Source organism: Chroicocephalus ridibundus, chromosome 6 (assembly GCF_963924245.1).
Source record: "Chroicocephalus ridibundus chromosome 6, bChrRid1.1, whole genome shotgun sequence".
Classification (NCBI taxonomy): Eukaryota; Metazoa; Chordata; class Aves; order Charadriiformes; family Laridae; genus Chroicocephalus; species Chroicocephalus ridibundus.
The window spans coordinates 32,642,468-32,929,376 of record NC_086289.1 but is presented as its reverse complement, the minus strand read 5'-3'; the positions used below and the strand labels follow the sequence as shown (position 1 = coordinate 32,929,376).

Below are 286,909 nucleotides of genomic sequence, written 5' to 3'. Positions count from 1 at the left end.
GGTGTCCTTCTTTCAAATCCAAACATTTCCTTGATGTAGAATACAAATTGAGCTCTAGTGTATAAGTCAGCTTGGATTTCAAAGTTGGCCTTTATACTTTGCCATTAATTAATTCCGTCCAAGAAATTCAAACAAAGATACAAACAAAAAAGTTCTCTAAATACGTTACATAAGGCATTCAGAATATTCTGATTCATTCCCCTCCAGGAACACAGCAGAGTTAAAGAATAGTGTACACAGCATGTTTAGACTGTATAAAAAGCACTAGAAACTGTAAGAATAGTTTTAAACCCATTTATTTAAAGCTCTCCATTATAAGAGCTATTGTAGAGTATTTGCTAATCAATCTACACTTCTGAGTTCTAAACAATTGCAGGCTTAATGAAGTGTACTTTTCTTCACTTTCAGACACAGGAACAAAGAGTTTCCTATTAAAAGGGAGGAAATGAAAGCAGAAGGCAGAAGACCTCTTCCAAAAATTACTGGAGCTTCTAAGCAATTTAAATATTGAATAGAAAGTCAGAAACTCTTATTTGGGATCTCTTTTTTAGGGGGAAAAAGATCTGAGAAAGACTTACTTTCCCAATATACTCCATGTACAACTTTAAGTCAGATAGGATGAGTATTCTCTCTGATACAATAAGGGAAGCCTCCCAAAATCTGGCAGGGAAAACTCATACAACTTACTCCGAATTATTTTAAATCTCATTTTGTTTCAACTTTCACAACATAATTAAAACAGAAATTGAGAATTAGGGTCAGTGGTCAGCCAGTATAGAGAGATCTTTCAAGCTGAGTAATCGAAAATGTTTTTTGCTGGGGAGTAAGCAAGTCAGTATGGAGGAAGAGCACAGCAGATGTGTCTATTCAGCCTGAAAGGAAATTAAGAGTTTTCTTTTTCTCAAGATTTACTCTAGTCCATCTTGTATAGAAACACAAGGGAAACTTATCCCTTAACATCTTTGGCATAAAACTCACGGGTATTCACTCACTTGAAAAACAGATCTGGCAGACAGGGGAAGAGGCAGAGTCACAAATGCTACGTCAGACCAAAAACCAAAGTGAAAAGCAGACTGACTTTGTGTTTCCCACTGCCCCACAATGCACAGATGCCATCTCCCTTCCTGCCCCTCCTGTGGCTGTGTGACAATTTTTTTTATAAGAGGCCACAGAGCACAGTTGATACCACACAGTGCTACAAACACCATTAACTTCTCTGAAATTTCCCAAGCCCATTATCTTCTACTCTTAGCTCTTTATTCTTTGGAGCACAACTCACAGAGAACTAATTCCTGGCAGCTCCTTAGTTGTGCCAGGATCTTGCACGATCATCTTTTTTGTGTAGCCCATCTGATTGTTTTCTTGTAATTTTATTTACTGTGCAGTAAGACCTAGAAAAGTCCTACACCAAACAGTATCATTTACATGACCTAATTTCTAACACTTGATTGCAAACATGCAGCATGAGAAAGGAGATACTTGTTATTCTCTTGGCTATTTAGTTAGAGATAGACCTACAATAATGGACAATCTAAATAAGGTTTTAGGTTAGAATGACTTGTAGCATTTTCTGGGACTGTCTCAGAAGATATAATTCCTATAAAGGGAACAGAGGTTAAGTCCAGTGCCTGTAAGGGCATAGAGGAGCATGTATCTTTCTATTTTTCTTGTATTGTTGTTATGATAACTAAGGCTTACGAATCACTATAATTCCATCACGCAAATTTTGAGGGGTTTTGGCTTTGTTTTTACCATACATTCTGGTTAGTGAAATCAGTTTAAATATTCATTGATGCCCTTTAAGCACTGAACCACCCGCACTGAAAGGCATAGAAAAAGTTTCACTTGCCTATTGAAGGAATCAGCTGCTGGGAACAATCTAAACCCAAACCAAGAAAAGATCAATGATTTCCCGCTTTCTTCCCTGTAATAAATTCCAAATGCTCTGATTCAGCCTTTCTATTCCACCTGAAAACTGAAGATGCAACTAAAACCGTACTGTGACACATGCCTGAATATATTGTCCCCTTCACTTAAATACACCGAGTCCAAAAGAAGCTGATACTTGCATTCTCATAGCTCATCTATCTGAATAGCTTTGTGCTCTCTCATGTGGTCTCTTTGCGGTCTCCCACTGTTGCTTGACTTACTGTCTGGAGATTTGGTACAGTGTCTCTAGTTATGGTCTGGAAAAAGATAAATGACCTCAGGAAATATAACTAATAACCACTAGGATTTTGCAAAGGATAAACAAAACCACCTGTGAGTAGCAATGAAATGTTGATTTGGATGAGACACTATCAAGTAGGAGTTCTACCCCAAGTCACAAGCAAGCTAAAAAGTGTTCATGAAACCACAGTAGCTTTTGATATTAACATGGACTTCAAAGGAAATAGGAAATTCCAGTTTTCTTAAGGAAACAAAGTCCACCTGATCCCACATACCTTCGCAATGTATAGACAAATATTCAGGCATGAAAAGCAGGCTGCACCATTTGTCTAACCAAAGCAGTATCATGCAAGGAAAATCTGTATTTTTATTGTGACTACAATTTATAGACTACATAGTATGGTATGCTGACAGATGAATACTTTTGCAGCATGGTGTGGGATGATTGCCGATTATACTAAAGGCTCTGTAAGGAAGGTTTCCATGACAGCATTCTGTGTATCACTGGTATTTTGGAAATAACATTCAGTTTTGATCTCTGACTTCTACAGATTTTGCTGTTCCCACGAAGCACTATTTGAGCGGGAAAAAAGCCAGGGCTAGCATTGCATACAGCCAGGAACGCCTGGAAGTGATATTCCTGTGATAAACTGTTGAACTATGTGATAAACCACAGAGCTATTTGATAAATGCACCTATTAAACACCTTTAATTACCTTTCCTACTCTCTGGCCAGTAACCATTCTGTCTTGGGACTTATTCTGAAGTTTTATGCTGTTGAACAGGTTCAGACAGCTGGCATTTCTAGTCTGCTGTCTACATTAAAATACAGACCTTTACTTGAGAACTAACTCTGCCTCAAAGCCCAAGAGAAGTTAGTTTATGAGGATGCATTTAGTACTCAACAAGAGGGGAGAGTTGGGACAGGAAGAGCCTTAAAAATAGTTCGCATTCAGATGTCCATAAAAGTTGTTCCAAGTAATTTTTTAATCTGTTTTACAGCAGTCTTATTCCTCCACATTCACACAGGGATTTTCCAAGGGGTCTGAAAGAGCTTGCGGCCCAGTTCCTATTGAATTTCAGTAGCATTCCACCTCTTAGCTCCGACGTGCTGCTCTGAAGACTATTAGACATGAAACATAGCCTCGGTACATGAGTTTAAACTAACACTGAGTATCTGTGATTTTTCAAGTACAAGGCCAAAATACAGATCTTCTCGCAGTGGAGGGAGAGGTCCTGTGTAACTTGCTGCTGGTTTGCAACTGGGGACTTTTCTAAATCCACCTATGACTTTGATAAAGCAAACTACAGTATTGTTTTATATATCTGTAAGCATGTGTGTACAATTTACATACAATAAAATATCTAACTAGTTGCAACCTCCTTAAGGAGCTTTTCTCTTAATCCATTTGAATTTCAAAGCATAGCTAAAATTGCAGGAGGATTTTAATTGTGTACAAGATTTGAGCTTGGATAAGTGATCCGTATGGATTCTTAATCTTTTGTGGGCAGCCAGTACTTCTTAATCAATGTAAAAAAGAAATCAGTAATAAACACAAAGAATGGGTGACATTAAAAAAGCATGGATTTTCTAGCATGTTTGGAGGTATGGCACAGAAAATTCCCTCTGATAAGGGAAAGAAGATGTACTCTTTCCAAAGTGCAACTTTTATTAATTGATTTGCCCACATTTCTTAGAGGATTAAGAGAAAAATTTGAAGATGTGGTGAATGAACAGTACAGCATTTCTCAGCTAGTCCCAGGGACAGAGAAGAGACCTATCCACACACTCCATTCCTAAAGTAAATCCCGAAGTGTTTTTCTGTATAAATGTCAGTCAGAAGCATTAGCCACTGGTGTCCCACCTTCATGCATGCTCCTTCATTTCAGGCTCCAAATAACCCAATAAATTGTAGTAATGTATGTTTCCATCCTTACAAATGCTTATCAGTAGTCCTGCACTGTGTCAGGAAAGCAGTTTTGCTGGGGCATGGCATGAAAATGAGGCTTTTGCTCCTGTTTTGAGGAACATATAGATTTAAATTGTGAAAAGCTTGCGTGTAAAGGATGATGTGATATCCTTTGATAACATGTAATACGAAATTAGAGCTTCCACTGGAATCAACAATGCACTGGTGGCACCACAGATAATCCAAAGCAGCACTTACTTTGTGCTGAGCTCTGGTACTGCCTAATGATCAACACAGTAAGAATTTATCTGACAGACCAGGGCTAAGAGAGTCCAAGGCCCTTGGCACAGCCCTAGTGGTGAGGGTACTACATGTGATAGTAATTTGTCCGTCTCTCTAAATTTACAGCAAGACAAGGGGTGAGATAAAGTCCTGAGGAAAAACACACAGGTGAAGTAGGGAGAGGCTAAGTTTATTGTAGCAACTTACTTTATCCAATACGAGAGGAAAGCAACACTTCTTCAGGGTCAGGTAAGACGCTCAAGAGAGATGCTTGGTTCTGGTAGCTTTTTTCTTCCAAAGTAAAAGGGTGGGGGGGTTTCTGAACTTGTAGCCAGATCTGCTTTGCTATTCACCTGATTTCTAGCCACAATTTTTCATCTTACAGACTTGTTCCATGTTCTTTGCATAAGGTCTTAAAAGAAATGTGCAGAAGTTTGGTCTTCCATTTTTGAGGAACACTGGTAATCAGGCCATGGTAAAATAGTTGATGAGATGCCCCTGGAATCTGTGTGATGGTCCTGCATGTAGTACTGTACCTTGCGACCTCAGCGTACTTATGCAGTGCAGAGCAGCACTCATTTCCATGCCTAAGGTTTGCTACTTTACAGGAGAGAGTAAATGAAGATGGGAAAAAAATGCTGCTCCACCACCGTCTTCCCTCTTTTTCTCACCAGGCTTTTGTTTCTTTGGAAGTGGTCCCTATCCTTGTCTTAAATATAAGATAGCCATTTTGAGGAGAAAATGCATGTAGGCATTTGCAGACTCTTTGCGATACAGCAAATTGCAGAACTTCCCTAGTAAACAAGCTCTCTGAGCCCACAGAGAGGGTCTGCACTTTGCCCTGCATCCCCAGCTCAGAGACCCTTCTCACACAGGGGGTATGTCAGGTGCCCTGCAAGCCTGATAGCTGGCTTCTCCCTGTTCCACAGTCCTCTTTGTAACATCACTTTGGAAAACACCACCCTTGCACAAGCCCTAGGAAGACAATCAAACAGAAACGTACAGTCAAGGGCAAAATATCACCATGCCAATGTGATGATAAAGTGTTCCAAACCCAGATGATCTGGATATACACTGTGTTCAAGCCAAAGTCACAAATAAAAATTAAGTATGAATTAACAAGCTGCAAAGGAAGCCAAAGAGGATTTTAGACTTTCTGCCTTTCTGGATATCCTGGCACTTGACAAGCTTTTGAGCTGGAGCAAGCTGCCTTACCTACGCTGGCTCCCCTGCACAGGGAAAGCTGAAGGAAGGCTGCAGAGGACAGGTACAGCTAGCATCCACGGCCAAAAAGAGCGGCACATTTCAGCAAACTAGAGCATGTAAGCATGCAAAGCATTTAGCTACCTTATTTTAAAAATGAAATGTCACAGGAAAGCGAAGATAGGTATTACCTTGCAAAGAGTTTTACTCCTCCTCAGAATATGTTGGCACCATAGGCCCTGTTATTGTGTACTTAGCAAGTTTCCCTAAAATCAAAACATTAAAAAAACTGCAAAGTATGCCAATCTTTCTTCAGTTCAGAGGTCAGGTTCCCTTCTGTGTTTTTTTTTTTTTTCTTTTTCTTACCAATGAAAAGTGCAATGAACACTTGAGCTGTAGAAAGTACACTGTAAAACCCCAGCTTTCAGACACGATTTTATAGAAGGTGGTAATGTCCTCTGGCTCCCTACTTGCTTTGGCTCCTCTGTCTGACTACAATGGGAGCTAGCCATGTAATATCTGATGCGTACAATTCACTTAGCAGCAGCTATTCTGCTTTTTTTTTCCAAAGAGAATACCACGCAACTCTAATCAGAGTTGATGCAGATCAATACGAGCCTTTCCTTTCATTATATTTAAAGGGACACATGATTTATTGATTTGTTTATCAAATTTTAGCACACGTATTTTCTGTTTTGTTTGCAGTCAATCTGCTATAACGCACAGTGGGTCTGTAGGCCCAAACATCATTCAGTACAAAACCAGAGTAATTCCTGGAAGGTGATTAAACAACTATATAGGCACAGGACACATTTATTTTATGTTGTCTTCAAGTTTGTACTATGTAGAGATCTCCACTTGAACACAATGAAGTAAGTTAGTGCCCTGCAAAAATCATTAAATCTGAATGTCCTTGCTTTCAAATGTTTTATAACATGGTTGCTTGCTGGACTTAAACACGATGTGCTATTTCTAGATATTTAAAAATAATTTAAAATTAAAAGCTAATTTATCTTGTGGTGTTGATAATTAGTTGAAACCAACAAAGAGCTGGTTAAAAGACAAAGGCCACATACTGTGCTGCCATATATCCTTTGCTTAATGTGCCTTTTTCTTCTTGTTTTTTGTTTGTTTGTTTGTTTTTTTGTTGTTGTTGTTGTTTTTTTTTAAACAATGTGTTCTGATCATACGTCTAACATAAGCTGATCACTAGAGTGAGGAATTAGGTAGGATTTACCTCACTGGCCATGTATAGACATGTATACATTAGAGATTTAGGCTAACAACTATCTAAGCTCCCTCTACAGTCCATGCAGTAGGACAGGCACCCCACTCTACTCCATCCTCACCTTGAGATCCTCTCCAGTGACCAGCTCCACCTAGATGGCCGACCTTGGCTACATACCTGAAGTTTATACAGCCAAATACAGAAGATACGAATCCCAGTTGTAGTGAAAAGCTGTTGATCAACTTTGCTTAATTTTGCAGGTTTGACCCAGCCCCAATATAATTTCCATGAGATTAGTGCATTCCTACAGTCAGGCAAATGCAAAAGGGACTTGCTGAATCATGCCCTCAGTCAAAAAGATAGACCAATGTTCACTTGTTAAAGCTTGTATAAATCATATGCTCTCCTTAACAGGATTAATTAACACAGTCTTAAGGATAAAGAACAAACCTACAGTTGTGCTGCCTCTGACCAATGAGAGGGGCTTTTAGCACCTTTGACCTTTCCTACTCCCAGTTGCAGTCCCACTTTCCTGCTCCCAAGTGCAGAAATATCATTCAGATTTATTTCCACTTGGAAACAAGGAAAAGGAACATGAAAAATAAGTTAATACGAATGAATGACAGAATGATTGCCCACTATGGAGGTGTCATCACATGCTAATAATTGGGTTTTTTCCTGGGCATAAAGCACATTCTAGTATTTGTGTCCTGCATATTAGCAATGCTGGAGCTGGGGGCAGAGAACACCCATTTTACTTTTGCTATGTGAATAAAAACACGAGCTTATGAGAATGACTCACTACTGTTCTGTAAGCTTGTAGGCATCTTTGCGTGAAAGATGAAGGCGTTTTAGATGAGCCCACTTGAATCAGTGCTGTCCTCTCAAGTTCGAGGACATTGTTCTGAAGAAGACAAGACTTGAAATGGCAAGAAGATTTGAGCTAATGCGTTAGTGGAAAAGAAATCCACCAAAGATCAGCTAAGAAGTATTCTTTACTGCAATACGTAGTTCAGCTGGGCTGTGGCAATCCCTCTGGTTAGGATTTATTTTGAACTTTGACTCCAGTTACACAACATTCCTGAGGGCAGGTGTGGTTATTCTAACCTCATTTTAGGGAGGTGGTAGGTCTGAAAAGTACACCAAAGGGCAGTTAATTTCATGGCAATATTTTTAAGAAGTTGTTTCAACAATAACAGATCGATCAATTTCTCCACAATTATTATTTGCAGGCTTAAAGAGAAACCTTTTTTATTTCCTGCCTCCATTTTTCACTGAACTCAACCTGTCAGGACTAAGCTGTGCTCATACAAATCCTCCCTCACTACCTCTGCCTGGCATTGCTGTCAGACTTGCTGTTGGCTGCTGGCTGCGCCGCCGCTGCTCCTATCCCCCTCTGCTCAGCCACATCTGTTGCTTGGGCTGCTGGGGGAAGAGAAGAGCTACTCTGGGAGCCCACAGATGCCCTGCCTGCCAGGCCCTTTCCTCTGAAATCTCCCTCTCCTCTCTGTGGCTACTGGCCGTGCCCCCACATATGGCCTGATGCATTTAAAGGAGCCACTCGGCTTGTGGGGTAGCACATATGTGCTTTGCCCTGGGGGAGGTGGTGTGAAGGCAGCCTGAGAAGTAAAGAGGTCTATAGGAGTCCCATTTGTAAGAACTGGTACATTCCTTTGTCACAAGACTGAAAGTACGTATGGTCTTTATAAATTTAGGGCTGTTATTTCTGGCACTGGTTCCCACTCTCTCACCAATCCTGGAAACCGTATTAGCAGGTACTGTGCAAATTTCAGCAATCAGTCAAACAGGAAAAATCTTGCAAAAATTTATCATCTTACATACGCAGTCATGCCTAAGAGACGACACAAGAAAGATACCACAAACTTGAGAGACAAAACCCGTTTAACAGGCTCTTATTCTTTAGTCACCCAGGACAATGTGTTTCTGTGTTGGTTTTGCTTCCCTGGGTAACTGTGCTGAAGCTGGAACACTTCCTTCACGCAGCCCAAATGCTGGTTTCCATTTTGTAGAGCTACACGATTCGATTTGCTTCGGTGGTTCAAAAGTTCAATGGGGAAGAGCTCCCGCCGAGAGAAGAGCGCAAGCAGCTCGTGCTAACAAACGGGTGCTTGCCTCGGAAAACAGCACATGTCTGTTCGCATGCATCCAAACTGCTGGCTGCTAAAGCATCCCACCGAGAGCGAGCCTGGCAGGGGAAGTGACTTTACAGACCTTTGAGTCGCCAGGAGTAACACAAACAGGAGCCAGGAAAAACATTTTGCTATTTAAAAGGGAATCGTTATATACTGCTTGATAAAGTTCATTGTACTGATCTGTGGAATCAGGAGGGAAAACAGTACCCAGTTGTTTGAGGAACGCCTTCAAATGTAAAATCTGACCCTCAGCTCTGTGCTGTTGTTGTGACAGGACAGAGACAAAAGGATACGCAAAACCCATAGCTAAGAAAGGGGAAAGTTGGTAGCTGAAAGAATCCCAGCTGCTGCATAAGGACAGTCACAGTGTGTGAGTCTGGAGGGAATCACCCACGTCCAGGGCAAAAATTAGTACAAAGGCAGAAGTACTTGCGAGGTTTCAATTATTGTGCCTTGCTAAGGTCAAGCAAAAGTATTTTCAGAGCAAATGAATAAAGGGAAAGCATACTATTATTTTTCTCAAAAAGAGCAGGTCAAAGCAGTGTTATTCCACAAGCATTATGTATAACAAAGAAAGACCTTCCTCAAAAATAAAGTGTCCTGCCCGGTGAAGAATCAGAGACCTCACTGGCACTAAGGGAGAAGAATTCAACCTATACAGTAAGCACAGATAAGAATTTTTCTGCACCAGTCTACTACATTTATATGGCATCTCTTATCCTGAAGGGTTTGAAAGACATTCAACATGCTCTGCAGTGTTATCAGGACCCTTCAGCTACCAATATATACAAGCTTCTCTACCATACCACATCAACAGCCAATCATCCCATCCCATCCCCTCTGCCTGGGAATGCTTCTCTGCAAGTGGGACAGGAGAGCTCACAGACGCAGGCAGGCTGCTCTGGCAGGCGAGGAGCCTTGCAGTGAGTCCTCCCAACACGCACACGCTGTGCCTGCTCTGCCCCCAGCACTCGCATTGGCTTCTCCGAGAGCACCCTAGCAACCTCACCATCTTAAATTTTACGTGCTGGGATATTTTACATATAAACCCTCAACGCTTCCTCCTGCACACACCTCACTGCTTGGCGGAAAAAGCATGTGCATGGCAGATGTTAGCCCCGCTGCTTGGCAGCTCCTGGAGGCAGGCAGGAAGGGAGCTGGGGAGGGCAGTGTGCCCAGCAGGCAATGATGTCCTTAGTGCTATCTGCCCACTCCAAAGGTACACTGAAATCCAGCTAGCCATAAGACTTTTCTCAACCACCTCTCCCTGCGCATGGTTTATAGAAGAACTGCATGGAACGGTACATCCCAGCACCACGTTGTGCATAAGCTACCAAAGAAGCTGCACAATCTGCTGAGCTTGAGCAGACCCAAAGAAATGATTTAGGACCTGAAGTTACCTGCAGGGCACTCCCAGCCTTTTGAGTCCTGTGCTTAAAATGTCTGTTTATGATCTCTTTTTTTTCCTTTTTCCTCCAACATAATATGAGATAATTCAAATGATGAAACCAGATGCTGGTAGAGGATATTGTGGGGTCAAAACATTTTATACATTATGGTTGAAAGAAAAAACGGTTACTAAACTCTGTGGTTTACATAAAGTGCTCTTTGTGTTATTTTTTAAAGGCGCACCAGTCCTAGAAATATTCAAGTTGGGTGGTCAGTATTTTTATTTCAGTCTTAAGCAACTGGTGGAAAATAGGAACAGACAAGCCATGAAAGCATGAGCCTACCTTTGGCTGCTTTTCTGGCAAGAAATCACTGCTCGGCCTGAAAATGCTGCCATAGTCTACAATAAGAAAACTGTGGATGAAAAGTTATCTCTGAGTATGTGTCAGTTTTAATGTACGAGGCTTTTATCCTGTGGCAGAACAAAGAAAAAAGTCCAAAACCACTGAGAGCATTGTGGCTTTTTTTTTTTTCCCAGACAGTAACAAAACTCCTGCATGTTGCTATTTGTGGTTTTTTATGTGTCTGTGCATCAGGAGCATGTGAGTTTTGATTTGCAATAGTTCAGACACAGGATAGGAAACATGAGTCAAAGATAGGCTTGTTTTCTGCTCTGAAACTGCCTTTTTTGCTGGCCTGAGATTGTTGGGGAGTGACCCTCAAATCCTGAAATGATATTTCTGCGTTCTCGTATCAAACAAGCTGCAAATACACTAAGAAGAAAGTTATGTCAGAAGCCACCTTTAGCCACTTTCCTCACTTTCAACCATTTCTCCCACCCTTTAAAAAATAAAATAAAATAAAATAAAATATTTCTAACAGTAAGGATAACAAAGCCCTTGAGAAATTACCAAGGAAAGAAATGTTGCAGTGTTTAAAGAGAAGCTTAAACAAACACATATCAGAGATGTGTTTAAAGCTGCAGGAGCTCAGCCAGAGATGCTACTTTGCAGCTGGAGAGACAGGGCACAGCTGCAAGGGCTGTCAGGGCAGCACTTGAAGGTGAAAGAGCACAACATCTCCTCTTGCACCTTCACCAAAGCAGGCTCCTATGCGGGGGGAAGTCCCAGAACTGACAGCCCCTAGCCAGCCTGACCTAAGGAAGATTAAAAGGAGAAGGATTGCCACTCTGCATGAGCATTCAGAAAGCTTTGTAGGTTCAATCAGGTTCAAACTGATGTTCAGCTACTTTGCTGACAAAATTGCTTTTCCTGCTTTCTTGTTTTGAGTATTTGTGCTTCAACAGCTGCACCTCAGTCACTTCTCCACAGAGCATGCCAGCTCCCTCCACAGTCGTGATCCAAGAAAGAGGAAGACTGTGCATGGGAAGAACTACAGAACCCTACCTCATCCTCAAAATCTTTCATCTAAAGACCTGATTGCATGCAAGAGGTGCCTAATGCACGCAGGCAACTGTTTTCTGCACTTACCATCACAGCTATAGCTGCTCAGTTTCTAGAGTTCATCTGTGGTTGATTCATCGTAAATACTGCTGAGTTCCTTCCTCTGCCTGCAAAGGCACAGTTCTGTGTCCTCATTTTCACTATTAGGATGTTTCTGAAAAACTCCTCATTATTTAGCACTTTGAAAGCATGCTGCCTCTTCAAGCATAAAATGTTGGCACTGGTGTACCCTGTGGGTTTTTATACAGTAAATCGATCAGATTATTTTGTTTAAAACTATTGTTCTAAATACAATCAGAGATTTCTGGCTCATGGATTGTGTTCATTTTGGCCTCATCACAGCTAAAATTCTGACTTGAAGCCCATATAAATATTTGCCCTTTTAGCATTTATTTTGATTCTAATCATATTCATAGAGTTTGTTTGATTGCTTTTTTAAAGAAGAAAAGTACTCATAAATCAGATTAAATAGATCACTCTGCTACATAGTTTTGCCACGAATCTCTGTTCTGCAGGGCAAGATATTATTTCCAGATTTTTCCTGCAACCTCTGTAAACATTTACTGACCTGTATTTGCTTTAACACACATTTTTGTGCACAAGCTAACTATTCTCCATTAATTTTATCTGCAGGAAGATTCTGCATAATGTTCAAACTCCATAAAGTTGTATACTCCTCATTTATTTAAATACCCCAATCAGTCTTAGCAAGTTCAGTGCTGTGCTTCACAAACAGGCTAATCCCCGTCTATTGAAGTGAGTCTTGCAATGAAACACTAACAGGTTTTAGGAGCGCACCCCAAGCCTATTCAGAAAAGATCCATTTCAGCCTTTAAGCACACGCATCTCTGACCCTGGTTTATCCAGGAACAGTGTCTGCATGTTCACATCTGGGGGCAGATTTTGGCTTCAAATTTGGGTGAGACGAATGGCTGTCAAATTAATATATATCTGGTTTACAAAAACAGAGTTCATGTTTTTCTGAACAAAAACAAAATTCATTTTTGGATTGACTTCAGCTTGTGGACTGACTCTCCCCACATTCACACATGTGCTTTGGCAAACGCTTTTCATAGTGAACTCAGGACAGGAATATGGAGCCTTTTAACTCAGTGTTGCTGGTTCAGATGAATAATTTTTCAGTGTATTTATGGTGGTGGGCATCCTCTTTTCACAGTGTATGTAGCAAAAGTTAGCATTTACTATGAGGTGAAGCCTACATGCTGCAGTGCTGCAATGTTTCTGAGAAATAGCGAAGGCAAGGGAGGGAAGGGACTGCAAGCACCAGTAGAGAGCTCCCAGCCTGTGGCAAGGTATAGCTCCCCATCTGCATGCTCCATGTGTGGTTTATGTAAGATGTAGCACATTGTTTGAGACCACTTATTTTAAAAAACTGACACAGAAATTTATCACAATTATCATGAATTATTGCCTGCCTCACCAGTTTCTGCAGTAGTCAGTGAATGGATCTGGGACTATAAAAATAGTCTCAGTGCAATGGATGGTTTATTGTGGTCAGGACTGAAACACTGAAAAACCTACAGTATTGCTAATTCAGCGCAGCTGCTCTGCAAAAGCACACGTGACTTTGGTAACCTGGCTTTGCGGTTAAAAACTACAAATATCTTTTATGATACGGCACACGCGCGTCAGAAGCTGCTTGAGATTCTCCAATGCATCACTCAAAACCCTCTTCAGTGTCTTTGCTCTGAAAATACTTTAAAAAAAAAAAAACACACCTAAGTATACATTGTCAGAAGACATGCCATTTTTACCAGAGCTTCGAGGAGAGGGAGAAGGAATTTATCAAAAGCATATTTAAAGGAAGCTTCAGAAATTTCTTTAACTTTACAACTTTTTTGGTTTTCCATAAAACAAAACCATGATTCAGCCAGTTCAACTTATTATACAATAACAGAATGTGCTGGAGTTCATCGTTATACCCAGATAGTGAAGTTACTAGTGTTCTTTACTCAATATACAAGTGTATCTATTCTAGAAAGATGTAAATAGAGGCCAGAAGGGAAACAAGCAGATCCTGTAGCCAGACCTGCTTATTAAAGGCTCCAGAACTGAATCCAGTGATTTTTCATTAGACTAAAGCACGTTATGCTGAAAGGCAGTCAGTAAGGAAACTGACAGATACTTCAGCAGAATATATCACTTTCTTTGATATCTTGTTCCAATTGTAAATCACTGTCACTGTTAAATGTTCCTGTCTTACTATTTGCACTCATCGGGCTGCAGCTTCCAGCTGATGATCCTCTTTATGCCTTTCTCCACTACATTCAAGAGCCCGTTAGAACCCATTAAACTATTTATACATTGTAATCAAGTCGCCCCTCAAGCCTCTTCCTGACAAACTAAACAGATTGAGCTCCTTAAGCCTCTCCATGGAAGGCATTATCTCTAACCCTCAAATCAGTTCGGGAATTTTTACCACACTCTCCTGTTTCCTAGCTGCTGCCTTTTTTTTTTTCTTTTTTTCGTTTCTCCTTTCTTTTAACCATGATCAGGTTATCTTTTGCAACACCAATTTGCCAAAGGTATACAAAACAGTATCATCCAATTTTTCCTATTTATTATGCCTTCTTTTACCATCTGTGGATTTTTTTCCAGTGCTGAACACATATTGGGAGTTGCACATGGAATATTGTCTTAGTTACCTCTCATACTCAGAAATAGGCACAGCGCCCATTTCCATACATGTAGCTGGCAGTCCTTGTTCCTAAAGGTGTGTATTCTCCTAATGAATCAGTTAATCAGTTTAGGAAGTGGCTCGGATATCTCCGATACTCTGTTTTACAGAGTCATGTACAGTCATGTTTTACAGAGTCATGTACATTTTACAGTCACCATGTTATCCCATTCTTAATGCTTACTCTCAGATTATTGAGAAACTGCGCCTATCATTTAGCCTGTTCATCATTCACTGAAGTGCACTTTACAGGTTCGATGCTGCACTGCTAAGTGATAAGAATATACATCTCAGTCAAAAAGTAAATTTACCTCAGAGGCTGAAATCAGGTTCATCTGGCCATAATAATTACACTCTTATTCTTCAGTTCTCTCTGTCAGATCTTTTTCCTAAAATTTTTCTTGCCTTTCTCTACAAAACAAGAACTAGTGCATTTTTTTGGAATGTCACTAAGCAAATTCCCTGCTCTTGCAGAATGATGCCGATACTCTTGATCTTTTCTGCTCCTCTTCCGCATTTCAAAACTTTTTTGCTGTTTGATCCCCCCCCCCCCACTTTTTACATTCTATATTTCTCATTCCTTATTTTGTTTTCTCATAAAGTAGGATATGCTTCTAGCCAAAACAATATTTTCACGTTGCCAAGGAATACTGGCTTTTTGGCCATCTAGAAAAATCTTAGAGATCTTTGAGATTTCTTTTCCATTTTTCTCTGTGTGTGTACACATACATACACACATCATATTTGTTCTTATTTTTCTTCAGCTCTGATAAAGCAGACCTTGGGAATCAGCCACCATAGGCAATAGTGGTTGGAACCAGTCCTCTTTCTATCTGTTATAGATGTAATCAGGCCACAGTCACCAGCTTCTGTGTAAACACTGATTTCTGACCCACCAACTAGCTCCCTTCCTCCTTAGAAATTAGGCTCAAAATGCAGCTACTGTGTATAAAGAGCAAGAAATTTTGAAACAGAAAATTTGGCTTTAAAATAAAGAACTTTAATGATGTTCCACTTCGGGTGCCTAAGAACTTTGACATATGAGCTTAAGGCTTAAACTGACCTTCTCCCATAAGCCCTTATTTTTTTCACCACATTTTAGTGAGGGACTTAGGAAATTGTGAGTTGTGTTGTCCCATTTTATTTATGGCCCACAAAATGTTCCCCACCAGTATCTTCTGATGTGCTTCGCAGCAGTAATGCATTTGAATCAGAACTAATCTGTTCTTATTCACCAATTTAATTAATACAAGCAAAGATCTCTATAATATTCCAGTTAACAGACACACGCATCATCAGAAAACTAATTCAGAACCATCCCCTTCCAGGTTCCTAATTTTCCCGAAATATTATCTGAATTCTGTGCAGACCAAAGGCTTTTGATAAACTTGGCAAATTAAATGGTTCCATTTACCTTAGTACAGATTGCTCCATTCTTTATGGCTTAAAATCCTATCTGTAAAATCCGTATGACTTAGAAGCACCGTCATAGAAGAAAAAGAATAAGCTGCTTATGATAGTTTCAAAGTCATATTAGATTACAGTAGAATTTAACTGTTTTTCTGGAAGAAATCCACGTGTGTGTCAATTGTAGCAGCTAGAATTGGGCCTCCTGGTTATTTATGTAGTTGGGGAAAAGACAAAACTGACTGCACAAGCTGAAGCTGGGAGGGGAGCTGCCGTGTCGCCCAGCACAGCCCTCCCTGGCAGTGCAGCAGTGTCCACTGGGCTTCTGCCGCTCTCGCACCCATCTGTGCTCAATGCTTGTTTGACAAGGGAAGTGCAACGGGAAAACTGCTAAGCCAGAACCCTCCACAGTCCAGGGAATTTTTCTCTTACTACGCCGTCCCATGACACGTAATTTGTTTTAAGAATGACTAATACATGGTGTGACTATTTCTATTTTTATTCCTTGTTTCAACTGACAGATTATATAAACGTGTTGCTACAGCTTTACATACAACACAAGAAAACTGAGTTTTCAAGAAGGTTAATCTGGAGGCTCGACAAAGAAAACAGTGACAGCAGAGAAGAGCTAACATGAAGAGGAGTAGGAGGCTCAGATCAGTGCAAAAAGGTAAGATCAGGAGACAATATGCTTTACTATCTATTAGCTATGTAATTTTTGCCCGTAATTGCCTTCTTTCATTCTCAGTGCCAAGTGACACTAAGTGTATGGAGAGACCTGATAAACATGAGATTGGAAAGGGAAGGGAATACAAGATTTCCCTAACCTAAGTGCCAAGGCCCTGACAAAGAAAATAGTCCTATTAAAAACAATAGCCTTAGCAATCCCAGTGTATTGCTAAAATTGACACCTTCCCGATACTTTTCCTGATACCATGCTGGCAGTTACCAGGGCCTCACCACTAACACGCTGGAGGAGTATTTTGATCACCGGGTAATGGTGTGGTAATGCACAATTCCGTACCTCTGCTTTGAGCAGCAGCTTCTCCCCTGCACTCTCAAGGTCAATGCTGGACAGTGGAAACCACTTCACAGCCTGGAGGAAGCAGTTTTGCAGTTAAAAGGTATCACACATGCGCCTTCTTTACACTGCCAATTGCCAGCCTAAAATGACTAGTTAATTGCCAACAGTCCAGCTTTCCTGCAAATGCACCCCAGCCCAATAGCTCAGGAATGCACTGAACATGAGAGAAAACGGATGTTTAGCAAAAATTGGTGTGTGCTTTGATATACAGCTGCCTGGAGAGTATAGGGAAGCACTGGGGGTGCTTTTGCGTTTGAAAGCAGTTTTGTGCTTAAGAGCAAAAAATATGCACCGAAAATGACCTCTTTTTCAGAGGAGACGGGTAGTAAGGGCACACGCAAAGCACGCCGTGCGTTGCTTGTTTTTCCTGAGACTGAATCAACTGGGAAATTATTTCAGAACACTTGATATAATCAGAGAGCTCCCATCAGGCTTTCAGACAAGGATGGATGTCATCAAGCCAAGCCATGGGATAATCACCAGTGGTTAAACTGACAGCGTAAAATGAGGAAAAAAAAAGACGAAGAAAGAGTGGAACACACATAATAAAAACATTATAGTGGACAGATAATAAAGAAATTTTATTGTAGCTAACAATGAACAGGAACCAGCATCTGCACTGAAGCAGAAAACGCAGTGAGCGAACACAACAAGACCAATGACTGTGACTGCAGACTTGCTGAACTCATTAAAAGCCATGACAAGAAAGGTATAGGCACCTTATGCAAGATTTATGATGCTGCCTGCAGGAGAAGGTTTGAAGCAAACACTGCCAAATAAAGCAAGCGAGAGTTAAAATGATACTACCTAAAACGTGTGTAAACAAAGTACATTAGCAAAGAAAGAAGCCACGGGAATACCATAGGAAGTATCCTAGACATTGGGTCAGAAAACACTGTATCATCACTTTGCCCTACACCAGGAATCATGAGGAAAGGACATTGACAAACAACTGCATGCCTGGTCAAGTAAATCAAGTTTTCTACTCATGTACGTCACAGAAAGCTGCAGTGAAGAGGCTCTTGTGTATTTTTCACTCTGCTGTACTGTCTGTATTTTAGCTGGGAAACCACAATACAGAGCAGAAAGGTAAAATAAAAATGTGAAGCACTCATGCCAAAGTAACAAATTGGAAGGTTTGAGAAATAGGGTTCCGCAAAATATGTGTGCTGGAACTGACAGACATCTAATCCAATTTTTAAACCTTCAGTTTTCCCAAACCTTGTTTATGTATTAGCCAGAGAGAAGACATAAAGTGAAAAGCATGTGTTATTTTCTTCCTTTAATATATGTTCTGATCAAAAACTGAGATGAAATTTCTGTGCTGTAATTGGCACTACTCAAAGCGTTATTTCCTTTTTTAAGTCAGTGACCAGTTGAAGTATCACTCTTTTCTATGGCCTACAGTCACCTCCTGAAACAATAAGCTACATGGGTTATTTTCAAGGCCCGTGGTTACTTTTGGATGTTGCAGAAATTTTTCACCCTTGGTTTTTCAAATTGAACTGGACACTTTCAACTGACATGACAAACTTTAGGCAGGGTGTCCTGCACCCCCACCTCCTCCAGCCCTCATGCTGTCTGAAGAATCACCATGACCAGAATTTCACAAGCTGCAGGCACGACAAGCCAGCACTCATTGCAAGGAACAGGAACAGACTCCTGCTCTCAGGCTAGTTCCTGATGGACAGCAGAAAAGGACTTTCTGCAAAGGCCTCCTATTACACTAGAGCAAAAGAAAAAGCTGTGCTAGTAACGCAAATAAATTTGTACCACACCCACAAGGGAAAGAAAACCATTTTTGCATATCTCTTAACAGCGTATTGGTAAATGCCTGCCCCCAGACATCACTGCTCTTCTGTCATCTTATGTCCCCTTTAAGCAGTTCTCTGCAGCGTGTTGGTGGCACCCCCCTGCTCTGTTTCGTTAACTGCGTTTGTGAATGGCAACTTGTTTTAGCAGGGTGGCGACCCGACGGTCATCTGGCAAGTACTCTCAAAGACTCCAGTCCAAAAAGCCAATCTCTTCCTAGCTCCAAATCTGCAAGGCCTTAATGAGGTCTTGGGAGAAGCAGCAGCTATCAGAGATTCATTAAAGATGAGGACATCCTCACACAGCTACTAATTGCTCTAACTCACTAGCTCGTGTTGTTGGTAAAAACTGGAGCCTGCCAAGCGATGCTCTCAATTTAAATTGTTGTGGTGCTTTGTGCTGGCTTTGGAACTTTCCCACTCTGCCCATGAATCAAAGTGCATAGTGGATTTATTTTCTTTTTTATCATGACAGAAGAGACTCTGATGGGGACTGTGCATACCTCTGTCTAGATAAATATTCGACTACTGAAAGCTATGCTGTTGTAAACTTTCTGAGGAATAATTGCGAAGGTATCATCAAGAGTATATTCCTGTGTAATGTTTAACTACTGGACTACACCCTCTCTAAACATCGACATGGCAAATAGTTTGCTGCGGCAGGTCTGATTAAAATTAGAGTAGAAACCTATCCATTTATGAAGAGATGTGGCAAATCACTACTTGATGAAAATGGATTTCCTCAGTGAAGTCAGAAAGCCTCTGGCATATATTGGTTTTGATCTTATTAAAAAAATCCTTTTTTATTCATCTGCTTATGCTTTTTATGCATGCAATAACTTCCAGTTTATCCAAACGTTCCTTAGTTCTGCCTTGCAAACTCATTAAAATATGGCACTTGTCATTCATAATCTACATATCAAAGTTTATGTCTGAGGGTGTTTAAATTAAGTACTAGATATATCAGAGCTGTTAGTACATTACCTCTCATTATGCTTAGAAATACACGTTAGAATCAAGCCAGGAGTTTTTGTCTCAAGTGTTGGAAAATTATCTCTCAAGGTGCATTTCTACAGACAGATAACAACCTGAGAAGCTGAAGCTTAAGTAATTCCGTTAGAAGCATTTGGGGGTAACATTAACAGAGAGTTTTGTAAATTAAACACAGCAAGAGATTTTAGATCTCAGAGGGACGTTTTCAGAACAGGCAAATGGCAAAAGATGTCCACCTGCATCTGCCAGCTAAGCACGGGCAACACTGTACCTGTGAAAATTTATCTCCAGCCCTGTCTTCTCCTCACCTGACCTGCTCACTCAGGCAGCAGATGGGACATGCACCTCACAGGCAGAGGACTGATTTTTTTTTTTCTTGTTTTCTTGCATTGGTTTTTTTTTCACAGTAATATTTTGCCAACATGAATTGACACCCCAACCAGCTTTTTCTAATTGCATTCTTATTCTAAGAGCAGACTTGAAGGAGTGGCAGATTCCCAACAAAGAACATCTGAAGGAGGCGAAGGGCTCTGCTCCAGAGCATGGATTTTCCTTGAAGTGTCCCGTAGGGCCATCTGTGGTCTCTGCTCTGAAGCTGAAGGTGTTTTTGAAACAGCAGCTATGCAGATGCCCCACTCTGATGCTGAGAGTCCGCGCTGGTTTAATTCTGTTTCTAGAGAAATACCTCAAAGCTTGTCTTGGCTGAAACACTGTCTAATATCCTTGAGGGAATGATCATGGTTAACAGCTTTGCACTACAGAAGGGTCAAACTTCGCAAAGGGTATCAGAAACCTTATGTCCTACTTGCAAAAATGGGAGACAAACACCTATGTGTCCATAAGAAAGCAGAAAAACAAAGCAAAAATTCTGAAATACAGTTATAAAATTCTAAACTACAGTTCATAAGGTTCAGCCTGTCCAGGTATTGAACAGAAAGCCCAGGAGACTTGCACATGCTGCTATGGTGGCACTGGCTGAGCATTTCACTTTGGCCTCATACCAAACTACTGTGAGGTGCTGGGTTGCCTCATCCCCAGGCAGCTGTGTCCCAGCTGAGACTCGGACTCACCCTGTGCTCTAACAACATCTTCCCATTGGAGGATGGTTTTGGTTTCCAGCTAAATCTGCAGAACATTCGTAATAGCTGTAAACTAAAATACTTTTCATGCCATTTTGAATCTGCCATGGCTTTTACTGAAGGAGGAAAGCAACAGGTCATCACGGAAACAACACTCTTTGGAAAGGCAGTGGTTATCACTAATTCTCCTTTCCTTTCCTAGTCCCCGAGGGTTTGACAGTCTTAAGGAAAGCAGGATTTCCTTTGGCCCTCTGGGTTTCTCACTCAGCTGCTGGAAATAGCCAGAGAGAGCAAAAGCCACAGTTGTTTTTGCAAAAACCCATTGCTGCTCTGCAAGAGCTCCCTGATGAGCTCTCATCAGCCATCCTCAGCAGGTTGCTGCAGCAGTACCTGCAAGTGGCGTTGCCAGGGTGATCTCCTCCCAGCAGCATGTCATCTGCCAGGAGAGCCACGGTTTAGCTCTTGCTGGTTACACCAGTTAGATTTTGACATTGTAGCACTTAGCCAACAACTCCATACCACAAGTCTTCAGTGAGCTCCCTGAGAAATGGCAGGCAAGGAGCAGCCCCACAGTCAAAATGGAGTTTTTAGTCCCAGGGGAAGGTAGACAGAGCTCCCAGGTTCAGAGTCACTCTGTGAACCACGCGTGGACACAACCTGGGATGGCATCCCACAGCTGAGATGCAAAAGCACCTAAAGGTGAATAAGCAGCATATAGTTCCTCAGAAATCTGCTGGGAAAATCTGCTCGTACAAGGCATTCATTCAAAAATGGAACAACAAATGCATTTGCAGTATCAGTGTACAACTTCCAAAGCAGGAAAAGGAACAGTATTTCCCTACGTGTATTGCGTGGTGTGGGGTGTTTTCTTAGCACTTCTTATTAAATGATTTCAACAACCATCATTTGATGGTCTTCTACTCTACTTGAAATGGCATCATCCCTTATAAAATTCAGCAAGACACAGGTCTTCCTTCCGAGAAAGGACTGCACAGTCCCTCTTGACACAGGGCTGGGCTCAGGGCTTCAGTGTAGGCTTTAATCAACAGGCAGTTTTATTGTATAAAAGTAGGTGACAAGCAAGCAAATACAGCTGCTTCCAGAAATCACAGGGTGTAATAAGGCAAAACCAAAACCTACTGTGTTTGCAAGAGGGTCCATAAAGCAAAAACAAAACACAAACCCTCCACGCTGTAAGAGGGAAATGCTAGACAAGCAAGAGTAAGCACAGGGCTGTTTCTGGAAAGTACTTTAACGCAGGAGCCATGATGTAAAACTTATTCAAACCAGTGCCAAGAGGATCAAAACAGAATTGAAGCAAAGAGGAGAAATGTGGTGGGGTGAGTTAAGAGAATTAACATAGCTAATAAGAAGTATGCAGAATAAATTAGCTATGATAGCAAATTTATCTTCAATAAACACATTTATATGTAGGCTGACATGAATGAATTGGATGAGCAGATTTTAACTCTCTGCAGGTAAATGTTCTCCAATTGGCATTCACACTGATTCTCGTGCTGCTGTACCTATGTTAAATTACAGAGGATGACAAGTCCTTTTCCTCAGCAGCACTGCAGAGGGAAAGGAGGTTTGTCCAGTCACCAGAGACAGTCACAAGCTGTGTTGCTCAGGGCAAGTCGCTCTGCTCCACTGTGCCATCGCTTGCATCTGTGCATGAGAGACAGGAGCTTTCGGCCTCCAGCGAAAACGCACCACACTACGCATTGGAGGCAGGAGATGCAAAAGTCCTTAAGACAGAGACAAGCATCTGAGGAACTCTAAGGACAGTGATAAGGAAGCAGAAAGTGAATTTTCCTCCTTGTTTCATTCCTTAAAAATTTTGTGACCACTGATATTTCATGTTTTTCCCCTACTAAAGGACAAAAGCACAGGCTTAGGGGCTGCATCAGGGAGAGTTTCCTTCTTGAACCAGGCTCCAGATGGCCTAGAACAAGGACAAGAACCACAATAGTCATCACAGGCACCTCAAAACACTTCTGTATAAAACAAAGGAGAATCCTTTTATAAGACAACAAGCCCTTCCAGCCCTCCAAAGACAGTCTAGTGTTCAAAATGAATATTCCGCCATTATAGCGGATGAGCACTTGAGGCCCTTACTTCAGTATTCAAGATGCCATCTGCTAGCTTTGCTGGTATTTTTCTCTTTTCTTTCCCTTTCTAAAGAAGAATTCTAGTTAATGATATGTCACGTTCTATCAGTGTCTATGGCAGACTATACCCTGTACACAGTGTGCTGTACATGAGGCTGCAGGGTGCAATTCCACCTCAAAACAACTCCTGAGAGCACCACATCCTGCAGCCATCACTCAGCAGCCCATATATCACCTTGCAGAGAGATGATTAAGTCTCTGCCAGCCAGAGGCAGGGTCTGGCCCCAGATGACAGCAAATTAGAAAGGCAGAGCACTATCTAGAGGCACCATAGTGACTAAGATACCTCCTGTAGATTTACACAGGCAAGAACAACTTGTTTATTGGACAGATGTGAAGGTGTGGCAGATTTCAAAGGGCTAACCTGTGCTGCTCTCCAGAAGACAGCTCTGTTTCACAGCTGAAAAGCATATGTGGGTGGCCAGAGATAACCAGCTTAGCATGGAAGCCACACTAAATAAATGGTTCATGAATGTCATGTCATGCTCATGTGAATTCACCATAGCTACATGGTTTATCTGCTGTACCATTTAGTATCATACTCCCTGCATGGTAAATAATTTACTGTCCTCTTTTCAAAGAGGACTTCCTATTGTACAGAACACATGGAAAATCATCATGACTGACAAAAAAACTAGCTTGTGAAAGAGTTCCTGCACTTCTTGACAATGAATAAGTTATGTCCTGTTCACGGGAACTTAGTGTAACTACAATATTTAACTGCCACAGTATTCAGTATCATCTTGCCTGCAGAGTAAATAATTTATCTGTTTATTTCCACAGGGGACATCATACGAGGAAACTTGAATGGCAGTTGATTACATGCATAGTATGTATAGCCCAAGAAAAGATTTGCAACAGCCATGTGATAGGAGTCCTGGTTACTGCTGTTGCTGCAGAACAGCCGGGAAGTGAACATGCTGGCTATTGATAAACTTTCTTTAGGGGGGCATCCATAAACAGATGTGCGCTGTGATAGCACACCAGCTAGCTTCAGTGGCTTACCAGCTTGCTGGCTCTTCTTAGTGTTTCAGGTGAGCCTGTTAGGGAGGAACTAATGAGTCTTCACTAAGGGTAAAGTTTGGTCATAGTGTATTCATCTTTCATAGTCACTGAAGGCTCCTCAATGGAACATTAGAAAGTCATTCAGATGTCTCTACAGCACTGGAAATTTTAAATTTCTTTTTAGATTAGTAAAATATCAGCTAAGTAAACTTTTCCCCCTCAATAATTTTCATGCATAATCATTCTTTGTGGTATTTCTATCTTAACAGGACTCCTCAAGTTAGGAAACTGAGCTGCCAGGCAAAATTTCTCATAATCACCAAGAATCAAATACTTGTGGTGAGTAACTGCAATTTTACCAGGACTATCCTCAAGCCTTTCAGGTTCTTGGGGTTTCCAGCTCCTAGTCCCCACTTTTCCACTAAGTGTATGATCCCAAACAAGCAGCAACCATTTCTGACATGATTATATTTCCTCACTCCTCAAGGAGGCTGCGAGTCTGAACTAGTATTTTTGAACCACTTTGAATGAAAGATTATAGCTGCAGCTTACAGATTTGCCTGCTACTCCTTTTCCATTTGACCAATAATACATTTTTGTGCACCGTTCTTGCTGTGTGTCTGTTACCATGCTGTGTTGGCTTGGTGCTAGATGAGCAAATTCATCTGATTTCTAAACTTTATACATCTCTATTGGTTATGGAACGTCACACAAAAATGCAGCTGAATTAGCAGGTTATTAATGTGCACCAAATGAGGATTTGTCACCAATGTCGTGCAACTCTTCTGAACTTCTACAGGAACTTGCAACATTCAGCATTTTGCACAGCTTCTGAGTGAACTGGGTTTGTTTTTAAAACGTTAATTTGGACTGTGAATTCAATGAGATCTGCTTTCTTCTCACAGCAATTATTCAATTCAACTGAATTCAATTAAGCCACAACTGTTTATGCCAGTGTAATTAGGATAAGAATCTAGCCTGATAAGATACAACATGACTTTAAGATGTAATGCTTAGGCTGCACCGTAAAATACAGTTACATCATGAGATAGAGGTAGCATTGCTTTCCCAGTCTGCCAGTCTTACCAACTCTGAACAAAGAGACGTGAAAAAAACCCCCACAAAATTGTTTGGAGACCTCAGAATTCCTTATTGACCTCCATAATCAGCAAAACTGGATTTTATACTGGAATGGAAATTAACGGTCCTGCCAAGTTTATTTTATTGACGTTCTACACTTTTACACAATCCGTGGGTCCCCACTGGCTTGGAAAATTCTGGTGGCTTTTTATTGCAAGTAGGCTCAGTTTATATTAAATCTACGAAGATATATATCACTGCATGCACTTGGGAAGACTTTTTGTTGAATATGTTATTATTTCGGAACTGTATCGTGAAAGTTTTGCCTTACAACAAAATGAATTACGCTTAGGATAACTAAAGCTGTGCAGTTTGCAAACAGTATGGGTTTCTCTTGTTGCTTGAGCAATAAATTACTCCTGGAACCTGGGCACGAGTTTGCCCAGAGGTGCTAATCAAAATGGATACTGCGCAAAAGTTATGCCAGAGTGCCACAGGAAGAAAATTTTACTTCTAGAAGCAGCTTGGCATAGAAGAATAAGAAGTAGAGCAGAGTGAAATTTTTTCTTTCAGTTTTGATGTTTGCCTGGTTAGGTAATTTGAAATGTTTTGTTCCACCTGAAATGGAACATTAAGTTTTCATTCCTTATCAGATCTTTCCTTGCCTTTCATTTAAATGCTTCCCTAAAGAATGAAAAAAATCCATTTTATTTGTGTAGTCTCAGTCCCTACCCCTACTTACACACGTTTTCCCAAGGAATCTGCTCATCAAATCCAAACTAAACATGCAGACAGCTTTGGTTACGCACAAATGTTTTTTTTCTGACCTTAATTTTAAAGGAAATCTAGTGTCTATGAAAAAAAAAAAATGGTTTCATCTGCTATGAATCCTTTAATATACTCGTGCAGATTATAATGACCAGGTATTGTTGTGGCACCAATTTGTCACATCATAGGTAGGTGAGCAGAGATAAGCACTTATTATTGGGCAGTTGGATTTTTTTCTTAAAAACTGAACAGGCAAAAAGGGCGTTTCCATCACAAAAATCTTACAGTCTGATAAACACAATGGACATAAGCAAGAAGGATTGTTTTATATGGGGAACTAATCTCAGTGAACATGGACACTGCAGAGAGCAAGATCCACTGTGCAGCCAGAAACTCCCAAAGATCCAGCTTAGTATTTCAGTCAAGTCTCTCTCTTTGGTATGGTCTACACAGCAACTTTGTATATGAATTTAGGTCATACAATTTTTAGGGTTTGGTGGCAGTAAAACATTTTCGCATAGATTCACCTCCGAAAGAAAGACTAAATAACTTATCCTTGGCATTCCTCCTTTCCAATACAATGTTGAAAATAAATATTGACATTGATACCAGGGTTTAGCCCAGTTTCCATAATGTTTTGGTAAGCTTTTCCCATGAGCCTCTCAACTTTCTCTGCTTTGCCCTCTCCCTGGAGAAATTCTTCAAATAGCTCAGGGCAGATAAGCAAAAAAAAAAAAAACAAACCACAAAACCCCAAACTGTGAAATGCTGCTTCACAAACTAGCTGTTTGTTGTAACTGAAAAACCACTCTTGTATCTGCTTATAGTTACCTCAGAAAGCAGAGTTTAGAAACAAACAAGCTCACGTCCAACACATTTCCCATTGAAAGTATTTCACAAGTATTAGCTAAACCACCTTTGTAATGTGCTCACGGGATAAGTAATAAATGGTCTTTATAGACAGAGGTAGGAGAGAGGATCTATCTGACTTGCCAGGGGCCACCAGGAAAACAAGCTGCAAAACCCAATGTAAACTCTGAATTTCCCATTTCCATTCACCAGGAGCCCATTATTTATTTAGACTTACAAAAGAGATTCCTATCTCTGTCGTGGGTTAGCAGGAGTTAAAGTATCAACACACAGAGCCCACCTCTCACCCCTCTTTTGAAAACACAGTTCTCACTTGGACATCCTCTTCCTGGCCCATGCAGGGTGGTCGCGTCCCCGCTCAGCCTTACAAAACTGGCCAGCCTGGTCCAGGCACGCACCTGCAAACCTGGGTGAGCAATCACCTGATGGCTCAACATGGTTTTATGATGTACCGCAACTGTAGCGTTAACACAGTGCAGAGGGACATGCGAATCCAACCACTTTGGAGTATTTTTTGTGTGTGTGTTTATTTTAGCCCTGAATTACGCAAAGCCTGCATCACAGCCCAGATGCCTTTGGGAGTCAGCAGTCAGGTTAAGAGGCTGAACTTGTAGGCGCATCGTGCTAGTCTTTGGAGAAGCAATTATTCTGCATTGACAGACACAAATTTTAAGTAACGGGGATTGAAATTATTGCACAATCTCTACTGTGTTTCTGGCAGTTCCATACTGTCTCATTGAGAAATTTAAATTTATAAAAAAGAGAGAAATAAAAGGTGACAAAGACTGCACATTTTCCCTCTCAAAATATAAATCATCCAGTAATATAAAAAAAACACATAAGCAGCAGTCAGGGTTCCCACAATTCTGTGGCATCCTGGTCTCTAGCAGTTTCTATTGAATTTAGTGACAAGAGACTAAAAAGTCTTCCTACCAGTCAGTTGTTTTTGTGGGTTTTTTTGGTGCAAGACGGTTGTTGCTGTAATAAAAAGGCAACAAATAAAACAGTCAAGCAAATGTGAAAAGCTAACAGCAAAAATAGCAGGCATCAGCACAGAACACATTAAGAATGAAAAAAAATCAATTTTTTTGTCTTACAGCAGTGTGTCTTGGGAACGCTAATAATAGGTGCTTCTTTTCTCTCCGAGAATGACTTTTTCCCTTCATCGCACATGACCTGATGCAGGACTTGTCTAACTGCAATATCTAGATGCAAAGCAAGTGAGAAAAGGAACCTTTGTCTGCTATTTGAAAAGCAGGAATTCTGACTAGAGAGGGGATGATTAAAATGCTCCGTGTGGCAACGGTAGACGAGTGACTGTCTCCCTGACAACGATAATAATGCTCATATGAATAAAATCCTGTGTTTACATAAAAGTCTGGAGCTTCAGGTCCCAGAAATGTCAAAAGCAGCTGAGCCTGGTATATCATATAATATTGTTATTGATTTCTTAATTATGAGGCATGAAACATGTTGCTATTCAGTTCATTCTATTTATAGTTGAGTTTCCTCTTTTTCTGTTCCTATCTCAGAGAAATACAACATTTCTAGAACTGTGGCTCTAACAGCATCATTTTGTCTAGTGTGTGCTGTTAAATTCAGTCTGATACATTTATTGCTTTACAATTTCTAAACTGATTCATTACATTAAGGAAGAACATTATTTGGTTTTCTTTATTGCCACAAGGCATATTTATACCAATTAATTGCATTAGATGTTCACATAATTTCCCCTCATTTCTAGAAAAAACATACAAAGTTAATGTTGTGTAACTTTGGGGAAATGATGCCATTAGGCCCTTTTGAAGAACTCTGACAGGAAAGGTGCTTCATTTCTGCGGAAATATGGGTTTAGGCTTCAGAGCCAATTGCTTTTTTCAAACTTTAAATCAAACAGCATGCATCCGTAGCTTCATTATGGCAAAGAAGGTATGTGTTTGTGAGCTCTGATCAATAGGTAAGTGCCAGCTCCCCAAACTAAAATATATCTATTTCAGATAAACTGCAATCCACAGGCTTCCCAGGCTGCAGAGCCTCAGTCTTTTGCTTCTGCTGTGCATGCTCTGAGGACTGTAAGATTATCTGGTATTTTGGGGTGAGTGCGGGGGCTGCCCCATTGCAGTGGCTGCCCCACCGCAGTGGGCAGTTATTCCGCAGAGAGTGTGTGGGGACAGGGAGCTGCAGCCAGGGTCCTGCGAAGCCTTGGATGTCAGGATGTCCTGCTAAGCAAAGATGTCAAGCAGCAGCTGGAGCAAGGTCTCCCACTTCTTCCAAGACTAGCCTAACCACTAGGGAGAGTCAGGCTCTCTTTACAGCTTGGCTCTTATCTCCCAGTAGTTTTTATACAAATCAGGAACATAACAGTGCACAAAACATTTTTTCCCCCTACGTCTTCCCAAATGCTGCACTCGATATTACAAGATATAAGTCAAATGCTGTGCTGAGACTCCACCAGAACCAAGATAGACAGGAGGACTACGTCTTTAATCCCACCACTTTGATGGTTCCTGCTCCCCTCCCTACCTCTGCCAGCCTAGCTGCAGTGCTAAGAAGCCTGATATCTAACTCACGTAGCGAAACGAGCAGATCTCACTGTACTGTAGAGTTATAATTGCATTTTCGCCGGCCTAGCTTTTAGGAGCGTGCCCACGGCAAGACAATCAGCCGCCAGGCTGGTGTTGCTGCGCTTTTAGCAGGCAGAGTGCTGCTGGCACAGTGCTCTGCTGTGAGGCTGCTCCCAGCGCTGGCCAGACCCTGCGATTTTGGAGAGCTCAGCACAGTGGCATGAGACAGGGCAGCCCACAGGGCATGCACCCAGCATGGGACAGCGTCGAGATGTGCAGAGCTCCACAAAAAAAAGGTCTTCATCTTTGTCTAGGCAAAAATGGATGGAAGCTAGGCTTACCTGACATGATTTACAACAAGCTACCCTAATCTCCTTCCTTGCTTTTACAAATCAGATGTTGGCAAACTGTCCCCAGAGGCCAGCATCTTCCTCATGAAACCACACATTTTCTTCCATCCGCAACAGCGTTTGTTATATATACACAATCATGGGAGCTGAGGCAGAAGCAGACTGACCCAAGATCACACTCAGAAGTACTTGCCGTACAGACACTCATGCCACCAAAACACCCGAGACAGCAATTCACCGCAGGGGACAGGTTGTCCCTTGCCAGCTGCAGGAGCTGGCTGCACAGCAGTGCTGGGGGCTGCACGGCAGCCACTGCCAGTCCCCGATGCTGCCCAAACCTGTTCTCCAAGCCTTGCATCCAGGCAAGGTCGCCTTTACAAAGAAGTTCCTGCATCTCCAGTCCTGCAGTGGCAACAAATGAGAGGGAATTATTCATATGTAGTCCACTGTCATTTTAATAGGCTACTTATCACACGATTGCTACTCAGGTCTGCTGTAGTAGCACTCAGGTACATAACTGCTCTGAGCACTGTACTAACACAGGGAAAGGTGATTCCCCATACGCTAATTGTCTTTCAAAAAATATGGTGTATTTTCCTTTAGTTATAGGGTGGGGAAAACCCTGCACATCTGTAAACACGTTGCTCAATTTTCAGATATAGGTTTGATAGCAAAAGAAAAGTAATTAGCAGCGTAATCCCTGGCAACCTGAAAATAATCATTTGAGAGGTGTACTTTGAATACTTACTTCCAGAATATCTATTCAGAATACACTAGTTTAATTTCTAGGGGATGACTAGAAGATAACAAGCCAAATAATTTTCCTTCTTCTGTTAGGGAAAGGCACTCCAATTAAAAAAGAACTTGAAGTAAGAGTAATAAAATCATACTTAAAGTAAATGAAGTTTGGTTTTGAAATATTTGCTAGAAACAACAACAATAAGTATTAATTGAATGAAGTTAAAACTTACAGTAGTGTAAAAGACTGTATCAAAAGATAACTATAGCATATGCTTGCTTATGTAGCTGATTTTTTCAGTTGATTTTAGCATAACTACTACAGCTTTTCAGTCTGTGCATAACTGGGCTTTACACTGAGGCTTTGGCAACGTTTCAGTCCAACTTACTATAGAACTCCCCCAAAAAGCTGGAAACGGGGACCTTGATGCTTTCAACATTCAGCTCTTCTACCTTTGGGCTATAAATTGCAGCATCACTTCCTAGCCGTCTGGCCTCCATAACCAGGAACCAGAGAGGGGGTTCACCTCTTTGGGATGAACAGTCAAGACAAAGTCAAAGCAAATGCTTCAGACTGGAATTTTTTGGTATAAAAGCATTTATAAAGTAATTCTGAAGGCTGAATTAATTCATTATAACCATCTGTTCACAGATAATTCACAATAAACGGGGGGGGAAGCCTAATGGGTTGTTTACTATGAATCGTTTGCCAGGTTGCGGGCACAGTCGCAGCAGCCCCTGCATGTTTGCCTGCTCCAAGCACTTTGTGAAGTACAGCCGAGGCTGCAAAGTCGGCAGGGATGGATGCTCTATTGCCTAATTCACAGTGAAGGGCTACCGTAAGTACAGCCAGCGGAAGTTTTCCCACGTTATTTCAAAGAGTGGCATGGTTGTTATTCAGTGTGAACCATGACACAACCAAAGGCTGTACCGCTGCAAACCTATTCATGTTAAGTAGATTGGTCCCTAGAGCATAAAAGGTACTTCAATAAGCGATGTATGTTTTTCAAACACACAAAACCCGCTGCACCTACCATTCTTTAAAAGGAAAAAAAAGGCTTCAAGTTTTCCTAAACAAAGAATAGCCATCAAGTTTTATCCCATTATGCCCTTTGTTCCACAGCTGATAAACACTTCATTTAAAACTCATTATTTGTCCAACCTTTTTTTTAATGAAGATTATTTCCATTTCAGATTTGTGACTACTTTATACCTAGTTTTCTTCGTGACAGCCTTTTATTTGAACTAAAATAGTTTTCCATAGTGTTTCTTTCCCTCATTCATCTATTTGAAAGTGATCATAGATCCTCTTGCTTTTTCCTAGATTGAACAAATAAAGCCCTTCTTGTCTTCTCCCATATGATGCTCTCCATATCTCAGTCATTACCTCATACCTGATCCAGTTTCACATCCTCTCTTGTGTACATGAGCAATGAGGCCACCATATATCTTTCCAGGATAACCCCTAAGAGTTATCCTGTATAAGGACATTATTAGAGCCATAGCTTTCAAAATACCTTAAATAATGCTTTTCAGTGTTTCCATCTGTGGGGGTGACATGGGTGTGCAGGGGAGCACAAGCTGCAGGTCGCAGGATTTACTCCTAAAGCGAGTCACGTGGCATCTGTGAGGAATGTACCCAACCATGCCAGCCAAAGCTGGGAGGGGGTGTTTTAAAAGCATTAAACCTCAACACTACCTTCTTCAGGCTTTCTATTCCCAGTATGTCTCCTAACTATATATTATTGTTTGTTTGGAAAGGGAAGGGATAAAACTATGGAAAAAAAAACCCACAAAAAAAAGACTTGTAGAAGTAGAGGCATGATTTTTATGGTAATACAGTAAAGATTTCCTTTAAGGCGAATGTTGCATAGGCTATTATTGCACTGCACATCTATCACAACTGTATTTTATAAAACTGAACTGGTTTTGCACCTACATTTTGTAATTTATACTGCACAACTATCACAGCTGTATTTTGTAAAACTGAACTGGTTTTGCACCGACATTTTATAATTTATACTGGGTGTTCTGTGTCTATTCCTACTAGCAGCTAGTGAGACCCATCAGGCAAACATCCCATTAATTTTGGTGCATTCAGCTGGAGTTTTGAGACCAAACATGGCATTTTAAAGATGTTTTATTTTGGTAGGGAGGGATTTGCTCAGCCTGTTTGTCTTACTATTGGATGCAGGTTTTGAGCATTGGTTAAAGACCATCTTATTTTTGAGCAAAAGAGCAAATGTCATTTCAGGGAATTAAACATCTCTGTTAGAGGCTATGAAGACACCAAAACCAAAAATTTGGACTGGATCTACATCTTTCTACATTCCTTTGCATTACTCAGAAGCAGCATATTTAGAGACTGTCTAAATATGTCTAGGCAACAAGGATGACAGTGAAAGATAAGACAGTCGAAGATCAGCCTTTCATCACCACTAACATTCAATTTCCAAACATTCTTGGTTAAAACTGCTCTTTTCAAAACAGGTTTTTGCAGCGTGACAAAAGAATTGCCTTATTTTCTCTGCTCCAGTGAACAGGCCTGTGTTAATTTATCTGGAATAAACATGCATACAGCCCACATTGTCCTCTGATAACGTTGTTTACAGTTGTTGGCCCTGCCCAGTGTGTTGTAGATGTGGACTGTTACAGATGTATGGAGTTGTAGAAAGGACTATCTTTGCTAGCAGCATGAAGTAGCTATCGCTCTTTGTCTCTCTGCTATTTTCATTAGGTCTTATTCACGTGCCCCTGAGAGTGAGAGAGTCAAAGTCATCTGCCCGCTGGTTATTATGCTGTTGCACAAAGGGGTTCTTCAGCCTAGAACAGGAGACTGAAAACAACTCTGTTGATAAATTATTGTGACCCACCCTGTTCCTATTTAGAATCACTGCAGCTGTCTGGAGCTGAAGTTAACACCCCCATCTGCACATACCCAGGGTGTTTTTACAGCCATAAACAGAACAAAAGTTCCATGCACGGAGATCACGTACCAAGAAATTCGGGCAAGTCCTAAGCTATCTCATATACCTTTCTTCAAGTACTGAAAATTTCTTTTTTCCACATTTAAAATAGTAAGACATGTTGGTCAGAATTTCTCTCCCCAGGTTGCTATCACAAAGCTGTACATATCACTGGGCTCAAGTTTTTATATTAATGGAAGATTACGTCAGAACAGGTACAGAAAACTACTTTAGCTAATTGTAGTCAATGAGAAGACACTGCTAGTCAGCATATATCCTGTCTCATGGACCTCTCCTGAATGCCACAAACCCCAAAATTACTTTACCAATAAATGCACAAAACTTCCTTTGGTCTGGAATATAAATATATTCTCTGGAATATAAATATATTCACCTTTCCACGTGTACTGAGGACAACAGGAAATCGGTAGCTTCCTGGTTAACTGAAAATGAGTACCTACTGCAGTTATTAATATTTGTTAGAAACAAAACACATAACACCTACCAAATGGAAATGAAATCTCTCCAGTGTTATTGAAACAGCTATCACAGAGTAAGTGACTGTACGTTAGAAACTACATTGACTTTCAAAGCCATATTTGCTTCTGATATATATCTTTCCTGTCTGACATGATTCAAAATGTTTTATCGCATGCAAATCCCTACACCAAGGAAAGCAAAATCAAATACACAGTACAACGTCAGCGATAACTAGTCAGGCAGCAATATGCAGAAAAGCGTTAGGAATCATCTTGAACTGAACAGGAGCTGCAAAGCAATGCTGATGAACAGGAGGCAGATTTCATGGAATGCATGAAATAAATAAGGCAGGCAATTATTCCTTTCTCTTCAGTGTTGGTAAGGCCTCAGTTGGAGTAATGAGTACAGTCTGGGGCCAAACACTCAATTTTTTTCTTTGGATGCTGGGGGAATCTTTGTGGAAGGCTTTAAGAAGAGGTTACACAAATATTTCTCAGGGGTGAAATAGATGAACTCGGTCTTGTCTTAGAGTTGGACTGAAGACACTCCAGAGGTCCCTCCCAGTCCTATATAACACTACTTACATATGTGAATATCAAGGTTAGTGCTCCTCATTAAAAATAAAACAAAAATAATTGTAAGACAGAATGCCAAAATTAAACCAGAAAGCTACTGCTGCACTAATGGATTTTTGTGCATTGACCTAATGCTGGTATTAATGACTGCTGCATTAAGCCTTTTTTCAAAGATTTGTATTTTACAACAGCAGATAAATGGCCCAAACATGCTTAAACGTTCTTAGATTTTAAGATCAAAAACCTGACTCCACACTGCAACCTCCGTCTAATGATGCAGATAATTTTCCAGAACTTAATTATGAGATGACAGCTACATCCTCCTTGAAAACAAAGGACTTTCAGAGGAAAAGAGTGAACATCTTGCTCATCCCACTGGTGTTTTATCTCTGCACTAAGGGCCCTTCTCTTTGGAGCTAATTGCAAAGAAATGGTTTTGGCAGAAATGGATGCTTTCTCCACCCTGGGAGAGAACAATTTCTACAGGAGTTAATGTGCTAGCACAGAGCAAGTCTGCCAGCATACCCAGAAATGGGGGCTGACAGCTCTGCGTCCCAGGGAGCACACAGCCTCACGCAAGCAGGTCTGCCGCCGGCTTTTCTGGGTCCTAGGAGAGCCCCCAGTCGCCCCCAGCTTGCCCTGCTCTGATCGTACCGCAGCACTGAGCAGAAACCAGGCTGAAAGCACCTTTGCTGATCAGACACTGACGCTGGAGCAGCTGCAAGTGGTGATGATGATTCATTGCTTGTCTTCGGGTTTTTACAGATGCAGCTCCAGCTTTCAGCCAGGGCACTACAGGCACAAACCAAGCCCTGATGTTGTCTAAACGCACCCTCCCTGCAAGCACCTCAGCCTGATTCAATTAACAGGTATAAGACATATTGAGTCTAATTCCCTCCTGCAGATCTATCATCCAGCTCCTCATAAACAAGCTCCCCTTTAAAGTGGCGTTATGTCAGCCCACACACAGTTAGACCTGGAGTTATAGCCCATGAGCGCTGGTGAGTAATTTAATTTTCACATTTATCTACATGTGGGTTTTGGGCTATCAGGTACCAAACAGCATAAGGACTATGCAGTTATTCATACCTGTTAATAGGAAATAATCTCAGTGAGCAGTTTACTAATTACCTACAGAGGGAGAGAGTAGTCTAAGAAATTTTACAGCCTAAGTACCTTGCCTTTGGGAACTCTTTAACCACCTTTACCTGTCAGCTTTTCCCTGATGCAACATCAACTTTGGAATGTGACGTTCAACAAATGGAAAACTAAACACACAGAGTGAAGAAAAGCACATCTGGATTAAGGCTGTAGTTTACTCCTGGAAAGCAAGTGTGCCTTCTTGGGACACAGCTTCTTGGCTGTCCCTCCTCCTGTAGGAAGGACCCAGAGCTGGCAAGAGGCAGGAGGACAACACATTTCATCTTAGGAGCAAAGTGGTATCAGCCATAGGACAGAAGAATGAATCCTACAAAGCAATACACATCAGGACCTGTGAACACCCACTGTAAACCAAATACACAGCGTGCACAGCAACTGGGCAGCAGAGGACAGAAGCTGGGCTGGTTTGGAGGAAAGGCAGCTCACCCTTGCCTGCATGGCAGCACCAACAGTGTTCCCATTTCTCGGCCGTGAGGCTGCAGAGAGCTCAGCCTCCCTGTGGCCATGCAGCGTGAGTAGCCACAGCATCTGCTGAGGTGCTTCTCAGAGGAGACGAGGTATCCCCGAGGTGCCAAAGCAAGCCTTCTGCATCATCTCTGAGATCCCTCCTGCCTCCAGTGTCCTCCAAACAAACCACAGAGTTCCACCCACTCACATTGGCTGCCACGTTTCCCAGGGCTGTGGGCACGTTGCTCATTTCACAGGGGAACTTGCACAGAGGTCTAAGATCTCCAGCTATGAAATTATTCATATAAAATTCTACAGGAATAAAAAAGTTGAGTGGGAGGGTTGCTATCCCAGATTTATCAGAGGAGAGGTTTGAAATAAAATAAAAAGAAACCTCTGGATAAAGCAGAAGAAGTAAGTGTCTCCTAGGAGGTTGGAGTTTACAGTATGCAGTGACTGGGTGGAAAGGGCTCCACTGATTCTTGTTGCATTTACTGCACAGCTTCTGAAATCCTAGAATGGCTTTAGTGGAGCTTTCCTCCAAGTGATGGCCATCCTGCCTACACCACAGAGCAGATTTCACCTTCTTTACCTGCACCCAGCACCCATTTGCTAGGGAAAAGCCTCTGTTTCCTGTATTTCCCCTTCAAAGAGCTGCAGCAGTGCTGGGTGGGACCTGTCCCCACCATGACGCCCCAGGATGGTCCCCATTCATCTGAATCACAGACTCAGAGAATGGGCAGTGTGGTGACTGAAGCCTGCAGGAGGGAAAAGGCTCGGGGAGATGACGGGTCCTACAGCAGCTTGTACCTAGAAAAGTTTTCACCCTAGGAATGCCACTGGTTTTTCTTTCCGTCAGCCCTCAGGGGAGGGCTGGCCAGGGGCAGCTCTGCCACAGACATTAAAGGATGAGATTCACCCCCCACTCCCTTCTCCAGAGAATCAAGGCTGTTTCATAGACATGCTGAATACAGATAGCATTGCCAGCAACCGGTCTGAACAACTGTACATCCTGAAAATCAAAACGAACTTTCATTATCTACTAGGAAAGACGAAATCCAGCAAGGCTTTTCAAACATGTGATGCCAAAGTAGATGAGAGGTTTTTGTTAAAATGCAGCACACATTATCACAGCCCTCCTAGTGCCCACTGAGCAGAAGTGGCCTGAGATATTCTAGATACTTTTTTCTGAAATCTGCTGTGCTCAGCGTGAGAGATTTCTGTTTACAAAGAACCCAAACCCCAGTGTTTTCTATATAAAAGCAATGAAGAGCACAAATTCCAATTCTTCACACCATTTTTCTGGACCTGCAGCTGCTTTAACAATGTTGCTGGAAGGTGTAATTCACAGTCATCCCAGACCACAAAAAAATAAGCCCAAACTTCACAAATCAATACTGCTGTTTTGATGCTCTGCACCTTTCTAGGTGTGTCGCAGAGATCCCTAGGTGAAACGACAGAAAGGGGAAACGTACAGTTAATACATCCCCCGTGAAGTGTAGCCCAGGCAGCAGCTTTGAGGACTTGTTGTGATGATTGTTCACAGCAACAGAGCTCAGCAGAGGCTTTCGTGTTCAGCACACTGCATCATCTCCAGGGAGCTTCCTTTACAACACTTATAAATGAGAAAACAAGATAACTTTAGACTGCACAGCTGCAGGGTGCAGGAGGAAAGCGATAAAATAACACTGAATTAATCCATTCATTCAAAGGCCACTGAATTGTAATGCATGGATTTAATGAGGTTGGACTCTAAATAGCTAACAAGTTTAAAAAAAAAAAGTAAGAAATGTTATTACCCCTTTACACCCCACACCCAGCCCCCTCTGCTAATCTCCCATGAACAGTTGCAGGCAAGGCTTCCCACATTATGTAGGTCAGCGCCTACTCTAAAATTCATCTGTTTTAGTAAAAATAGAGGGCAGGCACTGGAGACACACTCCCTGACCCCAACTCTTCAGAGCCACGTAGCTGGAGATTGTTTTGTTCTTTCTTGATGCTCTGCATTTTACCCCCCTGCAAGGCTGGAGTGCAGCTGCACCACGCAGGTCAGGCTAATGCTCATCCTCAAAGCCAGGCACGGGCTCTTACAGCCACGCTGTAATGCTTTATGGCTGTTGGGATGAACTGGCAACTCACAGTTTAGACATATGCACTGATTTTTTATAATTATATGTTACAAAAAAGAGTGACACTGAGACACTGATGTGCAGTAAAGCTTTCAGTTACTGGGAGAACATTGAAAGGAAGCAATTTTTAGGTAGTAACATCCTGTTACTGCCACACACTCCTGGAGGCAGGCTGTGGTGAACACTGACCCTTGCCAGGGACGCAGCAGCCACTGGGGACCCACAGGGCCAGAGCCACCTCAAATCCAGCCATTCCTCTCCACTCGCAGGCATGCTTCTCCTCACTGCCTGTGCACAAAATATCTGTTCGCACAAAAAACCCATGTCTTCTCCCTCCCTGAGGAAAAGGAGGACCATCACAGGTGACAAGTAAGTGACAAGGCATTTAAAGCATGGGGCACTCATATTTCAGGCTGGTCATCCTGGGATAAGAATATAAACAGGACAGAAGTGAGTGAGGAAACTTGATTTTTTGCACAAAATATTTGGTAATATCATGCTTTAAATCACAGACACGTATCACAGGAACACTAAGGTTATTGCATCAGGATGGATGTGCAGCAGTTGCACACAGTGGAGACAGGGGCTCTCCATCTTATCTTCAAGATCTTCATCTTGCATCATATTGCTGCATCGCTGAGTCAGAGCAAGAGCCCACAGTTCACCACAACGCACTTGTGCAGTGCTGGCACCAGCTACTCTTGAGCAATGCTCCGGTAGCATTTTCTGCAGGGGCAGCTATAGCAACATACATTGTTCTAGATAGATTTCTGAGTAATTAAAATTCCCCTAGCTTTTCAAATAGATCATTTAGTCTTCATTTTTGTCTTGTACAGGCTTATAGAGGTAGGTGTTTTCAGTTTGAGCACAGTGGCTTTCACACAAACTGAAGTACCTATAATCTGCTGACATGAAAAGTGTTTATATAAAACAGATGATTCTATGCATACAGTGAGTTTATTTAAATAAGAATCGGTATTGTTCTATATATCATGATAAGATAATTTCCTCTACTGGCAGTATGATTCTTTCCATGCCAGGACGAATTTGCAGTGAGAAAAGGGTACACACCACAAGGGAATCAGTTCCAGCCATCCGACCCCCAGCATAATGTAGGGAATCACAATGGTCCTGAATTTTGGAAACTTCTGCAAGCTGGGCATTGCTTATAAATCCTCCAATGCCATGTTGACATACACCCACGTACTCGGTACAGCACTCTGCCCCGCACCACCCCTATGAAGGGGCCTGGGGAGACAGAGACACCCCCCCCTCCCAGGGCAGCTCTCCAGCTGCCTCACACATCACTCTTGCCAGAGGAGCCTCCTAGGCTCGGTGCTTGTGGTTTTGGAAATTTGTAATGACACCAAAGTCTCCAACTACAGCCTCTGCCACAGGTCAGGTGCTCACAGGGTTTTGGCATGAGGGACTGAGTCCTTAGGCCAGGCTGGATTTCAAACACCAGGTAATATCCCACAACAGAACGTGCATCACACAGACGCACAGAACAACTTGTTCAAAGTTTGCCACTGCCTGGAGCAAAACGCTGCCTGGCCAGCAAACACAGACCATCTCAGGGAAACAAACTTCACATTATCCATCCCAGATGCTTATCTTTTCAATAATTTGTCACTTGGATAAACTACTGCCCTAAAAAGGATTATTTTCACATTTTGTGAACTCCCAGGGAGCAGGCAAGGACATGGAATATCCCAAAGGTCGGGGAAACCAGAGGTGTGGACAGGCTGTGAGTGACCTGAATTATCTGAGATACCATAGCCCCGGGTGACAACATAAAATCCTAAAAACATGTTGAAGGGATACAGTAAAAATAATCAGATCAATAAAAACTACATAGGATATTTCCTCTGTCAACAGAACAAAGCTGAATAAAGTTTGCCAAGTCTACAGCTGAAGATAACTCAGATTTGGGTTTTGAAAATCAGAAGTTTCTCATTTTCATGAATTTAATCCTAGTTCAGCTGGCTAGGGTATTTCCAGCCATATAGTTTGATTGTACCAGGGTTTCAGTGCATGCACCCCAGAAGTTTTTACAACCTTAGCTGCACCTTACCACAGCATGTTGCCTAAGCGCTGCACTGGCAGCAGAAACAACCCATACCATCCATAATGGCAGTCCCCCTCTGGTTTCTAAATATAGTTAAATTCTCCTGGAGACTTAAGACATTTTTGGATTTTTCCTACAGTGGTTAACATCACTTCACTGCAGACTGCTTTAAAATATATCTATATATACACGTATACACACACACAGAGGTAAACACACTCAGTGTAGGTGTGTCTCTGACTCCATTAAAAAGATGTACCCACTGGGCTGTGAAGAGCAAAATTAATTCTGCATGAAAAGGCTCTTATTTGTGTGGTTTTGGTGACAAAACCTCTCAGACAGACAGGAAAGCTGTTACCAGCACTGTGTTATTCCAATGGCATCACACCCATATCCCAAACGACCTTTCTCTTTCCTCCCCCCATAGCCTTCTCCCATCCCAGAAGTGCAGATGCTGCCACCGATGCAGCTTCACAAATCCCAAAACAAAAAAGACCTTTACAACCTCACAAACCCAGGGTTCATGCAGATGAAAGAAAGCAGAACACTGCTTTAAAATCCATTGCACAACACGTCCGTGGTACGGAGAGATGCAAGGAAAGCTCTTCCCCAAGAGCGATGCAGGGAAACCAAACGGAGCATACTGAATACAACTACCCACTGTGTGTGAGTGACAGGGCTGTGGAGAGGCCCAAGGAGCAGCTCCCGCACCCAGTGGGGACCCAGAGCACACAGACCTGACCAACCCAGTGAACTCAGCTGTGCCCAGGGACATTGCTGGGTGCCATACCCCTGCCATCAACACCTCTAAATCATCAGGATTGATTTATTGTTTTTTTTTAAACCATTAAGAGCTTAGGTCCTCCCTGACTGGGATTTACCATGGTTTGTGTTCACATGCTACAGGGTACGGTTTGGCAAGACCTGTGAAAAATAGGAAAAGGAGAATCGGTGTTTAACTCAACTAACACTCCCTTCCAGTGTGTGGTTATTAATGACAAGCAATATTGCGGCTGGGGATGTGTGTGTGTGTTTGTTTTTAAATGGAGCATGGTTTATACTTCCTAGCAGCACGCAGGACTTCTGCTAAGCACTATATTCAGACCAAAATTAGAATAATTTACTTGAGAGCACACACAGGTTTATCTCAAATCTACATCTCTTCAGTGGTCCATTCAGAAGGTGCGTATTTATCCCAGTACTTCTGTGTAAATCTCTTTGATTAAATGAGCCGTTTCCAAGAAAGGCTAAGTTTCATTTTGATATTGTCTGCAGGCTAGTCAAAATAACAGAAATACCAGTCTCACTAAGGAAAGAAAGAGACAAGAGATGGAGAGAGCGTTGAACACACTTCATTTACAGAAAACAAAGATGGTCTTGTTTTGTACACTGGTTAGCGCTGTCTTCATCTTGAATCATTCAATCTCTCCTCTTCCCAGTGCTTTCTCCTCTTTAGTATCTCCTCACATCTATTTCCATCTACAGACAGAAAAGCCCAGGCTGAGACACAAGCAACTTCTAGCCTCCAGGTAATGCAACCAGCCGTTGTACACTGCCTGACGGAGCAGCAAAGGCTTTTTTGTCCTGAAGGGGTTTGGTTTTGTTTTTAAAATATCTCATATGCTAATGACAGGTTAAAGGAATAACCATGGGCTTGTCAGCATGTGGTCATGTAATCCATTACTGAATGACCATGTCACTCAGGGGAACATACTGTTTTCCCCAGTAGTGAAATTTTCAGGAGTTTCCCAAATTCTCCATTTCTTGAGGCCTTTTGGGCTCATGGCTCTGTACAGTAGAGAAACTGGGAGGTTTGCTCTCAAGAAGATGGGAGGAGATTATCAAGCTGCTCCTTGGCAGCAGCAGAAGAGCACATCCAGCACCTTGTGGCTCTGCGAAGGGGAACCGGTCCCGCTGTCCCTAATCAGCAGGGCAGAGAAGCTGCTTTTTATAGCAAGACTGTTTCTTCCTTTGTACTTCTGCCCAAGCTGCTGACAGCAGATACTGGCAGGGATTTCAATAGCTGTTTTGAATCAGTGCCTGGTGAAGGCATAGGCAGGTTGAGCCTGAACATCCTATATGGAGCTGCACAGCAATTTTGGCATATTCCTGGTCCAGCCTGGCCCACAGCCAGAGTCACACTTTCCCATGCATAAGACATAAGGGAGCCTGAAGAATACATACGCAGTATGCGTATTCCCTGCCCATTGCTGTCCCCATGGGGGCCCCCTTGTGCCCCTTCCGCTGTTGCCATCATCGTGTCCAGAGTTGTCCACATTTGCTTCTGCTCTGCATCACACTGTCCTGCAGCTGTGCAACGTTCACAAGACTGAAACGCAAACCAACAGCTTGTATTTCCCTTTCAGACTGGGACTCCATTTTCCTTAGACCCTGAGGAGAGGGACTGCTTTGCAGCAGATTGTTCTACCTTGGAGGAGCCAAAGCCAGGTTAATAACATCATTGCTGCAGCTGAGAAGTGTCACTGGCAGCTAGAAAAAGCGAGAAATTTCACACTTCAAACACGGAGTTTTCTCCTGAAGAAGTCCCTGTGGTTTGCTGCCCTCTCACAAAAGGAAACATACCTTGAAATTGTGCTGGCTGCGACAGGCAGGGGGTGGCGAGGTGGTAGCATCTCAGTCCCAGTTCCTTCCCATCCCAGAGGGAAATACCTCAGTTGCTGCTTTTCCCCACTGACACATACCACAGAGAGAGGGGTGCAGGCAGGAAGATGGTGAAAATTCATTTTATACTGTTTCATGTGTTGGCACTGGGGTTTGTTGTGCTTTGACCACATGAGTGCCACATCCAGGATTGCTGGGCTGACACAGCACACACTTCCCATGATGGGGTGAAAGCATGCAGTGCAGCTCTCTTTTCCCATGCTGCCACAGGCTTGCCCATCGCCCCATCAGATACAGTTCTTTGTGGCCACAGGCAATGGTTTCAATTCAAACAGTGATTGTGACATATCCAGAGTGAGGGCAAGACTTGTGGCAGCAACAATAGCATGACTTGGTGACAACAAAGCGGTCAGTTCTTCCTGGCAGCACCTGCTGGGGCTGCACATGAGCTGGGAGGAGACGAGAGGCTCCCTGCCTGAGTGCAGAACTGGTTGGGGGGGGAAGGCCCAAGGAAAGAAAACAAAATGGAAGACTGGAAACAAAGCAGCAACAGACTACAAAACCAAATGGGTGGCTGTCAGCATCCATGGTAATTTGTTATTCCCTAAAGTATTTAGGGAATGCTTTCCCTAAAGCAGCACATCAAGGTGCTGGGTCAGAGCCATGTGGAGGCAGACCCCAGGCAGCCCACTCAGCCCAGGCGTGCAGCGGGACAGGCTGGGCTGTGTTGCTGGAGAGCCCATGGCTCCCTTCAGAAAAGGGCACCCGGTGGCATGGGCAGATGTGCACGGCCCTGCTGTCTGCTGTGTGACACTGCCTTTTTAGAAAGCTGCAAGACCGACTCTGGGAGCACCGGCATTACCTAAAATGTCATGAGAATGACGACCCTCTAAAATCCCATTTTACTTCCCTGCCTGTCCCTTTTTTTTTCATGCAAGGTATAATCTCAAATGACCATTTAAAGCATCAGTTTCTCAACCATGGGTACATTAATCTAAAAGAGCAATCACTACTAGCTGCCACGTAAATACAAGACACGATGCAGAGTGCCACAGTTTCCTTAGCCACTTGGCTAACGCTGACCTGCCTTTTTTCCCCTAAATGAAGGCCAAGATTAATTAGTCACTTCCCCAGACCTCCTCAGCTAGCCGCTTCCTCGCACTGTTCCTTCAGCCCATGTTGAGAGCCAACCTGAGAGATCAGTGCTGGTGGTTCAGACCTCTCAAATTCTTGCAAGCCAAAGCCAAATACTTTCCCCTTCATGTTGTCTTTTATATTTTGAATACGTGGCTTTTGTGGTTATTAAATGCTCCCATGATGAGCTGACATTTAACCATCCCTACAAGCTGTTTAGTTTACATTGCAGACTGTACGCTTTTTAGTATGGCATTATCCCTTGATTCTTTTAATGAATTATGTGGTTTTTGTAGTGAACTGGGCAGTAAATCATACAGGCGCTTTACAATTGGTTTCACAAAATGGGCTTTAAGGACAACACAGGGAGGAGACCACATTATTAAAAAAAATAGATAGGCAGTTCAGATACTGCCTGCAATTTTGAGCTGAGCTCCTACCATCTATTTTCTTCTGTTTCTCTTTGACTTTCACACTTTGCCAGGGGCTCACAAACTTGGATGCTGCATCCCGCATGCTTGCCTGGCAAGCACCCCCAGCCCTCACTCCCTCCTGACATCCATCACCTGTGCAAGTACATGGTTTCTCTGCCTTTCTGTTTCCCAAAGGGCACACAGCAAGTATTTCTCATGTTGTTGGAAGCTGCGCAGTCAACTTGAACCTAGGCTTAGCTGGGCAGGACAAACATGGTTGAAGGCGGCACAGCCAGCATCTGCAGCATTGTGGAAACCTGTACACAGTCTAGGAAATGCTGGGCTCAGCCTGGCACACCTGGAGCAATTTCAGCTCTTTCCAAGCACAGCTCAGTAAAGTTACCCAGAGAATGCAGTTCAAATTAACTGAGCAGTGCAGGTACTTTGATGATGCTGTAATACTTGGTAGAGATATTTAATACACTTCTCTGTGCAGACAAACTGCTGAAGCTTTTTATTCCCACTGCAAGAATCAAGTGGAGCAAGTTCTCAGTTTGCAAACCACCTTACACTGACTCCCCAAGAAACTTTCTGAGTGGGTTGGGACGTTGCGTAGCATCTTTAGCTGCCTGCACAAGCTGCCCTGCACTGACGCCCCACAACCTGGGGTGTGCAGGGGGGGAACCAGGTACAAAAAGAGTAAGTATTTTGATCACAAAAGCAAAGAAATCACAGGACAGAAAAAAAAAAAACCTGCCACAAATCCCAGCAACAGCAAATCTGCAGGAATTTAGATTATCTGTGATGCCTAGTGTGTGGGAAGGGAAAGAAATTGTAAGTACAGAGTCCCTGGGATATTCTGAGAGGGAAGGCCCTGTTCCCTCCTAAGAGGGCCAACCCACAGACTTTGGCCCTTGGCAGGTGGAGAGTCATGAGGAGGTGGCAGATTTTGATAGAGATGAAAATTTTGACTGCTTGTCTGGGCTGTGCCATGCGATACCACTGTCGTATTGGCCAGATTATAGAGCATCCCTGTTCAGCCTGCAGCTGTGTCTATTACTGATGTAATTGAAAGCCAAGCCAGAAAGAAGACAAAAAAAGGAGAAAAGAGAGAGAGTGAGAGAGAAAACAACACATTTTAGTTTTGGCCTATGACACTTGGGACATTTTATCTCAGAACAAGTGGGCATTTGTCTGGAGTAGGTCTGCAAATGCACACTAGCAGAGATGCATTTATTATTTATCCAGGCTCTGGGCCTAGAGAAAGCAAAAGGCTTATGTAAATCCCCAGTTGGGATTTCTAGATTCTCACTTAGACATTTGCTATATCAACTTTGCATGGAGACAGCCCACTCAATTAGGAGGAGAGAGTAAAAAAGGATTCCTTCATCAGACAGTGGGTACCATTAAGTGCATGACTTTGAGCTGCTCTTGCGTAGCTGAACTGTAATTTTACCCAAAGTGGGGAGGGGAAGAGCCCTAACTACCTACTGCTGAAAAGGGAACTGCAGGTGTTGTCTCTGCTAGTACGAAGCTGTCCAAGGCCAAGCAGCTCAGCGCTCTGCTCTTAGTGGGAGAGAAGGGAAAGGGATGCCCCTGCCCACCTGGGGCAGTCCCACTGTCCTCCTTCCTCACCAGGGTGGCTGCCCCAGGTGGGCAGGGGCATCTCTTTCCCTTTCCTCTCACTAAGAGGGGATAGTCACCCATCCTGCATCCAAAATTAATAGTGCAATTAAGTCATCTCAACCTGACTATTTACACTTGTGTCCTTTGCTTTTATTTTAGGGCACAATTATTCTGTAGGACTGCTTGGTATCAGATCCATAATGCCATGTAGTGGTACACCCCAGGCAATTCCCACAGCCTCAATATTGACCTTTTGTTGGTAGTTACCCTGACAAGGCAGAGGTTAGCAAGATGAAGATGCATGTTGTTTGCCCTATGTATACTAAGGTTTTGAGAGTAGGGAAGTCTCAGAGCTTAGGAATGGCCACATGCAGCATCACATATTTTGGTGCTTAGCTTTGTAAATGTTAACTCACAGGAATTCAACCATATCTCAATAATTAAAAAGCTTTTGCTAATAACGTTGGCTATAAAAGAGCAGACAGCCAATTGAAGCTCATGTTGTGTATCAAAGGTCAAAGAATCAAATCATTTTTAAGTGAATATGTAAATTGTATGAACTGTCTAGACATCAAGAAGTTTGAAAGCAAAGATGTCAGTTTGGTAAGTCATGCCAGAAATCACATGAGATACATCTATACTTTAATTAATTAATTGTAATTAGAGGGCTTTCAAAATCAACAGAGGGACCATTCCCAACTGCATTGGGAACTGCAGCCTAAACAACAGGGAGAGGGCAAGAAACTATAAATTTACACTTGCAGACTGAAGATAACTTGAAGGTACATTGTTGTTTACTACAAATCCAGCCATTTTCAGTTTTCAGATAGCTTCAGGCAATGGACTTCTGCATTCCAGCTATTTATTTTGTTGTGATATTACAACCCTTATGGTTTCCGCCATTACCTCTCACCACACACGTGTAAAAACCCCACAAAACCAAAATCTGACAGAACACGCAGGGGAACAGTAAAACTGACTATACACAATGTGTTTTGAAATGCAATGAACTAAACAAATAGAAAAGCAGGTGGTATATTTTCTTAATTTGTTTCATCTACCTTGGGTGTTGCTTGGAACAGCATTTGCTAACAACCACGTGCGTTTGCAGCAGATGGTCCTCCATTAAAAATGAGATCTCAGACAGAGAGCTCTGGGAAGTCCTTGAGGGACTGAAGAAACTGTCAGTCACATATTTATGCCTCACTTCATAATTCAGTCTGTAAAGCCAGCCCGTGTGAGCCATACCTAAACAAGAAGGATAAGCAATTCCATCCTAGCTCTCTCTTGCCAAGGTACTGATCCTTTACATGGAGTGTGAGGTCTGCAGCTTTTTTAACTAATGGTTGCAAAAGGATGGTGAGAAGCAGCAGCAAAACTCTGTGGTAGCTCCTGCTCCAGCCAAAAAATGGCCATAAATAAATCAAGATAATAAACAAATAGGTTCTTGGCAAAGAGCATAAAATACAAACTAAGACTGTAAGGACATTTCTATTACATTTCAATGCCCAGGGAAAGCTGGAGTGTGATTATGTCTCACCTCCTAGATTTCCCTATGCTGGCTCATGGATGAATTTTTAAAACCTAATTTTGGTATCTTTGAACCTCAGCTCCATCAGACATGATGGGAAGCTAACAGACATCATCTAACTCTGCATAAAAGGGCTCTTTATAGTTTAAGGACACAGAGTAACCTTAGATTGTCTGTGAAAATAAGAGTGCAGAAAGCACCTTGTGCACATCAAAAAGAGTGAAAGCCAGTTTGAAGGCAAGGAAGTGTTTTGCAGTGCCATCACTGTGGTGTAACTGGAAACAGCCTGGCTTGCTGGGATGCCAGAGCAGCCCCCAGTTTTGCAGCCTGCTGCAAAAGCCTGTGAGATCCACCCCTGTGCTGCTGCCTCCAGCACCACCACCACCATCACCTCCATTCATACCATGGTCACCCCTCAGCACAACAGAAGGAAACCCAAAAAACTACTCTACAGGATCAAAGCAGGGGATATTGATGTTCGTCTCACTTTCAGCCAAAGCACCGCGTGTTTTAAGGGACTTAGCAGTCCAGCCTGCCATGCCATACTATTGCGTATCAGGAGATGAAGACTCTGGAAGATTTTCCAATCATAAAATCAGGATAGATGCCCTGGAGAAAGTTTGCCCCTTCCTCCTGTCACTGAAGTGTCCTGGGAATATGCATTTATCCCATTTGAGGTCAACTTACAGGTTGGGATGGGGAGGAAGAGGCTCTGTTCCTGTGCGCGTGCACACGCACTCTCTGTTTTCTCATATTGAAGATGGAAGCATTCATACTTATATCTTGTGTGAATCATTTTAAGATCTATGGATAAAAATGCAAAAGCAGATGACTTCATGAAATAGAAAGATTACCTCCATTCCATGGCACAGAAAAGATTTGCTGCTACCCAAGCACCTCGGCTCCTCTGAGCACACGCTACAATGCTGCTCCTGTACCAGGACTTTCTCAATTCGTGAGGAACCTTGGTCTAAGGGTTTCCCTTATGGAAGCATTTCTATAAATCAAAAGGGGAAAAATTCCACAAATCATCTATCCCCCAGCACACTGTGGCACATGACAGAGACTTCTCCTAGTCAAAGGCACAGAAGTAAAGGACCCTGTACAATTTCCTCAATTAATCAAGTATAGAGTTCTCGTGACAAATCTGGTTAAACATAAGATGCCTTCCTTAACAGCTAACTGAAATCACCCAAAGGATGATTGTAACTGTTGCTCGTAGGCATCTTCTTTCCTTAATAGCTCTGACTTCCAGACTCCAACCCAAAGACATTATTTCTCTAATAAAGCACATGCAGATAAAGCATGCAACAGCTGCAAAACCATTTGGCTCTCTAGTTGCTTGGTGGTGATATTTGAAAGGATATAAACACTCATCCATATTTTTGGCTAAGCTGTTTACAGTAGTTCCAAGTGCCAAAAAGATGCAGGTATGCTTATTTAAACACATTCCTCTGGCTTCTTTCTGAGCTGACATTGATTTTGGGTAACTGAGCTTTCAGTAAAGAATCCATCCACGACAGGACCCATCAGGGTGAGTGCAGCGACGGTGCAGTGAGGAGAAGGCCTGGGCCCCATGCAGACCCTGAATCCCATGGAGACTGGCAGGGAGAGGTGGGAACAGAGGGCTGCACGGACTCAGTTGTGGTAGCGTGAAGGTAACTTTTCATGGTACAGCTCATTTCCCTGCCTGCACAGGTAGAGGTGCATGTTTTTATAGCTGCTGTCACACTGCGATGGTTGCACCACTTTAAATATCCTCCCAAAAATAGTACAGCAATACCTTTAAAGAAATAAACCTGCTTTCCAAAGTTATATTATCCATAGAAAGTCTGAAAAACTTTATGCACCTTAGCAGAAGGCACATCTCCTCTGTAAATAGCACTGCATAGAGAAAGTGGTTATTGAATTACTGTAACATTGAGTCAAAAGCACTGCATCAGGCTGTGATCCCATCATTCACACCCTGCAGCAAGGAAAATAATCGCTATGACCTGTACTGAGCCTTTCCCCTCCCCCGCCTTTTTTTTTTAACTGCATCTTTAGGTAGCATTACCAAGTCACCAATTGCCTTGTGGATTTACAGCTTTGGGCAATCCAAAATGGACTATAACCAGTCTTACTGATTTCTTACAGGAAAAAGGGTTCACTACGTTCCAAAATGTCTGCTTTAAATCAAAATGATCTAATGGTTGAGAATTGATACTCACCATGTTTGGGGCAAAGATCTTTAATCCCCAACTTTGAAATATTCTTGTGCCTACTGAATCTTCTCAAGCTCATCCTATGAATTAGCCTGCCCCATAACCATCAGTCTCCTACCTGTAAGTCTGTCAGACCCAGTGTCACCATACAGCTGTCACTTCTGCCACTCTGTGCAGAAATACTTTCATCATGAAAAAGCCAATGGCTTAGCAGCAGCAAAATACCAAACACAAGAGAAGGCTCTGAGCACACGTTGGCTTGTGCTTCTGCCTTGAACCTGACGTGAGCTCTCAGATTCCCAGATGGTTTCCTGACCTCAGGAGCTCCCTGTTCAGAAGACTGTTGAAATATTTATGCCCTCCCCCTGTTTGCGGTGTGAAGCTGCGGGGTGCATGCAAGGGCTGGCGGTGGAGCAGGCACACACTGGCCCCAGGGAGCAACCCCTCTGCTGCCCCACACCACAGGAAATGTTTCAAAGGAAGGGACATTGGTAAAGGTCAGTTTTGCAGAGTATGTCCCCAAAAGCACGTTGGGCCTGAGCGTGGCTCGGCAGAGCCTGGTTCCTTGCAAAGGAGCTGCAGCGGCGTTGACGAAGAGGGGGATAAAGTCTGAGTCATCACCACGCACCTCTTGCAGATAACAGGCTTGATACGCTTCATTACTATCAAGAGCTCCAGCCTGGCTGCCAGGATCCATTTTGCAACCCAAGAACGTAAATACAATTTCCCCATCTAGTGGTCCAGCAGAGTAAAAATGCCACTTTTTCTCCTGCAACTGATCGGGGAGTCGCATCTGGCAGGGACATCTCCCAGCTGAGTGTTCATCCATCCACAGCTCTGCCCACCCCAGCAGCGGGCAGCAAGCAGGGCAAGAACAGAGATAAACCCTATGGCAGGCTGCCAACCTGCTCAAAAAAGCTTTAAAAAAGCAGACCAAGTAAACAAGCAAAGTTGCTTCGCATGCTCCAAAGAAAAGGTTGTATCGAGAAGTATATTCCTTAGGCTGATGCAGGACTAAGCCCAATGCATTTTGGAACAATCAAGAAACTGGTCTCCTGAAATATCAGAATATCCTTGGAAACTCTGACAAGCCATTAGCTGTGACAGCAACAAAACAGCTTCCTAGAGCTGAAATCCTCATTCACTGAATACAGGCCTGACAGCCAGTGTTATTGGAGCAACACACAGAAATAATAAACTAAATCCCTTTGGTGAGGCAGCTTTCAGCTGCAGTGAATTACGTTGCCACGGGCATTCATTGCTATGATTCTCCTTGCAATGATGGGATTAAAGCAATGCAGGGTGATGGGCCAGCAGTGCCTCGCCTCTCTTCCTCTGCTGCCAGCTGGACTTCTCAGAGGTTTTCAAGGGGCGAAGGACGGGGAAAGAGCAAAAGCAATCAGTCCCCATCCAAGGTGGCAGGGGGGCAGCAGTGCCCAGGTACCTCCCTTGCTCCCTACCCACCGTGAAGATACAGGGTGATAGCAGCCACCCTCACTGTGCTTCCCAACACATTCTTTTTGCAGCAGTGAAGGTGAGAACCTGACTTTTGGCACTGGTGAAGAAGCAGAAACACTCCCCTCACGGCACAGCGCCACGCAGCAAGACCCCAGCCTGGACCCCTGCTTGCCTTCAGCCGCTCTCCTTTTCCCAGTGCCTGGTCCTCACAGCACTGAAACTAAACCCCACACCCGAGATGTGCCATCCCTTTCCAGTCTAACCCCAAACCACACTCTGCTCCCTTTGTTTTCCACTTTGAGTAATTACTCAAACATGGTTTGAAATGGATACTCTGTGACATTTACGATTAAAGGTACTTATGGCCAAGAAAGTTTAATATCAAAAGTAATACAACCAAACTCCCTTGATGCAAAACTGAACCGAGTAGCCCAAACTGATCCCATTGGTATGTAGGATTTCTGACTTGTTCAGTTTTCTTTTGGAAAGAGTAGTCACTGAGGTATTTTTGCTTGACCCGTTGTAATTCAGAAACTTCCTCCTCTCTGTCATTTTACATCAGCAGCAGAGAAATGGTTTCTTATTTCCCATTTTGTTTTATGGATTTTCCATAGAAAGCATCCAGTGCAAGAGAGAATTAGATACACCCACTCCCGTTATATAAGAAAAATCAACTTCTTTTAAACATATTTCAGCTTATCTGCTCCATGCGGTTTATATGTAGCGTTTGGTCTGTTCATGAAAAAAAAATAATTCATAGCTTTATAGAGAATGAGATATTCCCATAAATATCAGATTTCATTTTAAGAGAGAATGTATAGTTAAACTAACAAGCGAAAAGAAAAAATAAAAGAAATTGGCCAACTGGATCCTGTCTATTCAGAGCTTTTATTTGGGGCTGTTCTTGACCACTCGTGTTAATGTAACAGACAGCATTTCTTCATAACAGCCTTTGGTTCAAACTGGCCATAGCTGGGAAATAATTTGATACCTCAAGTTAAGCCATGCAAAATATTTTGCTGGCAACTTTAACAAGGGAAAATCCCCTTGGGGTGATCTGGTCTGTGCAGCCCGGGGAGAGAAGCTGCTTCTGGCCTGTGACTTCAGATGACTCTGGGCTTGGAGAATGTGAAATGCGCATGAGACATCAGAGGTGGGGAGCAATGGGCATCAAAGGGAAAAAATTTCCCTGGCCAGCACATGCTCCCCTGAGCTGATCCTTATCCCCACAATCAGCTGTGCTCATTCCTCACAGGAAGGACTTGGAGAGAGAGAAAGGGAGTGCTGCCAGATATCTGAGGGGAAAAGCACAGCTAAATCTACATCCATTTTGTTGTAGCTGTAAAGAGGACAAAACAATCCTTTTCAGGTTTTATTATTATTATTGGAAGCCACACAGGCTGGGGACTCAGGGAGCACAAGGATGTGGTGGTGAACTTCACATACAGGAAGCTAATGATTTTTTTTTTTTTACAAATAATTAAAAAATGTGGAAATTTAATTGTATAAACACCACAGAAGAGAAATTAGAAAGAGTTCATTCACATCCAGGGGAAACAGCACAGGAGGCTCAGCTGTGGAAAGCCCTGGACCAGCTGAAGCAGCACCCAGCTAAGCACATACACAAGTGCAGGGTGCTGGGAACCCCCTCGTTTGCCAGTCTGGAAAGTGCCTTGAGGAAAGTGAATTTCCATTCCACTCAGCTTTCAGGGAGTCCCAGATTTTGGCTCTGTATAATTCCCAGCATCCTCAATACTCATAGTCCATCTTTCCAGCAGGCGGTGAAAGCCCTGGGAAGAGATGCCTCCCTGGTCATCAGTATTACAGCCTGAATCCTGGGTCACACCAGGTGGTTTGCACAGTTTAAGTACAAGGAAGCTCTGAGTTCCTTCCAGTGTTTTCCTGTTTTAGTGTTAACTATCAGATGAAGATTTGTATGATGTTTTTCTGGAAAGTGCTGTCAAAAGGCCATCACCTTACACCTCTGAAACCACTGGGATCTCATTGCTTTCCCCTTGAAGAGGAGGCTTTCTTTCCTCCTTCCCCTGAACAGATGAATAATTCCGTCTCAAACATGCAGTTGGATTCAGGAGACCCAAACCACCCTCTCCACAGAACATAAACAACTTAGAGAGCAGCCTGAAAACTTTCCCACACTGAGGTTGTCACCTTCTCCCCTCCCTTTAGGAGGATCACTCTGAAACCAGGACAGTAATTCGCTTTTCTGGCTCTCTCTCTTTTCAGTCCTTCATTCAGTGTTAACAAAACACAACTGCGTGCCAAACACAGCGCAATGTCTGCGGAGAGGAGATGCATCTGGGATGGACGAAAGCAGGAGCTGCAGCTCATTTCCCACAAGCCACCTCAGAGGACAAAGCTCCCCCTGGACAATCGAGCCTGGCCAAACCGCTGCTGCAGGCACAGGGCTGAGCATCCCAGAAGCTGGGTTGCGCAGACAATGCCATAAAAACCTCAGGTGACCTACAAATACTGATACCAACCACCAGCAAGCAGACGGGGGGAAAAAGACTCTATGCAGCAAGCCCAACACACTAGATGAAGGCTTGTCCGCAATGCTGTGGGTCAGCTGCCAAAAAGAGATGGCACTCATGTCCCGCAGCATCACCCAGCCCAAAATCAGGCACCTGCCCCTCCTGGCCTCCATCCCTGCTTTTCAGTTTGTTCTCCAAGAAGCTTAGCAGTCGCTCAGTGCTAAGGGTTGCAGAGATAACTTTCTCTCAAGAACTGAAATGTCAAGAAGGGAGACACAAGAAAGCCTGGGCTGGAGCCTTTCGCAACAGGAAGGAGGTTGTTACAGCAGTAATTTACTGTGGTAGGCTTTGCAGCATGATTGCAACATATCATTACACCAGTTTTATCCTTTTCCATTTGGCAGACACTGATTCCTTCCCCCTGTTTCTTATAGAGCACAAGCCAACGTGGCTGCATTTCAAATGGTTTCAAACTCTGCCAATAGCAATAAAAAAAATAACTGAAAAGTTCTCACAATTGCATTAGCTTGCCCAAAACTAATACATACTTATATACACACATATAAGTAAAAAATATACATGGTTCAGCCAACTTGAAAGGGTGGCGCCAGAGAAATGGTGGGGTTGGTCTCCTCTCCGGGTAGGTAAAACAAACAAAAGATAGGTTAAGTCAGAGCCTGAAATGAGACGGTCTATGCAGGTCTCCAGACAGATAAACTCTTACTTCTGTGATAGCCTACTGCCTCAAATGCATTAGGTACTTTCCAGGCACTAAGAGAGACCACGTGCCCTCTTTGCAAGAATTCTGTGCACTATAAAACATGGAGTCAAAAGTCACAGACCACAGAGACAGCAGAGGATCAATGTTATATCGGTACTGAGGGGAGGGAGCATTCAGGAAATAAAATATTTTCTTGTGATGTTTCTCCCCGTGCCCCCAGGCTCATCTTTGCTCTTTCTGCAGATCAATAGAGTCCAGAGGTAGAAAGTACATAGCGGTTCATTATAAGCCTTTCTTTGGGAGGCTAAAACGAGTATTTTTGTTGCTGAGCCCTTTATTTACACCAACGGAAATAATAAATAGCTCCTATGAGGTCACCAAAGTTTGGGAAGGGCAAAGGTGGGGAGAAAGAGGAGCTCTTTCTGTCTCTAGGGAGCTCCACAGCTCTACTGCAGTGGGACTGAAAACCTCCGTGCAAGAGCCTGAAGCCATTAACGGGGAAAGAGAACTGGGAGGGAAACAGGGCAGTCACTGCCTCCACGAGCAGCATGATGAGGGTGGGATTTGTTACACACAATTTTATATTTCTTCTAAGGCATTTGTCCTCCTTTGTTTCAAGCTTTGGGAGGACATGGCAGGATGCTTCCTCTGATGCTGGAGCCATTTCTGGTCACGTCCAGCTGCTTTTTCCAAGGAACAACTTTATTGCCAATCTTCATCTCCCTGCAGAAACTGCTGTTCCTTTTTCTTAAAGAACTGCAATTCAGGAGCTGGCAGCACACAGCACAGAGAGGAAGAAGGTGAGAAACACAGGCCAAGGTGTGGAAGCATGTCGCTTCCCTGGGCTTGACACAACAAGGGTCTTCACAATGGGGTTACAGACGCACCACCTACAAGAGCCTCTGTTGTTTGAGTAACGAATGCGCGGGGAAAGGCATTTTCTTGCCTTGCTGTGTTTTCCGGAGGAAGGAGGCAATGGGGGCAATATTTGGGCATACCCCAGACGGAGGAAGGTGCACTGGATAGCATGAAAGTCTGAATTCTCCTACTTGATCCTATTTAAGATCCTATGAATTGGTTCCTACTTGAAAGCAAGGCATTACATTAATCTTCCCATCTAAGTGATGGGGAAAGAGAAAGTGGGTATCAGCTCAGATTGGCTCTCACTTAATGGAGGATACTCCTGAGATATTTTCAGAGGATGATAAAATAGGGCAATATATTACTTTCTTAATTAAAGGAAAATAAATTGCTGCAGGGTACTGAGCTTATCTTTCTCAGGAGTTGTCTGTAATTCAACTGAACCAATGTGATTCTCAGAAGTATTTATACATTCTAAAAGATTTCATTTTAAAAGATATTAAAGAAAATATTTGTGACAGTTGCAACCATTCTTCAGCTTACATATAGTGATAATTCTGTATTTGTGTTCTAGATTTGAAACTTTAGTTGAGCTCCAATGCAACCAAGAAACACTCTTTTCTAAAATATCTTATTTACAACTTGCATTCATAGTTGTACCAGACTTGGAGAGGATGGGGGGAAGAAGAGAGGAACAGAGTAGAAACCACTAATTTTTCTTCCGATTAAATTCTTGTTTATGATTTCAGGAGTGTGGCTTAAGTAACCATGAGCGATGGAATAATTTATATTTTCTCATTTAATCATGTGAAGCTTAGAAAAAATATTTTCATTTAAAAATGGACTTCAATATCTTGTCAGAACAATAAACCTATTCTTTTAAAGGTCAGCTATTACACTTTCCATGAAAAAAGAATAATCTTACTAATCCTAAGTGACTTCTTCAAATGAAACAATAAATGACTTATTTCTTTCCATCTTCCTGCATATATTATCAGCAAAGCATTAATGAAAAGCGACTCCAGTGAAAAACCCTCTAAGGGTTTTTTTAATGTGGATCAGCTCAGTACAGAATAGCAAATACATCTGTGTGGTCAACGGAGTGAACAAATTTGCAGGAAACAAATCTGCTGAATGAGTATCTCAGCAGTAAGAAGGAAAAGCTTGTATGTTTTATAATATTTCTGTATGAAATACCTTTGAATATGAATACTTCTATATGCGGATAGACCCTTCATTCAATCATGAAAAACTGTTTTACAGTTCATTTTGCTGCTTAAATTTCATAAAGGAAAAAATCTGCTCCCTCATGCTCTCTGCACTGTGGTGGGCCCCACTTCTCAGGCACCTGGTCGGCTGCTCTTGGGCACGAATCCCAAAAGCAGTTCCTTGAGGAGATAAGTTTCACCCGCCCAGCAGTTTGGGTTAGCGAAAGTGAGCTTGACTGTGGGGGTAGTGAATTTTGCTCTGTGTGTAATGATCAAGAAAAGGAAGATGGAATTTTACCATGTTTTGATTATTTTCCTATACAATTCTCAAGTCAATGAATGCAAGAGACTCTTCTGTAATAGCTTCTGCTGTGGCCAGCAATCCAAACACAATTTAAATATTTACATCCATGTTATAACACTACAAAAACTAAATTTAATTTTTTTGAATTAAATAAATGGTGAAAATCAGAAGGGAGATTTCAAGAGGCTTTTATACCAGAAGGTTCTTTTCCGATTATTTAAAATAAGTTTATTTTAAACGCTATGCAGTCAACCTCTGAATGAAAGCTCATAAAGACCTAATCCTTGAGAAATTAAACTTTTATGAAATCGGTTTACTGTTCTTATTAAATAGTTGTTTCCAGTATAATACTCAAACTGCATCCAAGCCACTAATATCAAGAGAAAACTGAGCAAACAGAAGAAGCTGTGGATATCTACTTTAGATAATAACGTCTATTAAAAAAAAGGCAAATTCTTTCAAGAAAATCTACAAATACCACCAAGCTTGCAAAACTACAGATGACCTCAACTGTATAAAATCCTAACCAGTGCTAGATCTCCATTGAATTAAGAAAATCCCTGATGCAGGAGAAGCAAAGGTATGTAACGCTAAGAAAACTCTATGCAAACTGATTAAAAGAAAATATGGACAGAAAGCTTTTGTGAAAATTCAAAGCAAAAACTATACACTAGAAACTAGGCTGGACCTGAAACAAGATCGTGTGTTTTAAAATAGGAATACACACGCATCCGAATACCAGAGGATTAAACTGGAAAGTGAAAGGGATCAGTAATGCCCTTTATTTACTTAACATAACACCAAGAGGCGGATCCTTTACCTGAAACAAGAGACATCTTGAAAGGAAAACCCTACCTGTTGGTCATCAGGGAAGAAAACTTCATTAGATATATTCATTAGTGGCACTAAGCAAACATTTTCAGACAAGTTTCCATAATGACCTTATCAGCTCTTTAGGCACTAGCTCATTTGGAGCCCACCCCTGGGTTAGCACTGCTGGAGCTGTTTCCTATCACGATTTAACTTGAAATTCAGTTTCTATCAATACAAAGTCCCTGGCATTTTCTCATCTAGTTGCTCAGAATTTTAAGAGCCACATTCCCACCACCCCGAACAATACCGAGTAACATCTGCTTGAACCATCCCAAATGATTTGACATCTTCATCAAACTTTAGCACTCACTAGTCACCTGTTTTCCCACATAGCTATGGTGGGAATAGTGGAATTGTGGATAGTGGAATTGAATAGTGGATTGCTCTGGATTCTCATTGGAGACCTTCCGACCTTCCTCCCATGCGAAAACTGGCCATTTCTTCCTCCCTTTTTTCTACTTCATCTATTTATTTTTATTAATCCATGAAAAAAAAAAAAAAAAATCCTTCTTACCCTACAACTGCTTAGTATCTATAGGAACACATGCCGAAGCACTTATAACTCTTCTACACATCCGAAGACACTATATGAAGTAGGTTGTTTTGTTCTTGACAACACCTTTAAAAAACCTGATAGATTGCTAAGTATGACTTCTCATGGTGGGAGCTGTCATACCTGTATGATTTGTTTCTTTTTATTACAGCATTCCACTTCTTCTACCAAGCTTTTGGCATATCTTTTATATCTATATTCCGATTTAAACCAGATATTTCTTTTCACGCACCGTTGTTGGGTTTTTGTTTAGATCTGCAGCATTTGCATGTAAGATGCTTCTGCATTTGTTTCTTGCCTGGTTTTATGGGCTGTGATTACCAGGGGCTATTTACTTGTAATAGTCTTTGTTATTCCTTCACAAATTTTATTACACTCTACCATTTTTATTCCTGGATTACAGGATTTTCCTTATTTCATCTACTTGTGATGTGTCACACGGATTTGTGCACAATGGCTTTTCCAGTTTGGAAATGTGATGTATAATGCCACCAGAATAACTATAACCAACCAGGCTCGGCTCAGGTGAAGCCTAGCTTTCTTGTGTACACTCACTTCAAAAGCTGTCCCACTCCCTAAGAAACCAAAACTCTGCATCCAAGCGCTACTTTTTCCACTAGGTATCCACCTTCACTTCTTAGCCTTGACTTTGCAGTTGGTGGCATCCCGCGTGCCTCTGCAGCCATCGACACAACACACGCACCCAGCCCTTCTCTCTCCCCTCCCCTCTGCTCCCGAGCAAATGTCCCCTCCACCTCAGCAGCACAATATTTACAGATTGAAGTGGAAACACAATCAAACCCTTAGATGTTTTTGTAACTGTGAGGTAAAAAAAAAAAAAAAAAAAATAATTGAAGCCTCCCTGATCTAGAAAACTGCTGGCATAGCAACAGTGGAGAGGAAAATAGGAGCAGAGTATTTTTCAGCAGTAGATCATTATTTTTAAGGAGTTTGAGGGTAACCCTTCTCTGCAGAGTAGGCTCCTTGACAGAGGGCCGTCTGTGAGAAAGGAGAAAAACTGATTATTTGGCAATTTGGAATTGGAAGTTCCAAAGTCTCACAAAAAAAGTGGTTTTTCAACAAATGATGTCGTATCTTCTTCATTACTAAGCATGAAATGCTAATTGAAAACAAGGTCAAGGTGACTCACGTCTTGACAATCAAACAACATATGTTCATTAAAGAAAAATACTGCCAAACATGCTTGATTGTATTTTTTTAAAAGAAAATGAAAAAGTTAAAGACTAAAGAAATGAATTGGAAACAATTTAACGTTTATGGATTTCAGTAAGAAAAGGGATATACTGCTGTTTGATATCCTGAGGGAAACCATTAATTAAATTGGCTTGCTCTGAAATGCAGTTAAATTGATACAAAGCAGGCCACAGAGCTTCAGAAAAAACGTAACTGTAAACCAGAGTCCTTCCTAGCATCCAGCAGAGCAAGGTTAGGTCCTTCTGACTCAGCATAAGGGACCTGAAAAGACAAGTTGGGAGAAGCTTCTGTTTTTGAGTACAGACGGCACTGAATTCCAGGGAACTGCAGAAAACGAGAGACCTCAAGATGGCAGAGCTAATGAAGCAAGGTTTGCATGGGACACTGCCTGCACCAATGTGTCTGGGAAACGGGGAATCTAACTGGTACTCTATCAGTCTTCAAAAGCAGTGACAGCAAAGACAATCTGGCTCTGACAGCAGAGAGCAGATTGTATCCCCGTGCACAGGGTGATGCTATAGACAAGTAACTCAGACACTGGGCAGCTGCTGTTGCCTTATTTTGATGATTTGTGTATCTAAGGTTGCCAGCTAACATTGCTGAATTTTACTGATTTGTGTATCCAACATCTGACGCTTTCTCTAGTACATACATGCATATCTCTGAAAAATGGATTTATGAGTTTGAGCCCGTGAGGCTGTCATTGACCTCGCAGTCAGCAGTCAGGTTGCCAATATTCAGCTGTCTGTCAAAGAACACTCTTTGCAGCCCAAAAGGCATATAATTGGAGAACAAATGGGTGAACTCAGCTATTAGTACCAGCCCCAAACATCTGGAGACTGGTTTATTGTTGAACTAAAGCTGAGTCAGTGCCTGAACTGGGTAGGGACTGGTGAGTCCACGAGAACAGGCTTCCCATCAGAGTCACAGAATTTCTATTTTGGGCTTGCAGCAGAAACAGGAGGTTGAAAAAATTATTTTTGGCATTTGGGGACTTTATTTTCTAGCTCAAAGAAAATTGGGAAATACAGAAAAAGATAAATGGGAAATGAATGCTACATTTCCCCCCCCCCCCAACTTTAGCATATATTATTTATGCTTATAAGAAAGGCTTGTACTGGCTTACACTCCATTTGAGCTTTAAGGGCTTAACATGCATTTAACACAAAGATTTTTCCTGAGTGAAGGAAGTTGCACAGTTCTGCTCTCAGCAACAGGTTTTGTGTTCCTGACCTACACTCCAACGCCTTTGACATCCGATTCACAGCACAAAAGGAATTTGCAGCACCTTTGGCACAGAAACCGCAGGGCAAATGCTCTCTCCCCTTCCACAGACCTCATCTGGTCACTCACAGAACTTCTCCTCCTCACCAGAACGAATACTGGTCTGGAAACTATCGCTCTGGACCACTGTGCAGTCCTTCATCTCCCAAGCAGAGCAGTGCTGTGCCATACCCACAGAGTCCAAGCTCTACGTGGGGCTGGCTTCCGTATTTCAGGGAGAGGGCCTTTCTCTAAAAGGCAACATTTCTGCTCTGTGCAAGCATCATAGTGGGAGTTTTTCACTTCACAGTTGAAGAAGAAACTGACTGGGCTACAAAACTGCCCAGATCCCCACAGCTGCCTGGGGGAACCCTCCTGGTAGGGTTTTCCCCAATAGCCCCAGCCAGCAAAGAGGAGGAAGGCAAAGCAGCTCCTCCAGACAGCCACAGCCTCGCTGCCCCCTCCACTGGGTACACGGCAGCCACCAAGGCTGTGGCCATCAGCTCCCTCCACTGAGGGAATTGTACCTTGGTGAGCTTAGCTTTGATTACAAGATTAATTTCATTCACTTCTTTCAGTAAGGCTTTAAGTACCGTATGTAAAACAGAACACTTTAGTGTTCAAAATTTAAAAAAAAAATAAAAAATAATGGGCTTTCATCAGAACAGAAAAACATCTGTAAATAGCTTATTCCTTATCCTAGGGATATCATTTCTTCCTAGCGCATGCAGGAACGTGGCTTCAGGTCCATGAAAGCTTTCCAGCATATGGGGAAAACTAGATAGAAACTAAATGGACCAGAAACTTTTTTGTGTGTGAAAAAGAGTTTGCACAATATTCATATTTAGTTTTTATAGCTTTTATTTGCAGAGATGGTTTTTGTTTTGGTTTGTGGTTTTTTTTTTTGTTTGTTTTTTTTTTTTTTTTACAAAAAAAGACTTGTGCAATTTCAATTACGCAGAATATTTCACAGGAAGGAAAATGCACTATAGAAACTTATACCTAAGTCCTTATGAAACACAGCATTTTGCACTGTTAGCTATATTATGAATGACAATAAAACTGTCCTGGCTGATAACATGGGAATTTGTTTCACCCTTGACATAATCTCTGGAAGTGCAGCAAGATTGCCGCAAAGACCAATGTGTTTTCATTGCTAAGAGTATATGTTTTTAGAAGCTGTGAGATTAATGCATCACTGCAGTACACAATTCACAAAAACCTCAAGCAAGGAGAGATCTCAAACCTCAGAGTTGCTCTGAGGTTTCACAAACACCACCACAATTGCCCCCTCAGCAATGGGTTGAGAGATGCCCCCAGGACTTGGTCCTGCACCATGGCTTACACTGACTCATGCCCAGGGGTCCTACTGCTGTGATACCAGGTTGGATGCAGGTCCTCCAAAGCATGTTTGCTTTATAAGCAAGTAAGTTTAGCAGCTAGTAAATGCCTCTCTGCTCAGGAGCTACCGCTGCTAAGGGCTGGAGCAGAAAGCACAGGCACACCTGCAGCAAGCGCAACTCCAACAAAATGCACCACTGAGCTTTGCATAACAAGATTTAAGTTTCTCACATCCTTACTCTATAGGTCAAAAAACCCTTTCAGAAACTGACGTGTCTTTAAAGACCCCAGTCTCTTTAAAACGTTGCGCAAGGAACAAGTAGTCGCAGTTAATCAAGTTGCCATTTATCCAAGTGGCTCAGATCCAAAGGCGAATGCAAATATTTTGATGATATTGCTCCTCAGGCAACAGTCTGCCCAGTTAGAGCCCATTCCCAGCTCGCATGTAGACAGCGACTAGTAAAAAGACATTTGGTAGAGATTTTAATCAGAAAAAAGCTTCTATGTGCCCCAGTTCCCAAGTTTTGTTTCATTTTAATTTCAAAACAACATATAAGTTTGCATGCATGCTAATTTGAAAAGTCTCCATTAAAACAAACAAACAAACACACACAAAAGACCAGTCATGGTTCTGCAATGTCTATTAGTTCAAAATAATTTTGTAAACAGCAGTAACATACAGGGTTGCTGAAATTTCATATCAATGGTTTAGTCAAGCTGTCGTTCTTGAAACATGCACTGAACAAACTGTTTTGGGATCAGAGAGAAGGAAGCTCAAAGTCAGCTGAAGGAAGGAAAAAAATTCAAGCCACTCTTGGATTTACTGACAGTGGTTTATTTTTTATTTTGTTTATTTTTTTCTAAATATAAAGACTTTTGGTAGCTTATTAAATGCAGCAAATGATTACATTAAATTTCATTCTCTTACCTCTTCAGTTACTTTATGGTAATGATGACAAACCAATGGAAATGCTCACTTGGATGAGAAAATCCTCTTACAGCACCAATTGCACTTCTAAAAAAGTGAGTTAATTACTACGGAGACAAATCCCACTTTTTCCTGGGAATTACATGGTTTGAAAGCTGTCTGGCAAGTTTCACACCTAAGCAGAGGAACTGAGAACAGATTTATTTTTCTTTTTTTTTTTTTTTTTCCTGTTTTACAGGGAATAAAAAAACCAAACCCATCCTACAGCCATTAGTCAGTTGCACAGTTTGTCTATTTTCAGGCAAATTTGCCTTGTAAGAAGGCCATCAGGAAGGCGGGGAAAACATTGGTGTAAATGGCATGTGAGATATATTAAAAGTAACAGGGTGGGGTTTTTTTTAAAAAAATAAAATATATATAGATTTTTTTTTTATATATATATATATCGGTGTTTCCTTGGACTTGGTGAACTAATTTGACTTTTATTGTATGGGGAACATGAATTGTTGTAAAAGGGATGCAAGAAGGAAGGAAGCACACATTTGACTTTTGCTGGAAGGACTCAAATAAATGCCTGAATACGTCCTGTTTTTGTAATCTTTCTTCAACCATTGCACCACTGGATTTAAAGAGCATGGGAAGATTTGCCCTGCTCCCAGGTGAACAGCAGCATGTGGTCCCTGGCAGCCTCTGTGTCTTAACGAAGCACCCAGGTCCTGTAACAAAAACTCTGCCTTGCAATTCTGCAGACTACCAGCTATGATGGCACGTGGAAAGGGCGTAAGGAAAGGAGGAGAGGAAAGCAGCAGGGAAAGTCTTGTATTTCTGACCTTACCTTTACCACAACATCATCCTAAGACCAAAACTTTGTATTTACTGGGGATACAAAAGCCACTGGCAAGCTCTTGCCTCAACCTCTGTTACTTGCTGTAAACTAAAAAGCCTGCCGTTATGGTCATGGCCCATGCTGCACTATCTCTGGGTCACAACTTCCATTTACAGCCCGGGGATGCACCCACAGCTGAAAACGTTTCAGAGAGTTCACAGGACTGAAAACCTGGATTTTTTCAACTCTGAGTCAGTTAAAATCCTGCATCAGTGTAGTCTATGTATCTCAATAGGCTGCAAAAACTCTGAAATGCTAAATTTCACGTCCAGATCTAGATCAAATGCTTTGCAAAGCTGTAGTTATCTCCAACTCAAATGTGGACAGCAGGACAGCTCAAATGTGTCACTGCAGTCTGAGCAACAGACCCTTTCACGGACCAAACAATTTGGGGTCAATCCTTTGGAAACAATGTGTTTCATGATGTGCAGAAGAATTTGCCTTCTGCTTTGTCTTTATTTAGGTGCTGAACAAACCCGGCCCCTATTGTGTGTGTACTGGGAGCAGCAGTGTACGTTTTCTCAGATTCTGAAAACTCCAAGTTTCTGCAGTCAGAGCCCAACACAGCCCCACTGATAAACCCAGGTGGCGTGTTTCTGTCAGCTGCCCTCCCCCTTTCGCATCAGCCCTCTGCCTCCCTCCTTTCCTTTGGGACTGGGGGCACACAGATGTGCAGTTCTGCAGCATTGCAGGGGGCTCAGCTCTCCTCCACGGATGGGCTGGCCCTGCAAATGTAACACCTTGCGCACCCTTTGCGATGCTGTCAGAAATCAATACCAAGCAATGCTGTGCCTGCAGCCTTACAGTGGAAAATTAATTTAAAAAAATAAAAAAATCAATAGTCTAACAGACCCTGACCAGTCCCAGTCTGCTGAAGACTAGGGGTGGAGAGCTTGAGCACAGGGGAGCCACAGTGCAAAATTAGCATTTTTGCTATAAGCAGAACAGCAGGCAGGCTCAATGAGGAGCCTTGCTTTGAGAAAGGCCTAACATCAGCAAATCTCAGCACCCACCATCAGGGAAGCCGTCACAAGCCAGCACTGCTGAGAAGGAGCATAATGGAACACTTTCCCAAGGCAGGAGCAGCCCTGATGAGCTTATGGGAACACACTCGAGATCCTGCACCTCTCAATTTGCACCTGGCTGCAATAACATCTACTTTGCTGACAGAACTTTAGAGAGGCACCTAAGACAAGTATTAAGATATAAAAGTACCAAATAAAATAAAGCATTTGAGCTTAAATTGGATTGGGACTGTGTTTGGCTCCCTAACAAGAGCCAACGCATGCTGGGACTGGTTTCATTGGTGAGGAGAGGTTAACACCCTAACAATTAAAATCTTTCCCATGCTGATATTTTCCATTTGTTCCTTAATGGTGGAAATAACCGTAGTGCCTTTAAAGTGATTTTTCTTCTAGAGCATAGGAGCGAAAGGTCACGTGCTGTCCTTCCTCAGAGGCATCATGATGCCTTTGTCTGGAAAGGCAAGCAGCCCCCAGCGGCTGAACAGACTCAGTGGGCAGTAGCTGGGACCCCAGAGGCTCCTCTCTTGTCTGGCCAGCAAACCAATGCCAGAAAACAGAGTTTCTCTTTACAGCTCTCATTTAAAGATGGGGTTTGCTCTTCCTGTGGTGAGAGAGCGCAGCTCTGCTGACGGCAGTGGTCAACATCTTCTTGAGGAGCTGCTGTATTTTCTCCTGTGTCCAAAGTAATCTGTTTATTTTGAAACAGTGACAACGTCTCTGCTGCTCTCCAGACAACGCTGTTGCCGTGTCAGTACAAAACATCTCCCCCCACCCCCGCCCCGACTCTGTCTGGCCACCCCTCCCAGCATCTGCCTGCCTGCATGCAATGGGTGGGAGGAGAGCAATTTCCTTTCACTAAATTATCCCTCTAAAACCTTACCTCAGTTGTTTCTGGACAAACCTAAAATTGCATACCTCTTCCAGCCACATAACTCCGCTGTTTCCTGAGCTGCGGCTTCATTTTCTGATCTGCAAGCATAACCCTGGAGCACAACGTTCTGCCCGCGCCATCCCAACTGCTCGACATCAACCAGTTTTTTGGGCCAGCAAGAGCTTCTCCAGCCGTTCCCCCAATGTGCCCAAAAAGGACCATTCTGAAGGTGAAGGTCAACGAAATGAAATTATATGCTACATGATTATTTTTTCTTTAGGTTCCTCAAATCACTCCATATACCACGGGTAAAAAAAGAAACCCAAACAAACCAACCCAAAAACCATTTCACAAAAGCAACTTCAGTCCATTACATTTCCAATGCTGAATTTGTGGGTGTTTTACCAAGACAGAGATCAATGCCCAAGAGAAGGAAGGCTGGCAGAGCTGCCAAGCCCTGTAAGAAAGTGCAAACGAGCAAACAAGATTACTGTTACATTTTTCAAATGTCACGGAGCTGGAAAATAGAGTATTTAAATGACTTAAGAAAAAGGTAAAGTAATGGAGATTTCTATCTGAGCAAAATCAATGTGAAAAATCCTCTTTAGGAGTCAGGGTATATTGTTTGCAGTCTCTTTTGGATATTATATCACAGGACACACATTATTCTAGTCTTTATCACATTCCATACATTTATTTAAATGATAAAAGTGAATAAAAGCTAAAGCTCAAGCAAAAAAAACTACAGCAGTCTTACACATTTATTGGCCAGTGGGATGGGACAAACTGAGCCCCATCCAGAGCAAAACACATAAGCTGGGCCAGAGCACGGGGACCGTGTATTGGGCCATGGTGGGCAACAAGAAGTCCCACAGGCACGTACTGCTGACATGGGATTTACATACATCACTTACACACCGCTCCCTAAATCACCCTCGCTGGAAGGAGACAGCACTACTGTTACCCAAACTCTAGGCAGTAAATGGCAAAACACTTCATGTGCATCTCAGTGGAGTTATTTTTCATAGCAAATATTTTTCATATATTTCATCATAGCAAAAGAATGACTTCAAGGTTTTTTTAAGGGATGGGTTGGCTTTCATGTGCCAGGGTCCTGACTGCTGTCAAATGCAGACAACTTAAGTGCTAGATTTGCATGCAGACCTCCTCTCCTCTTCATGGTTGGCGTCCCACAGCTCTGCCCTCATGGGAACAACCCGATCACTGCTGTGAGGCTCTTTTTGGAAAGCTTCCCCACACTGTGCAAGGATCCTTGTCCTCAAGGGAGAAAGGGTCTGCCATAGGCTCCATACCTGCAGGCTCATAGCCATCATTAGCAAAAAGCTGTGCAGCCTCTTGTTTTCACAGAAATCACCTTAGCAGTTAGCCCTTCACCTCCCCTTCCTCATCCTCTCTCCACAATAGTCTCACGAGGACTGTTCAAAATCCAGTTTCCACATTGCGAGTGTTTCTCCCAGTTGCACGCAGGTACCCATGGACAACAGGATGCCACTCTCTCAAGGGCGCGCAGCCCTGGAGAAAACGCAGGGCAGTTGGTGCTGGACTTCAGCTGCCTTCCCCTGCACAGCACAGCCCACCCTCCCCTCGGCAATGGCAACAGAAGAGAGAAATTCAACACCGAGAAATGCTAAACCCCAGCCAAAACCAAAAGCCAACAGAGCAGGCGGCCAGCAGGGTCGTGTAAGTATGCGATATGTGACAGCATGCTGCGTTTTATTAAACAGCAAGCACCTCGCAACAGAAAGAACAGTCTCCAAAACGTTAATTTTCCTGCAGTTGATTAACTGTCCAGCATCCAGGCTCGCATTACCTCTGAGACTGAGCACGCGTGGGAGGGAAACTGGCAGCAACCGCAGGGAGGGAGTGCCAGTGTGTGATTGTGAAGTGCTCTCACACCACGTTTGGGACTATTGCATTCCTCAGGGAGATGCCAGATACTCCCTTCCCCCCTCCATCTTTTTTGGTGGATGGGGATTAGGATGAGAGGAAGTCGCTGCCTGTTTTTTCAATCAGACGCTCCTGCCCTGATTCTTTCAGGCAGGCTGACAGACACAGACATACCGCCTACCCCCTCAACTCTTGTGTGTGAGGCTCTCAGGAGCCTCCTGGCTGCAAACACCTCTTTTTAATAGAAGTGATGCCTCTTCAAAGCTGCCTTGCCATGCATTTTAACACAGAAACGCCCCTCTTAGACAACAGCTTTTTTGTTTTGCTGTTGTTACTCATTTCACCCTACAAACAGGAAGGGGACTGAGCTGTCCCCATCTCCCAGAGCATGTGGCTGCCACACACAAACGTCAGCCCGTTTCCAAAGGCCAGCATGGAGCAACAGGAACGATCTTGTTCCTGTAAGTCAACAAACAATGTTTAGAAAGGTCCGTGCTGTGGGAGGATTTCCTAACGTAATACAAGTCATCAGACTTAAAACACATGCCTACTCTGGTGAAATTAATAAAGCAACGAGGCTGTGTAGGAAAACAGATACAGGAAAACAAGAACTTTCTCCTGATGACTTCATCCCACAGGGGTCAACTGCAAATCAAGGGCAGTGTTGGTTGGGAAGGGGAAGCTCTGGAGATTTCTTGGAGAACTTGAAAGGAAGCTTGTAGAGTTTAATAACAAAAACAAAATTTTTGTTCTAAAAAAAAGAACATTTTCCCAGCATTGTACTGTGAGAGCATCACTCATGGGGAGAGTGTTGCAACCTGTATAACCAAGGAATGAGTCTGGCCTGAAGCCACCAAAGAGTTTGTTTCACCCCTTTTTTACCATGTGGACGACATAGGAACATGTGAACAGCATTGCCTCCCACCACCACCACTTTTATCCATGTATTAGAGTAGATTAAGAAATGAGGTTAACTTTTAAATGTGGCAAAAAACACCAAACCCCCAATCACAAGCCACAAACCCAAAAATCCCAAGAAGTCACGAGTTTGTCTGAAGAAACTAGATTAAGGTTGTGGCAGCAATGGAAATTTGCCCCTCCCTGCAAAGCGGGCAGAGAAGGAGGGACACCGGAGAAGGAGTCGGGCTGCCCCACGTGGGCACCCAGGCTGCGTGCTTCTCACATGCACTCGGAAAAAAAAAGACATTTAGAAAATTAAATGTTGGACTTTTTTTCCCCCCATGTTCTCAACATAACTATCAAAATGAAAGCTGATCCTGTTGTGTGGAAGCCTCTGAGTAATCTGCTGGAGCCCAAGAGGAAACTCTAGCAAACATTCATGGCTCTTGGCAGTGCAGTCCTGGACTGGACAGACCTTGACCTACCCCAGAGCAGCTGTTCCTGGGTATGCCATTGTCTGCTTCGACCAAGCAGGGCTTTACAAAGTCACTTTTAGTACATACAGCTGCAGGACTTGGGCAGCACACTGCAGTTACAGAAGTTTTACCTCTCCTCTTTCCATTGCTTGGGGAGCACCAATATGTTTCTCATTTATTACTGGGAAGATCTTCCTCTCTACAACTTCAGGACCTCTGAAGATGACCATCAGCTAATTTCCTTATTTAAAACAACACACAAAAAGTAACATGTTGTAGAAACCTACTAAATTCACAGATGCATGCAAAAATACCTTTCCATGGTTTGAAAGACAAGCAAAAACCCACACACGCTTATCTTAACTCCTGCAATTTTGCCAAAACAATCTACCCTAAGCTTTTGTGCAAACAACAGGAGATGCAGCAAATCTCCCATTTCCAGTACTACATTCGATTCAATATTAACCAAAAGAGTAGGGATAACAAAAAGAGTAGGGATAAATATATGAAGAACACCATCACCACCAACTCCTGGTGACTTCTCAAAAAACAGCTTCCTAAAAGCTAAAGTTATTTAGAATACAACACAACATTCACAAAAATAAAACATCAATCACTGGCTGCCTAACCTCATCTCAAGTCTTCTACCTGCCTTCCTGAAGTTATATAAACAGTATCCTAACATTAAAAAAAAAAAAAAAAAAAGCAGAAGTTACTGCAATTCCACCAGCCATATAGAAAATGGAATTATTTAGTATTGAAATATCTAAGCTACAAAACTGTTTAAGTTTCTTACTTTTTAACCAAGGAGTACAAAGTAATAGCCAGAGCACGTCAGTGTTACTGACTACAGAATTCAGAGGGATGGAAGAAACTTTAATAAGCACTAGGTAATTTTCCTATGACTTTGCTAGTTATAAGGCCTGTAAGCATGTGATGTTTTTATGCAATCTTGTAAAAGTATGGTTTAAATTCTTTAGTATGTGTAGCTATATTGAGCTAATGAAGTTTATCATTTCAGCCAGGACGATGTTGTTTTGTGAGGCTATTACCCGGCGAGTTTCCAGACTCTTATGAAATACAGCTGCTTCACAGTTCCTGACGAGTCCAGACGGTGCCTCTGGGCACCTCAAAGCTCCATGGCAGATTTTAAAATACAATTCACAGGTCACTGTCCTCAGACAAAGCTTCAGCTAGACATAGGCGCATTGTGCTAACAACCAACCGAGTGCAATTTCAACATAGTGTAGCTTTACATGCAAAGGAAGAAAAATCTTTCACTTTAATGATTAATCAATGACACTGACAGGGAGGTTTCTTTTATTGCTTCTGACCTTAATTTGAGCTGCAACTGTCCTTATGCTCCTTTTTGACACCAGAAACTCTTTAGCCTCCCATGTAACAGCATAGTGGATGTGCACTTCTCATTGCACCATACCAGAGCCACCATGGGGACCCAGCACACTTCTCTACAGCTGCATTAGGAAATTCATGTCCGTTCAACGTGACAGCCCCATCGCTACCTGAAGAAACACTTCTCATTTCCACAAGCTCATAGCAAAGCCTGAGACGCAGAAAATAAAATGCTGTAAAATGACTTCCCTTTAAAAATTGAGGGTTTTTGAAGAGTTGTTGATTGATTGTATTGCTGAATAATGAATACGTTTAAACAAATTTATTTGGGAGCCTTTTAATTTGTGTGTCTTAGTTGTTAAGAATATCATAGAATGGTTTGGGTTGGAAGGGATCTTTAAAGGCAATCTAAGTCCAACCCTGCTGCAACAAGCAGGGACATCTTCAACTAGATCGGGATATCATTTCAAAGCCCTTAACAATAATGACCTAGTCAATACAAGCCCAAAAAGTTAAGGTTTTCGCATACTAATCTGACCACTGGAACTGCAGTTTCAAATGTCAGTTCTACAGAGATTGCTTATAGAGACATGGTGAAGTTTTACCATTTTGGATGGGTTGAGTGAAAATATGTTGGAAGAAAACATAATAGGGTAAATAGTGTATGATGTAAAATAAGAACTAATCTAGAAGCTTTCATAAAACTCATTTTCTACCAGCTCTGAAAAATCAAGGTTGTAGCAGAAGAAAGTGTTTTCATTTTCTAGCACAATTAGACATTATTTTAAACACTTATGATAATTGCTGTTACCTGCAGTTGCTATGTGAATATGCTCAGATATTTAAGTTCCATTTGTCCCAGAAACAGAAAAGTTTTGAAGTTTACGAATATTTTGCAGAGGTTTACAAAATAATGAAATACCTTTCTCTGCATGTGTGTGCACAAGCACACACAGGTTGATGGAAAGCCACAATTCTGATATTTTGTCTCGGAAAAAGTCATAAAACGTCAAAAGCAAGGAAAACCTCAACACACCATTAGGAGTTTTGCTACATTTTTGCGGTGCCGTTGGCATCCCCTTTCTTAGCATTCGTTACTCTTCCCTCAGCCCTGGCTGCTGCAGCGCACTCAAGTTCTGCCAACCCCAGCTCACCCAGCAAAGCCCGTCTTTCGAAGCACTGTGCGCTGTAAAAGCAACATCCTCCCTACTTGCCAATCTCTCCATCTGCTGCCACAGCAGGGGTGTTGGGAAAGCTCTGCTTAGATGTCACACTGCCTGTTGCTGGAAATTTTTGCCATCTGCTGTTGCCCTTACTCCCATGCCTCACAAAAACATCAGTAACTCTAAATGGAAAGCAAATCCTTTATCGCATGTTTAAAAAAATTATTAGTTTGAATCATGACTGATCTTTGATTGCTCTTATATTCACACAAACATAAAAAATCAGCACAGATTAAGGACTAAAGATGCAAGGTCGGGTTTGTATAGACATCAAATAACTAAATATATTCAACAGTTTACCCCGGAACTTTTTTTTTTACAAAACCATGTTTTGTAAAACTGTGATTTGGATGACTTTTGACCTGTGTGAGTAACACACAATTCTCTCCCAAAGCCAAGCCCTAAATTCATCACACAACTTATCGCACTGGAATGCAATTTAAAATCACACAGCATCATACACAGAAATACGCTGTCTCTGCCCATGCAGCACCCAGGGCTGGAGACCAAGCACACTGCAGCAGACGGGACCCTCCTCAGGGTACTACTATTTGCTTTAATGTAAGTATTTACATCCACACCGGACAAAGGAAGCCCCAGATAAGGCCAGATACACAACTCAAAATATTCCTGGCTACAAAGAAGCATTTTAAAACAAGGAAAAACAAGCATTTAGGAACTAAAGCATGCTCTACAATCCTTCAGCGGTCCAAATACAGGCATTGATACTCAGCTACACAGCCAGACACTAAAGGCTTTTAGGATGACCCAGCACATGGACAACATATCACCTATGGGGACAGCAGACCCAAACCCTTACTATGAAGGGCCCCATCATGCATGCAACAGAGGGAACATGCTGCCAGGATGCAGCCGTACCACAGGCAGCTTTGCAATCGACTTGTTTCTTCTATGGGATTTTAAGAGAGGACTTACCTTTGTGGGTGCTCCTCGTGCACCGCTCCTCCTACCTTGCCTTGCCTTGCCTCTCTCTGCTCACCAGGGCTAACATTCCTCTATTTCAGAGTTACTCAGGCAACAAAAGCATCTGCTTTGTCAACCCCAAACCCCAGCACTGAAGAGCCCCATGCTGCCCTGATCTGAGCAGCGCCCAGGGAAGGAAAGGCTCTGGGGGCAGCTCGTCACCAGCAACGGCCCCCACCTGGACCCAGGGGCTGCTCATCACCAGCAATGGCCCCCACCTGGACCTGTGGTGGCTTACCAGTAGCCCCTCCAGGTGCACCTCATTGTGCACCAAAAACATCCCTCCCAAATGGCTCCCCACAGCTAGGACATCCTTACCTTACCTTTGTGTGTTAAACCAGAACAACCGGCCTTGGCTGCCGGGCCTGCAGGTGCTGAGGTGAGGGGGAGAGGCGGCTGCAGGCGCCATCTTTCCTTGGTTGAAGGTGATGTCGTGACCAGTGGCAACATCTTCCGTGTCAGAGCTGGCCAGGGCTGTCCCCGAACCCACCCTGGGGAGAAGGAGCTCGAGGGGCTGAGGGGTCTCTGTGAGGAGAGGGTGGGGCTGCCTCAGGCGGGGCAGGGCCGGTTCCGGCTGGTTCCGGGGTCCCCGCTGAGCCCCTGAGGGGGAGGGAGGCGAGAGGCGGGAAAAGGCCGCCCGGAGCAGGGGGAGGCAGAGGGGTCAGGAGCAAAGAAGGGAGGATGAGGCAGGGAAAAGGGGTGGTGGGGGAGGTTAATTTTCTTTGTTTGTCACCCCCCGAACCTATTTAAAATTGACAAGACATGAAATTAATTTTCCCCAAGTTAAGCCTGTTTCCCCTGTGACAGTAATTGGGAAGGGACATCCCTGTCCTTATCTCCACCCATGAGCTTTTTCACCTTATTTTTCCCTCTGCCCTGCTGAGGGGGGGGAGGTAGTGAGAGACATCTGGCCTCAGCTGACCCCCCACAGGGGCTCAGGGTGCATCTTGGCCACTTTATACCAATTAAAGTAATACAGCCTGTACCTAGCAGTGTCCTGTGAGACACCCAGCTTGGGAATGTGACCCAGACAGATTATTTGGAAACAGGGAAAAGGGCAAGTAGCCATAGGGGAGGTAAATCAGCCGACGAGGAGCTCTGGGAGATGCTGGGTGGGGAGCCGGGCAGGGCAGCACTGGCACACAGCACTGGTAGCACCCACCTGTACAGCAAAGCACAAGAAGCTTTCTAGATTTTGCATCTGTAACCAACAATAAATATGCTTTTGTTTCAGGTTTGCAATAACAGAGGGAAAAAGAGGCAGAAAGCTATAGTCCAGCTTTCACTCAGGCTCAACATTTAGAATATTTGAGGGCTGGAAGGGAGCGCACCAAACCTGCGATCAAGGATCCCCATGCCCTTGCCAAGCCAGAGTATTGCCATTGTCTTAGGTACCACCCCTGCTGCTGCCGTAATAACGTGTTCGTGTCTGGTCCTCCTATTTCAGAAGAGCTGCTGAAGAGCTAAATGGCAGCACACGTAAAGGGTGGAGAATGGGTTGCAGACATTAAAAACCTTCAGTAAAAGGTATGTGGAATTCCATCTAGCTAACTTTGCAGGGGCAAAGATCAAAGCGTGACTTTATTGCAACGTAAGTATCTCCTTGTGGAAATGTGAGGTATGATTTCATTTAATTTATATGACAAATGCCAAGAAGCAGCTGGAAATAGATTCTGACTTTATCTAGATTGAAAGTACAGTTAGACTTCTTGCTTAGAAGGGAAACCGCCCATTCAAACACCTGCTAAAGACTGGCAAATCATTGAAAATTAAAAGAGGGGAGTTTTGTGTTGTTGTTGTTAATTGAAAACTTTCAAACACTTTCTCAGTAGAGGTATGAACGTACATTTACCAAAAATAGGCTCAGTACATAATGATGAGATATTAAAAACATTCATGAAACATTCCCTCTCTCTTTTCAGAGCAGAGATTTGGTGATGTTTCTTAAAAGGTGCATCATACTTCCAAGCAGATGCTCCCTTTGCCCATTTTCACTTGAAATAAAGCTCCTGAAAATGCACAGTGCGTTGCACAGTTGGTTTCCTCCTTTAATCATTAATCACTACCACTCCAGCTAATAAGCAACAGTCAAGCAAAGGTTTGCAATATTTTCGATTCCTTTAAGACCTGTTGCAGCAACTCTTCCCGAAGTCAAATACGGACATTTTCATCCACAGTTTTCCTACCTAACAGCTGCTCATGTTAATCACCTCCTCACTTTGGTTTTAAAATGGCAATATTATACCTTGCAAATAAGAAGAAAACTGTGCCGGAAGAGTTCTTCATTAGGATGTTATATAATGAAAGTTGTGAATGCTGCAAAAGGAAAATAAACCATTAAGCAGGCGCTTGCCACTGTTGGTTTCAGTTATGGGTCCCAGTGGAGTGAAACTCACTTTTATGCACGCTTGGGTTGCCCGCCAGGAGATAGACCATAACATTCATTTTGACAAAAAACTACCTAACAGGGGCAGTCCACTTCATTTAACAGGAATTAAAAGAACTCTGCTTTCACAGAAGCAGCTTAGCCAGAGACGGCTTTTATGGGAAAAGGAAGACCTGAAAATTTATACTATCTTGGAGTTCTGCCTTTTCATGCTTGATCATGAAACACGGGCATAAATTGGTTCCCTTGGGTACACAAATTCAGAGCCTGTTCACCATGGCGCACAAGCTTCTCATCTCTGAGTAGGTGAACATGTAGTAACTAGACATTTCTTACAACACATTGCCAGGCCTAGAAGTCTGGTGAACTCGTTTTCAAAAACATGTAGGCAAGATCACAGCAAGCACGGTGGAAGGAATTATTGCTCTACTGTGGATTTCTTTTCTCTGCTTCAACGCAGAACAACTTCACTCGATTCAAGCAAAAAGAAAAGCTGACCTGGTGAAGAGTTAGAGGTCAAGCAAAAAAGCTTTCAACATCTTTTTGATATTTCCGCACACCTCCCATGTTGAATAGCATATGAAAACATACCAGAATGTTCATCAGAAAATGATTTGCCTTCAGGAACCATAGCAAGCTTCATTTGTCTCCTGCCAAATTTTGTGAGCTTGGAAAATCTTGATTAGATAAAAAAAAAATGCTTTCAGATGAAACAACAAACTGTTTTCTGGTTTTGGGAAGGGAGGTGGAAGGGACAGAGGCTCGGTGTTTCTTTGTCATAACATTCTAGGGTTTTTATGAATACACACAAATTCTGAAATGTCCATAAAATTTCACTTAAACTCAAAATAGACCAAGGCCACAAAACCCCACCGATATTCAATTTCTAGTACAGCCTTGAAAAGACAATGCATTTTCATACGGTATTTGATTTAATGCCCATTTTATCCGAGATAGTGTAATCACAAAAAACTGAACTCTGGAAAGGGATTTCACAAACAGAACCAGCCGTAAAGCATCTTGAAGCTTACAAATTCATCTCGTAATGATTAAGCAGAGAGAGGAATTGAAAATACTGGGTTTGAAAGTTTTCAGCAGACCAACGTATCTGTTCAGTCCAGAAATTCTCTCATACCTCCTGACAGGTTTACACAGCGTGAAGATGCACTAGAACTAGATCATAAGCAATTCTGTTTTGGGGGTTTCATTATCTTGTTTCTGCAGCAGCTCCAGGGCAGAGAATAACACCACGTACGAATGTGCAACTGAAGAACATGGATGCATTGGCCTCATCAGAAATATTACAGACAGATGGGAAGCAAGGAAGAAGTGTGCTGTTTACTCCAGTAACTAATGTTAAAGAGGAAATGGGTGGGCATTAAAGAATCCTGTCTATGAATAATTACATATATATTATTGGTTACAGGAAGTGCCCTGTGGAGTCACTTTGCATAATTGTTTTTAAACTGTAATAGGAACACTATGCAAAAGAACAGATGCTCCTTTCTATGAATATATAAAAAAAAAATGAACCAAGCAAATAAATGAATATTTGCTTTACTTATTCTTCATGAACAACCACCCATCTGAAGAGATTGTGCTCTCATCTAAACTGGCCTTGTGTGCACAATATATTGTTTATGTTGTGCTTACAAATTCCATTCTTCACACTGGCCAATGATGACCATAAGCATCTGTACCTTCACAGCCCTAGTTCAACACAAAAAGCAAAGGAAACACAAGTCTGCTTGAAAATGTAAAATGCTTCAAAACTTCCCAATAGTATTTGTTTGAAACTTGACTGCTCACCAGAAGAGAGCAGAAACTAGAGCCAAGCACAGGAGAGCCAAGATCTAGGAGAGGTGAGCAGACACCACCAGCAGCCAAGACAGACAGCAATGCCAGAAGTGTTATTTCCAGTCTCCAGTCATGACTTTTAAATCTCTTAAAAAAATAATAAAAAAATCCTTCAAAGCTCTCATCCACACTAGCGGTTCTGGATACTCTCCACGTTAATCACTCATAGGAAAAGATGTGAATGTTGTGCTTGTGCAAGCAAAAAGCTCATGAAACTGCATGTAAAATTTAAAAACTAGCCCTTTCTAGCATTTGGAGTCCAAAAGTATAATGGAAAGAAAGTACTGAGTCAACAGTGGAGCATCTGCAACCACTTTCAGTGAAGATGGAAGATAAGCCAGTGCTGGAGGCATGCTCAGGAGGAGCATGACAGATGCCTTCAGTATTCCAGCTTGCTGGCTATTGTCACCGTTTGGTACAAGGAGAAACACTGCTGGGACAAAGATAATTTTAATACAGCTGCACAAAAATATCTATTGGCCCATAGGGATTAGTTAGCTAGTTGTCTCCTGTCCAGTTCCAAAGCAAGATTCAAATCTGTCAGCTATTTAGCCTCACTTACCACACTAGCTTTGTTTGTACTGATTTCTAGATGCTGGACTATGTAAAAAAAAAAAGTATCTTTCAGTACCAAAAGGATCGGCATTTTTAGTACTGAACCGTCATTGCTAAGCATCCAATGCTGCATTCAAACTATTTCAGAGTTAAGGATCTTTTTGATACCATGCAATAGCAACTTCACATTGAGGTGAGTTTAGGCTTACTCTTGAGAAACCAAAAAACTGTTCTGCTGCATGGTGAAAAGATTTCTGCTAGAGCAAAATGTTGTGAATGTTTTGTTGAATCTGAACTTCAATTTTCTTTGCTTTAAAATGAGCTCGTCCTTGGATGCCATCTTCCTTTTCCCTTACTACATTCACTTGCCACATACGTCAAGATTTACTGTCTACCAAAAGTCTCTTATGTTATCCTTCCCCACAAAATCTTAACGTCTTTTCCAGTTCTCTTCCATATGGTCCATATACAGCATAAGATTGCCTTTTCTGTGGATGGTTTTAATTTTGGGAACCATAACCTAGTGGCATGTGCATTTCAGGCCTCTTCAAACCTTCTGTCCTTCCTAGATGACACACTCTGATTTTTAGTATAGAAAAAGAGTGTAACAACTTCCGTATCAATTCATGGTCCCAGAGTTATTACATTAGTGGCAATATTATTTCTGAAAACATTCATCACCCATTGTTAGAAGTGACAAATTTTTACTTCATTATATAGTTTGTTCTTTTTCTTATATTATGTTTTGCTTTTTCCATCTGTTAATTTCCACAAAGTTGCAACACAGTTTTGGCGCAAAGTAGGTAATTTCCATCACAAAGTATTCATCTTCATATTTTCGTCAAACATCTGGAATCATTCGGCATTTCTCAGTAGAGCAAACATTGCCCAAATCTTACTCCTTAGCAGATTGGACAAACTTGTCATTAGATGATGCTTTGACTAACGCATAAGTTTCTGCATCTTCATAACCAAGTATCTTTATTTCCCAACATAATTCATATCTACTCTGATTCAATTCAGTGTCAAAAGAAATTCATAGAATGCTTCTCATAATTATAGCTCAAGATAGCCCAGTACCCTAAAGAGTACTAGGAATGACAAAACAATACACTGTAAAAATACTTACATGTAATTCCAAGAATTTGAGTATTTTCTGAACTATTTATTTAAAAAAAACCACCTTGAGAGTTTTCAAACAATTTTTTTCCTTCAAGGCTGAAAACTTGCTTTTTGATGAGAAGTTAGGAGTTAATTCTTCTTGCTTTTCCTTATGGTTGTTTTGCTATTAAACCTTATTACAGTAAGTAGTCTGTTAACATTTGAGTCTGTTCCTTAGTAGTATACTTTCTTCAAATGAGACAAAAAAGTAATCTCATTAACAACCATTAGCTCCTCCTAATACTTGTGTCAACATAATAAGTGGTAAATATGACTGTTCTAGTACTATGATTTACAGAACAGAATATTTCCATTGGAAGGGACCTACAATGATCATCTAGTCCAACTGCCTGATCACTCAGGGCTGACCAAAAGTTAAGGCATGTTGTTAAAGGCATTGTCCAAATGCCTCTTAAGCACTGACAGGCTTGGGGCAACGACAACCCCTTGAGAAAGCCTGTTGCAGCCTCTGACAACCTTCTTGGTAAAGAAACGCTTCCTAATGTCCAGTCTGAACCTCTCCTGGTGCAGCTTTGAACCATTCCCACATGTCCTATCACTGGATCCCAGGGAGAAGAGCTCAGCACCTCCCTCTCCACTTGCCCTCCTCAGGAAGCTGCAGACAGTAACAAGGTTGCCCCTCAACCTCCTTTTCTCCAAGCTAGACAAGTCCAAAGTCCTTAGTTCATAGGACATTCCTTCCTGTCCTTTCACCAGCTTTGTTGCCCTCCTCTGGACACATTCAAGGACCTTCACATCCTTCTTAAATTGTGGGGCCCAGAACTAGGGGGATAATCTCCTCTTTTGACCAGCTGGTTATGCTGTGTTTGATGCATCCCAGGATGCGGTTTGCCCTTTTAGGCTGCCAGGGCACATAGCTGACTCCTACTGAGCCTTCATAATTCAAAAAATTTATAAAATTTGCTCTCTATTGGTCCATGAAATCATGGTAAACATTAACATCAGGAACACTAGAAATAGAAACTTCTGTGTATCTGTAGCACAGGCAACAAAGATAAACCCCAAATTTTCCTTAATACAATGGCAAGAAATAATCTGCAAAAAGCCTCTTGTAATTTCTGGATTTAGTTTTCAGATATAGAAGTGCCCCAGACAGTATCTTGAGCCAAAAGAAAATTAAAGGAAATTTATACCAAAAGCATGAGTTTATTGTGTGGTGCTTTTCGGGTTTTCCTTACTCACAACTACCCCCAATTCAAAATAAGAGCTCACTTATCTTTTAATGATTTCAAGCATTCTGTAAACACTTTCCCTAAATGCCTACATGTCTTTACAGTTCTCCACTTTCAGAGAAGCTGTCAAAAATATTGTAGGCACTAGTGATGAGCATTGCAAAGGTGTCTAGAAGTCCATTTGCTTTTCCATCGTCTCAAATCCTCCAAGAACTTTGCAGCAACTCCAAATAAAAGCCAAGCCTTTCTTTTGCTCAGATGTCTGTGACACAAAACAAGCCGGTTCTTCAAGTATAAAAGGTAGCTCCAGCAGTGTCCAGACTTGTCTGGAATCAAATACTTCTTGGCTTACTTCACAGTACAAGCAGAAGTTTCTGAATATCTGTGCCTACCACACCTTTTCTGACCAGTCTGCAACAGCACTCATACGCCTTTTGTAATCAGTTTTTCCAAAGCCCTGGCAAACAGTCTCCTCCACCAAGCTTTGGTTGGAGTTGGGTCAAACAGTAGCGACAGATGTCTCACTGTTAACCTTTGGAGAATCCATCTCTTTTCTCTTGTGTATTGGCAACATTTCTTAGTAGACGTCTTCCTCTTTGGACTGGAAGTCACCAGTCTTGCTCTTCTGACTGGTAGCAGAGAGAGATGATGAGTTTCTGGACAGTGAAGCCTTTGTTCAGGGAGCAATCCTGTTCAAGCTGCACCAAGCCAACTGCTGGGAACATTGCTCACACTGCAAGGATAGCGGCCATCTAGCTTCTGACAGTCCATCACCGGTCCTCCTCTTGCCCACACCAACTTTACCAATCTGCTGACTGAAGCCACATGGTGGTCCATTAGAAGCCATATTCTCAAATAAATGGTCCACAAAGGAAATGATCTTGTTTCAGACCTTTAAGTTCACTATTGCTCAGGCATCACACGTGTTGTGCAATTTCCACACAGTTTATGCCAACGCCTTGTGAGTCGGTACTCAGCACCATACCCTTCAGTTGTCCTCAACAGAAGAGTTTGTTGATCTGTCCCCTTCCCAGACTTGTTCCCATATCTGCAATTCCCAGAGGCATTCAGAAAAATAACTTAAGATTTTTTTCAAAAGGTCAATGAGCCAGGAATACTGTAATTTAAGTGGAGACCCGTGCATATGAAATAGTTAACAAAAGAAACACATTAGGCTGGAATAATGAAGCGGCTGAATGCACTGAGTGAGGTAAGTAATATTAAACTTGTATCATTACGTGTAAGAAAACAGACAAGCCTGATGTAACATTATGTACATATTACCTCAGTGTGAAAGCTATGTCTCTCACTAGATTCTGACTGGTTGCATGGCCAGCATTCCAAATAAAGAATCCCAGTTTTTTTCCACTTTTACACTAGAAGTGATAGTATAATGACCATCATGAAAAAGTACATGCAACTGTCCTGCTTACCACACCAAAACATACAGAGTCATTAAAACGGGAAGACCAAAGAAAAAAATAAAACTCATGTAAGCCAAACCGTTAAAAACGGCTATGAATTAAACCTGAGATAATTTAACTCCTGTCATATTCATTTTTAAGGAGAGGTATCTCAAAAAAAGCATTCTCATTTAAAAGCCAGACAAACACACTGTATGTGATATAAAAAGAATAGTAAAACACACGGAGCATTAGCATGTGAAAGAAACATGTTGCCATTATGTCAAATACTGCTTTTTATATTTTATTAACAAGCAAGCATCCCTGGAACTGGGTCTATATAAAAAATATTTCATTAACCAATAAGAATACAAGGGAGTTATATAAATTTATTTTATGCAACATTGATTAGTTTTGAAAATTCCCATTTTTAATGTTTTAATTTCATCTTTTATTTAAAAAAAAAAAATCACTAAAAGGACACAACCCACAAAAATACAATCTGTATCTGCTCTATATTTACAGATAACTGGTCACTATTAAGGCACAGATTTAAAACTAACATTTTTATGTAGCAAGTCAAATATTTGTGCATAATATAACACTAACAATACGGTACACTGTACTGTCATATTCCCTTTGTGGAATCAAAATAAGTGAGAAATTTTTTTCTTCCAGTGTGTTCTTTTTTTGTGTGAAGCCCTATTGAAATGTTAATGGGAAATTCTTCACTTTGGTGTAGATGATATAAGCACTGCTCAGCAAAAGACCACATCAACTTAATACTGTAATAAAATCAGTTTGAGTATAGTACTGTCTAGATACATACTATGTACTTACAAAACACTAAAAAAAATAAATCTAAGAGTGTAAAGGGTTTTTGATGCTTTTAAGTTTAGGCAAAATAAGCGAGAAGGGGTTGCAGAAAATTCTGTACAAAGTGTTCCTGAACATTTATTTAATTAAAAATATTTTATGAAATTAACATGACTGAATACAATTTGATTTGCAAACACTGGTCTTGCAAATGCAAACATTTAAATGACAGCTTATCTGTAAGCATGTAAGTAGTCCGTGTGAATGGAACTGCCTACATGCTTAGAAGTAAGGACAAGTGTAAGTAGTTTTAGAATGAGAAGTTGTGGATTCCACGAGGGTTTCCATGAAGTTGCTCTTGCCCATGTAACACACGTACACAGCAATATCTCATAGTTATGTGGATATCGACTTCTGGCATTTGAGCACAGTAACTTTGACGTGAACAACTGTGTGCATTCAAGATGCGGTTTTATCCATTCAGATCTCTAGTACAATTTTAAAACCAGAGGAAGCATCTATGGGGGAAGTCACCCAGCTATACACCATTAAGTAGATATGGCTGAAATGAGTACTGAGCAGTTATTTTTTGCTAACCACAAGACTTTGTATTATTGCTTGATCATCTATGCCCTCAAGAAATAGATTCTTTAAATTCCCTTTGTGTGTGCAAATTTCTCTATACATCATTTTGTATTCTCACCTTAAAAGAATTATCCATGGAAAGTGTCAAAACTATTTCTCACCCATTTTTGCATAAAAACCAACTACTGTAAATGTTATTCTAATGCCTTCTTTTAAGAGCACTTGACAGTGGTTTATGTCCATCTCAAAAGGCTTGTACACTGAACATAAATAATACATTACAGTAGAGGTAATTCACAATATTTCTTATGGGAATGCTTTTCAACAAATTAATGCTTGGAAACTTCATATTGCATTGCAGAAAGAGGCACTTTATGAATTCCTTCATTACCAGAACCCTTCATAAACCCATAACAAGACATCTGTAAAGACAGAGGAACAATATTGCCAAATTATTTGGACTTTCACAGTATAAGAATGCAATAGTTAGCTCTAGCCACTTATAATATGGACTCTTTCTGTTGAACATAACTTGTTTCAGAAATAGTTCATCTCCAGAGTTTTAAACACTTCTGCAGCTGACAATTACAAATCTAGATTGAACAAAACAGATGCTATTACACCTATTTTAAGTAGGTCACTTAATTGCTGCATGCATAGTCATGTAAGTAATATGCGTCATTTATTAAATGGCAACAGTGCTGTCTTGTCAAATTAGATTAGTTGTCTGTTTAATCAAACTGACAGCCCAGAGCTCTAGTTTGATGAATGCCTTTCATTCTCTACCATAAATCTGCAGTAGATTGGTTTAATCTGTTACGTATTGTAGGTGTATAGAATCTAAAAATAAAAGTCTGATATAAATAAGTGTCCTTTAGTGGCAGGGTACTAAAAATAGCCCTTTGCTTTGTGACAACCATTAAAAACAGTTTTAGCGTAACAGGCAGCAGTTAAATATGATCACTGCAAAGGGTTAATATTGCAAGGTCCATTTTGGTCTTTCATTGCATCTGTTACAGTGAGTGAATATTATTGCAAGCAGCATGAGACTGCTTCATAAGAGTGTAGTAGGACTGGTCCACTAACAAGTGGCTTGATTTTGGAACAATCTTTTCAGATAACTACCGGGGAGACAGAGAGAGGGGGGAATCTGCATAAGAACCAGTTTCTAGTACCATTATAGTGAGATGTGACTTAATGCAGAAACACCTGGAAAAAATTTGATTAGTGCCAATATAAAAATTGATATGGAAATGAAAGACAGAAATAAGTTTCCACAGGACAAGAAATCAGAACATGTAAAGTGCAGAAAGACCTCAATAATTATTTTAAGCAGTACCAGAAAAATCCATCTTGATAAAACCAAAATCTATGCTCTCTGGCATCCCAGCTCTTCATTTTTCCTTCATTCAACAAAGTAAAAATTCAGTGCATACATTATAGTTATAGGTAATAAAATACTAAACAAAGAACCCTATATTATTATTATTATTATTGCAAGTTCTGTCCAATCTACACGAGTAAAACGTAACCCACATTTGGTGTTTTGAAAGACAATGGACAAAATGTGTGGTTTTTTTTTGGCACAGTATCGTGCAGACAAAATGCTTTGGTCCTTGACACCCAAACTCCCAAAGTGCAGAGGGTGGTGTGCAGTGAAGGCTGTCCACAGGATTGCCATGTCCATCTTTACAGCTGACTTTTTGAGCCTCAACTTACTGCTACCAGCGACCGCTGACACTAGCAATGTCCGAATGATACTGACGCGGCAGTCTTCCACTGGCTCCACCTTCCAGGAATGAGGCACGTATGTTTGATGGGTCAAAGAGCTTTCTTCGGTTTTTATTCAGTTCTGTAAAGGTCACACACAAAAAGACCATGTCACATCAGAAATTAATTTTAATATTTTGACCTAAAACAAAAGCAAAAATTCTATTTAAGCAACCTAAATATTTTAGATGGAACAGTATGAACTGAAAATGTGTGTGAGGTACTCGTTCAATTTAATGGTTCAACAGGATAGTAAGAGTGCCAGCTTAGAACTCAGAAGCTGCTTGGGATGCAGGCATCTATTTGGTGCAGTTCTTAAATGGCACTGCTACAGTGTGCAGTAGATAATATTTTTGCAATATTGATTTAGATCAAATTGACATAGCTGAAACACTTAAAAAAGGTTTTGTTATAATACTCAAAGGCTGCAATCTTCCTGAAGGTACAGGCACACAGGATGTACAGCTGCCGCACAACCATGCAACGTAAACTGAGATGACAGAAAAGCTTATTGGCAACTCGATCACTTCTCAAGGCACAATTCTTAATTTTAAACACAACATCAAAGCAATATTTTAATAAGGACTTAAAAAACAAAAAACAAAACAGATTCTCACCTCTCATTCAAACATGCACCCTAAGCTTATATTAGCAAATTTTTATCCAAAATGTTTTTCCTTTCCCCACTTTTCTATTCTTGTAAACAAACTCCATGATAGATACAAATCACTGAAAGATTACATAGATTTTCATGACTGCTATTGAACTAAGTACATTGCATTTTCACCCTCTTTATGCCACCATTTTAAATTCAGAAAAAACATTCACTAATGGCATCAGTAGAAGAGATGCAACTGGGAGAAAAGTGACCTAGTGTTACAATGAAACATCTGGAGGAAACTATTCCTCTGATACAGATTCATTGCCTAGACAGTGCAATATGTAATGTCATGCTATTTATTACAATTAGAAAAAATCTAGTTAGGCATTACATACTACAACACATTGTAAGAAATGGTATTTGTCCTTCATCTTTCTGCATGTAGGGTACAAGATGACCTATTAAAGTGGGTTCGAAAAATTCCAACTAAGGGTTATGTGTTTCTTTTCAAACTTATACTGTTTCCAGAAACAACTGGCCTTGGAAAAAAAAAAACACAAACCACCAAACCCAAAAAAACCCACCAAACAAAAACCACCCCAAATAAAAAAACCAAAACAAAGCGCCCCCCAACACCAGGCAGTTTTTCCCAATAGGATGACTACTCTGCTAATCAATAAAGTGGAGGACAGGGAAGCAAAAGCCTGAAAATGCCAGTTCCAACCAGTAAGTAGGGTTGTTCAGACTCCACAGAGCCTGTAATCCCAGAATTTCTGGGACCCAGAGTTTTGGGGCATAAAACAAAGTTCATAGTCTGCTGTGAAACAAACTTTCTACCAAACTCCAACTTTACAAGTGGACACAGGACTATGCAACTGAAATCTTATTCAGTAGCGTGAAAGCTCTATAAAGCCTGGGTTTAAGTGCCTTCTGATGACAGGCGAGCCAATATGACCTCTGTGGACTAGATCCTTACTTTTCAGTCTTTCCAAGATCCTTTGTCAACTATAAATACAACACTCAAGTGAGAATACAAACAATACTTACAAATCAACAAATGATAATCTGTGTTATTTACCTGAGATTGCAAGCAGCATTTTTCTTCTGGCACCAAAAGTGGTAATTCCTAACTCTTTCAAGTCTTGATCAGTAAGAGTAAGGAATGTCTGCAGATCAATCTAGAGAAAAAAGAAATAGGAAAATTATGCAAAACAAGTCTCTTCCCAAAAGTATTAAGCCATAAATGGGATTAAGAATAGCTTCACAATATTTTTTTTCCTACTGCATTTTACAGTTACTCTGCCAACCTACTCTTTGCATGTAAACAGCAATCGTTGCTTTCCAATGGCTTCTTCACACAGTTGCCCAATTTGCTACTCTGCATGTCTGACAGATATGGAGAAACTAAAAAGCGAGCAGTTTGAGAAAAGCACAGAAGATCAATTCACCTTATTTATTTGTGACTCCTGAGATTGAGTATTTGCCACAATCGCTACAATGTACTTGGGAACAGCCACGTATGTCTGTAGATATGTTTCAGACTATAGTAGGTGAGCAGTGGATGATTGCCCAACTACCGGTGAGGCATTTGAGTTAAAACACTGAGTATTTCATAGCATTCCAATGTGTGCGCAACCATGCACGTTTGTGGGGTTTTTGCTCCCAATGCAATTCACCGCAAGGTAATGGAAAATTTTTTTAGTTTTCACCTGGCCAAACTACCTGGCTCATCTCACACCTAATCAGCAACTCTTGAGGTGAGAAAAAACAAAACCAAAACCCACCTGTCAAAAAAAAAAAAGCCATCTTTAGTGTTGGAAACCAACACAGCCACATAGGAGAGTGGCTAAGATAATAGGAAAGGATTAATGACTGGATAATATGAGTATTATGGAACATGCAGGGGAGTACAGAGGAGATAAACCTGAGGAACTATAGACACAATTAATTGAAGCACAGCTGGATTTAGTTGCTGAGATTGAGGACTGGCCTTGACACTTTCAGACTGGTTGCAAGCAAATCCATGGTGGTGTCCATCCCACACCTGCCAGTGCTTTGCAATCCAAAACCAGTTTGTTATCTCACGTGCAGCCAGTTCCTTAGCACTTTTGTACAACACTGCACAGGAATAAGATTCCCCCACAGCACTTGAGCAGCATGAAGAGAGAGGTAAGAAATGCTGCCAGGAAACGCACCAGATCCAGCTGCCCCCAGGCTGAGACAGCAGCAATACACTTCAGGGAACTCAGGATGATTCTGTGAGCCCCTATACGAGACACACAGTGCACAGAAGGAACAAATTTGCCTCATGTCCACCCTTGGAGTAGTGTAGTATGCACTTCCACGTGCCCCTGCTGTGCACGGTTTTCCTCTCATGGAAGCAAATCTGAAGCTAAACATTGGCACACCAGAGCAACCCGTGCAACATGAACGGAAGGTCCTCTTGGAGTTTGTTCTTCATGAACACATCCACGGTTTTCTTAATGACATGGCAAGCTGTGCAAAACCCCAATTTGTGTGGTCTGTTATGAGAAAACATGCAGGTGCAAATCCGAGACCAGCAACTGGTGCAGACCTCACTGCTGATAAAGATGTGAAGCAGACGTATGGGTCCAGAACGCAGCAAGGTGCCAAACCCAACTGTGGTCCTTCCCCTCTACCACATGAGGTACTGACACAACCCACACAGACATCTGTTTTGCTCCCTAGTACACCTTGTTCCAGCAGTGTGACACACACAACTTCCCACATACAACTACGGTGCATTCACGACAAGCTCAGGGGCTCTATGTCAAAGCCACTAAGTCTTGCAGCTGGGCTCACTGTACTTTTGCGACACAGTTCAATCTGTTGCCAGAATAAACTATCTGCAGATAACCAAGTTTACTCTACCTATATATTATGTTATGGGTAAGAAATGCTACCACTTGGACTAAACTGAGTTTAGTTGGTTTGGAGGTGGAAAGCTCAGAGGGATAACTGACTGTATCTCCCTGTGGGGAGTGGATCAAAGGAAGTCAACTGGCACACAGGGGGAGAGTCGAGAGATGAATATATGTGACCCCAGCATCAGACCTTAATACTGAATGCAGGTTAGATTTCCATAACCCATGCATGAAGTTGACCGAAAGCTATTAAATTCTCATTATCATCCTAGTTTACAAGTAGGAGCCAGGTTTAAACTTTGAGTGAAAAAACCCCAACCTAATTTAATTCTTTGTTAAGTATAAATCAACGGTGTGGGACAGAATAGTACTCACGTCCACGCTGGCTATCTGGAAATTGGAAGATGTATGACACAGCTTTGAAAGAACAGGTCATGAAAAATCCCATTAAAGTGAGACTTCTCAGTGGCTTTGGTCAAGAGACAGAGCAACTACTGCTGGAAAACACGCTACTAACACAAAGGTGTCTTTCAAAGGAATACTAACCTCTTGCTGTTGGAATACATCTGTGTATTTGCCCAAACCAAGTTTGCTGAACAGCTCAGGCAGATCAGATCCTTTAAACAAACTGTTCAGGTTACAGCCGTTGCTCCCGGTCAGCGAGGAAATGCAGTCCATGTAATTGCTGCTGCTGAGATAGTGTTCAGCTGAAAGGGAAGAAGGGCACTTTTTAGTCACATCGCAGATGCACACAGTTTTCTGTCATATCAACATTGTATTCAATTAAGTCATTAAATTAAAATATTAAAATCTTTATTATTCAGAAAAAAAGCCACTCGGTGGTCTGAGAGAATGAACACCATAAAGCAAATTTTTTGTTAATTAAGTTCCAGTGTTTGTTTTCAATAGAAAGAATAAAAACACCTTGTGCGAACTGCCACATGGATATGAGTCAGGAACTCATACAGGGGAAACTGCTGCAAGACTCAGCTGCTTTTCCTCCTCTTAAGCCCTCTCCTCTTTTCTCCAGTGAATATTTCAGGAAACATCATTGCATACAAATGCAACCAGCTCTTTTTGGTCTGAATGGTGAGAAAACCATGATGGAGCTGTTCCTCGTAATGGAACTACCCAGTAGCCACATGATTTGGCTATTATTTTAGCACAATACAGACAAAAAATAAATGCAATAGTTTTGTAAGAGACTAAAAGTGGAAATACACTCCCTATGCAATTTTAAATTACATTCCTAAAAGGTATATCTTTCAAAAAAACTTTCCAGGGTGAGGTTCTTAAAAAAACCTGAGAAAACGGATTTAGCAGTGCAATCCCTTTCCTCTGCATGTGTATACTGATAGTATGTCACCACATAGTTCATAATTATTTTTCCCCATGTTGGGAGCATGGAGGAGGTGGGAGCTCCCAGGGAGTGCATCAGGCAGTTGTGTCAGTGGGGCCATTGTGAGGGATCCCCCCCTTGTTACAGACACAGGGAAGAATAACAGTGAATGCATAAGAGCCAGAGGATACTTTCCCAGATGAGTAAAATTAAGATTGCCGCAGAGACTTACGCTATGGCCTCCACTATAGAATGCCAAGAGGATGTGAAAACCGCCATTTTTCACAACTGGCTATGCTACATTTCTTATTTTCTGGGCACAGACTAGTTAGAAACATTTGGGATTGGATTTACAGAGTTTTCTATCAACCTCAGCTCCATTTTGGAAAAGAGTTTTAAAATAGTTCATATTTTCAACACTGAATGGCTTGCTCTATAACTTTGACAAATGAAGCAGTAACTAAGTTGACTTGTGGTGCCTCAATTTCTTCACTATCAGAGTAAGATAACACTAAAAATACCCAAACAAATTTATGATCCTACACACTCGGGGCAGATGATGCAAGGTAATGTACTGAAAACTGAATATTAAGAAATACTTCTTACAGGTGCAGTCAGGAAGCTTTATCTTAAAAACAAAGAAGAAATTCAACACTACTATGCAATTGTGTCAATGAAGAAATTTGTATGGACCAGGATTATCTGCCTCCATTTTTCGCTCTTTCAGAAAGGCATATATTAAGTTATTTAAAAAATGAAATTAAGTTTCAAAGAGCTCAACTTAAGTAAAATTTTCATTTTTAAGTTTTAAACCTTGCTTAAAAAGGGATTACAAAACTTACAGCCTGTATCCACAGAAACCAGTGTTTAAAATTATGTTCTAGGTCATGCCAAACATATGGACATTCTTATTTTATTGGCATAAAGAGAATCATGCTTTAAAATTCAAGATCAGATCAGACTTCACCACCAGCGAGCAAACAGCCCAATAAAGCTGCTGTTGTTGCATCAATAACAGAGCAGAACAATGGTAGTATAGAAATAAGCTTTTATATAGGTCTGTTTTCAGTACACCTTCAGTACAGCAAAGAGCTTTCAGCAAGAATGTCTTGTATTTAAAAAATTTCCTTAAAAGTCTTCCTCGTGGACCATTATTTGTATATCACGTTACACAATCTTGCATATGCTTTCGCTTTTCAATCTGTAAAATAAGTCTACTTTACAGGTGCCGGTTATTTAAATCCCTATTGATGACAGGAAACATTTATATGAAAATAAATATTCATTGACATCAATATGTTTTTTTTTTTTTTAAATAATCTTCTCTTATGACATTATTAACCTGATTTATTTTGTTTCCGTTTGGGGCTGCCAATTGAGGAGACAAACTCATGAGCTGCAGGTCCAAGCCCATTACGGTCTCTCCAGTTATCAGATTCACTGCCACTTCCCAGGTGCTCCCGACTGTTGGACCGTGAGAGAGACATCGACGAACCCTGCAAATCAAAAAAAGTAGGTTTGGGCAGAAAACAGAAGTTTCATTTTAACTCCAATGTTTTCTTTGAAGCAGCTCAGTTTAAAATAAAATAAAAAAACCCACAGCTTTTAATGCTTGCAAACGTTATTTTGGCAGCTGATCAATAATCAAATAATTGCAAACCAGACAAAACCAGCAGGTGTGCTTAAAACATATGCAGTTTACTGATTTTAAGCAGAAGTTATTTAAAGACCATACTTCAAAATAAATTGCTGAGTAGTTCCAAGTTTGTTTCCAAAATGGTCCACAGTATCAAATTCCCGCACGAATTCTAGACAAAGCAGCCTATTGACTATATCCCTTCACAGGGAAGAGAAGAGAAAGAACATCTAGCTGAAGATAAGCTGATCAAGTACACAACACTTGACAACAATATGGTATACAATACAGCAAAAACAACTCTGCAATGGTTTGTGAATTTGCAGGTTTTATTTATTTATTTTTTAAATAGATTTTCCTATTCCTGTAAAGTACTAATTATCAACTCTCATCACTGTGGGTCAGAATGTTCTAAAATATGGCAACAGCACTCCCTGAAAGCAGCGGTTAACTATGGAAGTGAGCAGGGATGTACCCAAAAAGATGGACGTTATTGATATTGCACACTTACATGAACTAAAAATTGTGGAACCAAATGAACAATTTAATTCTATACGTGTGCATCAAATTCCAATTGAAAACCAACTTAGGAGGCAGCAATCTTTACTATTCGTGAAAACTCACACCACTGAAGGAAAAAAGGCAAGAGCTCCTTGTCATTGGCAAAATCACAAAGGTGTAAGCTATGGTTAGTATGACTCAACAAATGAAGAAAGCCAGGAATTGACTTACAAGTCTTACAGAAAAGCAAGAAGAGACATGGCTTCTATATTACACTACATAATAGCGATGGCTAAGAGTTGTGAAGTAAAAAAAGATGTCACTCAATGTTTTTGGAAAACTGAATGCACAGTAAAATACCACAGTGAAGATGAAATATGTTCGGTGAGCTTATTTTACCCAGACATTAGACTATTAACACCATTATTATGTCTCCTCAAAGACTTCAGCACATGACTCTCATCAAATGTGCATGTGTACAGAGGAATTGTGGTGGTACTGCCTCTCATACCAATGATGAAGACTGCTAAGTAGAAGAAAGATACAAGGAATCCAAGATTTTTAGCCTCCCCCGATGTTTCCACAAATACCAAACAATGGAAACAGGAGTCCTAACACACTGTCATTTCACTGGAAAGAGCTAAGCCTGTGGTTTGCACATGTGCAGACTCCGAGTGACTAAGATACAGTGTTCTTGGTTAGAATTACATGCCTCCTTAGAGACTTTTAGCAGCAGTTTGGGGGAAAACCCCACCCCAGCTCAATCAGTATAGAAAAGTATGTAAAAACAAAAATTCACAGATTTTGGTTGTAGCTTTGTCTCTCCCCCTAGTTACTACTGCAAGCTCATTATGCCTACCCAAACCCATTACACGTAGGTTAAATGACATAAAAAATTCATGTCATGTGGGGAACACCACATGGTTGAATATTTCTTTTGCATTAAAAGATAGGTATATCCTAGAGAAAAGCCGTATGAAATCCTAGTCCTGAAGAAACATAACACTTACAAGTTGACAGAAGTAAAGAAAAAGGTGTCTCTGTGGAAGCTGGAAAAGATTACAGCAAGGAAACACACTAAAAAGCAACTTCAGAATGCCTTTGAAGAGAAAGGAACATAAATTCTCTGCAAGATTCCCATGGTGGGACTCTGAAGAGACTTGCTGGACCCTATGGCTGCCTTCTCCCTGGGAAATTTCTGGGCCCAGTGACTAATGCAAATAGAGCAAGATTTTCCAGTGCTACAGCTTTGTCAACAGAAGATAAGATGAGCTGCAGCCATTTCTTCTTTTAATATTCTGCTCCACCATGCAGTGATTCACATTATATAGTTTATGTGTTATATACGTATTGTTTTAATTAGGTTACAAAATTTCTACCACTTGTCTACAACTAATGAGATGTTTGGTCCCATAAGTTGTTTTAAGTTTCTTTAAACAAATATATTTTCAGGAGCAGACTTCTATAAAGCTAGAAGATTTATACAGCAGATACAACTTTGTGTGTTGGGCTCAATGTACTCCATATGCCTTAATATTTACGTATGAAACATTTTTCACAATAAAAAAATATTTAGAACCCTAAGAGGAAAGCTAAAAATCTTATCTGCAAGACTTCTTTTTACAAAAGTTATAGGCATTTCTCAAGAGAAACAACTGTATCATTCACTAGAATTAAAACTTCAATTACAGTACAGTTTTTTAATACCTCATACGTAGTTGTCATAGATGGCTTGTATGATACATGATTTGCTCTTCTTAGTTCCTTGATAGTTTCTGCAGGCATAGATTTAGAGAATCCCAAACCACTCCACGTATTTGTTGGAGTTCTCACTTCTGTTACTACTGGCTTCTTTAACATAGCTGAAAAAAAACATAGAAAAATCAGTAAATCTCAACCTTAGTAAAGGTACCGAGATGATAACCTTGAAGGCATGTACTCACAGACTTCAGCCCACAAAATGGTAAATTCTAAACACTTCTACTTGCTACACAGCTTGAATCCTACCCTTCCTTAAGGCAATTTACTCCGTCAGAAGATAGTTAAACCCCACAGGGCTGCAAGGAAGCCAAAAGAATCGTATCTGTTTCAAAAAGAAGAGTTTCTGGTTTTCTTTTGGTGTGGGGGTATTTCTAACAGGGGCTTATTTTTAACAGGGTCGAAGATATGACTAAGTCCCTTATCAATTTTATAACATAATCTATCCCTGAAAAAAGGTACAACCTTGCCAATGTGACAAATATCTTAAAATTAATTTGCATCCAAAAAACATCAAGTATTACAGCTGTGAGGTCTCTGAAAACAACACGGATCATTTGCATATGGATATACTCACACAGAGCATATCCCATCTGCATGTTATTTATACTGTATTTTATGCTATGTTGGTATTAAGAAATTTTTGGAACATGAAAAACCAATATAGAAATGTTTCATCAGCAGCTTTGAATTCGATTAAAATCAAATTACAAAATGGAAACTTCAGAAAATTCCTTCAGCCATGTATAACAAACTTTTCAGAAGTCACTGTTTATCCACATACCTTTGGTTGCTAGTAGCTTCTTCTGTTCATAGTCAAATGCCTAAAAATTAAACATGCAGAAGAGAGATTAATTGCCATTCAAACTAAACGTCATTCCAGTACTCAGCTCTTTGTCAAAACAAAGGTTTTGAAAGTGGCCAGTGAATACATCTAGGAGAAACCTGAAGTACTGCACAATAATTTGACAGTAGTCCAGTTAGAGCCTTAGTTACTTAACGCATTCAAACATAGATAACAAAGATTAAATATAGCTATCTGACATCCATTTGAGTGAGGCTGCAGCAGTATTTACAAACTATTTAGGCAGTATTTTTCTTTAAATTTTAAGGTAACATTATTTCAAACATAGCTTCTCTTCCTTAATCATCTGTTCTTAGCATTTAAAACATTCCGTAACAGTACAAAAAAGATAACATGTATCTTCGACAGCAAATCTAGGCACCACAGCTATTTTTAGTAATCTTTGTTCAAATGTAGTTCTTCTCCAAGCACTCACTCATCTTCTGAAAGGAAAAGAACCGAAGTTTTGAGAGCATATAAGATACTTGCATTTGCACTACCTATGACAATGGAAGATTTGAAGTTTAAATAGTTAATAAGTTATACTTCTTTGTATTACAGATTAGCAAGTCTAAACATACACATAAAACTACAAAAATGCAGTATTTAGCCTGAAAGGTTACATTCATTACTTATTACTTTCATAACTAGAGCTCTGATACGGGAAAGGGCAGCAAAACGCTAACCTCTAATCTTGTTCCACTACTCCATGCAGTCTAGTTATGGCTGCACTTACAGATCTATACTGAAAACTACTCTGTTCCTACTGTGTGACTCTTGTCAAAGGGGTCTCTCTCTTTGGGGAGACTTGTACTAACATGGAAGTAGTTTATAGTATAGTAGTAGGCTGTAGTTAACAAGTAGGAGCAGTACAAGAAAAACAGAATGAGGATATGTACAGATCCATGTTTGTAAAGCAAACCCTGTGTAGTTACTCCAGTAAATCCCCCTGTACATGAAAAAAATTGTGTTGACAATGGTTATGAAAAGTTGTAAAATGTCTTGTGTATATAATTCTCTCAAAGTAACGACAAAAGATTATTTTGCTTTTTAACACACCAGTGATGCTTGTGTAGACTAATATAATCGTGCAATTTATTCTGTACTTAAATTTTTCTTATTCAGCAGAAGCATAAGGGCTTTTGTGTCTTCAAGACTTTAAGTTGACAACCCAGTCTTTAGTTGAAAGAGTTAATCGCTTTGCTGGGGAATGCTTTTACTGAAATGGTAATGGCAAGTCAGCCTGCTGGTGAAGAGTCACTTTTGCATTCCAGGATAATTTCATTTTGCAATTATCAAGTTTTGCAGTAGATTAGGATTCACTGAGGGAAACATACCTGCATATTTACATACGACGGCTGCGGAGCTAGACGTGCTCTCTCAGAGTTCTGCTGGGCAGCTGCTGCTCGCTCTGCTGCCCGTTCACTTCCAGGAGCCTTTTTATCAGCCATGGGGCTTTCAGAAGCGCTTAGCTCTGCATCCGAGAGCAGCCTCTCTGCAGTACTGCAGGAGCAAAGTCAGGATTAACTCTGGTCTTTTTCACAAGCACTGAATATTCAATGCAATTTTGATAATTGAGCTTCACCCTGAGAAGTTTGGCAACAAGATTCAAGAAATGCCAGCACACAAACAGCATTTTGAGCAATATTTCCAAAGTCTCAGCTTTTCTTTACCTGTTTGTCTGTCAGTGAAAGCAAGCGTGTATTGCCGCTTCCTATGTTACCAAGGATGAGGCTGGTTTATAGACTCAGATTTGAGCTGCCTGGTATCTGGAATTATCATGTGCAATCCCTACACGTTTAGCCTTGCTCAGGCCAGTTCTAAGAGACTGGCAGGAGTAGGATAAAAAGAGATGCATAACGAGGAATAAAAAAGTTAACATGGGTCCTACTTGCTTTTAAAGCTTCAGTAATTGCAGTCCTGCATGCCAAAGCACATCTTAATGAAGTCAGCCACATGTTATGCCTACTAGAAGAGTATAAACTCTTACTTCAAAGCAAAGTGACTATGTTTCAGATGCTGTAGACTACCTCAGAAAAATGCCCTAAAACTGTGAGCACTATATCCTCAACAAAATAACAAGAGATACAAACAACTGAGTAACATACAAAAAACTCAGTCTGATGAGAGGAATCCTTGGATTTCTAAACTATGAGAGCAGAATTAATGAAATACATATTACAGCTTTCACAGTGTAAATAAATTAGGTAAGAGAAAATATGCATCTCAAAAGAGTGATGATAAACAGTTCCCAAGAGGAAGAGTGAAAACATTACTTAAATTACATTGGACAAAACATTGCGTTAAGCACAAAACCTGTGTTGCCAAAATGTATTATGACTCAAAAGAGCCTTTCCTACTGCTGGCTCTTTAAAAAAATACAACCAAACAAAAAAAAAAATCATTGAGACAAGTGTTTGAGAACACGCTGTTATGCCCTGAATATCGTGTTTCTAAGGAGGGAACAGCCTCAAGTACACACAAAAGGAAAAAGGCTGTCAGTTAGGAATTGTTCTCAAAGCAATCAGTAAAAAAAAGGAAAGTGCAGAAATATATATTTTAGAAATAGGTAATGAAAGTTACTCTGAAGAAAACCGCCGCTCTTTTGTGGGAAAGGCATTTATTTTTTTTTCAAACCAAAGAAAAATAGTTAGGATATACAAAAAGCATTCAAAGTTTGCAATTATCAGACAAACTGGGGGGTATATTAATGCCCAATGTGATTAAAAAAAAATCAAGACCAATTTAAATCAGCTCTTTTGCATAGCAAAAGTTCCATTAACCTGTATTAGCACATTTAACTTACTGTAAATGAGAGTTTTTGGTGCCTTGCAGTAATTCGACTGTTTGTCTCTTAGCACAGGCCTGTTTGGAAGAGCTCATCATCTGCTTCAGATCACTGGTATTTGCTGAATGGGATGGACTTCTTGGCATGCCCACTTCTACAAAAGCATCATTGCAACCTACAAGACCAATAGAATAGTTAAATAAAAACTCTCTTATATTCTAGTGAACTTACTGAAAGAGCAGCAAACATAGAACAAAACCTGCTCTTCCTCCTTACAGAATTATTCTGGTCTTCAGGGATAACAACTTGATCAAGTCTAAGAAGTCAGAAATATAAGTTTGAACGCACAAAAAAGGTGTTAGTATTCACATATATAGTAGACACATGTAAGTATTTTCTTTTTGTAAAACATTATTTTGAGTAATATTAAATCTGAAGACTGACAATCAGAAATGACTAGTTTATTTCAAACAAATCTGATCTTATATGTAGTTTTAATAAACCTTGACAGGCACTTAGATAACTTTTGCTGGAATAAAAGGTCCCCAAATTAATGTTCAAATATCTTTAGAATGTGTTTTTACAAATATTTATCACGTTAATTGGGCAATGTACCTTTTATTCAAATCAGCATTTCAAATGACCACCACCCTTAATAAAAGAGCATCTCCTTGTTGACCAGTATTTGCAAGGTAAACAAGGCCTTTACAAGTATTTGCTCAAGTTGGAAGTGCAACTGGTTTTCCCTCCCTCCAAGAATGATGGGAACAGTTCATTAGTTCCTTTAGCTCCTAAAAGGCAGCATAACTGAAATGTTGTTACAAAACACGTAAATAAGTTCTGTTTGACAGTGTCATCTAGGTTTGATTTACACATAATTTTCTGCAATAACCTTCTCAAAAGCATTAATTATTTCCTTTCATTAAAAAGCAAAAATACAACATCATTTAAACCACCACAGATTGTTTAAAGCAATGAAATTAAGCTGCTGTAAAACACACTAAAATTTTCATAGGTTATTTCCCTCTGCTCTTCAGGAATAAATCAAATGTTACAAGCGCATTTATGTTGACTTAAGGTCTCTCTACTAACAGTACATCTCAGATACTACAACTTCTATTTACTTTCTTTGACAACAAATCTGGGAGATCCAGCAACGTTTTCCTTCACCATAGCTGCAAAACCAATGCACAGGCAATATATTTACATTTTTGTTTCATGAACTGTACATAGACTGCACAAACGCTACCAGACAAAAGAATAAAATGTCAAAACTTTACCTTCTGCACTATTTGACTTGGCAGCTACTTGTTCTGAGGCACCATGAGCACTTGTTTGCCTTACTGGATCACTGTGGTTTGTGCTCAACACATTTTCTCCTAGCGATGTGGCAGACAGTGCAGCATAGTTGATATTTGAGGTCTGAAATGATTGTCAGAAAAAAATCACTGAAGTGATTGTTATGCTTAAGGAAATATTGAAAGAATTTCCCTTTTGTATCTGCGCAAGAGAACAAGAAATTCATTCCTAATATAGGAGAACAATATGCTTGAATGTTCCATTTTTCTATCTTTAAGTCATATTTTGAAAACACCACAGTTCTATTTCTAAACCTAGAAGCTTTAAGAACTTACTAGTGTAGCTAGTGCTAGTTTTCTCTTTCAGCTCTTCTTAGAAGTTTATTACAAACAGATCTGGCTCTCCAGAGATCATGTCACTTACCTTTACATGACCATTTAAAGAAGGTGCGCCTTTTTTACTCTCCGATTGCATGCCATTGACATGGACTTCAACAGGAGTCAAGCCTGGTGGTGGAGATGGAGTGTTCTGGCTATAACTAGGTACTCCAGACAACAGAATACTAGTTAGAGTTGCTTGGGCAGTAGATGGTATCATTAGGTGTGGAATAGCAGAAAAACCTGGAACAAAATTTGGTCATGTTCTGATAAGTTTCTCATTTAACTTTCTCACGTACTACAGCACTTTATATAAATCTCTGTGTGGCTTTGATACGTCACTAAACAAGTTTCCACTGGAATTGCATGCGAAAAACGTAACACTTTACCTAACCATTACTTTGTAAGTTAACAGTTTCCTATATAAAACAGATCAAAACATTGCATGTGACAGCAGTGTCATAAGTTTACATTAAATTGCAACTTCAAATTTGGATGTTTATTAATCTGTGTTAAGATAAACTTAAGAATTATTAAGGCTCTAAAGAATGAATGATTCTGGACTTTTCAATTGTCATTCTCACAACTTACTGTTGCACAAGTCATTTAATTTACATTTAAATTCTACCGACCTGTGGCATTTGTGTTAGCCAGCGATGTCGCCCATAACGTGGGACTAGGAGTGCCTGAACTTGGACTCTGTAAGGGACTCACAGAGCTATTCAGGGCATTCAACAGAGAATTTGGAGCAGTTGAGGTGTTGACTGACAGGGCTGTTGGACCTAAAAGGCCTACAAAACAATTATACAAATGAACATTTAAAACTTAACAGGAAAGCATTTTTACCTGTTAAGTTAGTACCAGTTAAAGTACCAGTTAAAAATAAACAAAACCCACTAAACCACACCAGCATGTATTTTGAAAACAAATTTTAACATTAAACCTGATGTTAATTTCAGGCAGAGAACACATTAAGAGAAGCATTCTTAAACTGTGAATGATATATCCAAGAAGAATTGTAGCATCTCTTATGTCCTTCTACTGGACTCCAACTATTGCCAGAACAAAAGAGGCTGCACTGGCTGCTTCTCAGCCCCACCATCCCCTTCTATCCCCTTCGTTGCTTTCATCAGTTTGTTTCAAAGAAGCATCACTTAGAGAACAAGAAAGCAACCTTACTTTCATTTCAGATGATAACCTTTTCCTCAAAGCTCACATGAACAAACCACTACTTCCACACTAAGAACTATTCAGTTCCCTTTTGCATCTTCAGTATTGACTGCAAACCATCCCCTCAGTGCGCTCCTTATTCCCAAAGCATTCCCTCAAACGAGCTCTTCGTGTAAGAGCATTCACAAAGCAGTTCATCACTACATTCTAAAAAGTGCACATTTGTGCCCATGTGACCCCCAAGAAAGCATCTGACATGGAACTACACAGCACTGCTGCATGGCAGGTCACAATGGAACATGGTGGTTAGGTGAGAACTCAGAGATTGAAGAACCAGCGTCAAGATCTGTCCCTAAATTCTTCTGGGACTGCTTGGTTTTCTATGCATTTCTGATAATAGGGTATTTGCAGAGCTTGAATATAAAATGGTAATTCCAGTCTGGAATATGTCCTGCTTCTATAAAATTACATTGACAGAAAGCTTACACATTTCTGTCCTAAATTTCATATTAACAAGTAAGATCTAAAGTAGTAGCACAGTGAGATACAGCCAGAACTGAAACGTGACGTTAGCTACGTTAACTTTCATGGTACTGTTGGTGGTACCCGAATTCAGGACAGCCTGAGACATTTAATTTGAAAGAGATTCTTCTGAAGGCTGTAAAAGCAGTGTCCTACTTCACCTGTATTTCCCTCCCTGTCACTTTCAGCTGAGAGGTTTTCAAGCTTCTGGACGATTTTGTACAGAGATGAGTCACACGGCTGATTAGGAAAGCCTTGGAGGAAGTTTTACAACAAGCCCTAGAAAGGCCAGATGCTTTTGGAATTCTCTAATACTTTAACATGATTCCTTATGCAAAACACACATCTGGTCCTTTTTTTCTAGTACAAGTGAATTAAGTTTCAAACAAATATATAGCTATAAAAAAAATAATATAAATATATATATAGAATAGAATGCATACCAAGCCCGGTGAGTCCTAGTCCTGCTGAGGACAAGATATCCAAACCAGGACAAGACAGACCAATAGGGCACGAGACAGTAGAGGGATTTGATGCTATGGTAACTCCACTACTTTCAAGTCCCAAGAGACATTTCCGTGCCTCATACATATTTAAGGCATTTCGTTCAACACTTTTTACAATCACAGACTGTAGGGAAAGAAAACAACAACAAAAAAAACACAACAAAAAAAGGAAAACCAATGAGTAACACAACCATGTAACATGGATCTGCAACACACACAACTCTTCTTAATCTTTCCTCATGGCGATCACTAACATAGTAGTGTGAGACAGCAGGAGAGAACGTCCATTAGCAACTACTCAAATTCAGTGGCCTTTATGGTAAATTTAGGGACTTTTGTGTGCACTTGACAAGGAGAATGATGAAAGTCCTTTCTAAGAAAAACAATTAGTATTGTACCTTGGTGCTATTTGGTATATCAAATCTTAAGTGCCCTGAGATCTAGAGAAGTGAATCAATAATTAAAATCTTGTCTTTTATCACAGGTCTATAACCTTGAAGTGGACAAAAAAGTTGTTCATATTTAATTCAGCTAATAAATTCATAGCTGTCTGAGAATAAAGTAACAAATACCTGGAAAATTAAATGATAAAACACATTATTTGTTTCTTGTACAGTCTCTACACAATGTTTCTTTGCATTGATTTTATATATCTTACTTATATAGCTTACTTATTGATTGACACAACGTAACCGTCATTTAATGAACATCTCCCATGAGAGGTATTTTGTAATTCTGTTTTTTGTGGTTCCTTCCAACATCTTGTGTAGAACAGTCAGACTTTTCTCATAGTCATATTATTCAGGTGGTGGTTGTTTTTTTTGTTTTGGTTTTGTTTGTAATTCTGATTGCTAAAGAACACTGCAGTTATGTGGGGGAGCTGCAATTTCAGAGTAATTTCTTTAAAAACAAATCAAGAGTAGTTCTAGTCAGATACAATTTATCTCCTCATAGTCGATTTCTTTAATCAGTATCTTCCACACAAAAGCTAATCTCTGTATTGTCAAATATTTAATGAAAAAGTAAAATTACTATAGAGGAGAGCTGTTGTAACATTTAAATTGATATTTCAAGCAGAAAAAATATATATGCCTTTTACAAGTTTATGATCCATTAAGCCGGGAGGAGGAGCAGACATGTCAACTCATCAGCTCTGAAAAGTTGTCATGAAAGCCTGAAAAGAATATATTAGCTATTCACCAACCTTGCTTGGTTGCTTTGGCTTCGGCTTAATGCTTATGAAGACATCTAACTGCTCCATTAGCTGTGTTATAAACTGTGGTTCTACTTCAATTTCTTCCTTCATATCAAACATGAGCACAAGTGGAAGGCAACCCTGAAAAGACAAGATACAACAATTTGTAAAACTTATAGCCTACCCTTTCCCCATGAAAATGTCAGCAATAAACTGAAATATAGAGGTTGTAACACATATACACCATGATACAGTAAACTCAGAAAAAAATAGCAAGGATGAAGTTTTAAGTAAAGTCTTGTATGCAAGAATAGAGGGGAATCTTTTTACCCTGGACTTCTGAACAGTTTGGTGGTATACGGGTGAAATGATTTGTTGAATATTTGCCATTCCAATCAGCACACATGCACCCCGCATTAGCTATTTATACAGACTTAGAGGTGTGTCCAGAGATTCATATTCAGAAACCACTATTACCTACTAAATCAGAAGAAAATATTGTCAGGAACTCAAATGACTCCCATTAAACTAGGTTTAAGATAAGGAAACAATTCTGAAAAAACATTCTTTGCAAGACACCATTGCCTAAGTCTTAACTTTTACCTTTCTCTTCCCCTGTCCTAGACCAGTTAGATAAGTATTTTCCTGCAATATAGATGACATCTCTAAACACTTTCAATACTCAAACTTTAAGTAAAAAAAAAGCAAGCACCCCTAAAAAAGTCCAACCCCCCAAAACATAACAAAAACCTCAATGTTCGCAGGATATCTAGACATTATTAGATTGCTACTTCTCAAAATAACAAAAATAGATGGTACAAAGTCAGTGAAAACCAAATACTACTATTTTGTGACTTTAGATTCACAATAAAGTAAAGATAGTATCATATGTATCAGGAAAAAAGCCCCAGTAAGATACATTCAAGAAAGTGGTCTTTAGTCCGTTTGCTGCTTTTGCTTCAGAATGAAAAGCAGCAAATTGGTATATTTGTTCTTCAGATCACTAGTTCAGTATCGTTTTGTAATTAAATAGCACTTCTCCACAGTACCACCTATAGCTACACAGTACTTCCCAAAGTAATTTTAACTTAAAGAAAACGAAAGCAAGACATCTTAACTATTTTCACTTCAGGAAGACCAACACACAGCTTAATTCCAGTAAGTTAACTTGTCTGAAAAGAACAATTATGAATAAAGTCTATTTAAAAACACCCGAAATCAATAATCAAGGATTTTACGGTAACAGAACTGCTGAGAGCATTTTATACTTGGAAGTTCCAGATGTTTTGTTAAAAAGCTAACAAAAGTAATATCAGAAGGTCTCACCAAAAGTCTGCTGAATGAAAATACAACTAAAAGTTAACAGGAAAACCAGAAACTTCAAATTTGAAGTGTCAGGCTTTATAAGCATATTAAAAGGCTCAGTTTTTACACTACTGTTTTGTTATTGTACGTTTAGAGCATCTACATGATGATGGGAGAGGAACAGAACCAAGTAATGTTCTTTGACAGGGAGTGAACAAAACTAAGTTGTCAGTATTGTCTTCTGTAATTAAATACAGTACAGTCTTCATTATTATATGCAAAACTAACCGAAAGCGTCAGTATTTTTTAGTGATGATCAAAATACAGATGAAATCAAAGGGTTTGGAATAAGGGGAAGACAGATCAAAAACATTTTAAACAAGACTCCAAACCCCTCTTGCTTAGGGGTAAAAAGTATCTGAATTTTAAATCACTGGGTATTCTTTCTTCCTTTTACAATTTGCCCTCATCACTACGAGTATTGTCTTAACCACCATGCTGAGCATATTCCTGCAAGCAATAAATATGCTGATGATTAGAAACTGGGACTTGCAATGCTTGTCAGAGATAAGGGATATTCACAACTTGCACACCACAGAATTCAAAGCCTTCTCAATAAAATTAATTATGAGTTGATATTGAAGTTTCCATTTAGACATGCTGCTAAACAATTTTTAAAGATGGCGCCAACGCATTACTTATGTCTTACTGTAAGGTATCTATGCACTGCATTGCATTTTCTGTTGATATTGTACACTCTGCCTCAAATTTAGTCTCTGATGAGAATTACAGATCACAACAATTTAGTAGCTCAGAAAAACATTACGGTATTTCTTTTCCTGGTCTTATGTTCAGATGCTTCTAGACAGTTATTCCTAGGAGCTCTGCAGCGATCACATCACTATTTTTAAATCACCTCTCCAATTCCATAGGACACTTGTGCCGCCCAGCTGTGCAGCAGCATCGGGTGTTATCCTGACTGAACGAGAGGAGCTGGCAGGAGGCAACAACAACGGTGACCAGGGTGACTCCCCACCACAGAAATCTCATCCCACCGAACAATGCCCAAGAATAAAACAAGACAAGTGAAGTTTATGTCAAAGGAAGCTGCGACTGGCTGCAGCTGTCTAGCTGTATGTAGGTATCGGCATGGCTGGCAAATTTAAGTGCTTTTATCTGAAGCTGAAAAACACTACTTTTACAAAGTTCGGAATCACAGACAAGTCATTATCCGGTTAGCTATTTCTTCCCTCAGCTTTTCAAATTTTTATTGTTTAAAAAGATATATTCCTGCTTTGCAAAATTTGTTTTTAATACTTGTTTTATCTACAAAACTGGAAACAACAGTTTCAGGGCATGTAATGCCTGTGAGTTGAAACAGACCAAGTCTCCTGGTCAGTTCAGTTCTGAAAGGGTGATATCACAGATGTAATGTAGGATACTAAGTTGTACTGATGTGCTTGGAATTAAATCAAGCTTCAATATTTAAAAAAAAAACGGCCCTCGTATAATTCTAAATTTTGAGAGTAAAGGCATACTTTGATGTTCATACCGTAGCTTATCTACATTTCCTTCTACTTCATGAACGTCCAAAAAAGTACTACTTAAACCTCACCAAGGAAATACATAGAATCATAGAATCTTCATGGTTGGAAAGGACCTTTGAGATCACCGAGTCCAACCATACACACACAAAAAACCCCCCCTACAATCTCTGCCACTAGAGCATGCCCTGAAGCGCCAAGTCTACACGTTTCTTAAATACCTCTAGGGATGGTGACTCAACCACCTCCCTGGGCAAGCTATTCCAGTGCCTCTGGTCCTGTCATTATTCACTTGGGAGAAGAGGCTAACACCCATCTCTCTACAACCTTCTTTTCAGGTAGTTGTAGAAGGCAATGAGGTCTCCCCTCAGCCTCCTCTTCTCCAAGCTAAACATGCCCAGTTGCCTCAGCCTTTCCTCATACTGCTTGGTCTCCAGACCCCTCACCAGCGTGGTAGAATAAGAAACATAGAATAAGGCTATCTCTAAGTATTTACAGACAATAATATCCTAGAATATAGTAATCATGAATACAACTGTATAAACAGATAGGCATCATGGTTTTGTTTTCCACTATGCAGTAAGGCACAGTGCAATGCACGAGATGTGGACTTTTGGAATTTAATGGTATCATGGTTTCTCCTAATAACAGCTTTGAATTGGCTTTGAGTCCAATCTTCCCACGTGTTGTTCATAAGTATCCATATGTATAAACATACATGTACAAACATTGTTACTACAACAACTCCTAAAGGCTCCTGTGAAGCTTAATGACCAATATAACAAAAATCTGTACAAATAATAATAATATTTATCACTAGAGCTATTTTTATAAAAGGCCTTATAGTACTGAGGCTACAGTACTAGAAAGAATGTAAGACTGCAGAATGAGTAATTATTTCCTATGGTTCCCCAGTTCCCTTGAAAACTTGCCTGCATAGGAACTAAGAAATTCCTGCCACTTGCCCCCAAAACTACTCGCCTGACAAACATGGAAAAGGCAGGTTGGCAAAAACCACCACCACCCAACAAAAAACCCCTCCAAAAAACTGACTTCTACTTAGAAACATATTGTTACCGTAAATTTAAATTGCTTATGTTGCATTCATATTATGAAGGTCATTTTTCAAATCGTGACACCAGAGATTACAAATATTTTAGATAACTACAAACACTCATGACAAAAACAGATCACTCAACTGAAACAGCTTTTTGCTATGTGAGTAGTAATCCTTCCTCTCTAACTTCATTTGACCCATAAATACATGCAGAATGAGCATATTTTCTATAATGCGGCATTTTTTTCAAGCAAGTTTCGCTGAAAGTATTTACCATGAGATATTGCCTGGCAAGACAGACAGACTCAATTGTGCCCTGGAGGTAGACAGTGGATTTCTTCTGTGGGTTACTAGGGTCAGGGAAGTGGATCTGAGCACCGGTCCTCTGCATGATATGTTTGATGTTACTGCCATTTCGACCCATCATAAAGAGATGATGCTGTGCTGCAATGTCGAGTTGGGTGCTCACAGGGATTGCAGAGGCCAGGCTCCCAGCTAGGTGTTCTAAAAGCATGGCTGTTCCTTCCTGTGGGGGAAACGCAAGAAACAGGTGAAACGGCACTCACAGGCATACAAAACAACATTTCAGGCTGTTTCCTTATTTGTCATACATTCCACATTCAAGATGTTTTGATTAAAAACCTGATTGATTTCTTACAGGTAACAGACTGACTAAACGCTACCTATTATTCCCATTTTATGGCCAAATGCAGCGTTTAATTGCCCTTGTAGAAGGCAGTAAGACAATGCTGAATGGTTTGGTCCCAACAGACATTCTGTGCCCACGTACAGCAATAAGAAAGTCGACAGATATTTGTTTGGGTAGATATACTTGCAAACTTCGTCTTGCAGTTTTGGCCTAAGATATTCTGACTGGCTTGAGATACACCCATCTGAGACCATATCAATCTGTCTCACTGCCAGCTGATAACAAGGAAACATTTTTATTTTATTAAGATAAATAGGCCCAAGGCAGTTCCTTTACTTGACCGTCAAATTCACATCTCCCAGTCCTGGTTTCGCAAGAACAGTTTTATTGACTCTCAGGGCAATTTTCAAGGTTATGCATTTGAGCACACATTGAAAAGATAAAGCATGAAGAATTCATATCGGGGGGTGTGTGCGTGTTTTTTGTGGTTGGTTTTCTTTTTGAGGGGGTAAAGGAAGATGTGGAGGGGGTTAATAAAAAGATAGGTAAGATTAGCACATATTCCAGAATTGCTGGAAACCCAAACAGGTGTGCAAGAGATGAAATTAAAAGCTTAGCATAAACAATGCTAAATCCTAAACTTAAAACTATTTTCTACGCATTTTTACACCTCACCTATAAAAGTTTAAAAAACCCAAACGCTCAGGCTCCAAAAGTGATTATACAATAACAACACATACTGATGAAGCAGGATATAAAATTAATATAGTTCTTAAGTATCTAAATTATTAATATATTTATGTCATGCAGAAACCTACTTAAGACGACACATTACCTTCACAGCACTAGTGTTATTTTGTGACCCTCTGACAATGACTGTAGCACCATACATTCGAGAGCGTTGTTTAAAGGAAACTGAAATATTATACGTCTGACATATATGCTGAATTGTGGGAGAGTTAGGATCTGGGATTGGTTGGAGAATTCCAGCAATAGGCAATTCAAACATCAGTACCAGTGGAAGCAGCTCCTACAACAACATTGAAGAGCAAATATTGAAAAGCACAATCACAGCCACTGAAACTGCTACGGGTTTATTACTGAATCATAACATATTGGTCAGTGATGACTAAATTGACATAGTATGTCCTCTGTCCAGGGTTCATTGATAAAAAAATATCATATCTTCAGTTGGAAGGAGGCACTGATTTTTTCCAAGGACACGAGAATTATTTGTTTTGCATAGGCTTTTTTGTTTGTCCCCCCACCCCCCCAAATAGCAGGATCTTTTGCAACTATGCAGCAACAATAAAGCCAGGTAATTTCCCCGTACTTAGCCACGCAGACCTACAAACTGGTTAGTATTTGTAAAACTTCCTAGAGAAGTCTCTTTTCTGTCAGGGATTAATTGGAGCTCTGAAGTCAGCTACAAAGCTACGTAAACATCAGCTTCTTTCATTACTGCCGAGACCAAGTTTATGTAAGTGACATACCTGACTCCAACAACTGCGAAAGAGATTTCATAATTTATTATAATGCACATACAAATCAAAACTAGAAGGTAAAGACAGAAAAGTTCTAGGAGTGGAGAATGGAAATGAATTCCACCAACTTATTTGCACAAATCATTCATGAAAATGGTTAAAATTAAAAAGGCAGCAATTGCTTTTCCTAAGGCATAGATTCACACAGGATGCCTCAACTTCTACAGGCCAGCTGTGGAGAGTAAGTTAAGATGCAGTTTTAAGCACAGTATGGGATACTTTACATCTTGCTTATACTGTAGACTTTGTGTTCAAGGTCCACCTTGGGCTAGTTAAAAATTTGGCCAGAATGTGAATCACTGTTTTTATAATACCCTTTGCATTTTACTCATATGGATACTCACACTTCTTCCTATATTTCTGCTGTCATATGACAGAGCCAGACACACCTAGGGTTATCAAAACTATGATTTCCCCCCCCCCCTTCAGGTATTTTCAAGGGAACACTATACTCAAATAGACTATTACCCGAATTCTAACTCTTGCAGACTCCACTCCGGCTGGCTGTCCTGCAATAGACACCTAGAAGAGCAAGAATATAGAAAATATAACATCACATTTTCAAAGAAGGCATTGGAAAAGTTATTCAGATACCTGTGTTCCCTTTTTTAAAAAAAATAATTAAAAAAATCAACACTTATTTCACACCTGGTGGCATCTTTAATGTTCTCTAAACAGTAGCTAAAAACTCAAACCAGGTTAAAAAATAATCTATGAATATTACAGCATCCTAGGTTACATAGGCTTAAGCAATTAGCAAAAAATTGATATATCAAACAGTTGTTTGGACCAAATAACGGAATTACTACTGTACACATGTGCTCAATGCTAATATTCAACACCAGTAGGTTTTTCTGAACATTTTGAGATTACTGTATTTTGCTCAACAGCCACTAGGATGCACAAGAGGGAATTCTAAATCCAGTGATGAAAGACTTTAAAGTGAACATTCCAGTAATATTAGCATTACAAAAGATGTACAACACAGGTTCAATGACTTATTCTTATAAAATTGAACTTTTACAATAGGACATTCATTTTTGATAGCTATTCACCAAGTTTAGTTTTTCGACTAAGTTATACCATAAACCAAAAGCATGAAGAAATTAATCAATATGCTAAATAAAGCAAGTGTTGAACAGGAAAAAAAATTGACAAAAGCAGTGCTTTTCATACTGCTTCTGTACCATTCACATTAAGTTGTTGACTTCTGTATGCTCGAAGTAATTTTAGTTTAAAAAAAAAAAAAATTGAAGTGATTCATGAGCCATCACAAATTGTTTCCATCTGTTCTTTAAGATTTGCTAACTTAGGAAGTCCCGTGCTTTCTACATAGTGTAAATAGCAAAATCTATTTCCCTGAACACGAACTCACCATCCCCAAAAAACCCAAACTGACAAAAGAAATTTAGAAATGCTTTATACTCTCAGGAATTACAGCTAAATGAGTTAATATTAAACAATACTTACTTGATTGCTTTTCTCTGCTTGATTATTCCTATTTGAGTCTGGAAAATGGATATGGCATCCTGTTTCCTCCATCACCTTTTTAATATTATTGCCACCTTTACCTATCACATGAGAATGTTCTGTATGCGAAACATCCATCTTCAAGGTTACCCGATTGCTCTGGAAATCAAGCACCCATGATTAGATTTGTTCACAGCAGAACTTCAGTATTTTAAAGTAATGTAAATTGAAGAATCACATTCAAAATCGTATTTGCAAAGTATTTTTCGCCATGGCTTAACAGGCTTAACTTCTACTCAAGTAACATGTTTTTAATATGGATCACAGTTAGATGCTAAGCCATTCACATTTTCTTTCCAATAAGGAAATAACATGGAAATAGGTACCCCAAAGATGCATCTTCAAAAAACATCTAAGGCTTTTAAAACACACCCTAATTTTTATCAATTGTGACTTAAGAGTGCAAGCCATTCTAATTTATTTTAATTCTGTGTTCTTTCAACTGTAGTTACACACCCCTCTCTAGTCTGAAAGGATCATATGATAGAGACTTTGGCAAATCAAAGCCATGGAAGCTAAAATAAGCGTTTTTTTCCGCCTTTAACATACTGATTTTTTCTAGTACATCAATTTTTAAAATACATAAATGCTGCCTACAGCTGTTCTTAAAAACTATATTGTTAACAGTCCATAATAATGTTGATAATAGCTGTTCAAAAAAATGGCGCTTATCACTGGAGTGTTCCTTTTGTACATCTGTTTAGAGAATCCAAAAGCTGGCGTGCAGCTACGCAGAAGCCACACACACTGCCCCAAAAGATTTGCTATTGGATGAAAAAAAAATATCTGATGAACATACAAGACTCCAGCCAAAATCTTGATGTTTTAGAAATTCTGGTTCTAATGTTTCAGAGTACAAGAATGCAGTAACAGCTAAAAATAGCACTGCATAAATGCTCCTAAAATTGAATTTCAAACAGAAACAAAATTTTAGGTTCGCTGAAGTGGCTGCATAATCTATTGTTTGCAGTGAAACCGTATTTCAGATTTTAAATTAAAAACCCCAATCCAATGAACAAACCATCTATGTTTTTAGCCATATGCCTGGAAATATTATTTCTATATATTTCAGATATGGAAAAAGTGTTTTAAGCAAGTATTTTCTTGTATCATGTTTAAATATTTGTGTATACTCCAAATATCAACATGCAGAAAGAACATATTGAAGGCTTTGCTTCAAAGCATCCATAAACACCTTCTGTTTAAATCAGCCCATTTAAAGGATCAATGTCACCACAAAATTTGGGGTTAAGGTGTCATTCTAAATAAGCTCTTTCTTACTTTTGTGTCCAAGACAGACATGATTTTCTCTTTCGCTTCTTTAACATTTTCCTTTTTTCCAGAGACTTTAATATGGGGGTCTATAAAAGAAATAAAGACTTGTAAGAAAAATACAGTAAAATATCTATCAAAACTTTCCCCACTGCTTAAGTAAATTTGAATCCTTTATTTATAGTTCAGCGATAAACTGTGCCACCAACCTTTGGGATTCAACTAAAAAACAAACGTGTTGTTCCATCCCTTCAGCCCCATGATTAGGATTACCAGATGAGTTTATTAAACACAACTTAAAATAAATGGAAATCAAATACCAAATGCACATCACAGATGTTGTCTGCAATGCAATTACGTAGCTAAGCCACCATGTCTTCTCAAACAAACATTAACAGAGGACAACTAAAAGCTTTCTGACAGCCTTACTCAAGCTTAACACAGACAACGTCTACGAAAAATCCCCAAACTCCAACCCACACCCATCATCGCTTCATTATATTTAATTAGTCTCTAGAGCTAGCCTTTGCAGTTTTAACCTGGCAATGAAGGTGCCTCCAACAGAGGTTTTCTGATGGAAGTTATCCAATCAAATTTAAATGACACTTCAGAGATTTGATTTAGTAAAGTGTTAAGTATATGAATTAATATTTGCTACTAAGCTACATCCCTAGGAGGAACCCCAGCTGATGGCAGATTTTGCCCATTGAGAGCTAACATATTGATTCTACATCACACTTCAGTTTATGCTACCATTTTCAGACCATTGTGCTGAGCTATGAGGTACAGCTCTGCATCCTGGAATACACACCTGGTCGGAAAGTACAGAACTGACTTTGGAACTAAATCAAGGAGCAATTACTCAAGAAAAAAAAAGTGTAAAAATTATACATTAGCTAGTTTAGGAGCACCACCTGGTGTCCAGAAGCATGAAGTGCCACAATGCAAAATTACTGTCAAAACATTAAATAGAGGTTAAATTAAAACAACCAAAAAAAACCCCCAACCGACAGCCAAATTTCTAAGTATTAGAAACCAGGATATGATTTTGCAGGTGATGCCTATTTCTCTTTCCCCAGGTCTTGAGTCCTCTGCCCTTTTGCAGTATAACAGTGCTTTTTCTCCTGTGATGGGATGAACTGTTCTCAAAAAAATAAATCTAAACCCTCTCCTGGTTAATGAATTAATCGAATTCATTATGCTAGACAGATACATAGACCTTAGGGTATGTAAGAGTATATATATTCTCAATGGCAGGAGCAAACAGAGCCGTAACACAACGTATCTGCCTTTCCCATCATCTCAATAATTGAAATCATTTCACTGCTCAAGAAATGCCAAATAATACAACTTTAGATTGTAAACCTGTTGTATTCAATTGAAAATTGAAACTGCTTAAAGCCATGCCTGGATACTCTTTTCCTTCCAACAACGAAAAGCCTCTAGTCTTTACCACTGGGAAGTTCTGAGCACATTCATCTGGGGATACAGAAACACTGAAGGAACACAGGAATCACTGCCAAGTTTCATGAAAGTCAAGAAAAATGCAGCATTTTGAGTTCTGAGAAACAGATATATTTCATTTTTAAAAATGGAAAAACTGTAGTTGCAAAAACATGGTATGCACATAGAATCTACAGAAGCTCCAAAAAATCTGCTGCTTCAGCCTTTTCACAATGGAGCAAAGTGAAAAAAAAAATCCCACCAAAACAGTCTTAAGGGCAATTTTTCTTTTCTTTTTTTAAATTGACAGTAAGCCATGTGGTTCTAATGTGTTTAAGCTGTGAATGATATTTGAAGTGGATGTCGCAGGCAGAAATTCCCAGAAGCAGATTCTAGCACACTGTGTGTGCTCCGAGTGCTCTTTAGAGGCAACCAGCAAAAACACAAGACCAGACCACCCCCACTTTGGGGCTGATTTTCACATATTTGTAAACGTTTAGTTTAATACACATTTGGTCACAAGTATGAAAAATATCTGAAATCAAGCCTGGCATCCTATTAATACCAAAGATAAGTACTGCTACTCCGTAATACTATTTGTTTAGCCATGGGTGAAAGTACATTTTAGAATACCTATTTTTCCATTTCTCATCTCAGCTGGACTCTTTTTGTTGATACTGACAGCTTCAGCAAAAAAATTCTGTATTTCTACATTCAACCTTTCTTTGTTCTTTTTAGAAGGGGAAAAAAACCCAAAAACAAAAGGAAAGAAGAATCCACAAAGCAAAAGAATTCACTGATGCCAGTGACAATTCTAAAATATGCTATGAAATCTTTCAAAATTAGTCTTAAGTACCCTCTCCTTGTTTGACTTCTCAATGACACAGTGGTTGGTAATGGATATGAAGCAACTTGTTTTTAAGTTAACAAAATTCTTCCTTTGAGAATTCTTCCTTTGCTCACTTTCCTTCAAGGAAGCACAATCTAAATACGACATCTACACCAAAATCTTGCAGGAGAAGAGTTACTTGCAACTAACAGAGGTTGAAAGTCCCTTGAAATGAGGTAGGAAAAGCAACAGGCACCCAAATAATACTGAATCAAGGAACAAAGAGAAATTCAGGAATTACTTAAAAATTCAGAGAAGCAATTAGATCATATAATCTGATTTTCTGTATATTACAAACCCTCATGTTTCTTAATTATACTTCTCTATGGAATCAGTTAGCTTATTTGCATCGCAGTTGCTCTGGAAAATGGAGAAAAGTGGAAAATTGTTTGCTCTAATGGTTCATCAGTTTCCGCCTCCCAGATTTGTGCCCGATTGTGATGCTTAGGCTCACTGGGTCTTGGTCTACCTTTCCCCCTGCCACCGACATTAAAGAACCCTTAGTCTTCAGCAGGGTCTTCCAGTGAAGGTCCATATACGACAATCAAATCACCTATCATTATAACAACTCTTTTTCTGAGCCCAACCCTAAATACTCTAATTTGACCAATCATTAAGAAAAATGAGCTAGAGAAGCTGCCTGGTTTTTTTTCCTGGCTAAATTATTTCTTTTCAAATTAAAGAACTTTCTGTTTCTGTTTTGTAACACTATGCCACAGACAGATTTACCAGAAGATAATCAAAAGGCAAAAGCTTCTCCCAAACTTCTTGGAAGCCCAGCACAGACCAGGCTGCATTTGACCTCAAACGACTGTCTGCACAATAGAGAAAACCTGTCACTAATGGAATCAGCATTTACCTCCAGTTCCAGCTTTCTGGTTAATCTCAACTATTTTGTGGAAAAGGCTGAAACTGCATAGTATCTGACAATTGTTTTCAGGATTTCTATCCAAGTAGGAATGAAATGACCACGTAAGGTCTTTGTGCATCAATACAAGGAAGTAATTAAAACAGTTGACATAAGCTTTCTAAATGTTTTCTGAAGCTGTTGCCACCAATATGGAGCCAAATACATTAAAAATGGTTCCAGAAATTTTTTTACTTCTTGGCACCACAAACTGAGGGTGTTCAGTACTTGTGTATGACAAGTGACGTCTGTTTGCTATTGTATTTACACCAGACTAGGCTGACCATAGAATTTTTCCCTATCATCTATTTTCCTGGTGCAACTATTTATTCCATGGATTTACAGTTACATTTTTTAATGTAGAAAAAAAATTTACTACCTTGCCTTAGTACTAAGACAAAAAGTTATGTTGGCTAAAGCTCTACACTTAACATTTGAAATACCTTCAAGGTGGGACTGTAGCAACGCATTCTCAACAGACAAAGTCTAAAACAAGATAAATGTCACTCTTAAAAGCCTGAAGAGCATTGTCAGGCATAAAGGTACAGCAGGTGTAACGTATGTATAGTACCGTCAGTACAGACAAGCATAAAATCACCCTCCAGTCCGTATCTAGGCTGAGCCGACTGACCACAGCGCCTGCACACAGCCTTACCTGGAGCCAGGCCACCCATTGAACAAGGCCAACTGATTCCAACAGAAATGGCTCTTGCTGAGACTGAGGCCGTAACAACGCCAGTTTTGTCCAGGTGACAACTGGATCAGATCACCAAGATGTTACGCCATACTCCATCCCTGAGGAACACTGGGTTTGGTACCTATTTTTACTGGGAAAAAATCCCATTCGCCTGCTGCTTTTTTTTTTTTTTAAAAAGCTTTCGAACACAACTGGAAGTATACTTTAAATAAAACTAGAGCTAGGGCAAGGAACAGATGCTTACCATGAATGAAGAAATGAGACACCAAAGCTTTACAAACTATTTGCAAACACAGAACAAAGGCTTCAGAAGAAGTCTGCATGCTAGAAGAGTATAAGGCTCTAATGCCCTTAATACAAGTGTAGTTTCAGAAACTGGGAGATTTTGACTCATAAGAAGTGACATGATCAGTATCTTGCAAAATATACACACAAATGTATATGTATAGTAATCTATCTTTTAATCAATTTTGACGGGCAGTGTCTTTTTCCCTAATAATGAGAAAGATAAATTTAATTTTAACAGATTCTCCCCCCCGCCTTCTCAAGAATGGGGGAATATTTACACAAAATAGAAAGCTAAAGTTACACAACAGAAAATGCTGGAAATTTTTCTCAACAGTCTTCGTTTTGCCAGACTCCTGTCTTGAAGTGGCCTTTAATTGCTCCTATCCTCAAATTCCTCACTCCACACTTTGGCAGAGTTTCTACCTCCTCGGTCTTTGTCCACAGCTATACTAGCAACCCTCCAGCCTTTTGCTACTATTGTGTGCAGCATTTCAGTAAACAAAATAAAATTCCTCCAAGCAAAAATACGTTTGTGCCAGGGCAAACGCATCTGCACTGTAATTTTTGTCAGGCAAGAAGTATTTCAAATAATTAGACATTTAACTGTGTAGAGCTCTCCTGCAAATCAGACATTACATTTAATGTCTGGGCAAGCTCTTCAGACCACAGCTATGCATCTAGCTTGTTTACAGGATGAAGGGACTTTACTTAAGTTACAGAAATGCCACTAGTCTAAAAATAGCTAGACAACTGGGCAACACCAGGGCAGATGACAGTCATTCTTAATAAGTAGCTGCTTAGGATCTGAATAGCCCACGAGTATTACTGAACTTGAGCCATACAAGGCAAAACAAAGACAAAAGAGACGCAGCATTTTTAAGGACAAGTTATGGAAATATCTGCCTCAAAATTACTAGCAAAACCACACTAAGCTATATGAGAAGTTAAAATAAAGAGAGAAAGCCAAATGAAGAGATCTAAGTTGGTATGTCCTCAACCGGAAGAGCAAGTACATTATTATTATTCACCCTTCAATGAAAAGAGGTCTATAAAACAAGTGAATTAATCAAAAAGGTGAAGTAGGACTCACTATTAGTATGGCAAAAGGGATAATTGAATTGAAACAATTTATTTAATGCCTTTAAATAAATTAGGAATTATTGTGTGTACAGTCATTGGAGTGGATATTCACTGAACAAACTAGATGGATTGATGATAGCCAAGATAGACTTGAAACAGGCTCAATCTATTCCCATGGAGAAGAAACATTAAGGCTAAAAGCATGCAGCAAATACTCATGATTAAGGGCATATGCAAAGTAACTCATTTGAGTAAGAAAGGAAATTTGTCACTTGGGCACTTCTTGCTGTTGGCTTATCAGTTTAAAAGAATTCGCACCCTCTCTCCAATGCACCTCAGTGCACTTACTGCACCTCTCAGCATCCAAACCACAGGAGGAAAAAAAAAATAAAATAGTCACGCATTAAGGCAGAATGCAATGGGCCACTGCCTACTGCAGACTCCTATATATCCTCGGACATATCCCTCAACGACACAGGGCTTTTTGGCTTGGGTTTGGTTTGTATTTTTTTTTTTGGTAGTTTAAATTAGACTGCATCATCTATGAACTGGATTTCAACTAGCTAACTAGCCCAAAACACGGGCTGCAAGCAATTAGTAGTGTCTTCGGAGTAGACGTATCCCGAGGCTCTGGGCATTCTAGGGGATCTGTTTGTTGTGGACAAACAGCTGATTACGAAATGTCCTTGGGAAGAGCTAGAGCCACTGCCTATATGTGTGCACACATTTGAAAGACTCTGTCTTCTCAGAACTTTTTGACTCTTAGCTTTCTCCCTTACTGGCATCTAACCCCAAACCATCTTTCGAAGAACTTCTCTTCTACTGAGAATATGAAAAGGAACCTCAAACAGTTTACATGTAACCCTTCGCTCTTTTTACATTTTGCTTGCTATTACGTAGTCACCTGAGGAGCATTAAATATCAGAGCATTGCTTTTCAATCCTGCACTGTAACAACTGTATGATGGTGAAGCCTACTAGCCCCTCCTTACTTCTCTCCACCATTTATAAAATACACATATACATACACACACAGACACACATACACAGATATTCACGAAGCAGAGACTGAGTAAAACATTGACTTTACACACACAACAGAAGAAATGCTGTGCAACACCTGGTAGAGCAGAGAACAGAGTCTTGTTCCTCAAAGATTTCATAGTGTAGTTCAAAATAATTTTAAAACCTTTAACAGGCTACCTTAGGTAAAACGGCAACTTAAAGTGAGATACTGAGATATCTGCTTGACGTAGCCTCAAAAATGAAAAGAAATGAAATGAGGTTTACTTCTACATCGAATCATAGCCGAATCCCACATTCGGGTCTCTTAGCAGCACTGAAACATCCCCGCAGAACACCAAAAATCAATGTTCGGAATGCCCAGAATTAAGCGAAAATTACCCCAAAACATCAGATAAGCTTTAAAAAAAAAAAGATTACCTGTACAACTTATTATTTTTGGAGAAATAAACTATTGATGACTGGATTTCGGACCCAGTGACAGAGGAAAAGAAGTTGAAAAGACTTCTCTTAAAGCATAAGCAAAGAGGCAAGACAAGGAAGAGGTAACAGAACATATAGCAATTTAAATAGAAAAGTGACCGGATTTGAAGGGAGAAGGGGAAGGCCAAGGTGGAGAAGAAGAAAACCTGGAAAGAAGAAACAAGAATGAATTAATTGTAATCTCCCAGAGTCTCCATTTCAGTTACACAATTTCAGTTTCTTACCACCATAATTAGCTTAAATTCATTATTTTGCTTTTTCTAAAAAAGGTCATTAGAGACATTTTATAAATGCATCCAGACACTAAAAGGCACATGCCATGCTGCAATTCTGCTACTTCTTGGGCATTTGCTCTTCAGCCTTTAGCCTAAGCAGCCACCCAGAGCAAGGCAATCTCTCAGCAGGACATGAAGTCTGTTAAGTCTGATTTTTTTCAGCATGGAACCAATGAATTCACAGTTCATTACTTAAATGTCTGTTGCCATTGTACCTCAAAGCACAAACACAGAACCACAAAGCCTGGGAAAGAAAATAAGAAATAAAGGGAAGGAAAAAGCTACAGTGTTATAAGATCAACTTAATAGAGGTCTTAAAAAACCCAACATTCCTATCAAAAATAACACCATTATATCTTCACTGCACACAGACTCATATTCAAGGTTACAATTTTGATGCATAAGCCTCAAGATAATTTTAGTTTCTTACACATTTGCAAAAGAGTCATCGTGGCTGTGTTTTGCTAAATAAAAAGCATCATAACATCTGACTCACGACCCTAAATGCACGCCTCAGGCTCAACCTCCTTTGCAAATTCTCCTACATCCAAATCCAACTACGCTTACTTTGCATCTGCATGCTTCCCCATTACTGCTTTGCCTTTTAATGTCTTACTGCTTTCACTGACTGCGTTTCACTGTGTGAGTCAATTTTTACACAGCCATTGGAAAGTATTAATTGTGTGGTTGGAACAGGAGGGTGCAGCTAGTCTTCAGCAGAGACTACTGTGCTAGATAGACCTGAGCGAACAGGACAAACAGAACTGTCCCCTTGAGAACCGGTATGAAATGAAATGTTCTCAGAAAGACGGAAACAGCTGGCTCTTGATAGGACACCAGACACCCGGTGACTAAAGCCAAAGACAGCTAAACATAGTATTTTTGGTTACAATTACAAATACTCTATTACTTTTTCTGCTTTAGTATCACGCTTCTACAGAGTGAAATGGATTCTGCCCAGAAAAGTTTCCCTTTTTTCCTGAATTACTGTATTTTTAGAGGTTCTTATTTCAACAGTGTGCCTGATGAACATGGCAAACAGGTTTTTTGTTTTGTCTGGGGACTTTTGTTTCTGTTTTGTTTTGTGTTTTTTGGGTTTTTTTTAAATGAAGAGAAAAATGAGAAGTCCAATAAAGAAACATCTGTACAGTCTTCTTGAGAGCTAACCAAATAGCAAGAGCTACATGCAGTACATGACAATGATTCTTACTTCAAGTTACAGTGAGGCACAGTCAGATCATGCATTGTGAGTGTATTTGCCTTTCAGAGGGTACTTCAGAGCTGCCCACCCCAACCCAAACATAGGGGGTATAAATGCACGACAACAAGCACTTAATCAGCTGCCAAGTAAAGATCTGAAGGGCAATGGACACAGTGCAAAGATGTAACACCCCACAGAGGAGCAGAGCCCCCCAGTAAGGAGATCCCCACGAGCAAACAGCCTCTGCAAGAGCAGGAGACCACAGGCAGGTCCCGATGAGCCAATCCTGGGGGCACAGCAACAGGTAGCTCAGAAGCTGGAAGAGGAGGGCTGTGAGCCAAGGCAAAACACACACGGGTGCCTGCTGAGGCCAGAAGCCCAACAGCAGGAAGAGCTGCAATCAGGGAATATGAATGGTCATATATCACCAACCGGCAGATGGTAGAGAGATGTTTCTGGCCACTGCATTATCAACAGTAAGATTTCAGCAAATATTGCAAACACCAAGCAGAAAAAGCCCCATTAGATGGTTTTACTATTTGCATTATAGTGAACTATTTTTAGAGATTGAGTTTAGACTCTAACAGACCTTTCATTACTCATTTTGAACATACATTATTTACAGTACCTGTGTATTTAGGAGAATAATTGGCTTATTGCTCACAAATCTTCGTACATGACATACCTGCATCAGCTACCTGGGTGTGTTGGCACTCAGATGGACACAGGCATAATAAGGACTCACAGCCGCACAACACCGGGGTTTTCTTACAGTGCTGACAACCCAGTAAAACTCCAGTCTAACAGCCCACAGTCTAATACTGATTTAATGCCTTAGTAGTCTCTTATGAAAGAGAACTCAAGTGCAAGCAGATCACCTTCATGGCCTATCTTGTCTTTTCATCTACCAAATAAAAATAACATTGCTTACAATAGATAAATAGTACAGAAGAAAAACCTCCTTAACTCTTTTTTGAAGCCATAAAGGCGGCAGTCATTTTCTTTTTGATACAGAAAGTTAGATCATTCATTGTCACATAGATTACATTTCTACATCTTGGGTTCGAAATTTAGATGTTAGTGATAGATATCAATACATATTTTGAAGTTATGATAATATACAGTGCATAAAATGTGACTCAAAATTGCTACAACCTATCAACTAGTTTCTACCATTCATTGACAAGATTTATTTATTTATAATTTTTGTTTTACAGCCAGCATGGCAGTGTAATAGCTTTTTCCACGCATCACTGCTGTGCCAGCTGTAATCTCCAGGAAGAAAAAGCAAATAGACAGATACGGGAAGAAGTGTTTCCATCTTTCTTCTAAATCCATTTGTGATGCACTTAAAAAAAAAATTATTCATCTAGTGGAAATTACTTATGACTTCTGAAAACTTCAGGATCCTTTTATACAAGCTATTTTTTTATGTGAATACTGAATTACAGATTTTAATCATAAAATAATCTACCATTTCTTGGCTTTGAGCACAATAATATTCATTTGGCACTGTAAGAGTTGCATATCTTACATTAAAAGGTTATTTTTATTCACAGATATGAAATTATTTTCTGCAGAATGACAGGCAGTTTGCACCTGATCTGGAAAGTGAACCTTCATCTCCTGAAGACCACTGACCAACTTAAAAGCTTCTGCTTTTCTTTTCAGAGAGGGGTTCATAGCAAGTAAACGTGATTCTACCCACATTATTCTCTGCAAGAGTAATTTTGTGATATGCTTAAAAAAAAACAAACCACAACGTGAAAGATGTCAAGTGTTGCCTTTTAAATCAGGAAATCACCCCTGAGCTGTTCTCAGGTTAATTTTCTCTGCATCTTTTCTGTCCATCTCTCTCCAGTGTTAGACCAATAGCAAAAATCACGTCTAGAAGAATTAATGGCCTGTTGAGCATCTGTGCCGCAAGAATTTCAGCAGACATTCTGATAAATTGCTTTTTTGGTGCCCCAAGATAGAGTTTAAGTAGAAGGATGGGGACCACAGAGCAGAAGACCATGTCAGTCCCTAGTTTACATGTAAATGCAGTATGGAGTGCATTGCAAGGTATCCACTAATGGCTACAACCTCCTAAAAATCCAAAAACAATACGTCAGCTAATTCCAGTTTTCACTGAAAGATCATGACAAATTTGTATTCAAGTAATTTAATTATGATAAGAGTTTATATTACTACATTCCAGAGCTTGAAATTTCAGTTTTTACTACAGTTACTGCCAAGCACTGTCACTGGATGTCAAGCCCCTTGATAATTCCCTTCATATTACAACTGTGTTTGTATCTTGGCTCTCCCTTATCTGCCTGAGTGTAAGCAAATTTACAGCAAGTACAGCAAGCCCTAATCAAAACTAGAAAAGCCCCAAACTTCGTTCCTACTCTTCTTACAGGAATGAACGCAGTTCAAATCACTCTACTGTAAATTTACTTCAAGTACCATGTCCACCTGCTGGCTGCTTAGAATTTGTTTCCTTAAATCATCCAGAAATGTGACACCAGAAACATACTGTGTTTTTCTCTGAGCTGATACAAACACATGATTTTATATTTTGGTGTAGAAGCAGCGTTCATTGCTGTGGGCACACAGCCCCCAAGCACAGAAGAATGGACAAGCTAGCCACAAACAAGATGAAAGGCTCAAGCAAACATGACCTTCTTTAAAAGCTTTCTCAGTTGTCACCTACGCTGCATGCAAAGGGGGAAGAATTAATTGATCCGGCTCGTTTCTGAAATGGTAGCAATCTGGAGGCTCGTTTAAATAACTCCAGTAAATGAAGCATTTGCTGGCAGCTGCTGGCACAAGGGATGCTGTGGATTTGTGCGTGTCTAACTGCTCCGATCGGAGGGAATCAACATGAACTCCCGCGGCCAAGTTTTGAACGGCCTGGGACAGTCTTTCTGTCCGTTTATTTATTGCAAAACAGGGAGGACTCATCTCTGCTTGGGTCAGCTCCTCCAGAAACAAAAGACATAAATGAACTTGTGATCTAAACAAAACGGTTCTTTAATTTTTAAAGTACATAATTATAAGGTTTGGGGATTTTTTTTCCTTCAGAATACGAGAAGCAGTATGCACTGACAGTTTCTCATTTACAGAGAAAGTTAACAAAAAGCAGATGTAGCTCATAATACAGCAACTGCAATACATGCTGTAATTAATCTGGAATTCCAAACAATAAACACAATGTCAGCAAGAGACTTGCTTTAAATCTTTAAGTCAATTACGTATTGATTGCCTTAGCAACACATTACAGAAAAAAATTTAGTGTTTACAAAGTTGTGTTAAGATAAGCAATAGTTAAAAAATCTGCAGCAGGTAGCCTGTAGGTTAATTAGGAAGCTTAGCAGCACTACCTAATGTGCATACTCGGAAAACTATTAAAACTACAAAGATTCTTTTCCTCGATGTATTCACAAGCCAAACATCATCAACACAGAAAGCAGCTGAACTTTTCCAGCTTTATATCTCAGCCCAAGGAGAGCAGCCACTCATGGAAGAGAGACTGGATATTTTGTGTGCGTGCATGTATTTCAGATTGCAAAATATGCAAATATTTTCAGTCTTGGCAAATTATAGAAAAACTAGGCTAGAAGATAGCCTAGTTGGTGTGTGTATGGTTGGACTCGGTGATCTCAAAGGTCCTTTCCAACCATGAAGATTCTATGATTCTATAGTGAGGGATATGAAAGTTGGGCCTTCAGGTAGAGAATATGCCTGCTTAGAAAATGGGCAGCAGTGAGATGCTGAGAAACTCAGAAGTCATCTTTGTTTCGAGTTCCATATTCACAGTTTGAAGTAAAAAAGATTTCCAGTATTAGTTTTCCACTAATTGTTTCTCTATAGCAAAAAAAAAAAACCAACAAGAAAACCAGCCCCTTTCCAGCATCTCCTACAAATCTGTCATGTCCCATCAAAATAAACCAGGATAATGCAGAGCAACAGCTGTGGACAAACAACATAAGACAGATGAAAATTGTCCCCACAGTTTAGCTGTCTAAATATTTGTGGGAGAAGACAAATTTTCCATTAAGTGTAGAAAAGTCACGAAGTCAAATTCTAGCTCATAAGCATAGCAAAAAGAGTAAAGAATTGATAATTCAATCAACAAAAATTTATGCCATAGTGAAAAAGTTGCCTTCAACTGATTTTACTATGACAAATTTCAACCAGAATTAAACCAAGAATTTTTGCAAACACTTGTTTTTGGTTACTACTACTACCAGGCGTAAGAGTCACTCCAAAAGTTATTTGCAAGAACAGGACTTAGAAAACAAAGACACTGCTTCAGAAAAACTCAAAAATATCACTTGGCCCTCCTCATACGCTACCATGGCAGTTTAACTCCTGGATGTCACTGCAGGGCACAGGATTATGTCAATATTTTAATTAGCAGCTATGATTTTACATACCTCACTGTCTAGATAAAACTGTAGCCTGCCCATACCAGAAAAAAAAAAAAAGCTGTGGTTAAGCCACTGGCAACTAAAGAAGGTCAGCAAGAGTGAGGAAAAAGTCCATTTTAATAGCAGGAAGTAGAGATTTGCAACATTTTCAGACCAAAACTCTTCAGTGGCATAAATACAAACCCTCTGTCTCCCAGAAGTCCCAATGAGGTTGGATGAGTACATCCAACCCTCTGGAGTCCCACCTCCTTTAGGAGAGGCGTGGGAGCTTTAAAAAGCAGACTCTCCGTCCTCTCACAGCAGTTCCAGCGCCAGCCCTTCCAACTCAGCGCAAGCCAGAGCTGCGGGTCCTACAGCTGCCTTCTCCTCTGCTTCTGCGGGTGGTGAAGCACAGACACGCAGAGCCCTCATATGCCTCTTTATAGCCACTCACTGAACTGCTCCAAACATCCGCTCTGTACCTGACCGGCTTTTCTCCACCGAGTAAGGCGGCAAAAGGCCAGGGGAGGCAGGGCTGAGCCACTGCAAGTAACAGCTTTGGTTCAAAAGACACCACAAATCTGGGTGACCTGCCACCCACTAGGAAAACTGGCTGGGACAGCACAATAACCACCCCTTGGTTTTAAACACCAAGGCACTAATGGCAGAATACTCTTTGTGAAATATTACAACTTCACATGGTTGGGGCCGTGGCAAGAAGAGTGACAGGAACTTAACAAAAGCCAAAATATTCTGCAGTCTTACCGGCGAGGAACGGCCCCCCAGCAGCCGCTCTCAGCCCAGCTCTCTGCTCCCCGCCAGCAGGTGAGAGCAGAACAGCCAAGGACACTGCTGGCACATACCAATTTAGGAACCTAAATTTAGGCACTCAAATAGAAGTTACCAGGCATTCATTTTCAGCTACTGCTGAAGTCACCAATGACTGTGGTTCAAGTTTTATTTACTAAAATGACAAAAGAGGAAGAAGTAAAAAAAAGAATAAAAACGCCTGTCTGTCATTGGGGGTGAAGTTGATTGCCAAGAGGCTCTTACTTCTTGACAACTTCTTCCTTTGGGCTGCTTTGTTATTTACACAAAGGAGTATTTTTTTTAATATGACGACTCAGCTAATTAAAAGCACAATACGTTTTGTCATAAGCTCATATACCTTATTATCTCTTTTGTCCTGCATTTTCCCAGTAATTCATGCTACAAGTGGCCTTTTCTACAGTATTTTTTGGGGGGTTATTTTTCTTCTAAGCCCCTCACTCCAGAACAAACTCCATCTTCACTTACTTACATACAGAATCTAAAACTCTGCTCCCCTCCCCAGTGCACAGATGTCAGATGTGCGCTGTCATGGCTGTTCTACATGGATTCCATCTTGCAGCATCCTTCAGTAAGCATCTAAATCAGGATCCGCTCTTTCTAAAAAAGTCTCTGAAGTGAAGGACTGAAATACTCCAGGTGGTCATTTAATCCATCTCTTGTGGCAGGATCTGGTATACCACAGCACTGTTGACAGTTATTTAATGTGTCCTGAAATATCACCACTGGCATGCAACTTATTACACTAATTATCTATCCTTGTCCTCCCTAAAATCCAAGGGAAGTCTCTATGACAGAAATGTTCGCTTTTAATCCTGCCCTAAGTAGACACTGATAACAATCACCATTTTCCTATTCCCTCATAGCCTTCATTGTTCTTTTCTTTATAGATAACATTTTTTTTAAACTCTTCCTAATCCTTGTTTCAAAGCATCTCCTTTGCTTTCCCCTGGATTGTCTTCAAATTGTCCAAACTCTGAAGATCAGCACTGGCAACTGGTATGATTTCACTGGTGAAAACACAGCAGTACTAAGTTGCACGAAATAAGTATTTCTGTTATTTACAAACAATAAGCCTGAATATACATTCCCATTTGCTTTATTCTGGGATATAACATCACACTCCAGTTCCTGTTTAATCTGTGGTACATAATGACCTTTAAAACCCTTCCTTCAATACCATGCACCTGATCTTTCTTCTCCAAGCAGCCTGGGTTGAGTTACCATTATTGGGTTGTTCCTCATTTTGCATCATTTCTTCAATTTGTTTTGAGTGTGAACTACGTTCTGTGTCAACTTGATGCCGGTTGCAAATTTTATAAATACGTATTATCCCATCAATTAATGACCAATGAAAACACTGCCCAGTACGAGAGAATACATCAAAATATCTAACAGAAGGAAAGATGCTACGTTTCTATCATTTTAAGGACGGGAAGTCACTGTATCTCCTTAGATTTCAGGCAAATCTCCTGCAAGCAGAAAACAATAAATACTACAACTAATGAGTCATGTTCAGTGTTTTTTTCCCCCCCTCCCAGAAAGTGTACGCTCATTCTGAAAGTTTGGTTATCTTTGAAGTGACCAAATATATATCTATAAGCAAATTGATTCATATTTGTGATTCTCCACATAACAGCACCCACAGAGGCAGGAAAGCGAAGCTGAGATTAACTTCTCACTGCCCTCCATTACAATAGAAACAGGAGATAAGAAATATACACAGGAACATATTTTGCACATGTGTAGCTTAGTATAACTACTAAATTTACTGCTAAAAATCTTGGTGGCAACTGTTTGGCACTGTAATATTTTAAGCAAGTCCCACAAAACATCTTTCATTTTCTTGAAGCCCTGTATTTTCTCAGCTTACTTTCTTGACTATTATTCTCCTCCAGCATTGCGAAACCTTAAGCAGTTTATGCTATTTGACATCGCACTGGACACAAATCTAATAAGCTGGATGACAGTTGCACTCAAATTTAATCCTTTTTATTGCCGTCTTGTTTTACTTGCACACATTCTAATTCTGTTTTGTGATTTTTAGCAGAAAGTGCCAATATCCTCAACTCCCATGGACTAGAAATTAATGCTTTGCGTTCCCAGTATTTTAAGTCATACATATGTTTTGATGCAAGACGAGACATCTGTTAAGTGTTTAACAAATAGAAATTGCAGTCAATTAAATTACATCTTTATGGAAGTAGCAGACAGATATCAGATATGAGAATAGTGCCATGTTAGGTATTTAATCACTGGTCTAGGACAGTAATGAAAGTCTGCATCAATATAGTGGTGTTTACCAGCTTTTCCCCAGGATATTCATCAAGTAGAACCTTCAGAATTGCGTCTGATCTCATTTCCAAGACTAGGATATGTATGGGAAGTCCATGCCAGACGCTTATGAAAGCTGGACTGAAATCCTCCTCTCCACTTCTCGGTATATACATTTTTACCCGGTCCTTCCCCCACCAATCTTCCTCTTTCTACCTTAGACCTGTTTTCTCATTATCTTTATAGCATCTTCATCATTGACTCTTTATTATTCTACTCTTTCAAAAGCCTCATTTCTTTAAGATTCCCACTATAACCTTATGCTTCCTGCCATGTCTTTGCTGACTCACATCTACCTCTTTCCAACAACTGTCAGTCGCTTCATCAGTCTCTCATTTCCTCTCTGTGTCTCCCGCTTCCCCCATTCCACTTCATTCCCAACTTTTTACTTTCCCACAGCTTTCCTCCCATTAACAAGAGATCCACTTGCCTTTCCCTTTCACAGGAGTTAAGAAAGGGAGCATACGTTGCCAATAGTCATCATTGACTAGCCTTGGTTGATCAACACTGATGGACAGTACCAGTCTCACTAGTTAAACTATACCAATTCAGCAGCTTCAACTGCTGCCACGCAGCCAAAGTTACAGGCTACCGGGGCTCTCGACAAGCATTTACCATAAAAAACAATTATTTTGTAACTGCTAAAAATCAGGGGGTGGGGGGTGTGTGGTTAATAATCACAAGAACACTATTTAATGCCCTGGATTTTTTTTGCTCTGTAGATCTGACTTGGTTTACAGGAAATGTTAGTCTTGCCAAATAATCAAGGAATAAAATGACTAGCACAGTTTACACAAAGTTAAGTTTGTACAGATGAAAAGCTTAAAATTCTGAAAACCATATTATAGTTATTTTTCAGATATGCCCTCCTACTGCTACTCCAGAAAAATCATATGATTCAAATTATAGTTTCCAGAGGAAGTCATTAAAGAGACTTTCTATCAATGATGGTTTCGTATGTTCGCACTTGGTCTTTGGCACAGACTCAGTCTATATTTAGAATGCACACTATAAAGAAAGTTTGAAACCAAAGCGATTTAAAAAAATAATCAGGATTTCACTTATAATGCAAAGAGATTTGCAGAAAAAGGACGATAATCACTTCCGTTGTAATTCTAGAGTGTTTATAGGAGTTGCAGAAGCTTAAAGAGGGCAATGCAGTAGCCAGCCCTACCTGCAAGTGCTACCGTCAGCAGGAGAGGCTGGAGCATCATGGGAGGCACAGGCTTGCTTTGGGGAAGATTGGTCTTTGTGTGGCAGTTACAGAAGTACAGTATAAAGAAACTGAAAAGACTATAAAAATATTTAGCCAGCTATAGAATATGAGTATATAGCTATTATCACTTCAGAGTATAAAATGCAGTGTTCTCCCCAGTAATACTGGTGGGCATATGATTATTTTATTTCTTTAAAACTGTGACAAGATCCTTAAGTGGATTTCTGCTGTGCATGCTACTTTCTCCATGCTTCTGAAAGCTGTTTTAGGGCCCTGGCCTCCTCCACTCAAGCCATTTTTGTGACAAATCAAAACAAAAATTTGAATCATGTTTACTAATCTAACACATCATTACCATTCACTGACCAATGCCTAATGCATACCTGATGTGTTTAAATTAGCATCTTCAGCTAGGCTTACAAGAAGTTTTTCGTATTAGCGTCAAACGTTTGCATACAATAATGCATTAGATTGGCACGAAGAACTCCTCAGCACCCCTGAAAACCTTCTGAAACATCACAATTTAAACACATGGAAACAGGAGTTTAAAAAAATCTGAAACATGATGCTTCCCTTTTCTCAACACTTCTCCAACCAATCCCTGAAAAAACTACATGCTGAAAAACAAAACAAAAACATACTGTGGGCTTCCACTGACATTTGACACCATGAGTTTATCTTCTCTTATGAAAAATACTAAAGAGTATGAATAATCCCTTCTCAAAAGGAAGAGTATTAATGAATGGTAATAGTTAACAAGCAGATACCATGTAGCATTACAAGCAGATGATTGACTGCAGCCTCCCCAAGTCTGACAGACTAAAATAGTTAATTGATTGACAGAAATTATCCAACAAACATTTTCTGTATTCTGATGATCGTCACCAATGATGCAGACTATCACTGAATTTTTGTAATCTTATTTCTTCTGAAAACGCTGATTTGATTTACATCAGAGCAAGATCAAATCAAAGAAAACAATTTTAAGCAATTCAGAACACACAAATTACAAACCAGCATAATTCTATAATCCAGCAAGATTCTATAATTAGAGAAAGGCATAATTAAGCAAGTACTTCTCCATTTTATAAAGAACTTTCAGAACTAAAGTACTCTGCATTTCAGATTATGTAGCTGTTCAGTTGTATTTCACCTAAGTTGCATGATTTTTAAAAAGCCCCATTTATCAAGTTAATCCATTTTTACCTCTGGGGAAATGCAAAACAGCATTAGTTTTACTGTAGAAAGGTCAAGCACACAACTAAGTTTAATGCCATTCTAAGGAACAGAAAAAACTTGCAGTTTCCCAGATCATGTATAGATCTGACTGAAGTTTTATTTTGTGAAGCAGCTGCAGATATAAGAAATAATCTTTTTTCCTCCCCTCAAATCTTGTTAGCATTTTCAAAAACACATCAGAGCATCCTTTACCTCCTGACACGACTACCTTCAATATGCAGATACATACTGCTGCAAAATTCCTGTGTATGAGTGTAATTTAAAAAACCCTCTACTTATATACACAGTTATCAGCTGGACAATTGCATAACAGGATGAATCTTTTTTTCTTGTTTTTAGTGAGGTCAAATAAAAGCTGCAAAGGAATTTTGCTCCACACATAGAGAGCTGACACAGAATACCCAAACCAACCATCGTGTTGTCATGGGCACCAACAAGGAAGAGGCATTTAAATGCCAAGGTTTTTAAGAAAACCTTTACTGAGCTGGTATAAAGTCAGACATATGACTTTATACCTTGGGAACCAAAACCAAATAGCTTTAAGAAAAATTCCACTGACAAAAGCGCACAGGCCCCAATAAACCAGCAGTCCCGAATGCCCTCTCCGTCAGCGGGTTTGACACCGGGGCATGCCAGGCTGGAGGGCCCAGCTGCCTAGCAGGTAGCTATGGAGCCAGAGGGGCAGACCTCAAGCATGCAGTAAGGCTAGAGAGATAAGACCACAACTGCGCTGTTTGGCAGCTGTGAAAACAGTTCTGCCTCCCCGATTTCATTTCTAGCAAAAGTAGTTACTGGTCTTCCCTTAAGAAGTACTTGGAATACGCACAACCCAGTGCACCTTTATCATTATTCACAACATACAGAATAAGGCTGTCCTAGGGATCTGGTGATCAAAAACTATTGTGCCTACTGCTATTATATGAAGTTATCTCAAATTTATGCATTGGGATTCCGTTTCCACTCACGGACGGGAAAGACATATGGAGTAACTTCAAAAGCTCACCCTGCAGCACCTTTTTGGTGAACTTCAAGTAACCAGGAGGAGAGCCCCTCTCCTCGGGGAACAGGTTCCTACAGCACAGTCATCAAATCATCACCTCTGACCACCTTACCACATTGGTTATTGACAGGGGACTATTCCCCTTGCCCTGTAAAGGTGGTGATCCACACGAACAAGGGAAGGCACCCAACAGCACCACCAGAGCCTAAACCAGTCCTCAGATTGGCAGCAACGATAGAGCTGCTGGCAGAGTTCCAGCTGGTGTACAGCATGTTATTTTCTTTCTAAGAAGCAGACTGGGCAATTTGAACCTGTGTTTCCATTCATCTGCACTGAAATCAATGTCGTGACAACAGAAATTAAAACTTGATCATGAACAAATACAAAAGTTACCTTTGCTTTTAAGCACTTGAGCATCTAAGCACTTCAGAGGCTTAGAACAGGCTGTGGTTGTTCAGAAGTGGACATCTCTCCATACATGTTCAGCTCCTATCAGAGTTAGGGTACAGCCTTGCAGGACAGTTAGCAAAAATTTCAGAAGCACCCGAGTGGATTAGAAGCTACTTTGTCCAAAAGCTCCACTGCAGATCTCCAAGGGCACGATTAATTTATTTTTTCCCCTCCTTTTTTTTTTTTTTTTTTTTCAGTCAAGCTTAAGGCTCTAAGCCAATTAAGTGGCTACTCATAGCACTGAATTTAAGGTAGGAAAATTAATTGATTATATCCTGTGTTTACTCTCTTCCACTCTATTTGTTTTGAGGGTTTTTTTGTGAGAACAGCAGAAGCTACAGTTATTTAACTGGGAACAGCACACAGAGAGATGAAAGTAGGTCAAGAACGAAAGTTGACCAAAACTATGAAAAATTGCTGTTACATTGTTGTAAACATTACTTGTTTCATTAACAAGTCTGAAGTATCTGTAGTCCTACAATGCCGTGTGACCTTCTCAGGCGGGGCTGGCTTAGCATTTAAGACCAACATGCAAAATAAAACTCAGTGCACTATTGCATTTACAGAAACACAAACCATGATCTCCTTTTACAGTAAAGAGTATTTTTCTTAAGCTTAAAGGCTGATAAATTAACTACACAGATTCGTACTGGCAAGCATAGAAGCAATTTCAGCACATTAAGCTTTGTTTCCCATTATTCACCAGCTCATTTTTAGGCAGGTTCAGAGGTTATATAGGGTTATGAACGAAGAGACTGTCATTTTAGAAGTGAATGAAGTTACAGGAGGACTTTTAGAACTTATGCACATGAAGACTTTTAACACAGAATTTACATGGGCATATTCTTTAAAAAAGCAGCAGGATTCGCTTTTATATTCAAAGAATTAAGATCAATCAAGCATAATTAAGAAATTTAGCCTTTGTAAGAAAGTGTTTCCATGCAACTTAAACCATCAATGAAACATACAACCTTGAATTTCTTTTGAAGGAAAAAAAAAAACCAACCACAAAAGCCCCACGCACTGATACAGTAACTCTAGTTTACACGCAGATGTAAATTCTCCTTCCTCCTGCCCCAAGACTTAAGTCTCCATTTGCCAAGCAGACTGTATACAATAAAAACCAATTGATTTGAAACATTTCTACGTTCAGGTTGAGGCCATAAACTATCTAAATCTATATAAGGAAGCATGAGAATACTCTTAACCTCAGTGCCCATACTCACAGAAGAGAGTTGCTTATTCTCCTCCATATTATATATACATATACACACACACATATATGTATGTGTATACATATATGTATATGAAGGTGTGCATATATCTTTATTTTAACTTTCCAGACTACACTGATCTTCTCCGTGAAGAATTCAGTAATTCAAATACAAAAAAGCTGATATTACACTCCCTCACTACATTGTATAAACAGCAAAGAGGTTCATCCACAACCACACTAGCCTGACAGTGATCAACTCTTGACTTTAACAGGGTACCAAAACAGGCTAGACATTTTTATCTGGTTGTTTTTTGAAATGCTAGTTTTATATATGTAGATGAATTAAAAAAAAACACCCCAAAAAACAAAAAAACCCCAACAAACAAACAAAAAACCCCCCAAAAAATCAAAAACAAACCAAGCAATTCCTCCTTACCATTCACTTCTAGGAACACTTTTAGAAATGGTCTTAGGATATTGTACAGAATGTAACCATTATTGAGAGCACCAAACAGGATTTGTTATAATAGAGCTCTTGCTATTTAAAGCAATGGATTTTCATAGCCCCATACTGGGTTTTGGATTGTGGGGAGGTTGTGGGGTTTGTTTGCTTTTCTGTTGGTTGGGTTTTGGTTTCTTGGGTCAGATTTTATTTTTCTTAATCCAAAGAGCCAGACAAACAAGAAACACCATCCTCCTGCCCACAATCAAAATGAGAAGGTAAAAATCTCCAAGCTCAACAAGGGTAATTAATAGATGCTGTATTCCCAACAACTGTAGCTTTTCCACAATACAACTAGTTCCAAATTACTTTTCAACAAAATTAAAACAAAACTCAAAGCAGGTATAATATATACGCATCGTGAAAAAGGAAAAAAGAAACTAACCTCTCTTCAGCCCAGAATAATGAAGTCATTTCAGAAAACAGACAAATAAAAAGCCGTGTTATGGCTACAACTATATTAAGTAGGAATAATGTGTATATGTAAAGCCTGAGAAGAGGAAAACACTGCAGACTTAAAAACAAAGCAATCCTAACTACCATTGTTCTATATGCATATACACACATGTACATACACAGCATCGCATTATATATTCGAACCGCAGGGTCTTAAGTCTTGTAGATCCCAAACTGCTGGAAACAGAGTTCAATTTAAAGAGTTATAGAAGACAAAGAAGTCAATAGCCTAAACTGTGAGGTCATTTGTAGTTATTTTATGCTTGTTTGACCAAACTCAGACTTGGCCAATTTCTTGGGGAAAACTTCAGATTATGTAACTGCACTTTGCGAACATGCCAGCCCCTGGAGTACACCAAGCCACCTGCTATTTAGGAAAAGATTAAGTATGTAACTTAAAGTTTAGGAGCATATATTCAAATCCTTTTAGTATTTCAGCAACAATTGAAAGCAGAGAAATCTACTAATTTCTCTAAACTTTGCATTTTTTACAAAATATCATCAATGTGAAAAGATAGAATCCCCTAAAGTGAAGGTCCCAGATCACTTTATGCCACACAGACACTTTTCACTGTACTCCGAGTTTCTCAACTGCTGCCTCATCACGTTCATTGCTTTGCTTAGCAGTGTTTTGATTTGGTGGGGTTTTGGGGGTTGTGGTTCTCGGTTGGGATTTTGTTTTGGAGGAGGGCGAATCCAGAGACCTCCAGACACACTAGAAGAGGTTATGATGCTGGTTAAAGCTCACATTAACTCCTACAGAATGATGCTGCACAGGCTTATTAACTCTTCCATTTCTCACTGACATTTCATCATGAAATAGTGGGTTTGAATATGACGACTGACAATGTCTTACTCGCACCCATTAACAGATTGGAACAAAAGTATTGTACAAATGTAGGATTCAGTTCAGTTCCAATACTGAAAGCAATATTGCATAACAGTCAGCGATTAGTTTGTTTTACAAAATGATGCTTAAGAAATGATGTAATCTCTCCATGGAACAGGCGTGTAAATTAGGAAGGTGTCTGCACATGGGACACTAAAAACTGGCAAGTACAATGCTGATCTGCCCTTATGTTAACCACTTCTCCATCTATATTTTAGTATAGAAGATTTAGCATCAAAAGCAGTTTTCACTCTTCTAAAAGATTTTGTTGACAAACAAAACGGAGAAAATTCAGTATTTCTAAAGAGAAAAAACCAACACTATCTGACAAGAATAAAATCAGACTGGAGTTCTATCAGAAAATCTAAGCCAAAAGAGTAAATAACCCAGCACTGTATATGCACACGTTCGTAAGGCTCCACAGCCTGATGCCACATCTTCTTTCCCTCCCTTCTTCCTCTCAAAATGTAAACTTCAGCTTTTATTGCAACATTGGGAAACAACTGAAAGTTGATTTAAAGGTCTGAAGCAATAAACAGAGATTACATTTTAACTTACTCTTGATATCTAAGGCAGTAACTTACATGCAAGTTTGGCCTTAAGTTTGCCATGTAGTGACATTTCTGTTTTAACAAAAATGTCAGTTTCTAGCTTTTATCATAATGCCTTTTGAAACACCCAAAGCTCTTCCCTTGTGTCTAAACAAAATTCAAATAGATGGGAGCAATATTTAACTAATTTGGTTGAAGTCTCTCAGTACAGTTATTTGCCTTAAATATGGTATCACATTTGCTAACTTTATTTTCCATGCTGTCTCTGCAGCTTAAGATGCAAAGAAGGAAATACTGAACTCTGCTTGCAAGATAGCTTGCGAAAGGCAAAGCTTAAGGAAAAAGTGTGAAACCAAGTTTTCAGGCAATGAATGCCAGTACTGCCCACTGCTAATTATTGCTGCATTCCTTCTAATGTCTTCAGTGCCACTGTTTCCTCCCTTCTTGCCATTCTTAGGTATCATACCATACCTTAGGTATCAACTTGATACGCTATGTGCTTGCCTTGCCTTTGAGATATGCTAATGAAAAATAGCATGTAGTAAACGTTTTGATAATAGAGACTAGTTTAAATTTAAAAAAAAAAAAAAGAGTTACTGAAGCTTGATTTTTGAAACAGGAGATGAAAGAATAAAAAGAAAAATCAGGTGAGGAAAAAACCCCCACTCAAATAGAACATAGACTGGATTTTTTTTTTTCTTAAACAACTTAAAATGAATCAGTAATACGAGGGGGAGAAACAGAAAAACAAACAGAAAGCAAAAAACAATAACCCAACAACCCCCAAAACCAGAAACAGCAAATGAAAGAACAGATGAAATGAAATAAGAGCAGCTCATGAAAGTAAGAAAATAAATGAGTGGGTAACTTCAATAAACAGAGATCAAGAAAAGCTGGATATTGTAATATGGAGAAAGATGAAGAGGAATGAAAATATGGGAAGAACAGGGAGAAAGAAAAAAGAGCAACAGAAGTTCAGGAAAAGCAGCCCATTTTTAAAGTGAACAGTTAAAAAGACTCCGGAGTTATTCCTGCCGGTAAACTCAATTTACTTTGCATTTCCCCTTACCACCTTTTTTAATCTCCCACTATTTTCCCTGCTCCAAGTCTCTGAATGAATTCCTGCCTAGAGACATTAAGTTTCCAGGAGCTGAAATGATTCTTATGCTGGTTGTTACCCAAATGCTATTTCAAGGCTGTCTGCATTCTGAGCACATGCACATCCCCATAACTTCTTTATGGCTGTTGACATACAAAGGCACGCACCTGCATAGAGGGGGGAAATAATTAAAAGAAGGACAGACAGACAGGAATATGAGTGAAATCTAAACTCACATATATCCTAATGTTCCTAAAGAGCAACTTAAATTACCCTCAAGAAGCACTGCTGCTGAATAACGTGACGTTCACCTGCTCCCAATGCATTAAACATTACAGACTCAGACAACTGTATGGGGAAGCAGACTGAGGGTACAGTTTGGGTTAAAACAGCTAGCAAATGCACAAAACACCCGCGTATCCAATAGTAAAGATTATCCATGGTTAGTCTTAAGCCAACCTGGTCCCCTATGTGACAACATAAGCACGAGTGACAGCCCAGCACAAAGGGATGAACAAGAAGAGGAGAGTAGGACAGTAATTTGAGAAGGGAGAGGGGAAAAAAAATGTTAGCTCACGCCTGCTTTGAAAGTGTTTGTGGAATTACAGTATCTGACCATTTAAGATTTGGCTATCTACTCTGAACTTTTATACCACTGAATAAATCATTTAAAGACAATTAATAGCATTCCTAAGGAACAGTAACCACAACAGAGTGAAAGAGTATGTTGAGAGCAAAAGGGGAATAGACAGAAAAGTCACTGTCTCTCAGTTTGATCTTTAATTCAATAGACAACGGAAGATCTGAAACCTCCAGAACCTGCGGTTTTGGTATGCCCTGAACTCTTCAGCACCCGTGCCAAGCAGGGCATACCATGCCAGCACCCATTATTTCATTGCTGCTGCACAGGAATCAGTCATTACAGAAGTGCTTTAAATTGTTTCACTTCCTTCTCTGAAGCCTTAATGTTACAGGATCTCTTTGTCCACCCAAACAAATCAAATGGCTTGCTTAAAGATGCTACTGGAAGATTTATATCTGTTTGTGTGTCTTCTAAACATGTATTGCAAAATACTTTAACCCTCATCACTAGAGTAAGACTGCAGCATCTGGTGTTCTTTAAGGCCAGGAGATTCCTGTTTTGCTCTTTATGAAACTGTTGAGAGTTGATAATTGATTTTTTAATTCTAGCTTTTGCAAAGAGGTATTCTAGCAATGTCATATTGAACAACAAATTTTAATTAGCAAATTTTAAAAATTCTGCATATGCGAAATTCAGACATTATTTTTCTGCAATTCAAGTTTGAGTTAATGAATTACCATTATGATACTCAATATATAGTATTTTGTGATCATCAATTTAAAAGTTGTATTCCAAATAACACAGAAAAGAAACAATTTAACTACTTGTAGGTCATCTACTCTTATTGCTCTTGCTTCACAGTAAGTTTTTTTCCATAAGAACACAAAAAGATTGTGGGTCCTGTACAGAACTTAAGGTGTTCAGCAAGGATGTGAAGATTATTATGCACACCTTATCTGCAGGTTTCAATACCTATGCATGTTTTAGAAAGAAAATATGTATTCTGTCCTTATTGATTTAGTATCTATCTCAATTTAAAAACCGGCAACAGTAGTGAGAACACCACTACATTAAGCCTTAAATGTTTCATGAGACAGAACATGACAGAAACAGCAGCACAGATAGAAGTGTCTTCCTAATGATGTTTTTTCCCCCCCTCACATTTTGGGAGGAAGGCTGCGAACAACCAGAGGCCCCAGCATACATCCACAAAACGTGAAGCTACTGAAACTGCAGGAAAGTTATACTGGAAAATGATATGAAAAATCTGGTATCACTTGATGCTGATAGGGTAAAGTGTAGGGTAAAGTCTGTCCATCCATAACTGCTACTCCCTCCCTGAATGACTGCTTATCAGGCACTGGGTTCCCAGCCAAGGAGACAGGGAAAGATAGCATGTTCTGACTTCAAGAAGTCCCCAGAGAGGCGGCCAGTTATTTGTTGCAGGCTCTCCTCTCAATCACAAAATGTCATTAAGTGAAGCTAGAGTATGTTAAACACTTAGAATATTTTCCCTATATAAACAGCTGCTGTAGCTGCAAATGGAAAGTTACTGAATTGCAAACAATTGATATCAAGTGTTAACAGAAAATATAAACTACAGTTTATTTCAAAAGTAATAGGAACCTCTAGGTTAAGGGGTTCTTAGCACACACACTGTAATTTACTTACTTAGGTGTATATATACACACCAACTTCCCAGAGCAAAGCTAGCCAGAGAGTGAGTCTTAACTCCAGAGCCACCCTGCAATCCACAGGCATTTAAAACATTTTTTCATAGTATAGCATATATTGCTAAAATGCGTAGTTTGCGGCCCATCACTATCTAAAGTTTCTTTTGGCATAAAGACTTTCCAGGATAATTGTTCCCACTGCAGCTGCACTCAGTATGCCCAGCTGTATTATGCGTTCCCTCCCCTCAATTTTTAATTTTATTATCAGCTTATAACTTTTAGCTGTTTTATTTCCCCTGGTATTCAAATTAATTCCATATACTGATAGAGCTTCACCACAAATCTAACACTATCTTCTCTTTGAGATCACTAATAAAGAGGTTAAATTAATCTACATATAAAGCTGCATCTTTAAGTACCAATCCAGAATCCCAGCAGCCACCTCATATGCCTCTTTTCACAGCTTTTCATTCATGCTTTTCATCTTCAGAACTAGGCTTATTTAGATTTGAAAGAAAACAAGGGCAGGTATTGCTTTATTTCTTTTCTCTTCTCCCCTCAAAAGGAAGACAAACTCTCCTGCCTCAGTTTCCTGAGGAGCTTTAGCTGTGTATCAATGCACAGCCCCTCCAGCAGAAAGGATGCAGAACAGCACAGGCAGAGCCCAGGTTTGCACAGAGACTTTGTCACTCTCGCATTACTATAAACACTAGCTCCACATATGAATATATACATACACATGACACTTGCATTTTTTCTAGTCTGAATTCCTTCCCCATTTTTCCCCTCTCAAGTGAGACACATTTTCCACGCAAGCAGACAAAAAAGTTAAATCAATTTGTACTTCAATACCATGTGGGAAAGTACCTCAGAGACTGAATCTCACTTTACACCATAAAAGTGTTATTATTCCTGCACCTTTCTAAAGGGATTTTTCTTCCCATGAGACCTCCTTCATTTACAAAGGTTTTTAGCCCACATCTCCACCTATACATTTGAAATATAATGTACAGAGAAATTATTTGAACTCCACTTTCTTGGGTTTAATACGTATCAGCCTGAACAGAAATACATGCAATGTTAAAAATCACTCCCAATTTCATTTTCCCTGCAGAAGAATAATTAAGTATTACTTTAATTCAGTCACAGCTATGATTCTTTAAGAACAAAACTAGAAGGCTTATTTCAAAAAGACACGTTCCAGATTGTATAACTCGGTTCACATTAATAGGCTGTACTTCCAGAAGAACCATAATTTAAAACACATAACGCTAGCCATTCCTAAGAAACAGCTCTCCTTCAGTTTCTTAAAGAAACCCAAAAAGCATGCAGACTGCCTCTGTCGGTGACACAATGAGGATGTATTGTTCTAACTGGGCTTGACCAACACACATCTTTCTTTGTACTCTATAAAAACAAACAAAAAAACCCCACAGAACACCCACTAATCTACAGTGTTACCAGAAAGACTAACTGGCTTTGCCTGCTGTAAAATAAGGAAACTGTTCAGATTAGATGCAGAGTTCTACAGAAGAAACCACACATGCCAAAGACAGTAAGTACAATAGTATTGACAGCAAAATACTTGCAGAAGTACTAGATACTTAAAATGGGTTTGTACCTCAAACACCTATATTAGCTATAACAGCTAATCCCACCCCATAAAAAGAATAAAACAAAATACCTTTTTTCGATTTTGCTCCAATCTTCAGCTTTGATGGCCAAGCAATCTGTGTATTTGTTTCTTCCATAATCTGTTAAAAAAGCATTTGTGAAAAGTTAACTTTTTATTGTTCTCCTACAAAGTCAAAAGTACATTTTTTGAAAAGATGACATTTGCCATTTTAAAATCTGTTGACTACCGTTACTTGTAAATAGCACAAGTCATTAACAACTTTTCTGGTTTTCTTGAGAAGAATTTTTGTCTGGTGATAGGTGGAGTTGAGTTCTGGTCATTCAAAAGAAATCCAAAGAGCAAACCAAGATGCTCAATAGTTTCCATGAAGTTCAAATGACCACTACTAGCTACACCGTGCTCTAGATCCATCTAGGAGGGAGTATCAAAATTTTGCAATTCAATAAAAATACTACTTTAGTTATCTTACGATGGCTTCTAAGCTAAGCACATCAGGTTTAAATTAAGTCCTTTTGAGTCCCTATAAGTAAAGATACATTGGTTTGCCTTCACAGGTTGGGGTGTTTTTTTGCCTCACCTTTACCTGAAAGCAACTCTTCATTGTAAGCCTATCCAGACTTCAGAAATTTTACTTGGTTTAGCAGTTCAGAGTAGAGATTTGACAGCATTTATTACATCCCTAAACACAAGCACACTTAAACTTTGAAATCCATGAAGTCATTTTGCTCGATGTAGACTCTCATTCTGTTGCTGTCTTTGTTTTAGTGAAAAAGTCCATTAGCCATAGGCATATTATACTGAAATTTAATACCAGCACAGAGTTACAGTGCATCACTAACATTTAGTAGTAATACAGGAGAAGGAATTGAATGACACTGAAGACATATATATGAATTGAAATTCAGTTCTAAGAAGTGTTGGACACGTCTACTGAGACTAAAGAACTTCTCTTATACTGAAATCTCATCAATAAGTATGAGATCATACCTGTCATCACATTTGAGATGAGAGTATCCAATCATTGTAAGTAAGAAAAGAGTATCTCATCATCATAAGAAGAAATGAGAAAGATCTGCCCATATTAGTCCACAACAAAGTGGTTGTAGGATGCCAAGAAAAGCATATCTATTTAATATCATGCTGGGCTGCATCAGACAAGACATTTTTTAATAGAGATGCTGATTATAGAAGCCCCTGATGAGTTTTCACCTGGAACAAATTGTCCAGTTCTGCTCACACATGGACAAGATTTTGTACAGCAACAAGCTGTACAAAAGGTCCTCACTCCATTGGGTCCTCACTCCATTGAAAATTTCAGTCACATATTATAAAAGAGATTAAGAGCAATCAGTTTGCTCAGCTTGACTAATGTTAATTAGAAGGGCTCCTAGAATCATAGAACAAATTTGGAATAAAGGGACTCTGGAAGTCATTTAAGTCCAACCTCATGCTCACAACAGGGCCAACTGCAAAGCTAGGTCAGGTTGCTGTCAGGGCCTTGCCCACCAACCTCTCTTTACCTCCAAGGAAGGAGATTCCACAGCCTCTATGCACACTTATTCCAGTGCATGGCCATTTTTACTGAGAACTTATTTTCTCTTATCTGGTTGATTTTTCCTTTGCTCAACCCTTGGCCATTGTTACCCGTGCACTTTTAGGAGGAGCCTGACTCAGTCTAATCACCCATAGGGTAGCGGAAGACTACTACTAGATCCCTCTTTTACCTCACCTCCTCCATGCTGAACAAACCAAGCTCTCAGCTTCTTTAAGTACATCAACTGCTCAACCTGGTGATCATCCAGTGGAGTCCCTCCCGCTTGTCAGGGTCTTTCTTGGGCTGAGCCAGGCATAACTGGACAAAATGCTCCACATGCAGCCTCACAGTAGCTCAGTGGAGAGAAATAAGCACTTCCCTTGATCTGCTGGGTCACACTATTTAATTAGTTAGAGAATCTATGTAAAAATACTTCTGCCAGAAAGGGGGGGTAATAAGTATTAGAGAGATTATTTAATACATATGATGGAAAGAAGTAAACAAGTGCGGACTGTAAACTTAGGCTGTAAACTAGAAAAAAACACTAGCTCAGAAGAACTGAAACAATACTTCACTGCTGTAAGTGGGAAAGAGGTAGGAAAGGAAAAGGAGAGAGTTCTTTAAATGGCAATTCTCAGGATCTGGTTCCTCTTTTTTAAAGCATATTTGCTCAATTTCCACAGAAGGACAAAAAAAAAAAATTGCTCTTTTGATTGCTGATACAAACGTGAATTATAATGCACAAAAAGCAAACATGATCCAAAAAAGTCAACTTGCCAAAATTGGTGGGGGCAGCTAGAGATGGGGAGGTTAAGCAAACAGTACATTTTGGTACTTCTAGTCATCTGCAACAAGCATAAGCAATAATAAAATAAATCAAATTCCAAAATAATTAACAAAGCCACTTCCAAGAAGAGAATTAATGCATTAAGAAAACAGCTACAATACCAATAAGTTTTCCATAATAGTATAATTCAGAACGAAGGCAGACTTCTCTAACAAGTCTTAATTCTTATCTTCTCTATCCAAATCCCTAGGACACCACAACAACTTCCAGATTAGTACACCATGTGGAAAAACTGAAAGTGTCAGCCAGACTTCATTATACTATAGTTTTGGTTTCAGCAACTATTGGATAATAAGTTACAGCTGAAATAAGACATTTCCAGGAGGGTGAAATTCTATCAGTAACATACACATACTTTTCACAATTTTCCAATCCAGATGTGAAAGAAGCTATTTTAAAGAATTCACTTGTGTCTGATAGAGGGCTTTGGGCCAAGATTAGTCTCAATTGTGCAACAGGCGATGAAATACACAGAAAACAGGAAGGCATTAGCTAAAAGGAGAAGGGAGATGCTAAAACAAAGAACGGTGCGGGACTGAGTTAAAGAAGATCCAACATAAAAGGAACCACAAGAGAGGAGACAGAAGAGCAGAGAATGAGTATCATTCAAGACAAGTGTTACATCCCATCAGTTCTTTACCCTCACAATAAAGTTTGGAGACTTTTTGTCTCAAAGAAATTAAATCCTCCCCATTTCTTGTGCTAAACCAAAACAAAATGAAAGCCCCACAAGTTCAGAGATGCACACATTCTGGGGACATACCAGAAAGACGCATATGAGATCTTCAAAGGGAAAGAAGTCTGACTGCCAGCCACTGAGATTTGGCCAGCTAACATCCTTAAGCTCTTTGGAGAACGCAATGCTAAAAATTACTACACTAGAGCAAAAAGACACTCAGTTTGGTCACTACAAACAGAAAGTTTATCTCTTGTCTTAGGCAGTTAGGCAAAAAAAAACAACCCACAAGTATAGATGCATTTAAGTGAAGTATATGTATTGAAGTATAAAAATGCCCAGAGTATGTGCTGGCTTTCAACTCCAAGCAGTAAAATTTATCATCACTTCCAAGCTGATTGCAATAATCATCTTTTCCACAATTTTGAAAACCACACATTATATAGGAAAAAAAATAGTTTTTGCTGCAGCACTCATTTTCTCGCCAGTGAAAATAATTTATCTTGCCTGTAAAACAATTCAATAATTTTAACAGCCTAAAAAGGTTTGCAATGGAAAGTAACTTCTGGGTTTATTTTTGAGAAATCAGGGCTTCCGTAGGAACCCTTAAGAAGAGTTTAAACTATATTGCTTACTTTTTAAACTATTTATTGTATTTATTTTATTATGTATTGTATTTATTGTAACAGCGTCACAAAGCTCTAGAAAACAAGAAACTGAGTTTTCACTACATCTGTTAAACTTGAAGGTAAACACGATATTGGAAACTGTGCAACAGTAAACCCTGCGTAGCGTCGATCGCTGCTGCATTTACTTTTAGTTCTGTTTTACCATTCTAACCCAGGCAGTTTTAAGCACCAGGATTTTATTTTTTTTTCCTGAAACAAATTTGGAATCATTCTATAAAACCCTCAACTGCATGTTGCAATGGAATAGTTCTATTAGTGAAAACTCAGTGTTATGCCACACACCCTGCAAACAGTAGTACTGCTCTCAAATGAGCAAAACAGAAAGAGGAACTCACTTTACAAGTGATGTAGATATATACATGTATTTCAATTGTATAAATACTTTTATTACAAAACGTATAGAGGAAGTTCAGCCTAGGGATGAGCGAATCAGAGTTCATGATCATCTAGAATGCAGAACAGCACCTCTGCTTAGGCTTCTCTTCTTTTTGCATAATATAAGTCATAGCGTTTATACTAATCAGTGCTCTCCTCACCCTGAGGGATCAACTGACCAAAAGAAGGAGCAGGCACATTTGGCAGCAAGATTTAATCACATAGTAAATAATCTCATGCTGCTCCTTCTCAAAATGCGAGAACCTAAGAAATAATTTATCTGCATCTCCTTTCCCCAAGGGAAATTGTGGTGTTTACGTTAGCCAAAAATATGTAAGATATTCTCAGTGGAGAACATACGGAAGATGACATAAGATACTGGAAGATACCAAGAAAACAAATAAGACTGTGCCCTGACCCTGAAAAAAATGGCTCCAGTTGCAAATCATTGCAAATAAAAAAAACCCTCTAGCTGTAAGGCAGCTGGAGGAAAAGCTTTTGGCTTGCTCATATTCCAGCTTGAAAAATTTATAGTTTAAGCACTTTGGGGAGTTTTACATTAAGACAGTAAGAAGTTATTTTTCCTTACGTTGTATTTTTTGTTTAGCTGATTTTGGATGGAAACTGGAATGTCCTGAATGCAAAAAACAACCAACCCCAAACGCCCCAAAAGCCCATGAGCCCTTCAGAATTCCAAGGAAGTATTTTACAGGCAGTAGATGAAAAAGAACAACGTAGCAAACAGACCTATCTTCATTTAAAACAAGCACAATAAATAACATTAGTGTTCTGTATAGTTAGTGTTGTTATGAAGTTATCTATTTCCGATCTTCCCACCTTTGGGATTCACGCGTCTCAGCCATTTGTGCCTCAGTTCTTATTCACAGTGAAAGGAAAAAAAGAGCAAGAGAGGGACCCACATCTGCCAGCAGGTTTCTGTAATCGGTTTTCTCAACTTTAGCTCCAACGAGCTCATTCCAACTGAAGCGACAAAAGTAACTCTCAAAACTGCAAGTGTAACTGCCAAAACACCCCAGTTTGTTATTTAATCAATGGAAAAACCCTCTCTCAGTATGAGGAATTAGCTTCCTCCGTTTAACCTTGCTTAATAAAACAGAAGATATATACACCATTTTAACATGTAGAATGCTTAGACAATGAATAAGCATAGATGTTAAAAACCTTGTGAAAACATTTAAATTATATTTTTAGGAGAGATAAATATAGGTTAAGATAAACATGTAAGAATTTTTTTTTTTAAATACACAATACTAGGTTCTGTAGATACCTTGAATTTTTAATGCTATTAAAAACTCTAGAAAGCAAGGAAATTCCATGCCCAACCATGTTTATTTATCTGTCCATGCCATGTTTTGAACAGCTGAACTTTTATATTCAAGGAGTTTTCTAGGCTTTCCCCTACAGGTTAAATAGAAACAGAAACACCTGGGTCTAGATCAACAACAACAACACTAGACATTTAAACATATGAAATACTGCAACAGTACCTTATTTCCAACTATCAAACAATGCAAATCCTCAGAGAGCACCTAACTCCTTTGCTACTTGGAATATTTCAGAGACTACGCCCCATTTCTTGTAAGCAGACAGCAAATCCTGTCTGAGCACCTGGTGACAAACACTCAAAGCTGAACATCCTGCATGAAGTATTTTAGCTTAAAAAACCCCACAACACTCCAATAAAATCCAGAATACATTGTAAGAAAGGACCTAAAATTTCAGTAAGTGGAGATAACACAAGCAACTAACCTCCATTTTAATTTGGCACCAAGAAATAAGCTTCAAAAATTCTTTTCCCTAACAAGAGGAACTGCCTTTAGCATTCTCAAGGCTGGACGCAAAGTTAATCTCACTAGAGTTAACTGTAGAAATGACTGGGTAAATTATACAAAAGAAAATTAAGGTGAATACCTACAGATGACAATATCCATGAAAATAAAAATCATTATTGTCTCTGAGGCAGATAAAACAGAGGTGGATGAGAAGCAGGGGAGGGAATGAAGAGGTGATTCTTCTAACTTAATTAGCCCTTCAAAAAGTGATCCAGTTCCGTCTGGCGTACTGGGGACAGCTCTTTCTCATTCATCAGGTTAAGTGGCAAAGCAAAGAAGATGACACTATAGGGAAAAATAGTTATATCCTTCCAGATCTTGGATTTTACTCAGAAACTGCCTCTGTGTGCAGACAAAAAAATTACCAAAAAGTGCACAATCAAGACAGGGACAAAATTATATTCTGAATTACCTTTAGAGTCACTCTTCAAGTCTTCCACAACCCTGCGATTACACATCTCACAGAGAGCACATTTCTTAGTACAAAATCATCTTCCAGCAAGACAAAAAGGTATGATCGAATAAGATGTGATTTTTCCAAGCAGTATAAAGTTCAAAACTGAAAAACGTGTGATACAATGCTAATGGAACAAGTTAACGGAAAAAGTAAATGGGGAAAGAGGGAGAAACGACTGTGAATTAGAAAAAGAACAAAACCACATTGAAATGAGACAAGATATAGATGGCTGAGATGCATCAGTATCCATTCCCACCCCAAAAAAAATAAGTTACAAGGACTGAGTTCTCCATCAAGCAGATATTGGGGAGGGACTGGAAATGCAGGATAGACTCTATTAATTTCTATTCCATGAGCACACCTCGGAGCAGCAAGCATAAGGGCACCTCTAGAGAATTATTACTGGCAACTTGACCATCTGGAACCTCAGAGCCAATTTCATCTGCAAGTTCAGGATGGCCCCTAATCTCCACTCTAATAAAGCATCAATCAATATCCCTTTCTCCACTGACATAAGGGAAGAACTATAGAGTGCCTGGAGCCAGAAGAAAACCCCAACAGGTATTACTAAGAAACAAGTGCTTCCCAGTGTAAATGTGTACAGTTAAAAATTGCTGCAGAGGAGGAAATCCCATGTGTGAGGGTAGGACAGGGAAGGACGTAAAAGGATGAGAAAAAATATTATTTACATAAAGGTCATGATAATAGAAATTCTATAAGCAAATGTTTGGTAATCTTGTTTTGAAGTCGAATCTCCGTCATCTCCATCTGCTTAAAGAAAACGCAGCAATTCCTTATGGATTACCATAGGATTGATAAATTTACAGAGGCTAACTCATACTCAAGAAATATTTCACACACAGTTGCCAAAGGAAAGGTGACTGGTTGTTTTGCTACATCACTGCACCCATTCCCATTTTTAATGAGACTGTTTTCTGAGAATTATTTTCCCCCAATCCTCAGGAAAATTTGTTCCATCAATTTTACAGAAGACAAAGATGAAAGTTACTGTGAAAGATAGCAGAGAAAAAAATTAAATCCAGGAATATCAATAGTAAAAGAAAAAGTAGTACCATGGTAATGGCCTTTCAAAACTTGACAAATACGTTTCTCCATAACATGGAGACGAGAGTTTTACTGTCAAAAATTAACACTCTTTTTGCAGACTCAAAACAGTGAAGCAGTTGCTGCTGTGGATGCAGAAAGCAAGGCAAGCAGTATGGTGATATTCGCCTAAACTCTGCAAGTAGAAATAAAGATTCCTGCCATCAGCACCCACCCCCACTTCTCCCAGCACAACCGATTCCTGAACCCTACTACGTATCTTCTTGCTCTTCTAAATGTCCATTTTAATTGCTTAATTATTCACAGTGAGCACATCGTTTAAAGGATAAAATGGAAAATACCTAAGCAGTGAGGTTAAATCACTATAATGGTTGAATAACCTTAAGATGAAATAACCGCAAAAAGCTTTGTGAGTATGGTTTTGAATGACAAAGTGAGCTTTACAAAACAAAGGCTGTAACAAGTCAGATTTTTTTTCCTTTTAGCATCAAAACCACTTCAAAGCCAGGTTTCTTACAAAAAGGAAACCAAAACATGATGGAACTTTACTAATTGCCATCCATCATCTGACACAGATTTTTAAGCATTTGCTTTTCCAAATATTACCCAAAATATTCTTCAGGATAAAAAATTAATTCAGTATTAACTGAAAATACTATGAGAGATAGAGTGGTCTGATCACATTTATCTTACCACAAGATAAACATCATCCTCATTTTGTGCCTGTTAATTTCCCTTTACATCTAGAACAATTGTAAAGAAGTAGTGAAATTGGTTAATATAAAACTGACATGTAGTACTGTCTAAATCTCAGCAACACCTGTAAAATGGCTTGTTAGTAGACACAAATACTCATTTTAAGACAGATACAGGTCCTTCACCACCTTCATTTACAAATGCACAGAATCTGCATTTGACACCAACACTTTCTGCTAAAATGCCCAGTTTTCATAAAACAAGAGCTCCAACTGCTTCAACTCAATAAAAAAAGCCACAAGAAGTGAACAGGCAACTCAACAAGTATTTCTAAATCAAACTGAACACAAGAAGCATAAACTTGCATTCTGACTACTGCTTCTAGAACCATAATGAAAGCTGGGGCTCTGCACAGAATATTGAAAAGTTCCAGCTGATCAGCAATTTTATTTTAATTTTGACAACAAAAAACATTTTTCTTTCTAAGACAACAGACACAGAGACAAAATAAGCTCAACATAAACACGGTCACAGTTTTGATGCAAAAATCTGCTTGTAATTAGCAAGGCAAGAGAATCAGGGCAAAGGGATTAGTTATCTAATTTACTAACTCTCACACAAAAGCCAAGATTCAGTATTGCAGATTTCACTTGTTAAAAAATTTTAACATCCAAATGAGCATTTTGTTGTAGAAAATGAAACCATTACATGTACAATCTAATTCAGTATTAGCCAATTAGTGACATGTGACAGTTTTAAGATCAGACCTCAGCATGCCTAGGAACAAACACATACAAGTTTTGCCAGTCTCTGAATATTTTGTTTCACAGACACAAAATGTTTGCCTTGCATCTTCTGCTTTCAGAGAAGTTGTATTAGAGTAGCATGGCTCCCTCAGTATGTATGCATTTAGAGCAGTATAAACAAGTTTACTCAAAGTTTATTTGATATATGGAATATCATCTGTGTGAAAATAAAAAGTAATTTCTATATAAGTAGGAAAATACCAGAGCTGAAAAGCCACAGTATACAAGTAAATTTCTACATGGGCTGACGCTTATTTCTTCTTCTAATGGAGAAGTGTGGTAAAGCAGCAATATCTGAGAGGATGACTAATCCCCGAACATGAGTTTTGGCAGCAAGAACAGAGCAATGGGCATAGCTGGAACCAGAAGGAGTATTATATTTAATGGTTTGTTGTTTTTGGGGGGTTGGGGTGGAGGAGAAAGCAGGGGAAGAACAAGGATGGGAAGCAAGAACAAGACACAAAAAGGAATTGTGTAAAGTTACTCAGGAAATGACAGTGTGAATTCAGCCTCTAAAACTGGTGGGGCCAGGGTAAGCGCTTGAGATGCCAAAGCCAGAACACATCAATGGTACACCATCAAGGGCAACTGGGTTTGGTGAGGGAATACAGGGCACGCAAGAAGTTACAACAGAGGAGGTGACAAGACTTAGCCCAAAGCTCAGTGCAACTACATAACTCTTTTGCAAGTCTGGCCTACACATGGGGTATAGCAAAGGATTCCTATCCCAAGCCCTGTTGGGTTTTCCCCCCCCAGGGTGGTCTACAAATGAAATTCAAAACTAGAATTCACTGTTACATTAAAACTGCTACTGCACAAAGAAGGCAGCGCCGTCTGCCTGACTCTACAGTATTGATTAACACCTTCTGCAGGTGAGGGTGCATGGCTGTTTCTGGGGAGGAACAGCTGGAGATGCCCCCAGGCACCCCCACGTTCCCCACTAAAACACCATTGAGAGTTTGCAGTTTGTGCTCCTGAGTGGCAGAAAAAACATCTCCTAAGCAGAGCGGCAGCGTAGTGAGAATTAAAACTACAAAACACAGAAAATACTTCTGTTCTTACTTTAGAATGTCAGTACTAGTAGTTTACATATAAGTGTAAACTACTTAAAAATACACATCAAAATGATGCATAGGGAAGACAAGCACGTAGCCCCAGCTGCGCAAGTTCCTGTACAGGACAGAGCAGTGTGAAAAAAGTGCCTTCCCAAGTGCAAGGACATGAGTTAAATATGTCTCTTGTAGGTTGGGGTACCTGATTTTCCTATTCTATGTTCCAACTGTCAGAAGCCCCAAATACAGATACATTTCTAAAAACGTATCTGTATGTGACTACTGGGCTACTCCATCTCCCCTAACTTTACCTGTCTTTGAAAAGGGTAATATTTAAATTAATTTACAGACTATCCTATGGGATAACCTGTATGGGTAAGGTTCAGTACTAACAAACATGTACTTTTCATGCTTCCACTGCAAGTTGTTTGTTTCAATACTGCAGGAATTTGATCTTCACATAATAATTTGTCCATCTTTGCTAAACTGACTTTTATTTTAAGTTAACTTTATTAAATGCCAAAATAACTTTATCCAAAACATTAAAGTGTCAGAGTTTTCCAATTTACCTAAATCCAGGTATAAAAAGGCAACAGAAGGAAAGCACTCCTGTTTCCCATTCACATACTTCTACATAGCTTCATGTCAAACCAAGTAAAATACTAACATGCTTTTCTCCAACTTCTCAAAACCAATAATTTTGTGGTCTGCATGAGCAGACTTTGAGACTTCCACAAGGAAGCAAGCAGGCTGTTTGTTGTCAAGGACTCTGTTCTAGCCCAGATGAACTCTAAACAAACTTAACATCTTCACTAGGTATTCACAGCTACTCCTAATGACTTTAGCAAGAATTAAGGCAAGCATGTGCAGGATGAAGAGGTACTGAAGGTAAAAATTAGAGGACAAGATTAACTTCATAGGCAATGAAGTCATTTATTCATAGTTTTGATCAGTGGGCATCAGATGATAATACTTCAAAAAACTAATTAACAGATTATTTGCAAAGGCAACAAAGGCAGCAGTGTAAACAACATCAGCTTTACAACCCAAACTTTCAGGCTATAAATAAACGCTCTAAATCAGTAAAGAAAGAATTAGGGAAGAGTACCTACGTGGATATGGCTTTGGAATTTATATTGTTTCCTTTTCCATTAAGGCATTTTTAGCTTAGGAGAGAGATCTTATGCATGCATGAACACACTGCATCTTTCTAACCTTCACTTTACCCAAAATGAACTGGGAAGATCATTCTTAAAAACAAGGGTCTTGTTTAAGCAAGCAAGTATTGCAGTATTATTGCTGCATCCAAATACTGCACTAAGTGAACCTTCTGCAACAATAACATTTACAGAATTTCATTTACTATATTTGTAAATTAAGTACAAAGTTAAGTGAGAAGACTACTGATCAAATGCCCTTACCTACGGAGAAACGTTAAAGTCCTTCCTTTACTTGACTCACAGGTAATTCAGAGGTCACAGGCAATTCAGTCATTTATTTAAAATAAAATATAGTCAAAAGTGTAAACTGATTATCTAAGCATGCAAAAACATAAGCTGTAAATGTATCTGTGTGTACAGCATTAATGAATTCCACACAAGTAACAGAAAAAAAGGGGAAATTTATCTAAGAAAGTATTACTTCACAATGAAGCCCCTACATCATTAGAAAAACCAGTATGTAGCCAACTCTTCCCTCCAAAAGCAGCAAGTCTCCTCCCTACAAATCACAAACCCAATGTAGAGTATTAATTTGTACCTTTCTCATACTCGCCTCCTCTTTCTTAATTTGTATTTTTTCAGAGTGAAAGAAAAAGAATACAAGCATTTCTGATGACAGAAGACCCTCCCCTATTTTGAGAGGATATAATTTTCAGACTGAAAAGGATTAAGCATCTCCATTGAGACTGTGGTGACAAACTGTTCCTCCTCTGTCGCTTTGCAATGCAAGAGACCGTGCACAAAAAGTTAAGTCTATCAATAAGGTGGCATAAAATGGGACTTCATCATCAAACACTGATTCACTTGGAGCTCAGACCGAACTCCACGCCATGATGTAGAGAGTCATTCCTTATAATACTACAGGATCAAAATCCCCACTGTTTCTGGCCAAGGGAGTTATTCACAAACAACTCGGCAAGGACAGCTGCTGTTTTAAGAATTCTACCTGCAACGGGCACTCCAACGATCAGGCCCATCAGAGAGAATTTTCATATTACAGGTAAACTCTCAAGACTGTCCTCATTATATCAGAAGCAACACAGAAGAAACTAAAGATGAAATAAGAAAAATAAAAAAACCTTCTAACTACTCCATTCCCTTAATGGAATGATTGCTATACTAGAGACGTGACAAATGCAGTTTTCCACAAGAATGAAGCCTTCCCACCACTTAGCTCTGCCTGCACTAAGCAAAAAGTTAAGTAAGCATTCTTGATTTACCTTTTTAGAGAAACCAATCCAACCTAAACAGTCTCCTGCTTTCCACTGGGTGGGGTTTTGCCAAAAGGAGACAGACTGCTCAATCTCAAGATTTCCTGCAAGTGTTCACTGCCACTGATGTTCTTTCAACTCTCTAATCCATACCATGCTCCCTAAGCGGCCGCTTCCTCTTCCTGGGAAGCTAAATGAGAGGAAGCTCAATGTAAATTAGAAGCGCATGCCAGCGTTCCCATCGTAGCCTAGCACAGCCGGGCATTTCAAGCACATTGTGGAAACGTATGGCCTTAATATATCCTTGTCACATGCTATGAGCCAAACTCTACATCAAGAGGTTATTTTAATGCTAATGCAGATCCTGATTTCTACCCAGAAAAAGTGGAAGGTGTGGAACCAGTTTCTGCAGTTCAAAACTGCTCCTGTGGTTGAAATAGAGACAAACCCCATGATAATGTATAAATAACCATGAACTCACAATGTCTCACTAGCAAGATAAACAGCACTGGAAGAAACCGACAGCCGAGTGGTTGCCATCAGAAATGGGAGCATAACCTTAGGGAAACTATAATTACAAATAGGCAGTTCAAGAGAAGTCATGGATGAAGACACATAAAAAGCCCTTCAGAAGTTACTGCTGAACATGGATAATAATCAGCCCGAGACATCTTAGTCTTGGGTCAATGATTAATATTTTTTTATGCCTGAAAATGCCCTAAGCCATTTACACTTGAAGCTCTACCTACATGTTTCACATTCAGAGATTAAAAAGGAAGACCAACCAGCCTGACCTACTGCAGACATAAAATATGTAATTTTATTAGTTAAATTTCTTTGTATCAGTATATACTATCTAAACTTGCAAAAATACTCATTTATACATAAACACTGTACCAATACATTCACACATAAGAATTTTGCAAAAGTTACAAGGTTTGTCCCAGATCAACCTAACAAACGTTTTTCAAATGTACAAGTAAAAATATAGGAGGTTGCAAAACAAGCTCTTTCACTGTCTTAGGTAAACAAAGAGGGCTTGAGGCAGCTTCCTTACTGCCTTTGCTGCCACAGCCCCCGAAACAAGTAAAAGTTAATGTACAGTCATTAATAACTACTGCATACAGAAGAGGAATTTAACAGAAAGGTGACTAAAGATGCAATTAGATACATCCATTTTTCACATCAAATAATCGCAAATTTATTTATTTTAAAGCTCTCACTGCTACTATTTCCAGTATCTTTACTGGAAGAGCAACTCGTTTTAAAGGATGGTTTCACCAAATATTGCTTCCCAAATGGCCTTAGTATCTTTTAAGGTGCTACTCATTTAATAAATTTAGAAGCTACAGATGAAACATGTTACATGTAAAGAAAGAAACCAAGATGAAAAATTAAAAGCCTGGTCTTCTTTTACACTCCTAAGCTCCAAATAATTACAGAAGAGATTTTGATACACACATGCAATGTTTTCCCATTTGCATCTTCACAAGCAAGATTACATCCCCTTCAGGGAATAAGAGAGTCTGCAGTCAAGAGAAGCACGAGCATTTAAACACACATTTCACCTAGATCCAGTGATATCTTAAACACCCCTAAGTATCTGCAACTGTGCAAATGAATATATTCCTACAAACACCATTTCTCTTTGATTAAAACAAACAAAAAAACCCCCCAAACCCACAAACAAAAAGCCACCCCAACAAAACCTAAATAATCTCACACATTCAGGAACAATAAAACCCACAAGTTACAGCTGGCTGGCAGTATATTGTGCTTTCCACGAAACCAAATTCTGCAAACAAACTCTTGAAAGCCAGGGAAGGAGGTGCTGAGGAGCCCCTTCAGAAATACTCCAAAAGCCCATGACTAACACACATACACACTGAATTATGCTGAAATGAGCAGCTTACATCTGACCTGGAGTCAAGCACTTGGGCAGAGCACCACGTGCGCATCATTTCCAGTCACTGCCTTCTGCACGTGCAGTCCCGTGTTAGCCCAAGAACACCATCCAACTTCTATTAAACCCACAGCCCTCACCTACCGCCCACCATACTGCTGACAGTCCCATGATAAGGCTTGACGTACGCTCTTGCTCTGAGAAATTTCAGAAAGGAAAGATTGTCATCAGCACTAGGATTTCCAAGCGTTTAAGAAAAAAAAAAAAAAAAAACAAAGCCAAACCTTGATGAGAGAAGAAATAAAAGCAAACAGAAATGATGCATTAAATTCCCCTCTGTCCACACGGCCGACCCTCATCTGTTCTGGATTATGAACTCTTCAGGGCAGACCCCCACCACCTTCTTACATTTTATATAAGAGTGCCATGCATATCTATAGTGCTACATAAATTATATGTTCCTTGGAACAATGTCCTGGCTTTGTCTGGGAAGGGCCTTGCTTGCCTATGAGGCGTGAACCAGATGTTATGGAACTCAGTGGAAAAATTCCACCATCAGCTGAAAATGGGCTTTGGATCAAGAACAAGTAATAACTTCATATTAAGTATTACTCTCACGGAATAAATTAGGACAAGAATATATAGAAAGAGGTCCACAAGGATCTTTTACATAAATAGTATGGAACACAACAGCAAACCAATCCATGTTTATTTAAGATTACCTGTCACTGAACTGCAGATCGGAGAGCTCTAGAGAGAAAACTATCCCATTATTTACTTATTTCTTGCTAAATTATTAGCAGCTCCCAGTGGTTTTGAAAAATCCACATTAGACTATGTTAGGTTTTCCCCCCTTTGAAGCAGTAGTAAAACTTAAAATCTTAGAAGAAAGTATGCTCAAGTCTTCAGATTTTTTTAAAGTGACACTACCAAAAAAAACATTTGTCTACTTTCCACTTTAATTCAGGAGCAGAGGAAAGGGCACTTCATCACTTGATCTTCCCCACCATGAGAGGGCAGAAGTGTTAGCTTAATTTGCCCCTTGCAGCCAAGAACTGGAGTTTCTTCTGTAACTCCACCAGCAACTGCAGAACATGTGTTTGTTTCTGCTAAAATACTCAGTGAAATAGTATTTTGACATTTAAGATTTTATTATTAAACTTCAAAAGTTGAAAGCTGATAGGAACAGTACACGTCCACTGAGAGTCTGCTTGATTATGAAAATCCAAGAAAGTACTACTGCTTGCTCACATGTTGGAAGACCAGTAAAAGACTACGTAGCACCAAAACCTTGCATTAACTTCACTTTCTTTAAAAGCATGACAGATTCATTAGAGCATTCTATGTTGCTTAACCTAGGCTGAGTCCCTGACTTCAAGTCCAGCTCAGAGAGCATATGAGAAAATTCTGCTCCTCCCAAGGGCAAGCTAATAAAGAACTGAGCCTTGCCTCCCACTGACTAGCCACCGAGCAAGACCCAGCAGCCACTTACAAAGCCATCTGCAAGAAGTCTGCACTGTCTCACTCCCTCCAGTACTGGCTGCCTCTCCCCTCCAGTCTTGGTCTGCATGTCTTGACGTACAGAACCGCCTTCTTGAATCTTTGCCTTGTTACTTCCGTTGTTTCAGCATTCACAGGAAAACTTCTTTCACCTCACACAGCACACTTCACAGTAGAATTTGTCAGAAAATACTAAACATGGCATTACTTATAAAAATTACACCCTTAGTTCTTGATGTGCCTCTTATGTGATGCACTTCTCATCCCTATGCCACTCAAAAGCCTGCCAATAACGCCCTGAAGGCACATTTTCGAAACTGTTTTAAAAAGGCATTTACTCTAGCTCCAAATTCATATTAAGTTTCTGAAAGCATCTTGCTGTAGTTTGCAATGTGTTTCTCATGCTACAAATCACTTTCTTCCTTACTATACAACCTGAATCCTTCATTTTACCTCCAGAAACTCTGCCTTATTCATTTCACATGAGAAAGGAAAAAGCTTAACCCCGATTAAAGGAAATTGCACAGACAGAGACGGTGAGTAAGCTATGACCAACTGTCCAAAGATTTTTTTTGAACAAAAGAAAACTCGCAAAGAAGATAGTTTCCATCTGTTTTTATTAGCTGTAGTATTGTGTGTATGTACTCAGAAACTTCAGTAATCTAAACTATAGAGTTGATGAGACTGTAAGAAGAATGCAGTCAAAATGAAGCAGCTTTAACTTATCACAGCATCCACACTGTGCCTATATAATAATTATGCACACATGACAAATATAGTAACTGCCAAAATAGCCACTATATCTGTTATCGATATGGATAACTACTGTACTGTTATTCACATACTTGAAGTTCGAGCACATTTCACTTTCTTATTAAATTCAAAACAGTGCTTTTTGCTATTACACTAATAAGTACACAATTGTAAGGTACATCATATCTACAGTAAATACACGTCAAATATATAAGCGTCAAATCCCACAAAGATGAAATATTTTGTCCACAGCTTCAAGAATTACAAGCAGACTTATACAAATGAGAAAACACTCTTTTGTAAAATGAATGATGTATAGAATGAAGTATACACTGCTGTGGCTTAGCTTTGTTTCAGCAAGTAAAAAGCCCCATGCATTTTGATAAAATCTCAAGAAAGAATTATTGATACATTCTCCTCTGTGCACACTAACATTAGACGGTTAAGCACAAGCACCATGCCCAGAAAAGTAACTCTCATTGTCAGTCAAGAGCACGACAATCTGAACATTCCTATAAAATACTTTCTAAAACAAAGATTTCGGCACTAAACATACTCCTCCCTACCAGCCTCCATCAAAGCAGCTGACAACCACGTGCAGGATAAAGCATTCTTTCAAATCTCAAAAGAGATGTTTTTGAACATAAATATGAAAAAACGTGGAAAGCACTCAAACTACGTGTTTAATGGACAACAGGTCACAGAGGAGTTTCAAGGCATTTCAGTATACAGGATAAAAATTTACACTGTCTTCTCCATAGTACAGAAAGACAAAATAGCTCATCATTTTTATTAGCACGCAGATCTTCATTAACATAACTTGTAAATAATATTTTACACACTATTCTTGGTGAAAAAAGAACCACAAACCAAAACATGTTGCTTTGCAAAAGTAATTTCGAAGTCATTACTCTTGACCATGTTTCTCTTTGTAGTTTAGTTGCTGCAGGACTATTTTTTCCAGTCCTTCCGTGCCTCTGTCTAACCACAAACTTTATTGAATCACTCTGTGGATTGTGCATTTCTTTCTTAAAAGGCATTTGCATTTCTCAACCAAATAGTTATGCTTTCAACGATATCACAATAAGTTTCACATCAGTTTTTCAGTAACAGGATGTAGCATTTATCCATAGATATAAAAACCTTAAGACCACCTCACGACATCTTCTGGATGAACCCCCTGCTATTAAGCAAAACCTTCATAATGCCTATTTTGATGTTTTCAGTTAAAGAATAATTAATTTGTTGTGCATGAATGGCAGTGACAAACCAAAGAACGTATTTCTCATTGCATTCTATGCACAGCTGATGGTTAATAGATACATTAAGTAACAAAAACATTTAAAAATGTCTGATCAATACAGTGGAAACTGCGCATTAAGTTTAATTAGGTGATCACATGAATGAGCAACGGGCATAATTTTTGCTGTAGTCAACCGATGCTACAGAATTAAAGTATCTTTCTTACCTTCTGAAAAAAGTCTTCCCCACTTTTCCCTTTGCCCTCTGCAGCAGCTGTAAAACAAAAGTGTGATCCGGTTACTAAATACACAGGAGAATATTTACAAGTTTATGTATAAAATTAGCAATGAGTACATGCTACTGTGAACTTATAACTCCAGGTAATTTTTTCTCATGCAATAAACACTTGTCAACAACTGACTAATACTCAGAACAACCTTTTTCAAGTCACTTGCTAAGGATGGAGTCCAAGCAGATGATTGTATTTACATACTAGAACTATAACATACTGATACATATTTTAGTTACAGAGTAAATACGGTCGCACAAGTCGAGATTTATTCATGCTGCATACCTTGCCATGTAATTCTACCAATAGGAGGATCAAAAGTAAGCTAGGACAGCACTAGATCTGCTATATCAAGATTAAAAATTAGAACCAGAACAAGAATAAACATTACGGTAATCCAGAATCATGTTAAAAATTTTCCTCTATTCTGCTATTTTTCATATTTAAATGAAATATAGAGCTACTGCTATTGAAATATTGCTGTATTGAAATTCAGTATAGAGCTACTGGTTTATTGAGACTGAGAAAGTGCCACAAAAACTTAAACACTTATTAGTGCTGTTAAATATTGCTTTCTCAATTGCTTGTCATCCGATGACATTTCGCAGCTGGTAATTTCCACCAGCCAATGCTTATGAACTACTGCATTCAAAGCAGATGAGAAACAAAAGGCAACCCCAGACACCTCCACTAGAAACAAAGCGGAGGCACATCTGAACATTTTGGTAACAACTGGAAAACCCAAGAGACTTCGCCCTCTCAGCCTGGGAAATCTAAAGCTGAAAGGTCAAAATCTTGACTTTGTGAAGAGAAAGACCGCCAGAAAACACTCTTCACACCAATCCTATTTGGAAGAGAAGAGACAACGAAGAACGCCACCCTCCTCCTCACCCCCAACACAAACTGCTTGCAGCATCAGCTGCCCCAGCGCAAGGCACTACGCATGGGATGGGGGGTCCCAGGACCCCAGCTTCGGAAAGGATGTGCAGGGAAAACAGTCCCCTGGTCACACTGGAACATTCGTATTTACATAAGGGGAAACACTAACAAAAGGAAGAGTGAATAATAACTAAATACATGTAGGCTGTAAACAGAGTACGGAGACTTCAGAGTAATTTTCGAAGCCAGTGCTGACAATGCCACAGTGGCAGAACAAAACATGGTTGTAGAACACAACTTGGAAGCTGACAAGAAGGAATCATCTAATTCAGTGATTTCAAGAGCAAGACTGATTAGCACCTGGATTATCTCCCACATCTATTTACACCCATAATTGTAAATTTAGTTAATATAAATGATTGCACTTAAAATGGTACAACTGTTTGTACATAGCTTATGGTGTAGCTGACCTCTGCTGCAACCTGAGACCTACCAACCAATCGAAAACACAGTAGCTCAAGCTGATTATGAAGAGGATAATTTCCTTTTCCCTGAAGAAAGGGATGCCTCCAAACGGAACACCAAGTGCAAGAAAGTTTCCTGAATGGTAGTGGATTATTGAAGAAACTCATTGTCATCATGATTTTTCTGCATTTCTCATGTACAAAACAAACCGCTAGCTCACCCCATCACCCTGGCTTCAAAACTCTGTTTCAGGTACTTAGTTCTCCCCGCTCTTCTGACTACACAGGCAATTCCAAACTCTTAAGTTAACATTAACTCAGCTAACACAACCTAATAACAAACACAACCAAGCAGATACAGGCTAGAGGCATGAGATGACTTTTTCTACCCCAGAGGAAGCAATGCCACTACATTTGAAACAGGCTTCTCAAAATATCAATAGCAACACTTAAATACCATGGGCAGTTTTATCTAATACAGTTCAGAAGTTCATGTTATTTAACTGCAGTGGTCAGAGCGGAGGCAGTGGAGAAGCCCATCGAGCTGCCATCCTGCTGCAGAGCAACTCCAGGCTCCGCAGTTCCACAAGGCTGAGAAGAAAACCAAACCCTCCTCGGCCTCAAAACCCGCAAGCACCTGTCAGAGAAGAGTAAACTGGTTCATGTTTCAACAGAACAAGGTTTTCTGGAAGCCAAGAAAACAATTAGGGAAGATTTCAGTTTTTCAGATTTACAAGCTACAGATACTAGCAGAAAAACACAACTTTCTTTTGACAGCAGCCACTTCATAGATGCATGTTGTTTTACAAGTTTTCCATTAACTCAGGAATAACTACAAAGCACTTTTGGGAAATGAGCAGTACCATCATACTTTCAAGTGAAACATGGAACCAACATGCTTTTAATCAGAGGGCACAGGAGATAAATTGGAGATGAGAACATGACAGATGTGAGGCTGAAGTTGCAGTTTTTGAAAACAGATTTTGTTCCAGCTGCAAATACACGATTTCTAAACTGAATACAAACAAGAGATGGCTTAGATAATAGCAATGATGCTCTGCAGGACATTTAAACAGAATGCTGACAAAGCAAATTCCAAGCTTTTTATTGTAGGTTTATTTTTAATCTGAATCATTCTGGTGACCTGATTTACAGCTTGGCCCCACAAACAACTGTATGGCACAACAGATGGACTCCCACAAGCACAGACAAAGTAAGGAAGGAGAGAGAATGAGAATATCCTAAACTAGGTTCACAGAAAAAAGGCACCAAACACAGTATAGAAAATACTGCAGTTGGAGCAAATGGCACCTTAGAAACATCTTTAGTTCACAATCAGTGGTTTTAGTTGTTACACCATCCTATAAAGACACGGTCCTTCATTATAGCTTTTCAGCATGTAGGATATGTTTTATGATAACCCATTTGTCAGGACTCACAATGTCTACCAAAAGGCAGGGAAGACTGTATAGTGTTTTTTGGAAGAGACACTGAAATCTAATCTCCGTACCTTAAAGCAGTTCTTTACATGATTAAAAACATACTGCAAGACGCTCAGAATTGCAGCTAAAAGTACTGAGTTAGACTTAGGATGGTATCTTTCACTATGAAAGGAAAAGATGTCTAAAAATTTGAAGATAAACAGTGTAAAGCAATATAGTATGTTTCCTTTTAGGTTAGCTGTTCTCCAGCTATTTACTCCTTTTGCCTTCCCTGCTCTTGATGTAACTTCTTTGTACCAATTATATTGGTTTACTCTTATTTTACTTATTTACTTGCTTCCTAAAATTTACTTTCTCATTTCTATAAGGAGAGATTACAGGTAAGAAAAACTTCGTTTCATCGGTAGTTTATACATTGTGGGATGCTACCCACAATTACATACATTTTAACGTATGTTTACCTCCAAACTAAGTACCTATATTTAAGAAAGTTTCCAACATGCATGCAAAACATTTACTATTCACATTAAACTATCTCAAAGCCTTTCTTCCTCTCCAAAGCAGGCAAAGACAATTCTAGCACTTCTGAAAACAGTAAGAATAGCCAAACAGAAGGGGAAATTTATCCATTCCTTCCATAATTGAAAGGCCAAACAGATTTTGTTCAAACAACACGATAAAACCAGCATCTTTTTCAGGGAAAAGTTCCATTCCAGAGTTATGAAAGTTATGCACAAGTCATTAAAAGTGGAAACCATTTACAGTGTTCACTAGAACAAGCTGCAGTTTAGTAACTCCTTGAGGTTCACCTCAAATCAGATAAACTGAGATAAAAGCAAGTGTTAATTTGTGTTTAGGAAAAAAGTCCACTAGGTCACTACATCATAAACTCATCTTCTTTCTAAAGAAATCTTGAGTATTAACCCCAACTCTAAAAATAAACCTTATCTTTCAAATATCATATTGAGAAGCTCTGAAAATTTACATCTGACAAATGTACCCTGGCAGATTATTTTAGTAATCTTACTAGCATTAATTTTAATATGAAACCAAGCTTTCTTCAAAAAAGCAGTAAACTTACAAGTTCTCAAACACCCAAGAGAACAAGCTGTTTGTGGGAGGTTGAGGGGGCCGGCAGTGCCGTACCTGTGCTGCATATGGAAGGCACCATGTAGCCCCATTAAATTTGAAATAAGCTTTCAGATTTTAATAGACAATGTTTTGCATCTTCTAACTTTGTAAATGAAATGAATGATTTCGAAACACCATACCAGTAACAAACAACATTAAGAAGTGACATTAATACCTAGCACTAACGGTGATCTAGAAAATACTATGTCAACAAGTACAGTTTAGATATTTAATGGCTTGGTAAATTCCACTTCAAATAATGACTAAAACCCACTTTTAGAGCTTTCTTCCTCCAGATGCAGGTCACTAGAGCCCCACTATCCTCAGTTGCTGTGATAATGTCTTTAAAAGACAAGTCCAAGTAGTTACTTGTGGAAGACGCGCAGACTTTTGTTTTTTAAGGTGGCTTTCAGCCACCAGAAGAAAAAGCCTTTGCTGCTCACTTGCATCTTGTGCTGCTCTCCCTTGTTTGACAGCACAGCTTTCTGTGCAGCCACAGCAGGGACCAAGTCCAGCTTTATCCTTGGGAGAAAGCACAGCACTTTCTGGAATAACCCCCTGGTCTTACCTGGCTGGGAAGGGGAGAGGGAAGGAGACCTTTGGGGCTCACTTCGCTGGCAGCTCTGGCATACACCAGCTGAAGGTGTCTGGGCAACCACGGCTTCAAGAAGCAGCGGCAGATGAAATTATCTTTTTGTACATCTTCTCCAGAACGACAGACTTCCGCCAACAGGACCAGGCCCCACAAACATGACCCGAGTAGAAGAGCAGTTAACTTTCTAGCAGCACATTTTACAGCAAAAGCGCTACCAAGTCAAAGAAAGTATTCCTCGAACTCAACTAAATGTGTACAATGACAACTGCTTAACAGTGTCTCTAATAAGAAACAGGAAAGCATCAGTGCTTTGACAAGATTTCCGGATGAGCCCTGGAAAGCCATGCCTGGCAGTTACCCGCCTTAGGAGATGACTCCAATCGTCCCTGTCCCCACCACAGATTCGAGAGAAGCCACAAACCAAATAGTAATTAATACAGTGTACTGACTTCTGACTGAAACTGATTGATTTCTGCCAGCCTCTGCTACTCAGGAAGGACTGTTTTCTTAGAAACAGTATTTATTTTATAGTATTGAATAATCACTTAACTGACCTTCACAAAAACTAGGATTATTTTTTACACAAAATGGTAACGTTGGTTTCAGAAATACAGACGAAAGGCTATGTAAATGTGCATAATAAGCATTTTATATTTTAAGCTATACTCTGTTTATTATAATTTCTTCCATACCGTGAAATATTTTATATTAGGTTTTTTGCTTTTCAAGATATATTGGATTGCCGAGGTTTCATCCAATACAAATATAAAACAGTTGAAACAGGTGTTACCTATTATGGCACCCAAGTAGTACACCGCTTCTCTACTTAATCACCTAATCATAAAAAGCCCAATTGTAATTTCTTCTAAGTTCACATGGAAAAATGAATTTGAACTTTTACTTCAAATGTTATTTTACTTATAAAAAAAATTGTTACAATATAGGTCCTATTTTACAGACACTGAACCCAAGACACACCAATTAAGTAAAGTCTTGTTTAAATGAATTACTGTAACTTTGTGTTGATCTCGCATATTGGCTTTGTTTCTCATTTTCTAAACTTTTGAAACTGTTATTGAAAACATGATGTAATATGTATTTGCAAAATTACCTTTACATTGATTAGTATCAAAACTTCTCCTGCACTGAAAGACTCCATTTATAAGAGAACGTAACAGCATGTTCTGCACTTCAGGTTTCAGGTATGATGAAACAAAATCATTCCTTGCATCAAAACACTCTAACAGGAGAGATAACTAATATTATTCTAATTTTAGCAAGACAAATCAACAGAATTTCAAGAAACTGTACAATAGTATACCTGAAAGGCATATTTTTTCTTTTCTTTCCTTTTTTGTTCTATCCACCTAATGAGAAAGAATTCATAACACTTATATTGAGATTGTTCTCATTTTAATTAAATTTGATTTCTTATGAAACTGCCATAGAAACATGCCAGCTATGTAGCCGGGTTGTTTATTATTATTTTTTAAATGAAATGGACAGCTATTCCTCCTTGATACTGAACACCTGAGTGACTTCTCAGAAGTTGTTAGTTATCATACACAAAAAAACTCAACCAAAACCTTTTTTCATTGCACCAGAAACCACCTGACAAAAAGATTGTGTTTTCCCGTGCACAGTCAGACACTAACCCATGCATGATCTGAAAGCTTGCTCATAGAAAGCCAAGATAAAGAATTCCACCCCCAATGGCCACAGACTTAAGCCAGATTGCTGAAAATATGCCTTTATGAACAAAAAGATACAGCACACATTGTTAAAGAGTCTGACCTTAAATTGAATTTGTTGAAATCCAAACAAAACAATTTTCCATTTTTCTTGTAATTATCAACCTAGTCTCATTTCTAGTTTTCAGCTTAGAAACTAAGAAGTTAGACAGAGAGACAACTCAGGTAAAATGAAGGGGTCTGGCAAGAAAAGTAACAAGGCCTAAACAATCAAGAAAGCTACATAACAAACAATCTTGAATATTATTTTTCAATTGGCTTTTCAATAACATTATTTGTTCTTCTCACTTTATTATTTATTATAATAAATTTCATGAAGTAACCTCTAACATGTATCATCAATCTCAGTATTTTAGGGTCTCAAGTGGTTTCATATTAGACCAAGTTTTCCCAGGGTCAATGAATAAAAATTAGGCTTTTAAACTTTCTTAAATTCACATGTAAAGCAACCTTTAGGTTTTGAGGATGCTCACCATAGACAGGTCAGAGTAAAGCCACAAAGTCAACTGGAGGCATCAGAAAGGGGGGTGGGCAAAGGGAGACAAAATTCAAAATACTCAAGAAGTTACCAAGAAAACTAGCAAGATTATACCTGTCCATATACCATGCCGAGAAATGTGTCAGGTCAGGATCTGTATGATATCTAGAATATTACAAAAATTACCCAGTGTCCACATGTTCTGTGACAAAAGGACTCTTGGACTGAAGGTGAAAAGCAGAGTGGCACCCTTTATTAAGAAGTTATGGAAAAATAATTTAAAAACAATGTAGACAAAAAGATATCCATGATACAAACTGAAAACGTTTATATGGGAGCATTATTCCTCTGGTAGAGCAGCCAAAGATGAACTGGAAGAATTTCAGCATGCTCAGTAAATGACAATAGACTGCTAAATATCTGGACATTTTTGGGTGGGTTCCACTCTATCTCCTTCTGTTAGAAGGAACTTGATAGGCAAAGCTACTAAGCTATTCATAAAGAGGCCAGATGTGCTATAACTTCTGACAGACGTAACTAATTCTGGGAAACACAGACTGAGTTTAGGATACCTTTACCCTCCTGTTGAAATAAAGTGTCTATGAGCCCACTGGAAGTCCAGCGTCCATGGTGTCTTTTTGGACCACTTGCTAGGTGGATGGGGTTTCTTGGAGCAAGGCCTCTGTCATCTGAACATGCTTGTAAACACAGACAGGTAAGATACTCTTCATTCTCCCCCCCTTAAGTCCACATTTACTCTCAGATACAAAATCATGAAGACAATATAGGCACATTCACTTATTAGGATATTTACTTTTCAATAACCTTTTCCCCCCCCTGCATACTACATTAAAATTAAGATTGTTGGCAAATAACTAAAACCGTCCTACCAAAAAAAATTCAAAGTTTCACCCATCCATCATTTGTGATGATTAAAGAGAACAACACAGAGAGAAAAACGGAAAGCTTAAAATAAACTATGCTCACTTCCACTACCTCTGCATACATTGCTAAAAAAGAACACAAGAAAAAAACCATATACACTCTAAAGACCAAAATGACATTGATTTTAACAAATATTCCTAGAGATTTGCTTCTAGTTTCCATAGGTATTCCATGGATTTGGCGACTAATAGCACCAGGGGAAAAAAAGAAAAGAAAAGATAATTGAGTTACACTGAAGGCTACTTGCCTTGTCAATCCCCCCCTCCCCCATCAATATTTTTAGGGTTGCATAACTATAAAAGTCTATCCAGAACCAATAATCTAATACATAACAACTGTAAATTTTAGATATGTAACAACAGATTTTTCTAATTTTGCAAAACAAATTTATCTCTGGGGAAAAAGCTGTCTGCCAAGTCTCTGCATAGAGAAAGTCTGTTTATTTATTTCTTTTTATAGCCAAGTCCCAGCTTGAAAGCAGGATGAGAAGTTGGGGTTGCTTTGGGAGCCCCTTTTTCCTTGCTAGAAAGCTCTCCTTTGAAAAGCACACATGGATCTAGCTCATCCACACAACCACAGAATGCTTCCTTATGTGACATGGAGCACAGTTGAGTGCATGGCACAAGATTTAGGATTCTAATGAAGATAATGAAGTGAATGCTTCGCTTCCTGCCAGCTACTTCTAAGAAGGAAGCCAGGAAAACTGACTAGCTGTCAGCACTGTATTACCTGATTAAACTACTCTATTAGCTGCCTCAAATTGACACTTGTTCACTATTAAAGCCCCAAACACCCTGTCATCTCCATTACTTCGCTTCCCTTGTATATGGAAGTCCCAGTAACAAAACTTTCCTCTTCTCAGCTTCATCAGTATTGCTATGGTAAAACTGCAGTCATAGATCAGTAAGAGGACAAAAAGCAAAACCGATTACTTGCTGTCTATCCCAACACTGCACAAATCGATTCTTCTACTCTGTGCTTTAGCATACTGGGGAAAATATTCCTACATCATCCTTCACATGCATTCAAGGACTTTTTCTGTTTCTTATAGATATGACCGCTGATGTTTCTAGATGAAGTTTTCAACTTTCTCTTCCTTCATACAAACTTTTACCAACTCCTTGGTTTCGATGCTAGCATTTCTATAGCCTGTGCTCACCTTCCTATTTCTCACTGTCAAAATCTAGGTTGAAACCAAAGCCTCTTTTCCCTTAGAATACTCAGCTGCCCAACCATAACCTGATAAAGCAAAAAGTGAAGAGTCTCTTTGGAAGTCACTATATATCCTACATTTTTCTTCAAAAAACTCTCCTGAATTCTTGATTTCAAAAGACTGACAGATTAAACCAATGGCCCTGCTTCTGGGAGCAAAGGGCTTGTTGGAAATTCCTTAGCTTATAAAAATTCAACTCAAGTTGAACAAAAAACCCAAAACAACTTCACTTAAGATTTTCCTTAAAGCATAAGAAGTCTCAAGCTAATGCAAAGATTCAATGTCAAGTTTGTAAGTGCTTTAATTGTATTCTAAAAGGTTAAAATTATAAGATAATATACATGCAGAAAGTGTAGCCAGCTGCCAAGGCTGTAGGAAAGATGATAAGAATTCAAAGGAAGAAAGAATTCAAGACAGGGCATTCCAACTAGAGGGCTGCTGGTCATAAAAGATACTGGATAATTTCCTGAAACAAGAACGGCTGGGGCATTACTGTAAGCATTCATAAATTGAGTCTAAAAACTTACAATTTTAATTATTTCTTGTTCTCTCAACAGGACTTAAAAAACACTTAAATTTCCAGATGTACTATACAAAGTTAGAGAACATACTTGATGTAGGCAAACTGAGGTTTTCTTTGGCTTGTGAAGGTTTGTTTTCAAAAAAACAGACCTAACTTTTGATAATTTTTCACTAAGAGATTCACAGATTACTATCATCAGAATTTTTAACCATAAGCAACATTTTTTCTCTGCTTTAGTCAATGGATGAATAGAACTTTTCAGCATCTAAATATTTCAGTATCCGAGTTTAACAACCTATTTCTAGTTTCTCTTAAGACAGAAAGAATATCTATCTGTGCTACAGATAATCACTTTTTAGAAAGCAAAACTATCAAACACTGTCAATTACAATGAGACAGCTTTATTAAGATCCATGGCTATTAGCATGAGCAAAACCTTATTAAAACATTATACTAGAAGTACATTCATGCACTCTAGATCACCCCAGTATTTCCACCCAGTTCTGAGAAAAACATCTTTTGAGAACGTACGGGATATAACACTAAAAAGGGAAGGGAATGATTCATTCTCATGTTCGTAAAACATTTTTGGTACCTAAATATATAAGAATAAAGCATCCATGACCTCAGTTTTCCTACATTCCTTGGCCAAGCCGCCCTCCAGAAAGATGCAAATTTGAGTCATATCCCAAGAAGAGTCACCTCTACTGAAATGTGAGGAGGAAAAAGGAGGTGGGTTGGCTTTTGTTATTTTATTTGAGGAGTTATTAATTGTCTTCTTTCCTTCAAATGGGCCTTTCTGCATTTCAGTTTTTCAGGAAATTTGGGAACCTGTGGTCAACATGATAGGCTGGCCAGAAACAATTTTCACATTGTATTAATTTGTTCCAAATCCTTTGTAGGCACAAAGCTGACAGAAGCAGGCAGCGGCCAGCCACGAAGTCAGCACGAGCACTCTCCCACATGAAACAGTCTAGATAATATCAATTCCCTTGACCCAGGATCCAAAGAGAGGTAGTTTTAGAGGAGGCAGCTGGAGAAGGGCTGCTCTGGTAGCTGTAGGAAACTCTCACCACCATCCCATAGGACCCACTGCTGTTATAAAATACTTCTCATCACAGCAATGAAAAGCTATTTATGCCAGTAACTGAATTTTCCATTACTATATCCTTAGTCCCTGACACAAGGGAAGAGATCAAAACAATGTGGTAGGGTTAAGCTATTCCAGCCACGCTTTCATCTTGCCTACCTCCGTTGACTCCCTCTTTGTTATTAGTGTATGAGCTGACATGCACTTAACTCACACGGGATATGGGAACTGTTGTTATTCACCCAGGAAGATATCGTGTGGAAGGAAAAGATGGGAGACAAAGGCTTTTAGGGTCTAGGATTTTTCCTCTTCCCTGCAGCCTAGCCACCGTAAGCACTCCGGAAGGGACAGGACAGCTGATTGAGCTACCCCTGTGCTGTCACACATCTGGAGATGAGTCAAAACAGTCGTGTAAGAGTAAGAGAAGAGATGTAGAGCTTGGCATTTTTCTAAAAAGCTCCTCAGCAGGGCTGCCTTCTTGAGTCACTGGATACTGCGAGGGCTCAAGAAAAGCCCTTGAGTGCCCCAGAAAGCAGAACCTCTCTTTCTGCCAATGCCCAACAGTTCCAACTCTGTCCCCGAGCCAGAGTATCCATTTAACAGAACTTGCTGTTTCAGGGGGAAAGAAAATCATAATATCGTAAGTGCCCCGGGGGCTGACAGAGGATAACTGCCAAATACAAAAGCTCTGCTCTCAGTAGATTGATGGCTGGGGATATTCTTTCGATTTGTTTGGCATTCAACTTTCTCTCAATGCTCAACCACTTTTCCTGTCAGGTATGCGTACAGACACGGTATGATTCATTGCATGGGAGGGAAGAATGCAGCAAGGCTGTAAAAAAATTAGAAACAAAAGCCCTACAGATTTGGATAAAAATGTACACAGTATTTTTCTGATGGTCCTGCTTGTTATGAGTCATTCACAGATGTGGAGTTACAGGAGAGAAGCCAAGATTAAGTCAAAGACAAAGCTTTATACAGGAAACCAGTTTAAGTCTGTTGCAATGCAGGTTATATACTGAGCTACAAGGAAAAACAGCCTTTTCAAACAGTAGTGAGACACTGCGTATCTGGAACCATTATGCCGAACGAGATTCTGCAAATCCATACAGACAAGGACAAAAACCTTAATTTTGGAATTATGAGGTCTCTTCCTTATCTAAAAACCCACCAACCCCACACTCTCCAGCTTCCTGGATGCCACTGGAATATTTGGAGAACAAAACACAAACAGTTCTCTTTTTCTGTCCAAAAACCACTTTCTTTTTATTTCTGTCTCCATCAGAATAAAAAAAAACCCTAACAGCCTCAGTTTTTAGAAGGACACATTTTATGAATACTTTTCTAGGCACCTGAGCTCCTGTTTCTGCACACTTACACAGCTGGTAACACCTCGCCACACTCCCAAATCCACACATCCAGGCTGCTTGGCATCATTTTTTCCCTTAACCTGAGCATTATGAATGTCTGTTTTTTTCTGTTTTGTGTTAATTTGTTTGAAAATAGATGGATCACCTCAGATGCAAATTATTTCCCACATTCCATTCCCAGATCTCCAGTCTCCTTACAAATTAGTTTCTACTCAGATCAAGTATTCAGTACCTATTACACTACATGCAATTGGAATCATGAAAATAAGTTCTATTAATTATCAAATATATATATATATGAAATATACCTATAAAATTCCATTTCATACAGAAGCATAAAATGCCTTCATTGATATTTCAAGTATTAATCAAATCCAATTCAGTCTTATTTTCAGTACATTCTAATTCTAGGATGTGAGATGTGACTACAGAAGGATTCTAGAAGAGGGCTGTTAAATTTAGTATAACTGATTTCCAGTTCAGGGTGAAATTACGAGTCACTCTTCCATACAAAATAATGTGTTAACGCTACTGACACTACTACTGAAGCAGAGATTACTTGATATCAGCTATTGCTTTGAGTATTTGGTAAATCAGATCCTTTTTGTATCTTTTACTCCTCCTGAATTAAAAAAACAGAAATCTAAGTTTACATGCAGAAAAAATGGAAACCCACTTAGATACTTCAGAAAAAGCATAACCGGGCTATGAACAAGTAGCAAAAGACAAAAAGTTTAAAGAGCCAAAAAAAGCATAAGATATTAACAGATTTAAATAAGTAAATGGATAAGCACTGGGGCAAGGCATTGAATTTAGTTAGCTAAAAAGGGGAGAAAATACAAAACCTGATACTTTTAACACAGAAGGAAAAAAAAATAATCACATTTAACATGTGACCCAACTTACAGCAATGCATTGTATGTCTCAATTTGTACTGTTCACAGCTTTAAAGACAGAAAAAAGCTTGTCCCAGTTTGGCTTATTCTTAGATATCACCACAATCTAGATCACATTTGAATATGACAAGTTCATTTGTTTCACTCAGGAATAAATACAATTAGTTCTGGGCATTGTAAAATATAGAGCAAATAGCATCAGTGTGGAAATTGTAAAGTAGTTGTGTAAAGAAGAGAGCATGGGGTGGATCTCCCCAAAGGGTAGAGGAAATGAGAAACTCACCCAGACATCACATTTAGAGTTCTGTATCATCACAACAAAGTGTGCACTAATTTTTCACCCATTTTCCCCATACATTAGCTAGGCAAGGAATCCAAATTATGTACCAGCACAGGAACACAGCAATAGAAGTTACTTTGCCAAATTAAGTTTACTCACAACAAGAAGATCTTTTTGCTTTTAAGAAACTAAGGAAATGAAGTCATTGTTTAGGTAAGAAGATCAAAGCACAACAGAAGTCTAGACCCTTCTGGTAAAGGTGAAAAAGTTTTATTTTCACAGCTGTTTTTATGTCCACATTTTCAGCATCTACATGATTTTTTTTCTAATGAACAGTTCCCATATTAAAAAACAGACTTGCTATATACAGCTGCCAAAGCATTAAATAATTCCGTTTATGCGTTGGCATGTAAATAAAAACATACAAACATACACAGAGAGTGAAGAAAGAATGTCGTGTTGTATCATTAGGATTCCTAGACATAGTTTACAGTAAGATAGAAGCCTGTACTGGTTTATATTGCAGTGGTAAAATTCAGCCGGGAGCCTAGCATACATACAGCTCAAATCATGCCATGTTAGAAGACATGGACTGTATTAACTGTTAAACTTAATCTAGTAGTTTTTACTTTAGTGCTGTGGAGTGTTTAGCAGAAGAGAGGACAGATAGCTTAAGACGAGCAAAAGCATCATGATTTTAGAGAGTTAGACAAAAAATTAAACAATTACATTAGTTTTATCTCCTAAGTTAAATTACACCATTTGGGAAATCCTACCTGCTTCTTCACTGAGGCAACACTACAGACATAAACACTGGACTGAGACATAGCAGACGCATATATCCAGAAAAAAAATTGCTCTAAATTGGCACCGGGAGAAAGCCTTCCTCTGGACAAAAAGATGCAGCTCCACAAGAAAGTCTGCACTTGCACTGGTAGAGTATCTTTTCATTGACAACATGTTTTTAGAGTTAAATCTTCTATAAAACGTTTGCAGAGTGGTGGTAGCAAATCCTTGTGAACTCCAGGTGAACAACAATTACGTTCTTACACCAACTATTTCTAATTATTTTTTTTCAGTACTAACTACAGAAAAATGACAACATATTTTCTCTACAGTGAATGAAGGAAGAGCTGAAGGACAGGAAAATAAATCTTTTTCATTGGGGAAAAAACTAACTAGTTGCTTACTGCATTTAGTTTACTAAATGGGGTTTCAGAAAACCGAACTATTCTTGCCAAACTAACTGTAAGGGTGGCATATAAAAGCAGAATTTCAAGCTACACAAGCAAGCAACAAAGTAACGTATTCATTACCATTTTGTTGAGAACTGCTCAGTTTAATGTTTTACAGTCCTAGGTGCTAATAAATCCACAAGTTTCTCCAGATTGCCTTGGAACCAAGTACCTCCCAAGAACACATGATAGTTCAAGTATTATAAAGTTGAGTTCATGCTGTGGATTATGGAAAGTCAAAGGAAAGAGACAGTAAGTTAGTCAACCAAAGGTGATTAAAAAAACCAACCCAAAATCTTATTTGGCAGGGCATACAATGATATATATTCAAATAGCTCAACACTATTGAGATTCGTCCCTCAGAAAGATCCCAAAGCTCTTTTTGAAGTTAAATACAGCCATGCTGGAAGCACACATCACTAAGGCTACATATGGATGGTGGAAAACTGCTGGGAAGTTTTCACTGCCCCATTCACCTTAAAGCACTGATCCAGGCTGTTAGCCATCTTCACATGGGGACTCCTCCCAAGCTTAGGGAAAAATTAGTCAAGGATGCAAATTTTGCACTACTTGAAAAAATAAGAAGATATGAACATGCTATAGAAATAAAGATTATCATCAACTTTATAGCTCAACCATCAAACCCCACACATGCTTTCATATACACAAACATGCTCAAGTCAATTTTTCTTCGTTTCCAAATTATATATTCTGGCTATATGGTAGATGTACAGAAATATAAAGCTCCTCCCATCCCAACCCTCTTAACAGACAGGTCTTTAGAAAGCCAGATCTATTAGCCATAAGATTCTTGTGATTTCCACCCCCTAGAGGCAAGGTCCTGCCATAGTGTAGATGACATGCTCCCAAGAGGCTGCAAAGTCTCAGCAACACCTTTGAATTGCTACATTTGCAAGATGTGAAAAATCTTCATTTGCACTTTTCAGTACTGGGGAAGCAACCCTGCAGAGGAGCAAAACCTCTAATACGTTTGAGCAGTTAAAGCCAGTATCGCAAAACTGATATGGGTAGCAGAGTAATTCTAAATAAACATCACTTACGAGTATGCATAACAAGATTCAAAAGCCAGCCTTTGTGGACTGGTGAACCTTCTATTCAAACTTTCTTAAACTGAGTCATTTAAGAAACAGTCAGGAAGTGGAGAGTTGTTCTGAATGTTTGTATGTTGCCTACACAAACAGGCCCAAAATATGTTACTCAAATCATAAGACTCTTTTTACACGCAAGCAAATCATTGCCTACAGCGTATGATCTCAAAGACTAGTATCTAGATCCCTGCTAGCTAATTTGTATTTTTATGGACACAAAGCTTTTTCTAAAACTGTTGTTTACAAGAAACATATAAGCCAGAGAAATTCTACAAAACTGCATTTACACAGCCTTGTGATACAGCGCAGGAAATGCTTAAGCTAAATTAATGACCACGAGTAAACAAGAAAGCATTGTTTTGTGGTTAGACAACTGTAATTCTGAGTTATGCAACTCATTTATCTAGTAACCTTGAGTATTTCTGAAATTAAAGTTCCTCTTTTCCACTTTTAAGACTCATGAAAGTCCTGCTTAGAAGAGCTGATACAATACCAAATGCCTTTAAGTCCATGCAAAATAAACTGGAAAGAAACTTGTAAACTTAGAGGATATAAAGTGTCAAGTGTGGGGAAGTGAAAAATTAAAACAAAGAATGTGCTATTTTTGCCAAAATCTAGAAAAACAAATGATAAAGAGTAAGGAACTAATATTTGGCCTACTTCTGCCTCCAGTTCCTGTGTGGGAGCTTTAGCTCAAGAAACACTGTATTTTTGCAAACAAAACCAGTATTAAGTAGCAAGATGTTAGTGCAGCTGATTTGGTGTAATGCTGTTTTCAGGAATAATTTTTCCCACTTCTGCTCAGTGTTATTCAACTCAGATCCTTTCAGTAAAAGTTCATGTGAATATGTTTTTTTCTTCTGTATTATGTCAAGTATCAAATCCTTTTTCAGTGTTTACACAGTAATAAAGTAACTTGTACACAGGAGAAATAAAAAAGTTAATCAAAACAAAATCTGGAGCAGAAAGTTTTACTACGTCATAATGCACATTTGTAAGTGACCTGGAACATGACAGTATTTTGAATTGCCATTTTTAAGGATCTGCTGATGAGCACAAGGCACATCTCAATTAATGATGAAACTATGGTGAGCATCATAACAAGCATTTATCATATCCCAGCATGACATTTACTAGCATAAAAAGTGACCTTAAAGCCTATATTTACATTTTCTTTCGCATGCATATTCAGTACTAATGCAAAAAGCTTACAGAGTCTCAAGATGGTGATAAGTGCCTCTTTAGTCAGGTAGCATGCCTCCCTACTCCTCCGAAAAATACTTAAAGACAGCCTACAATACGCTGCATAATAATTGTAAGGCTTACAGCCCTTTCAAATTAGAGCAGATTTTAAGTCATGGGGTGACAAATACAAAAAACGTAATTCTTTACCACTAAACGCAGAATGATGTTACCACCTATCGGTGTAAAGCACTAGGGACTAAACATTGTGTAACTTCTCTCAACATGTTGTACTTGCAAAGTATCTCATTTTTATAAATATTGTCCATGTGTTTCATGCCTGCATAAAGCTTTTGACAAAACACTCATTTTCTAAGTGACATGGAAATCTCACTAATTTGGAAGGAAAGTCTGTGAACCAATGAGAAACAAAATCAAGTCTACTTTAAAACCTTGTTATTTGCCCTGTTACCTGCCAATTTGTGTCCTTTGCAGTAGTCATAATTAACTGAAATAATTAACGCACACATCCAGATCTAACTGTTGAAGTTGAGCTGACATAGTGCAAAAGCCTTATCTTTTTTTTTTCTTTCTTTTTTTAAGATATATTTTATAATCAAGGAGCGTAATGTCACTCTGGGGACTTGATAGTGAATAAAACCAAAACCATGGCCAGTTTTTGGACAAAAAATGTTAACAAAGCGTTGTCCAAGAACATGTAAAGATTAGATTGCTATGGCAGCAGATAACGTTAGATTTAACTACAGGAAGGCGTGCTTTTATTTAACACATACATAAGTATTGATAAATAGGCCAAGAAATAACTAGCCTACAGCATCAACTTGAATATCATCAAGCCTGCCGAAAGGAAACATATTATCCAAAAGTCTTTTAAATAGCAGCACAGCAAACAGCCACAATCGGGGAACACTTTTTAAAAGGGATTGTTCTTGAGAGTAATTCTAGGTAGGAATGATAAAGGTATGTCATATGAGAAAAAAAAGACTCCTTTATTTACAGGGCTATGTTTGCTCCTGGGAAGTACCTAACTGCATTTGATTTATACAACGTAAAAAAGAAGTGAGCCTATTCAATTTCCAATTCAATTACACAAATAAATTTTTTAATTTACAATAACCATATCCGTAGTTGATATGTGGGAAAACAAGAACACTGTATGAATGTGTAATTTCTAGTTCAACAACAGTTTTGTTTCAAATAGGTGAGGGTCTTTGAACTGCAAACCTTCCTAAAGAAATACAGTCCACTTGAGAACGGGGTGAAGTAGCTCAAAGTCAGCATTCCCAGACATAAGCATGTACTGGGGCCCGGCTTCTGCGAAGGAGAAAAGTTACCCATCAATAAAGAGAAATAAATTACTGTATGCTTGTTTGCAATAGCCATCAGTAATATCTTCAGCCAAAAAGGAATGATATAAGCACTTTATGTTCAACAGAATTAATAAGCCAAGCCTTCAGTACTCAGTTTTGATGGAGAGTAAAAATACAATGGCACATTTGTCACTTGACAGCCAAGGGGATCTCAGGTTTGTATTTCAGTGAAAAGCAACCACCACCACAGAGTACAGATTGGTCAGTATTCCTTATGCGCTCATACTTGCCTTCTGTCTCCCCTAAACATTAGTTAGTAGCCTATTTAAAATAAAATAAAAAACTGCAACAATGCCTTGCTGTAGTTCCTAAGGAGATCCAGTTAATAAATACTGGAAAAAAATTGCTTTAGGTTTTCTTTCTACATCAAAGTCTGTATTAAGAGAATAATATGAGAAAATGATAAACAATGAAGAGCAGGAATATAAAGCCTCCATTAAAAAGTATAAAGTTTACATAAAAGGTACACACACTGTAACTTGGTCTCACTTTCTTTTTGATGATTATTTTAAGCCACGTGATTTTTCAACACTAAATTGCAATGCATGCAGGCAAGTATCACAATCACAGAAAAATCTGAAATTTTCAAGTCCTCTATTACTTCCTCTAGGATTTATCAAGCCCTCAAAAGGGAAGTCTTTCACATATTGGGTCCGACTTACACTTCTGGGAAGTTCTGCAAGTTAACTTTACCCTCTCTGAAAACAAGAAATTTAAGGATATCTATCTTACCTAAAATTGCCAAGCCTACGATATTTTCCTAAGACAGGAAGAGGAGGATAGATGATGGAACCCTTGCATCAGAAAGTGCCTACTACTAGGGAACAGAAAAATTAAACAAGCAATTACAGTCTTTGCTCTTCGCCATCCAAAGCAAGGATACAGAAAGCTCTGTGGCAAAAAACAAATTGTCCACAAGAGATTCCTAACATTCCTCTTTCATTACAATAATATAGACTTCAAGATGTTCCACAACATGAACTATAGCTTCGTGCAGTGCAAACCAGCTAACAGAAAAAGTATATTCTTCATGCAGTTAAGATGGATTAGCTTTAAAACTAAGCAGAAAGGGAAAACTGAGGACTTGCTGCTCTAGTTCGTCTGTTGAATATTTGGAAAGTTCATGTTTCGTGAGTCTTTAAGCAGAGTAAACAGTATCTCAAGGCTGCAGAAGACTGCACTTGAAGAGGAAGAAGGTTAATAATACTGTAAATTATGCTACTAGAGCTTTCTTGCAAATGTATCATACTGGAAACTTCCACTTCCAGACATGAGGTATTTGCATAAGAACTACCTCTTGAAATCTTAAAGGAGCCTTCACTTGGTAATCTTCAATCACAAAGGCACGGATAAAGGATAACTCACCCCAGAGAGAACTCTAGCAGGGGAGCAGATGCTCAGCTCTGCTGTCACATTGCAGATGCGATAGACACCAGAGAAAATGAGCATTTTAAGTTCAGAAAAATCCTCCCTAAAGTGGAAGTGTGCACTTAGAGTAAGCAGCATACAACTGCATTATGCCTACTCCCGAAAAATGGCAAACAGCCCTACCCACACGTAAGTATCAAGCAAAGCCTCCTACTATTGACTTTAGTTAACTGGGTCTTCCTAGAGTTACAATTAATCCATAGGAATTTTCCCAGTTAGCAGAAACTCCAAGTGATTTTATGTCAAGTCTATTTTTACAGTTGAAAAAGCCGTTAAGTCCATATACTCACAGATATGCAAACCCAAGATTCAGAATACCGTCTCCTAATACTGAAATCAGTGGTTCTAACAAAACAAAAAATTATAAACAATACACACACTTTATTTATTTGGCCACAGTCTAAAGACAATGCTTACCATCAGTACTACTTATTCTTGAGCTCAAGATATTACAGAAGTATAACAACCAGCCACATGTGATAGCACAAGTACAATGCATCAGATGTGGCTCTAATCTTCACACAGTTCCATTATCTGAGAAAAAAATAATTTCTTCTACCACCTATTCTTGAGATAAACATGACAATACTGTGTTTTCTACTGTGCATACAATGACTTTATCACTTATTTATGCTTTTAAGCTTCTTCCTTCATGCTGTTTTTACCAGTGCTACTTCAACTATTTCAGCTTTCCCTTTAAACCAGAATTTGGCTATTGTTTGCTTTTTTTGGCACATTACTAAAAACAATGAGGCAGTGCATATAATTAGGGCTAATTAAGTTGTATGGAGACTAGCAGTTTGTTCTGCAAGGATAAGTACATAAGTTTATAAATTATTCTTTTGCCATAGACACAGCAAAGCTCCCAAAGCTGTCTTGACATAAAGAAAAAATAACATCGCAATGGCCAGAATAAAAGTCAAAAAAGCTCGTCAGAAAGTCTCTACAAATCTCAACTGTACATAATAAAAAAAAAATCTAGAATTAACAGAGGTGAAAGTTTAGATGGCCTATTCCATTTCTAGAGTTCATAAGCTATTATTATTAAGACTGCCAAAAAAAGCAACATTTCCTGTTTGCATTTTTTTTCTTTTATTTTGATTTGGGTTGAATTCAGGTTTCCTGCTACAGCTCAAATGGCTTTAACCATAAAACACTTTTAATCTCTGTAAGTTGCTACCCTGAAATCGTGAGACAGCTTGGCTACTAGGAACCCACAACCTTGGCAAAACCAATTTGCAGAAATTGATAAAAATCTTTTCTGTAACTTGCTGAAAAATAATCACCAAATTTAAGGTGTCAGAAGAAACATTTTGTTTTAGAAAAAAAAAAAAAAAACAAATCGGCTTCTGTTGACTAAGCTGTCAGTGAAGTGTTTCCCAGCTCTAACTGTGCCTGCATTGATCACAGATTAGGGGGTGGTTCTCCAGAAAAGAAAACTCTACTTACATTGCTAGAGAAATAACATCACGGAGCCAGCTCGAGCACCAATCCCCAGTGTATCCAGTGTGGATGCTCAGTCGGCTGCCAGCCTCTGTGTTGCAGTAACTAACTAGTTCCTGGCAGAAAGTCACAAAACAGTCTACACTTGAGCAAAAGAAGCTAGTAACATATTGGTTTGGACCTGCAGGCTATCCGGGGCAGTAACTGTCATTTGCAGAAGAAAGTACTAGAGAGTCATTAGAGGACATCTGAAAACCAAATCAAAAGTTACATAATAACTTGCCTAAAAACAGTGTCTTCATCCTAAACAAGCTTCTTCAACTCTTTTTCTGTCCTCAAAGACATTGCAATACTATCCCTTAAAATTCAACAAGGTTTAACTCGTGAACTACCTAAAATGGTAAGTTACCTCTGTATTTCTGAACCTGAACTAAAGAGATACAGCCCAAGAGCAGAATGTTTGAGAAAGCTACATCATTTGGGAATTACAAGAGACCACAATGAAAGATTTTTCTATTTTAGAATTAGAAGAGACTAAAATATTTTAACTTTTGCTGTTGCTAAACTTCCTTTGCAGAATGTAAAATTACTTAGATGTTGTTAAGAATGCATTCTTATTCCTTTGATTTTTAAAACAATATAAGAAAGGATAAATTACAACATAATGCTAAATACTAAGGACTTTAAACTGTTTCAGAATAAGAAGGTCTAAGTGTACCATTACCATGACGCTACCAGGTGATGGTAGTGATCTACCTTAAAAATATGTATATTCTCTAAATTATTTTAAAATAATTCCCAAGATATTAAGATGACCAATGAAACAGCACAATACCAAAACCTTACAAAGCGAATAAGCAGCTGTACTCAAAACTGGTCAGCTATAATCTTAAAGTCTCTAATGTTATCTAGGACATTACAAAATTTATTTTATGGTTGTTGCTTTTCTCTTTAGAGTAGAATGCTGCAAACTGAAGATGACTGACCCACAATCAGCAGCTCTATATCATAGTCTTCAAGTTTAGATCTTTAATATGGAAGTCGACATGCACTGAGGCATCTGAATTTGCTTTACTAGTGTGAAAAGGCACTAGTCCCAGTTGCCTTACCACTGCCTCCTGCCTCCGTTCCAGTAAAGCAGATCCGATCAACTGGAGCGGCTCTCCTCTGGCATACCACCAGATCTCCCTACCCAACACATCACGTGGAAAGGCGGCAAGCCTGGGTAGGTAAGTAGAAAAGTATTTACACCAAAGCATACGCTAAAATGTAGGTGCTTTACATCCTCTGAAAGGGCAGGGTAGGAGAGGAGGGAAGAAAGACGAACTTTCATCCAGCCCTGGTGGGTTCCCAGCTCCCCATGCCTGCCCTTAGCCTGCTCTCGCTCACATGAAGCGGCCACAGCCCCGAGTCTGTGTACCAGCTGCAAAAATGCCGAAATGTGCTCCCGTTGATGATCTTGCTTCATCACACTGCTGGAAGGAGGCAGAACAGAGCTGGTGAGTGGTTTCTCCTCCTCTCCCCTGATAAAACAGTACGAACAGAGAGAGCAGAAGAGAAGCTGAACAGAAGCACCGAGAGCAGCTCCTCTCAGAACAGTACATCTGGCCGCCGCGTGACATACGGGGAGATCTCTCCTGTGCATGTCCAAAGCTACTGGACTTTTATAATCCTCTTAGTCACGTCTCTGTTTGCCTCTCGGGTCCCAAGATTTCCCACTTTAAAAATCTTTCCTATCCGTCTGAAAAACTTGGCCTTTACAGCCTTCTACTAAAACTCTGGTCTGGCTAACCTGCAGGGGCAGCTATGTAAAACTTTCCTTTAACTCAGCCACTTGCTTCTCCCACGCCTCGCTGTGTCCAGCGGTACTCTCCCACCAGACCCAACCACTGCTCCGCTTGGAGGATGAGCACTTCTTTAAATTGTGTAAAGTAGAAAGAACATGGAAGGGAAAAAAAAGACACCAAAAGCATCCTAAGTCAGCGGGGAGCCGCAGCAGGAAGCTGCTAGCGTTTAACCCTCTAACACAGACTAAAACCAGTCTGGAATTCTCTGCTGGCTGTTTAAAGCCAGAGTGGAAGGCAGTGCCATCACCAGCTCTGCAGTGATACTGCAGACCCACCCTATTAAAAGATTCCTGTAAATATACATTTGATGTCCCATAAAAGAAAAAAGTATATTTAATATTGTATATGTTTTAGTAAACTAACAATATTTAGCTCTATATATAAATATAAAAAATACACTTCCAACTAGAATTCATTTACAATTCATCTGTAATCAAAGTTTGCATCTTTCAGGTGGTAAGTCACCTAAACCTATACTTAACATCCAACCAAATACTCTTCCAGCACTCACTTATCCCAAACATTTACAAGAACACAGAATATAGTGTTTTGCAAATGTTTAAATATAAACAAAACTTTACAATAAGCCGACCCTTCTTTTTTCACAGCTTAAACGATTCCTCATGTTTCAAACACTGGAATGACTTTTTTTATTTCTGCCAAATCTCTGAACAATCTAAAGATGTCACTGAAGGCCACTTAAAGTAAAAAACCTGACTGCTGCTAAGCAACCCAGAAAACACCCTTACATGTTCAATTGTTTAGTGCATTAAAAAAATTTCACACATATTGAGAATCCATGTATTCTGGACTCTGATGACAGTAATGTCTTCCACACAGAGGGTGAAAAGAAAATTCTGCAGGGTATGTTCGTATTTCAAAAAGGAATTGCTTATAAAGGACTAAAGATTTGATCAAATTTATTCACTGTTTCTACACATGGAATAGATTAGAAACAGATTCTCTCTTATCCGCTATTTTACACACACTCCAGAAGTAAATTTACCAAGAAAAAACAGCACTTATGTTTGTTTTATTAAAACAAAAGGTACCAAGATTCTTTTCTACTATATAAAACAAAATTTTAAAAGTGTATTCCATACCCAGACTCTTTAAATCGGTGTTATTTTAACTGCTCTAACTGCATATAAACAAAGGCCATTTAAAGCAATTTAATATTTCATCATTCTGTAGCACTTCTTATCTATGGATGCACTTACACATTCAGAAAAAGTGAGACCAAGTCTCATATTCTTTAAAGTAGATCATGATGAAACAAACTATTTCCATGTTACAGTAAGGACGATATGCATATGGATCCTTCATTTGAATTACATAAAACTACATATACATATTATTTAAATATATGTATTACACACACAGAGATAGGATTTTAAACACTTTTTTTAATCAAGTGATTAACCTTTCACTCATCATAGCTTCTGTAGCACAGTATAATGTTCTGCACAGGAACTACCTTACAACACAGCTTCTGGTTTAATTAATTGAGCAAACAGTTCGCTGAATCCCAGTTTATATTCCCCTCAAGCAACTCAATTACCTCACCATAAAGGTCATGGGGACTATCTTCAGAAGACATCAATCTGTTCAAGCTTTCCATAACATAAAAATGCATCACTTAATCCACCTAATATTTATTTTGGAATTAAGAATTTCATTTTTTACATTTCTCAAGATGCTTAGTCTTAAATTACCAATCTCATATATTCAGCTGCCATAAATTTACTGCAGGCACAGTCTGAACTGAACAGAGCCAATGAAAATAGATAAAATCAAAGCCCTCCATTCACACAAAGTTATTGGCAATAGAGAAAAAGGCAAATTTAAAGGTTAGTTTAAACCACTAATTCAGAGTGGCAATACAGATCCCTAAAACCAGACTTAGCTTCAAACGGGAAAAAGTATCATCACCTGTAGGTAGAATTTAAAAATATTTTATAAACAAAAAAGGAATGGTGAAAATACATTTAAAAATTTGGAATATTTGGTAACCTTACCACGAAACTTTAGCATATCAATACAATTACAAATTTTAAAGCTTTATATAACAAGATACCAATAGCACAGGTAGATCACATAACAGACAGACTGTATATGCACGTTACATTATGAAAAAAACACACGTATATATCATATACGTTTAGAAGGACTGAAATGGCACTTTTTTAAAAAACTAGGATAAATTGTTAGTACTATCAATGCCTATCTCCAATTATCTATTAACACTGTTTCTTTCAGGCCAGATTTACTTGGCTTAATCCTGATTTTCCTCACAAGGAAATATAGCATAATTCCTTTCCAAGAATGAAGTTTAACCAAACAAAGCCCATGATCTGACCTGTTCCATGAGCAGCAGAATGTGATTTTGGTTTTGTTCTGCTAGTCATCTCATTGCTAGTACAGGCAATGAATCTAGTTTTTACAGATACTTCACACAAGTAAGCAAGAAATAACACAGCCCAAACTTTTTTTTTTATATCCATATTCAAACTATATACTTATTTCACTTGAATGATCTGAGGTGAGGTCTCAATGAGGGCTGGAGCGCCTCTCCTACAAAGACAGGCTGAGAGAGTTGGGGTTGTTCAGCCTGGAGAAGAGAAGACTCCGGAGAGACCTTATAGCAGCCTTCCAGTACCTAAAGGGGACCTACAGGAGAGACGGGGAGGGACTCTTTATCACGGAGTGTAGTGATAGGACAAGGGGTAACAGTTTCAAACTGAAAGATATTAGGAAGAAATTCTTTACTGTGAGGATGGTGAGGCAGTGGAACAGGTTGCCCAGAGAAGTTGTGGATGCCCCATCCCCGGAAGTGTTCAAGGCTAAATTGGATGGGGCTTTGAGCAACCTGGTCTAGCAGGAGGTGTCCCTGCCCATGGCAGGGGGGTAGGAACTAGGTGATCTTTAAGGTCCCTTACAATCCAAACCATTCTATGATTTTTGTTTTGTTGTTTGTGGTTTGTTTTTTTTTTTTTTTCCTTTCCTTGGGACTTATTTTTATTTATAATTTTTGCTTTCAAAAGCTCTATAATATTCAAGCATCTAGAGCAAAAACATCCTGTGGCACCATAACTCTAACAAAAAGAAGTTACCTTTACAAGTTAAAAAGCTTTAGAGAATGACTGAAAGACTTAAAAAAATGACCATTCCATAGTTTCTTAAATAAAATATTGGGCAGGCCCACAAAAAAAAAAAGACAATCCTCTCTGTAGGACAGGGTGGTAAAAAGTACATATAAAAGTATTACAGAGAAATTCTTCGGCATCTACATGCTGCAAGCCTCACAATAACCATATAAGCACAAGGATTACTGCTTATTTTTCCTCGAATACAATACTTGCAGACCTGACTGATGTCACATATTTTTAGCGGAAAATGGAACTGAGACTCCGCAAAGCTTCGCAGGCCTGGCCTGCACAGAAGCTTAGCAAATGGAAAATGGACGGCTCACGCTTCACTTGGATCCACACATGTTCCCAACAGGCAAAAAGCCAAAAGAGGAATGGGAAGTCGCTCTTTTCTTAATATTTGAGAGATTCTCCATGCAAGTTTATCAAGTTTTCTATGTAAGGAGTATTTTTCCCACAAGGTTTACAGCAACCTTTACACACCAGGGGAGTACTGGAATTGCATAGGAACAGGGAATTTGATGCCATGTTGCGGCTGGCACTGCACTGACCAGCCTCCTACCTCTGGGAAAAGGTTCAACCATCAAATCAGGTTGAGGAAATAAAAGTAATTTAATTGAGGTCTCAGGGCAGGTCAATGCAGGGTATTGCTCCTAGTCCAGTAACATTTCTATCAGGCTGCATTTGTACCTCTCCAGAGACGGTGTAACAGCTGAAATATTTGACTACATACATACATATCACTTATCAGCTGCTAACTACATCTTCAAGAAAATCTTCAACTGATTGCAGATTGTGTGCATCCTGGCAAGCGACCTCCCAAATGATCACAATGTACTCCAATAGTCCTTAGCCTCTGATAAAATGGGTCAAAAATCTGATCTTTAAAGTTCTAGGAGATATCAACCTGGGCAACTTTAAAAAAGAACCAAAAAACAAAACAACACAACAACCCTAAGCATTAAAAATAGTAGCTTTATTCCACAGCATTTATAAAGCTGTTGATCTCGAGATGCCAAATTCAAAAGACACAGCTGCTGGCAGCTGGCCATTTGGGAGGCAGTCAGTATGACTGGAAATCTCGTGCCTTTTATTGTCTGTCTTTCTCATCACAAGTAATACATTTATAAACATTTTTTAAAAACCCTTCACACTTGAAAGAAAAGAAGCCTAAAGACCAAGTTATCTCCTGTTTGTTCTCACTCACATGTGCAAGGAAGAGACTTCCAGGAAGGGTACATTGAGCAACAGGTTTTTCTGTGGTTTACACAATGAATCCAAGCGATAGAGATAACACGGCTGTGCTCCAATCTAAGCTGCATTGGGAAGACCTGTTTTCACAACTTGCTAACATGCTATCAATGAGAACATAAAGCTGATAGGACACAGTGTAAAGCACAGCATGGAGTCCATGAACCACACCACTTGAACCAGTGAGGCCACTCCAGCCCACAGTCTGCTCCCACTGCTTGGCCACTGAACCACTGTCTAGTTTATTCAGTCCCTGTAAGTGAGCCCTGATGCCTCAGTTTAAGGCCAAGCAGTTAAGAAGCACACATGAGCTAACTAGGGATAATTATACCCTTGTGTGAGATGATGATGATTTGAAAAACTGTTTGAAGGCATCAGAGCAGCAGTGCTTTACGTACTGCTGCAGGAGACCTGTGTCCCAGTTAGCCCAGCCAGGCTGCAGGTCCCCCTCCCACCAGGGACCCTCCAGTCATGCTCCCACAGGCCAGAGCACCCCTGGCAAGACTGCAGTCTGCACCCAAACACAGCACCCATGCACCCCTCATGAGGACAAGCACAGAAGGTGCCCACTGAGACCTGCCCTGGCAGCACCCACCTGTCCCAGCCACCAAGGGTGGTGGGACTCAGGTGCCAGCACCCTCCCCAGGCAGGGGCTGCAGCTGAGCCCACATTAGCCTGACCCAGCCCTTGCACACAAAAGACTGAGGGCACGTACTCATCTGTGTGTGCACACACGCTGCCACCAGCCACACAGCAGGGTCACCACGCATCACCTCCATACCAAACATCATTCAGGTTGGTGCAAACAAATGACACGGGAAGTGTGCTGGGCATTGTCCCTTGTTCTCAGTGCCACTTATTTAAAGCCCTGGCTACACCAACACTTAACACAGGCTATCCAAAATATTTCCTTATTTTTTCATCAATATATAAATATTTAAGGAAATAAGACAGGATGCAGCCTTGGCACAAGAGATGATACAAGGGTCAAAATAAAAATAGTAAGTGGGCATAAGGAGGAAGATGCCAGCTACCCCAACATTTTGATCTTCACTGTTCATTGTGAAGCAGCAGTTCCCAGGAAGAAGCCAGTGGTCAGCAACTAGCCTGTGAAACTGCATATCACACATCAAAAAAAATTGGAAATGCTGTAAAATGGCAAACAATGACTTGCAAGATGATGATTAGCCTATATTTAGGAGCCACCATAAATTATAAAGTGGTAAGTGTCTAAAGAAAAGCATTAATCACACTAAACAAATAGAACAAGAATGAAAATTTTAAAGCTATTAGTGATTTTCTACCCATTCAAGAGAAACACAGATTAAAAATGCAAAGGCAACCGAAATAAAATACTGATGGAACAGTAGCAAGTTAAGTTTCACCGATATGACACTAAAAAGCATCAATAATCAGGCATAAGGTAACTCAAGTTTTAAAAAAAAAATATATATATATTTAAATCCTACCAGGACTTTTAAAGGTGGGATTTACAGACCACTTTTTTCCCAGCAAATGTTTCTCACTGCTCTGGGGAAGGCAAATTGACCCCTATTCTCAGTCACAATTTTATCAACCCTGGAGTACAGTTCAGGCTGCAACGTGCCATTTTTAATACTGGTATCTGATCAGACATTTACCTAAAATGGCTTAGTTATAGTCTTACGCAACACATATTAATAAATATTATGCTCTAATATTACAGTCCAGTATTAGATTTAGTATTTTAACTCAAAAATTTAAAATGTAAAATTAACATTAAGGTTTGTAGTTACGAATTCTTTGATTACTTTGCTCTCCAAGAGACATTAGTGATCTCACTTCAGCACTGAACACTGCAAAAGTGACAAGTCTCCAGATTTTATGGATTGTTTCCTTTTCAGAAAAAGGAGAAAATTCATAAAATGAAATTTTGCTTCTGTCCCATCACTGGGCACCACTGAGAAGAGTCTGGCTCCCTCTGCTTATACCCCCTTACACACATACACAAAATTAATAAAGTCTTCCCTGTATCGTCTCTTCTCAAGATTAAAGCTAAACAGTCCCTGATTTCTCAGCCTCTATGTCAGATGCTCCAGTCCCTCAATAGCTTTGTGGCCCTTTTTTGGGCTTCTTCCAGTATGCCTACGCCTCTCTTGTACTGGGGAACCCAGGTTTGGACACAGCACTCCTGATGTGTCTCACCAGGGATGAGTAGCAAGCAAGGATCACCACCCTCAACCTGCTGGCAACACTCTTTCTCATGCAACCCAGAATGCTATAGGGTTTCTTTGTCACAACGCCACACTGTGGGCTTGCTCATGATCAGATTGTCCATCATGACCCTCAGGTCCTTCTCTGCTATGCTGCTCTCCAGCCTGACAGGCCCAAACCTGTGATGGTAGATGGGGTAACTCCTCCTCTGGTGCTGCACTTCATGTTTCCTTTTGTTGAACTTCATCACATTGCTGTTGGCCAATTTCTCCAGCCTGTCAAGGTCCCTCTGAATAGCTGCCTTCCATCTTCACATCCCTGACCAGCTTTTCCTTGCTTGCAGGTACAAAGTCCAGCAGAGCACCTCCTGTTGTTGCCTTTTTGGTCACCTACATTTGGAAGTTGTCATGAATGCACTCCAGAAGTCTTCTACATTGCTTGTGCCCCTGATGCTTGTTCCTCCAGTAGACAGCAGGGTGGTTAGAGTCCTCCATGGAGACCGAGGCTTGCACACATGAGGCTTCTTCCAGTTGTCTGAAGAAGGCCTCATCTGCTGCTTCTTCCTAATCAGTTGGTCTGTACCAGACACCCATAACACCACCCATACTGGTCTACCCAATAATCCTGACCCATGCACTAGTCATCCATTGGCTCATCATCTGTCCCAAGGCAGAGCTCCATGGAACCCCACTGCTCTCTCACATAAAAGGGCAACACCTCCTCCTCAGCATCCTGGAGAACCTGTAACCAGTCATGGAAGGACTCCAATCCCAAGAGCTATCTCACCACACCTCTCCAACCTCAGCGGAATCATAGCCCTGTGACTGCATGCAGACCTCCACTTCCACCTCTCTGATATCCATGCTGCCTACATTAGCATCAGGCACTGCAAGGAGGTACCCACTCAAGTGGATCTCCCAGAAAAGGTATGAGAGCTTCTCCTGTAACTATCCCGCAGGCAGATGCCTACTGCATGCCTTCCCGATTTCTGTGCCCTGGTTTCTATTACACTACAGCCAGGATAATGACTAGGACAGACCAATGTTGCTACATGCCCATCAACCTCTCCTCATGAAATATGGTTTGCAGCAGCAGAATTGAATGTAGTTATGCCACTAAGCAAGTGGCATATCCATTCAGATGCCTAGCGTCATCTCTGTTCTGCACTTGTTTTAAACCCCCTAGCCATCACACCCATCTCTTCTTGTATCACCCCACCCAGTATCCAAAAACTACAGTTATGTATAAATATGAGAGAACCTGTTGAATACCCAGACTCCTCAGACAATTAGCTAGAGACAGAACAGCAGAAAGGATACAGCTCCGTTCTCTATAAAGATTCCAGTTACTCCAATAGCTCCACACATACCCTGTCAGAGGGTTGCTGTCACTCATGAGCCTTCCCTCACAATATCAATGAACCTTTAACAGGAAATACTGTTTTTGTTTAAATTACATATTCCTTTTCCAGTAAAGAGTATATCACTGTAGACATCTTTACACAAATCAGCTATAAAAGGCCCTGAAGCATGAAGGGTTACATTGCCCCATGCAATAGTCATACTGATCTGAAGCAGAGACAAGAAAGCCTAGTCATAAACAAAAATAGATAATGAACAAAAGTTCCAGATATATTCAAGGAATGCTTTTAGTTGCTTAAGTCAAAATTATTTTTAAAGTTACCACTGATTAACAGGTAGCATCTTAAAGAAGAAATCCTTAAATCAAGTCCTCATTCCCTCAGCTACACACAATTAATAAGCTATCTGAACTCCAACTAATGTGTAGTCATATTAGTTTTTATGCTCAAAGTTCATGAAAGTCACTACTGAGTCTTCACCGTAAGGGATACTACTGTGACAAAATTAAATTTAAAAAGCTATTAATTCTTCAACACAGAGGTCTGAAATTAAAGGAAACTAATATGTTTCATTGTTTGACAGGCATAAAGCCAAGAGCCTGAAATAAGTACTCAAAATAGGACATATTTTCCAATGGAGGTAAAGATTACAATATAACCAACAGGAATGTGCAAGCCAGCAATACTTAACTTAGCAGTTCATGCCAAACCATGATAGTCCGTTGTACTACTTAAAAAACACTGAAACTTGAGAAAGTGGTATTATTACAATTGTTAACAATGGAATGCAAGAACATTTTTATACTACAAGTCACACAAATTCATTTCATATATTTATTTTTGTAGAAATAGACTATTCAGCATTTTGGGAATTTGAAAACCTGACAAAGAACTTTAATATTTTCTTTCTGCTACATGCAAGTTAAACACCAAATGTAAATGCTATTAGAAAAGTTCCAGTTTCCCCACAACTATGTCCTTGTCCAGGTTATGCTGATACAGTTCAAGGAACAAAAAAATCATAAAAACCACCAACAGAAATCTCACAATTTAGTTTAAAAAAAAAAAGCAAAAACATTTTCTTCCTCTAGGAAAAGAAACTGTGTTTAGAACCTAGTAAAGTAAAGAGTTTGAGAAAATATTTCACTAAGAATCTGGTCAAAGAAATGACATACGTCACATCTCTTAAAGCTCCAACAGGGACTCGGGGAACTTTAAACAGGAATATAAATCAACAGCACTCTGAGTATTTTTAACTTCAGTTGCAAGCAAGGTACGCTAATTATTTGAAGGATCACAGTACATTTTGTTTTATTATACAGAATTCTGCCACCATCATACACATACAAGAAAATCCAGAAGCAGTAATTCTTGCGTAGCCATTTAAATATAAAAACCCAACATAAATTTAACACGGCGCTTGCCATCTCCACACAGAAGCCATCAGAGTCAGGACCAGCCTATTTAAGTTACAATTGCCTATTAAGCAGTTAACTAGCTCAAAACCTATTAATTCATGTCTTTAGGATCTAGCTTCTAATAAAACTACTGTTTGTAGCAAAGTCTCAGCAGAGGGCCAGGTTTTCTAAAACGTCTTCATCTTCTTCAGTACATTCAAATACAAGTGTTTTTCTTACCCCCCCATCCCCTCCAAACGTTGCTTGTCACACTTACATCAATTTACCATTCTCTGTAGTTGAAACAAACTAATAGAGAGGTTTAAGAAAAGTATTAAAAGGATGCTTTCCCACATAGTTACACATTAAGTAGGGAAAATATACTTGCTTAAATACAGCAAGTTTCACCTGATGGATCAGCAAACAAAATAAATTGGTTATCATCCAGGCATCATAACTAGGCATTGCATAAGTACAGTCTTGGGATCAGGCAACAGCCTCAAGGGTGACCTTTAGGCAAAGGAATTAACAACTGGTTTTCAGTAGATTTACAGTAAATAAGTTTCACCTGGATTACATTGTGCAAAAAAGTTATCTAAGTATTTATTTTACTTCCCTCTAAGAAAAGCAGGGCTTCTTTTGGTGAAAAATTACTAATCAAGCATTTTTCTAACTCCCCATGACAGGCAAAGAGCACCAAAACTGAGGGAGCAGGACAGGGGAAAGCTCACCCAACACTGCAATGGCAGCAGGGAGAGCTACACAAAGGTACTCAGTCAAATGAGCTGCTTGAACTGACCGTTCACACTAAATTTGAATAACTTTTATCCTTACAGCCTGAAAAATAGTAAGTGATCCTTTATTATTTTTAGAAATTAAGTCTACATTATGTAAATTAAGACTGACATGATTCCTATAAATTCAGACTTACTGCAGTTAACATATGAAGGCACTAATGACAGTCAGCTCAGGTCACTACTATTTTCCAAGATTCCCCACTCCGTATCAACACAACCTGCTCTGGAAGATGAGCTCAACAGCAAACAGGGTGCTTGAGGTGACGAGTACTCTTCAGAACTTCCTGAGCATGTAGGCCTATGCTTTTCTTCATGTTTTTGTTTATCAATAGCCAAGACAAATGCTGAATTACCTCATGAAAGAAAACAAAACGCAAAACCACCCATAAAGTCTCTAGATTCCAAAATAAAAAATTACTCAATAGAGTCACCAAACCAAAAGATGATGCATAAAAAGCCCAAAACAGAACGGAGAAAAGCTGAATTCTAACAGGCACATAGCTGTTTTTTTAAAGAAAGAGGTATATGTAATATGGCACCCACACCATTGCTAGAGTCAGATTCTTCTTAAAAACAATGACGTGGATTTGTTTTTTTTACCCAAATACTGTTGTATGTTGGTGCACTATAAAGTCACAAAGTATTTAAGCATGTGCTGTACATGGATCCCATCAAATCCCCCAATGTCTGTTGAAGAACATGGCATAGAAAAAGGATTATCTGAAATACAAGACCAGCATAACAGTTTGTATCCAAGAATAAAACACACCATGCAAGAGAAAAAGGTGGTGTTGGGGTTTTTTGTTGGTTTTGTTTTGGACGGCGGTGGTGGTTGTGGTTTTGTTTTTTTAAGGTGCATGGACAACTTGTCTAAGTCTATTGATGGTTATGACATTAGCCCTTAAGATTATACTTTCTGGACAGTTTTTCTAAGTTTAGTGTTTTGCATTTTTGTAATAATACTCAGCTGCTATGGTAACAGGCACTCAAACATTCACTAAATCATTCCACAGTGTCAAGTCACCTGAGTGTTCACCAGAATTTAGTGCGGAACAGCTATAATTAATAGGGCTACTACAAAATATCATCTTCTGTCACTGCTGAAAAGAATAGCTGATGAGTTTATTCAAAAATAATAGAGAATAATAATAATAAAGAAAATATTTTTTCTTTCTGGAAAAAGTAAAAGTTTAGAGATCTGTTCACCAACAAACTCTGATGCAAGACACACAGCATAAGATAGCTTACATCCCACTGCAAAGACTGAGACTTGTTTATGGAACATTATTCTGCTCATCTATAAGCAAGTAATAAAACAGTCATACAACATAGTTGGGCACAACAGGAAAATATTATTCTTACGTCCAAGGTTTTTACCACAGCTTTTGCATTTTCTGATTACGAACAGAAAAAGCAAAGCTCTCAGAAAAGCTCCCTCTCCCTCCTATTTGATATATTTATCTTAAGGCTATTCAGAACCAAACTTCAACACACCAAAAATGCTAAAACAATTTTTTCAAAGTGGAAAAAAAATAAAATACCAGTAGCACTCAAATCTATCAATATTTTCTGACACCTCAATTCAGATTTGGTTTCTGCTTCAGGTACAGCTGGTAGCAAACTGGCTACATTGATTCTTTTTTTGAAAGAGGTACCCGGTGTCTTGCTACAGTACTTACTCCAGGGGTGGACTCTGCATGTGACAGTAGGGTACCCCAGTCTCCCACAAGGGCCACACAGTCTGCTGAACTCAACGCTGTCCCCCAAAAAACTAACCACAAGACATCAAGTGCAGGAAAGATGAGAATAACCACATCAGAAATGCATATAAAATTCAGCAACACAATCACAGAATGTAACAGAAGCACCAAGCCAAACACTGAGCTTCTTTCTATCCTTGATTGTTTTGGTTTTGTTTTTTTTTTTCACATTTCATCATTAGTACAGTAAACAACAGATGTTGACCAGCAAAAAAATAAGGGATCCCGAGCAAGAATGAGAACATTTCCTGACAGGTTTCTTCAACAGATGCTGTTTCAAACTTGGCTTTATGGCTCTCACTTTCCCATAATATAAGAAAGCTATGATGAACACTACAAGAAATCGTAAGTTTTTAAATCATTTAAGAAGTAACTTTCACAACTGTAAACATGTTCCCTAGCAGCTGGTAAAAGCAAAAGAAGAGCCTTTAAGCATTTAAGATGAACAAGAAGTTCTATTTACACCAGCTTGAGTTTAAAAAAAAAGGCAAAAAAATTGATAACTTTTGGAAATTGGAAATCCGGTCATCACCACTTAGACTACAAAGATGTTCCCCTTCCATTTTTTGCATGTTTTAAGAACTTACAGTGAGGGACCTAGTATTAGAAGCCATAGGAAACATGACCCTAGGAATTGTCTAACCCAAGTTAGTTGCTGGAGATGGCACACTACTTCCTTTTCAATGTTCCTTTCCTACTAGGGGGAGTCAAAGTTTCCAATCCCAAAAGATGACCACAAAAAAAAAGGGGGGGAGGGGGAGAAGAGGTTAAAAAATAAAATCAACTTTAGCTCGTGATCAGCAGTATAACTGACTCCGAATTTATGGGTACCAGTTACAAAACTGGCTTCATGATGCTTTGTGACACCCTGGCAGTAGGAAGTCAAGAGATGAGATGAAAACTTGTAAAGTACAGAGAGGAAACTGAATGAAAGCGATAATTTTTAACAAATAGTTCACAGTTTTCTGACAGAAAGAATGATTATGCTTGCCTCATGCTTCCTAATAAGCAGGTTTTCATTATCAGTAAGTCAGAAAGTTCAGATTTTCACACAAAATCACTCATTACCCAGTCCAACAGGTACTTTTCTTCAGAAAAAGGATAACTATATGATGCAAAAACTCCTCAAACCATCACCTGAAGCATTCGTATTCTAGACTGGACACACAGGAACCTCTCATCAAAAAGCAAGCAGCATTTACTCCCTGTACTCTATCAATCAAACACTTTTTACTACACTCTTATAAGAAAAAAAAAACTTTAAAAAGAAGCAAGCTAAAAAAAGATCTCACATTTTGACACTGGTTACTACTGGATGACACAACCTATGCAGTATTTGGATTCTGCTTAGGAGCTTTGTTTACCCTCGCATGCTTACTACCTCAGGCAGTAGAGGGAAAGGCTGTGTGGGGGATGAGATAATGGAAATTTATTTTGCTACTAGAGGAAAATTTTAGGGCAACCTTCAGTCTTCTTAAAGCACTTTGTAAGTTTTGATCCTTTTTCCTACCACTTCATACACAGAAATACTTTTTCTTCTCAATACCCATGTGTGTTTGGTTTTAAGACACTTTTGATGAGCACATCTTCATAAACAGTTGTTGCTGTTTGTGAGATTTCTGTTCCTCTGAATTCCTTTCTCTTTACTGCATTACATAATGAGATTTTTCTACTAGCACTAAAGTATTAACCGATTAAAGATTAACTCACCCCCAGGGAGAGAGAATCTCAATTAGAAAAATTCCAATCATTGTAGTCACCAAGTCAAACCACAGCTCTTCAGTGACCAAACCAACTCACCCACTCCCGTCCCTCTGGTAGCTCCCACAGCCTCCCATTGCTGGTGGAGGCAGGTGCTCAGGCAGGAGATGGCCAGGCAGTGAGCACCTACAGCTTCCAATAAAGCAATGAAACGCTTTCCCTCTGACACACCACATGGACTATAGCGAAATATTTGTCAGGGGTTTATTTGTTTTGAAACTGCAGGTAAAATACAGGCGTTAACATGGTAAGTGTAACATTAAGTGTTTACAAAACAGTAGTCCCAGTGGAAAGAGTAAGCTTCTCGAAACCACCATCCTCTTTCCTTGTTGATGCAAACATGCTCTAAGATTTGTCCGTGTAAGACCTGAAACTCACCTCCGTTCTCATGGGCTCTTCAGAGCAGACAGCAGGGAACAGCCCAGGGGAATCGCCCCACTCCAAAACATCCTCAACCGGTTTAAATCTATTTATCTGCTCTTCAGCAACAAAACCAGCAAGTGTTACTCTTACACTATTTTGTCAAAAACTGCCTACGTAACTTCCACTGAGAGTGAGATAATTCAAAACATACCGGGACAAAATATGTAGACTTAAGTTAGGAAAAAAGAAAAAAAAAAAAAAGAAAGCGGAGCCAAAGGCAGCGCAGGTCCTGAGGCAGCGGCCGCCGCTGTCAGCTCCGCCGGCGCCGTCCCCGCTCCTCCGGCCGGGACACCCGGCTGCGGAGGCTCCCTCCCCGCGACACGGCTGTTCCTCGAAAGCCCAGAGCCTGAACGGCCCCGCCACAGCAGGGATACCATATTTTTCGAGCGGGATTTCTGAGAGACCTCGACCTTCAGCGCCACAGCCTCCCGGTGCGGGAGGAGCCCCGGTGGGGCCGGCCGCCGACACCACCCGCGACGCCGGGTGCCGCCCGGCCCAGAGCCGCCTCTGACGGCCCAGGGGTGCCCCCGCCACCCACTCCCGGCGGGTAACATGGAGCCTCCTCCCCCCGCAGCCCCGCCGGGGGAGGCCGCGACGGCGCCCAGGACCGGCCGGCGGGGCTCTCGCCGGACCCAAGCCCTTGGCCAGCCCCCGGCCGCCCCTCTGCGGCGCCGGAGGGGCTGACAGGAGGGTCCCCGGCCCAGCCCGCCATGTCCTGCCTTCCCCTTCCCCGCCGGGCCGGCGACGCGGCCCCCTCCCCTCCCAGGCCGCCACCGCCGCCGCCCCGCGCCCCCCGGGGACCGCCGCCGCCTCTCCCCGCCCTCACCTTGGAGCATGGCCTCCAGTTTCTTCCTGTCCACCCGGAATCGCTCCTCGCCCCACTCAGGGCTGTGCAGGGGCCGCGGCGGGCCGGACGAGTCCTCCTCGGAGCCGGGCACGGGCGAGTCGGTGCTGCGCTCGCTGTTAGAGCCCGGGTCGGAGAGGGGCTGCTGCAGGTACCCGCTCAGCGGGTCGCACTGAGCCGCCATGGCGCTGCCGGGCGGACCCCGCCGCCGCTCCGAGCCCCACTCGGCCACCTCCCCGCGGGACGCTATCTGCCCCCACAGCCGCCCCCCCGGCTCATCCCAGCCGCCGCCTGCCAGAGTCCCGGCCCCGGCGCCGCCGCCTGCGCCCGCCTCTGCCTCCGGCTCCCTGCCGAGTGTGCGCGTCCCCGGGCCGGCGGTGGCGTCCGCGGCTCGGCGGCGCCCCCAGCCCGCCCGCAGCCCGCACAGCATCTCCGCCTCCATTGGGCCGCCGCCGGCCCGCCGGGGAGGGGCCGGGGATATCCCCGGCCGCGGCCCGGGAGCAGGGGGCGGCGGCGCGGCGCGGCGGGAGGAGGGAGGGGAGGGCCGGGCCGGGGGAGGGGAGGTGCCGCCCCCCAACGGCACCGCCTCAGCCTCAGGGCCGGGGTCCCTGTCAGCGGGGCTCTGTGGCCGCCCCGTCCGCCCCGGAGGGCGATCCCCGCTCGGGGCAGGCCGCGCCGTGAGGTGAGGGGTGCCGCGCTGCCCGCCGCCCCTTCCCCCGTCCCGCCTCCGCCGCCTGAGGGAGGGCGGGCGGCGATCGCGCGGGACCGGGTGAAGCGCACGACGGGCCGGGTGGGGGGCCTGGAAGAAGGACACCCCCCCCAGCCTAAAAACGATCGCCCCGAGACGTGCCTGTGTGCCCAGGAGAAACGGGCGAGCCATGGTTTTGCAGGCGTGTGCCGGGAACGCCGCTGTCTCGGCGTGGCGGCCGGATCTCCTCACGGCGAGGAGGCAGGGCCCTGGCCGTGGCTCGGCCGTTGGTCTGTAGGAAGCCTCAGGGAAGGCCAAGTGCCTGGTGCTGCTGCCCGGCACCGCAGGGAACCGGGTTCCTTGGCATCCCTCACCTTCCCGGCGGCGGGTGCGTGGCGTTCATCCGCACCCAGCATCCCAGTGCCAGATTTTACCAGTTTGTTTCACTTTACAAACCGTTTACGCCCCAAAGAATGCACTAGTGGCCCGTGCAGCCACGCTGGCCCAGTTGCGGCTGTGGCTTTTCCCTGTTCCTGGGGCCGGACATGCTGCCTGGGAGGCCGATCGCTGCCCAAATCGGGTAGGGGAGGGCAAGGCGCACACACCCATCTCACTTTGGGTCTCTGCAGTGCCAGCCAACTCTTCTCCTGAATCTGAGAAGTCCTTTCTGACAAAAAAAGTTATGCTGCACATCACGCATTCCAACAAAAGCTTTCTGTTTCGATGAATCAGTGTTTTCTGGTGAAAAAGCCGTCAGCTACAAGGTTCTCCGGAAGTGGCATGTCTGGAATCCCTTGAGGTATCCCACCCTGGGAGCATCACAGCTCACCCCCAGTGCTCTCTGTCCTCTGTGTTCTCCAGCACTAGAGCATCTGTGTATTTGTGATGGCCAACCAAGTTGCTGTGCGCACGCTGGAAAGCCATACAGAAATCACAGCTAACTTAGGTGATGGTGGACTCGCCTCACAGTCAACATCAACTTGAAAGGACCATGTTAAAATTCGTCAGGAGCTGCGCTGGTACTCCAGGTAGATGGGAACTGTGCTGTGCCCAGTTGCAACGTGCAGTCATTTTTACAGAGGTTCATGTTCTGGCTTATTACATCTTTACGTGTTTCCCACTTAGCGCCATGACAGTGTGAATTCTGCAACACCCATGGTTTCATTTCTACCGAACATTGTGTGCACGGAGGGAGGCACTCTTCGAGGAAACATCTAGTATTCAGTCGTCTTTAAGTCTCTTGGTGGTCTCAGCCTCTGTGGATGCTAGCCAGGGGTTTGCAGGCACTCCTCACAAGATCCTGGTACTTCTCATGACCGTGAGAAATAAAATGGCTAAAGTAAAAAACAATAGAACAAAATATGAATATATGTCATGAAAACACTGCAATCTCCATTTCTTTCAATAGTTTGCTTGTAGTGTGGCAATACTTCAGGTCTATAGGGCAGTCTGAGGAAAGACTGAAAGCCTTTTTCTTCCCAGTTGAGAAGTTTACAGTTATCAACCACTTTTTTTTTTTTTTTTTTTCAGATGGGCAGGTGAACATTGTCCGTATCAAAACAACCTGAAATTCAGCAAAGTCTGCTGCCTCGCCCCAGGTCAGCACCACCTGGAGTTGTCTGTCTTCTAGATGTCAGGACGGGTGAGTTACACAATCCAAATGTTCAGAAGTTATGAGTGTCGACAGCACCAATTACAGTCCACAGCAGCTACAGGTGCTTAGCACCTCTGAGCAAAACAATTATTTGGGTATTTTCCACTCATAAACTAGGAAGATTTATAGTCAGAGATTCTCAGAGTAGGAGGTCCCTTTCCTTGCATTTTATCAGTTCCTCCAATATAGCCACAGAAGCTTTCTTTCTCAATTAGCTAGGGCTGAACTCAGCGGTTGTTGTTTTTCAGCAAGCCCGTAAACAATATTATAATTCAAAGATCTCTTAAAAAATAATGATGTACACAGTTTAGTTTTTAATCACTGAAAATAACTCTTTCATGGTGTGGTTTTAGACTAAAAATAAGAAGTAAACTCTCTGATTTCCTATTTAAATCCATATAAATGGTCAAAAAAAGAAACAGCTTTAGTGATTAGGAGTTATTGGTAGTATATATTCAGTAGAGTATCGCTTCTGTTGCATGAATGGCATTTTATTTCTCCAGTATATTGCAGTGGAAGAATAAAACGTCTGTTACGCAGAAAACTTGAACTAAGTAGAAAACCACATTTTTAATGACTAAAATAATATTAAATGTGGATACAATTGGGGAAAATGGGTGGAAGTTGGCAGATAAAAGATCAAATGGCTAGTATGAACATCAGCTGAAGTTGACTTTGGCATATACAATTTATGTTGGCCATTTTTCTGTGGCCAGTAGCTTGATCAGAGAAAAGAATAACAGGATCTTTCTCATTTTGGCATACCATGTCTATTTTGCTACATTCTGTCTCTCTTTTTTCATCCTGGTCTCTTTTCCTCACCTCACACACACATAATATCTGCAAATCTCAGAAAAAGCGAAACTGAACGGAAGCATTTTATTCTCACACTCAGGCTATATGCAAAGTCTATTGTATAATATTTGTTGGGCTGAAGTAGATCCTATGATTTTAAAGCAGATTGATGAATTGGTTGATCTGCTGTAATAAGTCACATCTCTTTGGGACTATGCAAACCCCACAAATTGAGAGCGGTATAGGATCTCTCCTGTGAAGAAAGTGGGTCTGCCCTTGGGCCTGCGGATGAGAAATGACAGTCACTAATCAGAGAGCAGCATTAAATGGCTTCAGGTCTGCCTTAGGGCTGCTGCCAAAGCATGAAGCTGATGTATTGCTTCACTCCGTAAGCGCAAGATGTAGAGGTTATCTATCAATGGAAGAGTGATGCAATGTCACTTATCATTAACACAGCACAGTCTGTATTCCAGAGCTTGCATTTATTTATTATTCTCAGATTTATTTACTTCATAACACCATTATGAAGCAAAGTGCTGTCATCTGTATTTTTTTTGAGGTGGGAGCCATGCACTAAAAGACCATCTCAGAAAGCTACAAATTAAGGGTGGGGAAAGAGAAGGAGGGACACAGAATCTTTAAATGTGATCTGTGGTATCTAGAAGTGTTTTTCTAGGGAGAATGCTAAATTTGGGTTTAGTTGTTTAGGAGAAGTTTATTACTGGTTAAAATTAATGCCGGGGGTGCTTTGAAAGGCATTATTTATTGCATTCTTTTATTTTGCAGAAAAGCCCGTCATATTTTGACTTTCATAATGTAGTCTACTTTTCCCAAGTAGGCCCCATTAACTCCAATTTCTCAGAATAGTAGAGTGTGACCTACTGTGTACTAAAGTACCATGCACTTGAGGCACACCAGCAAATAAATAAAAGGTCCTCCACAAGCAAATAAATAAAAGGTCCTCCACAGCTGTTATAAAAACTTTTCCACTCCTAGAAATTCCCAAGATGAATCCTTTTTCTAGCCATAAGAGCAGAGAAATTCTGAAACATCTTCTTAGTTATACTGAATCATTGAACCATAAAAAAAGATGGAAAGAGATCTCAAAAAGGCCATCTAGTTCATCTCCTAACTATGCTGAGTTCGTTCCTGACAAATACTTGTTTATCCACTTCTTTACAATTTCTAATGATGAGGTCTCCATGACCTCTCCAGGAAATTCCTGTGCTTCACTTACCATCAAGAAGTACTTTTTCCCCTTAATAAGTAACTTGAATTATTCTTGCTGCAACTTAAAGCCTTTAATTCTTGTCCTGCCCACCATGGACATGGTGAACAGATTATTTTTTCTTTATATCAACCTTTGATGCTTGTGAAGGCTTTTATCAAGCATTGATCAGTCCTAAAGTGTTCTTTTCATTTAGCTGGTCACTCCTAAGTCTTTCAGCCCATTCTCAGAGGTCGTGTTTCTTGTTGCTCTGCAGCAAACTCTTTTCACAGTAGTCTACATCCTTCCTTAAATACAAAGCATAAAACCGGAGAGAATACCCCAGCTGAGACCTTACCAGTGCTGAACAGAACTGCACGATCTTATCAGGTGTCTCACAAGCTGTACTCCTGCTCATTCATCTCTGTGTCGTGCTTATCCTGTCTCCATGGCATGACATTACTGGCTTGCGTTGACATACTGTAATCCCTAAGTCCTTTTCTGAAAAACTACTGTCTAACTAATGGTTCCTCATTGTGTATTTGTGGTCTTGATTACTCTTGCTCAGCATGGTCTCCTGGTCTTGCCCCTACTGAATTTCATCCTGTTTTTCTTAAAGACCGTTTTCCTGATTTTTTAAAGTCTATTTGCACTAATTCTGTACTTTTGCAGTTTTATTTTTTATGCCTCTAAGAAGCATACTTTCAGTTCCTCACCTGGATCATCAATGAAACACGGAACAGATATGGGCCCAGAATGGAGTATCACAACCCTATTTAATGCATCTTTCCATTTTGACAGTGAAACAATGGTACTGCTCCTGTGTGGAGATGCTTATTCACCCATTTTTATGTCATTGACTGACAATTTTTGCTATACTTTATGGGAATGTTACAGGAAACAGGGTTTAAACCCTACTTCAGCCCCCAAGTATGGCCTCTGCTGCTACTCCCCTGTCTGCAGACATCCCTGGTCTATTATAGCAGCACATTAGTCTGATAGGATTTATTCTTGTCACATCTATACTGGCTGTGTATAGATCATCTTCTTAAGTTAGTTACCTGTTCCAATTTGTGTGATACTTTTTTTCCCCAGAATGTTTCCGGGAGCTGAAGTTAAACTGACTAGGCTGAAATTTCTTGGTTACTTTCCTGCCTGTTTTAAAGAGTCAATATATTTGACCTTTTCTAGTTTTCTGGTACCTCAATCATCACTAAAGAATTTTAAAGAAAGCCATTAATGGCTGTGAGAATGAGCAGGAGAATAAATACAGCTTTGGTGAACCTGACAGAAAACCAGAGGATCTAAAAAAGTCTAGGCTTAAAAGTCTTACTGATCACACGCAAGGTGTTAACATTTGGTAACATTCAATGTGCTGTATAACCTTATATATACACTGTTATTTATTACAGCCGTGCAGTGTTAAACATCTTAATCTCTGGAAGACTTTTCAACAGATGGACTTTGTGAACCTTCTCTTTGCTGAAACATTAGGAGAATTAGAAACAAATGTACGAGACTCAGAAATCCAGGAATTTTCACTCTTGGAAATTGCAGTGGCAATTTCTGGCAAGAGTGCAACCTGTCTCTCATGGCTCTCAGAAGCAAAGTAATAAATTCACACTCTAAATCTAATTAGAAATCAACTGTAAAGAGAGATTTAAACATTACCAATTCGAAGGAATATATTGTTATTGCCTAATTTGTAACGAGAGTAGTTAATAAATAATAGCTTGAATTAGAGTGTAGTTGAAGATCCAAAAAAGACTGAGAACATGAACACCGCACTGGGAATCAACTTGTCATGTCAGGTAATATCCTGCATTGCTGTCAAAGGGACTGCATTATTTATTTATAAATTAGGAAAAGTTGTATCATGATGTTTTCAGTAAATTAGAATCTAAATACTAAATCATGGATTTCATAACCATATTATTTTCTTACTTAAGAGGAAGAGAGACTGTCTCTCTCTCTCTTCTTTAGAAGCCACAGGAGAAAGTCCTCCTGGGTTAAGAAAAATGATTCCCGCCCTGAAACTCTCCTCTTGCCACTGTACTCTTCATACGTGATTTTTAGGTATTTCACATCCCTCCTATTTCATTCAAATAAGTTAAAAGTGGCAGGCAGGAAAGAATGTCTTTACTAAAAGAGGGAACCTAAATCTAAATAATCTAAAATAATTTCTGACATAACTTTACCACCGAGGGGAGTTAATCCTTCACTGAAAGTCAAATATATAATTAAGCAGTTTTCCTCTATATTCCTAAATTAATAGAAATAAAATTATAGATATGTTAAAGTGTTTTCTGCAGTGAAGTTCCAAATGGATCATCCTTCTTTATAAATAATATTGTGATCATTTTTGTTTTGTTATTATTTGTACGTGTAATGTACTTTCTTAGCATCCTGCATGGCTAAAATACTGCATTTAACAATGACGCGTTCTTAAAATCTATTCTTCCATTTGTATCAGCAAATAAGATTTACTAAATTATTATAATAGTCCCTCAATGAAGGAAAATTCTCCTTTACTCTGCACAAACACCCTTGGTCACTCAAGGCTTTCATATTGTGTAAAATGGCTGGTAAAATTCACACATTTCTACTTCAGTAGTAAAGGCTGCTGAGATCACCCTTTGGTTATCTACCAGAAATCAAACAGAAAAATGTGATTTGAGGATTTTTTTGTTTGTTTGTTTTCTCATACAAGTCTGATACTTGATTTCACCACTAAAAATTTCTTGCGCTTTGTGAGTCACTGTTCTGTAAAAAACCCACGTAGATAGATTTAGCGATTAAAACGTGCTTGCTTTTATTCCACACAACTACTCATCTGTGAGTCCTCAGTAGCCACACTCCTGCACTGTTAGGGCTCTGAGTGCACTAATAGGCTTTAATTTCCCTGACCAGTCTCACCTGGGGCCCCACCTACGCTCTCCACCCATGGGCCCAGGAGCTCCATTTAAGCTCTGCCCCAAGCACATGTTCCTGGTTTGGGCTGTGCTAGAGCTCAGTCTCTTGTCCTGTGTGGCTTGGTTGGACATTGGGTCTGTGTTGTAAGTAGGTAGTTTTCTGTCTTGTTTCTGCTGTTCTTGCTCGGGCACCCTGGATGGGTCTTGATGATTCATCACTGATCCATGCCTGAGACAGTTGGTAGGACTTGTTATGAGCACCCTGTTCTTCCTGCTCTGTTGAGATAGTGTGGAATTGCATCTGGATTGGTGGGCCACTGTTGTCCAATGCTCCTGGCTTGTCCTGCCTTGTGGAGCAGCCCTGCCCTTGCTGCTCCCTGGTAGGAACTTCTCTGTTGTTGTAGGAAAGCCCCTTATCAGCTGGCTGTCCTCCATTCCTGAAAAGGACTCCAGCTCCTGGGATGATAAGTGTCAATACTGCAAACTTAAATTGTTCAATTGTGACTGGAATTTCAGAGGTAGTGCTAATGGAGCTCTACTGAGTCTTATAGCAGACTTTTCAGTAGTGCAAGGTGATGTGGCTTTCTGAGTATCAGAAAAAAGAGAGAGACCCTCATGAGCTGCAGTCTGAACTCCTGGCAACTGTTTCTCCAATACCCTTCACTCTGTGTAGTCACATATTCCTCCAGTAGCAAATGCTACTATTTCAGAATTTCCAATGATTTATTGACAAAGTAATGCTCAAGTCTACTTTATGCATGTGTAAATAGCTGAACAAAATATAGGAAGTGAAAAGTCATATCAAAACAAACCACAAAAATATGAGGATTTTTACTTTCCCTTTGGAAACTGAATAATGTGTTTAACATGTTTTATCTAAAATATTTTGTTGAATTGAGCAGATTGTACAACTGCAGGGGGAAAAAACCTACTCTTGAAAAGACCTTCTCTTGGTTTTTATTCAGTTTCATTCCTCTCCTAATACTTTTAGTAGCTTTGATGTCTTTGGTTTTGCATGATTCCTGAAGAACTTCTTGTTCTGTTTTCAAAGACAAAATAAACATATGACCTCTGGTAAAGGAAGGGAGACAAAAGGTCCATGAACTTTAACACAGAACTGGCTGTGAGAGCAAAAAACTTATGAGAAGACATGTGAGTACTCGGTAAGAGGCAGGGAGACTGCCTCATCATAAGCACAAGGAAACTCAAAGTTGGAATAATCTTTCTCTTACATGCTTTTCTTTTTCTGCATTGCACTACAGAAGCTTAGTTTGGCTATGACAATTCAGAACAGTCGGGCTTCTTAGGAGACAATGTTTTTCAATATTTTCTATGCCCCATTTGTATAGCTACTGCTTTAAATTCAGCATAATATCTCTCTGAATGTTAAATATAGTTGTTAAATATAGCCTAAAGCAGTAGCCAAGCTGTACAAATTGCATTGTAAGGACGTATGAGAACAGTCCTGTTTTCTTCTCTTTCAGATCTTGTGCTTTATTATATGCTGTATAATTTGATCATTTAAATATCTAATTTAGGAATCAGAGAGGCGAAGACTTCTTCCTTTTTTGGGGTGTTTGGTCTAACGAGGCAAGGACCTATTGCGTGATTAAATTTTTGGTAAAACTAGTTTATTTTAATGCACATATTAAACATGGGCCATGTCTGGGAAGAGACTAGCTTCCATGCAGCCATGATCTAAATGGTTGGGGATGGTGGGCAGGAGGAGGAGCAAGCCTGGCTTTGCAGCTACAGCTGGCTCCTGTGGCACTAGAAATGTGTACCTTTCCTGTTGGTGCTAGTGGGAAGGTTACTACAGGCCAGAGTACCCTATTGGTCCGTATATTGGCCTTATACAAAGGTAGTCTCAGCAGTCATCTTTTTTTCTCTTCTTTATCTGTGTAATGCTTTAGTGGAGCAGATACTTACTGTGGAATGCCATTTGGTATCTTATACTTTTATGGGGTCTTTTAAAGTCCTCTATAAACAAGAACCGTTTCAGTAATGGTAACAGTCTTGAGCCCAAGAGGCTCAAAGAGGATGCAAACCACCCTTGTCTGGTCTTTTCTGGACCATCTTGAGCTGTGTCTTTCAGGAAACCTGTATTCTCCATCTGGATTTATTTATTAAGGGTTGGCTTGAGTTCTGTGTGTGATCCAGTAAGGGGAACAGATGAATAATAAAAAAAAATTGTTTGTGTTCAGGTCAAAGTCTTCATGTATTGATATTCTTGTTTCTCTTGTTGTGTGTTTTTCCCTGACCGAGGCTTAGGAATACATACTTGGCTACCTGAGCCATCAAAATGCATCATAAGACTTTACATGTTTAGGGCTAAAGATTTCTTTCCCTTTATTCCTTCAGTCTAAAGTGAGGAATGGCGGAATGGAGTGGTACAGCCATGTTTCTAAACACATGGGAAACAGGTAGGCATTTGCAAGAGCATTATCAGAATGGTAATAGAACATAGGGCTTGGACCCTCAACAAGCGTAAACTTGTATGGCTTCAAGGAAGCTATGCTGACAGCTGAACTTTGATGATTTTACATCAGGTGAAAATCTAATTATTTCAACAAAAATACCTTAGATAAAACCAATGTAATAGAGAAATGGTTCTAGCACACAGTGGAATTAAAACCAGAAGTGGAAGAGGAGCATTGGCAGTTCCTACTATCCTAAAGACTGCAGCCAAACCAGCAAAGATTGAAGGAAATGACTCACAGTACTCAGAAGAAAGAAAAACATCATAGTAATGGCAAGAAAAGCTAGGTTAATGTAACCAAACTGTTGAAGTCAAGTTTACTAGCCCACAGAGGCAGAGACAGGAAGCACTGAAATGACTGAATTACATTCCTAAAACAAGTCTGTAATAGTGTTTTATCAGGTTAGTGACTGTAAATGGCCAAGAACTCCAGTGGACATGAAGGAATACATTTTGCTCTTGGACACTTTTACACAGACATGTTGGAGTAAATTAATTTGCACATGTAACAGATAAAGATTTGATCCAAAGGCCTTAGTGTAACAAATACTCTTTGGCAGTACTGTGAAGCATGTTTTTTAGTTTGCCTAATAAGTAACTGACACTCAATTTGCTGATAATATAATTTTTAAAATGTAAAATGTTACTTTCAAAATACCCTGTATTTTGATGATTTCTGGGCTAACGTTTGTATTGCTCTTAAACAAAACTAAAAACCTCTAAACACAATTACTAGCAAGACTAATTATGTAGGAATGCTTGCTATCTTCCTGCATGAATGAGCTACAAATAGTTAAGCCAAACCTGGGCTTCCACTGTAATAAACTAAGGTTGTATGTTGACATAGCATTCATCTGAAAAATAGTTTAAGTAACTTAGTATTTATTTCCCAACACAAACAATTAATTTAACAGTATTTTTCTGGAACAGTTGGTGTTGCCCTCAGCACAATCTCAGTGTTACTGTGGCTGCAGACAGCACCGTTGCCTGATTGATAGCCATTCTTTTTTATTCTTTTAAAGGAGCAGTCAGTTGATGACAGGATGTGGACACAGGTTAGCACACAAAGTCCTGATCAGATCTTACTTAGAACATGATCACCTTAAGGGTGGGCAGATATTGGAACAGGTTGCACAGGGACACTGTGGGATTTCCATCCTTGGAGGTACCAGAACTTGACTGGACAAGGCTGTCAGCAACCTGATCTAATTGGCCCTGCTTTGGTTGGGTTTAATGACCTTCCACTTTAATTCTGTCTATTTCACATAAGAAAATAGAATCATATACTGAGGATTTTTTCTGAATTTGCCTTTCAAACTGTTGTATGCTCTTATTCTAGAAATAGTCCAGACCACAATTTTCTAGTTTACTTATAAGGATGTTATGTGCAATTTTGTTAAAGGCTTATTTTACTGTTAATATACCCTACATCTGCTAGTTGAAGCTATGATATTGTTGACAAATCTGGCCATGCTCTATGCCCTATTTGTTCAAAAATCACTTACTAATAATTTGTTCTAGTATCATCTTTATCTTTCCAGTTTCCCACTTTTTTTCTCATTTTGGATTTGTTGCTGCACTCTTGTATTCTTTTTATGTCTCACTTTTTTTCTGAGGACTGTGATTCATGGCTTCTTTTTTTTAAAAAAAAGATGGTCCCTGATGTCTTGCATGGCTCTTCTACTGTGGTAACTGGAGCTGCTTCTTTTCTCTTGTTCTGCATAATGCTTTGATTACTATAGATGGGGGGCATGGGGACAGAGTTAGGTTTGGCATGAAAGCACTGTTTATTGTCTAATGGAGGCAGCAACTAGTCTCTCCCCTGGAGCTACATGTTACAATCGACTGGTATCAAGTAAATAGTCATCTTTTGTAAGGTTGACCACACTAACATTGTTTTTCTGCTGAGCAATTTTCTGGCAGCAGAAGAGAAAGATCTGCTCTCTAAAAATGCTAAACTGGAGACTGCTGGGATTATTGTCTTTCTGGACTTAGTTGGTGTAGGTGAGTACATTAAAAAAATAACTTTCTCAGAAAACTGATGGAATTAGGCAGTTGACTTAAATATTTACAGTAGGAAACAAGAACCTAATTTCTTTTTGTGCCCTCTGGAAATGTCTTTTCCACTTACTGCTGCCTTCTATAGTCTAGTTTTTCTGCAAAGCTGTGAACAACATTGGGATTAATCCAAACGAAACCTTTTCAGGCATCGTTTGGAGTAGTGACTGTCTAGGACTACCCATCACAAGTTACCATGGACCATACAGGAGGTATAAAGTACAAGTAACTTTGCAAATGTATTTTTACATATACAAATCTGCCTATGTTCTGAGCGAATGTCATAGTGCTTGAGCTGGTGCAGTCGCCAGAGTAGTTTCAGATATGCAGGTATGTCTTGCAATCTGAGGGGCACTGAGAGGCTTGGATGGCTTCAAGGTATGTGGCTTACTGCACTTTGTCACAACTACCAAAGTACGTAGCAATATTTTACTTCCCTGGATGCATATTGCACTTCTGTATGCAGTTATAATATGGAGCTATGCATGGATGAAATGCAAAATAATTAAACAGTCTTCCATTCCTTTTTTGTCCTAGTATGTGCACTTTTAAATGTGATGAATCGCTAACTTGACTTGGTTAACCCTAGGGGAAGGCCTTTTAATTATTAACTTAAATAGTTGTGGGAGTTTTGCACATTTTGCTCTAAGAATGTTATGCATTTTATACTAAAATGGACTGAGTGTGTCTTATCTGACTGTCGGGGTATTTAAAATAAACAAATCTTTTAATATCAGTCAAAACCACTGGCTGAGACATTGAACCAAATTAATCTTGAGGTGCAGCAGTGACGCCAGCTAACAAGAGCGGTGCCCTTCCATACAGCCATCACGTGCAAGAAAGAGCTGGTGGAGTTAGCAAAGAGCAGTATAATTTGAGAGTGATGTAAGAAAGCAGGGAGATAGGAGGCTCTCATTTGAGATGTAATATTGCAATATGAGGGCTTCTGCACAGATGCTGTGTGCACTAAATGAAGCTCACTTAACTAATCTGTACTCTTCCTGAACTCATTTTGTGAAACAAGCTGAATTATGCTGGAGTGGCAAAGGGCGTGTAGGTCTTGAGGTGAGAGCAGATGAAAGATGCAGAATCACTTATATGTAGAAACAGTCCAGAAATACAGTACAACAGACAAATAATCTATCGGTGGATGTCCACTTACTGGAGTGATGCTGAACATTGATGTAGAAGAACAGGCTTCTTGACTCCCTCTTGAGAGTGTAGTAGTCAACAGTCTCACCTGTAATATCCTGTCCCTCAGGAGGGGGGAGTGAGCAGGATTCAGATCACTGGGGTAAGCACTCTGTGGTACCACAGTATCAATGTTTAGCAAATACTGCAAAAAACATGGACATAAGTATTCTGAAATAGCTAAAGCTGATCGATTGCATGTACATTTCTTGAAATTAAAATAGCTAGATGATTCTAGACGACATATAAGATTATAAAGAAAGGCCGTCAGTCACTGTGGTGCTTAAGCCTGGCTTTATGTGTACAAATAGGTTCAGCAAAATCAATAGGCTTACTTATGTGATTCTATTAATGTGTCTGCTTAAGTGTGTTGCTGGAATGGAGTCACATACTTCAAGCTACGGCATGTGAAACAATGTGCTTCAGGGAGAAAGCACAATCCCCAACAAAATTAATAGTACAAAAAGGAGGAGATAAAAATACGTGTTTGGCTATATGCAAGTCTGAAAGCCCAAGTTTGACAAGTGAAGCATATTGTGCAGTCGGACTAGTGTTTTGGCAGGTGGATTGTTGCTGACTTAGAGGTAGGTATTTTGATTCATGGCACAGTGTTCTGAATACTTTTCCACATTTTAGTAGGGAAAAAGATGTATAAGGACACTTAGGAAAACCTATTGACTACTAATATTCTGCTGGTGATGATGAAGCGTTGCTGGCTAGATACCATTAACATTCTGGTGAAAACTCATGTTTTTGCATCATGGAGCTGATAAAACAATAGCTAATCATTGAAAAAACCTCCATGTGCTCATACCAGATCTAGTTTCACAAGCAACATTCCTATGTCTTACAAATGAGCTGCCATGGCGTTGTGATTCCTGAACTATGAGAAAATGTTTTCTTTGGTTTACAGGTGGGTTAATATTGGAAATTCCTAAGAACAGTGCCAGATATTATTTGCTCTGATAAGGAACAACAGTTTAGTTTTTATCTTGTGTTTGGGATAAATACATCAGTCATCTACACTCAGATAGCACGGAGGTAGGAAATTTTGTAATGATCTTTAGGTTCTTTTTAATCTTCCTACTGTAGTTAAAGATAACTTTAGGCAGGTGTGAAATGTGATTCTTCAACTCTTTATTTTTTTTTCTTCCTCACGACGCATTAATTAGACCAGAGTTGTGTTTTAAAAAATATGTCTGTTTTTTACACTAATAGCTCAGGTACTACTCTTAAAGTCAACACAATAAATGAAGGTTTAGTTGGATTAGTGATTTTCAGTCTCATGAAAGTGAAAACTGAGCTATAGGAAAAGACTGCATGTCTATACTCCTAAAAACATGCAGTTATTTTAATGTTTAGTCTGGTCTGAGTAGTTGGGGGATCATTTTCTATGAATTTTATTTACTTTGGTTGGAACGGACCAGTGTCCCTCATGATCAACTTGTATGACTGGAAATCTTAAGGAAGATGAGGAGGTGCTCAGACTTTGTGGGGCTTTTACCCCTCGCTTCACCAGTAGCATGATTTGTCAGGCTTTTTCCTCAGCAGGTGGCCCATTAGGAATATTCCTGCAGCCTTTAGTCAGGCTGTATCCCACTAGAGCAAAGCCAGAGGTCTGTAGGGTAGTAAGTGAATTCTGTTCTGGTAGGGATTGAAGGACTTGACCCAAGGGGGTGGATGCCTGAGAAGTGACTGCAGGGCTGTGACTGATAAAAAGGCAAGCATCTCAGTAATTGGCTTGCTTATGAATAATTGTCATTTAGTATGTTTTGCTACCACCCATGGCTCAAACCTCAGAACAGTTGCAGTAGCTGGAAGCTAAATATAAAGGACCAAAGCAGTGGCTTTCAACGTGCTGAATTCAAATAGAAATGCAGCACGAAGTGACCTGTGGACCTTCATCTTCCTTGCAAGATGAATGCGTGATTAAAACAAAAATTAACCCAGAAAAATACTTAGTGAAGAACATACTGTCACTGACCTGGATTTACACACTGACATAGTACAGTGGGAATAATCCTTGACAGTTTATGTAGCTTTTAAGATGATGTAATAAATTTTACAGTATGAATATGAAATATTGTTTAGTTTACAAATGTGTTCCTCATGTTTTTTTCCTTAGCGGTTCTATGAATTCTGGTTCATTGTTGTGAATATATCCTTATTTTTCCAACTTGCTGTGAAGTATAATGTCTAGAGATTCTTTGGGCAAGGCATGGTATGAAAAGACATTGTGTTTACAGAGTTTGGGTCTGAGTGCCCCTGCGAGTAAGAACATGGGACTGGACTCAGTTGCTTAGTCAGATGTATCAACAATGTGCCAGTGTTCTGTCTGTTAATTGTAGCCTCGTGTTTATCCAGCATTACAAGGATATTGCATTAAAAAGCAATCTGCAATTTATAATTAAAAAAAAACTTGAAAATGATTTGGTACATTTTTGTTATCTTATGTAAGAAACATGTCTTTTTTCCCCACTCTGACAAATGAAATAAATAAGCTGTTGCAGGAGTTTTCTGTAGTGCTGGAAAGTAAACGTACCTCTAATAGTTTATGATGGCTTGAAATCAGCATTGGTAGAATGCCTAAAAATTCCTGCTTCCTGTTGAAAGCACATTCAGCACACTGGGACGCATTTGTCTGGATGTGATATGTAGAAAGTCTACTTCTTTTTCTATTTACACTAAATTTTCAGTGATTCCTGTTATTTCAAACCACATACGCCCACACAGCTATGGTTACTTGGAATCTGTCTTGACTGGAATATATCAGGAGTAATTGGGTTGGTATGCCATCTTTTGTTGATAATTGGAAACTCTTGGATCTGACAAAAGAAGTTAACAAATTCCCTGTACTTAGCCATATGTTTTAGAAGTTCTTGCAACAGCAATTTTCAGGTCATTTGTCTAGCTGGAATTTGAGAAGAAACATATGGCTACTGCTTACGTCCTGCCTTAGTATTCTTAAGAGTATTATTTAATAAACAGAAACGAGCTTATTAGCTGGTAAATTATTCATAGACCTAGCTGGAATTGTACCACATATGCACAGGGACTCTTGAAAGGGGCTTTTTTAATAGCCTACATTTGGAATTGCCTGGGCAGAGCCGTATTTGTCTTTTCAGTAAGACAAATAAAACACTACAAAGCCATTCATCTCAGTTAAATCAAACTGTATGGCAATTTCACATTAAATAATTGTCATGTGTGATTAAGAATACAAAAAATTTGCTAATAAAGAAATCATGGCTTTAGCTGTAACTTGCATTCTGATAAGCTGTGTAAAGCTATCCTTAGAGTCAAGTAATTAAAGTGCTCATATGCATAGCAAAGATGACTATTTTTTTTTTTCATTTAGTCGCTACATCTGCTTTAAGGCTATTCCAGATTTCAGTTCCAGTGGTCCTTCGTATTAATGCTAAAATGTTCTCTGGTGCCACCTAGTGGTAAAATTATTCAATTACTTTAAAGTGAGACTAAAGAGTGGGTACCCACATTTATTATTGCACTTAGGTCCATCAGGATCAGTGCTGAGGCATGAATATATGTATAATAAAAAAAATATAGCTCCTGACTCAAATTGATTCCAGTCAAAATATTTCACTGTTAAAGGAAAAAGTACAGTAAACCCTATACTACTTCCTTTAACTGTTTGAACTGAACTGGTTTTTAAACGGTTTGGATATGAGCCTGAACCAAACCAACCAGGACTGAAATCAAAGCTGCATTCTGAAAATAACCCATAATTCTGTAAAAGGCCAAATGAAAAACACAGTGTGCTGTTCACCCTTATTCTATTGGGAATACAAAATTCAGATAGGGATCTGTTGTGGTTTAACCCCAGCCAGCAACTAGGACCCGCTGCTGTTCACTCAATTTTCCCCCACATTCCCTGACAGGGTAGGGAGAAGAGGGAGGAAAAAGGGGAGGCGGGGAACCCAAAACCTCATGGGTTTAGATAGGCAGCTTAATAGAAGCAATGGAAGAGGGAAAATAATGGTAAAAGAATATACAAAATAAAGTGATGCAATATGGTTGCTCTTACCACCCAGTGATCAATTACCCAGCCTGTCCTGAGCAGTGATTGCAGATTCCTGTCCCCTGGACACCCACTAGTTATATACTGAGTATGACGTCTATGCCATGGAATATTCCTTTGGCCAGCTGCTCCTGTCTATGCTCCCTCTCAGCTTCTATGGGAGGCTGAAAAAGTCCTTGACTTAATATAAACATCACTTAGCAACCACTAAACCAATATGTGTTATCAAAATTATTCTCATACTAAATCTAAACCACAGCAGCTACTAGGAAGAACATTAACTCTATCCCAACTGAAACCAGGACAGGATCCTAGGTTTGTGTCTAGCTTATTTTTTTCCTGAATTCTTGCCACAATGCTGTGATTTTCTGGTCCTGTGTGATTTCCAGCAAGCAGAAGGATGCCTCTCTGAACATGGGGAACATAGCATGGATGCGTGGCAATAAGGCCACTCATTTTACACCATCTTCATAACCTCTGAGTGTTTCAGAGCAGTTGTGCTATCTGCACAGTTGGTAGCTCTACATTCAATGCGCTCTGCAGGGCAGACAGTGTGCTGGAGGATGTGTGAAGGGACCCTCTGCAGCAGCTGAGGGATGGTACAAAGTGAGAGAGGCTGTAAGCCAAAACAGATCGAGAAACGCTGCAAAGTCTGGTGAGACACTTGGAGGAGGTCAGGTTCTTGTAGATGAGTTATAGCCTGGAAGCCAGTCTCTTTACCTGCCCAAAGTAAACCTTAAGAGACATGGATCTGCTCCTTCCTGTGTGAAGGCTGTGGGTAATTCTTTATAGTTTCCTTCCTCTCATGGACTTAAGATTTGGTATTTCCATTATTTTTCATATTCCATTTGCTTACCTTTAAACACACGTTAGCAGTGGGACGCAAGCACATTTACAATTTTAACATTGGATGTCATTGTGCCTTGCTGTGACAATTTACATACTTTTCTTGGGGATCGCGTGGGGAACTGTATTATTATGGGGGGAGAAAGTAACTTCCGGCTGTAAATGAAGTAAAAGTGTGTATGAAAGTTTTGCTAAAGCCTGTAGAGAAAGAAACTGTAGTGGGACAATAATAGATGTAATTCTTTATGCTTATAAGAAGCTAGTGGGAGGGACAGTGTAGCCAAAGGATGTTGCAAAAGAAATACTTAAAGGAATTATTTCTCAATCCTCTGGAAAAGAATGTTCAGTATGTTTTGACTGATCAATTCTGCTATCACGCATTTTCTGAATACCTGGTTAAGATGAAAGTAATAGACTTGAGGCAAGTAAACAGCAACACCCTAGAGACGAGGAACAGTTTTATCCAAATAGCTGAAATATTAGGTTTGCTGCCAATTTCTCAAAAGGTTATTAAATAATGTAATTGTCAGTTACTCTAGTCAGAGCTAACTGTGCATAACACAATGTGAGCTGCTGATTTCCTCTCTGATGTCCTGTTTTGAACTATAGATTTACGGTGGGTTTTTTCATGTTCTGAATCACATTTCAATTCCATCTTCAAGTTCTTTCTTCAAGAATAACTACCCTTGCAAACAAAAACTATTTGCATGAATAGGAGTTCTGATATCACTTTTAGAGAAGTTTAATTTCAAAGTGAAACCGTATGCTTTTTAGCTGTAGAATAGTTGTATTTTGGGGTTAGAAGTTACCGTTTTCTTTTGTAGCTAATTAAATTCTATTCTGGGAGGAAAAAACACCACCTTCTTTCTCCCAGGTATTTGAGAAAGTTGAGCATCAGTACATGTGAAGAACATGGATAAAGTAGTTGCTATAAAAGTAGCTTTTCCTTTGTATAAGCAAGACTAGGGAGGAAAATATTTTGGGCCAAATTGTTTGCAGATGTAACTGTTGTGGTTTCATTGAGTTACGGACAGATTTTTAAAAGATTTTGTCCCAATAGGAGATAATATGTGCAAAGCACTTATGATGGCCTAGCCAATTTGTGGGTTCTCAGTCTAAGCTGAGAAATTGGCACTACGTGCTTTTGGAAATCTGGCTTTCAGAGGACTGTGCCACATGACAAAACCAGAGGTTTTGGCCCACTTATGAAACTAACTGCCTGAATACAAATCTTTGGAATTTTTTTTAGGCCAACCCAATAATAAAATTGTGTTTCCTTCTTTGAGTTGTAGATAAAGAAAGGAATCCTCAGTGGGTGTATTGTTGTCCTCAAAGGCACTGGTCGCTGAAAGTAGTGCTAAATATTCATCCCCTCGTTGGTTGGGATTCTTCTGTATGAAAAAAGGGCAAAGGATCTTCCAAATTAAAACTTTCCACTGTATACAGTAAAGCATCCAGAGGCCTCTCTATTGTCATCATAAGCAAACTGTTCCTGCTCTCATGGTCCTTCACGAATATGCAGCTGACAATCCATAGTCGTGGGTACTGCCAACTCCAAATGCTTAAAAATCATGAAACTGGTCTCCAATCATGACATCGAGATACTGCTAAGCCACGTAGCTCATGCATACAACTACTTTTTATGTATCAAGAATGGGAAAAGGTGAAGTAAGGAATTAACTCCCTAATTTTAGGGGGTCAGTGGGTGAAGCATTAGGAGATGATGAACCCTTGGCACAGCTGCAGTGAATAGCAATGGTTCTGCTTGTCCCACAGGACTAATTTTATAACAATATTGCAAGCATTCTGGAAACAGTGAGAGGCAGCAATGCCGTGCGTGTTCTTGGTAGCTTTGTTAGTTCCTGAAATTATGGGAAACTCAACTCTGACCCATCCACTCTCTTCAGTCTCCTTTGTACTTTTTTCATTTCTGAAACATCTTCTGAGTTACATTTTTTGGCAAGTTTTTCCAGTCTGTGCTCATGGCTAATTTCTTCCAAGACAAGTTCAATGGGGTTTGAAAGCAAGGATTTGTTAAGGAGCCTTGTGAGTGTGTGGAGAGAACTCCAGCTCCCTTCCTTAGTAGTGCCTAGAGCACACATTGTTCAGGGATGACTTGATATCTGTACAAATTCATATACAGTTGTTTGCAGCACAGGTTTTATGAAAATGAAGATACAGATTCCCACTTCTACATCTTACAAATGTACTTAGTATATCATAAAGTTGTCAGTTATTTGCAATCGGAAGTGTTGATTTTAAATAATTTTCCAACCAGATGGCACTCATCCTCAGTGGCCTTGAATCCTCCTTACCTCACTGGTGAGGCCTGGGAAACCATCGAGTTGCTGCTGTGCTACTCAGGGGTACACCTGTGAAACTCTCCACTGGGACATGGCGGGAAAGTTGCTTTTCTTCACCCCCTGTAACTGAGAGAACCACTCAAATAGCTGACAGACTTTCTAGTTATTATGTCTGTGGCCTTGGAAGAGACAGATCATGCCCTAAGCTCATAGTGGAGATGCATTGAACCTGTTTAAAGCCATTGCCAGGCTCCTCAGGCCTCCACAGAAAGTATAGGGGCCTACACTGGTACTTTCTATCTTTAAATTGGATGTTTTTCTCAACAATGGTACTACCTTAGCCATGCCGTACTGCTTTGAGTGTTGCCAGGCTGGTTTTGACCTAGGCCTCCCAAAAGAAAATGAAAAGCAGAAGAGCTAGGTGTTGCCTATTTGCTTCAAGTTCCTGTTTCGGTTTTGTGGGTTTTTATGTAGCTGATCTGTTAGATTTGAAATCCAGGTCTTACAGCACATTATCTTAAGAGTGTGCTCTGTGTAGGCATTTTCAGAGGCTCTAAAGGAGACTTAGAGATTGAGCATTTCCTTAGAGTCACAGTCTCGGTACAGACAATACGCTGCATGCTGAGCTCTCCTCATTGTGTGAGTCACGAGCTACAGGAACACTAAGGGCTTAGTGGGTGTACACACTGGCACTGAATCTCGGAGACAGAAACGAATCAATAGTGAAGCTCAATCAAGCACAATCTTCCTTTTGCTGGAAAGAGAATGAAAAAGTGATTGGTATCACAGTTATCGCTGTGGTGCTGTTGCCTGGAAAATGCTGCAGGAAGGGCCAGGACTGACGTATCCCACTGGCAGCCTCGATCAGGGCTTCTGCAGAGCCCTGCTGAAAATGAATGTCATTCTGGAGGAATCCCTGCCCAGGCAAAAAGGCTTCCTGAGTAGTAGGTAAATTACAAAAATGGGAGCCAGATGCAAAATGTGGATCCAGGCTGGGCCCTTTTCTTTCCTTAGAAGCTTCTAACAAACTCAAATTTTACTTCATTACCTTCAGATTCTTCATGCTTTTCTTCTGCTCCCACCCTGGCCTCTGAAGGTCTCGTGTCTTGCTGTGGTCTGCTTTCAGAGCAAATTACCATAGGAGTCTGAAACAAGCCTTTTAAACTGAGCTGCCAGGTCACCTTCTCGGAGCCTCTCCTGTGTCACTGATACCACTACCTGCAAAAAGAAACAGCACGCTCTGGTGCGGATCTCCTCGATCTGCTCTCCTGTCAGCCAGGGACTTGTTCAAATGCTTTCGTAAGTTTGAGGTCAAGGAGCAGCATTGCAGAGAACTTTTCCCAGAGCAAAAGTGGTATAGGACAGGGTATACAGTTTTCCAGGGATGGCTCTTAGTCCCTGTAAGCAAATCCTCAGCCTCTTGCAGAGGCCACAAAATCAGTGACCAAAAATCACTGAAGAACAAACCCCTGATAAATTGGGAAATGTTGCCCATGTCCCAGAGTAATGGTGGGACACCCAGCTCTGATGGGAGGTAGGTCGCTGCCAAGTATTGTCAGTGAGATGGGAAAGTAATGTTCCAGAGAACCTCCCTCAGGGCAAGGGCACTACAGGAGAAGAGACAGAGTGGTCGGGGTTGCCTGGGATCACAATTTGCTGGGCAGATCGTGTTTGAACTCCCCACTTCAACCTCATCAAATCTGTGATTGTCCTTGGCACCGCTGTATTTCTCTGTTTCATAGGAGCTTTGGTCCCTTCAGTGATAGCAGTCTTGAACCTCTCAGGGGCACTGGGAACACTGTGGTGTTACAGTCCTTTCAGTAAGTGCCTGTCTTTTTTTGTTCCTTAGCTGTCACTTTTTATGTCCTTTAATTTTAAACAAAACCGAAAAAAAAAAACCAAACCCAAACTTGGAACACTTCAAAGACTAAAAGAAAAGAAAACGTAAGCTCCTTGGATTTTTCTTCTATCTGTTCTGCCTTAATAATCTTATCAGCAAGATGCTTGGCTTGTTAAATTTGACGAAATATTTGCTCCTGATAAGCCTTATCAAGTGAGCTCTTCCTGCTTCTCATATGGCCTGACAGTGCCCTCTCGTGCTGGCGGGCCTGGCAGCAGCGCGGCCTTTCGTGTGCTGCCTGGGATGGATGCTCAGCCGTCTCCTGGCAGTGCTGGCTGCTGGAGCGCCAGCAGCGCAGGCCAGCAGCAGTTGTTAGCCCAGCATCCTCTGGGCTCATCCTCGAGTTATGTCATGCTTCTTTGCTGAAGAATGCAACGCAGGAGTGTGACATACTTATTGTTTGCCTCTTCTAGTAAATTTACCTGTTTTATACAATGCTGTTTCTCAATATTCCTTGACAGGCTTGCCTGAGAAATACCTGTTGTTTTGCAAGAGAAGCTCATTCACCTGTCTGCACTTTGCTGCACTGTTGATTTCTCAATTCAGCATGTGCGGAAGAGGCAACACTGATGAGCAGCCATGCATCTTTTGTTCACATTCATCCTAAATCTATTTTGGTTTGCTTGGGTTTGTTACATTGATGAATGAGTGTTCAGCTGCCAAGTCATCCATTTTTCTCTAAATGCCAGAGAGCTTCAGTTGCTTTCCCAGCACCTGAAAGCCTTTGGCATTTTGGGGTCACTGGTTTGGACTTGCTGTCAGTGCTAATATTATTTGATTCTCAAAATCAGATTTTAAGCCTTGTGCAAAGCTACATGTGACCAGGATTTTTAACTGCAGTGTCCATGGTTCATAAATTCCACCCGCTAAAACCCAACAACTAATAGTAATGAAGCCCAAAGTGGGGGTGATGTGTATACATGTAAACAAATACATCATTTCTGGCTTTGAAAGCAATTTGTGAGCAAGATTTCAGTCCAGCACCTGGGGCCAAAATAGCAAGACTATTTTTAACATGTTGCTTAAGCTAGAAGCAAGTCTTCCAAGTGGGAAGGCATTAGCCAGAAAAAAACATGCAAAGATACAAAGATGAAATTAAAGAAACAAACCCAAACAACAACAACAACAAAAACCCCACAAACCATTTTGCTCAAAGCTGTGAATGCATCCCTGAATGTATTTGTGGGCAGATAGGGAACAATTTCTAAAAGACTACCAGGTCCACTTTGGAGAGTATTTACATTTGTTAGGAAACTCAAAGTAACAGGGAATTAATAAATAGGCTGTTAAATACAGAAGGAAAAAGGAATGACAAAATAGATGATTCTCAATGTCAGTTAAATATTAACTCATAAATGTCATAAGTCCTTGAACTCAGTGTCAGAAACCTCCACGCTGGTTTTAGGTAGCAGTGTCTTTCAAAGCATAGAACTTAAACAAGCAATTATTACTGTCTTAAGTTAAGTTTCAGAGTTTCCAGCAATAGTAGTTGTATGAAATACTGGAAAGTGATGCTGAAGAGCCTCTTGCTGTACTGGTTTGTGGCTTACGGATATACACAATGGCAAACTTAGAAACCTGTGCTTTATTATTTCACTGTTTCAGATATCTATACCTCAGTTCCAGAATGCAAGTGGTGATTTGTGAGGCTGAGCTGACAGGGAAAGGAGACGAGGATATGAAACCCATTTTCTCTTATTATTTGACCTTTCTGGTTTTGGTACCTCTGACCACCACTTCCCATGTGGAAGGATGGCTTAGCAATGGGAGCAATTCTGTAAAAATGCTGGGAAGAGATGCATGGCCTCAGGCTTTGATCTCAGCTGTGACAGGGCTTGAGATACGATAGCTGGAAGCACACAAAAGCTGGGACCCACTAGTGAACACCAGGAAAAATACTTTGGCCCGGTAATGATGTTGAAGACTTACTTTATGTGATCCACAAAAGCAAAACATTGCTCTTGAAATGTTCTCTGTGAAGATGTCTGTCTGCACTTCCGATGTGACTCACACTCAGCGGGGATGGGGAGCAGATGGGAAGAGCTGATGACAGCTTAGGACAGGCTGGACTGAAGGAACTGAGCTTCCCTAGAAATTCAGCAAGAAAGACTGCAGAGAACATGAAGAAAAAAGAGGTAAATGTGGCTTGGGAAATACTTATGGTCAGACTGCAGTAGGCCAGCACAAGTCAAGTGGGAGGGAGAGAGAAGATGGAAAGATGCCAAACAGCTTTGAAAGAGCAGGGCTTGTGAGTGCTGAAGACAGGGAGCTGCACACGTGAGCAGCTGGTAGGGGTAGGAAGAGCAGCAATGGTGTAACGCAGCACCTCTGGTTTTGTTGTGGATAAACCTCTGACACTTCACTCCCAGGACAGCAGTCAGCGAAGTGACACCCAACTTAAAAAGCAGTGCATCCGACGGCATAAGCAGGGTACGGGCATGAGTGAACTGAACACAGGTTTGCAGTCTGGTGCACACAGGCAGAATCACAGTGGAAAGATCAACGTAGAGGAATATTTCCTGGAATATTCTGTGTTACAGACCATGGCTGGCTGCACACGTAAGCAAAGTGGGCTGCTACCTGGAGGGCAGGTTGCCTGCTCTGCTTATATTAGAGGCAATGGGTTTTGACAGAACAGCATGTTCCTCTCTACAGCCAAGCTCTCCCTCCTGTGTGCTGATGGGGGGACTGGTATGTGTAGGTGGCAGCTCCTCCTGTGAGCAAGGGACTAGCATCAGCCCTCCCGGCAGCAGCAGTAGCCACTGCTCTGCTTGTGTCACAGCTTGGGCTGCAGGAGCAGTAAGTTGTGGCCTTCAGAGCTCCCCACTGGTTTCTGCCTCAGACATGTGGCAATGGCCAGGGAGAGGTGGAGGGAAGAGGAGCTGGGAGGAGGAGAATCTCTTGGCTCTTCTCCAAGTCCCCCTGAAATATCTGCTGACCTTGAAACCTGCACTTCCTTCCCTCCAGATTCTGATTAACTGTCAGTTAACTTAGTGCTCCATCAAGCCTTTGCTTATGTATCCCCCCGACCGCTCAGCTCTCTTTCTGCCTTCTCCCAGACTCCCCTCCTACCCCTTCCTCAGACCTCTTGGCTACAGCCCTAAACCAAGGTTTTGCTGAGAAGCCTAAAGCCAGTTCTGTTCAGAAGCCTAAAGCCAATATCTGTGAAAGATATTCTTCAGTAGAAGCGCTGGTATCAGGCAAGGTGCCAATGTATCTTACTCTTCCAAGTGACATTTTTGTGGCGTTTGTGTACAGAGGGCAAAAGCAAGGGTTAATGCTCTGACAGGCGAAGGGCAGTGGATTAAGAGTATATAGTATCTGCGGTTAAACAGATCTTCCTGTTCCTCCTCTATTATTATTATGGTTGTTATTACAGTCATTTGTAGGGCATCTAAGTGAAGTTCATCCAGAATATAAATGCCTGAAATTGAGGAGCAAGGCAGAAGAAAACATTAAGATTTCCAAGTAGAGATGACCTCTGTTGCTCTTTGAGCTCAGACTATTTTTGGCAGGAGCAAAATGAAGAGAAGGCTTGCCTTGGAAAGAAGGCAGCGCAGCTGCCAGCCCCTGTAATTAGCCAGCAGGCTCGCAGAGTGCGGGGAGGAGGTCACAGAGCACACGGCTCCTGCTGTGGCACTGCTCAATCCAGAATAGCGCCTGCAGGAGTGGAAAGCCTCGCCAAAGCCCAGATAGTGCAGCTGATTCCATGCAAGGCCAGAACCCTTCTTCTGGGACTAATGAGTCTGCTGATGGCTAGCGTGCACCGTACCGGGTGCACAATGCTGGCAGGTCTTTGGAGGAGGAAATATATCGTCCTCTGTGCGCACAGTGGATTGATTCAGCCCTTACCAAGTGCCTCCAAGTGGGCTTGGAGGTAGTAGTTACTCAGAGTAAACCAGAACCTTGATGGCCCTGAATTGCAAGCGAACTTCTGAAACGTACAGTAATGGAATTAATCATTTATATCTTTGCTTAGTGTAATTGTAGCGGAAAAGGAGTTACAGCAGGCAAGGTTTCCCTGGCAACCTCTGGGCCAGTGAATCTATTGTATCTCTTTATATGTAAATTCCAGACCTGCCAATAGGTTATGTACAAACTATTTTCTGATGATAATTGAAACTGAGCGTAAGGGGTTTTTTTTATGAAGACTTTTAATTTTTTCAAGTTTTTTTTTATACTGTGTCTCGTCATCTAAAGAAGGTAATCAAGGAAACAAGACAACAAAAAAAAAGTGTTTGTCAGGATTTTTACTACAAATATTTTTCCCTCCATGGTATTTAATAGGAAAACCACATTTAATTTTTCCTAAAGCAATTCATTCATTGATATAGGCTGGGTTAAGGGTGTAAAGAGTGAGCATATTACACTCAGGAGTCACACAGTGATAGACATGGGCTTGATATCAGTGACTAGAGATAAAAACCTCCTTTCCACAGCAATGTTTCCTTACTTGCTGCTTTCCTCATTGGCTAGCAGCTCAGCGATGTATTTGTGTACTCCCCAGAAAAGCTGGATCCAGAGCCAGTTCCTGGCCTGAATTTTGTCTGTTTCTAACCAAGCACAGTTTCTCTATAGAAATAAAAGCCAAGTGAACATGCAGGTAATAAGGGAAGATGTATTTCAGCCTGCTTTACTCAAGGTGTGGAGCTTTACACCAGTTCCACTGCTTTTTTTTTTTTTTTAAATTTCCTTTTGTCTCCATTCCTGTTCAAGCAGTGGGGAGGTTCAGTTTCTCAAGAGCAGCTTTACTTGTGGGGTCTCTCAGTTCCTTGTCATCTGATGGAGTTACACAAAGTGGAAGACTCTCTGGGACTTTAAAATAATGATGTGTACTTCTTGAGAGGCATTTCCAATCACTGCGGTATTGGATTTCAGAAGCATTTTAGGTAACCAATCTCTTTCTCATGGGTGCTGTTGTGGGTGGTTTATTTCCACGTGCATGGATTTGTTTCACAAGTCTGTTTTTGATGTCTGAGTGAGGCAGCTGAGGGAAAAATTAGATGATAATGCAGGAGAGAAGATGCAAAAATAAGCATAACGATCTAGACAACTAGGATGTTTCCTCCATAATTTTTTTGTGAGTCGGCATATTTTAAATTGCACAGGCTATGGCATAGATTGGCATAGATTTTGGTAAGTCTTCCTTCACTCACTTCAAAACATTTCTTTAAAAACCTTCAACATCTTTTTCTGGTTTTCACAACTTTGCTGTGATATCTGACAGGGATGCCAGATGGCCCGAAGAGATAAACATCAAACAAGTAAAGTGTCCCTGCATCCAACCCTTTGATGGTCTCTGTGGTGACGGCTCGCTGGAGATTTATATCATAGAAATACTTGCACAGCACTTTCTCTGACTTGTGCCGGGATTCAGGTCCAGAGCACCTGTCCGCACTCCGCAGTTCCATCCAGACCTGATCTTCTTCAATCTTTTTCTTGTACACACAGTACTTGCTCTCCTCTTGCGTTCCTAGCCAGGCAATGGTGACAGAGTTGCAGGTCCTCAGCTTACTGAAGGACTTAATTTTTAAGCTCTCTGGAAGAAGAGGGAATAAGGGCTTGTGGAAATGGGGGGACACCTGTACTTTCACAGAAGAGTTAGTCTCTTCTGTGGACCTCAGCTGCACCAAATATGTGTCCAGCAGCTTTCCCTTCAGTGAGAAATACCTCAGCCCTGAGACGTTTTCTGATGCCACTGTTTTACCATTTTTTGTTATGTGAACCCGTACTTGGCCACGACACAACTGAAAGGTGAATTGTATTTTCTTGTGCCTTGCCTGGTACTGCAGACTGTAGAATTTCTGTTTTTTCCCATCCAGGACAACCTGAATCACTTTCCCATCTTTCAGCTCCATCACCTTAGGTTCAGGTTCTTCCAGGGTTCTTGCAAATGTGCCGGTGTAAGCAGCGCTGGCGTTTGTGAGGAGATTGACAACAAAAACATCAAAATAATACTGAGTGCTGGGACTGAGATTGGGCACTGTGTAAGTGTTCTTGGTACCCATGCATATCTGCCTGACTTCCCCACTGCTCACTCTGTTGATGATGCTCAATTCACTGTTGGACAATATCATCACCTGTTGCGGTTCAAGAAGGTACGGGGAGAGAGACAAAGCTAATGTAGGTGGCAGTTTCATTCCAGAGGATCTGATTGCTGTCTCAGCAGCACATAAGCTCTTATAGTTGTGCTTTTCATTCACTAGAAGACAGTACTGGATGTTTTCCCTATGTTGCAAGACAGAGGGACTATGTTTCCAGGTCAGAGTCACTGTTGTATGCCCAATGCCGATAACATCTATGCGTGGGTCCATTGGAAGCTCTGGATAGAGGTGCCCGGATGTTGTGTCAGTTGTTAAGTACACAGTAATGTGTGTGTCTCGCTCAGTGGATAAGAACTCTAGCATGTAAAGGGCAGAATGAGAAGACATACCCATGTAAGTCTCTACAGAATTTCCCTTGTAGTTAAAAATGGTGGACACCATGCTTGAAGCCTTCTGAGATTTTGAGACCTCTTGTGTATCATGATCGCCTGCAGGCAAAAAGCAGACTTGTAACTTTTGCTTTAACAGACGTGAAATAAAGCACATCACATACGTTTTATTGTTCATGTGTCAGGGAACATCCTATTTTCTTCCTGAAAACAATAACTATACCTAAAAATACTTTTTGCTACCGGCAATTTATTAAAATAAAATTTCAGTAGCTTTTATTTTAGCAGTGCAGTTGTGGAATTGTTTTCAAAAAGACTATAATTATAAAACCACAACTTGCAAAAGCTTGACTTGTATCGTGTCTGATGTCCCTACAATTTTCTTCTTCCAATGGCTGTCTCTTTGGGTACTTTACTTCAAGGAGACTCATACTTTCTGTGAAAGGACTTTTCTTTGGTTTAGTGTTGTGCCATTGTCTCCTCTGAAGAAGGAAAATTTATGACTTCAAAGGAACATTATTTGAACTCCTCAGTCAGGTGTACCTGCCTGACAGGTAAGAACTTGTTAATGGCAGCTTTCAGATTTTACTTTGAAAAATTAATTGAAAAAATCATGAAAGAGGATGGAATTTCCTCTTAGGCTAAAGGCAGCATAATGCCCACTGCCATGATAGATGGGTATTCCTAGAAAAATAGATGGCTAAATCTTCTCTGCATCCCTGTGGGGTGCAAAATGACTGGTTCAAGCGGCCAAAGCCACAGAAAAAAAGCTGAAGTAGCAGAGGGAAGTTTGGTCCAGTGCAAACAGCTTACGAAGCTCATCTGTGCTTGTGAAGCCCCCAAGACCCAGGTTGTTACCAAGTATTAACCTTAAATTTAGACTTTTTCCACATGTAATTCTTGATTTACTTGAGTTGACGGCAAAATCCCATGGGCCTCCATGTTTCACCCATGGAGACAGGGATGTACTTTTCAGCCAATGGCAATTTACAGGAGAGGGAAGCATGAGATGTTTAAGCTTGTGGGGAATTTCCTGTAACACAACTCCTGATGAATAACTTAGGCTTTCTTTGTCTCTGCTTAGGCAGACTGAAGGTCTTACCTCGTGCTGCTTTTCCAAGGAAACTTGCGGAAGCTTTGTGCACAAGTATGCTCCATTCGATGGGAACGTCACAGGGGGTCACTGTTATTGTGAAAGGTGCAAGGGCTCTGCCTTCCTCCAAAACAAAGTAGTACCTGTAAATGTGGATTTAAAAACAGAGGGGAAGCATGAGGAAATTCAAGTCTGCCTGAGACTCCTTGTAATCGGCCATTCTGATGTGGGTAGAAATGACTGCTGCCCTTTGAGGTGCATCAACACAAGGGGATGGTGAATATCTGAAAACTTCAGCTGTGAGAAGAATACATGCTGTGTTTTTTTTCTAATCTACAAATATTTACTGGAAATTTTATCCACTTACCAAGGGCAATATTTTTCCCACTGAATTTTAACATACTTCAGTTGAGTATCATATCTCAGTACTTACCTGTTTTTTTTTTTGCGTCGTGGGTGTGATTAAACTGACTGCCTTCTAGATAACCACCCATTGGCTAACTCTGGGGAATCTGGTACAGTTTTTCGCAGGATTTCCTGACTGGAGTTCAGTGAAAGCTCCTAGAGCCTGCCCTCCCTTGTCTGTGCTTGCACATCTAGGGCTTCCTGGTCTGACATGAAGTGGATATAACAGAATAGTTTTAGCCAGTCCTGAATGTTATCAGATGTCAACGGCAGTTTCATCCAGGCCAGTTCTAACTTGCCTTCATGACAGAGGTTGCGTTGTGTGAGCAGTACAAAGTGACATCAGCCTACTCAGTCAGATTTTGATTCCTGCTTTAAAAAGCCCAGCCTCCTGTCTCACTCCTTTGGTCTTCTGTTTATTTCTGTTGTTTTGGTGTATATGGACTACACACAGACACAGAAATGTTTGGACTTGGGTCACTCACTCTGCAGTTAAATGAAGGCAATTCAAGATATTTTTTTGTTCATTAGTGAAACAAGCCTAGTCATTATGGACATATCATGTCAGCCTAGAGGTCTGGCTTACTTTCAGGATATGGCTACTTGGGACAGAGTCAAGCTTCACTGGAAACAGTTACACATTCTTGAGTCTTTTACTTTTTAAGCCAGAACTTGTCATCTCTTGGTTTCCCCTTTGGGTGACTCTGGGGTTTGTAAGGTCCTTACCTGATCGTGCTAAACTGAAGGGGTTTTTGCTTCCTAATTGCGATCTTAATGTTATGCCACAAAAGCACAGCAAAACTCACTTTTCTCTGAGATTTTAATACCCATTTGCCTTTAACAAAGATAGCTCTTCATTTTGCTCTTGTGAGCATCGTCATATTGTATAACATGTGCCATGTTCCAGTTTCTTTCTGTGCAATGCATGTCAAGTCTGCACCATCTGGCTCACTCTCTGCCCCAGGACCACTCTGCTCGGGTGTCTGTCAAAATCTGCATGTGTTGGTCACTGCCCAAATATTAAAGCACTTGAAGTGCATCTCTTCCCAAACAAGCAGATCAGACCGTGCTCCCCAAGACGCAGTGCCAGTTGTAATATCTAGATCACCTACATATCTAGATATGGCAGAAGACTTTGTAGATATTTTGGAGAAGTGAAGAATCTGTGGGATTTCCACATGCGAAGCACTTTTGAGCTTAGCAAGCTTTAGTGCCATTCAACAAAAACACTTTTAGCATGCAGGACACTGGCAGAAGTTTTTCTGGTAAGATAAGAATGCTGTGCAGATATTCTATTGATTTTGGGGATAGTTAATTTGCTAGGTAAAATTCTTGTATTTTACGGTGAATGTAGGATGGCTGATGTGTCTCTGGTTCTGAAGCCAGGCTGTTCATGTGACATGACTGTTTGCTGTTGGAGCCCACCCGTTCTGTACCAGCTCTGCTGCTGCTCTGACAAACACCACACAGAAAGCTGCCTGAAATGCAGATGTGAATCTAAACTTCATCTCAGAGGGTGGTTCCAGATTATGGGCAATGTAATGACACTTGAGCCTGCAGCTTTTCTCCTGCCACAGCAACGGGGCATTTCTCTGGGAATTCAGTGGACGCTGGTAGAGCTCTGCAGGTGCAGAGCAATTCTTGGCTTGTACTGGTAGTGTGCAGCTACCAGTGCCATAGGCAGATATGAGAGAATAGGAGGGAGTGATGTGCTCTTACCTTCTAGGTATATCCTTCAGCAGGTGAACTGTAGTTTCCTTGCCATCAGCAAGTATCAGGGAGTGGTAGAAATTGAAGAGATCGGTCTTGAAGCTCTGTTGGGAACTGGTGGTGGGGTCTTTTATGGAATGACACAAGCAAGCCGCCATGAGAAGACGGAGAGGCAGGTAAAACCAGAACCAGGACATCTTCAACACTGCTAAGTGGGATGACAAAAGTTAATGGAAACTGCTGTCTTGGGGGAGAAAATAATCAGTGACCCCCTCTTTCTTTGCCTTTCCTGGTGTTTATCATAATCACAGCAAGCTAGGCATTCAAACAGTGCCAGTCTCCATTTTCCTAAATTGCTTAAAGTTCACAGGGAAATATTTCTCAGAGGATCTCTCTGCAAAGATTTAATGGCAGAAGCTGCTATGAAGTCTTTTATTATAGAAAAATATAGTCGATGTAGCACAAGTGCAATATCACAAGACAGTTATAATAAAAAACCCACAGCTTTTACTGCTGACAAAATGAGTGGAGAATTACATTTAAAATGTTTTTCCTAGTTTATGGTGTTCACTTGCTGAATTTCAGGGCTGGGTTATTTGTAACGGAACTGTCACTTTCAAACTCACAGGAGGTCACTATATCCCAAACACTGCTGCTGCTGCTCTGACAGGGACTATTTAGTTTTTATTTCATCCATCGTGACTGTAGGTAGTTTTAGAGAAGAGGATTGGAATAAGTTTTTCAGAGCAGTGTAAGGCACTGATGTAAAGTGGAGCATCCTGGATAAGAGTCCCTAAACTGACACTTAGGAGATTTTAAGGTCTTAATGTATCTCATTTGGAGAAAGGCTTCATTACTGTAGGGCAGTTGGATAAATCATTCTGAGATTTTTGTTTTGCCCATCCCTTTCACATCTGCATCACTTCCAGCCCATCTCAGCATTTGCCACTCACTGGAACTGTAACAGTTCTGTTGTATTCACTCTGATAAGAGGTTTTAAAAAATCACGTATGCCCCTTCCTTTTGCCACGGGGCTTTATTATCTGTGAATCTATGAAAGAAATGTACACAAACAGTCCTGAAAATCATCTCTGCAAATGCTGACATTGCACAGAGCTACACAGATAGGAGACTCCAGTTAGAACAAGAAATTTTGACAGTTTTGACACTATATGTGAGGTTATTGATTAGCCTTACAACTTTTATGTCTGCTGCGTCCAGTTTCAGAAAGAGAGGAAAGTGCAAAAGTGGGAAGCTCATAAAAGGGAGGAGAAAGAAGGGCATAGACCTTTAGTACAGGTGCCAGCTGTAGCTCAGGGATTTGGAAAGCAGAGGGAGCTCTGTGAGCAAGATCCCTTTTTTGAGGAAAAAGTAGCTTATTGCATCTTACAAGCAGCAAGGAGGAGAGATCCTAGTTAAATCTGATTATTGGCTAATGATAGAAGACAACATAAAAGACAAAGGCTCAATCCTTTAATTTTTACTCGTTTCTGAGGTCAGCCTTTTCCTCGTGGTGCTTGCAAATGTGCAGAACATCTTAAGCAGTCAAAATATCTACAATTCAGCAGACCTGCTGTCCATTACAATTAGAGTAATTTTATGAAAGGACCAGTTCGTTTATAAATCCATTTCAATCATGTACATTTAAACATAGTATTGAATACACATGGATTTTTATGTACAAAATTTGTTTTCATCTCTGATTCCCAAAGTAACGCACATCTTTAGAATGAGTGAGATTGTTATTGAAATTATCACTGCCAGGTCATCTGAATGTCCTACTTAACATCCTAATAAAGTTAGGATATTCTCTTCCTCATTGTAATATTTTTAGTACCTGGCTGAATGCTGCAAGAGTAAACAACTATCTGAACAAGTTGAAAGAACAGTTAGGATTATTACATCAATTCCACTTTTAATATTCTCATAACAGAGCTTTCCTTGTGACTCTGAGTCACTTATTTCCCACTTTGTTATTCTTGTAGTCTAACTATAGCTTACAGATTCAAAATATAACCACAAATATTTTGTTTTACCTTTGACAGTGGAATCTGAGTTGCTCTGCACTTCGGAGAGGATTAAAAAAAAAAAAAAGAAAAGTCTTTCTGCTGCTTAAATTACAGGATCTTGCAAACCACACTGATACCACGGCAGCTCAGCTTTTCTTGTCTAGGAAAACAAACAAACCAAGCAACCAACCAGCCCATAATCAGCTTATCCCAAAGAGAACATCATCCTAAAGGCTGATTTTACTCGATTACACAAACAGTATACTCTCAGACTCTTGCAAATATATTACACAAAAATACTCTGCTTACCTCTTGTGTTCCTGGCCAGATGCTCCCCAGACCACTCGCTTTCTTTGCCGGAAAAAGCATAAAATAAAACAACATAGACTTTTCAGATCTCTGTAGAGAGATGAAAATCAAAACTGTGCAACCAGTTTAACAGGACAGAACTGATTTTTCCATATGGCTCCTGAACAGACATAGTAACTAAAATGCTTGCAGTCTTTCAAGAGAAGAAGAAAAACCAGAGGGTTTGGGTATTTTCTTAAGTGGGGTGTTTTCAAAGGTTGTTTTAAACTTGCATAATTTTGAAACCTTCAAAGTCACGCTTGTTGCTCTTTCAGTTCTAGAGTTCCTTCTGGAGGGCTGGGAAGCACACTGGAGCGTGCCGCCTCCAGACAGCGGGACTTTATTCCTGCACAGAGCGTCAGCCAGACTGTTGGAGCAGCCTAATCCCATCGGTGGCTGGCCAGAGAGCAGGTCTTTGACAGAAATGCACAGTGAGGAGGAGGGGGTGAGATGGAGAGAGCAAACGCTGTTAACCCTTGTCAGCCCTTAATACAAGCCAGCCGGGGACACACAGATCTTCTCCAGAAAACTGGCTTTGCACAAGTAGCTTGATGGCCCTTCCATGGAGCACGTGATCTCCTTGCCCACAGCACCGCAGAAGTTTCAGGTGTACCGTGTTTCTGGTGTGTTTTTTATGGCCCAACAGGTGCCAACTGGCTCACAGAAGGGAAGACAGAAAAGCTGTAAGGGAGGGAATGCTCTGCGTTTTTTTTAAGCAGACTGGAATTAGCAATCCTTTGAAGACTGTCAGGAATCTACTGAATAGAGCTGAGCAGATTTCTTGGCTTGCGGAGGCTGTGTAAGAAAGAAACTCCGAAGTGTATGGGCCAGGGCGGGGGTGGTGTATTTCTGGTGTTGAATGTACTGTTGCTGAGGGAGCAGGCAGGAAAAGGGTGCATGGGAAATGGCTCACAGGGAGTGCAAACAATTGCTGCTGCAGTTGGGGCTACAAAGCAGTTGTAGCAAAGCCATGAGCCTGAAAAGGCCTGCTCCTGCTGAACAAGAGCAGGCAATGGCCAGGATTCATGTGTTGCTTGTACTTCTTGGCCTCTTGGCCTGAGATGTCAGGAAAGGAGCCCTGGGGTTGTCCCTGTGGGGATGGGTACTCAGCTTCTTCAAGCCTGCTCAGAAAGGTGACCCCAGAAACCTGCATGAGCTTCTAGGCAGGCTCTTTGCAGGGGGCAAAGACAGGGTATAGTAGGGAGGCTAGGTCACTTATTTATTTTAAAATAAAGTTTCTTGTTCAGTGTTTGAAGAGAGTGACTCGCAGTAACCCTTTGGCATTGTCCCCCTGGATTTCAAGATGTATTATTTAAGCCTCCCTAAGACTAAAGGTTTACTAAGAAGAGGGGCAGGTGAGGGAGAAATAAGAAGAGGCTTCAACAGATTCTGCATAGCTGATCCTTATGAAAATGTAAAGAAATTTGTAAATTGTAATTTGTAACTGGTAAAATGTAATTTGTTTATCAACTGAGATAACAGAAAGAAATATTTACAATGTGTTCACTCTTACTGCAGAGGATGGCAGGAATAATCATGGTGTTGTCCATCAAAGGTTTGCAAAAAATTTATTTGTGGAAAAATTTTGCTGAGCAACTGGGCTTTGAAAAAAGGGAGCCTTGATATGGGCGCTGTATGACCAGAGTATTGGCACTGTCGAGCTGGGAAATGACATTGCAAGATGTTAGTTAGAGAACTAGCAAAAGTAAGCTAAACAGCAAATAGGATTTTTCAGACAAATTGTCATTCTGGTGTGAAATCCAGAGTAGGTAATGTCTGGGTAACAGACATGGGAACTAATGAAACTCTAAGTACCTAGCCAGTAGTAAACCATTCCCCTAATGAGGGATAAGCATGAGAAAAAGGTGCTGCGAAGTCCAGTAAGTTCCCAGAGCAGGTCTGGAAGAGGGAAATGTAGGTCAGATGAGATGCATCAAAAAATGTGCACTGAAAACAGGCCACAAAAGACAAGATATTGGCCATAATATAAGTGTAGGGACTACAATGTGGTTTTGCTGAGATTTGGAGGGACTCATGGGCGGCAGTAAGCAGGGAGAATTGTAGGGAAGTAACCAGTGTTGTTAAGTAGTAAGATCTTTGAGCAGGGCTCAGAAGCAGACATCACTCGTGTCTGGTAAAATCCCTAGTCAATATGGATGCAGTAGACGTGTTTGTTATAGAAGGGATGGACTCACTGTCTCCTCCTGCATGAACTTCCCTGCTGCCATCAAGACAAGCCAATTCAGCTTCCAGGGAAGGCAACGGGAGTCTTTCCATTGGCTATCATTTTGGCTGTGTTAAGCCAAATGCTCAAAGGAGTGCTCTGTCTCCTGCTGCATAACATGAGCGAGGATGTCAGGTGAAAGAGGCTGACAAGATGGTTTAAGTATGGAAGTAGTCCAGTTCCTCTCCCGGCGATTTCTCACATACTTCCCACATGTGCGCGCTTACATGCTTTGCTGGAGCAGGATGCGTGTTAGTAGATTTAGAGGTTCACTGAAGCAGTATCAAAGGAAAAAATAGTATTCTCTGTGGAGAAAGCTGAGCTAAATTCATGACTCATATAGCTTGACTGAACTCAGTGGAGTTACAACAGGGATAAATCAAACTCTTGATTTGGCACAAAATTGATACAACAGACTTCTCACTAGAAAAACATAGTCTGTAGCGAGCAGGCTCTGCTGTGCCTCAGAGCTGAATCAGTGACTTCAGGAGGGCTGTTCAAGAGATCCTACTTTTGCCCCAATCCTACTGCCCATCGACACCTTTCACAAATGCAAGATGACCGCCTTTGGTATGGGAGACTTGATTTATACTCTGTTATGTAGTAGCTCTGCTAAAAAATGAGCAACACTAAAAACAAAGGAGCCCTGCTGAAATTGGAGCATGGACTCAGACCGTCAGGGATCTCACTTGAAGCTCTCAAAGATGCTTCAGATGTGTGTTTCCTGGAACTGCAGTCCCAGTTTCTGTATTCAGGTGAGGGATCCTGCAAGCTAAAGGGGTGTTCCACGGTCCTGACGGCACACTGTGCCACAGCACTCCCTGCCCACAGCATCTGGATGCTCTTTCACAACATCCCTTTCAAAAGAATGCTCGGAGAGCTTGGCAGCGTGTCCCACCCCACCCCACGCAGCACGCTGCTGATAACTGTGCAGCGCTGCTTTGTACTTGGCAGGGGGGATGCAAAAAAAACTGACTGCATGTATTTCTGATGAGGCAATTCCCCTGCCCTGGCAACTTACCTTTGAGATGGTCAGGTCACCTTCCTCAGGAAACGGTATCTGTGTGACGGGCCAAGAGAGCTCAAGTCCCTCCCGTTGGTATGATACATGGGAGAGGGGTCACAGGGCTGCCCAGTCTGCCCATCCGCTGCCCGGCTGTAACCCAGGCCGGTACCCGAACACAGACAACCTCCCTGCGCCCTCAGCCCTGCTCAGGGAGTTCTGTTTCATGAAACTCTGTAAGCACATTAAGAATGCATGGGGAAATAGAAATCTAATCTTTCAGTTATGAGACAAGTAATATTTTCCTTTTCTGTCTTTTACACACACGCACATGTATCTTCCGAACAACTGAGTGTTAGTCTTTGGCTCCCAGCTACCTACCTGCTTGCAAAATACCTTCTTAACTAATTAGCATTTATAAACTATGTTCATAGCCCTGAGTGGAAATAGCCATGATGTCTGACATTTTCTAATGTCTTCTATATCAGATCTGCGGGGGGAATTATAGCATCCGAATACATTTTGCATTTTCCATGGCTGCAAGTTACAATCTATTCCTCTTGGCAAAAGAATCTGACTTCTGCCTTGTCCTTATGGCTATGGAAAGGGGGTTGCAAAGTTCTGTAAAAATCCCCTCCCAAGTGGAGGGATTGTCATAATCGTTGCTTGACAGCTACTGGACCTACTGTGTCCTTGAGAAGTTAACATACTTCTGGTTAGTATTATTGCTCAAAAAATATCTTCTTAGACACACAGCTGGTCTCCAGAAAGAATCACACTTTCCTTTGAAGCTGTGAAAGACGAGCCTAAGCAAAAGTCTGGCACTTAAAGCCTACTGAGGGTACTGTAGCGGGGCAGCTGCTTCTACTTCTTCCAGGTTTTGTCAAATCCTGGCAATGCACAAGGACTCAAAGGACTGTCTGATAAGAAAAGCCCTAGTCTGTTCCTATTCACAGGCATTAATAAGCAGGAGAGACAGGGAATTGCTTATAAGTCAAAAGTAGACTTGGAATTTTCCTGCAGCGTGTACCCAGGTGAGAATATAGGAATAGGTTGTTTTGGAAACTGGTGGGTTGTCCTGGCAGTACATATTGGTTTTGTAGGATAAAAAGCCAGTGGCCTTCTATGTTTTGAATACATAACCCCCATTATGGCTTGTCTATGTTGAGAAGTTCTCCAGGGAATTATATAGTGATAACTGCTGAATCTACTAAAATTACACGTGAGTTTTTTTGCTTAGCAGTTTCTCTCCAGGATAAGATGCTGGCACCTTTACACTTGAAAATGATCTTTTTCTGATGCTGTTGAAACTAAAGATAGCCTTGAAGGGCCTTTTAGTAAGCAACGATCTAAAGATTATGGACACATGATGACCCCTCACTATTTTCATATTCCATATTTTTAAGGATGATTGTAATTAGTCAGGGGAGTCTGTCGAGAAACAATAGATGTGATGTAGGGGAGATCTCCTGTCCAAAGCTCTGGTCTCGTGGGCCGTGAGAAACTGCTTCTGAGGTTACTATATCCAACTTAATGGGAAAATGAGTTATTTTTATGACAGAATGTGTTCCTCCACAAGTGTAAATTCAGTGCAACAGAAAAATCTTCAAGTCCCCAGCCAGGAGTCGGTATTACACTAACAGCTTCTTTATGAATTAAAGAGGAAAACATATTGAAGGTCCTGAGCTGCTATTTTCTTTTCCTTTTCCTTTTCCCATACCCCTAGGCTTTCAGGATTTTAGGTTAAGTCTTGTTAAATAAGGCCTTGGAAAACACCTACGAAATTCCCTTAAAGCCATCAAAGCAGCGTAACAGTTTGGGCAGGTACAGAATAATCAGGTGAGGTTTTCAGCTTAGCTAAAAGCTGCTGGATATCTCAGTTGAGAAAGTCACAGGAAGGAAAGAAGTGGCGTTGTCTGTAATCAGTGCGCCATTTTAATAGGGTAATCCTATATTTTCTTTTTAGCTACAGTGTCGCTTGTTTTATATGCCAAAGGATTAAACTTGTATAAATAGAACTAATCCACACCGGTGGACAAAGAGCATCCAAGTGTTTCCTACAGCAGAGGTTCTCAAGTGTCGGTTTAACTCCTTGCAGTGATGAGGTAGAGATGGGCAGGGAATGTGGAGCAGCCGGACTCTTGCTCTTAAATTGCGCACGGGCCTGCCGAATTTCATCCATCTAGAGGGAGGTTCTCTGATCCTGCGCTACTCCATAAGGTTTTTAAAAACACCTTCAATTTGACCAACAGGCTTTTCATCTTATAGGTGCTGGTTTCAGTTACAGCATTTCACATCCCTCTTGGGCTTCTGGGAGCCCCCCTTCCTTTCCGTACCCAGGGGGAATTTGCAAACAACCGAAATTTCCACCTACAGCTCTGAACAATTTTTCAGAAGACTGTGATTATCGGTCCTGGCTTTGTTTGTCCCCATTGGCTGCAGCAGTTTGCTCCCAGGAGCTTTAAACTATAAGCTGCCTTTCAGTCTGCATTAATTTTCCTGTTGGGACCTGCTCGGTGGTGGCCGGCAGAGGAGGAGTTAACCACTGTCCTCTTTTCTGCCTTTGCTGGCTGGAGTCACTGGCATCCCATCTGGTCCAGGCTGTCCGTAGCTCTTCCCAGCGTTCTCTGGGGAAGGCACTACAATACCCAGGAATTTTAACAATCCTAAACAGATTGGGGGCCACATATGGAGCAAAATGATTAGATTATAAGAAATCCAATCACATTTGCTGCCCCAGCCTTATATTTTTAAGCATTTGGGATCAGGCTTTCTGCTCAATTACAAATATTTTACATGCAGCAGAGATAAAGTTATTATGTCCGTCTCTCCATCTTGTCCCCAGAGGAATAGTATCCATTTTAATGTTTGATTGTAGGAATTTAATGAATAAGTTAACATTACATCTAATAAAATCTGCCACTTTTGTCATAAATCGTCACAGTGACTTGCTGTTCGTGATAGTCAGAGTTAGACTGTATAGAGAAAGGAAGATAAAACATACTCATACATATGTATACAGAAAGGGAAAAGTAAGCTCCGTGCTTTGTTTATTCTGCTTTGTTTACTCTAATGTGGTGGGGTTTTTCTGTTCAATTGAGAAGAGCTGGATATTTCATGAGAGCTTAACAATAAGAGTTTGTGTGAAACAATTCTTCTTGCAAAAATTCTTTATTGAGCAAATCCTTCTAAATGTTAAGCATAAGTATAAAAATTAACAGAAAATCATGGAGTTCGTCCTACAGCCATCTCACCCTGCATCTCTTGATGTCACCCTCCCTTGTGATACAGAACATCCCATGCTGTGATGCCCTAGCAGCCGTGAAATCCTATGTCCTCCTCCAGCACCCCTGGCCGGGCACAGACCAGTGAGCAGCAATTTGTTTTGATAGAGAGTTCTTGTGTAGGAATGAACGTCTTTGGTTTTGAATAGGCTTCACAGGCATTTATTTGGGTGTTGAGCAAAGTCCCCAGAGATGGTAGAAGAGAATGGAGGTAGGCAGGGGCACGTCTTCAACTGCATGGAAAATGGCCTTCACACCCACATGGGCACCTCCAGACCCATCTGTTGCCTGTTCTCTGCATTCCTTTGTCGTGGTCCTTCACGAGTCCAACACCCAGAGCGCTGTGCCTGCCCCAGTCTGTTCCTCAGCCTACCTGTCTCCTGCTGCCCTCTGATTGTCTTCTCCTCCTCTCTGATCTTTACATGGGATGGGTAAATGCGCACACCGGTGGGCAGGAATACAGGTCCTTGCAAAGTTGCAGAGAGCCTTGCGAAATGACCAACACAGTTTTTTATCCCGAGGTAAGGCCAAGAGGTCACAAAATAGTGAAAGAGTCCCTCAGGGAATCCCTTTAGCACAAATACAGAGCTAGCTCGTTTTCCTTCCCACCGGACAAAAGTTTTGCCTGGGGTGAATTTCCCACTTAGAAAATTTGCTTATAAAAATTGTCTTGCTAATTCTTCTCCTGATGTCTTGGCTAAGATGTTAAGTCCTCAAGCACCCCCTGAAGGAAGCAGTCTGCCGGGCTGCTGAAAGCAGGGATTGCTGTATTAGGACAGCCTAATAACCAGAGTCCTTTATCTTGTCTCCGGCCCTGGTCTGCAGCAGGAATCTTAGCAGGAGGTGGAAAACCTTTGCTGTAGCATAGTAGCACACCTAAGACCGGTGATTAACAGCAGTGGCGGGAGCCAACTAATGCTTCAGGGTCTGTAGGAAAATCGCACTGTTGATTTTTTTTTTTTTTTTTTAAAAAAACATGACTGCTCTAAATTTACAAGCTATTTTATAGACTCATTAATTTTTCACGGGGGAAGGATAAATGAGCGTCTGGAGAGGAGCTCAGAATATGGGCTATTTACACTTAATTTATAAATTATGAACTTGAAAGCTGACGCTTTATGGTGCTTGGTATCATTTCATAATGAAATGGAATGAATCTCTCTCTGCCTCTACACAGGATCTGACGTAACATTAACATCTACGCACCCAGGCAGCTTCTACCAGCAGTGACTGAGCACTGCTCAGCCCTTGGGTGGAAGAGCAGTTTCCTTTGCAATACTCTCAGCTCATTTTCCTTGTGGCGGATGTTTGGACCCCACATTCTGCAAATTACAGGCTATCCATTGGAGTCCTGGCGTGGTCTGGGGTAGAAACTGTGACTCCGTCCTGACTCCAGAACCATGTGGCTTCATCTCTTTCCCCAAGGAAAAACTCCACCAAATCACCCCATGAGGCTTCTGCAGCACAAGGGGGAACTGAGGAAAGCCGACAGCTTCAATGGCACGTTCATTCTGGAGAATATCTGGGGCAGGGATGGGAGATATCGCCCTTTCTGTGCTTCTGCTGTTTTCAAGTGACCCCTAGTCTCCATGGGCAAGTTCCTGGACACATGGACGAGCCCCTGGAGAGCCCTGTGACAAGAGAAGCAGTGATGGCACTGCATAGACAGGACCGCAGACGATTTGGGGGAATTCCACCCTTTACATGATGCTTACTGGGACTGGGTTTGCACTGAATCAGAGGCAAATGTGTGCAAAGAAAGAGCAGCCACAAGCTCACATGGTACTAATTCAGTATTCTTCCTTCGCTGACACAGCTACTTATGTGTTAGACTTGGGCTGTGTTAAAATACTCTTTCTGACATTAGATTAGCTCTGGTGTTGTCCAGCTTTTCAGATTTATTCCTGACATTGGCCTCGTTTATTTTACCGCTTGGCCAGTGGCCATTTCTTACTAAGTCTTGTCTGTAGATTTCAGCACGAAATGAAATTTCACCACGAAATGAAATTTCACCACCTTGTTAGCACTCCCTGTCACTGCAGAGCTTTCCAGGGAGCTGCTCAGAGTAGGACTGCTTCAGCACAGAGTGCTCTGAGAAGCCTGTCCCATAAGTGGCGTCCCGCACTGCCAGCCCCGCTCGCTGGCAGCCCCTCCGCTTCTTCCTTCCATGTCCAATCTTCTTTTGGAAGTTCTGGTAAAGTAACAACAAACCATTTCAGGCTGAGGTTGCCTCAAAGGTCTGAAGAACAGGTTGTCAAAGAGGAGTTGATCATCAGAAACCATTGAGCTTTCCTTCTCTATCTGTGAGCTTTGGTGAATTTAATGTAATGCCTTGTTCTTTCCCTACATGAAATAGTTCTTGGCGTGGGTCAAACTTGATTTTAATTTTTGTCTGTCTAATATTAGGACTGATATTAAGTTACCTAACATTGTCGTGTTGCCAGAGCCTTGGCATCTCTAAGTTCATCTGTATTGCATGCCAATTTACATTTTTTCCTACTTCCCTTAAGCGATTATTAGAAATCGCTTGTTGCTGGATTTCACTAGCCATAAAACAGGTTATCCATCAGCACGGTCTACTTTGTGCAATAGGAAGCAAAACATTTGGTTTTGACATTCCCTGCCCTGACCCCGTCATGCGGAGGGCTGCTCATGTTTGGGTGCTCTCTGTCCCCCAGGCTGCTGAGAACTCCTTTTTCTGGCTGTTGTTTTACACACAACTCGGAGAGTGAGAGGGCAGCTGGGGGCCGTGTCTGACACTTCCACATAGGAAAAAACACATTTCATTGCTCTGAAGAGGCGGGATTGGGACTGGGCCAAGGGCGGGACATTCCTGTCACAGGAGGGGCCACCCTAGAAGGAAGCCGCAGTGCAAGTCAGCTGTAGGAGCAAAGCATCATTTCAAGCTACAGTGGGACACAGGGTAAATAACAGGCAACCGTTGAATTTGTGGAAGCAAAAAGGAGCAGAGCTTCAGGAGATGTTTAATTCTCCCAGCAGACACAGCATTTGGAGGAGTCATAAGGCAGGGTCAGGAAATGTCTCTTCCCGAGACCTATTCCCTGCTTTTCTTCAAATTCAATTAGGGGCAGAGCAGTAAGGATGCTGCTCCAGATGGCAGTGGCAGCGCGGGAGCAGTACCTGCTCCCTGCGGTATGGAGAGGAGCGAGGAGCTGTCGTCTGAGGAACAAAGGGACTGAGCTGGTGAACAGAGAGCCAGGAGGTCAGGCAGAGGAGGGAGTGGGAACAGCCACACCGTTTTAGCTCCAGGTCATTGCCTCTAAAGGCTGGGCACTGGTGGGTGGGGAGAGCTGCTCTTCTACTGCCGTTTTTACAATGCAGGTTTATCAGATTTTCTTGTCTGGAGCAACATGTGTGAACGTGTGATCTGTTTTATAAGTTTCCACAACCTGGCACTACATAGTCCAAAGAATAAAACCATGTACCCCCTCACCTGGCTCCTGGGGTGAGTTTGTCTGACATAGGGTACCCCAGGTTTATATTTCTGATTTAGGCTAATAAGTCCCCTTTTCACAAGGGAATAGGGGAAGAATCAAAGAAGTGGAACTTTTAACGAAGAACAAGCAACTCCTGGGAAACCAAATGTTGAAAAATATCTACTCTGGGAGAATACCTTTCTAAGCAAAACTGCTCCCAGCACTATTGTCAGGAAAGCTACAGTCAATTCCTAAAGGAATTAATCTCTTCGTAATCGCCTCTGATGAGCGTCTTTATCATACTAGCTGAGTGATTGCACCGCTGTCAGCAGGGGACTTCTGTTAATTGACTAAGATTGTTTTTTCACTGCAGTATGCACCTGACTTATCCAATGGAGGGAAAAAATCTGATAAAGCCTCTTGGCTCAGAGAAAGATGCTAAAAGAGAGTTGGGGGAGAAAAGTGGGGAAAGAAAGCAGATTTTCTCAAAGGATCTACTCAGAAATACAAAGAAGGTTGTCAGAAAAATGCATTCGAAGGAATAATGTCTCTCTGCCATCATATTTCAACTACAAGACCACAAGGAAATGAAATTCACCTTCACACTCCAACATGCCAATCTGATCCAGCCATAGAAGGAAACTAAACTAGGGAATGCGCATTGCATTCATATGAAGATGTGAAATTTAGCAGGGAACTAAGGAAAGTCAGCGGTCTAAACGGTCAAGACAAATGAGACGTTGTTTGGGCCAAGTTGGCTTTGTTCCTGGGTTCCAGAAGCCCACACATGAGCTCTCTGAACTTGAGAGCAGGTGATTAAGTTAGCTCCGTTGTGGTCTTATGAACAAGCCAACAAAGTCTTTTCAAAGTTTTGTTGGTTCTTTTTTAATATAAATGTCACACCTTTACAGAGCGAACCCTTTTTTCCTTTCTTCACAACAACAGTAAAAGTGCTTGAGGGCCTCAATCTGCAAGCGCTACTCATGAATTATTACCAAGGCTTCTCCTGCCAGTGAAGTTATGCACAGGGGTGAGCGGTTACGAAGCTGAGCCTTTGGCCCAGAGAACCCATTCTGGCTTAGAAAGGTGCTAAGAATGTGCTTGTAATTGCACAGTTAAAAAAGCCAATTAAAAAATGATTAATGCCACAAACAGCACAGCTTAACCAGAGGCGAGCCCCTCATCTTTGAGATAGAAACCCCCCACAATTTCGTCATCTCTATATGGCTGCTTAATGCACAAAGAGGCTGACAAATCTGGCAGTCTGACCACATATTTTCCACTTATTAAAATGAAATGTGTGTAACCATTTCTCGAAGCTGCTTCGAGAGTATCTACCTATTAACTTTCCCCATAAGAGGTTTCCCTGAGATTTTCCACTTCTCAAAAAACCCTCTTCCACGTTGGCAGCTCCCGCAGAAGGATCTGTGACTGCAGCTACCTTCATTACTTGGAAAGCCTGAGGGATGTAAGTCCACACCGCGCACCACAGTGCAGTGGAGGGGTGCCAGGCCCGTATGCTGGGTGACCACCAGCAAACGTCTCACAGCATCGTGCTGCTCCAGGTGGCCCCACACCAGAGGAACAGGCTGAGCATTTCCACAGAGGCTGAGCTTGACCCTGGGGAGCGGCTTTTTTCTTGGCCAGAGATGCCCAAAAGCTACGTGGAGAGAGCACAGGTGCAGATTATATTAATGCTCAGAGAAAGAGATTGCTATGATACCTTGGTGAAAAACCTGCTCCCTCTGAGCTTCCCCACTGTAAACCATGCTGCAAAGAGGGTTTTGGTGGCAGAGAGTGGCTCAGTAGTCTTAACTTACCTCCCTGACAGCCCCTGCCAGCTAATGGCCTGCACTCTGGTGACATGTCCACGCTCCTTCCAGCTAAACAGGGAGGAAAAAGAGTGGAAGCTGGTAGGAAACAGCATCAGAAGCTGCTCTTCCCTTGTAGGATAGGTTGAATGTCAAGTGTTGTTCACAAAATATGCTAAGAGCCTTCTCTGAAAGTAGGGGATAAAACTCTTCTTCCTCCTGGATGGACTCTGTAAATTACAGTCACCAACTCCGGCCAAGCTGCTGCGGATCCCGGGCTCAGCTCTTGTCGGGGTCTTTAGCTGGTGTAGTCCAAGTACTCATGAGGGATGTGCCCCCTTTTTATTACACAAGCAACAATATATATCAGCATTTAAATATGCAGATGCAAAGGCTTCAAACTGTGCATGCTTTGAAGGTCCTCTTTATAGAAGTCCTCTGTCTAATTAAAATCAGTTTTGGCTTTTTTTTGCTGATGGTGTTTTATTTGGTAAAAAGAGAAGAAGCCTACTTTCTCCTAAATGCCCTCACCAGGCTTTTGCTTTCATGGGCAACTGGCTGTGAAAACTGGGATGGCATAATATTAGCTGGTCAAAACAGAGGAAGACAAGTCACATCTGGCACTATCTGTCTGGGTTACATTTCCTTTGAGCCCTATATCTTCCACTTCCACTTTCCTATTCTCTCTCTGTGTTCCCACCCCAATTAATTTCGTTTCATGCCCATCACTGGGAGACTTTGCACTGAGCTGCGAATGCCACGGGAACACACAACCTCGGTCAGTCCTGACCGTGACACCCTGCAATGCCATTTGTGAAGATGACACTTCCCTGTGAAGAACATTTAGTGCAGTACTGGGGTTTCCAATTTTCTCCCTGTTTCTGTCTCCATTATTAACTCTGTCATTCTGGGCAGGTGTGTGTCTTTGGGCTGCTCTTTCCATTGAGCGTGAAATACGAGACTTTTGCCTTCTTACTAAACCCAGCGTCAGGAAGATTAAAGAAAGTTTGAGAAACGTTTGCAAACCCTGTAAAAAACATGAACTTTTCTAGGTGCCAGAAATTAAAAGCGGCTAAATAACCATCTGGAAATAATAGCAATAGTTTCACAGCAACATAAAAGCATTGCTTATAATATTCGTAGCATGGCTGAAGCTGCTTATATTTTCCCTATATTAAAATACCAATTTATGAACCGTATGTAGAGAAGTTAGGCTGCAATTTGACAGGTCATGCTGTCCCTGAAAATTTTGCCATCAAACATATCTTAAAAAGCCGATTGATGACTCCTGTGTGGCGACATTACCTCTATTTCTGTCTGTCAGTAAGGGACAGCAGGCACCTGCGAGAGATGCTATATGTGCTTCTTAATTGTATGACAATGTATATAGTTTCTGCAGCACAGATTAGGCCTCTGTCTTTGACCTTCAGCGTCCTGAGACAGCATGTTTCCCTACTGCTTTTGGCAGGAGGTGTGACAGTCAGACTCGGCTTTAATACTTTACATCAGCCCCTGATGGGATTTTAAGACAGACAGGCAATGATGAGGGCTTGACTGACAAGCCTTGGATGTAACACTCTGGCCCGAAGCAAGGAGAATTATTTTTGGGGAAAAGGCCCAAGCTCTGGGTGCTCTGTGGGGTGAGCCCACATCTATGATCCTCCATATTTTACCGCAGAGTCTGTCTTTGTCTTTAACACGCACTTAAAGAACTGTAACAGTAGGTAAGGACTATGATCAGATCTATCCACTATGTCAGCTTGAACTAATTTTTTGATTTTAGATGCAAAACCACTCTGCGACACACACATTTCTTCAGCGACAACCCTTTTGCTTCTCCCGTGGCAATGGAGAGAGCCATTCCCAGCCCTGGGGTGTGAACCCTTCCAGCAGGGTTATTTGCACCTGGGCCCTCCTCTGAGCTGCCAGCACAGCTCTACAAGCATTTTCTGTGTGGGGGAGTGGGACAGACAGGGTAGTGATGGGAATACGAGCGGTGGGGGGCAATGTCAGATGTGACACTGATCTCAAGCAGGTATCGCACCAGAGGTGGAGGCACTCCTTGTGGGGAGAACCCCCTGTGAGACAGAGAGAGGCAGCCGGAGGGAAACTCTTTCTAGGTGGGAAATCTCTTTAAACTTCAAGCAGCTCTTTAAACTGAAATAGAAGAGAAGAGCATATAGGCTTTTTAGACATTAGCAGTACTACATGGTGACAAATTTGGTACTTGCTCCTCTAGCCTGTCATTCAAAAGACTTTAGCCTAGATTCTTGCCTCACCCGCTGTGTCTTGGTATTTTAGGAAGAAGAGATTCCCTCCTTGCAGAGCTGCCACTACAGGACAAAATACCAGGCAGCATGACTCTTGTGCCTCTCTGTTACAGGTATGAGGAAAGAGGGAACCTTTGTAAATGGCAATTTAATTTGTAATATGTGATCTACCCATCTGCACTCTTGCAGATTGAAGAACAGGTGTATTTACAATGCTGGAAAAGAGCCATGCTAGGGATGACAGATACATTATCATAATTAGAAACAAGAATAAATTTAGTAGAATGAAATAATAATACTTCTGGTTTAAACAGGGATATCAGCTCCATCCAGGCATAGTATGCAACACATAATTCTGCACTAAGGAATTCAGGGAGGAATTCCTCATACTTGTGTCTCCAAGCTCGGAGAATGCTTTGGGAAGCATGCTCTTTTCTCTACTGAGGGAAAAAATTCCTCTCTTCAGACAGGAATGAGAACTTGCACACTTAGTGACGCCACTTGTTTCACAGAGTGGACATAAATGAGAGCACAGGTTGCCTGTCTCCCTTGTGAAATAGTCTTGAGAATTCAAGTATGTGAGTATGCAGCTCCTCCTCCATTTAAGTCAACTGTTTTGTGTTTGCAGATCATGACCCTCCTGATCCCTCTTGATCGCTAAATAGAGCAGTGTGGGGTGAGGATCTTGCTGGGACCCAGAGTACTGTGAACGGTGCACTTTTGTGGGGAGTCACAACTGGGAAAAGTTCAGTCACTGATCTGATTTTCAGAAGAGAGCAGATTAAGGAGGAAGCAAGACTGTTTCCTTAAGAAAGTAAATGGATGTACTCTGAAATGAATGATAATTAGTTAATCTACTCCTACCTATGGTTTGTCCCGGGGCATTTATCAATGTTATCTGAGATGCAGTGTTATCTGAGATGGACTGGTGGACAGATTTGTACGGCACAGCTTGATGTTGAGAGTCCATGTAGGTTTTTGTCATTTATTCTTTTTATTGATTCACTGTTACACCACGCTGCTGCCATTCAAAAGTCAGATGGTACAGAAAAAAAAATAAAAGCTCCTCAATTTCCTGACCTCTACTGAAGTCCTAAATTTCTTTGCTGTGTTTCCAAACAGGACCTCAGCTCTTAGGTCTTTTTTCCGACCTCAGATAAGCAACCTGATCACAAGGGAGATCCCTATTTTGGACATGCTTGAGTGCACATTGCACTGTAAGTCTTGAATTCAGGCGTTAGGTTCCCAATACTTTGTTCTTCTCTCCGCTTCTGAAGTGAGCGAGAGGGGGATGGTAGAGTGTTTCCTGGGGTTCATAGAGCTCCTGGTGAGGAGCCGAAAGGCATTCATTTAGCTCAGGACAAGTTGATGGGCCTCTGGGCACTTTTGGTAACAGATGGAGATGCAGGCAGTCAAATGGGTACTTGTCCTCAGTAGTAATAGCTAACAATAATGGCTGGGTTGTTTTTTTTTAACACCATTCCATTTATTTTGTTATAATACCATGAAGAACTATGACAAAATAATCTCTTTAAAAGAATGCAAGTTAATAAAAGTATAAATCCACAAGTGGAAGCATTGATCTACAAGGTGAATTACAGTATCATTAAAAAATCAATATGTATTTGAAACTGCAAAATGCCAGTAGTTTAGCATCACTCCCAAAAGCTAATAGCACTTTTCAAAGCATCCAGAGTATTCAAGTAGGAGACAAAATGCCACTGTGTGAGGGGTTAAATTACAGGGCATCTCACTCTCCTGATCTCTGGTAATGGAATATGGAGCTTTTCAACTCTAGGTAACTTTGGGACCTGCTAATGCGATTGAGAGTTACAACTGTCCTCCGTGCAATGGTCTAAGTCCTGTTCTCCAGGTGAGAGATCTGTCTGTCTCTCCCTTCCTCCCCCAGTATGCCTCTCATTATAATCAGGTTTGGGTACTTTTGGTCAGGAGAGTATACAAATGCCTCACCCGCAGAGTCAGAGGATGTGCAGAACCTGCTGCCACACCAGGAACGGGAAAGGGCGCAAGGAGGTTATGCAAACTGGATGGAAACCATTCTTACCCTGAGAGAGCTGAAGGGATCACCTTGTATAAACACTTTGAATAGTTTTGAAAGTGATTTTCAAATAGTGTGGCTATGCAGTCTCATTGCATTGAGTGACTAAAACCTAAGCAACCACGCTCTGTGTGGAGATGAAACCACCCTACAGAGCAGTTTCTTCCTGACAGCATGGGAGAAGGATTGTCACTGTCTTGCTGCATCTGCTGACGTTGTATTTGTCACGTCTCTATTTGCAGTGGCTGCTCTGTGGATGGACACAGGATATCTATCTGCAGAGCTGTCACTCCACAACTTTCATCAATATTCACTTATTTTTTAGGGAACAATTACACTGCAGCAGGTGATAAGGACAAGTCAGTGTGTTAGACAGCTTGGGCGTGTTTTGCTGTTATGTCTCTGTCAGTGCTGTTCCGAGGCACTCCAATGAGCTCAAGTCAGTACCATCTACAGTATAGGAAAACGCACAAAGTCTCCGGATAGTTCACTTGTCTTTCTGCTGGATGCCAAACTGGCACATTTTGTGGAGAAACCAGTCCTTACTAGTCTCACTAATAGTCCTTAATGGTCCTGACCAGCCTCACCTGGGGCTCCCTCCACCCACAGCTCCTGCCCATGGGGCCAGGAGCTCTATTTAAACTCAGCCCTGGGCCTTCAGCCCTGGTCAGAGCTGTGTTGCAGAAGTGTTGGTCCTCAGCTCACTGTGCTTGTGCCTGGCTCTGGACCCTGCTGCTCCGGATCTGTGGGCTGGCTTAGTCAAGGATCTTCCTTGTCACCATGAAGTTGTCTGATCTAGGCTGCTATCTCCATCTTGCCTTGCTCAGGTACTGTGGGATGGGGCTCTGGCTGGTAAGGCACCTGTCCTGCCAGCCCTGGTGCTGTGCTTGCCACCCTCCCTGTCCCTTAGGGAGCAACTGGCCCTTGCTGCTTCCTGATCGTAGCAGAAGTGCTAAAGGAACATCTGGGGCAACCTTTAGTGCTGAGAGTTAAGTTTTTACAAATGAAAGCTCTAGAAATAAATTATTCTCTATTAATAAAGCATAAATGTGAAGATGGCATTAAATAGGCAGATAACTCCCCCCTGCTCTCAAACCATTGCAAGCTGAGGGTGCACGTAGCTGCTGGAGCAATGCGGTTTCTGTCACTCAAGCGCTAACTGCTCTGTGATCTGTTAACTAATGTGAGTGCCTCATGCATTGGTGGAAGAGGTGGCTTATGGCTGCTGCTTTCCCCAAGATGCTGCCTGGAGTTGAGATCCCCACATCCCATCTAGGTAACTAAGGTTGGCACATGCTGTTTGGGTTCCTGCATTCTGGGAGGTGTTGTTGCAATGCCTCCAGGGAGGCTTGCAGAGCAGGACAAGGTTTACAATTGCAGCATCCTTTGTCCTTGCAGTCAACCAGGAGTGCTGCACACGACTCCAGATGCGTCACATCACAACTGTTGATGTGAAGCAGGAAAAGATGAGGCTGTATAATATATTCCGTGGCTAGGGCTGCAACCCCATGCATCTCAGCAGTTGCGGTCAACTACTGGTCTGACTCCTCTGAATAGTAAAGAGGAAATAGATTGTGCTTCTGTGGACTCACAGGTTCTCGTTGCTGGCTGCCTGTTATCTGTCAGACTGCTGGATCCCAGCTTGACAGCTGAGGAAAAACAGAGGAATTTAACAATTCTTTAGGTAAAGCAAGAAAACAAAAATCAAACATGTAATTCAACCATCATGACTACAGCTGTGCTGGGCTCTCTTCCAGCTCAGGCATGGAAAAGGTGTCCACCTCCAAGTGTGTGCGAGTAGCTAGAGGCACCCGTTTTGAATCTGCCTTTACAGCTAATTCCTGAACATCTTTCTGTTCAGCAGCATCCCTGTGTGTGCTCGGTGAGCCAGCCCAGCAGGTATGAGAATGCTGCTTGTCTCTTCTGTCACCTAAAACTTGGCACACACGCACAGTGAGAGCTAATCTGGAGGCTGCTGCTTGGCCTTTGTGTGTTAGTGTTTCTTGTCAGGGTGGCAGGGGACATAAATAACAGGCAGAAGGGATGCAGACAAGGGCAATGACCTTGGCCGGCTGTTTTCCCAAGAGGCCTGGAGCCAGCCTCTGCTCTCAGACAAATTTCCAGTGGGAGCAACAGTGAAAACAAACAATAAGGAAGACTCTCCCATAGCAGATGCGCTGCCTTGGTCACAGCAAAATAGCAGTTAAATTTTAGACTCAACTTGCCAAATTACCTCAGCTGAAAGTAATTTCGCAACAACTGCACAAACTCAGCAAGCAGTGGTCCTGCAGGTGAATTTGAATTATTTGGTAAGTGCTCCATAAGTCTCAGTCTGTCTTTTATTTTTGGGGAATCTCTTTCCTAAATTGCCTTACTGTGTTGGTTGTGTGCTTCTTATTTTGGGTGTGTACGTTGTAATTGGGAGTGAAGGGCCGGAGTCCTGGCTCATAAGTGAAGGCACATGCGCTTTCTGGTTGGTGCCTTTGAAATGTTCTTGAAGTGGAATAGCGTTTCGGCAGGGAGCTATTTGCTGCTGTTTGGTGGAAGGGAGGAAAACACTGCCACGTATCAGCTGTGTGTGTAATAACACCTCTGAATAGGGACTAGACTCTTAAGTTCATTTCTCCTCCCTTTACCCCTTCAGGCTTGTTCAGACTGCTTTAGGATTTCTCCTGTAAACTTATAGCTGTTCTTTCTACAAAAGCCTTTTGAACAAGTGAATGTCATAGTCACACACAAATATTTGCAATTCAAATGCCATGGGATGGATATTCATATCAAAAGTGCTTGTGTATTCATCCCTCATGAGAACTGACATCATGTGGCCTATTTGAATCATCCCAAACCATCAAATTGGCTTAATCAGTAAAAACTGCATAATTATCCAATGTGGCTTATAATTAAAGGATAGCTGTTTGAAAGAAAGCTCCCACGATGCCTGTGGTGAAGAGTGTTGCGGAGGAAGGGCAATAGAGGGTGGAAGTTCTGGGTCTCCTCTGCTGGGTGGAGAGCACGGTCTCCTTGACACAGCCCAAGCCGCTGTGCGGAGGTGGGAGCACACACCCAAAATCACAAATGTTTTATATATAGTGTGCATCAGCGCTGGAATTCTGCTTCTTTTTAATTGCCTTGTGCAATAAGTCACACATGCTAAAAATTATTAATTAGCTTCAACTGTTACTACTCGTGCTGGTTTTGTCCTGGATGGCGCAGGCTGGATCTGTACACACAGCTATGCCATGGTGCTTCCCGAGGGAGCTTTCACTTAGAAATGAAGTACAGGCAAGAGGCATAAAGGTGCCAAAAGAAGCATAACTCAGGATGGAATAAGAAGCAGACTTTTTTTTTAGGTAATTATGCCAAAAAGCAGCCATGCTGCATCCCTCCAACCCAGATGAGTCTGAAACGTGGATGTGCAGCCAGGGTGCCCTGACTGCAGCCCTTCTCCTTCAGCCCTTCCGCCTGTGCAGGAGGGACACAGGCTGGGGAAGCTTGGAAACTGGAGTTGAAAGAGGCTCTCTGCTTTCTTCTCTTTTTTCTTTTTTTTTTTTTTTTTTTTTTTGTTGCTTTAGTTTAAAGCAATGAGTCCTCTTCTCAGTTAAGGGTGAGCAGAGAGGCTGCCCGAGCAGTTCAGTTTGTATAATCCTACCCACAACGCTTTGTTCAGTATCTCTTTTGGTGCTTCTGTGTCTCTTCTGGGACGTCCTGTCCTTCTGACCACTTTCCTTCACTCAGTGTTTGTCCGCACTGGTCACTAATTTTTCTAGAACCAGCCTTTTGAAAGGGTGAAGGGGAATAAAAGGGAAGACTTGCAGTTTTCTTCCTTCAGAGCCTGGCAGCCACCTGGCTCACCGCGACCGAAAGTGATGAAATTGTGCACTAAGTCTGCGCTTGGCTCTGAGCGCTAATTCCCTTTCCCCACTGACGTCATTACACTCATTCACTAAAATCTTCTTAGGGCCAAGAGGTACCAGAGGGCCCAGAAAGGTGCCTGCTCCCTGCCAACCCTCCCAGGCCTTACGCGGGCAGTTGGGAATGATACTGGGTGGTTAAACAGTGGCATGTTGCTGGCACAGGAAACCAGCGTCTGGGCTTGCTTTAATTACTGAGGCTGTATGGGCAGGGATCGCTGGAGGGCACTTCAGACTGGGAAGGCTGCTCTCAGACAGGGAGATGGGGCATTTTGGGAGGGGGCGGGGAGAGATCCATTTTGCTGGGTCAGTCCCGTGTTACCCCTTCCTGTAGGATGGACAGCAAAGCGTTTCAAAGCATCCCCTCCGACTTCCCTGTGCACCTCCCTCAGGGGGGGTGGGATACGCAAAAGCTGCCCAACAGCGCACAGAAATGAGCATCGGCACGTCCTGCTTCACTGGAGCCTCCAGTCTCCCTTCTGTGAAGCTCCCGCTTAACTCTAGTTGGATGATGAGGACTGGGACGTTGCAGGCACAGATAACGGGCAGAGGTTATGGACAACAGTCACAGGAAAACAGCAAAGAACTTTCTTAGATGTTCCACTGGTAATGTCCTGTTTCTCCACCAAACACAAAGCTTTCCTAAGCCCTGCTGTCACAATTTTCATTTTTTTTTTTTTTTTTTTCCCAGTTTATCAGCTTGGTTGCAGGCAGGGTAAAGAGGGAGCAATTTGGACCCTTTTGAATTCCTTAGTCTTTCTAGTTAGAGATTCACTGAAGAAATTTGTACCCTGAGCCACTGGAATTGCCTTTTACCTGCTATTCCACCCTCCCTTCACTGGTGACTTGCCACACAGACTGATTCCTGCGGGGCGTCTTCCTTATTGTTTGGGGCTTGTTGTGCCCAAGGGCTGTTCCCATCTGTCTGCTCTGAGCAGGTCTCCAGGGTGGTTTCACCTCCACCAAGACAAGCCAAAGTACAGGTGAGAGATGGGAGATGGGTTTCCTTCTCCACCATACGCAACAGCCAATTGTCTTGAACTTGTCTCTCGTTTGGGCCAGGCAAGGACCTGTGTCCCCAAGCCCATGTGCTAACTGGCAATTGCACTCCACCTGCCAGCCCTGTGCTCCTTCTTCTGCGTTCACAAATGAATCGGAGAGAAATACAGTATGCTCCTGGCAATCCGTGAGCTCAAAGGGATATGCTGTGTCAGATGATCCCTTATTTGCCTGGCACTAATGGGAACGTAGCAGCCATGAAGGGATAAATATGTCCTCTCCAGGAAAAATTTGGTTCCTTAATGGAGGTGCAAGGGAAGTCATCCATCCTTCTTAATGTTTAAAATAAAAATTGCCTGCTTGTTAGCTGTGATTTATTGTTTTTGCTTGGGTCCTGCAAATGGAATGGATTCAGAAGGTTAAGCCCAGATGAGCTCACGCTGTTCAGCTGGATGATATTAGGAGTTAATCCCTTTGCGTGGTTCCATGTTCTGTAATACCTCTCAAGCCTGATGATTGCAGATGTATTTTAAAGCTTTTTTTTTTAAAGATAATCTGCTGGAAATGTGAAGCTGGTAGAAATAAAAAATATTCTCTTATTTCCATAGAAAAGACACAGTATTTGTTTCCATATTTAAACTTTTCTTTGAACTGGCTTGCAAAACAAATTCAGGATTGATTACAGCCTTCCAGTGATGACTTGTAAATTCAAATCTATTATAGAGATGTAACTGGTAATGTTTCCCACAACTGCTGCAAGTAATTAAAGGGCTCCTTCACAATTTTAATAACCTGCTTGTTTCCTGGCTACTAAATAACTCTTTTGTTCCATGTGGTTTTTCTTAGCTTTGTGTTGCTGGCACTTAAAATGGCTGGTTTCTGGGAGCCCATGGACTGCTATGTCTTTTAACTGTAGCCTATCAACAAAGTAATTTTATAGCCTTCTGGCTATGAGATAATTAAATATATGTATAACAAATCTACCTTGTAGACTGAAACTCCAAGTGTGTGCTTGGGTGACCTCAGGGTCCCAGCGGGGGTTATTTATTTGATTCCCATGCTAACAGAATGTTTTAGGGATTTGCTACTTATGTGAAATCCCTGTACCGGGTTTCTGAGCCATCTACCAAACAGCTGATCCACTCATCCAGGTTAACCACCTTGTTTCCATCTGTGTCACAGGACTCGGAGGACGGAAAGTGGATGGCAAACAACAGACTTGCTCTCTTTGAAGAATTGTGGGAACGCTGCAATGCCCCAAGTGTTTGCAACACGCCTCTGAGCTAAGTATCAATTAAAGTAAGCATACTTTTGAAAGAAAGCCAGCGTATTGCTAACTCTGGCTTTCTTTTTAATTCTCTTGAGTTTTATTTACAGCTTCTGTGTAAAAAAGAAAAGAGTCCATATGATGGCAGAGAAACATGATCTGAGCAAATCCTAATAATGTGAAAATCGGAAAGCAGAGTAAAGGGCTTAGTATAGGTAAGCGTGCCTGTCCTTTTAAGGTCTGAGTTTAAACGCAAAACTCTAGAACATTGTGGTTTATGTAGCTGGCCTTGGTCTGGCCTGTCAGGGCCAACGAGAGCTACTAAGAAGCTCTTTCTCTTCTCTAATAGTATTTAGTGTATCAGCTGTTGCTCTAAGCTCCTTGTGGGCACAGGCTCTGTGTGAAGAAATGAACTCTGCAGGCACACCGCAGGGGTGCTATTTTCAAGATCGGTGTGATCTGTATGTCAGTCCAGTAATTCTGAGGGCCTGACTTTCGATTTAGGAGTGCTGAGGCTTGCCAGTGCCAGGAACGAAGCAGGAAGTAACAGAATTGGTGTTTAGAAGGCAACTAAGTGATGAAGGAGATATAGATGGGAGGAGGAAAAAGCAGAGTATTCTTACGCAATTCATACTTTTCAACTTGTATTTCTTTTTCACATGTTTCTTTGATTCCTTTCCCACTCCTTCCTCTGCTCTCATTTTCTGCTTCTCGCCTGCTTAGGCTCAAATAATACATAGTGCTAGAAGACATTGGTCCTGGTTTTTGTCTGCAGAAATGTGTAGAAGAGATTAGAGTTTAAGCAACCTCAGCTCTGGGCTGGATTTTGTGTGCCTAAAACACATTAAGAGTACACCGGTTGGGCAAAAAATATAATATTCGCTCTTCCGCTGTTAGAGAAAAGTTGGTCTTAAAGTTCATGAGTCTGGCTCAACAGGGCCAAAAGGGACCTCATCTGTGCTAAACGTGATACTTTGCCTTGTTGTTTGATTGGAATAGTTCTCAAGGTCTAATCTTTCAGTTTGTCCTCTCTGGTGTAGGCTAAAAAGCTTCCTAGTTGAGGCTGAACTAAGACTTAAAATATTTTATTTTTCTGCTGTCCCTCTGAATGACCTTGGGCAAATCTAATCTCAGTGCATCTGTTTGGCAGAACCAGTGTGCCTCTCCCAGGAGTGGGAGAGGTAAGTCATTAATGTTTACAGTGTCTGAGTGTTCCGGAGGAATGAGGAGCATACAAATGCCTACAGAGATAGGCAAACTTCCAGAGCTGTAAATTGGAAATACCATCCTTATTTAGTGTACGATAGCTAATAATTTGTGAATTGCTTTAAATGAGCATGGCTGAAGTCTGCTTAGAGTTCATATAAAGCAATAGTAATATGAGCTGTGAGCCTAAATTAAGCTGGGTCAAATGTTTGCCAGTAACGTTAGCCATGCTAGTACTAGCCAGGTTTTTTTAGTAGGCTCTTCTGTGGAGCACCCGCATGTCACCACCCTGACAAGCAACTCACCAGCTTGTTCTTCATATCTCACGCTATAGCTTACGTTGCCCCACAGCTACCATCAAAACTGGCTCAGTGAGATGAGGATCCAAGCTTTAAGTTGCTATACTGTGATGAGTCTAGTTCACCTGCATTGTGCACCTAACTGGGTGGCTGTATAAAAGCATCTAGTAAGTATGAAATGTGTAGCTGAAGGGTCCCTGCTGTTGTATTTTTAGTTCAACTCGGAGCTCCAGGAGGTACCGCTGCCTGCTGAGCACTCAGCACATCAGCTCTTTATTTCAGGCTTTGACCATCCTTAGAGAAGGATGGGGGAGCTTTCCAGAGATGCAGCCTTCAGGAGGTACCTTCCCATCCCCAGGGCCTCAGGTAACGCGCCTGGAAATGAAATGCATTGCATTTAAGAGGAGTGAAAACAGAGAAGCACATCTGGAAAAGGAAGCAGAACCTTCTGCCTGCCCAATTTATAGAAATGGTGTGTTGTTATTTAACAGAAGGGGATTTTCACTTTAAGGTTTAGTGGAAAAACACTTCAGCACGCTATGCCAGGGGATGGTGTAGATAATGAAGATTTTAAGCTCTTGCTGACCACATCTGTGGTTTCTGTTATGTTCTGTGGTGTGGACTCTCCACTGCAATATTCCCAAGAGGGAAGGAAGGAATAAACTTAGGCAATCAAAGCATTTTTGTAATACTGGAAATATAGGTATATTCTATGTATTTTTAAAAATGTGAGAAAGCAAGAGTGATACAAAGCTGTTAAGTCTTACTTCAATCATCATGCATTTTGGCTGCAGTAGTAGTTAAACAGTTTTTCAAAAGTCCTTCTATGAACTTGGTTGGATAATGGCTTCTTCAAAGGAAATCATGTTCCTCTAATTTGCTGAGCTTCAAGTACACCAACAAACAGTGGACAAAGGCATGCTTTGCTTGTGATCTCAAAAAAAAAAAAAAAAACCAAAAAAAACCAAAACCCAAAACCCAAAAAAACCCCTGTTGCCAACATGACTCTTAAGAGCTTATTAAAGTACTAAGCTATTATGGATTAAAGCAATGTCCTGGTTTACATACAGGTTAAAAGAAAAAGTGATGAAAAGCTTTTTAGTTAAACTTCAGCACAAAGCTGAATTAATTATGACGTACCTCAAGATTTTGTTAAGACCCAGGTTAAATTACACAATATTTAAGGAACAGTGTTTTTGAGGGCTAAGTGAGATGGAGGTGATGGAAACTCCAAGGAGCTTTCAGGTTTCAGTGCTTTCCAATGGCATATTAAATAAAGAATCAATAAATGCTATATAATGCCAAGGTAAAGAATGAATTAATTTAAACCATTCAAGAGTACTGAAGAGTTGTTAATTGATTAACGGATGACTTGGTAAAAGCCTCAGATGTTGCTGTGCATTGCTCAGCAAAATCTGTGTGACAGGTCAAAAAAAAGACAAGTGACCAGCATATACAGGACAGAAAACAGGACTGAATGCGTGCCAGAGCATGTAAGTGTTCTTACCTGATGCCATGTTTGGTCCTCAACAACATGGGAGGCATGTTAGAAACCAAGGACTTAATCTAGAAAGGATCTCCAGAAATTCTCACAATCATAGAATCGTGGTTTGGGGTAGAAGGGACCTTAAAGATCAGCTAGTTCCAACCCCCCTGCCATGGGCAGGGACACCTCCTGTTAGACCAGGCTGCTCAAAGCCCCATCCAGCCTGGCCTTGAACACTTCTGGGGATGGGGCATCCACAGCTTCTCTGGGCAACCTGTTCCGGCACCTCACCATCCTCACAGTAAAGAATTTCTTCCTAATATCTAATCTAAATCTCCTCTCTTTCAGCTTAAAACCATTACCCCTCATCTTATCTAATGAACCTGTTATTGAAACAGGTTTTCTTTTTTTTTCTTTTTTCGAGAAGATCAACTATAGATAGAAAGAATATTTTTCTACCCCTTTCCTGCTTTTACTTTATTATAATCTGGTTTCTTGCCTGGAGTACGGCACAGATGTGACTTGGGGCTAGCAATCGTCCTGGGAAGTGTAAGTGGCGGTGTTGCTATTAAATAGAGATCAAGTAGCCCGGAGAAGGATGAGCACAGCTTCCCTGTTGGAGCCCTGGCTGTATTTCGGTCAAGCTCATGCAGTCCTCGCCTGCCGTGCTTGTCTGCTCCCCTGGTCCCCATTACCTGCCTTGGACCTGCCCAGGAGGCACCAGGAGAGCTGGTGCGTTGGCCCTGCTGAGCCAGGAGGTGCCTGGCTCCTTGGTCAGGAGGTGCTCACCCCCTCACTTTTATCAGACTCAGGTCCTGATTTGGGGCTCCAGAGCAACCTCACTGCTGGCCCTGGCAGCCGATACTTTTGCAGTATCGGCTGCCAGGGCCAGCAGTGAGGTTGCTCTTGGAACCCCAAATCAGGAGCTGAGTGCTCACAGCATTGGCAGAAAGATTGGGAACTGCTGGTCTGGGCTGACACTTCTTGAGCTGCCTTTACCTTATTCCTGCTGGCAGCCTTTCTAGGCATTTCTAGGTAGGTGATGCCCAGTACTTGCTCTCTGCTTTTCTTTCTTTCCCTGCCACCCTCAAAAATGAAACGGGAAAGATGAGGTACTTTCACTTAGGGGGTCTTATTCTTCCAAATTCTGGCATAGGTGTGCTGGGATGGGTAACCAAAATCCTTCTGGTGGAAGATCATAAGAGATCCGGAAAGTTAACAGTTACCTGTGGTGGTCAGAAAGTTTTCCATCCTCTGAGAATCAAGGGTTAAAAATAAGACTAGATCTCTGTAGCTGGCAAAGGCTGTGACAGGATCTCCACCTTGCTGCCTGCTGGAGCTTCTCCCCTGCTGCCAGAGATGTGCTTCAGGTGTTGCTGGCTCTGGCAGTGCAGCTCAGGTGTCCCTGTGGATCCTGGCAAAGGCATCGCCTTTTTGGGGTGCCCCCCAAGAGCCCAGCTCAGCCAGGGGCTGCTTTGGATTTCAGCAATTGCTGAGGCCATGACTTTGTTACAAAATGCCAGTCCCGTGACTGTTTACAGCACGGTTCACAAGATTGTACGTGGAACCGAAGCCAGATCTTTGGTGTTTTACCCTAATCATGAGGACATAGTTAAAAACCACTGTCTGGCCGGGCTAGGCCGTGGTGTAACATACTTGGCAGTAACGGGCTTCCCTGATGTGGTTATGAAGAAGTAGTAAGCAAGGCTGGTCTTTTTTGTGTTAAATATCCCTACGACCCTTTCCTCTTGTTTCCCCATCTCTGCTGATGGTTAACTCTTGATGAAGTGTTTTGGCTTTGCTTTAATAAACTGTAGACAAAAAAAATTAAAAAAAAATATTGCATGTCATCTCACCAAGCAGGCAGAGCTTTTTGGTGTCGTTGCACAGTGACAGCTTTTCTGGGGGTGTTTGCATCACACGCTGCGTCCTGACCTGGGGCAGGCCTGTGAACATGGCTTTCATTATCTAACATGAGTGTCCAATAGCTTTGCTGCTCTTTGTGAGCCTGCGGAGCTTTTTCCTGATGCAGGAAAGGAAATGAAAGAGGAGAGCTCTGCCGTTACCTTCACCCATTAGTGCTGGGGATGGGGATGGTAATTTCAAGAGGAAAGTGGACACTTTTGCAGTATCGACTGCCTGGGCCAGCAGTGAGGTGGCTCTGGAGCCCCAAATCAGGAGCTGAGTCTGATAAAAGTGTTGCTCTGCTTGGTTGGTGGCTCTCTCATGAACCAAGGCAGTCATCCTAGCACTTGTAGGGAGAATCACAGAATGGTAGGGTTGGAAGGGACCTCTGGAGATCATCTAGTCCAACCCCCTGCCAGAGCAGGTTGCACAGGAACGCGTCCAGGAGGGTTTTTGAGAAGTAAAGCCCAGGACGGATGGATTAATACAAGCTACAGGAAGGCCTTTTCCTGGGTTTGAGAAGAAAGCAGCAGCAAACTTTGAGCAGCACGTGGGCTGAGAGCAATCACTCAGAGTTTACCTTGCTCATGTTTTTTTGTGATACATTAAAGCCTGCTGGATTAGGGATAACTGTTGGGTCTGATAATAGGCAGCTATGCACAAAGGTGGCTGTTCCTGTCATCTGATGGCAAGACCTGGAGCAGGCGTGGACCCTGTTGAGTCACCCTGGAGTGTCCTGAACCTGAGTGTAGCCAAGGCACAGCCCCCTTACCCTGGAAGGCAAAGCCGTGTGCCTCCAAGGAGAGCAGCCTGGGCTGCAAAGCCCTGTGCAAAGCAGGGCACTGCTCAAAGGTGGCCCAAGCTGGAGAGCTTGCTCCAAAGGAAAGCCCATCGCAGGGAGAGCCTGCAGGTGGGGTGCTCCCTGTCTCCCTGCCCTGTGATCGCCTGTGTCTCCTGCTGTAGACAGTACAGTTCATGGCAGGAAATCTTCATCCACAATAGCTACTGAAAAATTTCTCCCTTAAAGCCTTCACTGTAGAAAGGGAGAAGGAGGGAAGATCAGGTTATGGTGTGATTCACATACATTCCTCCTTGAGTAGGAGGAGGAAGGAGCAGACAAAAACCTGAGGCTTTCACTGTGCCTTCCAGGTGACTAAGCAGCAATTTTATTTTTAACAAAAGCTAATGCTAGGAAGGTGAATGGAGCTGATGATACATCTGAAAGCGCTTGTGTCACTTCCTGCATTGTGAAAATCCGCTTAGTCTTTGAGAGATGCATTGCATTGCGTTATATTGATTTTTCTACTTCGGGTAGAGCGTGCTGTTTCGCTTTCTCCCCTGTGACAGATTAGGTCATCTCTGCTGAAGGTCACTGATGGCTTTTCAGCATCTTTTTCATTGCTGGAGGTTGGTGTTTTGGCTCCCCTGTCTGTGCTTGTTTTGGCCAGCAGATGGTACTAAATGAAAGGTTAATATTGAAAAAAAAGTTTTCTTTTGCTGAGCTCAAAGTGGAGGATAAAAGCTGTACTTCTGATAACACAGAGGCCTATAACAGACAAAAAACTATTAGAAATGCTTATATCCTCAAATTGCCTCTCTATGCAATATTGCTTTCTTTCATGATTAAAACATTTGAATTTTAAACTTGTCAGTCATGTAAATGACTGCCATTTTTATTCACTGTGCAGTTAGCAATGTATGTTGTTTCACGTCCTTGATGTCATCTTTTCTAGAAATGAATAAATGCTAATAATTAGGCTTTTAGTAAAAACAAAGCCATAAAAGCAGTCATGAAGTGATTTCATTATTAAAAAAAAAAAAAAAGAATTTACTTTAAAGAATGTATATCTAAAGGTAGTGCTTGAAAGCATCAATATAAAGTGTTTATCCTCTAAGATTAACATGGAATTTTCACCCACTATTTTTATCCTTTTGCCACTTCACTTTCTCTTATGTCACAGTCAGTGTAATCCATCTCTCGGTGCCAGATGTCATCTGTCCTGCGTTGGGAGGGGTGTTAGGCCCCCTTACTCCAACTCTTTTCAGACAGGCTTGGATAAAGATCACGCACAGCATCTGCTAGCTTATTGCTGCTTATTTCTGGAGCTCTCCCTGCTCCCGTTACGTGGAGCATATCACACACATGGCGCGTATCACACACAGAGCAGGCTGCAGTCTTTGCCAGCTTCTTCTAGTAGGGAAATCCTACTAGTGCGGCCCCTGAGTTGTTACCGGAGTCCATGGGCTGTCCCCGAGAAGGGCTGATGTGCTTCTGTGCTGCCGGTACCACGTCCCCTCTGAGCACCCTCCCTGCCCAGCAAGCAGCTTGGATGGCGTCTAAGGCACCGTGGCCCTGGGGGCTGAACACAGGGCTGCAGGCAACAAATCTGCCCATTTGGGCTCATTCTGTGACACCCCCACAGATTTTAGGGTTTTTTCCCCCCCTCTGCAAAACAAGGGTAATACTTCAATATTTCACTGCAAAGTTGTGACCTGCATTCATATTTTCAAGAAAATATATTATTGCTATTTCATTAACTTCTCCAGTCCAACCTGGTGTTCCCATCTGGGAGGAACTACATGTGGAAAAGTGAAGTACAACCATTACGAGGAAAAAAAAAAAAAAAAGGACTTTCAGAACACATTATTAGAAAAAACAGGGTAGGAAGAAATGGTGGCGTTTTTCAGCTTCAATTCTAAAACCATTTTACATTACATCTGGGAAATACTTTCTTCCATCTAGTGTTAGAATGATATTTTGCAGATATATTTCATATATAAATGTATTTATCCTTTTGTCTCCCAGGTTTTGCACATATAAAGCTAATATGAATAGTAAAACTGATAACCAAGCATTTATCCGGAAATGCAATTTAAGATTGAAATCAAATGTGACTGAAAGGCAGGATTGAGGTTCAAAGCCCAGGTGGGCCCCGTCACTTCTCATATGGCTTGCGATCCCACCTCTCTATTGCGTGTCACTTGTCAAACAGTATACTATCACTACTGGATGGAGCATGGTAAATTATGAATGTGTGTATGCATCTGCAGAAATATAATACCGGGGAGGAGGGGGAGGAACCACAAGCATTGCATGCGTTTGCTGAGCCTCAGTACTCTGCACCTTTTGCCTTCTAAGCTGCAACCAAATGTGGAAAATTACAATCCTTAAGGAATTTGTTTCAGAAAGTGATGAGGGAGTGAAAGAGGTGTTACGCTGGAAGCTGGAGCTCAACGTCGACAATGTGAAATGTGCATCTGCTAGCTGGTAACATAAAATGGGAAAGAATGTTCTTTACAAACCTGCCCGTGATCTCCAGTTGCTTCTCCAGTTTCTGCCTGCTTTCCCCTTTGCTGCTGTGATGTGACCGCCATCTGTCCTTGCTCTCTGGAGTCCCTTTCCTCCCAACCTGGCCCTGAGGCTCTGTTTTTTTTCTCTAGTAACTCTCCTCATGCTCCTAAAGCCTCTCAGACCCCACAGAGCTCATATCAAGCACACCTTCTTCAGCCTTCTGGGCCAGCCAGCTGCCTTCCACATCCCTCTCTATGCTCTTCCTCCCAAAACCTGTCCTTTGCATTCTGTGACACTGTCTAGCCCTTTGCCCATCATCAGTGTCTGCTGGAAGCTCTTTCTCTAATGGCCTGAGAGACTGCTGGAAGGACCACAGGAGTTTTGATCCCGTTTTCTTCCTCCTCTACAGCTTGACTGCAGGAAATCTTGCCTGCAAAGCCCCAGGTGACCACTGTTTTCAGGCGCGCACTTCAGCGTCCTTCTCCTTCTGCTATCCCCTCCCTCCAAATGAATTTCCTGGCCAGCCTTGCTGGCATCGTGTCAGTGTCCACCTTAGACCAGCTTTTGAGCTCTTTCTTTCTGACTACTACAGGCATCACCACTGTCCTGCTGTGCCTCAGGCTGACCCATGCAAATGTCCTTATATCCAAAAGGGGTCTATATTTCCCAAGCTGACCTTGAATGAAAGCTGTAAAGGATACATCCTTCCTTTCCATCTACGCTAAACCTCCTGCTCGGACTGTAACCCTTTCACATCTCTGTTACTGTAGTATGCTTCTCTCCATCCTTTGCAAACCTTCCTGCGTCCTCATGGCGTGCCGAGGCAAGGACCTTGTGGTGTTTTAAGTCTGTTTTGAGTTTCCCATCTCTCACCCCTCTCTGCTCCAGCACATGAGAAGTTACTGATCTCTCCTGTGACTGCCTTCATGGTCTAGTGCCTCTGGCCCCTTTGCAGTGAGATGTCAAACCTTGCTTCTGACTTGTCCACAACAACGCCATCTAGTCTTTCCCTTTGGCTACAAAGGCCTCGTTATGTTTTATTTCAGTACAACGGATTTCTTAAATTCCTCTGGGCTTTCCATAACAAATATTAAAAGTAAAAATTCTACTATAAATGACCATATGAATCTCCATCTGAGTCTCTTCCAAACTGTCCTCTGTCTCAACAACAGATGAAGAGGTTTAAGAGTTAGACGATGCTGCTGGCGTGCTGAGATCGCTGCCTGTCACAATGAGCAATGGTGTTTTATTGGTTTGGTACTCCTATGCTTACCTCAGTCACTTATCTCTTGTTTTGTACTAGATTTAAGCCTGTGGCAGACAGAAAGGCTTAATGGTTTTTGGCTGCGTTGCACCTCCTTCTAATTGATAGCTAGAAAACACAAGAGTAACGGACAAAATTAACCCCACTACCATTTATAGAATGAGCATCTAAACAAGAATAGAGGAGTTTACCATTTAAATTTCTGCAGCCATAACTGCCTTTGATTGTTTGCAGCATAACCTCCCTGGAGTTACTACATCAAGGTATGAACTGGGAAGATTATCCATGCCGCCTCGCATCACTGCCTGGGACAGAACAGTCCTGTGTTTGAAAGGTGAGTTAACAAAGGGAGAATTGAGAAATGAAGTACTTGCTTTAGAAAACGGCACCAGTATGCCATTTTCTGACTCTGAAAACAGAGCTGTTTTGCTTGTGTATAAACCCGCTTGCAGAGCTGGGGCCTTGAGCCCCTGAATGATGTTTAGATATTACTTAATAGTACCATTGTATTATGTATTAAGTTGTGACATACCTCCTTAAGGACTTGTACTGTTTCCTAGAGTAATTCTTGAATTTCCTGGTTTTATTTGCCTTTTTCAGAGGTTTCTCCGGAAATCTCTATACTACTCAAATCTTTATAAACCTGTTTCCCCTCAGTTATTTGTGCTAAGTGTTCAGTACTGCTCTTGAATGCTCAGCATGCTGAGCAGGTCAGATGGATTCTTATAATTCCTACATTTTTCAAAGCCTTACATAGCATTTAAGCCACATGATTCTCTCTAAAATCAGTAAGAGCTGCGTGACTGAAATCCTGTGTGATGTCCTAAAAGTGTAACAGTAGCTACCTTTCAATACTTCGACAATATTTTTCTGCCTTTGATTCTTGGGAGCAGATGCAGGTTAATTAAACTATAAACTGAGCTTGCAGTAGGCGATCATTATCATTATTTATTCAGGATTGATAAGGCTAGTGAAAATGACCCCTTTCTATACTGCGACAGGAATTGTGCGTGTATCTGTACATTCAGGAAAACAGCAACAAAGCCATGCGTATGGTCTGCCATAAATCTGAACAGCTGTGCCATTTATTCTCACGTGCAGTATAATATGGCTACATGCAAAATAAAGATTCATTGTCAAGCGCCCTGTGCGCCATGGTATACGCCCGGCATGTCAGCAAAGTTCAGCTCGCAACACTCGGAGCTTTCACGTGCCAGGAGCACAGGCGAAGAAGGGAGTAATGGTATCTAGCCTAGTGCAACGTAACCACAGACAGCCCTGTAACTGATACCGCTACTCCAATCTTGTTTTTTCACTTTGGACTAGACTTTACAGCTAGTCTGCTGTCTGAGGAGGTGGAGCTGAAGCATGAAGCGGTCCTGGCCTGCTCCCGTTCGAATCAATCAAAATGGTGGCAGAGACAACAGTTAGTGAGTTTTGCCTCCGTTGTGATTTAAAATCCCGAGCTAATGTGCAAAAAAAGAAAAAAGCAAACGGAGCTGCTTAGTGTGGCGAGGTCCATAGAGCATCTGTTCCATGCACTGCAAAACACTTTTCAGTATCTTAAAGGGCTTTGGACTGGTAATTCGAGATTGTAACTGTGGTACATCAAGGAAGAACGCCTGCTCTAAGGAGGAGCTCGCGCCTGCAGTAGACCCTGGAGTCTGAAAGGGAGACTTCACCATTAACACTGGTTTGAGAATACAAACCCATTTAGCCAGCTGCCAAGGCCTTTTAGTTACTTTCATTTCCCATCTGAACAGGATTTGAACTAGTGACACAAGGGTAAAAAGCTTGCTATCCTGTTACAAATCCCCTGAAACTTCTGCTTCCCCAGCTCTCCTTACTGGTAAAGCTTTCTCTTTAACAGCTGCCTCTCGCATCCTCTCTGGATGGGGAGGTCCTACAGCTCTGGCCTTAACATTCATGCAGTTTTACAAATAAGTTACACTTCAGAATATCAGTAATGTTTCTAAAAAAGCCTGGCTGTCTTGAACATCCAGGCAGGCATTTGCCTAGAGGCGTCTTTTAGTCTAATTGGATAATTGCCCAATACTGTAAAGGCAGCTAAGAATGCCTACCCCCCTACACCACCACCCCCCATTTTTCATGTTATTTGCATGTATTTGTCTAACATAATTAGCAAAATGCACAAAGTAGCTGTTGATGTTAATTACAAGGCTGCATCTGGAAATACTTGTAGCATCTATTTTTGATGGGATTTTTCAATTTGAAAAACACAATCAATTTTTAGAGCAATAGATAAAGCATCATTTTTCATCTCTGAGAAGAGAATGTATGAACAAGCCCCTTAGGAGTCTTCCATTAAAAGAAGCTTTCATAGTTCCTGCCTCAACTTTTGATTGCAAGGTATTATTAAATACTCTGAAATTTCATTAATTCAGAAGAAAGTGGAAAGAATTCCCCCCCAAAACTATATTTTCATTTTTCTCACGTAAAATTCCTCACCTTGGAATATATCTTTTGTATAGTTAGAGTAACTTATTCCTATATTGAAGATGTGGTATCAGGTGCACTGCAGACTCTGGCGTCTTAAAATACTACTTAACAGCCTTGTTCATACATGCCATAAAATTCTATTACGGTGCATGCTGTTAAACAGCTCACTTCATTAGGAAGAAATGGCAATTCCTTCTACGTTTTTACATCTATTCTTTTCTGTACATCTCACTAGGAAACTCTCAAAAAACATTCATACAAATTTGGGTATCCAATAAACTGTTGAGTCTTATTTAACAAAAACTGAAAAGCAATTGGAGAGACATAGGAGATGACAGTGTAAATTACATTTAGAAAATGTTTTTCTTATGTCTAAAAGATTTTATTTAACATAAATTAAGGCAAACAATTCTAGATGCTATCTATTTGTTTTGCAGCTGGAATATTTTTAATAAGCAAGTGTTAGCAGTAATGTTTTGCTCTTTACTTTGTTAGTGTAATGCGAACGATCCCGTAAAACAATTTATGCTGGAGCTTCAGTTGCTTCTGAAACGTCAAGGTCCCTTTCCATCAAACCCTAAATCTGGCACTAATGGTTTATATGAGGCAGAAGCCGGGAGGGAATTTGGCTTCTGTAGAGAAAGCACCACTCTCTCTTGTGGTGATTCTTCAGCCCATGGTCCACAGTTCCCTGCCCAGGGATCACACGCTGCTTAAACGTATATCAAATACTGTGTTTAGCAAGAGCCAGACAGTGGGTTGCTGACCTGCGTTGCGATGATTTTTAATTTTTTTTTGTGATGTCGTCCTTTCGATGTACTACCTTTGCTGATGGTTAGCAACATAAACCGGTTTTTGTTTGGTGCTTGGCATAACAGGGCCCTGTGCCAGGGAAGGCTGTGCCCTCTGAGGCACTATAGTACGAACTTGGGGGTGGGAGGGAGCTGGCTCTGCTTCCCTTGCAGTGAGCATCACTGCTGTGAAGCCGCCATGCTGGCCTCCTTGCATTGAGAGACATTGCAGTCGTTTATTTTGCCAAAGGCAGGAGTTTCACAAAGTGCAGAAACATGCTGGACCACTGTGGAGTACGAATGGCTAGTGGACTAGCAGTCTGCCTGAGAATACGTACGGGAGACTTGGATACGCTCTTAAAACAACAAGAAAGTGTAAATATGGGTAAGTCTTGGCTGTAACAGTATCTTGTTGAAATATTTTTGTGGATGCTTAGGAAACGAGCGAAGTGTTCAGTTAAATAACTGATTTTTTTTTTTTACAATTTTACATAGTCTGGGGAGTGTCCATACTGGGATAAGTAAGCAGCTTCAGACCCCAGCAGAGACCTCGGGGACTCTCAGTATATACACAAGAGGAAGCTATAGCAGGTCCCCTGGTGATTTAACTTGTTGTTTTTGTGGTTAGAGGCATTTCAATTAGGAAACAATTGCTTTCCCCTGAAGGAAGAGTTCAGGATTTTTGCAGGGGTTAAAGCCCACAGGCCCCTATTTAGCTGAGAGATAAGAGTGAGCAGCTTCTATTTATGCCATGCAGCTGTTGAAATGAGCACATTGCTGGCTGGAGGCATCAGCACAGCTGCTTTAAGTAGCTTATTGAATCTGAAGCTTTGCTGTTTACTGCTGCCCTTTTATTCCTTCTTAAAACACAGACAGAAAAATCATGTTTGTTCTCACAGAATAAATACCTGTTCCACTCTTTCTCTAGGAAAAAAACGTGCTCGCTTCTGAAAAGCGACACAGGAAGTCAAATAATACTCACGTAGACTTATCTCAGTTTTCCGGAGCCTGGACAAAGCAACCACAGCGTGTGCGGGAAGAGGTCGAGCCCTATTCTCAGCCTTCAGGGTAGGGAGTCAATACTCAGACACCGTATGTTTTATACAGCGCCCCATACCACACTATATTTCTTCCCCAGCACCAGCCAGAACCGCGCATGGAAGAGCCCAGGGCTCTCAGGGCCCCCAGTAAGAGCCAGAGCCAAGAGCAGACCGACTGGTGCTGCAGCTGGGGTCAGTCCTCACACCAGCCAGCAGTGCCCATAATCATAGAATCTTCATGGTTGGAAAGGACCTCTGAGATCATCGAGTCCAACCATACACACACAAAAAACCCCCTACAATCTCTGCTACTAGAGCATGCCCTGAAATACCAAATCTACACGTTTCTTAAATACCTCTAGGGTCCTTTTTGTTCCTCTCAGGGACAGTTAACTTCCTTGCTGTCAACCACTCCATGCATTAGGGTAGGGTGGTTGCTTTTCTTATGGCTCCCTCTCATTGATCTAGCACCAGGCAGAGGATTTGGAAATAGAACAGAAATCATCCTATGGGGAGGCATCCCGGAGCTCTGAGCCTGTCCTCGGCAGGGCAGGGTGGAAGATGCAGGAGGGAGGGTGGAGGTCAGTACACTGAACTACTGCTGTTCTTCACCCCCTCAGTGGATGTAAGAGGCAGAGTAGATGCTGAGATGCCCTGAGCTGGTTCCAGTTTGTACTGGCTGTGCAGAATCTGAATTACAACCAGGTTTGGAAAAACAGCTTCAAAGCACAAAGGTTTTACATGGCAACCTCTTCTCCCGGCTTCTTTCCCCATGTGGAGCCTGGAGAACTATGCTCCCGCGTGCTGTTTTCCTACAGCCTTTGATACATGCACATAAAATGCTGTAGCACTGGTTGGTGCCTCACAGGCATGTAAGAAAAAGGGAAACAAAAGAGATTGCAAGTCTATATAAAATTCAATAGAATAATTAAATCTCATGCTGCTGAGGCAATGTATAAATAAAAAATGTAGGCTGTCACCTGTACTTTACGTTTATTTTAAAATGTGATGTTATTAAGTAGAGCATGTCAGTTTGTTAAATTATTTTATTATAGATACCTATATACAATGTGAATTCAAATCAAAACAGCTGGCTACTAAGGAGCTAGAAACAATGCAGTTCCTGTATGAGCTAGTGAAGAAAGTTAGCCTTCATTTTAATTTTAGATATGGGCCTGGAAACATTATGAAGCTTAAATTGAATAGTATATAATGAATAATTTCAATCACACTGTAACTTTATCTAAAATTGAGGAACCATTTAAATATCTTTCCAGAGAAGAACACCCCATTCTTTTGTGAAAATAGGGTTCCAACAATAGCAGTACTTTAATGAAAGCCCTTATTGAGAATGGAAATTAATTACTCAACTGCATAAAAGGACTTATGATGAAATCAATACAGTAGAAAATTTGTAATGTTAATTCAAATCTAAATTGACTATGGAAAAAAAAAACCAACTTCAAAGGAACTACTCCAATGGGAATCTTCCGCTGACTTCAGGAGGTGTAGGCAGGGCTTGTAATTATAGCAGAGCTGTAAGAAATGACTGAAAAAAAGACAAGCAATAAAGGAGGACATCAGCCTGTACGCCTGGATGAGTAGGTTCCCTGAAAGCACTGTGGAAATGGGCTCCAGATGTTGTTCTCTTTGTGCCGTGGCTGCACGGCCACCAAGTTTCCCAGTGCACCAGCTATGTGAGGCCGGTGCATTTGGCTCCCTGCTGGGCCCCGCAGTATCTTCTGGCACAAGAAGGTGTTTTTATCATCCAGGGAAGAAGATTGACTGTAAGTCTGCACGCCAGCAGGTAGAGCTTCTATAAATCACAGGCCTTAATAATGTCAGGATAGTGTCAGACTAACCAGGCACCTGGCAAGTGCAAAGCTATTACCGGGCCACCTTGGCCTGACCCCGGGGCTTCCCCAGCTCTATCCAGGCACCAGCAGTGAGTCCCCTGTGCCCATGGTGTAAAGTGTCTGTGAAATGTAGCCCAGGTTCTGCCCTCGCTGCTGCAGGTGCCGTCTCCGTCTCTGGATGTGCAGATTATAAGACTGCTTTGGCACTCTAATCATCCGTGTGCCAAGGATTTACACATCCTAGCATCCCTCTGCAGGTCAAGCCCGTGAGAGTGCCAGGTTATTGATGCAACTTATCTGTTGTTACTCAAGGTAAAAATCCCTGTCACTGTGGCGCTTGCAACTGGGAGAGAAAGAAGTAACTCATCCAGAAGTCTCCAAAACCTGACACATCCCATCAGTACCCCACAAATACGCTAGAAAACCAACAGGAGCGGAGCACTTCAGCAGCTCTGAGGCTTCCTGTGTTTGTAAGGTGAGTCCATAAAAACGCCCTACATCCGCTCCTGCTGTTTGAGATCCAGATGGTCATTTAGGACTGCACTGAAGACTGCCTGTGCGCACAGGGGAAAGGGCTTGGATGCGATGGGAAGCGTTAATTTCCCAACTCTAGGTACTGCTGTGAACAGGCTTCTGAGCTGGGAAGAGGCAGAGTTGGGTTAGGTAGATGCACACTCCAACACCAGTCGGTGCCGTGGGGTACTTTAAAACTTTTTCACACACCTAATTAAAAATGGTTATGCTGTTCATCTAGTATATCTGGGCTAGAACTTACATGATCTACTTCGGGCTATGATATAGAGACAGTTATAAAAGGAAGAAAACGGCTATTCTGAATAGAAAAAGCTCCCAAACGATAATTACAGCATCACCATGTAGATATGGCAATTTAGCTACAAATGTCACCACAGTAACTCAGAGCAGATGCATGGCATACTCCATTCAACATGCTAACTGCTGAAACTTGGTTTTCCTTTTCCCCTGGAATTTTTTTCTCCCCTTCTATATAGGTTGGTTTTGGGTATTTACAAGCAACCCCCGTAAACTGTCATACATCTGGGCAGAATTGACCCTGAAATGTATTCACCATACTGCGTGCAGCCAGGCTTACGCTAATAAAGAGTGCTCTGAAGAAATAGGTTAGCTGCAGCATTAATCTGCTTTGTAGCCTGGGTTGAAGCAGGACTAATGCTGTGAGCTCCGCTAGCTCTTGGGAGCCGCACGCCACCCTTGGGAAGCGATGGCTGAGAGGCTGAGGACCTTCCCAGGGTAACGGTATATTCAATACGCACCCAGCTCTCGGGGCTGCGAGGCAGCACCCGCCCTCCTCCCTCTTTCTTTACACGGCTGGGAGGAAGCTTCAGCATCGACCCCATGCTCCCCCTGAACAGAAAGAAAACCCCCCCGTAGTGTGATGAGGGGAGTAATACATATAATACACTGAAGTGGTGAGGATTAGGCTTCCAGCAGAAGAAGGTGGTTTCTGTGTCGGTTTGGAAGCTGACCGACTGGTAACGAATGACTAAAAAAAAAAAACAAACAAAAAAACCTAAGAATAAATGAATAAATGAGCCTTGCTGTTTGGCTGTGACATGCACATTCAGCGCAGCTGGCCAGGTCCCGGGAGGACGGCCGCGTCCTTGCCCTTCCACAGCCTGCCCTGTGAGCGCTCTCATTTGAGGCCAAGGAGATTTTTAGATGCCACAGGATAAAGGCTTTGAAGAAATGACTGTTATTACTGTTCTGATTGTTCTTATTACTGTCATAATTAGGATGATGGTAAGAGCTGAAAGCCTGAAAGATTAACCCGTTGGTACAAGTTCAGGTAGCTTCTTGAATTCTCAAGCTATTTATATACAACAGGCAAAAGTCAGAGTGAAAAGGGAAGCTGGTTTATGAATCTGTTCGGGCAGGAGTTGAGCTGAACGCGCTCCAGCCTGCAGCTGGGAAAGCTGTCCCAGACTGAAGGGGGAGGAAAGGTTTGATTAATTTTCCAACAAGGGCCTGTAACTTGTTGTCCTTTGTATTAAACATAAGTAAAATTCTGTAGAATTTGCAAGTAAAACTTGTATCTCACTTGTGTAGTAAACATTTTGTGTATTGCTGCAGGATTTGCTGGATGCCCTTACACAGGTCCACTGCAGTCTCATGAGCACGTTAAAATGTATTTTAGACACCTCTCTATGGTGCTCAGATACCAGGAAAATTCCTCTTGGATCCTTCCAGGTACGACTCCTCATTTTGCACTGTCATCCTGCGATGCATCATTCTGCTGTATCACTGTGGCCAAATCAATTCCCCGGCCCATTTCATTAACCCATGTGGCTCCAATACCTACCTCTTCTTTACCACACGGAGAATTTTTTTGCCTGCACAAAGGTACAGGAGGAGTTTTCTGCTAGGGAGAAGATGTAATGATGGTGAACAGCAAGCAGGCAACACCGTGGAGTTGGATGGTGGGACTCGACACATGGGATCAACCTTTCCGCTAGCACGTATGTACATGCTGTTGTCTCAGGATAGTAAAAAGCACATTGCTTCAGAAATGGGACCAATGAGAGGTTGGCCACTGCGTCACCTGTGTTGACAGCATGTAACCCCGCTGCTACGTTGGAGTACTGTACTAACCAGGATAAGAGAGATCATGTCCTGGCCCAATATCTCTTGGTATAAATTTTTCACTATTTGTCATCTTTTCACCCACACTTCCCTGCATCTGAGGGTGGGAGAACGCTTTGGCCTCGTGTACTTAACCTGTGTTTTCACATGCATAAGCACATACTATTGTAAATAATAGCGTAGACCTTCAGTAAACATTCAGTGCTGTGGCCTGGAAAGAAAAATTTGTGCTCTGTTTGCACTGTAATATGCAGCTATGTTAATTGAAAAGGGTGAAAAGAAAGAGTCTTACCAGAGCTGACATTGTGGGAAAGGTCAGAAATATTCCTGAAGCTGGTGGAAGGGAAAAGTCTTTGCAGTAGAAGCATGCTCCTGGGTTTGCTTGCAAGATGTTTGTCCATGCTTACGCCAGAAGTAATTGTTAACACTTGGAGCTCCATAGTATAATAAAAGTGCTTCTTTTTTAGGGCTATATATCAAACTATCTGGAAATTAGTGGGGGAGGAACTGGGACAGGATTTCTTAGTTTTGCAGGAAGCTTCTCCTGATCTCATTCCTTTCTTAAAGCTTTAGTTTTGCAAGGAATTTCAGCACCTGTTCACGGGCCTGTTCTACTACGTTTTAGTTTCATAGGCACCTTTGAAGTTGTAGCTGAGTGGCTGTTTTGGGTAGAACATTAGAGCAACTCCTGTTATTGCCGTTCTAACGCTATGAGGACATACCCTGAAAGCTATTTCCCTTCTGCTCTGTCAGCTGGAAACAGCCTATCACGCAAATCCCTACCTCGAGACCGAATTGTAATCAGCCTGTTCAGATCCTGGTGCCAAAGTATTTGTCGGAAGCAACCTGAAGCTTTTTCTCAAGAGTGAATAATGGAATTGGATTTACTCCATGTTATATGGCACTGCTGTCAAGCATCCCATTGACTGAAAAGTGTTTAGTGATTAAAAGCTCCAAGTCAGTAAAGGAATGCAAAGAATTTAATTAAATTATGACATCTACGTGTCTGGCAAAATGAAGCAGAAATATCCCATAAGCATAGGTGCATTACCATTGATAAGCAAGAGTAAATAATATGTGTAATAATTACTACAACAATGAAGGTGAAATAATAGCTTATTAATATTTTTTTCTAGACTAAAATCTAGAGAAACCACACATTGCTGCAAAGCATTTATTTTAATTCTTGTTAAAGAAAAATTCTTCAATTTACATATTTTGCTTAGTCCTATGGAAAAAGAAAAAGAATTAGAGAAAAATTGAAAGATTTTAGAAAAATAGTCTACTTAAGCACTGTTTCTAATATTAATTCTGTAGCTATTGATATGAAGCTCAGGTCTTGATTATTTTTTTTTTAGATGGTATTGATACCATGTGGTATCCCTGCTCTCTGCTTGAATTTGTCCTAATTATGATATCAAATAGTCAATACGAAAAAGATTTCTGCCCTACACAAAGGGTTGATTTTATGTAGAAATATGAGACGTGTAAGCACATGGATATACATTACAATGAGATTTCCATGCTGTGATTAACTGAGTATAGGTCAAATTTTATTTTAAATCATATGATAATTATCCTATGAACATGAATGTGCCTCCTTAAGGCATACTTCATAGAACTGAATTTTAATGTAGTTAATAGTTTACCACAGATTCTCATTTTTAAAATGTCAGAGAAGCCAAGAAAAGCAAAAAAAAAAAATCATCTAATATTCAAGTCCCAGGCTAAGCTTGCTGTTCAGTCATGTAAGAAGCAAACAGACATCACCGAGCCCTGGCCTGAAGTTGTATCATGGGATGTAATGTCATAATTAGATGTCAGATGGCACTTTTCCGTTTACCAGGCTCACGCTGTAGATGAGCACTGGCTCCAGGGATCAGGCAGTTCAGATGATGGAGTAAGGTTGTCCCAGATACCATCTTTTGTACCCTAATACAGCTGCTGTGGGCCTGATCCAAATTCCACAGTCACCTGTCAGGAGTACTTTAGATAGCCTTTCCTGCAAACCCCCCAAAACTGCTAAATGATCTTTAAAATCCTCTCAAGACCAGTTTTCTGTGAAGCTATAGACCTGTGCTTATGTTGCCTACTGAAGACCGCTTGTGCTCTTTCATAAGGTCTCCTCTCTCATGTCTTCTTCATGCAGATAGACTAATGAAATACTTGTATTAAGGGACTATTACACCCTTTAAAGACTTTCTTTGAACTGTCGAAAACTTGCGAATGGAGTATGATATTTCAGGCCAAAATCGGGCTAGCCAGTGATATGAGACCGTGAGGCTAAAACTGATATTTTTGGCCATTCTGTCTCCTTCCTTGGTACTGCCGGCGACCACGTCGTATAATCCTTCTCCTGAACCAATAAAGCTCCACAGATACACAGCACCTGATCTTGCTTTTCTGTCCAAGCTGCCAGTTGCCCTCTACTCTTTGTGCTAATTCCAGACTAGAAAGAAAATAGCATACCAAGCTGTTAGAAAGCAGCCCGTTATTCTGATAACTAATACTAATGGGGCACTTGGGTGTTCCTGGTGCCATTTGGTTTGGGGGACCCAGGAGACCCTCCAGGCCAGCTGACAGCGTGTAGCTGGACAACACTGATCTAATATCCCTCCCCATAGAAATTCATCCCTGGTGCATCCCTTCTGTGAGAACTTGGTGTGGAATCTGTCGTTACGGGTTTCCAGTTGTTCTGCATCTGTTTTATGCTGACAAAACTATTGGCAGATCCGTGACTGGCAGTGGAGAAATCCAGAAACAAGCCTTTTGTTCTTCATGCTTGAGAAGCAAATATCTGAATCTGGAAATTAAATTTGAGTTTCTTGCCAACATCTAGCAACAAAAATTTGATCGCAAGATGTCTCGTATGTTGGGCCAAATTTTCCTAAGCCTTTCCTTTGGGAAACAGTAGAGATACCTAGGGCGGATCATTCTGGACTTGAAAAGCTAGAAACATCTCTTTCCTTTTTTAAATTGTACATAATAAATATGCCCAAATGTATTTTAGCCAAAAGGATGGAACAATTTAATCAGTCCTCCCTCTCAGCCACTGGTATAATTGCAGGCCAACTCAGAGCAGCCAGTCTTGAGAGACCAAATCTTTCTGCCAGAATAACAGGCTGTTTGTCAAAGAACACCCTCGTGAGGAAAGACAATATTCCCACGCAGGTCTGATCAAAGCAGGTTTTTTCTGCCACTGCCGATATGCACAACTAAGCAACTTCTTGCAGCTCTGCTGCTCCGTTGGAACTCATCCGGACACCTGGGGTCTGGTGTGAGTTAATGGATAAGGATTAGTTATTTGCCAGCCTAAATTTTCCCTATCTATGATTCCTTTCCCCAGCTCAGGTTGCTGTATGGTTTCACAGTAAAATACTTCTCATTGGCAAAAACTCGAAAGTGTCTGTTTGAAGGATGCGTGTGCTTCCTTTGCCATCCTTTAGGCAGGCAAATGCAGGGCCGGCATCTTGGGTTGAAGAAACACGGCCATGGTCTCCATGTTCCCTAAAACTCTGCCGTTGCTGATAATGTGATAATCTTCTAGTTCAAAATAAATGGGGGCAAGCAGGATCTCCTCTGCGCAGGGAGTCGGACCCTCCAGCTGAATTCAGCCCCTTGCGTTGTAGTCAGCTCATGTATCCCATACAATTGCTCCCAGCAATTTTGAATCGATTTTGTTAGTTCCTGATCTTCTTCCCCACACCTTGTCTTACTGAAGTTAGTCAGCCTGGTGTGAAAGCAAGAAGAAAAGCATGAAGAGGGAAAAATGTAAGGCAGTGAAGTATATTGAATGTGCACAATTATGGGGGGGGAAAGGAGCAAATCTATTCTCCTCCAAACTGTAGACCTGTGAAAGCTGTTTTTAAAGCTGATGCAAGGTTAGTAATCTAACTGCTGTTGTCCTCTTTTTCCTGCAAAACATTCCTGTCTATGGCAGAATGAGCTGGAATCAGTAGTTAAATCCTCTTTAAATAAGCAGCGGTTTCTAAATTGTTTTTGAGCTTAACACATGGCAGGCGGGCCCTCCACGGCTGCCCTGCCTGGAAGGCATCTTTGGTAGGATAAAATGAACTATTGCACCGGCGTTCCAGGACATCAACAGATCTGTGAGGGCTCCAAATATCGCTTTGTAGTAGCTGCCAGGATCACATCTGTTACCTGTTGGGGTGATGCTCAAATGCCTCTGATCTAAACCAGGTGTCAAAGTCAGCAGAATCCAATCTATAATGTATGAACTCCTACCGGAGCTTAAAATTTGGCGTTTAGATGGAATGTGTCTGTTCCATGCCCTTTATCTCTGTCCTTCACAAAAGACCATCAATTCTCAGCTGAAAAACAGCATCCGTGCTTTCGTGTTTTGCGTTCGGCTCTGCAGGCTGTCAAAGGTTCTCGTGGGAATGACCTCACAAACTCTTCCGTAATAAAATTCTGCAGAACAATCACAGTGCAACCCGGAATATCTGCTCGATTTACACTGCAACACATGGAGCAGCACTTCTGGTTTCTACCTTGTGTGCCATGGCAAATTCTTGTGATTCTGAGCGGTGAAACGGCTGAGTGTATGCACAGCAAGGCAGATGGGACTGATTTATTAGAGTTCAGTAGGTTATCATTACTGTAGGAAGAGGTAATGACATATACTCTAATTAGAAAAAATACTCAGTGGTTAGGGTGAATGAAAGGCTAGAGCTGATTTGACCCCAATCAGTACAAATGAGGATACAGTGCTTCATCATGCAGACAGCGCCAATAGCATCGGGGTTCAAAAGCCATCTGGTCCTTCCAGCCTTTAAAAGAAACGTGCTCAAGGGTGTTTCGAGGAGTGTTGTGTGTCAAACTTTGGTCTTTTCATGCAAATGGGAGTGAGCTGGGCTTCTGGAGGGCAATCGCTTTAATTCTTGTTTAAGTCATTGTAATGTCTGGGAAAATTTTAGCATGCTGGCAGAATTGGTACCAAGATGACACCCACCTACTGCCCATGTCTGGCCTGAGAGTCGTTGATTACACATTAAAATATGAACTCCATCTCCTGGTCAGCCTTACTTTAGGGACATCCATGGGTTTGCAAATCACAGTACAAAGAGCTAACCAGCAATGGGGTTACTGGCCGTTGTTTTTACTGTTTCTGAGATCCTCGCATAGCTCAAATGAAAGTAAAATTGAATTTATCTCACTGAATGAAACATTAATAATAAAAGGTATCCAAGGATATTTCCCAGCACTATGATGGAATTCAGGTTGCTATCTAACAATTGCTACCGATGAGCTACATGTTTTTATACTAAAAGTGCAAAACCACTCAAATATAGTGGAATTATTTGAGTAGGACACAGCATTTTAGACATCTGCAAATGTGGGGTAAGAAGCTCAAAATTGTCATAAATGTGTTAGCTGGAAGCCTTAGCTAAGCGGTATTTTATATTCACTTGCAAGTAATAGAACTACCAGTTAATTTGGATGAGTGCAGCCGTTCTCATTTCTCAAAATGTTTTGGGTGGTGTTGGGCTTGAAGAGGTATCAACATATCAGCTTGCCCTTTGATCTCATATTTCTGGACATTTTTGCAAGTCTAAGGACTAGAAAAGTGTATTTAAGCTGTGTTTAAAAGGAGATGTTTAGGCTTTAGAGCATACTTTCAAGGCAAAGGAAAAGCGAACGGAGGTTTTTCACATCAATTACAGCAGATGCAGAAAGGGGGAAGGCAAGTCTAAACCAGCTGGATAAATAAGAGAAAGGGTTCACAACAGCCCAGAGAAAAAAGGGTATTTAAAGTTTTACTCATCTCCGTATTTAGCCCCTTCCCAGCTTTCAGGGGAGAATGTGCTGTTGGCCCTCTGGTTCCACCAATCTTTTAGCAAAGAATAAAGCAGCCTGGGGATTTTTGTGTGAGGACGTAAGGTCAGGTGCGTGACGATGAACTCTCACTGGGTATCACAGCCTGAGTCCCAAAGGGGCCCGGAAAAATGAAAGTGAGTATTAAAGTATGTTACAGCCTTGCAGTAGCTTTTGCAAGTCGAGCTTAGGGTATTTAACTTCCTTTTATTAAAATGTGCAATTAACAGTCAAGGTCTTGGAGATAGTCACAGCCTTTGTGTTTAAAATATTTCACTTAGGGATGAAGTCTTTAATTTCTAATGGAAGCTATTTCAGGAAGAATATATATATGGAAACCTGACTTAAACGTACTGTAAATTATTTGATAAAGAAACCCTGCTTCCATATAAGCTGAAATATGATTTTGGGGGGGGATTTATATGCTAGTTTGGAATATCAGGAAGCTCCAAAAAAAAAAAGAAAAATCAATCCTGCAGCTACTTAGCTCAAAAATTATGTTAATTAATTAGTAAAAACATAATTTTACCTGAGTAAGTGTAGCAGCATAATTGCCATCTCTCCTGAAAAAAAACCCCAACCCACTAATGATTTTACTTCTTGTCATTCTTTCAGAGTCTTGGCATTCCAAGCAGCAGAAAACAAATGCCCTGCGACAGACTGAGGGAACTTTATCCACCGCAGCATCCTTTTCCATAAATGTATCTTCTCCCCGCGTGACACGACCCGCAGAGGAAGCCAGACGCACCTGAGGGAAGCTGCCTTGGTGCAGGAGGTTTGCCAAAACACGAGCGTTGCCCCAGCAGCGTGGGATTCTTCACTTCTTACAGTGGCTGAACGGTGTAACTTTTAATTTATCCATTCAGATCTTCTTCCTTTCAGTATTGCTTTGGATTTCTGGGTATCATGTTCACATTGCAATTGTGCAGTGAGGGCTTATGCAAAACATAAGCACTGTATTCCAAATATAATTAAAATTTCTAGTTGCCTCTCTCCTTGAAAACGTATTTAAAAGAGGTATATGTTATCATCCATATCCAACTTGCGTTGGAATGGAAAAAATAAATCAGGTGAGGAAGACTTTGTCATAAAGTCTAAATGTGGAAGAGGATTTCTCAGGTAATGTATCATATGACTTAGAATATTAAATATTACTAAGAGAATTACTAATATTTCTAATAGAATATGAATGATTAGACTTTATGGTAGTAAAAGAATATCATATTTAAATTTGCCAAATACAACAACTTTGTAATTTTTGCTTTTTTATAGTTCAAGAAACCTAACAGAAATACAAATAAGGAAAAATACAACCAAACCTCCATTAAAGAAGTGACAAGGTCCAAAATGCAAACTGAACAAGATTTGCTTATTCTGTGCAAGAGAAACCTCTCGCTGGTACAACACTTGTGTGGCTTTGATGCCGAAAATAGGGAAGTAGCCTTGAAATAAACTTTTCATATTAAACCGGCTTTCTTTAGTTGATCAATATTGGCAAAAAGGTCTTATGACAACCACAGTTTTAAAATTTAATAACATACAACAATGCATAGTGTATCCAACTTCAAAGTACATTGTAAACACACTCTGGAAAGGCACAGACTTTGCTTTTCTTGGGGTTTTTTGTTTTGTTTTGTGGGGGGTTTTTTGTGTGTCTTTTTTTCTTATTTAATTCTACACTGCAAAAATTTACCCCTAAAAGGATTAGCTAAAATGGAGTTGAGATTCCTCACCACTTAGTTTAGTTCTTTAAATGTATGGACGCTGATGTTTACCTCTTTTTGGTAGAGAGAGATCTTTCTTCTTCGGCTGATTCTTTTTCACACCCCTGGTCCCTGCCCTGCCCAGGCAGCTCTACAGAAACTAAAGAATCTACAAACAGTTGCTAAAGTTGAATGTGGATCCCTTCCAGCGCAGAAAAACCATTAAATTGAACTGGTTTTGTTTACTACAGCTGTACCCAAGGTCAAGATGCTCCAGAAAACGGATATTTCAGTCACAGACGCAGTTTAAAAAAGATTAGAAATAATTAATACAATTTTACGTTTGGTAACTGTTTAAATTCCATTGGCTGACAATGATGTGGAGAACTGAAAGTTTGATGGGGCAACAGCAGGTTTCCCCTTGGCTTCTTTACTTCGCTCCTTCCCTTCTGACTTTTAACATATGAAATAAAATTAAAAAGTTGCTGCCTGCTAAAATAAAAATGTCACAGTTCTGTGATCACAGATCTTTTTGCCTTGTCTGGAAGCAACTCAGAGAATGCACTATTCATATGTGGCTAATATTCAATAACAATAGATGATAGGAGTCGCGATTTTGGTAGTTTAGGTTTTACATCACATTTTACTTTTTACTGATTGACACCCCAGTAATACCAATAGGGCTTAAACACTGGGGAACTAATGTATCAACCACAAAGCCTCTGTTAAATGGGACAGGAAACAATTTAATGCTAAATTCTTCCATTTCTGGGCGAGCAGCTCGGTAGACTTTGGTCTGCGGCTTCTTGGGTGCAAAACACTGGCATGTCCCCCTCACTTCCATTAGGGCTATGGGTTTACTGGGCACTTCTGCAAGAAAAAAGCCTGGTGTCTGAAGCTTATCATCCAGAAATGTAGACTGCTCTTGAAGATTTGACTTGGTGGCTTACTCAAGTCCATACAGCAATTCTATAGCAGAAACAGGATGCAAAATTCTGGGCCCCAACTCTGTGGCCTTAACTCTGATGCACCACAGAACTGTGGGCCGTTAACTTTAATGTGAAAAGAATTTATTTTTTTCAGAGTGAGAAGAAATGCAACTAACAGCAGTATTCTGTGTACCGCTTAACCGTATCTTGTTAGTGCAGTATTATGTTGACACGATGACACCTTTTATCCAGGACAGTAATCACAGGTAACTAGTGGTGTTAATGAGCAACGTGCAATGAGTTCAATTCTGAATTCTTTTGTCTCTGCTCTGAGCTGAAGAAACCGACTTTTAGCCTTTCTTGAACTGCTTGGAGTAGGGCTTGACAGGAGCCTGATGGCCTTCCTGTTCTGCTCTCGGGAGCATTAATGTCACACATGAAAGGGAACCACATATTAATTAATGAGAGTAATCTTTAGTGTATCATTTTTCTGCTAGTCCTCCTTAAATGCTATTGTGAGAGCACAGAAGCATTAATTTACGAAGTTTCAGAATCATTTTCCACAGAGCCTTTTGTTGTGGTTGGGTTTTGATCATAAACTCCATCTTGGTATTCCACTGATGGATTTGAACGCATTGGGAATAGCTTTATTGGCAGTTAAACATGTGCTCACGCAGTTTCCACGTATTAAAACTGGAAGGGAGGGCAGGAGCAAGACAGAGATAAAATTTCTGTTGCTTTAAAAAATCATGATTTAACATGATTTAACACCTTGTCAGATGAACAGAACAACAAAAGAACTCAGTCTTGGAGGTTTTGTCATCAGATTAAAGGGCTTCCGTGGTGGTAGGGAACTTTACAAATAGAATTCAGTACCAGAAACTCTGTGGAAGAATAATTCACTTACAGGAAATATCTGTTAAATTGCAACTAATTAATTAAATAGGTCTTCAACAGCAGATGTCACTGAAGCCTTAAAATTTCAAAGAGGATTTCAGAAGGCAGAGGAACTGAAACAACCGAGCCTTGGTGTTACTTTAGCCTTGAACATACTTAGTATGGACATTCCTTTTATTACCCTGGGAGCCTCTTCTCTAGGAGATGCCACAAATTGATATTCTTTGTCGCACTCATTATTGTTGTTACTGTTATATTTGACTCCAGCTTCACTAATTTATGCCTGTGTTTATTTTTTTTCCTTAAAATTACCTTTCATATTGATAGCTCAACTTTATCAGCAATAATACCTGTAGGAGGTATTAGGATAAAGATTATTCATAGTAGCCTTCAATCTTCAGCCCCTGATTAGATTTAGCCTATTACATACAACCCTTAGAAAAGAATCTGTTGTTGTGGCCTTTTTAATATATTCACTTAACTACCAGTAGTGATGTTTTTCTGTTCAGAGAAGGTAGTGACAAATGATGCTTAAAACGCTCCCAAAGAGAAGGAGGATCAGGGAGAAACACTGTTTGTTTGGGTGCCTCGGGCCACCCCTTTCGATGGCTGGCTCAGCCCTGAGTCTGTGCGGGTCTCCTCCCTCTCCCAATGTGGGTCAGCCAGCGGCTGGGATTGTGTCCGCTCTGGTGGGCTCAAACACCAGCGGTTTGCAGCCCTGTGAGTCCGTCACTGGGGCGGGCTGCCCCACTGACCTCAATCAGGCCGGGATCTACATCTGCCCTGCCGAGACAGGGCTGAGGGAAAGGGTGCTGGCACAGAACCCAGAGAAGGAGCGTCCTGAATAAAGATATTAGAGAGGCTTCTTCGCACGGTGTTAGAGTGATGTTAAGCTGCTGACTTGTCCCACTTTTCACGTCTTTTTAATAATGCTGCTTAAAATGGAAGGAAGCTTAATTTGTATCAGTATTTGTATCAGTGCCGATTGGTGCAGCCCAAGGCAAGGTAGGCGTGCATAAACCAAGTCAGATTGATTTTTCTGTGCGGGATTTTAACCTTTCCTTATATTCAGCCTGTTTCTTCACCCTGTATTAACATAATACAAATGCAGTTCAATTTTCTAACGAGAAATTGACCCAGGCTCTCTGACTGCTCGAAAATGAAGTGAGTGGACAGTCGCAATCAATTATGGCCGGCATGGATAAGCCCAAAACATCCATATGGATGCAGTTGTATCTGTTTATGTATCTTAGAGGCTTGCATTTTTAAACACCTTTTTGATTAGGAAGTCAGACACGGGGTTATCCAAGCTGAAACTTTCACGGAGGAAGCTTAGAAGAATGAATCTATAACTTTTCATTTCATACCCCGTTGAGATAATTTGCATACGAGAAATTAGATGATGGTACAAACGTCACACGCTTTCCTGTTAAAATGTGTAACGTGAAAAGGCAAAATTTTTTCCATTGGTTTCATCTGCTTGTCTTAAGCCGCCGAAAACGAATCAGTAATGTTTCACAAGCTCTTCTGTATAGTTTGCTAATCCAAAATGTCTGAAAGAAGCATTATTCACAACAGTAGCTCATGCCTGGTGTCTACAAGTAATCTGGAGCAAGGTCAGACAAATACCTTACATTAAAGTCCTAACCTTAGTGCGTAAGCGTTGCAACCTGTCCAATGAGATGGCAATTACAGTCTGAACCAACAGGTAAATATCCTGGACTGAGGTGGCGCGAAGAGGGGAAAAAGAAAGAAAAAAAGGGAGGCTACACCTCCATGGTTGGATGTGGCACAAAAACTCCCCCGTCCTGTGACGTGTTTGCCATCATGTGGTTGAGGAGAACTTTCTTCCTCCTCTCGTCACCCCGCTGGGCAGGGTTGGCTCTGGCTTTGCTGGTGGTCACAGACACGTTGCTTTCTTGCCCAGTGCAACATAGGGAAGGCTGAGCTGCGCTCGACTAACACAGATGAATAACGAATACTGTGCCAAAGATGTTCAGGCTCAATTCCTATAAACTTTGTGATTCATTGGAAGAGTTAGTAATGCTCCTGCTGTATAACAGACATTCACAAAAGGACACTGTTCGTGATTCACCTTAGAGATTTCAGAGCTGTTCTGCTTTGAGAGAGAAAATCTCGCTGCATTGAGCTGACAAGATTTCCTGGCACGCACACAGGCTGTATTTCAGACCTTTGGTTTTGGCTAAATGATTCCAAATAATGAAATCTGTAGCCCTGATTGCCTGGTGCTTGTAAACAGCCACAAGTCAAGAGAATTCTAGTTCTTAGCTGTGCTCTCCAGGGACCGCTGGGAATACTCCTAGACGGGCTCCATAAAAACAAACAAGCAAAAAAATGTTTAGGATTATACTGTAATATTAAGTCACAGGTCCTGTAAGCAGAGTCTCACCATCTCAATTTGTAGCTGTTTGCTTAATTGCTTCAGCTTGAAATTGCTGCAAAGGAAGGAGTACTCTCAGGCACAGAAATAAATGGGACGGTATACAGATGCTGACAAACTATTTAAATGCATCTGTGGAGTAAAATACAACTTATATAAAGAAGTCAGAGTCAATAAAGAGGCAGTAGGTCACTGTGACAATAGAATTACTGAGGGGAATAAAGACACATCCCAGGCTATACCGTTGTCACTGTATAGGACAGCAATAAAAAAAATCATGATGCTCGTTGAGTAACAAACAGTACATGATGGTAAGTGAAGATGGGAGCACAATGTGTGTACCCATAGGAAGGGATGTGGGATCATGTGTTTGGAGTTTTGTGAATAATGAATGCTCACACATTTAACTAGAGAATTTCTCAAAACCGTTTTCATAGGCAGTGTCTGTTAACTGGTGATAACGGTGACAGCTACCGAGGAAGGAGCATCTGAATGCATTCTTTTGCCTGGCTGCTGCTATTCTGCGCCTGCTTCAGGCAAAAGGCGACTTCAAGAAACTGTTGACATTTTCCAAATAAACAAACCAGAGTACCAAATAACATCCACGCATTAAAATATACATTGATTACGGACCACGTACGTATCAGAACTGATCTGAGTGGGGCCGTGTCCAGCTGCGAGAGTTGTGCTACAACGAAGGATTGTACCAAATTGCTAATCGGCCAAGAAGAGAAGCTGTGGCAGCCAGAAGAGCCAACAGGGTCCTTTATGTTTGTTTTGAGACTCGCCTCAGTTCCCAGCACTGCCCGGCACTTCTCCAGAGCAAGGATGCTTTGCCTGTCCTAAATTTAATCTAGTGGAAAAAAATCTTTTAGATTATTGCTGTGTCCTTTACTGACCCTCAGCTCTTACCAGTAGGTCTTGGTGCCAATATCTTAATTTTTCATTTTATGCTGCTTGCTTTAACAATGTGTTCTTTGGCAGCCAGCCACGTCCACGGCACTCTACTATTAAAATGTCTGCTCTCTACTGCAGCTGTCCATTTACTTTATGAACTGATCAGCCAGTAGAATGTAATTTAAGAGAACAGTAATAAGTCATAGTTGAGGGCACAAAGTATCAGCTGATTTGGTGTATGCGGTCTGTCCTTCAGAGGTTTCCGAACCTAACTTGTCATACTACATGTTTATTTTTTAATTAGTGCATAATGTGAAAAGAATAACTTGCCATGCCGCACGTAGTGGGTGAATAAAACCAATACTGCCCTTGTGGAAATACTCGCGGTCCCAGGAGCACTTAGGAGTGACACAGTGAACACAGCACATAATACTTTTCCTACTTAAATGTTATTACAGGTCTAGAGGGCAGGTTAATTTGAATTTGTAATGGCATTAGCTTTAACATTTAAATAGAGCAAAGATGATCAATTCTTAGGAGACGCACATATACTAGATTTTCTCTTGCACTTGCTGAGGTCTTATCGGGCCAAACCAAACTGTAAGATGGATTTTTAAGTGAGAGACGTTTCATAAAATGTCCTATTTGCCTATAACAATGGCTGTTGAGAGAGATGGTGGAGCGGGTGGCTTACTGAATTAACGAAAAGAAAAACACCTACTGATACAACCCTAGGACTGGGTTGACATCATGTCTGGTAAACAAGGGAGGAATGGAACCAGAAATTAATGGATCATAATTGATGTGCTGGCAATTAGAACTAACTAGCAGGCAGGGTAATGGGGGGATGACTCCACTCCTTATGTTTTTTGAAGTCATTAAAAAGTGTGGGAAGTGGCTGTGGAGAAAGGCTGGGAGGATGGAAGGAATTTTACTGTCATCCTTGCCATCTTTAGTATCCCAGGGATTTGGAGAAGGCCACCCGCTTCCCCACACACCCTCCTCAAAACCGCACCGTTGCTGGGCCTGCTCCAAGGATATGCATTGATTAGATAAGCCGGAGAGAAGGAATCTTGAGATTGCAGTCCCGTCTCCACCAGAAAATAAAAGCTGGGAAGGCCTCTTGTCCCTTCTCTGCCTTATTTTTCTTCTCTCATCTCTTACTTTTAAAAAATCGGCATTAGCAAGACATGACTTACTCTGTCTCAATACTTCCATAAGCTGATGGGCTGTAAAGCAGTTAAAAGCAAGGACTGAAATGGCTCAGTGATGGTGTGTATTTGCCAGGTCTCCGAGTAGCCAAAGGGACTGAGTGCTTGAATTCATTCCTCTAAGAACAAGCCGGCAAAGTATTTATATAAATATATACGATATATATTTTTATATATATAAATAGATGTAAAAAAATCAAGGCAGGAGAATGAATTATAAAAGTAAGCATAAAACCAAAATATGGACCTAGTTTATATTCTTAAATGCAAACCAGAAAGCACCAGACCTGTAATAATGATAATTTTTTCCCCTCCGTAAGAAAAGAAACATCTTTGTAGACAGAAGATCTCCAGCATATTCCTTCCTTCTCATTCTTCCCCCCCCCAGTTTGTTTGTAAGCTGACCAACACAGAATTTCCTATGATAATCAAAATATAGTCTCCGCCTGTTGACTGTATTTTGATATGGAAATTTATTCTGACTTGTATATATTCATTTACAGAGCTCAGTGTTGCAGAGCAAATGTAAAAACCACTCTCACTAATCCGTTTTTATTCTTTCTGTTTACTATACACATTGATGAACTTTCAGCATTAACTTCATTCCCTCTTGGCAATGACTGAAGACCATCTAATATAGAGCTTTAAGCATGTTATTAGCTTTTGAATGAGTAAATTTTGTAAGAAATTACATGCTTTACAAAGATAGAGGTAATGGATAATAGGATCTTTATCTCAAAGGACTAGTAAAGGGAACACAGTGAGATTCAATTTGCAGTCACCAACTGGGTCATGTCTCAGTGAAGATGATGGATTATTTCTGACAGACAATATGGTCTGATGGCTATTAAAAGAGCAACAGAATAAGTTTGATAGTCCTAGTCCGGTCCTCAGTGATCAAAATTCCAGTGAAAACTGGTATTCTCAGTGGCTATCAATATTTCTGTCTTGTGACCGTGTGCTCTTTATTCTATGAAGTTGAATGGTGTGTTAGTAGTTTTGGCAAAAAGGCCACAGGCTAATTAGACATGGATCTTGAACTGTCTTCCCCTCTGAAGAGGTTTCTTAGCTTAGAGGAAAGATATGTTGGCTGTGCAATATATTCCTTAAAGCTGTTTCTAAGTCGTGTATAAATAGTGGATTTTGGTTTTCGGGTTTCTTTATATGGTACCTTTATCACCACAGCTTACTAAATTTGTAAGAGGCCCAAATCATCCCCCGCTGAATTATTAATCATGGAAAGATCTGAAAAGATCCATCATTATATTTGTGCATTTTTTTCTTCTTCCAAATTAATTTTTATTGTTAGAGTTGATGTTTGCCGTCAGCTGTGAACCCCTTTGTAAGCTGGTCTCTACATACTTTCGTGCAACAACTTGGTGAAGAAAGCAGGCAGCTGAGTGATTTTTATGATCTCTTAACAGCAGTGAGAGATTAAGTCCATTTTTTTTAAATAAAGACCTGTTGGGGCTGCAAGAAAAACGATAATGTTTTCCAATATGCCCTTAACCAAAATCCTAATGTTTAAAATATATTTATGGCCCCACATAAATTTAAAGCAACAATTCTGTAGATTCATTGTGCCAAAAGCTTATGAGGATGGTAAATATTTGCATATCCATCATGAACTTAGAGAAAATAAGTGTATAGTATATAGAATGCACCCGTTTACATTATATTTGAACTATTACCCAAGCTGATATTCAATCTACGATGTGCACCTGGAGGAGCAGGACGGAACTAGAAACGTCACAGGACTTGCAGAGCCTTGCTTAAGCTTTTTTTTTTTTAGAAAACCAGTAACCTTGGGTACTAATACATTAAAATTGCCAGGTAAGCATTTCTGCATTTAAAACGACAACAGATTTCCACGACTCATGAATGGCAGCTATTCATTCAGCAACTAACAGAGAGATTCACGTGTACCTATAAACACTATTTATAAACACAGATCTAAGGACCATTATGTGTCTATCCGATACATACATTTTAATTCATTCACTCAATATGCAAACTATATATTTAGCTAATTACTTAAAATTGGCCTCAGGTGTAAAATGTTACAGATGGTAATTGTGTCTCCCAGTGACACCCGCGTGTCTCTAGCTAGCTAGGGGATGCCCCTCTAGCAGGATCAGGGATTAAAAGCAGCGTGAAGCGAGTGCAAAGGGAGCGGCTTCCACCACTCCAGGGGAAAAAGGCAGGCCTTTTTTTTTTTAACTTCTTTCTCCAATGTTTCATGAGACTTGATCTCTTACTAACAGGCTTACTTCTCCTTCTGATTTGGAAAACCTTTTTCTGTCTCATTTTGTATTCTTCTGTTTCCCCTTCTTTCTAATCTCTTATTCCCACCTGTTTTCTCCCATCTTTGCACCACTCCAGGTCACCTGCCTCTAGAGAAATAACGCTTCATATTCTTATCTGCAGCTGCTTCTACACTTTCAAAAAACAAAAGGCTTCCAGGACACTGGGACTATGAAGAGAAGCCCAACTCCAGGGAAAAGTAAGGCTCATTTAGCTGGAGTCTGCAATACTGCTCATGATTTAGATGCATCAGCAGCACACGCTACTGTTTCCTTGGTATTGAAATATGTCAGCGTAAATGCACTGTCACACTACCTTCACAGGATGAAGGGTACAGTTATTTATTTAGGTGATTAAACCTCTAAAGAATTCTGTCCCAAAGAAAATTAAGATAAAACCTTTTTTTCCCATCTAATTTCTCTCTTGTGAAGTATTTTGGAATCAGTTAGAGAATTTCAGTTGCTGAATTTTCACATTAATGAGGGCTGTCATCTTTGAAGATTTTCACAGCACTAATAAGGTATCTCTTTTTTAATGAAAATGCCTTCAAACCCCTTTTCCCTCTGGATACCACAGTGTGTCTTGAGCTAATTATGATTAGAAATTCTGACTCCAAGAGGAGAACTTTTTTTTCCTTAAGTGCTTTCTGACGAACAGGAAGAAAATTATATTCCATGCAAAGGCGCATAAGATTGTATGTCACTTACACAGCAGTGGAATGTGGAGTCTTAGTAGGAATTAAATACTATAAACACACCCCAACACATGTCACTGCATGCACTGGAAAAGCCATAGTTCAGTAGCACCACTCTCACTTCAATAAGTGTATTATTCAGTAGAACATTCCCCTTTCACCAAGCTCCCCTTTACCCATCGACACCGCATTCAAACCCAGCAGCTGTCATTATATTAGTGATTGAATTCTCTAAAATATTTATCCTTGCTTTTTCTTGCAACTTAGAGAGTCACGTTGACAGAGTATCCTACTGTTCTTGAAAAAGGACTGCAGCGGATTATAAAAACCTAGCATAAAACACCCCAGCAGACATCTAAAACATGTCTGCAATCAAGTAAAAGTTTAAATTATATTAAAGGCTGGAAGAAAGCCAGACATTCCCTAAAAGCTCATCCACCTATCTGTGCATTCTGTGTAGGTTTCCCATTTTCTAAGTGCTTATCTAATAATACTTTCATTACGTCCATCGTTGCAGTTTGAGTCAGTTCTGCGCTTTAGCTGCTTTCTCAGTAAGGAGAATATCCTTCAGCTTGTTTGTGTTGTCCTCTTTTTCTCACCTCTGAGAATCTCTGAACCTCTGCTCACACCCGTTGTTTTTAACCACCAACATTTAGGTAAATATCCACAAATAT

At 40.8% G+C, this 286,909-nt stretch overlaps 2 protein-coding genes and 1 long non-coding RNA gene across 18 annotated transcripts; 1 reads left to right on the top strand and 2 right to left on the bottom strand.

The window, feature by feature from the left end:
- Positions 1-81,628: 81,628 nt before the first annotated feature.
- BICC1 (BicC family RNA binding protein 1) lies at positions 81,629-195,249 on the bottom strand. 2 transcript variants are annotated; one of them, XM_063339234.1, is made up of 21 exons: positions 194,794-195,249; positions 157,122-157,168; positions 139,065-139,134; positions 110,672-110,751; positions 109,331-109,489; positions 108,329-108,382; positions 107,152-107,346; positions 105,942-106,193; positions 101,771-101,902; positions 100,504-100,690; positions 99,001-99,159; positions 98,415-98,611; positions 97,973-98,114; positions 96,711-96,867; positions 95,242-95,407; positions 93,845-93,884; positions 93,010-93,164; positions 90,508-90,661; positions 88,373-88,533; positions 86,020-86,119; positions 81,629-84,422 (listed from the first exon to the last, which is right to left on the bottom strand). In XM_063339234.1, the coding sequence occupies exons 1-21, from the start codon at positions 195,239-195,241 to the stop codon at positions 84,292-84,294; spliced, it is 3,186 nt and encodes a 1,061-aa protein (XP_063195304.1). In that variant the 5' UTR covers positions 195,242-195,249; the 3' UTR covers positions 81,629-84,291. The 2 variants fall into 2 exon arrangements, with proteins under 2 accessions (XP_063195304.1, XP_063195305.1); XM_063339235.1 differs by lacking the exons at positions 139,065-139,134; positions 157,122-157,168; positions 194,794-195,249 and adding an exon at positions 117,409-117,547.
- A 128-nt stretch (positions 195,250-195,377) lies between these two features.
- On the top strand, positions 195,378-277,350 carry LOC134517284 (uncharacterized). Of its 15 annotated transcripts, XR_010071584.1 has the most exons (9): positions 200,917-200,966; positions 251,062-251,178; positions 260,833-260,932; positions 261,925-262,024; positions 264,100-264,234; positions 264,778-264,917; positions 267,058-267,220; positions 268,855-268,971; positions 275,815-276,403. It is a non-coding gene; the product is annotated as an uncharacterized LOC134517284 (long non-coding RNA). The 15 variants fall into 15 exon arrangements; XR_010071592.1 differs by lacking the exon at positions 264,778-264,917 and having other exon boundaries at positions 275,815-276,402; XR_010071590.1 differs by lacking the exons at positions 261,925-262,024; positions 264,100-264,234; positions 264,778-264,917 and adding exons at positions 242,942-243,023; positions 251,257-251,361 and having other exon boundaries at positions 200,926-200,966; positions 275,815-276,400.
- On the bottom strand, positions 221,229-229,133 carry LOC134517372 (protein NDNF-like). Its single transcript, XM_063338789.1, has 4 exons — positions 228,843-229,133; positions 226,534-226,729; positions 224,419-224,552; positions 221,229-223,415 (listed from the first exon to the last, which is right to left on the bottom strand). The coding sequence occupies exons 2-4, from the start codon at positions 226,719-226,721 to the stop codon at positions 222,064-222,066; spliced, it is 1,674 nt and encodes a 557-aa protein (XP_063194859.1). The 5' UTR covers positions 226,722-226,729; positions 228,843-229,133; the 3' UTR covers positions 221,229-222,063.
- Positions 277,351-286,909: the final 9,559 nt, after the last annotated feature.

What these genes read in the sequence shown, in the direction of transcription:
- LOC134517372 (XM_063338789.1), bottom strand. Translation starts at nt 226,721, where the DNA reads ATGTCCTGGTTCTGGTTTTACCTGCCTCTCCGTCTTCTCATGGCGGCT. An exon ending in CTGAAGGATATACCTAGAAG is followed by an intron (nt 224,553 to 226,533) that starts GTAAGAGCACAT and finishes CCACATTTACAG; the next exon opens with GTACTACTTTGTTTTGGAGG. An exon ending in CCTTGGAAAAGCAGCACGAG is followed by an intron (nt 223,416 to 224,418) that starts GTAAGACCTTCA and finishes TTTTGCCTGCAG; the next exon opens with GCGATCATGATACACAAGAG.
- BICC1 (XM_063339234.1), bottom strand. Translation starts at nt 195,241, where the DNA reads ATGCTGTGCGGGCTGCGGGCGGGCTGGGGGCGCCGCCGAGCCGCGGAC. An exon ending in TTGCCAGGCAATATCTCATG is followed by an intron (nt 101,903 to 105,941) that starts GTAAATACTTTC and finishes TTGTCTTTTCAG; the next exon opens with GGTTGCCTTCCACTTGTGCT. An exon ending in GGCTAACACAAATGCCACAG is followed by an intron (nt 98,612 to 99,000) that starts GTCGGTAGAATT and finishes ATTTTGTTCCAG; the next exon opens with GTTTTTCTGCTATTCCACAC.